At 49.8% G+C, this 230,913-nt stretch overlaps 5 protein-coding genes across 12 annotated transcripts in view; 3 read left to right on the forward strand and 2 right to left on the reverse strand.

Moving 5' to 3' along the window:
- Window positions 1-1,255, forward strand: part of LOC102457710 (E3 SUMO-protein ligase ZBED1-like) — a 6,710-nt gene extending 5,455 nt beyond the window's left edge. For both annotated transcript variants that reach the window (XM_075917955.2, XM_075917954.1), the window contains one exon: window positions 1-1,255. This exon is cut by the window's left edge and continues 1,041 nt beyond it. In XM_075917955.2, coding sequence (XP_075774070.1) covers window positions 1-1,007 — 1,007 coding nt within the window. In that variant the 3' untranslated portion in view covers window positions 1,008-1,255.
- Window positions 1,256-5,689: 4,434 nt separating this feature from the next.
- ZNF541 (zinc finger protein 541) lies at window positions 5,690-54,471 on the reverse strand. The gene is made up of 17 exons (XM_075917981.2): window positions 54,362-54,471; window positions 50,668-50,900; window positions 48,320-48,727; window positions 46,512-46,755; window positions 43,920-45,744; window positions 37,866-37,933; window positions 32,802-32,961; window positions 32,002-32,169; window positions 30,283-30,616; window positions 29,148-29,211; window positions 21,295-21,437; window positions 20,691-20,794; window positions 19,145-19,220; window positions 18,500-18,588; window positions 11,459-11,542; window positions 7,853-8,034; window positions 5,690-6,654 (listed from the first exon to the last, which is right to left on the reverse strand). The coding sequence occupies exons 3-17, from the start codon at window positions 48,621-48,623 to the stop codon at window positions 6,552-6,554; spliced, it is 3,948 nt and encodes a 1,315-aa protein (XP_075774096.1). The 5' UTR covers window positions 48,624-48,727; window positions 50,668-50,900; window positions 54,362-54,471; the 3' UTR covers window positions 5,690-6,551.
- Window positions 54,472-55,775: 1,304 nt separating this feature from the next.
- BICRA (BRD4 interacting chromatin remodeling complex associated protein) lies at window positions 55,776-183,726 on the forward strand. 6 transcript variants are annotated; one of them, XM_075917967.2, is made up of 17 exons: window positions 55,776-55,822; window positions 66,619-66,710; window positions 69,520-69,649; window positions 146,257-146,302; window positions 151,353-151,395; window positions 152,847-152,912; window positions 154,425-156,437; window positions 159,527-159,850; window positions 163,094-163,768; window positions 166,109-166,304; window positions 168,301-168,428; window positions 168,951-169,076; window positions 169,532-169,593; window positions 170,743-170,891; window positions 173,346-173,440; window positions 174,141-174,243; window positions 175,370-183,726. In XM_075917967.2, exons 4-17 carry the CDS (start codon window positions 146,262-146,264, stop codon window positions 176,566-176,568), a joined length of 5,220 nt encoding a protein of 1,739 aa, XP_075774082.2. In that variant the 5' UTR covers window positions 55,776-55,822; window positions 66,619-66,710; window positions 69,520-69,649; window positions 146,257-146,261; the 3' UTR covers window positions 176,569-183,726. The 6 variants fall into 6 exon arrangements, with proteins under 6 accessions (XP_075774082.2, XP_075774081.2, XP_089625990.1 ...); XM_075917966.2 differs by lacking the exon at window positions 55,776-55,822 and adding an exon at window positions 66,308-66,447; XM_089769864.1 differs by lacking the exon at window positions 55,776-55,822 and adding an exon at window positions 66,308-66,447 and having other exon boundaries at window positions 173,349-173,440.
- A 1,457-nt stretch (window positions 183,727-185,183) lies between these two features.
- CAPN12 (calpain 12) lies at window positions 185,184-203,440 on the reverse strand. Of its 2 annotated transcripts, none has more exons than XM_075917975.2 (20): window positions 202,663-203,440; window positions 200,908-200,977; window positions 200,573-200,694; window positions 199,712-199,845; window positions 199,277-199,445; window positions 198,093-198,176; window positions 197,322-197,407; window positions 196,596-196,670; window positions 195,425-195,579; window positions 193,454-193,608; window positions 192,803-193,011; window positions 192,187-192,229; window positions 190,862-190,915; window positions 190,157-190,214; window positions 189,639-189,703; window positions 188,993-189,061; window positions 188,363-188,441; window positions 187,408-187,524; window positions 186,511-186,569; window positions 185,184-185,818 (listed from the first exon to the last, which is right to left on the reverse strand). In XM_075917975.2, exons 1-20 carry the CDS (start codon window positions 202,888-202,890, stop codon window positions 185,792-185,794), a joined length of 2,058 nt encoding a protein of 685 aa, XP_075774090.2. In that variant the 5' UTR covers window positions 202,891-203,440; the 3' UTR covers window positions 185,184-185,791. The 2 variants fall into 2 exon arrangements, with proteins under 2 accessions (XP_075774090.2, XP_075774091.2); XM_075917976.2 differs by lacking the exon at window positions 202,663-203,440 and adding an exon at window positions 201,377-202,072 and having other exon boundaries at window positions 185,185-185,818.
- A 2,333-nt stretch (window positions 203,441-205,773) lies between these two features.
- On the forward strand, window positions 205,774-226,886 carry EHD2 (EH domain containing 2). The gene is made up of 5 exons (XM_075917986.2): window positions 205,774-206,911; window positions 212,747-212,844; window positions 219,564-219,976; window positions 225,153-225,317; window positions 226,200-226,886. The coding sequence occupies exons 1-5, from the start codon at window positions 206,514-206,516 to the stop codon at window positions 226,734-226,736; spliced, it is 1,611 nt and encodes a 536-aa protein (XP_075774101.1). The 5' UTR covers window positions 205,774-206,513; the 3' UTR covers window positions 226,737-226,886.
- Window positions 226,887-230,913: the final 4,027 nt, after the last annotated feature.

A 230,913-nucleotide genomic window follows, 5' to 3' on the forward strand; every position in this document is an offset into this window, starting at 1 on the left:
TCAACAAAACTAAGTTGAAGCTGGTGATGGATGTGGGGTCTCGCTGGATAACTACCATCGAGATGTGCGAGAGCCTCCTGGACCTCAAATGGGCAATCATGTCCTTGCTGGAGGAACATCCCAAAGGGACACTGGCTGTGCAGAACTTGGCTGACCACCAATGGAAGCTCTTGCAGGACCTGGTGCCAGTCATGAGAACGATTAAGATCGCCACATCGTTCTTGCGCGAGGAGCAGAACATCTCCATCTCTTCCCTGATGCCGTGCATCCACGGTATCGTCGCTGCCATTGGGCAGCAGTTGGAAGAGTCCAGTGATGTCATCAAGATGGTGGTGGGCAACATCAGGTCAGAGCTGATGCAGCGCTGGAGTATATCGGAGGACGAGAAGGTGCTGGAAAGCCCTGCGATTATTGCCTCATTTCTAGACCCCCGTTTCAAGGAGATGAGGTTCCTGAGCCCCAGCCTGAGGAGTGAGCTGCATAAGAGAGTCAAGAATATGCTGTCGCAGGTCTTCAACCACCAGTCCCCATCTTCTACTCAGTTCTGGGTGCCAAACTCAGATTACAAAGCGGAGGTAGGAGAAGCAGGGAGCCAGATGTCGGCTCATAAAGACAGAGGCCCAAGTGGCCAGTTCCAGAGCATGTATGACATCCTTTTGGGGAAAGACCCAACGGAGAGCATGCCAGAAATCCATCAGCAGCTGGAAAACTACATTGTGGAGCCTCTCTGCAAACGCAGCACCAATCCGCTAGACTGGTGGAAAACCAATGAGCACCGCTTCCCCGCCGTGGCAAGATTAGGCAGGCAGTATCTTTCCATACCAGCCACTGTCGTGCTGCCAGACCAGGCCTTTGCTGCCAACGAGAGCACGCTGGAGCATCGGAGAGCAGTCCTCGCTCCTGAAAATCTGGACCAAATTCTGTTCTTGCACCAAAATTTTGATTTTTTGGAATCAATGAGAAACAGTAATGAGATGCGGGGCAGAAATCCACTTGTCCAGTATTGAAATGCAGCAAGGGTGGGAGAGTTCAGAGGTGACGTGTAATAGTGTGTAATGTGTGTCTATCTTTTTGGTGGGATTTTGGAAAAATGTCTGGCCAACTTCATTGCCATTGAAACGATCCTTTGATGTCAATGGAAACAGAGTTAAGCCAATGCTGAGTGTTTCTCCAAAACCCTTCCTACATGTACAACCCTGTTTTGTTAACCACTTTGTGACCGTTTCATCCAACTCAAATACAACGTAATTCAAGAGCTGAAAGAAAATGTAAGTTCTACCAATTTGGACTTCATGGCCTCACCTCTGACTATGGCCCTCGGGTGTACTAGTAAAATCGTAAAGGATATAAAAATTCACATTGTAGCAACCTTTTTACAAAAGAAACGTCAAATATATTAATATATATAAATGTTACACTATTCACTGCTGCATGGATCCTACTGCTGCCTAGTCTAAAGCTGTGAGTTTTCATGAACCAGGCCACTGTCCATTATTTTGAGATGTTATTCAAGTTGCACTGATGGCTAAAAGCTTCAGCCCTCAGAGCTACTCTCCTCTTTACCAAGAGGTTGTTCTTGGTAACAGAGCGAAGCAAAGTTGTTCACCAAGGGCAGCCCTCAACAACACATCGTCCAATGGGTCACTACACTGGAGACAAATCCTGTCTTTTGTCAGTTTTCAGAGCCTGTAGATGGCTAGGCTGGGGGGGGAAGAGAGAGCAGAAAACTGCACAGAAGTTCCACATAAAGGGGCAGCACCTCCGCTGGTACAATAAATCAATCATCGAGTTATGCTGATTTATATCAGCTGATGACCTGGTCCATAAACTCGATTCTTCCCTCACACGCCTATTTTAAAGCCACGTAACTATCTTCAGTGGAGATATTCTTGTCTTACACTGATCTAAGTGGCTAAAGAACTGGATCATAGGAATTTTGCACACATGGTCTTGAAGCAGTTTAAAGTCCCCCTTTAATTAAACTGATGCAAACCCCCATCTGCTGGAACCCTGAACGCCTCCTCCCAAATCCCCATCTACCAGCTCTGTGGGCACTGGGCCATCCCCAGCATCGGTTCCCAGGACCAGGGCAGCTTTAGCGCTACCCCCAGAACTGAGTTGGGCATCAGTTGGGGGAGAGGATGGAGTATGGGCACGGCCAGGGCTTGGCTCAGTGGAGGTTAAGTCTCTCCTGGCCTATTATACTAACCATCCATCCCTGTGTGAATAGGGATCAATGTAGCTTATGTTGGTACATTTACAGGCCCATGCTAAATAAGTATGACCAATTTTAAATCAGTACACATATATTCCCAGTGGTTTGCACCTGCTGAACTAAACAGGATTTTAACTTTTTTTTTTTTTAAGTGAAACCAGTGAATCTTCTGTGTATAGACAAGGCTTGGGGGCGTGACAGGCTTCAAAGTGAAGAGTACACTGAGCTAGCGGGAGGCAGGTTATGCTGATGCACTGCTCGAGGCTTTGTGTTTGTATTTTCAGAAGACAGCTGGTCGTACTTTAAGGTTTCCCATTGTAGCCACGAAGCTAGAAAGCTCTCTAGCTTCTTTAAACTTTAAAAAAAAAAACCCTCAAATTCTGCAGAAGATAATTGGCAAATTTCCAGAAAAACTGTCCTACTTGCCATTGGTGAGTAAGTTTCTCAAGCCTTTGACCTGAACATTGCTGCTTCAGTAAATGGCTACAGAAGAGCATTTTGACTAGTAGGAGGAAGGATTTCATCATCTAGCCTCGTAAAACAACCTCCAACCCAGCAACACAATCTGTTTTCTGGTTCTTACCCAACGGTGGGAGGGGAAACCCTAGTTCTGTTTTACTTGCCATCCAAGCTAAAGAAATCCAACAACAATGCCACTTCACAGTTCTGCATTATTCTAGTGCTTGTGCAAACAATGTGAGAGGGGAAACTGGTGCAATACTTCATGACCCACTATGGTGCTTCACAATATTCTGAGATATTGACAGTGGGACTTGCAGACCGCTGATAAGATTTATAACAAATCAAACAGACCTTTAGTTTCATTGCTGGATCTTCTGCCATTCTCATCACTGTAGTATCTGAGTGTCTTCCAATGCTAAAATAAACAAGGGACTGACATGTCATGTGTGGCTCTCATTCTATTACTCTCCCTTAGGGGGAAAGTGCATGAGACTAAACATAAAAGGAAGAAGGGCTGGTGTGCTATATGTTATTATTTGTGACGGTCATGTTGAAGAAGTGAGGCTACATTTGAATTGGAAGATGACGAGGTTTGAAATTGCTCTGAATTCTTACAGAGATGGAAAATTCCACAGCCTTGGATGAGCCCTGAGAACGTTCCACCTCATGCATAAAGGAGAGTCATTGTTCCGACAGACAATGCCAGTGTTCCAAATAGGCCGAGTGGTCAGCTGGACTGACCGTCAGTTTTAATAGTCTTAAGATGCTAAAAAAATACCTTGAGGTCACAACCAATATCAAAGTAACTGTAGTAAAAAACAAAGTTCGGCTGGGATTGGATCTGTGGTGCAATTTTTAAAAACTCTTCTCTATCACTTGTAATTTCCAATTAACTAGTAAGCTCAGTTTACTCATGGGAATGGAAGACGTGCAAATTTGTTATTCCCACAGAGGCTGTTGGCTCCATGAAACCCTTTTGTTTTACTTTAGCATTTGCTCTACCTGAGAGAAGCTATGCTTTTTACTAAACCCCAAAGAAACATCCATTCCATTTTAGGTGGGTGTGCACCCTCCTGTCATGAGAGGTATCCGTAGGGCCACATGTGGCACACTCTGGTGGTGGCGCCTGGCCCTGCACTCTCCAGGTTCCTTCTTGTTGGCAATTCTGACAGTGGGATAGGAAAGTGGGAAAATGGACATGAGCAACACATCCCGAAGAAAAACAGTTACAAAAAGGTAGGGAACCGTTTCTTCTTCTTCAAATGCTTGCTCATGTTAGTTCAACTTTAGGTGACTCTCAAGCTGTAACCTAGGCGACTTGGAGTTGGATGCTCCTCCGTACCAGCAGTGAAAGGAATAGTGACTCGAATCAGGGTTTCTGCACGTACTAGGCAGGAATCTCATCGGGGACCTAAGCCTTTTGGCTAGCAAGCTGGGGTGCTGTGCTAGGGTCTGAAGTCAGTGAGAGAGATCTGCCAGTCTCTGCTGCTGCACCCCAATGGACTTGCTTTATAGTGCCAAGGATGGAGCCCCCTCTCTCTCCGGCATGGCACCTGTGAAGCCAGTCAGCTTTGCACTTTAGCCACCAAAACCACTTAGGGCACTGAAGGCCCCATTCTAGGCCCTGGAGCCCTGCCCGGGGTGGGGGATAAGTCCCTGGCCTGGCTTGGGGGTCTTACTGTAGCGATCCCACCGTGAAGGCCTAAAACAGATACATGGCCTGACACAGGTTCTTTGCCCGTAGGCCCTCTGTTCTTGGGCGCCGAGGGGCTCTGCTGCTTTCTGGGCAATGGCGAAGAGGCACAGTGCCGGGTTGAGTTTGGTGCTGGTGATGCGGTCTGCACTGAAATCAAGTGTACTCGGCCATGGAGGGCTCTGACGCAGGACAAACAGTCACCTCCATTAGTAGGGCTCTCGAGCAAATATCCCATTCCTGCTGGGACACATAGGACACTTGTCCTTCCTGTGGCTTTGAGACAACTGTCCTGTGGATCACTGATGGGCACTGGCCTGCTGCATGTTGAAGCCAGGCAAGAGAGGCATAAGTCCCTGCTGCTAACTAACAACAATACTTAAGAACTACTTAACTAATGCTATCAACCAAGTATTTACAAAAGCCTTAGAGATGAAGCCCACTGAGACAAGAATAAACCACCTACCCCCTTGCTAAACAAGGAAAAGTGCTTCGACTAACCACCAAGTGTGACACCAACCACCAAGTGACTAACCACCAAGTGAGGATGAAGAGCACTGCACAGAAGCACCTCTGCAGAGGGCACCACAGCCAGCCCTACAGATACTACTAAGGTAGAAATCTCCAACAAATGCGCACATGGGCGCATGCAGACTTAAAATGAAATCAACATCACATGAGCAAGCACTTGAAGAACTTTAGTTTGGCCTTTACCAGACTCTGCTCACCTGGCCTGTCACAAGTTTCTAAGGCATTTTAAGATCCAAGCAGATATAGTAATGATAATGACTTCTCTGTATACCTCATCCACCAAATAGCTGTATGAAGCTGGCACAGCGTATTGTTTAAACACACGGATGCATAAGATTCCATGGCCAGAAGGGACTGTTGGGATCCTGTAGTCTGACCCAATGTACAACACAGACCACAGATGAGAACTTCCCCAAAGTCACTTCTAAGCAGATTTTTAAGAAAAACAGACAGACTTAAACACTGTCAGTGATGGAGAATCCGCTTTGATAAGCTGCTCCACTGGTTAATAACCTTCAATGTTAAAAAAGTACACCGCATTTCCAGTTGTCTGAGTTGTCTGGCTTCAACTCGTAGCTCCTGGGTTGGTCTGCGCCTTTCTCTACTAGACTGAAGAGCATTATTAAATATTTGTTCCCCACCTAGGTACTCACAGACTGTAATCAAGTCATCCCTTAGCATTCTCTTTGTTATGTGAAATAAGTCTGATTCTTTCAACTCTAACATCCATGTCCTGCTCCATCAACATAGTATAACTAGTTTTGAAATAACCAGCAAAAGCAGTATAACAACTTTTACAACTAGAGCTCAAGAACCCAATTTAATAAGCTATGCAGTGAGCACATACAAAATAACAATACACAGATCATCACAGGACTACCTATTAAATCTGAAATGTAGGGCATGACCATCACGTTCCAGCAAAAAAGATATTAAATACAATGGCAATTTCTCATTGATTTTCCTATTCTGAGCTTTTCTAACAACAACAACTAAACCCAGAAACTGATGATAAGAAACAAGGGCTATACACATCCAACTTTTAAATGGAGGCAAGAGGGCTTTTTTTTAAATTAAACTAAAGCAAAAGTACAGAGCCTCTCATATTTGTAAAACAGCTATTTTACAGTCAACAACAACTATATTTTTTCAACCATGCATAATTGTAATTTAATGCCAGGCATGCATACTTAATTGAACACACAGGTCCTTGCTGTGTTAATGTAAGTGAAGATCATTTAATGCCTTCATGTCTCTTTTTAGTTAAATTTGACGCCAACAATGTTGTATTGGTGTAAATGCTAAAAACATGCAAATAGACGATGACATCCTACTGTATACTAATAGTTACAACTCGCCTTTCAGTACCTTCAAGTAGAGGTTTCTTTTCAGTCTCATCCGGGGCTTCTGCACTAGGAAAAATGGTGCATGTTTTCTGCAGTGCCCACAATGGTACAAGCTGAAGTGTGGGCTGGGCGTACTGTCATGTCAGCTAACCCTGCTCAGAGCTGATCAGATGCTAAAAACCATTTGCATGTTTTCCAAGTTCTGATAAGATTTCTACCACTGATACCCTGAAATCGAGGTTTCCCGGTTACCATTGGAGAAGGTCAATGTCTGAGTTTGTTTCTTTCATCTTTGGCTCATTTTTTAATGTTTTATGGGCCACTTAATATTTATTAGTGGCTCCATCTGCTCCTGCACGCGGTGGCATTTCATGTGAGCATTCCGACTTTTTATCTTGTCGAACACCCTACAAGTGGACAGAAAACAAGGGCCAGTTGTTAGTTTTCTTAAGGAGGCTAAACAGAATGGGAGTCCCACATAAAAGCTTTCCCTAGGAAATGAGTAAGAGACCCCCTTTAGTTTTCCTCTTAATTTTAGGGTGTGCAATGCACATGGAAGTGAGAGCCCAACGTACAGTGAGATACAGGTTAGTTTTATGGAAGCTTTTCTGGGCATCTTTGCAATTGCACCTCAGTTCTGACCCACAGCACTGCTTGGTAGTCTCCTCCCACAATCAGTTATGTCATTACAACTCAGTCCCTAGCTGTAATACTTTCTCTTCCTTTCCAGTGCAGCTTGAACAAGATCTACAAGTCATGTTGCACGGTGGTAAAAGACACATTTGTTTTGTAATGAAAGCAGACATGGAATTTGACCTCCAAGAAAAAGGAGATGATCACAAATGTGTTGGCAACAGCCAAAGGACCTATTTCTTTTTAGTCATATGATTCTCCCACAACATCAATGGCAGCCATGGAGCTAAACCCCCTACATCTCTTTAAACATGCAGGGCTTAGGCTGCAGATAAAATCAGCCATGAATCTACAACAGTGTTTCTCAAAGTGGTCCGCAGAGCCACTCCAAGAAAGCTGCCAATGGGCTGCTACAATTGGTTTATTTACTGGTGCTGTAGCAACCCACTGGCAGCCTTCTCAGAGTAGTTCCGTGGACCACTTTGAGAAACACTGAGCTACACCTTCAGGGTTCATTAATTGAAAGCAACATAAGCAACTTTGGTAAAATATGTTTTTACCTCAAATCATTTTGCCTTTTACAGTTAGAAATAACATCTAACATTACAACGTGAAAGAGATCAGAGGAAGAAAACACTTTCCTCCATCTTTTCTCTTTTTCCCCTTTTTAAAACTTTGCACACAGTTTTGTTGTTTCATTTTTGCCCATTTTCCATTTGTGAGGGTCTTTCATGCTGAAATGGGTGAGAAAAATATTTTTTTTTAAAGTACATGGTCATAAAATCACACAAATTGGCTAAAGAGGTTCAGGGAGAGATGCACCATGCATTTAGCTCATTTTTTAAAATCCTATTTTATATTTTAAAATAACTGGTGCACCTTTCATTAAGAATGTTTTATTTATAAATACAACTGAATTAATTAGACATGTAGAAATCTCTGAACAAAGCAAGATTAACAATATACCCCTACCTTTCGCACTCTTTACATGGAAATGAACCCTGATAGTCTGTGGTCCCAGGCTGGTCCGGCGTTCCCCTCTGACTGCATGCTGGACTATATGTCTTGTGTGATGCTTTTTTGTAATTCTTTGACTTTATCTTCATACCTTGTCTAGGCAGATAGCCATGCATTTTCTTTGGGCTGCACACACTCTGCAAATTATGGAATATTTGTTAAAATAGTAAATTCCACTTATTGACAACAAACCCAAATAAATGGTCATCCATTTCCATCACTATTCTGGATAATCTGTTGTCTCCAGGATGACCAAATCTGCAGATCTTATCATTTGAAAAAAGGAAATTTCAGGTACCCATGAATACATTTTCCTATTCTTCATCATGCCACGGTCACAGATCTGTTGAAAGGCATTTTAATAACTGTGTGCCTCAAGGATCATCCCCTGGGCGTTGAGGTGTAGAGAAGACTTCTGTCACAAGACAGGAAATAACACTGAGTAATACTGGATTACCAATATGCAGAACTTGATGAATTAATGTTTGCTCAGTAGATCTCAGAACAAAAGTTAAGACTGCTCTGCCCAGAGACTGTTAGTGTCCTAAAGGATTTGACTCTAACACTTGACCGAAGGAGGAATATTTATTGAATTTATTTAGAGAATGAATGTTCTAACAGTTCTGAGGACTACTAATCTGAATGAAAGGTACAATGCTGAGTCTGGTTAGAGTAAGCTTCCATCTTCAAATGAAAAACTCATCTCAAAGGCCATCATAAGGCTTACACTAACGGACAGGCGGCCTAATGACACCTGCGAAAGAGTTATCTGTTTGGGTAGAGCTTAAGGAACAGAATGCGGTTCTAAGGTTGAACTTTATGGCTTTGCAAAGTTAGAATAAGGTTAGTGCCCTAAGGAAACATTTAATGTTGGTATTTGTACATAACTTTGTCATCTTCAACATGCTGAGAACATTTTACCACAGAGGTCCGACCTTTGGCTTAGGCACAGGTAGGCATCTACGTAGGCAGGGCTATTCCAGGCTGTTTCACTGGCTTAACATGGTAGTTAAAGTGTGGACTTTCCAAGAGTCAGTAGACTAAGTTCAATATGCTGACCTCTCCTTTGGAATCCATGAGCACAATAATCACTTCATCCAACTATTCAGTTACATCATGCCCAGAAGAATCTGCCCAAGCATAGGGTCCGAACATTTCCACATCTGATCTGTCGTGGTGGCACTCTGTGAAGGTGACCTAATTGCTTTCTGTGATGAGATAACTGGCTCTGTGGCTATGGGAAAGCCAATGAGGTAAGGCAGAAAAAACTGGAGAACTTGAGGAGGTGAGACATTTTCCTCCTTCCAAGGACTGGTAGGCTTTGTTCCACTCCCAAGCTTCAAGCAGGCTGAAGTACTCATTGTATTGGATCTGTGGATCTCAGCACCAAGAACGGGCTTGGTTCTCATTAACATCTAAGGCTCTTTACACGGCTCTGCAACTTTAAAAGGGCCACAGTGTAAATGAGAATCATGCTCAATGGGACTCTAGTATATTTAAAGTTAAGCTCAGTGCTTTCTCGAACATGGACAGACCCAGACAAGTACTTAAGGTTTTCCTGACCTGGGGCCTAAAGTCTTGTCTACACTTGTTTTTTTGGCACTGCTGCCTGCAGCAGCTCAGCTCCACCAGTGGTACTGGTGTATTCAAGGCAGGGCCAGGCACTGCCGTTTTAAGCATCATGTCATGTGGAGCTGCTTTGAGCAGGGTCAGACAACAATGCCACACATGGAGCCCTATCTATACTAGTGCTCCTATCATTGCTAGCACCAGTAGAGCTGAACCTGTGACAGCCGTTGTGGATAACTGTTGCCAAAAAACCCTGGTTTAGACACCTCTAAAATGCCCTGGCTGCTAGAGTGCATCAGATCCAGGTTCTGAGTGCCTTCTGCAAGGTTAAAAGAACACTTCATTCTTACTGAAGCAACAGGAGGTGAAGGGGGCTCAGCTCGATTGTAGGACTGACCCTATAGCATTACAATTTCCCATCATTGAGTATCTTGGTGAAACCATGACAGACACATACACATCTGAGCCAAAGGCATTGATATCAATGGGGCGCTTTCCATTAATTTCAAATGGCTCTGGATCAAGTCCACTATCCTGATCAACTATCATAGTGATAGGTTAAGATTAGTGGCCACAAACCTCTGCAAGTGTACACTGGCAGAGCGCCATTGAGTGTAATGGAACTGTGCTAATCTACACCAGCAGAGAACACAGCTCCAAGCTTTCTGTTGTCTTCCGCAGGATAAAGGAAACATTTCTATGTTTAGCATTTGGAGTTTTAGGGTTCTATGGGCTTCCCCAGACCCTTCAGATTACCATTTGCTTGGAGTGAAGATACTAAAGCTCCTATAGTCAAGCCATTCCCACAGAATCTCTTTTTCTGCTGCTGTATTGCTGCTAGGGCTGGTATTCATAAAGCATAGATACCAGTGCTGAACATATACTTCTGTCTTACTTACAGACCTAAACTCACAGGAACCAACTTAAAAGGAATACTTGTTAAAAAACCAATCCTGCTGAAGACTACATTTTGCAGGCACCAAATTACCATACACAGTCACACTGAGGTGAATATATTTATACCATACATGAATCTGCCTAGTGAGCCCCTTTGAACAGTGAATAACCAATTAAAAACACATTCCTGTAAATGAACAGAACATGCCCCCCCCCGATCTAGTTAGTAAGTGATTAAAAGTGACATTTGCTATTGCATGAGGTGAAACTGCAAAGTTCTCTAATGAAAAACCTGTTAAATGGACACCAAGCTATGAAAATAGCAAACATTTGGAGCCAGATTTGTACGGGTAGTTAGGCATTTACATGAATTTTCAAACGTATGTAGGAACCGACTATCCCTTGAAATGAATGGGTGACAGGTCTCTGTGTGCTTCTGAACATTTACATGGGCACATAAATACCTTTACAGATCGGGCCCTTGCTGCACTGATGCCAGGTTCTCATCAGGTTTCTGCTGCAAAAATTGTTCTGGTAAATTTTATTCCCTACGTGCAGTCATGACACAGCTCAATAATGCGTGTGCGCTGTGTCATGTACCTGGCAGGCTTCTGCATAACACTGGCACGTCAAAGGTGCCACTACGACATCAGCAGTGACAAGCTGAATGCTGACAGCACTACTAACGAGGAACTAGGGATTATTTTGAGGACTAATTAGGAGCGAAGAGTTGTCTTAATTCTCTTGTTTTAATTAGCCATGGTATCATAAAGTCAAGAGCAAATATTGCTACATAACTTCCTACAAGAGTAATGGGAAATGTGAGGCATGGTACAAAATGCTAACTAGTGAACATGGCTTGTTTGGGATTTTTTTTTTCAATATTATTCCATAGTTCTCTGCAAGTTAAACAAGGGTAGCATCAGAATGTTAACTAGGGAGGTGTTTCCTGAAAACAGCTTGCTGCACTCATGAACTCCACATCTCCTAAGGCAGTAGAAGATCTTTAAATTGAAAATCTGAATCTCAGACAGATTCCCCAATCGGTCTTTTTCTACCTCATCCTTCTCTTTCAACCTTCTTTCTATCACTTACTTTTGGTCGACTGAAGTCGAATTTTATTATTTTTTTCCAGATATAGTAATATTCAACACACTGGGACACACTCTTAGTCTGAATCTATCAGGAAAAAACAGAAGTAATCCACAGTTAGTATATCATACTATCATTATTTGTGCAAAATACAACACAAAACCGGTGTCGGGGACGACGACGACTGTATTCACTCTCACCAACAATGGGTGTCCAGACACTGCAACAGCAGGAGCCACATAAGCACCTAGAAACATATATTTCTGATATCTACTCAGCCCAAGACTAGGAGCCAATCTGAGAGGTTTAATTAATTTATGTTTGTAACATGCTTTAATAGTCTTTAATACAATTTCATGCTGCCTCCGCTATAGTAAAGTAGTGTGCCTGAGCCCAACTCCTCTCCTTAGAAAAGACAGGAAGCTGCTGGTAAGGCATTCCCCCAGAGGGCTCTGGGCCTGGTTTCCCGCCTGGGTTGATACAGCCCAAATTTGGTAAACTTCCTGGCAGATTCCCTACAACGACAGCACAGAATTGCCTAAAGTTACTTGGACATATTGCTGCTTGCACATATGTGGTATAGCACACCAGGCTGCGACTTGGCCCAAGTTTACAGGCCAAACCGAAACCACCTGGACAGACTAGTCGCTCTTACACCACAGGTTCCCCAGTCCTTCTGGCAGTGGCTGGACCCACAAGCAGTGTGTATAGAAATATCCTTCTCCAGACCTCAGCCAACACTGTGGTGGGGAATCTGCTGAGATCTTCTATGATGGCCCTCATGACAAGGAAACAAGCTTCCAGAAGAAAAACTCTGGCCTACCTGGATCTAGCAGGGCTCTGATATACTCTACCTTCTCAGTGGGAGTTAAAGTTGATGTTACCACGTTCAGAATGAGTCTGAGCATGAGAAACATGGTCCTCCACACAGGCCCAGCCTTAGGGCAAGGCGAGCAAGGTGTTTGCCTTGGGCCCTGCGCCTTCAGGGCCCCGCGCTCGCCCGCCTGGCTGCTCACTTGCTGCCCTGGCTGGGAGCCCCCCGGCCACACAGTACAGCCAACCACAACATGCCGCCTTGGGCCCTGCAAACTCTTTGGCCGGGCCTGCCTCCACATGGGCCCAAGATTGGCCCTTGATTAGCCAGTTGTTCAGGTCGGGGGATACCTGCACTGGCTGCTTCCAAAGGAGGCCATGTACTTGGTGAACACGCAAGGGCTTGCTAAGAGGTCGAAGGGGAGGACCAGGATCTGATAGTGGGGTACTGTTTACCACACACTGAATGACGGAGATGTGAAAGTACGTGTCCTTCAAGTCAAGGGCAGCATGTCAGTCCCCCGAATCCAGAGAGGGGGATAACGGAAGCCAGGGAGACCACACAGAACTTCAACTTCTTCATGAATCTGTCGAGGTTTTATAAGTCTAAAATAGGCCTGAGCCCTCTGGGATTTGGAAATAACAGGAGTAGAAACCTTTGCCCCGGAGCGCTAGAGGAACCTCCACTATCACCCTGACTTGTAGAAATGTTTGCACTTCCTGTACTAGAAGTTACTCATAAGAAAGGTCCCTGAAGAGGGCTGGGAGAAAACAGAATGGGAGAGAACATTATTCAGCCCCAGGCATGGTAGAAATGGAACGGACAATTCACAAAAAGGGGGAAGGATCCAGGATGTGGACTGGCTGCACCTTCAAAAGGTTTACTTGGAAGCCCGGGATTGCCTTGTCAAGCCCTGGCCCTGGTTAGAAGAGGACTGTAGAGGACTCTGCCCATTTCTCCTACCCCCTTTCCTGCTATAACGCCGAAGTACTGCTTGCAGATTAGCGATTTGATGCTAGAGCCCCCTGGTGGATAGCTGAAGAAGTCCAGTTTCTTTGCATCCGGATTTCAACAGTTCTGTGTGTGCAGACAGTCAATGATGTGGGTTTTGCCTGGGCAGGAGCTGAGTGTCCCATCCCAGGATATACTCCCCAGGCACCATGTCGCTCCACAGCTCTAACAGTTGGCAAACGGTCTCAGTTCCTCTCCGCTTCGTATGCAACAGCAGATTGCGACTCATGCCAAAAGGATGCCAAATTTGTCTTGGGTTTTGGAGAGTGGTGGTGCCATAAGTCTTTGGGGGACAGGTCTTTTGCCGGGGCTGTGGCCTCCCTTACAAGACAGGTACCCTGCACTGCTGGGCTTTGGTGCTGACATGGGCGGTGCCATGTAGGGCCCAGGATGAAAAGCTAACTCCATAAGGAGGAGTTTAAGTCTGAAGATCCCCTCCCTTTTTGTTCTTGATTGGAAGCTCCTGCAAATCTCACCCTTATTGGTCTTATGGGCTTCCCCCAAACACTTGAAGCAGAAGTCGTGAGGCTCTCCCTTGGGCATAGGCTTCTAACAAGACCCACAGGGTTTGAAACTTGAGACTAAGGCATGCCCTGGTTCCCAAAGGGGAGAGTGTGTAGGGGCCAACCTGCATTAAAGGCTTAACTACCAACTAACTACACTAAAGACTAGCAACACTGTCACCCCCCCATGATTTATGAAAATTGGGTTATGAATATGAATATGCATAACTCGAAGATGCGTTAGACAAAATACCTCTTGTAGCCTATCAGTTTTAATCCTACAATCTGCTGAATGTGCATATCCGATTTCTGTGCATGTATCACATTTGTATGTGAAGTTAAAAAAATGAAGTGTTTATAGTTCTAAATGTGCTCAGAAGGGCCATTAGTGATACTTCAGGTTCTTAATGACTCAGTTCTCAAACCAAAGACTTGCTAATGGTCATGTTTGTCCTATAAGCCCAAACTGTGGTTGGCCCTAGAAAGACATGTGACCACACCATCTGGTACTGGAATCCATCTTGAACCTGATATTTTTCCATGGGGATGGGGGATGCCAAACAAAAGATTCCTGCCCTGGGAGAAAGTCAATCTAAGACTGGTCGACACTACACTTTTCTTCTGGAAAAAGCTACGTAAATTGCAAACCGCTATTTGCATATCTTTGTCCGCTTCTTTTTTCAGAAGAGGCTTTTCTGACATTTGGCCCGTCCACACTGGGACAAATGTCAGAAAAAAACCCTTTTTCAGAACATCCCTTCTTCCTTGTAAAATGAGGTTTACAGGGATGCCAAAAAAGTACATCTGCTCTTCCGGAAAAAAATTCAGAAGAGCAGACGTGTTCCCTGGACGCGGCAGAGTTTTTCTGGGATAACTCTGTAGTGTAGACATAACCTAAATAATGAGAAAAACTTAAAAAACAACCAATAGTCTGGTAGCACTTTAAAGACTAACAAAACATGTTGATGGTATCATGCGCTCTCGTGGGCACAGCCCACTTCTTCAGATGACCAGAGAAGCGATCTACCTTCAGCTGGCCTTTGAAACTTCCTGGGCCACCCTCCAAGGATACAAAGAACTTTGAAGAAGCTTTAGATCCAAGCTGATGTAAAGATCAACTCTGATTTGAAGCTCTTTACTGAAGATAAGAACAGCTGTTTAAGGTAAGAATCTGCATGTAACAAGTTTCTTGGTGGATTAGAACTAGCTAAGCGGTTTTTGTTCATTTTAATTTACTAACTTGCTTTGATCTGACCGTTTCACTTGCAACCGCATAAATCTTACCTTTCATACTTAATAAAAACACTTCTGTTTATTATCAAGTGCAGTGTAAATAACTGTTAGCTGGGGGGAAGAACCACTGTGCATTCAGTTGGAGTTTTGGTCCCATGTGGGGGTTGGTTTCCTGTGTGCTGAGAACTGAATCCTCCCAGAGCTGAACTGGATCAGTGCGTTGCTCTCCAGGGGGGGCGGTAACCCCAGCTCTGTGCCTGGTCTAGGGGAGACCAGAGGATCTGGCCCAGGAGGACAGGGAGGTAGGGAGTTCGCAAGAGCTGGAAGGTAGGCATCAGTGGCATGATCAGCATGCCAGGAGACAACCCCAAGGGGACTTCTGTGGCGTCAACCTGTCACAAATACTACGTGAATAAACTACTTACAAGACCAAGAAAGCGAATGCTAGGGAACTGGTTGCCCCAGGCGACAGACCAGAAAGCCCCAACCACCTCACTGGCAGTAAGAAGAAACTGAAGCAACAGCAGGGACCTATATATAGCTCCCTAAAGGCACCACTGCAGGGGGCTCCACAGCTGATCCAATGGGTACCGCTACCCTAATAATGACACGGACTGCAGCAGCACAGTTGGCTTTGTATTGCCTCCAGGAATTGCTTCTCCATGTCCCTTTTTCCATGGGGTATTTTTTTTGGGGGGGGGGTCATACCAATGAGGTCCTTGGCAACTGCAATGCTGTCTTTGGCCACTACAATCTCCTTGGAGAACAATCTGTCTGATTTTCTCTGCATGCTCAAATGCTGCCTCCACCTCTCTGCTATTTTAAATGACATGTGAAAACATTTCAGCCGGAGTTTTCTTTTTTCTTTCCCTCAGGTTAGGCAACTACTCAGCCATTGACAAAAGCCCTGTCCTTGACCATCTGGTTGGTTGGTGCACATGCCATGTCGGAGTTAAACATTCACAAGCAATCACTATTCGTATTGTAGAGAGGCTGTGATGGCATTTTTTTCTTATATGCATATCTGGGTTCTCTCCCTGAGATTCTTTCCAGACTCAGGAGAACCTCGGCCATGTATACTGGCATTTCTGTCTGTGCAGGGTATGCTGTGTGACCCTGCCATTGTGCCTGGGACACTGTCCAGGAGGAGAGACAGAGGTGAGGTTGGGAATGATAGTTCAGTTCTGGCACTGGAGTTTTGCTGTGCTTTGGAGGTGCTTATATGGTGTGAGAGGGGACATCAGGGCCTACATGGGAGTGAGCCATACAGTCATACCCTTTACATTCCACTTTGGCTGTCCTGGCTCTGCAGGACCTGAGACAGGTAAGGAGGAAGCAGAGAAGTGACTTAATTAAAAAGGCAAAGGGCACACCAGTGAGATGCCACACTCAAGTTATTCACCAAGATAGCCCCCCATAAGGGCTACAGAAGCAGAAGGGAATTGCAGACTGTTCCAGGAATAACCATGCAGCTTTTCCTCATAATCTACAAACAACAACTAAGCAATTTCTCAGTCTTACATTTTGCTTTATCTCCCCTGTACGGGGGAACATGGTGAAAAAGCAGAGAAAAACTGATAGGGTTCTGTGATGATTGCCTGAAGCATTTGCTTTTACCAGTTGAACTCTGTGTAAGTCTGTGAAAAGCTGTTAAGAGTTTTGTTATCCTCACAGCAAAGCATATTTACTATAAGAATGTGTGTTACAAGGCATTTATACTCAGCAGGGAATTGTACTCTTTGTAGCTTTATGGGCACACAATGTGCATGTCTACCTCACACAAAGTGAGAGCACTAACCAAACTGCTTTTCCTTTAATCACTGTCTCAATAAACTAGTGCAATTTGCACAAAATAATGTTTTCATTATTTGAATCTGCTGGGGGGAGAGGCTGAAGCTGCACCGTCCTGCCAACCACCATTCTGAGCTAGAGAATGGGGTGGGGGAGGTTGGTGGTACAGGCAGCCTTCCATAGCGTGGGCCTGAAAATGGTTAGTAGTCAGAGTTTCAGCATGAGATTGAGGTCAACTGCCCAGCTGCAGTCGCCACCATTTTGGAAAGATATATGGTGGAGGGGAGAACAGGCAGCCTGGGCTGGAGGCAGGGATCTTGGACTCACGCCTGTCTACAATGGGACACCTAGAACAGAAATGGCACAGCAGTGCAGTTTAACAATAATCAATTAAAACTTATATATTAAATTTCTAATCAATAAAAACACACATGCCAAGGTTCCCTCCATAGGATCTGGTCTGGGTTGCTGTCTGGGAATCATGCAAGCTGGCTGCCATCAGGGTCATGAGTCTTGAAGAGACTCTGACTTTCCAGGGAGATCTCTTTACTTGCCTCCTCATGCTCATTTCCCAATGAATTTTGTTGGTCTTGCCAGTCATTCTAAGAGATGAGGTGGCAGGGAGAAAGCAGGATCCACAGACCACAAGGTTCAAGTGGTCATGCAGTTATGTAAAGTCCTGTCCAGCTCCTCAAAACCTGGACAAGTTACATGTCCTCTGCCATGCTTTTTCCTTTATTGGACTAATGGTTGCTCGTGATAGAGACAAGCTTTCGAGATGACAAAGAGCTCTTCTAAGCTTGTCTTTCTCAGTAAGAGAAGTTGGTTTAACAAAAGATATTACTCACTCGCCTTGTCTCTCTAATATTCTGGTATTAGCACAGCTGCAACAACACTACATACAGCAGATTTCTTCCTGTCAACTTTAGTTTTAACATAAGTGCTCCTGAACTATTTGCTCTTTATTTGGCAATTTTTGTCTTCTCAGTCATGCTTCTTGAGGACATCTACCTAGCAATATCCACAAGATAATTATTCTGGCCACATGAACTTCCTGTATTGATGCTTCTCCCCAGATGGTGATGAAATCCAGGGTCTCAGCTCAGCTCCAAGTTTCTGCTCAAGGCATTTTGTAAGGCTTCTGAAATATTATTGCCACTAATGTGATGTACTAAAAAATGCAGACACAAAAAGACAGAATCTGGCACCTTTCCTGTTTATAAACAGGGGAGGGGACAACTGAATGAACTGACCCCAGAGCAGCGGAGAGTACACAGATTAACAGATAGGTCAGTAATTGTCGCTTATGTGGGATACTCAATGGAAGACTGCCAGGGTGGACAATACATCAGACTAACTTGAATTTTTGCAAAGTCAGTTCAATTTGAAAAAAGACTTCAGAGTTCATGATAAATGTGGAGTCAGAGAGATATATTGTGTATACACAAGGATTTTCAAACAGGATTAATTTGACTTAATCCAGTTTAAATTACCTGTGTAGACAAGCCCTTAGCCTCGTCTCTTTGAACCCCTCACTCTAATAAACTCTTTTTTTCATTTGCTTCTGATTCTTGTTGGGAAACAACAACATTTTGGCTTTGAGAAAGAGTGTACCAATAACTCCTTTAATTAATCCATGAAGGAGTTTTAGTAATCTGAAAAAAAAAAATAACCTCTGCCTAGAGGTCTTACCTTCTTCTGTATCAGGTAAAAATCTTTTTTATGCAGACAAAAAGCTTTTTTAAACAACTGTTTCTCAACAGGTGTCCAAACATCTGAACCTAGTGGTAATAAGATGCAAATTATTAGATCACATTGCATGCTTAATGGACCATAACACAAAATTAAAACACTTGATTATTCATGTACACATTTTTCTCTCTCAGGGAAACTTAATTCCAGTCTATCAAAAACAGCAATCAGTAATATGTTATAAATGTCTGAAAAACTCCAATTACTACTGACACAGGAAATACCACATACTATAAAATATATGCACCACTGAAAAGAATACCACACGATAGTAAGCATCGATCATTGCCATGTTTCAGCATACTTTTCCCATTGGGTGTCACTGCAGGGCAGTGCATGCTAAAACGTCATGCTGTCACAGGAGAACTAAGGAGCTGAACATAAGAAAACAGTATAAACAAGGTTAAAATTGAAGAGGTGATCACATTTTGTAGCACTTCAGGGCAAGAATCTTTTGTTTGCATTTTTAAATGCATGTAGTTTTAAAGCAGAATTAAAGGCAAACCACAGTGTTATCAAATTATTGCATGACTATTAGTACCCCAGTTCACTGATCCCATTGTACAGATTTTGTTTTTAATTTACCTGTATAATGATAATTAGCAAGAGGGTGGGATGGAACTTTCTGAGGTCCTCTGAACAGCAGCATCTCTAGGGCCTCCTGCAACAATTTAATCCAGAATATAATCAGAGCCCTCAACAGTGAAGCAGGGAGATGAGTTTTGTTCTCAGCTATGCTGATGTAAATCTGCTGACTTTACTGATTCATGCCAGCATCACTGGCTATGTTCATGTAAAATTACACTCTCTAGGGGGCTAATCCAAAACCCACTGAAGCCCATGGGCGTTTTTCCACTGTTTTTAATGGCTTTAATTCATGCCTCAAGTGACTGAAGAAAAAAACATATTGCACAAACATCTTGTGGAGAAAGAAGCAGTGTGCTGCCATGTTAGGAGGGGTTCTGTGCTTCCATCATTTTGTGCCATCTATGCTAGTGAAAAGCAGCTCTACTGCAACTTAAGACCACACCCAGCTAGGGACATCCCAGGATGAGGAGTCTTCTCTGCCTGGCACTAAGGCAGACTACTCCCCCTCAGGAATCTCCGGCAGAAAAGACGCACCATGGGACATCTGGGGGCACGTTGCAGGACGGAGGGTGTGGCCATAGTGTTCTATAGGAGCCACTGTTCCTGGAAGCCCAAAGACTTAGTGAAAGCCAAAAGGCTGCTCTAACCTGTGTATTTAAACTCATGTATAAATCCATCCCTGTTCAGGAAAGAACATTGGAAAGGAGAAGACTGAGAGGTTAGCAGTTTTCAGGTTAGCAGTTTTCAGGTATCTAAAAGGGTGTCACAGGGAGGAGGGAGAAAAATTGTTCTCCTTGGCCTCTGGAGACAGGAGAAGACGCAATGGGCTTAAACTGCAGCAAGAGAGGTTTAGGTTGCACATTAGGAAAAACTTCCTGTCAGGGTGGTTAAACACTGGAATAAATTGCCTAGAGAAGTTGTAGAATCTCCATCTCTGGAGATATTTAAGAGCAGATTGGATAGAAAATCATCAGGGATGATGTAGACGGTGATTGGTCCTGCCGTGAGGGCAGGGGACTGGACTTGATGATCTCTCGAGATTCCTTCCAGTTCTAGTGTTCTATGTTTCTATGAAATATAATCCCATTGACTTCAATAGAACTTAAGTAAAATTTTAAACACATTCATGTTTTTATTTGAATAGATTTGTGTTGCTGAATCAGGAACATAGAAAAGAACAGAAATGAATCGTTGGCTGAACGACAGTGAAAACCCAAAGCAGTATTCAATAAGCTAAAGTGGAATAGCAATGGGGGTGTGTGGCTGATCCTGCATCCACCGACATCTCCAATGGAAACAATGATAAATCTTTCTTGATGGCCTATGAAATATGGCAGCATCACAAGTAGTAGTCAATAATTTTAAGATACGGAGATTCAGATAGTGACAATAGGATTCAGAAGGCTGCATTTAAGTTTAGAAATGCTGAGGCAAATTCTACTCTTAGTTGCAAGATGTGTAAATCAGAAACTAAAGGAATTACTTCAAATTCACACCAGCTGAATTTGGTCAATTATTACCGACAACTCAATAGCTACCTTACCAGAATATTGCCTTGTGCTTCATGCAGACAATGCAGGGCTAGTTCTAGATTGGTCCCTCCCCCGGGCATCGCACTGGAGCAGGCCACGTTTAATAGTCCTGTTACTGCAGCCACAGTCCGAAAGCAGAGTCAAATTCCGAGATGGAAATAGGAAACATGCATGAGAATATTAACAGAAAAGAACAATTGCAACACTCAGATGGGCCACCAATAAAACACTAAAAGAATGGCAAAATGTCGTATCTCTGTTTTAAACATGGCTTTGTCTCTGCTAAATCAGTGGACTTTAGCAAAACATCTCCTCTTTCAAAGTCACTGTAGATGAATTGGGACTAACAGAGATGTTCATGACTTTCTGTAATGGAGAGAAGCGAGTGAAAGCCCTATGGCTGTCTAATTTGTTTGCTCCAGCTCTACCAAAACTAAGCATATCACTAGTCTGTAATACAATTGTGTTGAAAAGAAGGTCAAAAAAAGTAACATTTTCCACAGCACAATGTAGTTAATGAGGGAGACAATGAAAAAAAACAAAGTTGCAATTACATCAAAATCATTTCCAATCATAAAATCTTGGGGTAGTCTTGAGATAAAACTTTTAAGACACCTCTGTCCTGTGTTTCCTGGTTGGTTGTGATGTCTCCCCAAGGTTTCCACACTAACGATGCTGCATGTTCATCATTTTCTAAAAGTGCTCTATCCTGGAGGTTTGGTATCTCTGCCTGAAACCGGTTTCCAATGTTAATATGTCTAAAATAATAAAAAGTGGGGGTTGGGAAAAATGAATTGGGAACAAATATAACTCATTAAGAATGCAGGTACACACAAACACGCACACGACAATACAGCTTTCAAAGCATATGAATGAGCAAGACGTAGTGTGATAAAAGTTATTTATGCTGTGCACAAATGTCTTTGCAAACCATAGCTAATGGATCTAATCTGTCCCAAGTAAACAGTAAGAGACAATGAGTATGCCTACACTGCCTGTGGGACTAAGCTTTCCATCCCATGTTATCAGGCTTGGACTAGCAGCATTTCTGCTATCAGTCTAAAATGTAGACTGTGCTTTAAATTTGCAGCTTGAGCTGGAGGGGCTTCTGAGTCTATTGTTCCAGCCCATTCCACAACTTCTAATTGCTGTCTACACTCACATTTCTAGATCGTTCACTAAGCCCTGCTAGCCTGATGCTGTTGACCAGGAAGCTTGCTTCTACAGGCTGTACCTGGTGCACTGCTGTATTATTCCAGTTCTGTGCCACTGTAATATCATCTAAAACAACCATGGTTGAACTCAGCCACATCAGGTCGATTTTATAAACAACTAACAGATCCCTGGGTCCTTCAGGGCAGGACCTTGGGGATGTGGGTAGACGGCATGCAATGTTTTTATTTCATCAGGTACTAGCAGCTTAACCCAGAATCCAAAGGGGCGACAGGAACTGTGAGACAGCTACCCATGGTGCATCACTGTCAAAGTTGAAAGTAGTCGTGCTATTGGAGATGCACTCCATTGACTTCATATGCACAGTGAATACACACGTATTTCTCACCTTCAACTATACAATACTGGGTGCTAAAATTCAACCTTAATAAATTCAACCTCTCTCGTAGTGTAGACATACCCTCAGCATCCAGGACAAGGAGTGAATGAAGCAGAGACGGAACACCTTACATCTATGGTGAGTGTCTCATGTGGTAAAGCACATTGGCAAGACAGGGAAGAAAAGCCTGAACTGAGGTACCTACGCTACTGTTTGTCTGGGAAAGCCACAACTCCAGTTCTGCTGCCAATCTTGAAATTACGAGCTGGTATTTTATATAGAAGAAAACAGTCCAGAGCTGTAGATCGTTCCCAGTGAGAGATATAACAGTGGGCTTAATAACTGATCTTTGGCTGGATTAAAGTAAGGCTTAGAACAGATGTTTAGTCTCAACTTATGGCCTCATTGCATGGCTTATTTCAATGCTATTTCAAAATAGCTTATTTCGTCATTTAGCACTGCCTACACAGTGCCGAATTTCAAAATAACTCGCAATTCCAAAATTCCTCTTAACCCTCGTGGAACGAGGGTTACCAGGATGTAAATTTTGAAATAACGGGCTGCTTCAATAGATGTAGAATAGCTATTTCGGGATACTTCCAGTATTTCGGGATAGCTCCACAGTGTAGACATATCCATATATATAATGAGCATTCAGTGAAATGTGTATGGTTAAAGCATTTTGTGTGCCTAAACTGTGTGTAAAACTCTTAGGATATCAGTATATTTTTCACCAGTATTGCTTTTATCTTCCTTAATTCTCAGTCAGCTCTGGCGACATGTGGTCTTCACACTTTTCCCTTATACACAGCTCGAGGGTTTGCCTTTACAGTTCTTGCTCTTGTAAACTGCATGAAACTCCTCAATGGTTTATCTTATTGCAAGATAATCCTTTCATAGAATTTCTTGTTACTAGGTATATTTAACCTAGATGGTGCAATCTTGTTAACAATGCCCCCTTCCAGATATGTTATCCAGATCTTAGCTTTGCATTACATTGCAAACCTACACAACACTGCTATATCCACTGCAGACAGAACTAATAAAGTCTTATTTCATTATTCCACCCACTATTGTAGCACTGTTACTCTGTCCATGTTACATATCCAATGACAAAGAAGACTCTGTCCTTCCTTAGCTAACCATAGCCCAAACAAAAGGAATATAATATCTATAAAGTTCCTGTTCAACTTTTTTTATTTAACAAGAACAATAATAACTCTCACACTATTAAACTCACTCTGTACTAATAAACTATTTAAAATTGCTAGCCAAGTATTTCAAACTAGCCAATTAGTCCGTCATAAGACGGGATTTTCTGGTCTCTTCTCCACGTCGGTCTTCTCTCCTGAGCCTCCGGTCTCTCGCTCCGTCTCTCTCTCCTCCTCCTCTTCCTGCCTCCCCCCTCCCTCTCTCAGCTCTCCTCCGCCTCCTGCCTCCCTCTCTGTCTCTCTTTCTCTTCTCCTCCCCCTCCCACCTCTCACTCGGGGGACCGTGGAGCCCAAACAACCATTTGGGCTCCGCACTCCCTGTGCTGCATGGGGAGTGCGGAGCCCCAACGGTTGCTTGCGCCATTTGCTCCAATGAGGCAGCCTGGCTGAGCGGCACAGAAGTCAGCTGAGCGCCATGGCGGGAGGTGAAGCGGGGTGGTGACGTTCACAGCCAGGGGGCGGGGCCTGGAGCCGCTGTCATGCCGCACGTCACCACCCCGCCCCCCTTTCCCTCCCGTCATGGCGCTTGGCTGACTTCTCCACCGCTAAGCCGGGCCGCTGTGGGGGAGCAAGCGGCCGTTTGGGCCCCTCACTCCCCATGCAGCATGGGCCGCCCAGAGGGAACAGCCAGCATTTCAGCGTTACAGACTCACAGACATTGGGCTACTATATATATGATACCACCATCTGTCACCTCTGTTGATAAAAATGCAGTTCACAGAATTACAGCTATTAAAGATGGACATTTATATAGATAATAAGAATACTCAGAGTTATAACAGTAAGGATTTTTTAATAAGACAAGCTTTGAGAAGAGTTGTAAGCTCTCTTGCTTCAGGACATAAGCCAATCTAACTAGTGTGGGATCAGGAAAAATCTTTCCCTTGTGATGGGTTATGTAATAACTGCTTTCTGCCTGGTTTTTACACCTTTCTGTGAAGCAAAGGGTAGGAATACATGGGAAGTTCTCAGACTGGAGACAGGTAACTAGTGGGGTCGCCCAAGGGTATGTCCTGTCCTGGGACTAATCCTATTCAACTCTTTTATAAATGATCTAGAGAAAGGGGTAAACAGTGAGGCAGCAACATTTGCAGATGATACCAAAATGCTTAAGATATTTAAGTCTAATAGACTAGTGGAGCACTGATTGGATCCAGTGTGACAATTCCTATGTTCCTAGATCCTAAAGATGGAAAAGACCTAATATGTCTTAGAATGGGAAGTGACGGTCTAAGAAGGAGTACTGCTGAAAGGGATTTAGGGATCATAGTGGACGACAAGCTAAATATGACTCAACAGTGTGACACTGTTGCAAAAAAAGCAGACATGATTCTGGGTTGCATGAACAGGAGTGTTGTGAGCAAGACACCAGAAGTTATTCTTCCATTCTACTCTGCACTGATTAGGCCTCAATTGGAGTATTGTGTCCAATTCTCGGCACCATACTTCAGAAAAGATGTGGAAAAATTGGAGAAGGTCCAGAGAAGAGCAATAAAAATGATTAAAGGTCTAGAGAACATGACCTCTGAGGGAAGACTGAAAGAACTGGGCTTGTTTAGTTTAGAAAAGAGAAGACTGAGGGGGGACACGATAGCAGTTTTCAAGTATCTAAAAGGGTGTCACAAGGAGGAGGGAGAAAACTTGTTCCCCTTGGCCTCTGAGGACAGGACAAGAAGCAATGGGCTTAAACTGCAGCAAGGGAGGTTTAGGTTGGACATTAGGAAAAGCTTCCTACCCGTCGGGGTGTTTAAACACTGGAATAAATTACGTAGGGGGGTTGTGGAATCTCCATCGCTGGAGATATTTCAGAGCAGGTGAGACCGACACCTGTCAAGACAGTGCTTGGTTCTGCTGAGAGGGAAGGGGCTAGACTCAATGATCTCTCAAGGTCCCTTTCCAGTTCTATGATTCTATGTAACATGTTCTACTTTCCCTATTATACGCAGAATTGACACCTGACTGATTGCCTCTAATACATTAGATTCCTTGTAAATCTGGCACAACAAAAATGTTTAGACAAACAACCATTTTCCAAACTGAATTAAAACATTAATTTATTAATTCACACTAGCCAATCTCTCCCTTGTGAGGTAGGTAAGTATTGGTACCATTTTATATACATTGGGAAGCCAAGGGAGAGCGATTAAGTGGGTTGTCCAAAGCAGGGCCAGCTCAAGCCATTCCTGTGCAGCGGGCGCGCGATGCATGCGCGGCTCCGTTCCCGTGCGTGCTGCGCACCTTACAGCTGCAATCGGGTGCCGTGTGGCCCCCGGCCCTGGGTGTGCGGCGCCTGATGGCAGCTCTAAGTGGTGCCGCGCGGCCCCCAACCTCGGGTACCTGATTGCCGTTCTAAGGAGTGCTATGCGGCCGGGCGTGTGGCGCCCCTCACAGCTGCCATCAGGCGCCCCGCATAGGTTGGTACTCCGGGCAGCTGCCCGGCTAGTCCCCACCTTAATCCAGCCCTGGTCCAAAGCCTCAGTCAGAATCATTGTCAGAAATATGATTAGAATTTTGAATTTCCTGGCTTCTATCCTGGGCTCAGACCACTCCTCTCCACCTGCCTCACATTCATCCACAACAATATACAACAAAGCACTGAGGCTTGCCTCCCTTGATTCATCTTAGCACATTAACTTCTTTGCTCTTAAACAATCACAGTTATCACAGGAATTATTTCATCCCTATACAAACAAGAAAACAGATTCTCCTGCTAAGGTTTCTGATACGTAAGTGAGAGGCAGTGGATGAAATTAACAATGGCTAACTAGAAAAGTGGCTATGAGAGATGACAGAGCAGGATATCTAAACAGTCTAAGAAAAAAGGAAAAGACACAGAAATCTTTATTTATTATGCTTGCCTCATGCACAGCCCAGTCAATGTTCAATAGGGATGGCACTGGATATTTTGCAACTTCATTTTGGCCAGCGTCTGACATTATCTGGCCAAAAATGCTATTAATTCATCCAGTGATGCAAGACAGTGAGAGAGCCAGCCAAATGAGGGATTTGTGTGCGAGTGATGGAGGAGAGAGGTGGATGATGTTATTTTAAAAGACCTTTAAAACATTGTAGTTGCAATAGCCAAGATTATTAGCCTTCTAAAATTGTATTTTCCCTACTATGAATATTCTTCCAAGTTCCTTTTTTAATGGAGGTGTAGAAAAAAGGTATGCATCAGATAAAATGACTTGACAAACATCAGGAATTACACAGTCAAACTTTTTTTAAGGACTCTGTATTTCTCCAGTTCCTTTCCTCCAAACACTGAGGGTGTGTCTAGATTACAGGGTTTTGTCAACAAAAGTAAACCTGCGTCTACACTGCTGCTGAGTTCTGTCAACATAACGTTGACAGAACTCAACAGTTTTGTCGACAGCTGTAAACCTCATTCTACGAGGAATAATGCCTTTTGTTGACAGAGTTCTGTCAACAGAAGACGTTATTGCATCTACACTGTTCTTTGCGTCTACACTGTCATGTCGACAAAGCGGCTTGCTTAGTCGACAGAACTGGATGTAGTCTAGACGCTCTTTGTCAACAGAAGCTTTGTCGACAGTTTCTGTCGACAAAACTTCTGTCGACAAAAGCCTGTAGTCTAGACGTACCCTGAGTGCTTTACAACCATTTAATTAAGGATCACAACACAAATGTGAAGAAGGTATGTGTTAATATTTCTATTCAAGGATGGATAAACTGAGGACACAGAAAAAGGAAGTGAAATTTAAGCATGGTACAGTGGTTAAAACACAATAGCATACTTCCAAGTAAGAATATTCTAATTATTAGAAAATTAATAGTAACATAACTCTTATGAACAATGAAGCATCCTGGGGCACCTTAATTTACTGGAGCATAAGCTTTTATGGGCAAAACCCACTTGCACAAAAGCTTATGCCCAAATAAATCTGTTAGGGTATGTGTATACTGCTTTCCTCTTCCGAGAGAGGAATGCAAATGCAGCTGAGCAAAATTGCAAATGAAGCGCAGATTTGAATTTCCTGTGCTTCATTTGCAAAATTGCATCCAGGCACTATTTTGAAATACCCTATTTTGAAAAAAGAAATACAGTTTAGATGCTGTTATTTCAAAATTACCCGTAAATCTCATTTTATGAGGAGTAAGGGTAATTTCAAAGGAAGGGTTTTCTTTCAAAATAATCGCGTCTAGACAGCATTTCTTTTTTCGAAATAGGATATTTCGAAATAGCACCCGAACACGATTATGCAAATGAAGTGTGGGAAATTCAAATCCGCGCTTCATTTTCAATTTCGCTCAGCTGCATTTGCATTCCTCTCTCGAAAAAGGAATGCAGTGTAGACATACCCTCTGTCTTTAAGGTGCCACAGGACGACTACTTGTTGTTATATGCTCTGATACCTATAATTCATACGGCCCTTGTGAGGCTTTATTCATTCATGTTTGTAAGGCTCTTTTGGATCCTTAAATGGAATGATCTAGAAGTTCAAAGCAGGCCTCAATTCAGCAAAGTACTTAAGAATGTGCATAACACTAAGGACATTAGTAATCCCATTGAAGACAATGGGTCTACTAATGTGCTTAAAGTTAAGCATGTGCTGTATTGGTACCTGAACTTGACAGTACATTAGTGTCAAAGAACTGAACCCAGCAAAATGCGTCTAAACTCCTCTTTAGCCACTGAACAACAATTCATCCACTTGAAGCACTGTTTTCCACGTCATGTGAGTTCCATTCTCTCTTTCCCCTGGGATCGTGCTGCCCGCTTGGAGCCCAAAGAACAACTTTGAGTCTGTGGAATTACAGAAAACATAACAGCCCCATATGCAAATATTTTGCCTGTGTCTCTCTTTTTCAAACTCATGCACTGGGCTCTGTCTTGCATTCAAACTTTCTCATTCATTGACTCAGGCCAATGGTCCAGCTAAGTCTAGTTATCCCATCTGCTGCAATAGCCAGTAAAGGATATTGTAGAAGAGAATGGGAAATAGCTCTATTATCATAATGATCTACCCTATACAAAGCTATAGGACAGATTGAGGCAGCCCCACGCTTTGGGGGCCATGTGGCAGATGCCTCAACCGTCCTATGGGTGAGACAGACCTGGGAGATTATGGGGGCCTGGTGTGAGGCAGCAACAGGGGTCATACCACACACTCACCGCAATGGTGGGATCCGAAGTGGCCCAGCAGCCTGCTCTGCTCCACAGCCCTCTCCCAGCTGGCTGCAGTCTGCTTCACTGCAGCAGCAGGAAGCACAGCGCTGTGGCAGACTGGGAGGGTGGCAAGGCAGAGCAGGTGCTGGGCTGTTCCGGCTCTCACAGCCACGATGAGTGTGTATGGGGGTGACCAATGTTCCCTCTAAGTCAGTCAGCTCCCTGCACCAAGCCCTGAGCCTCTGACTGGGCGGGGCTGATTAATCACCTGTGAAGCTGCGCTGCTGCGCTGCTTAGAGGGAACACTGGGGGTGAACCCTGCTACTAGGTTCTGTAATCCCACGGCTCACATGGCTCAGGGGAAGAGGCAAGGGGCCAAAGCAGTGGTGGGGTGTAGGTAGAGCAGGGGTGGGGCAGGGTAAAGAATTGGCAGGGTGGGGGCAGGACTGCAGCAGGAGGGATACCCCAGGCCCTGCACCACCCTAGGGATGGCCCTGCTCAGTCACTTGTTTAATGCTACAATACAGAGTATTGGGGAAGGTTTTTTATTAATTGTTACTCTGTCCCTACTTACGGCTTTATGCTGATTTTGGTGTTATCTTTCACAAGAGAGAATCCAAAGTCTCCATCCATTCTGCCTACAAAAATATAAATACAATGAAGATAAACGCATTCACAGGACCCCTTCCCTTGGCCTGACTCGCCATGCTTATCTAAAACCTCTCAAAACCTACCTTGGCATTCTCACAGATTCCAGCGGAACTACTCCCATGATTATGTCTTTCAAGAACAGGCTCTCAACGTGAAACATCCTCACCCAATTTTTCGGGAGCTTGAGGGTTTTTTGACCACTCATCACAAGTTCTCTTCCAATAGCCATAACAGGCCTTTATTTTAGAATCATAAATGAAATTTAAATATCATACAATATGGGATCTGGAGCCAAATTCTGGCAGGAATTTTATTCCTCTTTTCAGAAACCAGCAGCCAGTACAGGAAGCACAAACTGGAAGATGTCTGCTCCTATTCTTGCTGGCTATCTATGACAGGAGTTGCAAACTCCTGAGCAGTGCTGTGTATACCCCGAAGTCCGCCAACCACAGATTATACATGCTTTTAGCAGGAATAATCAGACTCTGGAGGAGGGAGAGCTATGCCCAAGGCTGCAGAGCAGAAAAATACAGATTTATACTAACTCAATTATGTACACCGCTGTTTTAGGACTGGTAATACTTGGCACTCAGAATGAGAACATATATAATGACTGAATATTGATGCCTCTATACTAATATTTGTACATTTCGGTGTAACTGTCAAATGCTAGAATGCTTAGACCAACACAACAGACAAGTAGTGCAAGAAACAATGAGGAGTCCTGTGGCACCTTAAAGACCAACATATTTATTTGAGCATAAGCTTTTGTGGACTGCAGGTCACTTGGTCAGAAGCATGAAGTTCTGACCAAGTGGGCTGCAGTCACAGGATTCCTCATTATTTTTGCTGAAACAGAGTAAAACAGCTACTCCTCTGCTAATTCAGTAGCATTTTACACCCATTCTGCATTACAGTAAATGTCTGCACAAAGGGCAGGGCAATAACCTGGGCCCATACAGCTAACGCCAGCAAACTGGATTTCTTTTCATTATATTATATTATATTAATTGTTGTTATTATTATTATCTGGATATGAACATTGTGATTTTGATTACCTAGAATGGTACTGTACAGCTTGTTGTGACCAGAACTAGTAGAGGAAGAACAGAGAGTGCTGAAATAAAGCCCTGATCCCTCCCGTATCGGGCTGAGCATAGGAGGCGGGGTATATGGAGAGCTTTGGAATAAGTCTCTCAGGAGGTGGTCAACTATGTAGACTGGTGATCGAAGATTACTCTCATGGCATCCTCCCACGGCTGGCTGCATCTCAGCACACAAGGCCGGAAGAGGTGGAATAAAGAGAGATTTGGGACGAGTTTGCCTCTTCCTCTTTTTTTGGGGCAAGCTTTTCCTGAGGTCCTTCTCATCATGGCTTTCCTTTTCATTAACCTGAGGAGACATTTTATTTGAAATGTTAATTGACCATAGGAACAAGTATGAGTCTCTGACATTTAAGATGTGTAGCTTATGGCCAACATGAGACACTTAAAATCATTTAACAGAGGAGAAAGCTTGAAATTACATGGGACTCATCTCATTTGCATGTTTGGATTTTTCTATAATCTCAATTTTGTGATTTATTTCTGGGACTAGTAATTAACAGTGAACATCAAGATTAATGAACAGAATTAAAGAAAGAAGAGGTTCTGCAGCTCTAATTCATGCAATTAGTCCCATTTAAGTTAATGGAAGTATTCATGTGAGCAAGGAATATAAAACAGAGCCTTACATAAGCTTCCTTGTAATCTTGTAGAGTTGAAAGAGTTATCATTGTGAATTCTTCCTAAAGAGTTCAGATATGCCCTAATTTGCCTTAAATCAAATGATTATCCTACACAATAATCAAATCCACCAAGCAGTGCTGATAGTAAAATAAAGTAAATATTTGCAATGACTTCCTTACAATTTTGCTAGGAAAGCATATTTGCTAACTTCTTAGTTTAAATATTCACCTGCTATTGGTGACAATTACCAGAGAAGGCAAATACTACCCAAATACAGAGAAAAATTATGTTTTGAATTTAACAAATTAAATAAACACAGTTTAATGTTGCCTTAACTGTGTAAATGCACATCATAATGTAGGGTATGTCCACACTACCACCCTAGTTCGAACTAGGGTGGTAATGTAGGCAACCAGAGTTGTAAATGAAGCCTGGGATTTGAATTTCCCGGGCTTCATTTGCATAAAGCCGGGCGCCGCCATTTTTAAATGTCCGCTAGTGTGGACTCCATGCCGCGCGGCTACACGCAGCACGGACTAAGAAGCCTAGTCCGAACTACCTAGTCCATGCCGTGTGTAGCTGCGTGGCACGGAGTCCGCACTAGCGGACATTTAAAAATGGCAGCGCCCGGCTTTATGCAAATGAAGCCCGGGAAATTCAAATCCCGGGCTTCATTTGCAACTCCAGTTGCCTACATTACCACCCTAGTTCGAACTAGGGTGGTAGTGTTGACATACCCTCAGATACTTCTCACAATCTTCTAGATGGGGTTACTGTATTAGCAGATTTATATATTTCCAACTGATTAATCTCATAGATTCTATTCATCAATCCCTTACACTGAAGTGAGATCCACTGCTGTGTAGACAATCACCATTGAAGTGCCACAAATTCTATTTTAAGGGTTTAAGTAGGACCTAAGTGGTGCATAGGCTTTTTCCTAACCATCTGGGCAGGGATGGATTTCACATATTGGTGAACAACTGCTCACAGGATTCATCACACCAAAGTCAATGTCGACCATTTAGAAAAACACAAATCACAACCCACTTTGTTCCTGGTCTGTTGGTTCACAGCTGTCACAGGTACAGAGACTGGGATGACTAGAGGTGCCACTGGTACATCTTCTAAAGTTTTCTTAATTTCTGATGAAGTGTTTCCATCTCCTAGAGACTTGAGTGACAATTTCTGAGGGTTTAAGTTTTCTGCATTGTACACCTTAACACAAAAAAGACTAATAAATAATGACAATAATAACAACAACAGGCATATCTCATAGCATCTTTCACTGAGAATCTCAAAGTGCTTTGCAAACAATTCTCACAATACCCCTCTCAGCTACATCACTATTATTATTATTATTTTATATATGGAAAAAAACAAAGACCCAAAGACTTTCTGCAAAGTAACATAAGTTAGTGACAGACCCAGGAATAAGTAGCAATTCCTTTTTATAACCATTATGCCACACTCCACTCCAAACTTGCCTCTCAAATCCTAAGTCTAGACTCTGATGCCACAGTAATTGAACTTAAAAATATTCTATTTTATAAAAAGTGACCAAAACGCAATATTTCTTATCTACGCAGTAGAAAATGTTGTAAGAAACAGCACTCTGGAAACATTACAATTGTTTAAAGTTGCCTACTAAAACAATAGTCACTTGAAGTATGTCTAATATGCTCACAATTCTAGATTCTGGCCTATTATTCTTAATTTTCAATACAAAGGTTAAGTTGCTTCAAGGCATTTTTATCCCCATAATCTAGGAACAGGTTTTAAAGAATCTTTGTGACTTTAATTCAAACTCCAATTAACTAACAAGCACTGAGGGATTCAATTTACTTTACCTGCTGTTCTGTCTTCCCAGGTGGCGAATGCCATTGTTCACTTTGGAAACACATATGGCTGTTCAAACCTTTTTCAGTATAGAACAGCTGACCGCAGGTCTTACAAACGAAACCACTTGCATATCTGTTACCATCTGCAGGGACACCACTGGTGTTATTACTAAGCATGGAAAGCAAGGTAAAAGGATGGAAAATTAACATTATATAGTTGAACTACTATTTGCAATTTAGTCTCTATCAATATTAGGTGCATGCTCGCATTCCCTTCTTCAGATCTCATTTTATGTCTAGCTGGAAAGAACTCTCTACAGTTCATTTATCAGTAAACTATGTTAACCAGAGAAAAATCCCCATTGGGACATAAATCATCCATGTTAGAAAGAGTTTTAAATATGAGATGTAGTGAAATGCCTTCTTGAGCATTTACACACAATGCTGTTACCACGTATGTATAAATGTCTCTTCCAAAGACAGACACACAAGATGGGTGAGGTAATATCTTTTACTGAACCAACTTCTGTTGGTAACAGAGACAAGCTCCACACCAATTCCTATAAAAATGACAGGACTGTGTAGCACTTTAAAGACTAACAAGATGGTTTAATAGGTGATGAGCTTTCGTGGGCCAGACCCACTTCCTCAGATCAAATAGTGGAAGAAAATTGTCACAACCATATATACCAAAGCATACAATTAAAAAAAATGAACACATATGAAAAGGACAAATCAAATTTCAGAACAGAAGGGGGATGGCGGGGAGGGAAGGGGGGAAGTTAAATGTCTGTGAGCTAATGATATTAGAGGTGATAATTGGGGAAGCTATCTTTGTAATGGGTAAGATAATTAGCATCTTTATTCAAATTTGAGCATAAAGTGTCGAATTTAAGCACGAATGACAGTTCAGAGGATTCTCTTTGAAGTGAAGTCTTAAAAGGTCTTTGAAGCAGGATGCAGGTAATCAAGTCGTTGAGACAATGTCCTTTCTGGTTGAAATGGCAAGAAACTGTTTTTTCTTTGTGATCCTGTCTGATATCTATTTTTGTGGACATTGACCCTTTGGCAAAGTGTCTGAAACGTTTGTCCAATGTACATAGCGGACGGACACTTTCGGCACACGACTGCATAAATTATATTTCTGGATGCGCAGGAATATGTGTTCTTGATCTTATAACTCGCTTGGCTGGGTCCAATAATGGTATCAGCAGAGTGAATATGTGGACAAAGCTGGCAATGGGGTTTGTTGCAAGGGAAGGTACCAGGGTTGGTATTAGTGTGGTATGTCCTGTGGTTGTTGCTAAGAATCATCTTGAGGTTAGGTGGTTGTCTATAGGAGACTATGGGTCTGTCCCCCAGAGCCTCTTGGAAAGTATCCTGTTCCAGTATAGGCTGTAGTTTATTGATAATGTGTTGGACAGGTTTAAGTTGGGGGCTGTAGGTGATGACAAGCGGTGTTCTATTGTTGGTTTTCTTGGGTCTGTCTTGAAGTAGATGGTTTCTAGGTATTCGTCTGGCTCTTTCAATTTGCTTTTTTATTTCTCTGGGTGGGTAGTTGAGGTTTATAAATGCTTGGTAGAGATCCTGAAGTTTCTGGTCTCTGTCAGTGGGATTAGAGCAGATGTGGTTGTATCGAAGGGCTTGGCTATAGATGATGGATCATATGGTATGTTCTGGATGGGAGCTGGAAGCATGTAAGTAACTGTATGAGTCAGTGGGTTTTCTGTAGAGAGTGGTGTCTAATTTTCCATTGCTGATTTGTAGTGTCGTGTCCAGGAAATGGATCTCTCGTGTAAAATGGTCCAGGCTGAGACTGATGGTGGGGTGTAGGTTGTTAAAATCATTGTTTAAGTTTTTTCTATTAGGGTGCGTCTAGATTGCAGGGTTTTGGGGTTTTTTTTTGAAAAATGGACATTTTTCTGAAAAAAACTTCACTTATATCCACACTGCTATTGCGTTATTTCAAAAGTAAATCGAAAAAAACAGAGGGGTTTTTCTGACATTGGTAAACCTCATTCTACGAGGAAGAACGCCTTTTCCAAAAGAGCTCTTTCAGAAAAAGGTGTGTGTGGATGTGGAAGAGAGAGAGATCACTTTTTCGATGCGCTTTGGCAGTGTGGATGCTCTCTTTCGAAAGAAGTTTTTTTGGATGATCTCTTCCAGAAAAGCTTTTTCCAAAAGAAACCTGCAGTCTCTAGACTAACATGGCTACCCCTCTGAAACTTTTGATATGTGGGTGATTGTTTTGATGTGGACACGTGTGACATTGTTTTGGGAGTGCCTTGTAACCCCTATATTCCTCATTTTTAGACCATCATGATCTTGTAAGGAATAAAGGAAAGATTGTGATCAGCTGAAAGTTATTTCTCTGTCCGTATATGTATAGCACCAATGCATATGAAATTACGTGAATGTGGTGTATGTCATTAAAACGTGATGTAAATTAGCCAATCAGCCAGATATTAGCTTACCAGAGACAACAGCAAGGACAGTAACCAACACCCAGGTGGGATGTCAGTGGCCACTGCCCAGCAAGGGAGCTACAATGCAATGACTCATTTGCACGAGGCCACACCAGCTGGGCTGTGTCTACACTGGGCCACTTATTCCGGAAAATCAGCCGCTTTTCCAGAATAAGCTGCGAGCTGTCTACACTGGCCCTTGAATTTCCGGAAAAGCAACGATGCTCTACTGTACAAAATCAGCCGCTATTCCGGAAAAACTATTCTGCTCCCGCTCGGGCATAAGTCCTTATTCCGGAACACTGTTCCGGAAAAGGGCCAGTATAGACAGCCCAGTAGTCTTTTCCGGAAAAAAGCCCCGATTGCGAAAATGGCGATCGGGGCTCTTTTCCAGAAAAGCGCGTCTACACTGGCCACAGACGCTTTTCCGGAAAAAGGGCTTTTCCGGAAAAGCTGCCTGCCAATGTAGATGCTCCTTTTCCGGAAAAACTGAAAACGGAATAGTATTCCGTTTTAAGCAGCTCCGGAAATTCATGCCAGTGTAGACACAGCAGGAGATTGCTTAACCTGGCCTGAAGACTCAGCAAGGCTGACCAGACATGCCTGGATTTCTATTTTCCAAGCACATGGTCTGAGGGCATAAAAAACAAACACAGGGGCCTATACTTTGCCTTTCTCCTGCCTCACCATGCTGCAAGCAATAAGGACATTCTGAACACTCCAACAGAGGGAACTGGTCCAAATTTCAAAGGTGAAATCTGTACTATGGATTGCAATATTCAGTAGTGTGAGGAAAAACTGCTTGATCTAGTTGTTGCCTAGTCTAATAGAGTTGTGTGCTTACATTATACATTTTTATTTTATTTTATTTTGATAACTACTCTGATGAATTGCCTAATTTATAGTCACTTAAATCTATCTTTGTAGTCAATAAACTTCTTTTACTGTTTATCTTTACCAGTGAATTTGCCTGTAGGTTGTGTCTACACTGGCATGAATTTCCGGAACTGCTTAAAACTGAAAACCGTTTTTCGAAAAAGTGCTCACACACGATTATGCAAATGAAGTGCAAGATTTGTAAATCCACGTTTCATTTGCATTTTTGATCAGGCTCATTTACATTCCTCTTTCGGAAGAGGAATGTAGTTTAGACGTGCCCTTAGTGGCACTGTAGGAAAGGCAGCTGTTTGTGCAGTTCCATGCGAACAGTCTTAATAAAGGATCATATTACATTAATCAATGCACTGTCTATAGAAGAATAAAATCAGTAGTCCATATTCTGCTCAAGCTACACTCGTGTAACTTCACTGAATTCAACTAGGCATGTGATAGTGTATACATGTAAATAGTTAACCAATGAAGGTAACATGGTTACATGCAGCATCCCTCCCCCTCCCCACCATGTTGCTGCCTCTGAGAACAGCAGTGCGAGTGGAGTGGGCGGATGACAGGTGGGAGTTCTCCGCATATACTGGCTCCCGTAGAGCTGTATGCCCCTCATCATGCTGCTGCCTCTGTATCAGAGGCAACAGTGCGGTGGGGGGAGGTAGGTGGGAACCAGTGATCATGGGGAGCCAGCTTTTAAGCAGGGAGCTGGGTCCAGGTGAGTACCGACAAGGCTTCCTCACAGTAGGAGCTGGTTGTAGCAGGGTGCATAACAGCCCTGGATACCACAGGAAGTGTCAAAAAGGTTCAGACTTAAGCACAGGGCAGCACATAGTTGCATCATCCAACGAGGAACCACAGGAATGAACCCAAAATCACAATTCCTCCTCTTCTTTTCCAGGGAGAAGTAGGCTTTGACACTCCCTTCCAGAGAACAGTTGACTTCTTTATTCAACAAACAATCAACTTTACTGGCTGGCACATAGGAAGATATACCCCAGCTTGCTTGCAGATGGAATATCAGGTGGGCAGTCCCTGCTCTCTAAACCAGTACCCCAGCTACCACAGAGATAAGTTCTAAGTAGCTGAACAGAGGGAGTGGAAAGGGAGCAACAGAGGACCAGGACACAAACTTGCTATAAAATAAATTACTGGTCATAAAATTATCCATCCAGTACTTTCCTCTCTGCCCCTACAATACATTTCAAAGGCTGGCTACTCATTGTGGATAGAATTCAGCACAACACCTGGGCTCAACTTAAGATCCAATTAAGCTCTTTTTGCACAGTGGTGAATCTCTTTTAATTTTATCTTAAATCTGCTTTTCATTCTTTTATTGCGAATCCTCATTCATTATGGAAATGTGTGAAAAGAAAAGGACTGGTCAGTTTTTATCATCTTTGTAATAACCTTCAATACTGCACTCAACTATCCCTCTGTCATACTTAAGATAAGTTACGATATAGCTTTCATGCTTATAGATTAGAGTCTGAAAATAGTTTTACGAAAGCTTTGTGGCTCTAATTCAAACATCTATTAATTAGCATAATCCCAGAGCTAGCAAAAAAAAAAAAGGATACGTAAAAATCCAACCCTAAGGGAACAAATGCATCATTTGGACTTACTGCTAACCACACTTGAAGCCAAACCTAAATGTACAAATAAAAAACTGTCACACTATTTTATGTGAAGCTCTGTTAAGACTACAGTGCACCCTGCTTACCATCCAGCTGATCCAGCTGACAAGTTTTCTTCCCTCACTGCGTTATTAAGGCTGTAGATATTTCCACCCTGCAGTTTAAAAAAATCAAAACCAGATGTTATACTGTCCAAGATTGAAACTTACAATATAGTATTCCATCTTGAAACAAGACACAGAATGTCTGAGTTGTTTCATTTGTAAAAATAACACTTTGCAGTTATATTGTTTAAAATATTCTTAATGGGATCCCCAAGCCTATACGAAGATTAATGAATTTATCCTCATAACCTCTGTGTGCTTATACAAACAACACATGAATTCCAATCAATACCGTTTGTGTATCATAGGTTACATGCTTCCCATTACAAGACCCTCTAAAAGAGAGAGCAATTGTCAGCACAAAACCTCCTGCAGAGGAATGTCAGAGAGGGAGGAGACTTTCTTCCAACTTTCCAATCTCTCCAAGTGCTTGGTGGCCTCATGCAGGGATTTGTGGAGGGAAGCAAGATGTCCCATATAGACTCCAAGGAGCTCCTATAGCTTCTGGACCTTATGCAGGTATCCTAGAGCTGATATTCTTCTGTCCCAACTAGCATCTCACCCCTCCCATGGCAATGGCAGATGCCAGAGTACAGAAAGCCTTCTGCAGGGTCCCAGGAGAAAGGTGGGGAATAGGGTTGCCAGGTGTCTGGTTTTGAATCAGACAGTCTGGTATTTGAGCTTTCTGTCCGGGAAACAAATTGAGAAAATACCGGACATATAAATGTCCGGTATTTTCTAATTAAGTAAGTTTTATTATTATCATGAGTATCAGTACATAGTTGCATACTGCCTGGCTGGGACATGCTCACACTGTGTGAACGTGTCCACTAGCCAGGCAGTATACAACTACACAGTAGAGAGAAGCGGGGTGGGGCCAGGACGGGATGGAATCCCTGGGGCCAGACTCGTCCGTGCGCCCCACCAGGACCGTGCACGGGATGGGCAGCACCCCAGGATCTGCGTGCGCCCGGGCCAGCCCCCCTGGCCAGTCCCCCCTCCTCCCCTCGCGGCCAGCCCCGCTCTCCGCCGGCCAGTTCCCCCCTGGCCAGCCCTGCTTCCCCCCACTCCCCTCCCAGCTAGTCCTGCTTCCTGCCAGCCGTTTCCCCTCCTCCCCCAATCTCCCCTGGCCAGCCCCACTCCCCCCGACCTCCTCCCGGCCAGCCCCACTCCCCTCCCGGTCAGCTTCCTCCCCCCCCCACATCTGAGATCAAGTGTGTCCAATATTTTTTTGAAATCATCTAGTAACCGTAGTGGGGAATGGTACCACAGAGGCAGTTCAGAACTTGCACCCACATTATGGAATGGCCCTGTAGCAGAGTCCCTGCTCCGGCCCCTTGGGCTGGTCCACAAAACAGTCACAAGCCTTCTGATGCAAACACCTGGGCCTTTATTGTAGGTTCCCACCACCTTCTATTTACAACATTTACCATCCAGACAGCCAACTGCTCGCTCTCTCTCCACCTAGAAGCACACTGAGCCATGTCCTGGCTCCTTACTCCTCCTTCCCCTCTGTCTTCCTTCCTTTGCCTTATATAGCCCTCCTGCTGTAAGCCCCACAGCTGCTTCTGATAGCCCTGCCAGCCTGGGCTTGATCAGCTGTTTCCCCTTAACCAGGCTACTGTGGCAGAGCACTGGCTTAGCCAGCAGTCTGTCACAGGCCCATTGAGAATTGTCTGAATAAAGGTCATCTCTGTGCACAAGTGACCTTTCAGACTGCAGAAACAGCAGCAGCTCTTGTAGAGCCTAGTCAAAAGATGCATAAGACCCAAAAGGTTCCCTTTAATGCCTGATGATCTGGTGGACAGTTTCTCTGTGTTATCACAACTCTCCATCAGAGTAGTAGTTCATGAGGATGAACTGTTATCCAACTGCATGGGACAGGAAGTGCAACTAATAATGAACACAACAAAGAAATGATTCTCCACAAAACCTTGAGACTCAAAACTATTCAGCCACAGAACAGGTACAGCATGGATGGCATTCATGTGAGCTTCCACACCCCATTCCATCAATGACTACGTCTACATTGGCAAGATTTTGTGCAAATACTTTTAACGCAAGAGTTTTTGCATTAAAGTATTTGCGCAAGAAAGTGTCTACACTGGCATGTACTTTTGCGCAAGAGATGTGCTTTTGCGCAAAAGCATCCGTGCCAGTGGAGACACTCTCTTGCGTAAGAAAGCTCCGATGGCCATTTTAGCCATCGGGCTTTCTTGTGCAAGAAATTCATGTTGCCTGTCTACATTGGCCTCTTGCGCAAGAACACTTGCGCAAGAGTGCTTATTCCTGAGCGGGAGCGTCATAGTTCTTGCGCAAGAAGCACTGATTTCTTACATAAGAACGTCAGTGTTCTTGCGCAAGAACTTGCAGCCAGTGTAGACGTAGCGAATGTGTCTTGTATCTGACCTGAAAGGACTGTTTCTAAGGGTGAGAAGTTCACTATGTATAACTATTCAGCTTCTGCACTCACTGGTTATGCAAGCAATTAATTACCAGTCATTCCCAACTGAGAAAGCGATTTGTACATATGTCCTTTACTATACTCGCGCACTTCACCCAGCTCACTGAACAGTCTGATGTTACCAATGCTTTATTACTGACTAGACAGATTTATCTGGCATTGCTTGGGTCCTTAACTGAAATAATTTTTGTTTTTCTTTCTGTTAATCATTACTCTATGGTGGACCTGGGGATGGGGGTTCAGAATGCAGGCTTCCTTGGAGAGAGAGGACAACCGTGGCTCTCTCTCACCGCAGCAGCTGGGGACAAGTGAGAAGCACCTCTCCATGGTTATTGCAGCTACAGCAGGCATAGAAGGGGAGGGGGGTGCATATCCCCCGGCTGGGGGATGAACAGACATACAGACAGACAAACTCTCTACAATATATAGAAGAAAGCAGTCTCTTTCTCCAACTCTGCCCCCTGCTGTACTAATGCGTTTATAGCTGCCCTGGTCACCTCTGGTCCCTTGTCGTCGTCCCCCTCGATCATTCTACAGTACAACTGTCCCTCCTGCCAGATTGTTCCCTTTCTGTTTTATGCAAAACAATCGAATTCCAGTCACATCCCATTGTCCTGGCACAGCCAAACCACTAACTTGTTTTTAAGTTGTAAGAGGAAGATAAATTTGTACAAAATTTGGTGATCCTTGCTCTTACAGTTTAGTATTTACTGAACAAAAAGACTCATAGACAAACACACAAACTCTCTCAAATATATAGTAAGCTAGAGCTCAAGTTGATTCAAGAAGCGAGTTGAAAGGGTTTGTATTACATTACTAAGCATCCTGTGTGACTCCATCTTGTTAAGTCATTTTAAACCTCTAACACTGGCTTAATTAGTTAATGCTTTTAATTCACTCTGAAATATGTAAAATGCCATCTAAATGCTAAATATTTTTAGTGACACTAAAGCTGTCAATGCTCATAAAATGCACTCAAAGGAACACAAAGAGATAATGAAGTCCATTAGCTAAGGCTAGAGTTAGGAATTGTAGGTCCTATTTCAGACTGGAAACTAACTTAATACATCATGTAACATATCTGTGCCTAAGTTTTCCAATCTATAAAACAGATATAATGTTAAACCCCCAAACAGAGGTAATTATAAATGTTTGTGAAGGGGATTAAAAAGTATTTTCAGATCTCAGGTTAAAAGCACAGCCTAACGTCCCATATTTTTATTCTTAAGCAAAGAAAAACATAGTTGTGCTGTGTAAAAGAATGTTGGGCCCACTTTATCACATCCTTCAAGCTGAATTTCAAAACAGCAACACTGACAAATAAGGCTTTTGTCAGACTACCAAGTGTGAAGGATGTCAGACCAAGCTTTACTGTTTTTGATTTATGAAAAGTAAAGAAATATTTCTGTGCAACCCATGGGAGCACTGAAAGATATCTTCATGATTAGTGACTAAGCCTAATACATAATTCACTAGAAGAACTGAATGAATTATGAGCTTTTCTCCCACATGTTAAAATAATGTAGTAATATGATCTTGACAAAGACATCAAGATCAACAGTAATGGTGAAACTATTTATTTATTCTGTGGAATACTAAATTTTTTTCAGTTCTGGTGTACTGTTTTTCGCCTGGAAAAAAGTTTATTCTGCAACCACAGTAACATTAGAACTTATCAGGTGAGCTGATTAGAATCCCATCACAATCCTGAACCAGATTTCAACTTGATTCCTCTTGGCAATACATTACTATAGCATAGTCTACCAGTACAGCCCTGTTAAAATGTGTATTTCCACTACAAACTGAAGTCTTCTGTACACGTTTGGTAAAGGAGGTCTTAGTTTTAAAATAATTTCCCCTATATATTTACACCCCAACATTTGTAAAGAAAATTTACGTGCTCGTTTTATTTTGTTTTTAACCTCAAAAGTTACAATGGTGATTCCACTTCTCAGCTAAAAAAATGGCACTTTGCGTCACTGCTCCAGTAATATGTCAGGACTTTTCAAAGGTTGGTAAGTATCATTAACCCCATGTTAAAGATGGAGAATCTGAAAAGGTTGGTTCAGGTTGAACCTCGCTAGTCCAGCACCCTCAAGACCTCACAGGTACTGAACCAGAGAATTTGCCGAACCACAGGAGGTCAATACTGTAGTGTAGGGTTACTCAACTTTGGAAGCCCCGGGGGCCACAATGATACTCACAGCACATGCCGAGGGCCTCAACTTAAGTGTGGTTGCATATACATGCCAATATATGCAAATTGCTTCTTTCAGACTGATGGGCATGAATACAAAGATTAAAGCAAGACTACATAACACGCAGGCCCATTTAAGTCAGTTTTGCTGATATTAATAAAATGCAAGATTTACCCAATTTCCACCCATATGACAGAACTTTTAATAAGAACATAAGAACGGTCATACTGGGTCAGACCAAAGGTCCATCTAGCCCAGTAGCCTGTCTGCTGACAGTGGCCAGCACCAGGTGCCCCACAGAGGGTGGACTGAAGACAATGATCAAGCGATTTGTCTCCTGCCATCCTTCACCAGCTTCTGACAAAGAGAGGCCAGGGACACCATTTCTACCCCCTGGCTAATAGCCTTTTATGGACGTAACCTTCATGAAATTATCTAGCTTCTCTTTAAACTCTGTTATTGTCTGTTACATAATGAGCAATGACAGTCCAGGAATGTAACTACTAAAACACATATCAACAGAAGACCATTATATTGACTCACCATTGTGGAGTGTGTTCCCAGCAGAGGCTATGTTCAAAGCATCCCACCTACAGGTCGCATGCTAAGCCCTGCATAAACCCAAACCACACTGTGGGCCGCAAACAAATGGCCCGTGGGTCGTGTGTTGAGTAACCCTGCTGTAGTGAGTGGGTCTCATTTTATTTTGCCGAGACAAATATATGGAATGATACTTGCAATGCATGACTGTACTGATGCACCATATATAAGCCTATGCCTAGCTACGACTTATCAGCTCTTTTCATAATAAAGTGTTAGTGTTGTATTGGCACAAGGAATAAATAGATAAAACATAAAAACCATGCTAATGCGTACTGGCATTACCAACACTTCCACTGCTTGCATGGCTAATAGAAGATATTTGGGGGGAAATTAAAGCTAAATAATTGTCCAGAACACTGACAGCCAGTCTTGGTAGCTGTAAACAAACTTTACACAGCTGGCCGCGGGAAACTTGGCCACACCCATCATAAGCTGACATCCAGCAAACTAAAATCATGCAGGACCATGGATGTTACTGGACCAGAGAGTGCCGGACTAGAGAGTTTCAACCTGTATCATTATCCTTGTTTTAAAGATGGAGAATCTGAGATACAGATAGACAGATATACAAAGTTATTTAGCTACCTAAAGATGCAAAAACTCCCAAATGAATTAAACACCTACCTCCTAGTGACTTGCTGTAAGAAAAGCCAAGATTTCTGACTCCTCATTCTCAGCTTTAACCACTAAGATGCCATCTGTTTTCTGTTTATTAGTTTAAAAAATTAGAAGTTTTTTTTTCTTCGTTAAAAATAAAAGATTTGAACATACCTGAATCCTATTGAAAATGGTGAGTTTGTGGGTTTTTTCAGGCACATGACTGGATGAAGTGCCAGGTAAAGAAAAGGAAGCCATGGCTACTTGACTTGGAGAAGCTGAACAAGACAGGTCAAACTTTAGCTTCTCTTTGCGGACACTGGGCAAGCGGCGAGGTCTACCAGTACTGAAATGCAGTTTGCCACCTGTTCCTTTGCAAAATTCTTCATTCTTCTCTTTGTTGCTATATACAGAAGTGTTATTTTCCCGCTGACGTGATTTCCGATAAGTAGAGTTTCCCATTGCTTTATCACATACTGTAGGCTGAGGTTGGCTGGAGTTGGCAATATCTTTGAACCCCACACACCCTTTTAAGGGTCTAGTCTGCTTGGCAGAGTAAACAGTGTCTGAATTTACAACAGGGTCTGATGGGGAGTGAAAAGGTTGCAAAGTAAATGCTGCTTGCTGCCTTCCTTTATGGCCTTGTTCCTCACTAACAGATGCCACATCCTTCTGATACTGGGTCAAAGTCTTTTGCATAAACATAGGCGACCCTTCATGCTCTGTGCGCTCTAGAAGAGAATGAATCACATCAATCTGCTGCTGCTGTTGCAGAATACTTTGGAGTGGTTTTTCTACAGTCTGTTTCACCTCAGAAGTTGCTTGCTGTGATGGAGCCACCACCTGAGTGTGGGACAAAATGTGCTGAGTTTTGGTGAACATTTGGAGTAGGTGCTGCTGCACTTGCATATGCTCTTGGTTCACTGAGGATTCCATGAAAAGCTGCCTGAAGTGTGGGTTAGTGTCATTCTGTAACATACTATGCTTCTGAACATTTGGCCAGTGACAGGAATCAATGTCACATTCCTGTCTTTTTGCTGGCCTAAAGGTTTCCTCAAAACTGCTGAGCTTTGTTTCACTTGAGATTTCTCCTTGGGTCTTCACAAGTGCAAATGACACAGCCTCTGGACACTCATACATCTGTGAAAATGAGTCGAACACTTGCGAAGGTCCAGAAAATCCACCTGAAATATTCTGAGCTGTAACAGATGGATTATCAGTAATATAAACACTGTTCCCTTTGCTTTTAGTACAAACTGGCATGTTTCTGATCCACTGAAAATTACTGCCTGACTGATGGGAGGAGTTTGCAGAAATCTTCTGACCCCTAAATAATGGAAAACAAGGTAAAGTGCTGTTTGGCCAATAATCCAGCCCTGTAGTCTCTAAAGGAAACTGTGATTCTGAAAGCAGCGATGTATCAGTCAAACTGGTAAGTATGTTTTCTCCTGGTGCGATCACAGATAAATTACCAGGATTTATTATGGCATACACATTGGAAGAGGTGGCATTCTTTTGGCTAGGATAATGCTCCTTCAACATGTTCTCACCTGTCACTTCAAACAGTGCAGTCGTGCTAGATGGGATGCAAGAAACCTGATCAGAGGCAGAGGAGCAGGACTGCAGGGAACCTTTCAAGTCAGCCTCTGACTGCCCTGTAGAAGATGCTGGAGTTGATGGAAGCTTTTGATTTACAACGCTAACAATGCATTTCAGAAGGTCTCTATTGGGCAGGCCAGGATTTGGATATTTGGATTCGGAGTGTACAGCCAGCTTCTCCATTCTCATGCCATCTTGTCCATTTTGGACAAATGCATCATGAGAAGGTGATGAGACTTTACAGGCATCTTCATCACAGGTGGCCTCCTTCAATATAGACAAGCCATGTTGCATTTCATAATGTCGAAGCAATGAACGATGGTCACAGTAACTCTTATTGCAACCCTGTTCTACACACATAAATGGCTTTGTTTTCTGGTGTGTTAGCATGTGTCCACTCCTGAGGTAAAAAGACAAAAGACAAATGTGAAGACTCATATTTAAAATGGCCTGCAGAAATTAAATCACTTCTGAACTATTTCAGTTATCACTTCTACTGTTTTATTAAATCTTGAGGGTCAAATTCTGCCCTGACATATGCAGTGCGACTACAGAACTACAAAGGGTTTGCACAGAGTGGACCAGTACTGCTACATCAAGAAACCAGAATTGACCATTGAAGGTCCAATATGTCAAGACTCACTAGAGATCAGAACAAATGCTATATAGCATGTGAAAGCATGGAATCCCAGTTATAAATGGCACAAAAAAAATAATCTTTTACTGTAGTTCACAACATATTGGTTGCTAAAAATCACACAGTTGGTTGTCTAGTACAAGTGCTTCCAACACCTGTAAGTTTTTCCCTGGACCACTGATCAGAAAGAAAAATAAAAGGCTCTTAGTTGCTACTGCACAATACAAACTCAACAATTCTTCTGTAGCTGAACTATGTTTTATATGGCCCTTTGCGGCCCTTTCTGCACCAATGTGTTCTAGAAATTCCAGATATAACTTGCTTCTGCTATTGATATAGTTTTGTCATGTAATTTGATGGGGTCTGCTGACCTGACAAGTACCCACACAAAATACCAAGCACTGTAACTCTGCGTCTCACCCAAAATGAAACAGGAAAATGAAATACTACTGAAGTGGATACTATCAAATTGTTTTAAACATAAACTGAAAATAATTTTATGCCTTTATATTAGTAAAACGCCTACATACAGGTGGTCCTGCCGTTTAAAAGCCTTGCTGCAGATTTTACAGATGTATTTCCGTTCCTGGCTGTGAGTCAGGTTATGTTTGCTAAGAGAGCTGGCACTGCTAAACACCTTCCCACAGAGACTGCAATCCAGGACAGGGTTTTGAGAAGAGCTGTGCTGATGCTTCCCTTTCCTGGTACTACCAGAACGGGACTTGCCTTCTTGTTCAACTTCTTTAGGTGCTGTTGGGACTGGAAGCCCCAATTCTAAATAAAGGGTGAAAGTTATACTCATTAGATTACACACAGTGTAGTATTTAGCTACCCCAAAAATATAAGGTTTCTTAGATTTCCCTTTTTTAATTACCCTAATATTTTTGCTGGGAGCCTAGTTAAAGGGTAGGATAACTAATATAAACATGATGCATCAGTTTTATGTCTAACAATGTAACCTGTGATATGCAACACCTAGTTCAGGCCTATGTTCTCATACAGCTCTGACAATGCATCTTAGTTGCGGCTTGATATTTTAATCCTAAATCTCTTGAGTAGAGTCAAGTGTGCTGATTTCTGCCACAATGGTTTCCCCCTTTTGGGAAAAAAAGGGACAAAGGAGACTTTTCTCAATTATTTTGCCTTTATTGTGACCTAAGCAAGTTTATACTGTCTTCATAAATCTAAGATTCATTACCTATGAAATAGAATGAAATTCTGGAATATATCACCCTCTTTCCTATGAGCTGGCCTAATCAGTTAAATAAGATATGCACCAAATTTTATCAGAAAACTTGTATCATTCCCTTATTTGAACACTCCCAGTTGTACCTTTTCATTTTTTCTGTCTTCAAAGTTAAGCTATTGCATGATCACTGATTTGCATTAGCAGTGATGCTACCCTGTTCTTTTAATAACAATATTTTACTAAAGACATTCCCATTTTAATTTCTAATTGCAAATTTTGGAGAAAGTTCATTCTGCTAAATCCATTTCCCAGAGAACCAAGAATTAAACAGTATGTCTCTTTTATGCTTCAGTGAAAGCTTGTAATGTAGATGTTATCAGCATATTTAGCAAATCTATCTTTGTAATTTCTTTGAATTTTCCATTTGCAGCATGCGAGCAAGTTGCACGTGATTTGAACACTATATATTCCCAGCCTCGGGACAATTTTAAGGTGAAATAGTCCTATTATAGTTAATATTACAATTATTACTAGTAACTATTTTCTATAGAGCTATACATTTGCATGACAAATTACAAGACAAATAAAGACAACTGGCAAAATTTTCAAAAGCAACTAAGAAACCTATGTTTCATTTTCTAAAGGCAATTGAAAATTAGATTTTGGTTGCTAGTCACTTAGGCCATGTCTTCACTAAATGGAAGATCGCTGCTGCCATGATCAATCTTCCGGAGTTCAATTTAGCAAGTCTAGTTAAGACTTGCTACATCGAACTCAGAGGGCGCCCTCATCCCTCAGTGGCTGGTACTTCTGCTTCTGTGAGAAGTAAGGGAAGCTGACGGGAGCTGACGGGAACCTTCGGCTGGGGGGGACAGCGTGGAAACTCGAGACAAGGTACAACAACTCCAGCTATGTAATTAAAATAGCTGGAGTTGTCTATCTTGATTCAACGTTACCTTTTAATGAAGACTTGGCCTTAGTGTCATTTGAAAATGTTACCCAATGTCCCTGCCACAATGAGATTATCACTAGATTTACTTCAGCGTCTAAATTAAACTATTGAAGAATTGTAGTTACACTGAACTGTAAAAGGACATCCTCGTCACAACCCTGCAAAATTATAACCAAAGGAGATTCCAATGTACTCACCACACAAAGAAGGCTGTGGGCCAAAGTCAGACTCATCAAAGAGTTTAACAAAATCACAATCCTTCACAGAATACAAAGACAGTGCATCTAAATTGTCCTCCAAAGTGTCATTAGCCATATCTGCAGCTGAAAGGTTAGGATCTATATCTAGGCTGCTCAGACCAGTATACATTATGTCTCCTGTCTCTGAACACAGTTTAAGGTTGAGAGTGTCACTACAGTTCAGCCCTTGACTCTCTGAAAATCCAGGAATATGCATCTCTGATTGGATGAAGTTTTCATCAGTGAGGTGGTACTGGTCCATGTTTATCCACCTTTAAGGTCTGATCAGGGACTATGCTTTTGTTTCTGATAAACTAGGGCAAGACTCAGAGCTTGAAAAATGCATTAGTGTATATAGCAATATTCCTAAACAGAAGGGAAAAGGGAAAAGTTAGAGAATAGAGATGAACAGAGAATACACTCTAAAAATTAAAGCAAAACCACTATTGATGTACACCCATATGCAATCCTTATCATATAGGACTCAGGATAAATACTTCTGGTTTGTATTTTAGATGGAAATATGAGTTCAAATTAAAAGTGTTTTCGAACAATTGGAACTTTGCATGTGCAGCAGTTTAACCCACACTGATCATCGCGAACAGGTGTAGCAGAATTCATATTTTTAAAAATATATTTTTAATGAATACTGATGTTTATGTTTAAGCATTTTAAAAATGTTTATCAATTTAAATTTTCACAGTTGCACAAAATTGTTAGTTTTAAGCATTATTTTCTATTTTTATTTATTTAATTTTTCATAAATGCGAGAAAATATGGGGGGCTAAATCAATAACTATTTAAAGATAGGATATGTTGAGATTCAAAAAGTTTGTTTTATACAATTAAAACACAATCTGTCAAAATCATATAAATCAAAGCACACAAAATGCATATTCTTAAATCAAACTCTAATATGCTCTCAAACAGCCATTTTCTTACTTTTTCTATGCATAAATTTCAGTTATCAATGGAATATTTGTCATAGGTTTATTATGTATGTAAGGTGAAAGTGAAATTTACCAGTAAAAATCTAATCCTTCCAAGATTAGTCATGAACATGAACATGGTGAGAAAGTTTAATCTCTATTATATTATTTTAGGAAATGCAACCTGCAGAAAAGATATTCAAATCAAGTTTGTGCACTGTATATAAAAAACATTATAAACAATTGCACTCCGTTAAATGCCAAATCAATGCATGTATCAGAACTCTGAATTATCCATGGAACATGCAACTCCTTACAATCACCCAGTTCTGCTGCAAGCATGAAAAATGTTCCCATTTATTCACTACATCATTTCAAAAAGTTCCGTGAATTACATGTATTTCACTGGGGTCAAAAGATTCCCATAAAAATATCCCTGTTGATATGTTTGTAACTTACGATACTATATGCCTAGAAAAAAAAAGTCTAGAGTACAGGATCTGCAGAGAGGTGAATTTCATCCAGTCTGCACCATCTCTCCAACAGAACATATGCATCTCAGAAGTACAATTTCCACAATCAACACAAAAACAGATTCTGCATATCTGAAAATAAAGAATTTCCTCACAGTACTCCTACCAAGGCAATAATATTTTCAAGGAATAGGTTTAAATCATATAGGAGATAAAATAATAAAAATGATGTGATTTTTGTTACAACTTCTTCTGTTTAGCTTTGTATATATTGGGTATGCTTCCTTTGTTTTCTACTTTCATATCTTGAATAACAGGAAAAATATTTAAGTCCTTTCCCACCCCCAATTTTTAAGTAATATTTTCATTTTAAGATCAAATATATTAAATTTCTTTCTCTCCCTCTCTATAGTTTTCTTTGTTTTAAAAGACAAAGAAGGTTGGAAAACTGATTCTATTAAATTATTACAAAAAATAATGCGACTAAAATTACATCCAACACTTCCATAATGGATCTTGCTGTTCAAGCAAACCTAATTTAAATCACTGGGAATTTCTGCTAAAATAAGGATGTAACAGGGACAAAGACTTCAGAAAAAAATAAAGACAATACTTCATTTTGTTAAATCAAGGGCACCCAAATTTGCAGAACTGGGGGTAAAACTAACTTCTACTTCTATTTGTAGAATGCCCCTCATGATAGCATTTAATGCCCAGCAATGCAAAATGTATGCTTAACTTTATGTACATTGGTCCCTTTGACTTCAGTGAAGCTACTTACATACATAAAGTTAAGCACATATGTAAGATCAGGGCCTAAATTTGCCAGAAGCAAAAGTACTGTAGCTAATTTACAGATAAAGGTCCCAAACATGAAGGCATTTATATCGACAAAGCTACTCACGTAAACTTGGCCTCAATCACATCAGGTTTTTAAATTAACAATAACACACAGAGCACTAATAATCTACTGATGCTCTAATCTATGTTGTTAGATTAAAAGCTCACTGCTTGCATTAGCCAACAATCAAAACCTGGAGTTGACTGATTTTGTCTTCACATTGTTACAGGTAGAGGCAGCTCTGGATTGCATTTTAGAACTCTTCAATCCACAGGCTGAAATGTTAGGATTGTGATCTGTTGGGTCAAAAGAATTGAGAGAATTTCAGTTCTCACAATATTTTTTTAATTCATCCTTTTAAAAATGGGGTATTAAGGAAATAAAATATCCTTAATATCCAGAACATCATTTATAATGTGTGGGGGAATGTTAAATTCTTTTTAACATGTTGTCTTTAAGGGCTGAAGACTAATAAATACATTATAATGGCAAAGCATTTGGAATTTTTGTTGTGGGGGTCTGAATTGCTTATGAGTAAGGAGAAAGAGCCTTATATTATAACCAGGGGAGATGTTAGTGGGTTGTAACTAGACAGTCAACGCAGCATGATAATGGGAGCATAGGATATTAGGGACAGAGAATCTTAGGTCACTGAATTTATGCTGTAACAAAGAAAGATCCTGAGATTACCCTAAAGTATGACCTCCTCATTCTTTTCTGAAGAATAAGAAGGGTGGTGGCACCTTTCCTAGGCTGAATTGAGGTGAAAGAACTTAATATTAACTGGCCAATGAACTAAACTAGTTGAATAAACTCAGCTGAAGACAGTATTCTTTGCACCTGAAGAGGTTATTGCTGTCAATATCTGGTTTAGCATATCAGCAAATTCTGGTTTTAGGTGCTTAGTTGGCAACTTCCACCAGTCTGATTGTTTTACTTTAAACTTCAATAGCAAACGTGCTTCTTGAATTATTTGTATTTAGTTTAAATGATTTTAATTTAGTAAATGTGTATGTCTTAATATAGGTTGAACATTTCAATTTTAATTTTCAATGGGTTTATTTTTTTAAAAAGAAAAATGCATTTAAGTAAATACATCTGATTTCAATTTCAAAAGAATAAAAAAATGTTTAAATCACTTTTTATCCACTCTGACCCCTGGCCCTGTGAGAGATGAAAAGGAGGGAGGAGTCAGCCAGCCTCTGGCAAGGAGGGGGGATTGTTTTCTAGCTCTAGGCCCAAGTGGGTTGGGACAATGCTCCTGGCACTGTGAGGATGGGGAAGACTGCTGTCCATGGTAGCAAAGGGAGGGGAGAGTTCCTGTTTGGGTAGAGACTACCTGTCCGGAGGGATGCAAAGGGACTGATATTACCCCTGGGGAGTTGCTCCTGGCTCTGGTGGTAGGACTCTGTGGGTTCCTTCCCCTGGTGGGGATAAGGCTGCTGCTCAAATTGGGAAGGGGGATGCTGCTCCTGACCCTTGTAGGATGGATACTGGACTATGATGGAGGGGTATCCTGGCCCCTGGAGGGAATAACTCCCTCCCTATGAGGGATGCCCCTAAGAATGTGTGGGACATCCCTACCCATGATGGGGATGGTGATCCCAACTGTGATGGGAATAGGGTGTCCCTCCACCTAGGGAGATGGGAGGGGGTCCCTGCCTATCATGGGAGTGATCTCCGCCCCAAACATATGGGCAGGGGAATTCCCAACTGTGCTGAGGGTGAGGGGGCAGAGAGGTCCCTGAGTGATGTGAGGGTCCCGGGCCCTGGAGGTGATGAGTGTGGAGGGCTTCCTGTCCATAATGGACGGGAGACTTCCTGCCATTGGCGGGGATGGGTGGGGGGTACTTGTTCCCACAGAGAGGGGGGGTCCCTGCCCTAGTGGGTAGGGTGGGAGGTCCCTGTCTGTAATGAAGAATCCTGGAGGTGGCTGGCAGGGGAGGATGAATGGGAGTCCTTAACTGGGCCGGGGGTCCCATCCCTAGGGTGGGGGGGTCCCTACACCTGGCGAGGGGGTGTCCCTGCCCAGGATAGGGGGGCACTGCCCTGAGAAGTGGGACGCTGCCCAGGAAGGCGGGGGTTGTTGCCCAGGGAAAGGGGGGCACTGCCCCGGGGCGAGGGGCTGCCCTGGGGAAGGGGGTCTGTCCCGGGCGGGGGGGCTGCCCTGGGGAAGGGAGGGCTGTCCCAGGGGGGGGGGGCTGCCCTGGGGAAGGGGGGGCTGTCCCGGGCGGGGGGGGGCTGCCCTGGGGAGGGGGGGGGCTGTCCCGGGCGGGGGGGGGCTGCCCTGGGGAGGGGGGGCTGTCCCGGGAAGGGGGGGCTGCCCTGGGGAGGGGGGGGCTGTCCCAGGCGGGGGGGCTGCCCTGGGAGGGGGGGGCTGTCCCGGGGAAGGGGGGGCTGTCCCGGGCAGGGGGGGCTGTCCCGGGCTGCCCTGGGGGGGGGGGGGCTGTCCCGGGCGGGGGGGGGCTGCCCTGGGGGGGGGGGGGCTGTCCCGGGCGGGGGGGCTGTCCCGGGCTGCCCTGGGGAGGGGGGGGCTGTCCCGGGCGGGGGGGGCTGCCCTGGGGAAGGGGGGGCTGTCCTGGGGTGGGGGGGCTGCCCTGGGGAAGGGGGGGCTGTCCCGGGCGGGGGGGGGGGGGCTGCCCTGGGAGGGGGAGGCTGTCCCGGGCGGGGGGGGCTGTCCCGGGCTGCCCTGGGGAGGGGGGGGCTGCCCTGGGAGGGGGGGGCTGTCCTGGGGAAGGGGGGGCTGTCCCAGGCGGGGGGGGCTGCCCTGGGGAGGGGGGGGCTGTCCCGGGCTGCCCTGGGAGGGGGGGGCTGTCCCGGGCGGGGGGGCTGCCCTGGGGAAGGGGGGGCTGTCCCGGGCTGCCCTGGGGAGGGGGGGCTGCCCTGGGAGGGGGGGGCTGTCCTGGGGAAGGGGGGGCTGTCCCAGGCGGGGGGGCTGCCCTGGGGAGGGGGGGGGTGTCCCGGGCTGCCCTGGGAGGGGGGGGCTGTCCCGGGCGGGGGGGGCTGCCCTGGGAAAGGGGGGGCTGTCCCGGGCTGCCCTGGGGAGGGGGGGGCTGTCCTGGGGAAGGGGGGGCTGTCCCGGGCGGGGGGGCTGTCCCGGGCTGCCCTGGGGAGGGGGGGGCTGCCCTGGGCGGGGGGGGCTGCCCTGGGGAAGGGGGGGCTGTCCCGGGCTGCCCTGGGGAGGGGGGGGCTGCCCTGGGAGGGGGGGGCTGTCCTGGGGAGGGGGAGGGGTGTCCCGGGCTGCCCTGGGGAGGGGGGGGCTGCCCTGGGGAAGGGGGGGCTGTCCCAGGCGGGGGGGGGGCTGCCCTGGGGAGGGGGGGGGGTGTCCCGGGCTGCCCTGGGGAAGGGGGGGCTGTCCCGGGCTGCCCTGGGGAGGGGGGGGCTGCCCTGGGGAAGGGGGGGCTGTCCCGGGCTGCCCTGGGGAGGGGGGGCTGTCCCGGGCGGGGGGGCTGCCCTGGGCGGGGGGGGCTGCCCCGGGCGGGGGGGGCTGCCCTGGGAGGGGGGGGCTGTCCCGGGCGGGGGGGCTGCCCTGGGGAAGGGGGGGCTGTCCCGGGCTGCCCTGGGGAGGGGGGGGCTGCCCTGGGGAAGGGGGGGCTGTCCCGGGCTGCCCTGGGGAGGGGGGGGCTGTCCCGGGCTGCCCTGGGGAGGGGGGGGCTGTCCCGGGCGGGGGGGGGGGCTGCCCTGGGAGGGGGGGTCGCTGCGAATCGCAGCCGCCGCCTGAGGGGAGCGAGCCGCGCACGGGAACCAGCAACTTTACCCGTCGCCTCGCGCCCTTCTCGCCCGCTCCCGGCACGCGGCGCCGCCCCGCCCCGCCCCGCCCCGCGGTCACGTGACGCCGGGCTGGGCGGGAAACGGGGCCGAGCGGCGGCGCCATTTTGTGAGAGGCAGAAACGAGGCGTTCTGGGGCGGGGAGGGGTGAGAACCCGGGAGAGGAGGTGTGAGGGGAGGGGCATGTGGAGGGGAGGGGCGGGGACGGGGGAGGGGCGAGCAGGTGTGAGGGGAGGGGCACGTGGAGGTGAGAGGAGGTGTGAGGGGAGGGGCACGTGGAGGGGAAGGGCATGCGGGACGGGGGAGGGGCGAGCAGGTGTGAGGGGAGGGGCACGTGGAGGTGAGGGGTGAGGAGGTGTGAGGGGAGGGGCACGTGGAGGGGAAGGGCATGCGGGACGGGGGAGGGGCGAGCAGGTGTGAGGGGAGGGGTGGAGGAGGGGTGAGGGGAGGGGCACGTGGAGGGGAAGGGCATGCGGGACGGGGGAGGGGCGAGCAGGTGTGAGGGGAGGGGCACGTGCAGGTGAGGGGTGAGGAGGTGTGAGGGGAGGGGCACGTGGAGGGGAAGGGCATGCAGGACGGGGAGGGGCGAGGAGGTGTGAGGGGAGAGGCAAGTGGAGGGGAGGGGCATGCAGGACGGGGAGGGGCAAGGAGGTGTGAGGGGGAGGCAAGTGAGGGGAGGGGCATGCGGGTCGGGGGAGGTGGAGGGGAGAGGGTGGAGGGGAGGGGCATGCGGGTCGGGGGAGGGGCAAGGAGGTGTGAGGGGAGAGGCAAGTGGAGGGGCATACGGGGGGGGAGGGGGAGGAGGTACAAGTGGAGGGGAGGGGCATCGGGGGAGGGGTGAGGAGGTGTGAGGGGAGAGGCAAGTGGAGAGGAGGGTGGGAAGGGGAAGAGCTTGGAGGAGGGACATAGGGGCCAGGGGGAGGGGAGAGAAGGCAGGAGAGGGAGGGAAGGGAGAAGTGGAGTGGGGGGTAATGGAGGGGGAGACGATGGGGAGGGGGCGGTGAGAGGAGGGCAGGATACATGCAAAGGTGGGAGGCTATGAGGGGACAGATGGCGGATGCGTGAGTGGGAGGAGAGACATGAGGGTGTTGAGAGGAGGAGGTGTTGTGGGAGGGGGAGGTGTGATGAAGAGAGGGGGAGAATTGTGAAGGGGAGCTTGGGAGAGACATATGGGAAGGTGCAGGTGGAGGAGTGAGAGTAAGTGTTTGGGGAGTGGGACCTGTGAGGGAGGAGTATGGAGACAGACTAGTTGTGGGGGGGTGGGGGGGAGGTAGGAACCATGCAAAAAGGAAGAAGCCCAAAGAAGGAAGGGGTTGGTTAGGGGTGGGGATGGAAATATGAGGGGGCTATAGAGGGAAATGTAAGGCGAGGGAGGAGGTTTATGAGACGGGAGGCAGAAAGTGTAACAGCACAGTTTGGAGAAAGTGTGAGAAAAGTGGAGAAAAAGCAGGTGAGACGGTGCTGTGACTGTTTCCTCACTCCTCCCTCCCTTCCCAAAGGTGGCTCATTTAGTTGTGAATTGAACATCTTTCTAAAGCTATAGCACATCACAAACCAGAAAAAAAAAGAAAAATGTGATGAATTTACCCCAATTTTAAGCAGGTGCACTGATTCTAATAATGGTTTTTGGACTTTTTACTCTGCATATGGTAGGGGTTTGCTCTTGGTAGGACATTTTACTCTGCGTATGGTAGGGGTTTGCAACTACACTCTTGGCTAAAAAGGAAGCAGATCACTAGTCCAGGCAAGGCTATAGAGAGGAAGACTCCTCTGTTGTGGGCATGTGATTCCAATGTCTCATGGTGTTACAGAGTAAAGTGTTGCAGGAGATGAGGAGAGTTGTACCATGCCTAACCATGATTGCCAACAAGTGTGGTTAACTGACATGGTAATGAAACTGAGCCTGAAACAGGACTACCCCAGTGCCTTGTGTAGTTATGAACAGTAGTGCAAAGGATAAATAAAATGCTATCACATAAAAATGATACCTCTTTCTACAAAGTGACATAGGGTTACATAGCTACATGGGGTGTAAGGGTGTGGGAAGCCAAGCCTAATGTTTTTATTCATGATCAGAGTTATTAACCTTTGTGTGCTAATGTAATTTTCATTGGGGTGTTACAATTCTATCTACTAAAACTCTTTTTGCAGTTTCATTTGAAGAAATAGCTGGTGTATTCTATCCCATAGAGGTTGCATTTCAGTAGAAAGCTGTGTGCATACTAATCAGTGAGCTAAAACTGGCATTAAATTGGTATTCAATATTACATGTTTGACAAGTGATCACAGCTTTGGTTTTATATTTTCAACAGCTAGCCCTTCATACTGTAAATTTCTCTAATGTACTTTGGTTTTCAGCTTAAAACATTCAGGCTGAAACATCACCAGGAGAGATGTGAACTTCCACCATTTACCTTAATACAGTATTAAGTTAATTTAATTTATTTCAGTTAAAATTCAAATGCTAATCATGACCAGTCAAATAAAGAACAATGTTAAATGTATCAGCATTTGAACAAACACATCAAGTTACTGCACTTACTATAACAGGGCCTATTATAGTCTACCATTTCCATGGTTATGGAAACATTCCATGTCAATAAAGCTGCAAGTTTAGAACAGGAAAATAATCAAATATCCTTTTGATTATGTAATTGTGACATTTGCTGCTATCCATTGCAATTAAATAAACGTAGATTTCAAAGTACTATTAGCAGAATAGATCTGGGATTGCCATGATGAGGTTGGCAAGATTATGTGGCATTTTTATATAAAATCCATTTTGAACTGATATAAATGACTACACAAGGTGAAGGGTTGTCCTGATTCAGATCCGGTTTCGTTACTGTGTCAGCTAACCACAATTGCTGGCAATCATGTTCAGACATGGTACAACTCTGTCAAGTAGGTTAGGATGAGAGTGACTCCCCTGAACTTGAGAATGCATGGAGAGGCCCCAGGCTTCCTATCTCTAGCTCAGGTAATCAAGCTGAAAGCCTTAAAAAGTGGCTAGACAGATTTCAGAAGAAAGCAGATGACAGCTTACTCTGGAAGCTGGGAAGAGAGCTTTGGAAATATGGCATGTCCTGTTCATGGTTTTTTTTTTAATGTTTTTGTTTGATTTGGTGTTTAAAGCCTGTTCATCTGAACAAAGGGAAAGTGGCCAGAGATGTTATTAACCTGCTTTAGTATTGGCTCCACCAGAAAACATGCCCATAAACTTGCAACTCAAAAAAAGTCCAGGTTTTTTGAACCATATGAACCCTGCCTCTAATATACTACATACAAAACTATGTGTGTAAGACAGATCTCAATAATTACATTTTATGTTTATATAGAGAGAGATATTCAGGACAGAGAATATCTAATTTAAAAATATATATCATTTAAATGTTTTTCCTGTCAAGTTAGAAATTAGAGGCCAAATTTATTTCTAGTTCGGCTCCAAACCGGACCTGAATTTGTCTCTATCTATATTTAAAATGTTCCTTTTTTTCTGATGTAACCAGTGCTAGAGATGTAAAATTCCAATGAACCAGGTAACCCATTAAATGGTAGGTTAACCTAATGTTTAACTGGTTAAGTGACTAAGAAGGATCCCAGGAGGGAGAATCGTTCTGGCACGGGACTATAGGTAGGGCTGCTCCCAGGGAACCAGTTAATTGTTACCTGATAGCATCACTGAGGAAGGGTAATGCTTATTGGGTAACCAGTTACCCCTTCACATGCCTAATAACCAGTGAGATTATTAAAACCAGTGCTTTTTTTGTGCTGGTAGTGCCCACAATGGCGTACTGTCACCTATTTTCCCAGCCCACAGAAAAAGAATGGGATTTTCCCTGAACATACTGGCACCTGTTTCCTGGGGCAGCTCGGCTCCTGACGGAAGCCTTCTTGGGACGCGCGGCATTTTTTTCCCCCGGCTCCCAATGCAGCACTATGGCTCTTAAAGGGGCCGTGACCACATTTCAGCCCCCGACATGAGGCTGGTTTTTTTGCTCAACAAGTTTGCCCCAGAGTACCTACACCTTTTCCCTTACAAAAAAAGCACTGATTAAAATTCAAGAGATTTTAAATGTCTTGTTTGACATCAATCATTACGTTGTTAGTTTTCTTTCTGTACTTCATTTGGATTGGAACAAAGTCAATCAGTTACCTTCTAGCGGTTGATTCTCATTTTTTAGCAAAATGCTGTCATATTTGATTTGCATACTTACAAAAAAATGTTTGAGTTCAAAAGACATTTTAATGGGCATTTTCTGCGTGTGGGTGTGTGTACTGAACCTTCAACCGATGGAGCTCATATTCTATGACACCGTTGGTGAGCGACTAAGCCAATGCTTGTTTGGCAAATCTGATTATAGAGGTCACATCAAAATCTGCCCTCTGTAGATGTTGTGAACTCTTCAGATCCTGCACTTTTCCTGTAATGTCTGGATACATTGACTCTTGAAGTGTTTGAGAGCCTGTTCAATAGTTTACTGCCAGAATAGTCTAACCTGAGCTATGATTTCCAGGTCATCGGGAGATACAGCACTTGACTTCACATTGGCCTTTAAAATATCTTTATAATGCTTATAATAACCACCAATAACAGAGTGCTTTCTATGAACAAGCTGGTCATAGAAGACCATCTTCAGCATCCATATATCATCTGTTCTCATGACATCACCATGAAACTGTTTTGTTCATAAACATTGCTTCCATGCCCATGACATCACACAGCCTGAGGACCTCTTTGTTAGGAATTTTGTCCCACCAATCTTCCTGAGGTAGCACACAGGGGCAGATGACCGTTTTGCAGGGCCCTGGGCAGCATAATTCCGTGGAGCCCCCCCTTTGCCACGGCGCATGCGCAGTGACGCTATGCGCATGCGCAGCGGTGCCACGGCGCATGCGCGGGGCTTTCTGAAGCGCGGGGCCCGGGGCAGCCGCCCCGTTCGCCCTGCCCTATATCCGTCCCTGGCAGCACATATGAAATTGATCGAGATTCAAAATGTGACAGTGATATATGGTCAATGACTCTGAGTGATACAGCAGGCTATTCAGGACAACTGCCTGATAAACTTCATACAAAAGTAACAATTTATCACTGTGGTCATTCCATAAGCACTTGGTCAGTATTCTGAAGGCAGCACTGGCTGTGGCTAGTCAAGCAGATACATCATTATTATCATCATACACAGGGCTTGGCGAGCCGCGCAAGCCCTGCTCACCAGCCGTGCTGTCGAAGAAGAGCCGAACCCGGCTCTTCCAGGTTGTAATCTACTCGCCACAGGCGAGTAGATTACATAGATTGTCAAGCCCTGATCATATATATATTTCCAGTGAATAAGAAGAAATGTTTTTATATATATTCACATATGCTGTATATATGAAAGTAGTTTTTCTCATTAGATTTTGTAAAACTTTTTAAAGTAAATTTTAAACTTTGTGTTTAAACTATTAGGAAGAAGAGTGAGTACCAACTATGTAAACAAAAAGAGCCAGGATCTTGTGTTTTCCTGGAAACTCTGCCATAGACTTACTGAAAGGCCATGGATGAGTTACTTAATTGTTCTTTGCTTCAGTTTGTCCTTTCATAAAAAGAGTATTCTATTGACCTATCTTAATGGGGAGCTGCAAGGTTTAATGAACTAATGTTTGTTATAATTATTAGAAATCTTCAGGTCTAGCAAAGGGAAAATACCATTATTATTTATAAGTATTCTTTAATTAATACCATTCTATTCCTTCCCAAATGTAATTCTTTTTACTATTATTCTAGAGAACTGATGCAATTTTAATTTTGCTGGGATAACCTTCTGTCCCAGAATGTTTTTTAAGGCCATTATTGCTCCCTCTGTAACCATGAAAAAGCTCTATTACCTATAATATAGTCCAGGTCATGCAGAGAGAGGAGTCATCTGCAGTCACCTGAATCACAGTAAAATAACTTAGAAGAGAAAAGAAAAGGAAAAAAATCAAAGAACTGAAAGAAAGTAGCCTACAGTGCTTTTAAAACTGCAGTGATCCAATATCCACTGACTGTTACTGACTGTTACTGTAATCTATTGGTTAAAGCAGATCATTGAATTAGATAATTTGAATTTATAATTAAATGCTTAGTCTTCATGTGAGATCCCTTCTCGTATGAGTTTCCCTAATAAACTAGGATGTTAGAGTATTAGAGGTGTCGAGCAGTTTATTTTTTGCAGTTTAAAATAAACAAACAAACAAAAATGCTTTTTTGAGACAGTGACAGAGAGTCCCAGCCCCACACTGGAGAAGCAGGCTTAACTAGACACACCTGGCTGAGGAAGTCCTGTCCCTGCACTCTTGCTGGGCATGGTCAGACTGCAGCTAAAGTATAAAGGCCTGGAGAGAGGCTCAGTCTGGGCTGGCTGTGGAGGAGGAAAGAGGTATTGCCAGGGTTCCTGGAGGCAAACCACCAATGGGACCAGACATAGAAACCAGCTAGCGAGACATCAGAGACACTGCTGAGGAACTGGAGGAAAGACCCTGCAAGGGGCCTGGTGGAGATTGGTAGGAAGTTACCCAGGCAGGAGGTTAAATCCCAAGGAACTTGGTGTGTTGCGGAAGGATTCCCTGCCAAGTTAGTGGTGGACCACACCACTGTTATTAGGGCCCTGGGCTGGCACCCAGTGAAGTAGGGAGGGCCCAAATCCCTCTGCCCCCTCCTCAATCCCCAACCCATGGGCCTGCACCCGCTTTTACTGACTCCTGCTGCTAGGTCGCACTACTCCAGTGAGAGAGGTGCTTGGCATTGACTCCAGCCGCTACGCCATAGCAAGAGGGCTGTGTGGTTAAGACAGCAGCTGAATTACTATATGCGTGGGGTTGGGGCGTGACTTCAAGAGCCCCAGGGACAAGACAGCACCTCCTGGGCACAGCACCCCATGACAACTGGTAGAGATTTCACCCTTGACATAAGGAGAAGAGTGAGCCGTAGAGAGATCAAGAGAAGGAGCTAGTAGGAAAAAATAAAAGTATCCCAGCAAGTTTTTTGAATGGTTATTGGAGAACCAGCAGAAACAGGCCGCCCAACAGCAGCAGCAATAGGCTCAGCTGTCCCAACAATCGGTCATCCAACAGCTACAGGCAGCCCAACAGCAGGAACAACAGCAGCTGCTGCTACTGGAGTCGGCCACCCAACAGTAGGCTCAACAGGTGCAACTGGTCCAGCAGATGGCAGCTCTGTGGCAGTCTGCACTGGCCTCTGTCCCTAATCTGACAGAGGATGGAGCCAAGGGCAATACGTCGAGGGTGCCCATATGCCTGAGCAAGATGAATCCCAGGGATGATCCAGAGGTGTACGTGGTTACCTTCAAGAGGGTCGCCACTGCCGCCCACTGGCCAGCTGAACTTTGGGCCACCATCTTTGCCCCCTATGTGACGAGAGCTGCCCAAACCACTTTCCAGAACTTAGACCCCAGGGAGGCGCTGGAATACCCCAAGGTGAAAGTGAGCCGTGAGACGTACTGCCAATGTTTATGCCAGGAAAGGTTCCTGCTGGTGGACAGGCCCAGGGCGGTAGCACAGTGGATCCAAGACTTTTGCTGTGATGGTTGGACCCCAAGCAGTGGTCTGAAGCTCAATAGCAGAGGTGGTGGCCCTACAGCAATTACTGCAGGTCCTGCCAAAAGGAGGCAAAGAACGGGTGCAATGACACACCCAAAGATGCTTGCCGCAACTGTCTGTTTAGCGGAGGATTATATGGCAGCTGAAAAGCCTGCAAAGCCAGACCAGAACCTGAATAAATGGCAGGTCAGGGGGCCCTGGAGGGTAAACGGAAGTGTGTGGCCCTCCTGCGCTGGGCCACCTCACAGCCCAGGACAACCCACCTAAATGAACCCGCTAGGGACACCACTGCCTGAGGAGGGATAGATGTTCCAATGGATTGGGAAGCTTCCCCCCAGGAGATTCCTGCTATGGCCAAAGGATACATTTCCAGAGTGATTGTCCCCTCATGGATTGCATTTATGGCCAAATGCTGGTGGTAGGGCAGAGAGCCTGCAAGAGAGACACGGCCAAGATAGTGGTGCCTGTCCAAATGAATGGAATGTACACCACTGCCCTAGTAGACTCTGGCTGTAGCCAAACCATTGTACTAGTGGGCGTGTTGTTTATGCCCGACCAACAGACCAGCTACAGCGCGTCCATGGGGAGGTGAGGTCCTCCCTGATGACCTGGGTAAAGCTAGAAGCCGGACATTGGGAAGGACTGTGTCAAGTCGTGGTGACTCCAAAACTGCCCTACTTGAGGGCAGGTCTGCTAGTACATCATCAATAGGCAGATTGCAGGACAACAACCCAGGTGAAGGACCCTATAGGCTCCGCAGACCCACCTGCCCCACCTCTTGCTGCCTCTTACAGCGGCCCTGGAGGGAGCTGTCTTAAAAGTCGGTTCCCCCCCAGCACTGGCTCTGTGGTGGCACCTGCCCTGCCTCTATATTGCTGCTTCTATCAGAGGTAGCAGCGCAGGGTGGTGGGGGTCAGGAGAGGTTGCCATGAAGCAGCCTCTGTCCACAGCAGTCCCAATCTCCCTGTGTACAGAGGCTGCTCCACATCCCATAGACAGCCTCTGTCTGCAGTGAGCTTGGGCCCATAGCAGGCAGAGGCTGCTTCACAGAAGCAGTTCCTGTCCGTGGTGGATCTGAGCTCCCTGCAGACTGAAGCTTCACCGCATCCCATGAAGCAGCCTCTGTCCGTGGGGCACTTGGACCCCCACGGATAACAGCTGCTGCCACCTAGCACTGCTGCCTCTGAATCTGAGGCAGCAGCACAGGATAGCAAGCAGGCAGTCCTCAAGGGGAGTTGGTTTTTTAAACTGTCTCCCCTCAGACTGGCTCTGTCTGCCACCCCACATTACTGCCTCTGTACCAGAGATGGCAGGAGACCTCCCAGGGAGTGGGGCCAGGAGCGCACTGGCTGCCGGCCCCACTCTAGGGGACTATCGAACAGTGGTGTAACTGATGAGAATTCATGTGGACTATTCAATTATGCAATAGCTAACATGCCTAGTAGTGTTGCCAACTTTTTGATTGCAGAAAACTGAACACTCTTTTCTCACCCATGATATGCCCCTTCCCCAAAGCCCTGCCCCTCACTCACGCCATCTCACATGTTTGCTCTCCCATATCCTTGCTTATTTGCTCATTTTTACTGTGGAGGGGTAGGGGTTTCAGGTGCAGAAAGGGTTGAAGGCTTTTGCTAGGATTGCAGGCTCTGGGGTGGGGCTAGGAATGAGGAGTTTGGGGTGTAGGAGGGGCTTTAGGGCTGGGCCATAGGTTTTGGAGTATGGGAGGGGGTACAGGCTCTGGGGTGGGACCAGAAATAAGGGGTTTATGGTGCAAGGGGGGCTCTAGGCTGAGCCTGGGAGGTGGGGTGTGTGTGGGGGGGTGAGGGTTCCAGCTGTAGGTGCAGGCTTTGGATTGAGGTCAGGGATAAGGGCTTGGGGAATAGGAGGGGGCTTCAGTCTGGGACAAGGGGTTGAGGTGCATGGGGGATACAGGCTCTGTGCTGGGAGGGTGCATCTCCTGGGGAGGGGCCAGAAATGAGAGATTCTTGGTATGGCAGGGGCTTTGACCTGGGGCAGTGGGTTGGAGTGCAGGGGGAGATGGGATGTGGGGCCATGGATAAGGGGTTTGGAGTTCAGGAAGGTGCTCTAAGCGGGGTTGGATGTGGGAGAGGGCTCAAGGCTGGGGCACAGGAGGAAGTGCAAACTTTGGGTGGCATTTACCTCAGGCACTCCCAGAAAGCAATTGGTATGTCCCTCCAGCTCCTAGGTGCAGGGGTGGCTGAGGCTTCTGCGTGATGCTACCCCTGCATCTGCGATTGGCTGCAGTTCCTGGCCAATGTGAGCTGTGGAGTTGGTGCTTGGGGTGGCACCTGTGCCATAGGAAGAGAGAGTACACAGTAGGGATGTAAATCTAACCTTAAACTGGTTCTTACTGCTCCTTCCCCCTTGTCCTCAGGGTTCCTGTTCCCAATTGCACTAGGGCTGGGGCTTGCTCTGTCAGCTCCTGGCTACCAGCCATCAATGTGGCCAGACTTGAGCAACACCCACTGCAGGCAGGGCCTGCTCTAGCTGGGCCAGAGCAGCCACTGCCTGTGACACCCATGAGGCACTGTGGACAGGGACTGCTTTAGTCCGGACAGAGCAATCCCTGCCTGTGACCCACTGGGTCCACTGCGGACAGGGCAACTCCAGATGCCCAGAGCAGCCTCGGTCTGCAGCAGGTCCCCATAGGGCTGGTGCAGCCCCCTGCCTACGGTGGGCGGGGAGTTGCTCCAGCCCCCATCAGTTAAATGGTTAACCTTTCACATCCCTAGTACAGAGACCTCCTGGCCATCTTTGCATCTTGGATCCAGAAGGGCTTGCAATCTGTTTCCAGGAACTGCATGCCACTGTGGCTAACCAGACTTTTAGGGGGGAGCCACCCATATCCCTTTTCGACCAGGTGTCTTTATTGAAAATTGGATGCTCAACAACCCTAGCTCCATGTGGCTTGAAAGCTTGTCTCTCACCAACAGAAGCTGATCCAATAAAAGACACTACCTCACCCATCTTGTCTCTCATTTTTAAAGCACTTTGAGGTTTAATAATGAAAAACAATAGGTATTATTTTCAGCAACAGTTGCTGCAGAATTACAATTTTTTTTTATTTATTCCCTTCTCCAGTGTTGAGCAGTGGACTTGTTGACCAAATTCTCTGCTTGTGTAATTGAGTGGCACTACATTGAAGTCAGCAAAGCTGCTCTAGTTACTCGGGATTGCAGGACCTAACTGTGGGGAGGTCTCCTGTCACTCTGATTAGCTTTTTGTTTTGTTTTGGGGCTTTTGTGTGTGTTTGTTTTTTAAGTGTATTGAAAAGAAAAGGAGAAATGATTGTAAAATTAGGGAAATATAATGCAATTTTAAAATCTGTATTTCTTTAAAAAAAATCAGTGTCACCTTCTTCTTCCCATTTGTAAATGTGCCCTGTGCATGAAGAGCTTGGTGGATGGGAACATCCTTTCAAGAACTACGTGGTTTGAAAGTTTCAGAAGGGTAGCCAAGTTAGTCTGTAACTGGAAAAACTTTAAAAACACCCAGTAGTCTTGCAGCACCTTAAAGACTTAACAAAACATGTAGATGGTATCATGAGCTTTCGTGGGCACAATCCACTTCTTCAGATGAAAGTGGTTTGAGTCATCTTGCCCCATGCTTAAGCCTAATTTGCAATTGTTGTGGGTTCTTGCCAGGACTTCTGGACAAGATAGACTACATTATACCTATTTAAATGTTCAGGTTGGGGTGGAAAAGCTCATGGGAACAATATTTTCATGTATGAATTAGGCTTCATTTAATTACTTTATAAGCAGTTCTGATTATGCAGGTGGAATGTAGTTATGAAGGGGAAACAATAATATCCGTCATCTTCATTTCCTTTCACAAACATTTTATTCAAACTGTTTTATGTTTAAAATTCCTGTACAGATTTGACAGTAGAATGCGTAGCGTGGCCATTTGTGCTTTATAAAAGTTACATTCCTGACTAGGTTAGCTTTCAGCAGTTTGGCAAGCTGATTGCAAGGCCATTTACAGCCAGGAAATAGTGATGAGGCTGCAGGCGGCTACTGTGCTGCAAACTCTGTTCTCTCTCCTCCCTCTGTTAAACTGTCACTGCACTCAGTTTGCACTGCACTTTTATAGTGTAATGCACCAAAATAAACCCTTCCATAGTCCCACCCAGGTATAAACAGAATGTATATCTAATTCAAATTCAGCCAATCAAAGGGTATAAACAAAGCAGAAAGCCCTGCCTCTTGATTATTAATTGCCCACACTGGTCAATCACATTTAACCTGTCTAATCAGGATGCAGGATGATGCATATAGCCCTTCCCATTGCTTTCTGAGCTGCTCCACTTTTAACCAATCAGGAGAGGTCTTTCTCTCTCTGGTAGAACCAGTTTTTAATTGGTATGCTGAGGACCCTTGCTTGAGCTGTGCTTTGTACTGCCTGAACACAGCCAGTTTGAGATTGTGCTCGAATGTACAGTACTGGTAACCTTCAGTATATAAACTCAAAGTATGTAGACTGCTTAAATGCGTGTGCTCTTCCTGTATGTAGCTATGTCTAATATCCAAAACAATCATAAGGTTTTGCTAGCTACTTTGGCTTTCATGGCCATTAATAAAAAAACAAATATTGTAAACATGTAATATAATGAAATGAAAGACATTTTATTTTTTGTCTTAGCACTAATTAAGGAGCTGATTCTACAAATATTTACTGCCTAGTACAGTGCTTACTCTTAGTGGAAAGTCTTTGCAGAATTTGGCCCTAAAACTGTAAGTAATTGAGCCAGTTTTTTTGTTAAATATAACTTTGTGTTTTATATCAAAGTCAGTATGTTCACTTGATGTTAAAATATTAAAGAGAGCTTACATTTTAAAAAATCCTTTCTTTTTCATAGTAGTTAAATTATCCTGTAATTCCTTTTCATACTAATTGACTCCCATCAGCAAGACTAGATATTACTGTTCTTGGATGTCAGTTTAATCTTTTGCCAGTGTTACCATTACTAGAGGAGAGTGGGGAAGATTATTTTTTACCATTAGCCTGCTAAATGTCACTGGTTCTTGTGACAAATTATGGGTAATGTAACTGCATACTTATTTTGTCCAACACTAAAGTTCATGTTTTCAATCCATTTTGATTATGAAATACAATTATAAGAAACTATCATTTAAAACAAATGACTATAAATGGCTCCATGAACTATTTTTTTTGTTCCAGACCTGTAAACTTATTTTAAAATCTGAGGTACTTGCTGGACAGTCTTAAGAATCGCAGTAGCTAGTGCTGCTTGCCACTAAGGAAACCTTTCTTTATCTATAGTTACTAAGAAGTGCATCCCATACCCAACTGTAAAGTAACATAGACCATAATCCCACAAACACTTATGCACATGCTTAATTTTAAACACGTGAGTTAGGGACATGAATGTTTACAGGATTGGAGCTGATGTGACATACCAAGAAGGCACAATATGAATATAACTAATAATTGGTAAGAAGTACATACTGTGAGTAAAATCCTGGCCCCATTGAAACTTCTACTGACTTCAGCAGGACCAGGATTTCTCTCCAGTCAAGATTTAATATGATGGGAATTAGTGAAATTTCTCATCAAAATACACTTAATAATAGCTCAAGTCCAGAAAACCTATTTTAGGGGACGAAAGTAGCAGTCATTGAACATTATTTAAATTTGTAAATAAATTAAATTTGTATTCACTTACGAGATTTTTCTTTGCTTTCACAAAGCAGTGGTGGTCTGTGTTATCCACTGTAGACAGTTTAGTTTTAATGTTCCTTTTTTTCTATAATTAGTACTAGCATTACTATTCTGCATTCTTTCATGTATACCTATATTATGCATCCATTAAAATGATTATACATTTTATTGATTCGAGTCACTTTATTGCTGTTACAGAAAAATAAAATGATTATAATCCAGAGACTAAATTATATCAGAAGTTTCTATAGATATTAATCATTCCCATTTCCTTTGAAATAATATTTTCCTCTTAAATTGAGTGATCTTTATCATTCAAACTGAATTGATATAATGGGTTGCAAAGATTGGTGATTAATAAATAACAGTAGCAGCGCTATCTTAAACATTTTAAACAGTAACATTTAAAACTCAGTAATTGATTTTAGGGTCCCTTACAAACTGCAAACTACAGATACGCTTCTTAAAATTTTACATATTAATGTTTTTACGGTGCTTTATAAAAATAAGCAGTTCCTGTGGTTCTTAAGCCTTGCTACTGTAAACACTTGCATACTTAAACTGTAATATTTATATGCGTAATCTAGTTTACTTCAGTGGGACTGCCCAGATACTTTTGAAGTTAAGAATGTATTTAAGGATTGCCAGGATCAGGGCCTTATACTCTGATTCTGCAGTGAGCTTTATGTGGATTCATTCCAGGATCGGGGCCTAAGAGCTAATTAAACAAAGGCAAGAAAATGAAGTTATCATTATCAAGTTGAAAACACCAAACACTGATTGAACCTTCTATTGAAGTCAGTGAAAAATGCCTATTGATGTTAATGGGATCAGGATCAAGTTAAATACATCCATCTCCCCACACACTCCCATCCAAATAAGTGACCTTGTAACCTAGAGGGAAAGTAAACTTGCTAAATTTTGTGCATTTGAGGCCCAAATGGCTGGAATCTTCTAGGCTTTGAGTATATTTTAAGGATCATTTTGAAATGCACAGGGAGTTTTAGTGTAGAGATCCTGTCAGCTGCTGAAATAATTTTCAGATCCATGTTGTATAGTTTTGCTTGAAGCAAAATTGGATAACTGGACCCCAATCCTACAATTACTTGTGCCCAGGATTGTGGGCCCGTGTTACTTGACTCTCTTGAGGACAAGTCTGTTCCACGCTGTTGACATTTTGTAGGTAACCAGTAGGTTGTATTGGGTTGCTTACCTGGGTGTTTGCAATTTTTTTTTTTAATTTTTACTATAGATAAAGCCAGCGAGACTTTCATTTTGGCCTTTTTTTCCAAGACCGTTTTAAAATTATCTTTGATGAAGAGATTTTGAAGTATGTGTTTCATCGAGACGTTCAGTGGAGTAGAATGATGTAACACCTGTTAATATAGATGCCTTTGAAAACATCTTTAAACAAATCCATTTTAATTTCTAGTCAAGCTGCAACAATTCAGAGCTTGTTTTTTAAAAATATAAAAGATTAGGTTTTAAGTGCTCTTGAAATAAACGCTCAGATGTATCCAGATGCTGCAAAATGTTTCCTCGTATGAGGGAGCTGCATAATAAACTGCCTTAAAATTACATTTGAAACATGAGCGACATTTGGCACGTCTGCCTCTTTAAATCTGACTCGTTCCAGCTTGACAGCCCGACGGTGCTTCCGTGCCGTCTCCCTGGCGCATGTGGCTCTTTCGAAAGAGGGGGAGGGTGGGGCAGCACCAATGCTTTGGAGGGGGGGAGGGCAAGTGAAACCTTTTTTTTTTTTTTTTTTTTTTTTTTTTTGTAACTAGAGGCGAGTGAAGTTTTTTTTAGCGAAGCCGAGTAACACTCGTTGTTCCCTCTCCCACGGGCCGGGCCTTTTAGGAAGCGCCGCCGAAATGTGATCAGGCAGTGCGCTGAACCGCTATGTGTCTGTGCCTGCCGGGGTCCTGCCTCCGGAGCCCGTGCGGGGATGTCTCGGAGACCCCGCGCTGACTGCTGCTCAAACATCACGGTGAGTTTGTTACAATGTAGCAATTTCTCTTTAAATCTCTTAACTCTCTCTACCTGCAACTCAGGGCTGTGACAGGGCGAAAAAAACTGGGGAGGAGAGGGGGGAAGGGAGCCTTGCACCCCTCCTAGGGTAACATCCCTGTTCCCTTTCCATTGCTCCCCCAATCCAGTTCCCCCCCAAACAGCCTCCTGTTACTGCGTCTGCAGGTCACGTCTATAGAATACAATGTAGCTTTATAAAATGATACATAACGTGTTATGGTGTCGTGCACAAACAGAGCAATGGGAAGAGGGGTGCTGGGTGCCCCTTTCTCAGATCCCCACAGCCTTCTGAGATTACCCTTCTCCCCCTCCCTCTATAAAGGGGTGGGGGCTTTGGGAAGGAAAAAAAGAAGCTGTTAGTTTGCGGTGCTGGATGATTATGACTTGATTTTGATTTCTCGATTGAGGTTGTAAAGCCATCGTCTGTCTCTATTACCCCGCCCCCCACTCCTCCCAAGTAAAAATCAAGAAGGATGCCCACAGATTGGTCTTGTCTTATGCTCGATTTTAAAATAAATGTTTTAATGGAGAGGTGAAACAAAACGGATCTGGAGTGTCAAAAAAGCCTGGTCTTTATGGTTGCTGCTCTGCAAGGTATTACAAACGATACATTGGGATTTGACACGCTATGGAGCTCCACTGAGGGGGGAAGACCTGCCAGTTAAGGGTTATCCTTCACTTGCTCCTCCCTTATGAAATTTCATACTTGTGTTGTTGGAATTGCTTTGCAAACCCGTGTGTGTGTCTGCTCAGCCCTGATTTATTTAAAAACAATACAGTGCAGCTTTGGTTACGGTGTCTGGTAAAGAAAACGAAATGAACATTATTAACCTTTGTGGCAAATGGATGTCTCTCTACTTTTTTGTGGTCCTGAAGTTTGGCTGCGTACATTTAAAAATACATTTGGTAAATAAAATTGCAATTGATTATATCCATGCTGTTCATGTTTTCCGTTTGTGTGCCAATTATGGCTTGTCTTAAATTTTAGGTGGCAAAAATATATTTTTGACAGAGCATTGGCCTTATTTTGGGTGATGGAGGGATATTTTAACGCAATAATTCTGCTCATTTTTTTGTTAGCTTTTGCATATCTCTTTATTGTCAAATCTGGTAGATTTCTACTAAAATGTATCCAAATATCTATATATTTAAAAGGTTATCAAGGTAAACAACACACAGGCTTCACTGAAAAGTAATTGAATTTTGTGAATTAAACTTATTTGAACCAAAAGTAGAACTGACCAATTCAGACTGACTGGGACTATATGTTATTGATTAATTCTTTCTCTGTGATTGACCAGAACCTTTTGATTCAAACTCTTGTTGTCTGTATTGCTCTGTAGTGATATTTCTGCGAGCACAGGTGCTACATATCAAAACTGTTTACTGCCAGCTACACGAGGAAAGGTGTTTAGAAATAGCTAGATGCTGAGATGCATTGGTTCTGTTGTGCCCAAATTAGAGTTTTAAACAGCATTTAAAAAATAAGATCACATTATTATGCTCCATGATTCACTGAAGTGTATTTAGAATTTTATTGCTTTTCAGTACATAAAATATGATCAATTTTGCAATCGGTATTTTTTTAATTAAAATAATTGCACTAAACATCCATGATCTTTCTAGAACAAGAAGTCAAAGTGATATGGGTGGCTTTATTTCATTTATTTAGCCTCATTTATTGTTGAGCTTCAGAATAGTAGATATGTGGTTGTTTCCTTTTTAAGTGCTTGAGTAGTCAAGTACTTCGCTTTTAACGAATCTATTTGTGACTTTTTACAGATTACATCATTTAGAATCAAAACCTTACAATCTCTGCATTTTGTCCTTTGCTTTGTGTTCTTGCTAAGCTAAGCATTCAGTTATAATTGTAAGACTAATGCAACCTTTAAAATTGATCCAATGCAGCAGCTTTTAATTTTTTTCTTAGAGTTTGTGATTCCAAAAATGACGAATTGAATTGATCAGGGATCCTGTTTTCAGAGCTGTATAGTTTTGGTACATGTAGCATTTGTTCCTGAGCACCAAAGTTCCTGTCTTTTGCCAGATATTATTTGCTAATTTGCCACTTGATGCAGATTCACTGTACTATGCCAAGTGGGAACTGAAAGTATATAATTTTTTTTTTTAGTTCTATTCCAAGTGTAAATGTATTTCTAATGCTACAGTTAACTTTGATTTTTTCCCAAACCATTCTTAATTGAAAACATTAATATTTGGTGTTCCATTTTATTCTGAAATTACCATAGCATCCTTTTTTCTAAAAACCAAACACTACACTCCATTTTAGAGCCTTAATATGTGAAATATAAAACAATACACTTGTTAGGTTTCTCCTATCCCTCTTTCACATTCAGAGTGAAACTACAACATGGAAGCTAAAAAGCCTTTATAGATGATATTTACAAAACATGGAGGAAATAATTCAGTGCCTAGAGATACACTTCTCAAAGTGCATACCCCCACCTGTTTTATACACGAGGCAGGGTTTATGCCCTGTAGACAGACCAAGTTATTTGAAAGTGCACACTGACTTCTCTACTTTTAACAACCTGCTTACTTTTGACCCAGAATTTTCATTCCATTATTTTTGTAAAACATCAGGGGGAAGTCATTGTGTGAAGAAAAAGCAGGAAGATCATTTATACAGCATGCAAAGTGCATCTTAGGTGCTTTCAAGACAAATGAAATAAACAGAGCTCCCTATCCTAAAGAGTTTACTGTCATCATCCTGTCCTGTGGTGTGTTGTGGCTGGAAAGACTCAGGTTCACTAGGATTCTGGATGGGTGTGGGTAGTCTAGCTTTGGAACCTAAGGCCTTGATCCTGGAAACATTTAGGTATGACTACACTGGTGTTTACGGCCATTAATTTAGTGTGACTTCTCACCGAGTGAAGAGTCAAATGTGCTTATGTGTTTGCAGGATTAAGTCCTAGTTACAGACATGACACCACAAGTAGAAGTGTTAAATTATATGAGGGAAATAGGATGAAGGAAGGACAAAGGTTGTAATAATGCCGGGTAGTAGTTTGCAGTTATACAATTTATTTGAACTTATTACATACATTTTATATACTCATATATAACTATCTTTCTATGTTGTGATAAACACAAATATTTTTAAGTTGTGTTATCCTCATTTTAATATCTTGGAGAGTAGTTTAATGGTTGGGGTGAAGGTTTTTGGCGAGGGAATTTACATGTATAAAATGAGTTGCCTTTTTAAAGACTGAGGGAAATTATAGATAATCCAGCATGCTGTTTAGATTTCATTCCTTACAATTTTTTAAAAATATCTCACTGTTATACCCCAAGTCTTAAAAGAATTGGTACTAAGGATATGTTTACACTATGAAGTTTTTAGTAACAAAGGTGTGCAGCTCTGTTGCTAAAAGTCAGTGTATTTGTATACTGTCATCTCTGTTATCAACAAAACATGTCTACTCCTTATTAGGAGGTTTCACTCTGTGGACAGCAGAGTACTCCAGCTGTCAGAGCAGTGTTCACATTTTCATTTGCCATAGCAAAACATTGTTGCTCATGGATGAGGCAGGGATGAGCCTCCGTGAATGACAAGTTTTGTTGATCTGCTGCAAGTGTAGACATAGCCTAAGTAAAGATTAGTCCTCCAAATCTAATGGAAAAATTATGTAGATGGTGATGGATTTGGAGCTGTTAGAAAGGATGAAGATGCCACATTTAGTGTTAGTTTTCCCAAGTTCCTATTCTCCCCCCCCCCCCCCCCGTGGTGGTGGTGGGGTGCTGCGGGAGGGGGAGAGTATGTCTATGTGAGGCACGGGCAATCCATGCCCTGGCTGGTATGATTTATTTGGGATTGGTCCTGCTTTGGGCGGGGGGCTGGACTTGATGACCTCCTGAGGTCTCTTCCAGCCCTGGGAGTCTATGATTCTAAAGTCTGGCTTTGTTTGTTTGTTTGTTTACTCACACAATGTACATCCACAGACATGGTTTGTTTTGCAAACATCTATCTTCCTCCTCTATCTTTCCTGAATAGAACTACTGCTTCTACTATAACTATTCACATTTAATCACTTACCTTCAGCTGATGTGCTTGCATGTATGTTAATCTGCATCCATTGGCAGACAACTAGGCTCTGCTTCCATTTTGGGTTCTCTCAACTCTGCAAAAAGTTGACACCAGATGGAGAAGTCTCTTAATGAATGAAGAATATGCAGAATATATGTGCATAAATGTTATATAAGTACCATAGGATCTGTTTGTAGTGAATTTTAATCTAGTTACATTCTGTCAAGCAATAGTGAAAATCCTGAATTATTTCATATGTGCAAACTGCAGTGCCAGTTATAAATTATTTCACTTTCGTTGTGCTGTGACTCTTTGCTGGTATTTCACATTAGTTGTTAGATTTTTTTTTCTGTGTACTAGTCAGGCCATATGTGCATATTCTCCCATTCACAATACTTTGTTTAAAAGAAATCACAACCAATTTCCAGTGGGTGATGCCTTCTCTGCATTAGAGAATTACACTGTGTGATGTGCCAGTCACACCCAGGCCAACATTAACATTTCAGAGCCTGAACAGTATGTCGTATTTCAGTAGCATTTATCTCCTTATCCACACAACTTGGCCTAGTGAAACAGCGCAAGCACATTGCCACCTGGAAATCTGTCCTATCGTTCATGGCACAGCCATAATGTTTAGTAGCTTGTGGAGATACAGAAAACAGACCAAAAACTTCCAAACAAGTGATGGGACGGTAGAGGACTAACTGTAATGTGCTAGTGAGTTTACCAGCATCCTTGCCCGGTTAGTAGTCATTATTTAGACTCCTAGAAGGGCCGATGTAAACAATATAAACTAGGGATGTAAAATTTTGATTAATTAGCTAATCAAATAGTCGATGCGGGCGCCTCTGTCTTTGAAGTGTAGCAACAGCCCCAGGGCCACTGTTACACTTCAAAGGCAAAACCGCTGCTGGGAGCACAGGGCCTATTGGGGACTCAATTAGTCCCCCTGCTGGCCCCATGTTCCCTGTAACGTTTCAAGGCAGCTGCACCACATGGAGCCAGGCTCCATGCGACACTGCTGCTTTGAAACGCCACGGGGAGCCCAGCATCAGGTATTTGCTTATCAATAGTCGACTAGTCATTCACCTACCTAATATAAACTATGCATTTAGAAAGTTTGTATGTATGGCATACAAAGGCTAATGTTATGTAATATGCTAAAATTCTCCAGTGTAGTCAGGGCCTTAATCTTCATGTTATGAGAACTACTTCCATACATTTGCAACCATAGTGGTAATCTCATTAGAAAGCCTGAATTTTGATGTGGAGACTGAGCTGTTTTCTTATTTCCTGAGATGGTCCTTCCAAATGAGTCAAGCCAGTTGGTGAGAGAGTGCAGGAGAAACCTCTGATGTAGGCTAGATAGGTTGAGGACTTCAGCCTTCCGTGTTGTCAAGCTACAATCCTATGCAGTTACACACTTCTCACAAAAAGTACCAGTACTGTTAGTTTATATACTCCTAATATCTGTGGTGGTTTTCTATTGAGGGATTCACAATGATATACTAGTGGCATTAGAATAATCAGGAAAGTAAACACACTCTTACACAATCTAGAGGGTAACTTCATAAATCACTTACATTAGGGACCATCTCTTTCCATGTTGACTCTCAAGGGAAGAAGGAAACTGTGCCTTCCTCTGTGTGCAGATGACTCCCATTAAAATAAATAGAAACCTTGCCAACATACATTTGAGGTATCATTTGGGCCGCAAAGAACCACTGTTTCAGAAGTAGTTCTGGTGCTGAGGCAAATATACTGGCTGTCATTCATTAATAATTTTCATTTATCAGTAATCTTTGCAGGATTGTTCTGTCTTTTCCTTCCTTCCTTTGAATAACATTTGATTTCACCTGCATTAACTGTTAACCATCAGAGGTATCCGTTCATCCCCAAAGCAGTGTTGCTGTCTCATTATTTGTGGTTGGAATCAGTCCATTTTTGCTTTCTCAAATCTGTGGATTCACACGTCTGTCTATTCAGTATCTTCTATATAAAGCATTCAGACAAGTTGATGGCACATCCCAGCCAACTCTGAATACACCTCAGAGTTTCCCCCCAGCCCCAAGGGCTTTGGAACCTCAACTGTAATTGTCATCCTTTCCATATCTGTCTCCTAGTAAAGACGTTTGAACAAGACTAACCTTTGTAGTACAGTAAGCAGCTATCCAGTCAGTCTTCTCATGTTCCCCCAGTTAGACTAAGGAAAGCCTGTTTTTTTTAAATAATCTTGGTTACCACTAAGATGCGTAATACATTTTCATTGAAAGTGCAAGTCACGGACTTTCATATTCAGTGTCCACTTTTATCCTTTTAAAAAAATAATAAAATGACCCAACTTGCCTTTATCAATGGATTTTATATGTTGGAAGATGTTTGAGGTCTTGTCAACACTGGGGATTTGTCCTGATCTCATCTGCTACCTACACTGAGTAGCTAAACTGGTATAAACCCCTAGGCTGTGTCTACATTGGCCCCTATTCCGTAATAGGGATGCTAATGTAGCACTTTGGAATAGGCAAATCCGCGGGGGATTTAAATATCCCCTGCGGCATTTGCATTAACATGGCTGCCGCTTTTTTCCGGCTTGTAGATAAGCCGGAGAAAAGCGCCAGTCTGGACGCTATCCTCCGGAAAATAAGCTCTTTTCTGGAGGATCTCTTATTCCTCTTATCTACAAGCCGGAAAAAAGCGGCAGCCATGTTAATGCAAATGCCGCGGGGGATATTTAAATCCCCCGCGGATTTGCCTATTCCAAAGTGCTACATTAGCATCCCTATTACGGAATAGGGGCCAATGTAGACACAGCCCTAGTGTAGACAGTAAAAGCCACTGTTACAAGTGGGTGAGTTTACCCCTTCCTTGATACTAGGGCAAACTTCACTCACAAATAGCTGATTTCCAGGTCTACACTAGGGGTTTGCACCATTGTAGCTATACTGGTTGCTGTCCATCAAAGGCTGAAATCCTCACTGTTAGAAAAGGACTTTAACAAGATTTAAAAAATTACCTGACACCACTTTACTTTAAGAGTAAGTTTATTAGTCAAGATGCAAATACCTGTGCTATCCACTGACCTCCCTAAACCCACATTCCCATAGCAGAGTAATGAAATAAAACAATTGTGTACTATATATAATTGTAACATTAATCAATCTTCTGTTTTGCAACTCTTTTCAAATGCAGTTTGCTACTGGAACTGATTGAATAGCAGAAAAAGTGGAATATATTTGTTGTTACACCAGTATTAATGTAGTATTGTTTGCCAAACAAGATTTTTCCAACTATAGAGGTGGTCTCAATATCACAAAAATTCTAGTTTTGCCAATATTCATTGTAACCCAATCTAAAACAAATAAGATATTGTAAATACATTATCTCCTACTTACTCCATCTCTTAAAAACAATGAGGAGTCCTTTGATACCTTTAAAGACTAATATTTGATCATAAGCTTTTGTGGATAAAAAAACCTCCTTGTCCGATGCATTGGAGTGGAAATTACAGAGGCTGGAGAATATATATAAAAATGGGTGTTACCTATCCTAACTGAATTGGCCTTAACACTGGTACTACACTTGATAAGTATGGCTCACTCCCACCAGCTGATGGGGAGGTGTGAATACCAATAGAGGGAAAATTTCCTTTGTAATGAAGTAACCATTTTAAATCTTTATTCAGTCCTAATTTGATCATAATTTTTACCCACAAAAGCTTATCCCCAACTGTTAGTCTTTAAGGTATCACCGGACTCCTCATTTTTGCAGATACAGACTAACACAATTACCCTGCTGAGACCTATATCTCTCTTGCTATTGTTTCTTTCCTTTCTTGGCTCCACTTTTTCTTTTTAAAAATAGATCAGTGGTTCCCAACCTTTTTGAGCATATGGACCCCTTTTCAATCTAGTAAAATGTCCGGAGCCCCCAAAGATCAATTTTTGCTAGTACAATTAAACCCTTCCCGCCACTCTAAAAGCTTTTGAATGGTAAGAGTGGGGTGACATATTCAAAAAAGAGGAGAAAAATGGTAAAAAGTGACTGACCCATTATCAGCCGCCTCCAGAGGACAGTCACAACTTGTCAGCTTCAGTGTGGGCTGAGAGACATGCAGACTGCAGGACACAGAGCTTCTCTGGTTCCATTGGCTGCTGTTCACCGTGCTTTCCTCTTCCCTCTGTTTCCTGCCCATCCATGAGCAAGGGGGTTCTCGTGGCCAACGGGAGCTCTGGAGCTGTTCCTCGGGGGTGGAATTTCGGGAGCATGGGGGGAGGGCAGCAGCCATGCATGCTGGGATGCTGCTTGCTTTTGATCCCGTTCTCTAGAAGCTAAGGGAGCGTGGGAAAGTGCTTGCATGGTGTGTGTGAGGCATACATGGGATGCATGCACTTTCCCCATGGTCCCTTAGCCTCTGTAGAACAGGATCAAAAGAAAGCCACGTACTAGCATGCATGGTTGCTGCGCGCCCTCCCTCTACCTCACTTCCCTCCAGGAGGGGGGTAGGAAGAAAAGAAAAGTAAGGATCAGGCCTACCTCGGTGGGCCCAATGCTTTTAAAAACTTTCTGTAGACCCCCTGCAGTGCCCTCACGGACCCCCAGGGGTCTGTGGACCACAGATTGTGAACCACTGAAATAGATCATGGTCTCTCTCTTCCAGAGTTGTCTTTTGGTATGTTTCCTTTTTCTCTCTTTTATTCACTTTCCAGGCATTGTATTGTCCATGTCTTCTGATATATTTTCTTCTCCCTCCAACACCTTTCTTCTTTTTTCTTTAACATATTCCACCTCTTTCTCTTTCCCAGCCCCATCCATGCATGAAGAGGGCTTGAAAATTTTACCAGACCACCTAACAGCAAGATGATTGCTGGCTGCAGATGGATCTGAAAGAATGTGGGGGGGAGGGGTGTTTAGGGCAACTTTACCCCTCCATGAACTTTCTGGCTGCTGCAGGAAGCTGTTTTTGCCATTCCATTTCCCCAGCCTTCATGTTTTAGTCCCAGACTTCACTCTTTTACTCTGCTTTGACTTTTTGCTTTGTGAAGCATCAGCAGAGTGAAATTGACCTGATTCTTGTCATTTTCATTGCTGCCCAGAGAGAACTGGGTGTCAGCCATGAAAACTAACAAAACTTTGCTGGGTTTTCACGTTAGTGGAAGCTCTAAGCAGCAGCAGAGGCAGGAAGACAAAAATAATTGGTTCACATTCAGTTCAAAGTTTTATTTGTTACTATAAGCTGTTGAAATACCTGAAAGGTGATGTATTCACCAGACAAAGTTCCCTATTCATGCAGGGCAAATGACTTTTTCAAGTCTTTGTTAGAAAAGTAAAATGAAAATAATGAATAGATTTAAAAAACAGTATGAATAAGTGTAAAGCCAGTGGTCATCAAAAGTAATTGCTATCTGATCACCCTTCAACCATCCTCTCTGTAAGTAAAATATAGATTTAGCTCATTTCCTAGTAGGATGGGTGACCATCTCTTTCTCTCTCTTCCCCCCCCTTAATTGGTTTACATGGCTGCATCTACACTAATAAATAATGTGCTCCACAGTTCATCTTTGCTGCATCTATAGACAAAGCTGCTCAAGGTGGTTCATCCAGGTCTGGGTTGTAAGTCACACTGGCAAGAAAGCCACTGCATCTGCTTTATCTATTCTGTGGATCAAGGACATTAGTCTCCAGGGACTGTCATTCTGGAACCTTTCACCATCATAACATTCACTTATAGTATTTTTGACAACCAGGGTGATTAACAATGTCTAGATGCATTTGAACTAAGACTTTAGCAATGGGTCAGAAAACAGCCCATTGTTGCTCATTGTTTAGGCAAATCATGATGAGGGTTTTCAACTCAAGGAAGATTTCTGCCCTTCGCACAGCAAGTGCAGAAGAAGGCGTCCTTCCCTCCTCCTCCCCCCCCCCTGGAAAAAAAAGAACACGTTGCTTCCTATTGTACTCCTCCTCCTGCTGTGGTTGAGGGAATGTGAGTCTGGAAGTGATTTCAAGCAAAATGTTACAAGTAAATACAGCATGTTGGGGGGAGGGGAAAGGCAGGGAAAGGAGAGACAGAAGGCAGTCAGGCTTGGAGTTTCATTGTTAAAAGGAAGGTCCCCAGACCTAGAAATGAGACATTTTAGTCACCACCTGGGGACATGGCATCAACTAGACAAGAACATGAAATTCTTTCAAACAGGGTTGTCGCATCTTTTTTAAAAATTGTGGTATCTTTCTAATAAGAGAGAGAATAATCCCTGATGCTAATTTGTATGAACAGCAGTAGATCCAGAAAATGTACTTGAAAATGTATCCTAACTCCTCCCACTAACCTTGGTTGTAATCATTGAGCACATTTCCATACAAAGAATCATCGGTCCCTCTTAAAGCTCCCCACTTGAAGTGGTCATCCTTCTTTTGACTTTCCACTGATGAGAGCGTATTCTATCATTTGTAGAACTGAGGCAGGCTGCTCCAGGCCTTCCCAAAATGAAAGACCCACCCCCTCAACTAAGTGGAAGGAAGCATTAAGCTCAGACTGCAGTTGAGTATGTGGGACCAGGAAAGAGAACACAGGAATGAGGGTGAGGTCAGAGGTTAAAAAGGAAGGAGCCAGAGAGAGAAACTGAGCAGAGAATCCTGGATAGCGCCCGTCATGTGTCAAAGGAGTCAGTGAATGCTGCCAACAGGGAATAGGCACCAATTCCCTCTCTACCTGGAGGTGTACTTGACCCTTGCTCCAGGCCCACTCCCACTCCATCTAGGGTAGCCAGGTGTCCGACTTTTGACTGGACTACCCAATTGAGAGGGGATCCTGGCTGCTCTGGTGAACGCTGATGGCTGAGCCATTAAAAGTCTGGGGGGCACAGGGCTCGCAGGCTCTGAACCTGGCTCTGAGTGGCTCCTAGGAAGCAGTGACGTGTCTCTAGACTGCTAGGTGGAGGCGCGGCCAGGGGGTTCTGTGTGCTGCCCTGCCCTGATAGGCATCTCCACAGCTCCCGTTGGCCAAAAAGCACAAGAACTGCAGGAGCGCCACCTGTGGGCATAGTCGGTGCACAGAGCTGCCTGCCTGTGCCTCCACCTAGGAGCCGGAGGGGTATGTCACTGCTTCCATGGAGCCACCAAGATAATTGCTGTCCAGAGCCCATGCTCCTTTCTGCACCGCAACACCCTATCCCAGCTCTGAGCTCCCTTCTGGAGTCCACACCCAACCCTGAGCCCCCCCCTGCACCCAAACTCCTTTGTGGAGTTTGCACCCCAAATCCTTTCCTATGCCTTCAGCTCAGTGCTTTAGCCTGAAGTCCCTCCCGCATCCTACACCCATCATTTCTGGCCCCATCCCAGAGTCAGCAGCAGTGGGAGGGGAGATGGAGTGAGGGGGGTCAGGGTTTCATGGTGTGCAAGAGGTGCTGTGAGGGAGGGGAAGTGGGGCTGCCAGCAGGCAGGCGGTGATGGGGGCTAGGGAGTGAGGGAGTTTTGCTGCTGGTGAGTGCTAAACACCTGCTCATTTTTTTCCCCTGGATGCTTCAGTCACAGAATCGGCACCTGTGCCTCGGTATCTACTCTTGTGCTAAAGCCGGGGACTGAAATCTGAATACCTGGGTTCTAGTCCTGGTTCTACCATTAACTTACTTTGGTTAAGAGACTGGCTTTCTCCATGCCTCAGCTTCTCCATTTGTAAAAGCGATAATAGCTTCATAAAGTGCACGGAACTGCTCAGATAAAATACACTTGTAAGTGGAGAGTGTTACTGTGAGAAACGATTACATCACGAGCCATTGTTTATGATGTCAGTCTCTCTTTCTTCCCAAATTTAACACCATTGCACCCCACATATAGGTAGTGTCAGTATGGCTGGACATGGACTTTCTTTAAGAGCTAGTGCTACACCTTAATTGGCGGATGGTCTGCTCTTGAGCATTGCATGACATTTTTTCCTGCTCCGTGAGACTGAACATACTCTCTACATTGTGCTTCTGTTGTCTACCAGTATGAGAGACCAGAGCCAGAGCTGAATCTTCCTCTCCCATCTGGGTAGTTCGCCATCTTTAGTTTCTTTATTGCGCACACCAAAAAGAATGCACATGGAAAAGAATGTTTGCTAAAAGCACAACAATGCAGAGGCCAGACTGACACTGTGCACATCATGAATGTAGCATCCATTTGTCACTGCCAGTGAATATGATATCAAATGTTGGTCTGAGACCTCTGCGAATAACTGAAGAAAAAAGGTATGTGCGCTTGAGGTCAGAATAATTTTGAATGTTCTTTGGTTGAATTCTTACATCTTCACTGCTGCTCATATGTTTGGGGGTATTTCAATTCCTTTCTATTTAATTGGGCCAAAAGTTTCCTTTTATAAGTGTGTGTATAAGAACATGTTATGTTATGCAGCTACTATATATTTGAGAAAGTTTGTCCATGAGCCAGCCTGCCTGTCCCAGAACTCCTCCTAAGAGCTAGAACCTCCAAACTCGGTACACAGCTTCCTCTTATCATAATGTAAACAATGTAAGGGTTGGGATATGTCCGGAATGGGATTACTTCTCAGAAAATCATACAGAAAAGAGACTCACCAGGCAGATGAGAGGGGCTGGCTGGGGGCGCACACACTCACACCCCATCTGGGACTGCTCCTGCTCCGCCTCCCACCCCCAAGGAGCTTCTTGGGGAGGGTGGGATGGCTGAAGCTGCTTCCACATTTGTATGGGAACATTGCTAGCTGTTCCCCTTCAGATAGTGAGGAGAAAGTGCACAGTTTTCTGCAATCCTCACTCTGGTTGAGGAAAGCAGATATACCTGGACCTGCCTCAGCCTGAGGAACATGCACCCCTCCCCTGACTGTGCTTGCTGCTGCTGCAGCAGTCATGAACAAGTACTTCTCACCTTGGCCCCAAGCTGCTGCTGCTGCTGCTCTGTCTGTGTGTATGTGTAAACACACACGCACCCACACACACACACACACACACACACACACACGACCCACACAAACGACTTCCAAAAGGTGAATGATTACTAAATATCATATACTTAGTCTGACTCCTCGATGCCCTGCTTTAGCTCCAAGTAAGTTTTTGTGTATAAATCCTTCTGATATGCAAAAATCCTTAAGTGTGGTAGCTTCTTAAAACTTTCTTAAAATTAAGCATCTGCTATTAAAAATTAAATGAAACCAAAAATGATTATGTCCAGTTAAAAAAAAAAAAAAGTTCTACTGTAAAGTAGCATTTTAAAATCCATGCAGCCCAGGCTACAAAAGGCTCAGAATTGCATATGCTAGACATATTTCCTTCTGAGTGTTTCTTTGACTGATGGCCTGGAAAAATCTGAGGCACTATGTACACTACAGATAAAACTGTGGGACCCCTTTCAACATCTTTGCTCACTAATGAAATAGCTTGAGATCTCCTGCCTTAGTCCTCCACCAACTTACATATAGCCCTGTTTTGTAGCACTGTTCTCAGAAAAAACAAAGAAAAACCCTTTGTCCATGCAAGTTAGGGAAATAATACCAGAACCCTGCTGTTAATACCAACTGTTGCATGATGCCTGTATGTGTTTTGAATGGAGACTCTTGACATGACTCCATAACTAGGGTTGAATTCCATTCTGCACTTTAAAACAGTAATTCATGATGCCATCAGAGGCAGGGGGAAACAGAATTGGGGCGGGAGGGGGGGAATGTTATTTGAAAGCAGTTTAATCTGGGGCCATAAATCCTAAAGTATCTTAATTCAAAAAGTTTTGATTGTTGTATGGTGCCCCTACCTGGTAGAGTTAAGGTTGATTTGGGTGCCTTGAAGGATGTCTTTCTTTCCTTCGTATATTTGGATTTCTTAAAGTGTAACCTCGATTCTAAGTTTCCTGAGTTTGTAATGCTTATTTTTTTAGATAATTATAGCATCTCTGTAATGTTCTTTTTATCCTTAAATTATTCTCAAACTTTGCCAATTTTAATGTATTTTTTGTCCAAGAACTTTTTTATATTTTATATATAAAATGAATGTTTTTTTTTTTGTTTAAAACATGTATGTATGTATTGCTGAAACTTTTAAAATAGTTTGTACATTACTAAAATTTACCTCCAAGTGGTTGTGGAAATACCAGGTTTGAACATTCTGCAGATTTTCACTGTTACATTTCACACCTCTCCTAAAATTTGGGGTTGACAAAACTACTGCTAACATTGGCAAAATGCAGTGCAGCTAGCTATTGTCATTAATGTAATTGAGGGAGAGAAAGTATTCTATCATGTTCAGTGTTGTTGTAATAAACTACATCCATTAAATCATTGTGCCCTGATTGATTATTTTTTTTACACATAATTAATGTATTTTTTTAGGCAGGAGAGAAAGGGGAGGAAAGTGTTTAAAGGCTTAATTGTATTAAAGAAATCAACAGAGGGGGGTGTTGTAAAAAATACCAAAGTACAGAAAAATGGTTATATAAAATGTAATTTTACATTGCTTTAAGTTACATATGTAACCACAGTAGTTTTTGTAAATATTATCCTGTACAGAGCCAGCTTCAGTGCAGCTGTATTTTATAGGAATCAGGCTTCTCTGGGTTCTGTTGGCAGCTCCTCTGGTCATGGCTTGGCCACTCCCTCCCCTTCCTGCCATTTTTAAAGGAGTCTGATAAAGGTAGACACCTGGTGAATTTCATTAGAAGATGGGCACCCAACTTCCTTAGGATACTTCTAAAATCCAAGTTTTAGCCTATAATATAGGAATAATGATATTAGGGCACTTCACATTGTTTCAGAGGTTTGAAGTTAATTAATTGAAAAGCACTCAAAATCTTTAGATGAAAGGCACTGTGAAAATGTGAACCATTATGACTTTTTGCAACAGTTATGAGTTATAGGAAAATAAATGGCAAGGACAGTTAACATTTTTTGTCATTATATTCCTGGACTTGCATTGCTAGATAAGTAGCATTATGTAAATGACTTGACTGTTTTGTTAGAATGTTTGGCAGCTAACAGTTAAATTGTAGGTTTTTGATGCATAGTTTGTTCATAAACAATCATATTCCAGCTGACCAAATCCAAGTTTACAAAATAAACTATTTTTAATTCATATATGAACAGCAAAAGAAATGTTTCATAGCACAAATACATTTATAAGAAGAATGTTATTTGGGGAACTCCATTTTCACACCCCTCGTATATACTATGATGGTTTAAGGCCACATTTCTCAAACTGTGAGTATCAACCCCCCAGGGGGGGTCACGATCAACTTAGAGGGGGGTTGCGGTATATCACAGTTTGAGAACCTCTGGTTTAAGGGACTATAACTTGTCCATTCTATTTCTCCCCCCAATATGATTCTGCAGTGAAGTCACCATAACGTTGATAATGTGATACATTCATTTCCATGGTAGCAGACTCATGTTACAAACACCATGACAATTTCCCTTCAAAATCTCTGACGTTTGGCGTTCTTAGGCATCCATTGGTATACTGCAGAGGAGAAACTGGCCTCTGTGGCACTTGACCGTTATTCAAACCATATAATTGGAAAAATCGTTATTTAAAACTTGGTTCCCTTTACCTTAATAAAATCTTTTGCTGTTCTTCTAGAGAACCTTTCATTTGAGGATCTCTGGGCTTTACAAAGTTGTTAAAGTATTGGCATGTCCACTTTGCAGAGGGTAGAAATTAAGGCACAGAGAAATGAATCCACTTGTCCAGAGTCACACAAGGAATCAATCTTTGGCCACCATATGTTTTGTTCTCTGTTCTGGTCTGGAAACTGCAGGTGTGTGGCATCACTGAAAATTGGATCACAGAAGTCCTTAGCCTATGACCCTGTCTAACCACTGGGTTACCCTTCCTTCCTTTAAACTACTGATAAGACAAATTGCATTTGGAAGCAAAAAGTAAAATGTCAAAGTAAAATGTCAAGCAATACAACATAGATCTGGACATGACCCAAAGTGTACAATTAGTTTCCTGTATGAAATGTTCTCCAATATGAGAACTACGTTTCCATCTTTAGGTTTCCAGTTTTAGAATGCAAGGATTTTGAATTTTGAGAAGTAATTCAGAATTTTCAAAATCCAGTTGTAGGGGATACTGAGTGTCCTTCTTTGCTCCTCTGTACTTAGAATTAGACCCTTTAGTCAGTGTCTCAGAACTGTGCCAACATGCTGCTTTTTATTCATGTTATAATTGTCTTTGCTAATACAGTACATACATGCAGCAAGATTTTTTGCAAAGTATGTCAATCTGCCTATGAGGCCAAAGTTAAAACAAAGTGTGTTTCCATTCCCTTCCTATCCCTTTCCTAAGAGATAAAATTATAGTGCAAAGAAGGCACACAAATAATTTATAGTAATGCAGGTTTCTTTTGGTGGAAACTGACTGATGTTATCCAAAGCAATCAGTGAAGTAGCATGGCAAGGCCAGCACATTCTAAAGAGAAATATTGCTTTAGAAAATCTGCAAGGATGATAGTGTCTGGTAAACACTCTATAAACTTACCCGCTATCTCGTTCTTTCTGTGTCTCGGTGGTTTACATTCCTTTCAACCTTACTAATAAACAGCACATCAAGTCTGAAAAGCATGAAAGCAAAAGCTAGACCTGGACAAGCCAGAACATTTTTAAGATAAAATCATCACCTGTAGGTTCTAGTTTAGCTCTCAAAGCTAGAACACTGATTTGTTATATACATCATATGGACAAGGTATATAAAGTGACATGGGACACATTAAAACTGATATGGCCACCAAGTAAGTTAGACACTTCAGGGGGTAGCTGAGTCTGTACAGGATAAACTTAAAAAACAGCAAATGGTCCGGTAGCACTTTATAGACTAACAAAATGTGTAGATGATATCCTGAACTTTTGTGGGCACAGCCCATTTCTTCAGATGACCGGAGTTTTGAGTTTAGATGTGCAGATCCAAAATAAATAGGGGAGAAGGAAGAGGAGGGAAGGAGAAAAAGAAGGGGGTGGTAAACAAGGAGCAGAGGGCATGAAAATATCAAAGGGAAAAACAAGTAGGCAGAATTGGTAACCTATAAGCACCTAAAGATTGGATAGTTAAAAGAAGCAGATAAGGATCATAGGATAGCATTAGATAGAAAAGGTAGTAAGGCAAGAATCTATACAAACAAAGAACTGTGGGCATCTTCATTGAATGTTAGGTTGATAATGTCCTAGCCATCCATTATCTCGATTGAGGAGGTTATCAGTGTAAGAATTGAATTTGTGGATGTATTGTAATTCCAACACCTCTCTGTATAAGTTAGGTTTTTTTCATTGACTTTGACTCTTTCTTCAACATCAGGTGAGTCAGTGCTGGCCACAGTGATGTTCAACTCTTCATCATTTAGTACCTGCCACCCCAGTCTAAAAGTGCTCAAATCTAATCCGGTTCAGGCATGCTCCAAAGCCTGTTTGTTTAGCCAGGGTTTGAGTGGAGGGAGGGGTAAGGAGAAGGCTGGCCATAGCTGAGTGGAGTAGAATACCATCTGGAAGTGAGGAGTCCATGCTAGTTTTTGGGGGGTTTTTCCTTGTATGTCTTGCTGCGTATTTCAGCGTACAGTTAACAATCAAGCGAACACCTGGATCAATTAATGCACTTTTTCATTCTTGTTTTCATTATGCAGTGAAAAACAATGTTAAAAAATCATCTTACCCTATCTTAATGGAATGGCACTACCGTTGACAGCAACAGTGCAAGGGGGTGGATGTTTGTGGAACGGTGATTTGACTTCTTTCTTGAGGGGTCAGTGTTACATCTCACAATTTTTGCATCCATGACAGCATGGTGCATTCTTGGCATTAGTTCTCAGAACCTAAATAGTTTACTCACGCCCCTTGGCTGTGTCTAGACCGGCAAGTTTTTCCGTAAAAGCAGCTGCTTTTGCGGAAAAACTTGCCAGCTGTCTACACTGGCCACTTGAATTTCTGCAAGAACACTGATGATCTCATGTAAGAAATCAGTGCTTCTTGCGGAAATACTATGCTGCTCCTGTTTGGGCAAAAGTCCTTTTGCTCAAAAGCTTTTGCGCAAAAGGGCCAATGTAGACAGCTCAGATTTGTTTTGCGCAAAAAAAGCCCCTATCGCCATTTTCGTGATCAGGGCTTTTTTGCGCAATCGGGGCTTTTTTTGCGCAAAAGCGCGTCTAGATTGGCACGGATGCTTTTCCGCAAAAAGTGCTTTTGCGGAAAAGCATCTGTGCCAATCTAGACGCTCTTTTCCGCAAATGCTTTTAACGGAAAAGTTTTCCGTTAAAAGCATTTGTGGAAAATCATGCCATTCTAGACGTAGCCCCTTATGAATAGAAATTAATAGCAGACAGAAGTATTCTATTGAACAACCTCGGAGTTCAGATTTTTTAAGAATTCCAAAACCCAGATATTCATCAAGTGTCAGCATTTGTACTTTTTATTGAAAGATCTCTGCAGATACAATGATAAGATTGGATAATACAAAACATAAATTTCTGATTTAATGTGCAGATTTTTTTAATTGTTTTTGGGACTGACATTTAGGAATGGTTCAAATGGATCCATTGCTAATAAAATCCCTGTCTTTATCCTTCTGTCTGTCTTCAGAGCAGGAAACTCCAAGGATAGCTTATTATATTTTTTTTATTTCCCTTTTACAATATGACTTCACACTACAACTTTATTTTGTGTGTCCTCTTTCATATCGAGACTGTAAGCACTGAATTACAGCAGTAGTGAGACTGTGTGGAAGAGAAAAGAGAAGGCCAGTGGAAAACGAGCTGCAGAAGTGGTGAGGCAAATACAGGGCAAGATCTCATTTACACTAATAACTGTCATGTTGGGAGAACAGTGATGTCTCCTCTTCCCATACTTCGTTCCTAGAACATGGTTAAAACGTGACTTGATTTTGTTGGGACTGAACTGAATTCTGTTCCGGAATCACACAGCCCTGCTCAAGTCTTTAGACTGAGTGTGAGATCATAGTTCAAATATGGTTGGTTTTGTCTACATTTTAAACCCAAACCATGCATTAATTATATCTTGGGGGGTGGGAGGGAAGACTATGGTCAATTAGTATGATGTTGCTAAAGATATAAACGGAACTTCACTCAGTATTCCTCTCTCAATGCCTAAAGCTCATTTAGTACTGGTCTCCAAAATGGTTCCTGACAATATTTTCACTATGTATAAAGCAACTGCCATGTTGATACTGGATCTTCCAAGATAATGATAGTTGCTGTATAAATGGGACCAGAGAAATCATGTTTATGATACTGATTATATCAATTCCATGGATGTTTTTATATGAGCTCCCCACCCCCATCCATGGGACCACTATGGGCATGCTTGTTTTGAACACTATTCCTTTTAAAAATGTCTTGAAAATATAAACAGAGTTACATTTATAAAGAAAACAGAACAAATCCTGCGTCTGCTAACTATGTAGGATGGTCATTTATAACCTAAAAAGAAAACCTGTACTGTATGCTGACTTTTTTTGGGGGGGGAGGGGGGGAGTGAGCATGGGGGGGAGGGGGGGTTTAGAGGCTTTAGCATACAGGTGATTTCAACGGGAATTGCTTTTTAAAAAATCCGTTCCACTGCAAAAAGCTAGTGAAGACAGCTGGGAAAGGGTGGGGCATTCCTGCAGATCCTTCCGCAGGGCATGCATTGAAATGGAGATTTTTTTTGATTCCCTGCAGGATTCTTGCAGACTGCAAATCCCTCACTGGAGGCCCCCCAGGGAAATGATAATTTTCAGCTTTCTGCACTGTAGGAAGTGGTGGTGTTGTGGGGCTCTGCACATTCCACCCCATTCTTCCTGCATGATAGAAAAATTGTTTGTTGTGTGATGTTGGAAGAAGTGGTTGACACAAGAGGAAAAAGGGTTATTTTCTTTTTCGTGGGCATGTGTGTAACTCCTATTGTTGCTAATGGGATTTACATATGTGCACTGAGGTGAGAAGAGACCCACTAGATTTTTTTTCCCAGAGAATTGCTATGATACATCTTGAACCTTTCCGAGCTTTCAGATGATCCCACAGAATTACTGATACTGTCATAAAGATGAGACAAGCATGGCTCTTAAAGGGAAGGAAAGTATTTCCAAAGACTTCCTCAATAATATAATTAAAACCAGTTAAATATTAGCCTCTTTTGAAATTTTAAAATATAAGTACACTATATCAGTATCTGTAAATCTGGCATTGCATCCCATTTATACCAGACCCTCATATAAATTACAGTTTCCTCGCTCAGTAGAGCTCTGAATTGATCAGGCCTTAACCGTAGGAGCTGCTAAAATTTATGGTAATGATTATAGATATTTTTCAGTGGTCATGAGGATAATTTGGCCATTGCAATTAGGGGCAAACAAAATATTACAAAGTAAGAAAAAATCTGTGAGTAAAAAATTCCCATTCGATTTCTTGTGCTCCTGTCTCAGGAGGCTAGTGATAAAAATAACTACAGATTGGGGCAAGAAAGATCAGGCCCACCAAGCCTTTTAATTGGCACATGGCCCGCCCTTGCCTCAGGGAGCAGTGCTGCTCAAAGCAGCTGGTTGCTCCCAGTGGCTCTCTGCACTGCGGAATGGGGGTAGGTGGGGGAGCTTCGTGTGCTTCCCCTGCGTACAGCAAAAATCTCTCAGCTCCTGTGGGCTGTAAATCCCTTGCCCCAAGTCACAACCTCCTTCTTCACCCAAACTCCATCTCAGACCCCATACCCTTTCCTGCACCCCAGTCCCCTACCCTCTGTCCCAGACCCTGCACCCCCACTCCATAAAAAATTGCAGCCCCTAACCACTTATCAAACTCTTGGAGTGGTCCTCCATCAAAAATTACTGCCCACGCCTGCTATAGATAGAAAATTAAAATATTTTGTACATTTTGTTTTATGAAAATCTGTATCTGAGTGTTTAGATGTCACCCATATCTTACTGATCCTTAATACTTTGCAATTAACTTTCTTTTATTTTGAAAAAGGAAAAATGATCATTAAATGCCTTATCATATATTCCTTGCAGATCCAAAACTTCAAGAACTTATTTAATCTTTAAACATTAGGTGAAGTGAATGGAAGGCAGACAAAATTGTAGAGATAAAAGTAAGAAATTAAACTTTAAAAATTAATTGATGGGACAGATATAAGTCCAGAGGTTATTCTACCAACGAAAACCGAAGAAACGTACAGTTTGATAAAGCCATGGGGATTGGAGGGGATTCAGTTCTGCAGTGGTTAAGAGGATAAATGGTCCAAATGTTCAGCTGTGATTTTAGTGACATCATGGCCTTTCCATAGTTAAGGTTATAGTTTTCCTGTATAAATCGGGTTTGTTAGGGACCAAGGAAGTGTGTATAAATCAATCTATTTAAGATTTCACTTCCTGTATCTTAAGGTGGTTTTTTTTTTAACTTTGGGACAAATCACGCAAAATACCTTGGAGAATGTTTGTTTGTTTTTTCTAACATCCTTGCCATATTTTTAGACCGCTTCACCTACAAATCTAAAATTTAATTTCTCCTGAAGGGCTAAACAGGATTCTGAGTATCTCCTGCTTGGTGCCCATTTCTTTGGCTGACCAGTCCCTGTGTGAGAAGTATTCTTTTGCTATTATGCGAGGGGTTTGTTGCTGTTACTTAGTGATTAAAAAGTAGTTTTCATGTAAGCACTGGCATACAGATTCCAAATCCAGGGGGTTAACAGGATTTCGCTGAACACACAAGTAGTAAGTTTGCTACTAGGCTTCCCAAGTAAGCAGTTGTGGGCTTTCCAAGGCATTTCCTTGTTGTGGGCTTCCCGTGGGCTTTAATAAAGTCAGAGAAAAAAAACACCATAAACCTTTGTGCATATGGTCAAAGGCTGTGTGCACATCAGACTTTCATTTACTCTGAGAATTGGAAATTGTGAACTAAACACAACAAAGAGACCTTTCTTAACCTTCCCATTATTGGACAAAAATTGACACCATTACAATCTTTCCTTTTTGCTAACTTCATCAGGGCCAAGCCAAGCCATCTGAAATTTCACATATCTGAATTTGCTCAGGGTTGATTTTTTTTTCTGGTATGTTTGGAGCAAAAAGAGATAACATTTAGGATACAGTGGGGTTCAAAGCAGAGTTGTCTTTAGTTTCTTGAAGACTTGTGCTAGGGTTTATTTTTTTGTTTTTTGGACTTGTCTTATGTCAAAAATGATTTGGCTTAGACCAGTGGTGGATGAGCGGTACTATGCAAGAGTCAGATATTTTTATCATCATTCTTTCTCGGATTGTTTGTAACCAGCAGTCTAGTCAGAGCCTTGTAACCAGCAGTCTAGTCAGATCCATATATATATATGTGTATGTATATGTATATGTGTATATAGTGTCTTGTTATACAATTATCAGCATGACATTTAATTCTTTGTGGATTTGGAGTCAGAAATCCATAAATACACGCTGTCCGGTATAATACAGAGAATGAATGTGTCTGAAACCAAGTGTTGCATATGATTTGTCTTACTAGGTAGTGTAATAGATTGAGAGATCACTGCAGATAGTCCCACTCAAAAGGTCTACTTCGCCAAGATAACATGGGTCTCAGGTGCTTAGGTAGGAAATGAAACAATCTAGAACAGGGCTACTCAACTTTGGAAGCCCCGGGGGCCACAATGATACTCACAGCACATGCTGAGGGCCACAACGTAAGTGTGGTTGAATAGACATGGAAATATATATGCAAATAGCTTCTTTCACACTGACGGGCATGAATACAAAGCACTTCCCACAATGCTCTGGCGCTCCCAGCACCTCCTCCCTTGGGGCTAGAAATGCCAAAACCCTGTTCCAGCCAGCCCATCTGCTTGCGTCTTTCAGTGCTCACCCTGCCTGGGAGATGCTTTTCCATTGTGGAGCATGTTCCCAGTGGAGGCCATGTTCAAAGAATCCCACCCATGGACCACGTGTTGAGCCCCATGTAAACCCAAACTGCAATGTGGGCCGCAAACAAACAGGCTGCAGGCCACATGAGGCCCGCAGGCCGCGTGTTGAGTAACCCTGATCTAGAAGATGTTCTGACATAACAGAGTCATCTGAGTCTTCTGTTTTCACTATGAAACAGCCATAGTTGATGATGGGTGTCTGGTATGGTTCTCTGATTGCCCTTCAATTATTGTTAAATATAGTTTGGCCACTAGTGTAGTCCATACCAAACTATTTGTTCAGCGCTTTTTACAGAAAATGTGGTTGACCCCTGGATGCGTCTCTTGACCCTGCTTCCCTTATTTGTGCGCACATAGGCTCTAGAGGTTGGGATACAAGTGTACCCCTGTTCTTTCCATAGCGTTGAATAATTGCATCATGTAGCAGTTGCCAGATATGAAAGTTCCACTAAGATGAGTTTTGTAGCTGTGTGGGTAGGTCAAACTGTCAGAACCTATGGGCACTTGAGACTTGTGTTATGACTATATGACGAATACATAATAAAAAACAATCATGAAAATTTAAGAGTTTTCAGTGTTCAGTCCTGTTGTGTTGGCAGCTATTTTAATTGTGGGATGGACTGTAAGTTACTAATGAAAGCTCCAGTAACACTGGTGATCAGCGTTCTCAAACTGATTAGAATATGGTTCACACTATGGATATAATATCAACTAAACACTTCTATTCCTAGTCACACTCCTATGGCTCACCTCCTCTTCACAACTCCACAACATCTCTCTGGTCCTTTTATAGATGGAGAGACTGTTGTTGGCAGTGATGTAGATGTCTTTAGAAGCAAAAGGAAGTTGGAAACAGCAACTTGTGATCTGCCATGTCTCTTAACTACCAGCAAGCGCTCCATTGGACTACAACGTTTTGAGAATAGTATTAGAAAATATTGGCTCTCTGGGCATTTGGAAATCTGGAGTTCTTGGATAAAAGTGGCTGCAAGGGATAACTTCACAGATATAAGCTTCAGGGAGTAGCCGAGTTAGTCTGTTAGGGTATGTCTACACTGCCACCCTAGTTTGAACTAGGGTGGCTAATGTAGGCATTCGAACTTGCAAATGAAACTCGGGATTTAAATATCCCAGGCTTCATTTGCATGTTCCCGGGCGCCGCCATTTTTAAATGCCCCGTAGTTCGAACTACCTGCCCGCGGCTACATGCGGCACGGACTAGGTAGTTCAAATTAAAGCTCCTAATTCGAACTACCATTATTCCTCTTGCAAGGAAGTTTAACGGTAGTTTGAATTAGGAGCTTTAATTCGAACTACCTAGTCTGTGCCGCGTGTAGCCACGGGCAGGTAGTTCAAACTACGGGGCATTTAAAAATGGCGGCGCCCAGGAACATGCATATGAAGCCCGGGATATTTAAATCCCGGGCTTCATTTGCAAAATCGAATGCCTACATTAGCCACCCTAGTTCGAACTAGGGTGTCAGTGTAGACATACCCTTACAGAAAAAAACAACAAATGGTCTGGTAGCACTTTATAGACTAACAAAACATGTAGATGTTATCATGAGCTTTCATGGGCACAGCCCATTTCTTCAGATGATTGGAGTTATGAGTTTAGGATGTACACACCCAAAATTAATTTTTCCCCCTACCAGCATCTGTAGGAGAACGGCTCTGGAAACTTGTGGCACTGCAATGGCATGGTATGAGGGGTGCTGCCTTCTCCCCTCACCCCGAGTTCCTTCTTCCTTCCTCATCGCAACTGCTGGCTTCGACTCTTCGAAGCTAGATCTCCTCATCTTAGCAGGAGGGTTACACAACAGCCCCAGTTCCCAAGTTGGTCTCAGGGACATAGGAGAGATCCTCAGCTTTGGCGTCTTGACCCTCCCTCAGCTGGTGCAAGCTGCTGGGAAGAAGCCTTCTGCACCCAAGAGCCCCTAACAGATAGCTTGGAGCAACTGCAGGGTTAGGGCATGGTACTTCTGGTAGAGGTCTCCTCTTTGACCTTCCCAGATGACACTGTTACATGCTGCCCTCTCCTGGGTGCCACAGGACCATACAAAGGCACACCAGGAGCTCACAAGGCAGGTAGCCTCAAATCTGGAGCTACAGGTGAAGGAGCTGGAGGAGCTACAGGCAAAGGAGCTGGAGGAGCCAACAGATGCCCTCTTTGGTGCTCTTGGCACAAGGACACATTGCCCTATGGCTGCACAAAGGCGGAGCATGCCTGCTTGAAGAAATCCAGCAGGTAATGTTCTACAAGGTTGACTTACCAAGCAAAGTGGGAAAGGTTCTCCTACTGGGCGGCGGAGTGAGGTATCTCTCTGGAACGTGCTGCAGTACAGTCAGTGCTCAGCTACCTGCTACAACTCTGGCACCAAGGCCTGGCACGCACTTCCATTGTGGTGCATCTTGACTTTCCATGCGCTGGGCCAAGGGATGATGATGAGGTTCCTGCAGGATCTCAAGCAACTCTGTCTGCATGTGCAGGACCCTGTCCCTCAGTGGGATCTTAACCTCATCCTCTCCCGACTCATGAGGCCTCCCTTCAAGCCACTTGGAGCCTGCTCCCTCTCCCATTTGTCCTGGAAGGTGGCATTTTTGATTGCTGTGACATTGGTGGGATGGGTTTTGGAATTCCAGGCCTTAACTTCAGAGCTGCCCCCGTCTCCCATCCCTCGTAGTTTTTTTCAAGGACAGAGTCCCTCTCTGGCCCCACCCATCCTTTCTACTGAAGGTGGTCGTCGTCGTCTTCCACTTGAACCAGGACATCATCTTACCTGTGTTCTGCCCCAGATCTCACAAGATGGAGGAGGAGAGAGAGGTGTATGCCCTGGATGTCAGAGGGCTTTGATCTGGAATGTACTAAGCCATCGTGCAAGTCATCTCAGCTTTTTGTCTCTGCATGGGTGGTCAGTCGACCAGGATGAAGGGCAGCGACATGTGACCTGTGTTCTGCGGGAGCCTGGCCCATCTGAGTGCTGGGTAAGCTGTTACCAGTCCCATTTGAAAATTCATGTCATGCGCCTTTCTTTGTCAATTACAGAGTATATTTTGGAAGACCCTGTACACACCTCCTAAAATCTGCGAAGGGGCGGAAACCAATTCCTACCTCTCCCTCTTTTAGCTCTGCCACTGCTTTGCAGTGTGGATGTAGCACAGAGATTGTGAGGGCGCAGTCCATGTTCTGTTAGACTGAAAGTGAAACTCTCACTTTCGCTTTCCTTCATAACATGAGACATGACACAACGGCTGAAAAGCAAGGTTAGCAAGATTTCTACCACCGAAACTAAAGGGTTTGCACGTCTACTAAGAGGAAACTGTGCATGAACATACACAGGGGTCCTTTTCTCTACACTTCCCGCAAACAACTAAGCAGCAACATTAACCTTTGTTCCCTTTTGTGTGACCTCCATTTTTACAGCGTCATCCTTTTTAGAATGTAAGATGGTTACTTTTTAGCTTGTGAGGTTTCAATGTCAGGACCTCTTCAGGATTAATTAAATATTGGTGGTTTTGGCATATGCCTTAGAGAGGAAAATATAAGAATTTATCTCTCCCACTTCTTCTCTCCTATTATTTAAAGAGCATTCTGAGGTAGAGGTTGGGTTTTTTTTCCCTTCAGAATTGCATCCAATATGTTTCTGTTTCTAAAAGACTTTTCTTTGTATCATGTTACCATTCCCAGCTTCATTTGTGTGTGTGTGCGTGTATGTGTAAGTTCTAAAAATAGTCTAACATCAAGTGTTATCCTACAGTAAAATCAAGTCAGAGCTACTGTTGGCAAGAAGCATCCCCTGCTTAGAACAGAATGAGGATCCGCAAAAGAAATTGCAGCTCAGCTTCTAATATTGTTGCAGTCAGATCAGCATGCTGAACACAGCTGTTACTGAAACATTTAAACATCTCTTTTGCCAAAAATATGTTCTTCTGTGTTCTAACAGGCAAAATGGGGAGAACTTGACATTGAATGTAGAAGGAAAATGGGGCTTCAGAACAGAATCTACTTCTAAACACATTTTGCCATGTTTATTGGAAGCTTTAGCTGCTGTTGTTTTTCCTAAAATAACCATTAGCAAATAGGAACAATTTCATACAGCCTTTTTCAAGAAGACTTCTTTAATTTCTCAGACATAACAATGTTTTAATATAAAGGATTAATTTTAGCATGTGATGATACACTGGAGCAATTTCCTAACTGTCAGGGTGGTTAAGCATTAAATAAGTTGCATAGGAGGTTGTGTAATCTCCATCATCGGAGATATTAAGAGCAGGTTAGGTAAACATCTGTCAGGGATGGTCTAGATGGCGCTCGGTCCTGCTGTGACTGCAGGGGACTGGACTTGATGACCTCTCGAGGTCACTTCCAGTTTGTGTTCTGTGATCCCCCTCCTCCCCCTTTACAGTATTAGGCTCTTGTTAATGGAAAGAAGGTAGTTTAGCTGAAGCCATTTTTGTGTATGTTTTTAAGAGCTTGTAGGCTTTTGTGAGTGTGTCACTCTGCTTACCAGATGCCTATTTTTAAGACTATTTACAAAGTGCGAGTAAGCACAGTTTTACATGGTTTCATGTGAGTAATACAGCAGATCCTCCAGGAGTGATATTGTCTCTCTAGATACAGTAAACTTCCGATAATCCAGCACCTTTAGGACCTAGGTGGTGCCGGATTATCAGATATGCCGGACTATCAGAAGGGGGGGGCTATGAGGGGTCTGGGGTGGGGTGGAGGGATGCTACCCCAGGCCCCCTCATAGCCCTCCCTTCTGATAGTCCGGCTCTGCCCCAGGAGTCCCCGATTCAGCCGCTGCTGGTCAGTTTCAGCAGCGGCTGAATCGGGGGTGCCTGCAGCAGAGTAGTTGGGGTGCTGCTGTGTTGGTCCGGTAGCGCCGACCCTTGGCGCCGCAAGACCAACCCGTCAGCACCCCAGCTGCTCTTGGGGACGCCTGGGGCAGAGCAGCTGGAGTGCTGCCGGATTGGTCCCGCAGCGCCACTCCTCGGCGCTACTGGACCAACCCAGCAGCACCCCAGCTGCTCTGCCCCAGGTGTCCCCAAGTCAGCCGCTGCTGATACTGATCAGCGGCTGACTCCAGAAAGCCAGAGGCAGAGCTGCTCTGCCCCGGGTTTTCTGGAGTCAGCCCTGGTCAGTTTCAGCAGCAACTGAATTGGGACGCCTGGGACAGAGCAGGTGGGGCGCTGCTGGGTTGGTCTGGTAGCGCCTAACCTCGGCACTGCAGGGACCAACCCAGCAGCACCCCAGCTGCTCTGTCCCAGGTGTAACCAAGTCAGCTGCTGCTGAAACTGACCAGTGGCTGATTCCAGGAACCTGGGGCAGAGCAGCTCTGTCTCGGGCTTCCTGGAGTCAGCCGCTGGTCAATTTCAGCAGCGGCTGAATCCGGGACAGCTGGGGTGCTGCTGGGTTGGTCCCGCAGCCCCGAGGGGCAGCACTACGGGACCTACCCAGCAGCATTCCAGCTGTTCTGCCCCCTGCTTCCCGGATTCAGCGCTGGTCAGTTTTAGCAGCAGCTGAATCGGGGAAGCTGGGGGCAGAGCAGCTCCAATGGTCTGGCTGCCTGGAGCACTTCCGGGTTCCTGATGGTGCCGGACCATCAGGAGTGCTGGACCGTCAGATGCCGGACCATCGGAGTTTTACTGTATATTAGAAAAAATGTGCATTTGTCTGTCTTTCAGTCTGCCTGGGTCAGTTTGTTCAAGAACTCCTCCTAAATGGTCAGAGCTACAACCACCAAATTTGGGGTGTAGCCTCCTCTTACCCTAACTTAAAGCAAGGTCTGGGTTTGGTTGTGCCAGGAAAATGGGATCTGCCTGGAATAGGATTGTTTTCCATAAAATGAAGAGGGAGGGGGTACCAGGAGGGATAGTCATATTGCAGAGTGACCACAAGGAGCTGGCTGCATCAGTAAGATAAGTTAGGGGCCAGCTGGGGGAGCAGCTCTGAATGTTCATGGCCACAGGTAAGGTTCCCATGGTGAGAAGGATTCCCCCTGTGCTGGCTTCCATGCCTCAAAGCACAATGCCCTCCTTACAAATTAACTTGCCTTACGCAACTGAGGGCCCCTCCCAGGTACTGCTAGGGCCTGGGGCTTCTCCGCCTTGCGGCGTCTGAAGGGGGTCCGGGGCTTCCCTCCACTATCCCCTCCAGTGTGGCTCCTAACAGGCCAAGGGGCCTCCTGCCCCCCACCCAGCTCTTACTGGGGTCTGGGGCTTCCCTCCACTAGGGATGTTAAATTGAGATTAATTAACTAGTCAAATAGTCAATGGGATTTCCATTGACTATTCAATTGGCCTATAAGAGCACCTCCACCTTTGAACTGTAGCAAGAGTCCGGAAGTGGAAGGGGCTTCCTTTTGAAATGTACAAGAGCCCCATTAGGGCTCTTGCACATTTCAAAAGCAGAATTGCAGCAGAAGCAGCGCAAGTGGACGCTTTCAGTCCCCACTTGTGCCGTTTCTGCTGTACCTCTCCCTCCCGTGCCCCCCACGGAGATGGTGCTGGGGGGACCCTACTTATAGAGGCAGCAAGCGGGGGAGGGGGAAGATGACTAGTCACATACTAGTTGGCTCTCCAATAAGCTTCTGCTTATCTGTAAACCAGTCTCTTGCATTCCTGCCCTCCACCGTCCTGCCAGTGCTGCTCTCCCCATCACACGTGGCCTTGAGGACCTGCTGCTCCTCCCTACTCCGGTCAGCCTGAGGGAGAAGCCGGCAGGAAGCCTGCATGACCCTCCCCATCCGCCCTGGGGAGAAGTTGCTGGGTGGCCTGTGCTGCCCCCCCTCCAGAGGTGGGCAATGCAGGGTAAGTCTAGTCAGATGTATTTGAATTTGGCAGCGAGACAAGATCAAATATTGTCAGAAGTAAGGTGAGAGAGAATTGCAGCATGATTAATTGCTACATAACTGGTTAAGAATAGTTAATTGAAGGTAATAATGAACTATACAAATAATACAATCCTTCCTGAACTGTTTACTGCAGTAAGAAAAAGCAGAGTTTCAGTTAAAATGCAATTTAAATAAGCGTTTACCCAAACTCAATTGAACGGGGCGGGGGGGGGGGGGCGCGAAATGTGCTTTCTGCTTAATTTTTAAGCTTCCTTGAAATTGAATAGAATTTCTTCCTTCAAACTCCATTCTTTTTAGTCTTAGTTGATTTTACTCTGTGTATAAGCATAAGCCACTGTTTGCCTTCATATTGTAATTCTTGGTTGGATCATAGCACTGCTAACTCTTCTATATTTAAGGGTTTTTTGGCATTCCCATTTGGAAACTCCCCTATTTTCCAGAGACACAATGCTCAGTATTTCAGAGAACAGCTATGTAGTCTCATGGGGGATGTTTAACATGGGGGCTTTTTTCTTTTATACATACTTTATATATTCGTAGAACTAAGTTCTTGGTGAGTGCTGCAGCTCCTATATTAATGTAAGATGCATTACAGTGCTCAAGCTCCCTGGAACAAGGCTTGCAATTAGGTTAGTACAATAGTTCTCAAACTGTGGATCAGGACGCCATTTTAATGCATTCCCCGGGGTTGGCGTTAGATTTGCTGGGGCTTGGGGTTGAAGCCCTTGGGGATTGGGCTTTGCCCCCTTGTCCATGGCAATGGTATTAAGGCAGGCTTAGGTCTCCCTGGAATTATGTAGTATTTTTTGTTGTCGAGTGGGTTGCGGTGCAGTGAAGTTTGAGAACCCTTGGGCTAATATAAGTGCAGGTTCATTTACATGTCTCATTCATAGAGGAGTTTAAAACTTGTATGAGTGTGTTACTTCAGTTTAATTGTATACAGGGAAACTTGTATTAAATGACTACTCAAAGGACCAGCAAAAGTCAGTTATCTAATATGGGGGAAAAGAGCATTTCTTTTAAAGTAAAAGACAAATTACATAGAAACAAAGCAGATTCAAAGCAGTAGAAAACACAAAATGGTATCTCTTCTCTCTGGTGTTAAATTGATGTGTTGTCACCAACAACACTGTATTATTTTGTAGTATTCAGGACATAACTTAGTCTCAAGATTATGCTCTTATCTACTATGATCCATGAATAGTTGGTTTAAACCAAAATTAAACGTTGCTAAACTCAGCTTCTTGTGTACGGTCTTTGAATGATGTATAAGACATGGGTTTGCCTGTTGCAGTGGGTCATTGGTTACAGATGCAGAAGCAGAAACATTTCTGTGCAAGGAGGTGCCCTTTTATTTATTTTATTTCTGTTCAAAATTTGTAAAAAATCTTGTTTCAGGTAATGCCCATTGTGGGCTGCAGGGACTATATCAAGGATGTGAATTTCAACCTGGACAGTGAATTTCCTGTTTTATATCATGGTAAGCCAGACCCTTAAGGGTGCTGGTGTGTGCTTCATGGTTAAGATCACATGAATTTGTGCTTGCAAAGTTCTCTCATTCTTCCCTTTCTTAAGTTTAAGAATTACAACCAAAGTCCTGAAGAAGAGCTCTGTTTAAGCTTGAAAGCTTCTCTCTCTCTCTCTCTTCCCCCCCCCCCCTCCAATAAAAGTTAGTTCAATAAAAGTCCACCTTGTTTCTATAATAACCAAAGTCCTGACCACTTTGGGGCATTAATAGAAAGTAAATAGCCCAAAAGATCAGGCATTCAAGATAGATCAGTTTTTAGGACTGCAGATTTTGACAGAGCTCCCTTTAATCTTATTTTATACATGAAAGTAACTGTTTATGAGAGAGAGGTTTATTTTCTGGTATTTCTTTCCCTCCAAAAAAGATAACTAGAATGAAAAACTCCCAGTTAGGATAAATGATATGCAATTAAAAGTGTCGTTTTTTTTTAAAAGCCTCCTGGCTTTACATTTGAAAGACAGGGATAATCTGAACCACAAATGTGTACTCAAAAAAAGAAATATCAGTATTTAAATCTCCTCAATAGTCTAGTTTTAATTGGTTTTTATTTGTTGTTTCAAGTCTTGTTATCATGGGGTACGTTTTAATTTGTCTGGGGAACTTTTGTTTCAGTTGCAGGATACTGTTATGTTAATGCCAGGCAGAGTCATAAGGCCACCGTTTATTTTTGGCTTTGCTCGACAGACAATGTCAAATCAGTGACTTCTTGGCTTTGGAGAGTAGTGTGTTTCTGAAAATACTGGGAACCGGGACAGAGACCTGAAAATCCATAACCTGTTCTAAATTAGCTAATCTCAGTTTGTTCGGCAACAAGTTCATCGTGAATGATATTACGCCCCTATAAGGGGTTATTCATGCTAGATCTCACTTATCAAATACCAATGCTATCCTGATTTTAAAACTGGGAGAATCAAAATGCATGGATGTCTAGTAGCTTGCTGAAAGTCATGCTGTTTGTTGGGAGTGGATCCACGACTCCCTACCCCTCTTCCAGTGCCCTTTCCACTGGACCATGTTGCCTTTTTGGTACTCATGCTGGCAATTCTTGATGCATGCATTTTGGGAAAATGGACATTATGCTATAGAATTCAATTCCCAACTGGATACCAGTGTGTTATTTCAAAACAATTACAAAAATGAGAAGTCTGGAGAAAATTAGTTTCATATGTAATTATGCAAAACAATAAATCAACTGTGGTTATATACGTTAATCAGTTTCTTAACAGAAAGTAGTCCTAAAAAGAGAGTGACCAGGACAGGGTGACATCCCAGCACAATTACTTCAGTTTTATTGTTAATTCTGGTATTTTAGCGAAGTTCCAGGTTGCATAATTGTATTCTGTCTACCTAAAATTCTCCCTGTTGTTTCAGTTAGGGTATAAGCTTCGTTTCCTTGACGAAGCTACTGTGTAGAATTGCAGCAAGTAGTTAAACTGCTCTGTTCGGCCAGTAGGTGGCTGTTACTCATTGGCAGGTAAAATGATTCCTCAGTGTGTGTATATAAACAAAAATTAGGCAAAGAACCGACTCTTCAACATGCTACCTCCTGACATAAGTGACCACTGAATCCTCAATCTTTCCAATACAGTGGAATGCTGTTTATCCAAGCCTCCACAATCCAGTTCTCTGAATTAACTGAGCCATCCTGCACCCATCCTCCAGTTTATCCAGATTTTTGATGATCCAATCTGTCCCCGGTCCCAGTTAGATTGGATAATCAGGGGTCCACTGTATAGTGTCTGATGTTTAGTTAAAGATCCACATCCTCTGATGATTCTCAGGCCTAGTCTACACTAGGAGTTTAGATTGAGTTTAGTCGCTTGAGGTCAATTTTCTAAACAGAGAATCTGCACTACCAAGACCATTCCATCCACTTTAAGGCTGTGGAAGTCGATATTGGTACGCCTGCTTTTCATGAGAAGTAACACAAAATTCAACCTGGTATGATTGAATTCACAATAGTGTAGACCCAGTGTAGAGAAAGTTGATGTTCTTGGCTTCCAGGAGACATCCCACTGTGCCTTGCTTTGGCCAGGACTTACACCTGTACTGCTCTCCAAGTGAATAGGAACTCCCCTCCCCCCCTCCTCCCCCCCCCCCCCCCCGGAAAGTTTGAATTTCATTTCCTATGTGGCCAGAGTTGAGAGCAGACCTCAGAGCAGTCAGCACACCTGGCCAAGATTTCCATGAGCTCCAGTTCCTTGGAGCGCAAAAACGCGCCAGCATAGACTGTGCAGGAGATCTTGGACCTTACTGAGGCTTGGGGAGAGGAATCCATTTTCTCAGATCTCCGAAATAGCAAAAGAAATGCCAACGTTTACATGAAAATAGCAGATCACGTGGTGGAGAAAGGATACTTAAGGGACTCCCAGCGGTGCCAAGTTAAAATAAAAAAACCAAGGCAGTACTATCACAAGGCAAAGGCAAACAGAGAGTGTAAGTGTCACTGCAAACATGCTGCTTCTACGACAAGCTGCATGTGATTCGAGGAGGGAGGGGACCTTGCACTGTAGGGTGGGGGAAAACCAATCAGAGTACCACGAAAGTGGCCTTGCACATTCGGACGTTTGCAGCCGCTGTTGACCGTTCCATACCTGCAGCACTATGCTGTCCCACCGGTCTGTGCTTGTGTCCCAGCACCAGAACCGGCCTTCCACTGCATCCAGATGATTGATTGCCAGCTATGTTTCCATGTCGCTGAACGCAAAGGCTTGCCTGTACAGCATGCCAGTGGCATCCCATGACAGGAGATACCTCCTCCTTGTCCTCTTCCTGGCATGCAATGCTTGCATTCTCGGAATACTGCACCATTAGGCGCACCAAGGTAGACCTCAGCATCACAATGGGTTGATGCAAAACGGGATCCTCAAGTGGGGCCAGGCTTCCTCTGTTGTGGCATCTGCACAGGCAACCAGGGCCAAAAAGGGCAAGTCAAGACTGTTTCCCGTTGATCACAAGCAAGGGGGGAGGGAATAGGCGAGCGCATTATGGGACGCTGACAACATGAACTCCAAACCTTCTGCTCCACAGCATACCCCAGAATGCAAAGCACTGCAGGCATTGTGGGATAGCTACCCACAGTGCATCGCTCTCAAAGTCAGCGATAGCACATCCCCAGCAGGGAGGCTATGTCGAACTAAGTTGAATTCTTGCGCACAGTGAGGACCCAGACCTTCAACTTTGCAGAATCAGGTGATGGGGCATTGGCCTTACTACATTCAACCTAATATTGTAGTGTAGACATGGCCTAAGCAACTAATTTTTGCTAGTCAATGTGGTGGCCATTTAAATCATGTTTCAGCATAGTTCTTAGTGCTTTTGGAATCCTTCAGTGTGAACCAGAGGATGGTTTTACTGATTTTAAATGTGTGTGATAGACATGCATGTCAGAATAAATTAAGTAGAACACTCTTTTGGGAGTGGGGGAAGTTTTAATATAATCTGTGGTTTTTCCTGTAATCCAGACTTTTAGGAGCGTTTGGGTACTCACATTAATAAGTGCTATAGGAATTCCTACGCATAAGTAATCATTTCAAGAGGTGCTTGGAAAAAGTATCCACTCTGACAATATAGTTTAAAATCCTAGCACTTATTGTATGAAACATGCAGTTAAAAAAAGAGGCAAACTGTAAAACAACTCTGAGCTTTTTTTAAATGTTCATGTTTTTAAAGGGATTGTGTCACATAGTTTATACTTGACAGGGCCCAGTTTTGATCGTCTCTACATGTCTTGTAATCTGGCGGGAATTGCCCTGCTGATTTTTAAAAGTGTATTCTTTTAAGAAAATCTTGAGAAATGAACACTCTTGCTGAAGGTGATGGTGTTTATAGTCTGCAATGTAAAGTACATTTCTACTGTAATGCTAACGGAAGTGTCTATGATTAACTATCAAAATGTCTTAGGAAAAACTTAAACAACAGTTCTCTGAAAACTTCCACACAGTGTGCAGCGGCGGTCAAAAAGGCAAATAGGATGCTAGGAATTATTAGGAAAGGGATAGAAAATAAGACCCAGAATATCTTACTGCCCCTGTATAAAACTATGGTACACCCACATCTTGAATACTGTGTACAGATGTGGTCTCCTCACCTCAAAAAAGATATTTTGGCCTTGGAAAGGGTTCAGAAAAGGGCAACTAAAATGATTAGGGGTTTGGAACGGGTCGCATATGAGGAGAGGTTAAAGCGACTGGGACTTTTCAGTTTAGAAAAGAGGAGACTGAGGGGGGGATATGATAGAGGTATATAAAATCATGAGTAGTGTGGAGAGGGCTGATAAAGAAAAGTTATTTATTAGTTCCCATAATAGAAGAACTAGAGGACACCAAATGAAATTAATGGGTAGCAGGTTTAAAACTAATAAAAGAAAGTTCTTCTTCACACAGTGTGTAGTCAACCTGTGGAACTCCTTGCCAGAGGAGGCTGTAAAAGCTAGGACTATAATAGAGTTTAAAGAGAAGCTAGATAATTTCATGAAGGTTACGTCCATAAAAGGCTATTAGCCAGGGGATAAAATGGTGTCCTTGGCCTCTGTCAGAGGCTGGAGAGGGATGGCAGGAGACAAATCGCTTGATCATTGTCTTTGGTCCACTCTCTCTGGGGCACCTGGTGCTGGCCACTGTAGGCAGACATGATACTGGGCTAGATGGACCTTTGGTCTGACCCAGTACGGCTGTTCTTATGTTCTAACAAATAGACTAGTAGCACCTTGAAGACTAACAAAACATGTAGGTGGTGGTATGAGCTTTCGTGGGCGTAACCCACTTCTTCAGATGACACAACACATCTTATGTCCACATCCATTGCAGCCGACATCTCTGGCGATCTTCTCATTCAAACAAGCGATAGGGCAGAGGAAAGTCCCATAATCAAATGGGATCCTGATCCCTTAATTTCTGTGCGCTCCAGTTTTTCAGCTGTAATAATTTATCTCTTCCCATATGCTATGAGGATGGAAGTTGGAAAACACTTTGAAGATTGAAAGTACTCAAAGTGATAAATATTATTTGAAGCTATGCTGGCCCTTAATTCAGAATAACAGAGGGTGCATGTGCATGCAAAAATTACTATGTGGAAAAGAAAAAAAATAGCCTTCAAGTTTTTAAAAGGCTATTGTAATCAATGGAACAGCATTTAAAAACTGGATGCAGCTTATTTGAAGAAGTGGTGGTCAGGTCCCTTTTTAAAGCTAAATAACAAAGGATGCCTTGTATCAACTGCTGGTTCCGAGTGCTAGAAGTCGCTCAGTGTGAATCATGCTGACATGAAACAGGAAATACAGTAGCATGACTCAGTTGTTTCTTGTGTTACTCCCCCCTCTGTGAGAATGGAAACCTTGACCCAGAATCTCCATGCTTATAAAAATTGTGGTACTGCTAGCCAACCTCATAATTATAACCCTGTTCTTTTCAGGCATTCACCTCTTGGCAGTTCTAAGTTTTGTTTGCAAAGATACCTCTGTCACAGGGGTACACTGCAAACATCTGTGAAGCTCAAATGTTTGTGATCTTTTTCGTAGTTCTATGTATAAATCAGCAAACTAAGTTTGAAAAGATGTTTGCTTATTTAATAATCATATGCTGCACTTCTGTAGCATCTTTCATCTGAGACTCACAAATCAATTCATAAATGTTTGTTCAGACTTTGTTTAAACTTACGGTGTTGGTCAGTAGTAGCCCAGCTTCACAGAGGTGGAAGGTGAGACACAAAATGATTCAAATCAGAACTGGGAGTAGAACCAAGGAATACTTATAGACATTTCCATAATACAGCTCACTGAAACTCTTGAGGCTCCAATTTCAGCTATCCAGCTACTGCTGTAGACAGTGGTCTTCTCCCCTCGCTGTCTATAACTGATCCATTAGAAAAAACTTTCCAACACGGTTAATTTTGTAGTTTCCTGTTCAGGCAAGCACTGTTTATTCTCTGCATTGTCCCCTTCCACTCCAGCCCAAAATTCTTCTGTTTTGAATGGCGCTGGATTAGGATAGTGATCTTTGCTTAAGAATGTGTTTTAAAAATCCATTTAGATGAGCAAGGCGTTAGATAGATTGTTAATTGATGGCTATTGTAGAGCTGACTGACCGCTGGAAACATTGTTATTATAGGTGGTGTATTATCTAAGTAGTGTGTTGTGCTTTATTAATTTCTTAATGATGGACTATTTAGCAAAAAGTACGAAGAGTGCAAAGGATTTTCCTCAGACAACAATTCTAAAAAAAAAACCAAACCCAAGATTTTAAACTTGAAAATATTCACGTTTCTTGAGTGTAAGACATTGAATCACATGATCTTCTACACTGAAGCATTTCTAGCCTATGCTCATTCTGCCTACTTTGGAATTTCATCCCCTTATCACTGCACTACTTCCACTTCAAAAGCTGCTTGGTGCCAGTCACTGAAGAGGCATTTATAGGTGGATGAGCCTCTCTAAAGCTCCCCCTGAATAAAAATGCTACTGAAATTGATTATGCACTGATTCTGGAGGTGATGAAAGGAGACGAGGGAGCTTAGTTGGAGAGAATCCCTTGTATTCTTTTATAACACACTCCTCTCTTCTTTTGAGAGTGTCATGTTCGGAGTTCAAGTACGTATGTGCAAGGAGGTCGACTTCTACAGGCTCTTCAGCGAACCGAGGTCTAAAGTGCATTCACAGATTAGAGTTTGGTGCAAGGGACAATTAGAAGAGGATGGTAACTTAGAAAGTTATTTTTTCTCTCCACTTTTCTTTTCATATTCATCTTTGTCCCTCTATATAATCTTCTGCAGTGTAAAAATCTAAAATCATTTGTAAATTGAGTCCAGGGCTGTTATAACAAACAATGGGGTAGAGGGGAATGTTTTTGATAAACTATGAAAAATAACTTGGCAGCATGCTTTCAGCAAAACAAAGCAATCTTTTGGAAATTACAGTATTCAGATGTTGAATAAAGAGGGGTTAACATTAAGACCTCTGGTAGGGTATACTTTCTTTCTGTTGAGCTCATCTGATTTGAGTGATGGGTTGTTTTTTTCTCCTTAATACAGAGCTACTCGGTATATATTCCATTGCTCTGTAAATTAGATTATAAAATTTCCTTGTCCTTCCTATATGTATTCATACTGTCTAGCACAATGGAGTCCAATCCTGATTTTTGAGCTGCCGGGCTCTATTGCAAAATACAAATAATAAAGCTTGTTATAATCACAAAAGATACTCTGTACCAAAGAGGCAGTAGTGTGGGGCACCAGCCAGCTGACCAGGAGCCATCTGTAAATGTTTGGGTAATCAATAAGCAAAATTAATGATTAGCTGTTTAAACGTCTACACTCTTACATCCCTACTGTAGACCCTGGTTCTGTTATTCCTGAAAGATTTGTTTCACTCTTCATTTTGTTGTTGGCATATTTTAATATACAGGGCATCTGTCCCCAGTGCTTATTGGCTACTATTACAATCCTGCTGTTAAATTGAATATCAGTTTTAGTTCTATTCGCAAGTTTAGAGTCTCTTCACTGTTACAGATTAGCGCCTTTACATAATCACTAAAACTCACTATTAAGAACAACACAGACAAAAGTGCTCCATAAGAGGTTGTTAATTTTCCAGCTGTTTGCTCCTTCACTGTTCTCCCATGTCAGTGACCCGTTTATTTTCCTAATTTGAAATAGTTTGTGTTCTTCCAGTGATTGGTCATGTCCATTCCACCGGTCACATGTACCAATGCCAGGAGTTTTTTTCCCTCAGTGCTATCTGGACTGGCCCTGGAGTGGCACCTCCATGGTGCAGTGTTAAGGGAACCGTGCGCGATCCCCACCCTCTGATCCTTCTTGGGGAGTGATGTGGACACGAACACATCTCAAAGAACATCAGTTTAGACAGCTGTATTTTCGGAGACCTCTTTTTCACATGTAAAACTTAGACACATGTCAGGTGGCAGCAGATTTTGGTGAAGAAAAATTCGGTTAATGGAGGTTATTGATAGTTTTATTGTTAAGCTAAATAAGTGGTGGACTGGTTCTTTTTCACTCTCCATAAATCTAAAATGACTGAAGAGGTTCCCCTCAAACTATCTGTGGAGGTGAGATCACTGTTGAGATGATTTAAGGCAAGTTTAGCCCAAAGAATTCTTGAGGAAATTATGAAAATAGAAGGGAGCTTATAACATCGGAGTAGAACTTTCACCAAAGCTTGGACAAGAGGAAAAAAGCAAACTTAATGTAGTACTCCCTTACCAGCAGGTTGTGAGGTTTAAATGTTTAAAGAGTTCTTTGGGATCATTGATGAAAACTCTAAAGAGAGGCAAACTATGATGGGGCTTTGAAAAGTCTCCACACAGAGGACTTGCTTGCATTAATGCAGAGAAAATTATGATCTCTCAGATTTATTCTTGTCTCTGGTCCTCCTTTAAGTAGGCTTATTTGCTCACCTTTTGTAAGTGTGACATCTTTCTCACTTATACACATTGCTGGTCGTAGTGAATTATGAGTCTGACTGGCTTTCATGATTTGAAATGGTGCCATATTCTATTCTTCTGTAGCAAATTTCCTGTAATTTATTTTAAATTGAATTATTTCACACTTTTAGTAACAGCAGTTGGGGTGGAGTGGACAGCTTGGAGATTTACCCTGAGTATTATCTTATTAATCAACCCTGGGCATAAGACTAAATTGGATCCTCATTTTGCTGATATCTGTGGTCCCTGCACAAAAGCTACAAGTGTTAGCCATCGTGAGAGCAAGGTCAGCTTCTCCCTTTCCGTTGTGCATTTAATCTTACTGACCCAGAATATGAATTGTGTTGGGAAATAAAAGGAAAATGCAGATGTGTTGTGTAAATTGTTGTAATTTCCAAAAAGAAGGGCCTGGCCTGGCCTCATGAGGAGCCGTGCAAGGGAGAGGGGAGGAATCCCCAGATCCCAGAGAGGAACATGTGGGCAGGGGCATCCCTAGGCCTCAGCCCCATGGGGAGGCAATCCCCAGGTTGTGGGTGAAGTGGTAGGGGAAAGGGAGAAATCGCTAGTCCCCACAGGAGCCTCACAGCAATGGGGGGAATCTCCGCATGCCCGTGTGGAGCGGGACAGGGGAACCTCAGGCCCTGTAGAAGGTTGGGGATAGGTAATGCCCAGGCCCTGTAGCTGGAGAGAGGGGAGCCTTACCCATAGAAGATGGCTTGGCTGGCAACACGTAACATGCCGGTCAGTCTAGTGCTGGTATGGCTGTCCCCAGTGCCCACTCGGCAGTGTCCCATCCCTGCTCGCTCCTCCCAGTGGTGAGTGTGAGACTTGCAGCCCTCCTCTCTCTGCCCCTCCCTTTCCATGTTGTGGAAAGCAGCACCATTCCCACCACTTCCCGTGTTCCCAGCCCAACCAAATCCTCACCTTGCTTTAAGTTAGCGCAAGAGGAAGCTGCCTACCAAAGTTGATGTCTCTCACTGTTACTATTTAGGAGTTCTTGTACAGACACAGTCACATTTCATTTCTAAAATACAGGCAGTCCCCGGGTTACGTACAAGATAGGGACTGTAGGTTTGTTCTTAAGTTGAATTTGTATGTAAGTCGGAACTGGTACATATTGTAGGGGAAACTCTAGCCAAACATTTCTCCAGGGCTCAGTTTTATTCTCCCACACCTCACTTCCCTCAGTCCTTTATTCTCAAGCTGAGGTGTCTGCTGAGAAAAGCCGCTCTGCGTCTCCCTGGTCTGCTGGGGGTGGGGGGGCACTAGCTTCGCGTCTCCCTGGTCTGCTGGGGGGAAGCAGCTAGTGCGGGGTTGCCTCACCCTGTTTGTAAGTAGGGATCCGATGTAAGTCGGATCCATGTAACCCGGGGACTGCCTGTGTATACATCGAGAGATTAGATTTAGAAGGGAGAAAGAATGAACCAGTGGACAAGATGCTGGTCAGGAACTCTGTTTCCTGGTCTGCCACAGATTTACTGGGTGACTGTGAGCTTGTTGTTTGTATTACAGTAACACCTAGGAGCTGCATTCATGGACCAGGGCTCTGTTGTGCTAGAGACTGTACAAAACCAGAACATAATGTGCCTACTCCAGAGTGTTCACACGCATAAGTATTAAAAAGGAGGCAACGGTGGATACAGACATGCAGACTGAGGATTACAAGGAAGCAGTTCTATTCAGCATGATAGGCCGCGGTCACAACATAACCATGGCCGAATGGTAAAGCTTTTGTAGGTATCATGGGCAAAGGAGCTGCCCCTGTTCCCTAGTTGTAAATGGGATGCTATTGCATTACATAATCATTACGTTAATATTTGTGTGGTTCTCAGATATTGCTTTTTATGTGCTTACATCAACCACCATAGATAAAAACTATTATTTCTGTATTGCTTAGTGGAATTGAACTGTCATGGTTCCTAAAGCTGGTCTGCATTGTTAAGAATGCTTACACCATCCCAAATGATTCCTAGTTACTTAACCAAATAAAAGAAGCAGTGAGAGATACCAAGACATCTTTTAAAAAGTGCAAGTCAAATCCTAGTGAGGAACATAGAAAGGAGCATAAACTATGTCAAATGAAGTGTAAAGATATAAGAAGAAAAACCAGAAAGGAGTTTGAAGAACAGCTAGCCAAAACCTCAAAAAGTGGTAGCAAAACGTGTTTAAGTACATCAGAAGCAGGAAGCCAGCTTAACTACCAGTGGGGCCCTTGGACGATCGAGATGCTAACGGAGCACTAAAAGATGAAAAAGTCATTGCGGAGAAGCTAAATGAATTCTTTGTTTCAGTCTTCACGGCTGAAGATATTGGGGAGAGTCCCAAACCCATTCTTTTTAGGTGACACATCTGAGAAATTGTTCCAGATTGAGATGTCATTAGAGGAGCTTTTGGAACAAATTGATAAACTTAACAGTAACAAGTAACAGGAATAGATGGCATTCACCCCAGAGTTCTGAAAGAATTAAAATGGGAAATTGCAGAACTATTACCTGTGGTTTGTAACCTATCCTTTAAATCAGCTTCCATACCTCGTGAGTGGAAGATAGCTCATGTGATGCCAATATTTAAAAAGGGCTTTAGAAGTGATACGATAGAGGTCTATAAAATCATGACTGGTGTATAAAAAGTGAATAAGGAAAAGTTAAGTTAGTTCTTATTCCCACAATATAAGAACTAGAGGTCACCAAATGAAATTAATAGGCAGCAGGTTTAAAACAAACGTAAGTTTTCTTCACTCAGCACACAGTCAACCTGTGGAACTCCTTGCCAGAGGATGTTACAAAGACTAGGACTTTAACAGGGTTCAAAAACAAGCTAGATAAATTCATGGAGGCGAAGTCCAACAAAGGCTATTAGCCAGGATGGGTAGGAATGGTGCCCCTAGCCTCTGTTTGTCTAGAAATGGGTGACAGGGGAGGGATCACGTGAGGATTACCTGTTCTGTTCCCTCTCTCTGGGGCATCTGGTATTGGCCACTGCTGGCAGAGAGGACACTGGGCTAAATGGACCTTTGGTCTGACCCAGTATGACTGTTCTTATGTTGCCATGCATTAGTTATGTCTCACAGCACCTGTAAGAATAGGTAAAGTCTCTTGGGTAAACTGAGGCATAGAGCTGTGAAGTGATAGTCCCAAGGGCATGGCGTTAGTATCAGAGCCAGGAACAGAATCTAATTTTTACTCTCATTCCCCCATGCTCAGCCCTAGAACATTCTCATAGGACAGTTACACTTACTCCTTTCCAAAGCAATGAGGCACAAACTTGCCTTCAGCTTTACCTCATACTCCTTTTTCCATGGACAGGAGCTATAGTGGGCTTGTCTCGACTGCCAGTTTCTGATGATGGAGTATTGATGTTTCCAGATAGAGTTTGGAGATTTTTTGATTAAACCAAATTAATCTGTTTTTGAGGCAGATTTCTAAATTGTAACTGCAAAGTAAGTAGGGTAATACCGAGCCAAGCCATTTTCAGCCTGCCCTGTTGTTAGGTTGCACTAGTTCTGAGACCTGATACTAAGTTATGCTGGCTCCTGAATCAAATAGTTGGTCTGTTCACATTACCCTGTTTTTGTATAATAATTTTAAGATTTAGAGTGTTATGATATGCCTAAGGTTTGAGATGCCTAAAAATAGTCCGCCTTTGATGTTGTAACTTCCAGTATTTTTCATATATGTTTAAAATTAGCCATCATATCAACACCAGAGACTTCTGTAACAAATTAGAAGTTACTAATTATCTTAATCATCATTTGTACTTCTAAAAAAATTAATTTCACGTTGATTATAGGCAGGTCTATTTTATTATCTTGGTGTCACACACACCCTAGCAAAATATGCACCTAGGCGCACACAAGATATACGTGGTGTTCAACCAGTTCTGAAGCAATAGCCACCATAGCCACATTCAACCAACCAAATAGCCACATGTAGCTAGTGGCTAGCATGTTGGACGCCACGGCTATATATACAGGTTCCATTTGTTAGCTATTGTTTATAAAGTAAATTCTTGCTTTTCTGCAAAAGAATCTTAGTCCTGTGGTAAAGATACCATTCAGAGCTCATGACATCACATTTACTTCTATGGCAACACATTGTTGCCTTAAAACACAGGGTTATGACAATCATTAACTCTGCTAAACCACTTTTCATTTGTCTAGAGCTTTGAGATCTACAAAGGGAAGTATGTACCATGATCCCTATTTTACAGATGGGAGATTGGGGCCAATATGCCAGCCTCTGTTATAACTGCCTAACATATTTTTCAGTTTGATCTTTTTATTTCTTTGCACTCCCATCTCTCTGTCTATATCCATCGGTGGGCTCTTATCTCATACTTAGAATGGAAGCTCTTTGGGGCAGCATGTCTATTCTGTGTGTGTTCAGCACCTAACACAAACGGGTCCTAATTGCTATGATGGTAATATTATTAACAGGGCTCGCCTAACTGCAGCAAGCTCTGCTTGCCAGCCGCGCTGTCCAGCGATCTGCACATGCGCAGATCGCCCGAACCCGGCTCTTCTGGGTTACAATCTACTCGCCACGGGCGAATGGATTGTATAATTTGTCGAGCCCTGATTATTAATAACTGGTTTTAAAAAAAAAAAAACTTTCCAACTGAAAAACCTGAAGGTTGGTGACAAAAGCTGGAAGAGAAAACTAGGTGGCTGTACTCCTACTTCCTACTTAAGCTCTTTACTGTGGTCCCCTGACTGTATCTTACATCTTTGGAATGACAAATAGAGAATTAATTAACATTTTGTTTCCTAATTTGGGGAAGTCTCTTTTCCTGTACCAAGATTTCTCTGGAGAAAAATTCTTCCTGAGACTAAAAAGGATCTCTAGCTTCTAATAATATTTTGCCATTAAGACGAAGAGTATGTCTCCTCTACAGGTTGAATCAATTTGCAGCGATTCATCCTGCAGAGGTCGATTTTATCATGGATAGTATAGATTTGGTAAATCGACCTCTGAGCGCTTTCCCAGTGACTCAGGACTCCACCAGAATGAGAAGAGTAAGTGGAATGGACGGGAGAACGTCAGCAGTTGATGTACCATGGTGTACATGTACCATGGTGTACTTTGAAATCAGCTACGTTATTTATGTATCTGAAATTGTGTAATGTAGGTTGATGGCGTAGGCAAGGCCAAAGAAGGAAGCTTTTGTTGAAGACAAAGCCTCTGTTACACTGAACTAATTAATGTTTTTTTTTTAATATCAGTTCACCCCCCCCCCCCCCATTCCATTATAGAAATGTATAACCCCTCCAAGATTATTTATTGGGGGTTTTCTCCCTTACAAAACAAAACAATTTTTTTGTAGTCTTACTATATATTGTAGAAAATATGCTCCTGTCTGTCTGTCCATCTGTGAGTCTGTTCAAGAACTCCTCCTAAACAGTAAGAGCTAGGACCATCCAATTCAGTATGCAGCTTCCTCTTATCCTAACTTAAAGCAATATCAGGGTTTGGATGTGCCAGGACAATGGAATGTACCCGGAATTTGATTGTGTCTCATAAAACAGAAAGGGAGGCAGGACAGTTGTACTGTAGAATGACCACAGTGGGGCAGCAAGGGAGCCACAGATGGGAACCAGGTCAGCTATAACCCCATGGGCCCACAGGGAGCAGGGGTAGAGAAAGGGACAGCTATCTACTATATATTTCAGAGAGTGTGTGTCTGTCCCCCAGCTGTGCCTGCTTCAGCGGCCATGGGGAGGTGCTTCTCATCTGGCCCCAAGCTGCTGCAGTGTCAGAGGGCTCAGGATGTCTTCTCTCCTTGGGACAGCCTGCAGACTGACCCCCTTCTCCCTAACCCCACTCTAGAACAATCTTTTACATGAAGAAAAAGAAAATTTGAGTTAAGGACCCAAGCAACTGCAGGTAAATCTGGTAACCTCATCATAGACAGACATCAAAATATTTTGTTCAGAACTGGTATATTACAATAGATTGTCTCCACATACAAACAGCCTAGAAAACTTCTCTAGTAATCTTTTCTGAAATGATATTTGCACATCCTACTTACTTCGAGCATTTTTGAAATTCAAGTTTTAGACTGAGGGTGGGTCCTTATCAAAAAGACTAATGCTCCCCAGACTGGCTTTAAACACAGTTTGTCAGACTAACGTGCATGAGTGTGCTTTACAGACGGTGAGCCTGATCCTCCTCTATACTGTGGCTCTTTGTTGCAGCCAGAGTGGCATAAAAGGTTCTTAGCATACATGAGGGCTGTGGGTATGTTCCCTCTAAAACCAGCATTTTTTAGACTAGGAATTAAGGGGCCAAAATGATAGTGATTAAAGTATAATACAAGAAGTTAGGAAATCTGGATTCTAATCTGTGTGGCCTAGACTAAATTGCTTAATTTCTCATCTCACTGCATCTTCCTTTAGCCTTAGTCCCATCTATATAGGATCAGCTCTTCAAGTCCTTCTCCATTCCAGTTTGTCTTAAAGCAGTTCCTTGGAAATCTCGGAACCTAATCAGATCCTATATGGATTTTTGGAAATCAATTCTGTGGATCCTTCCATTTGTCTAGTTTTCAGTCATCCAACCCTTCCCTCTCCCTCCCCATCTAAATTTAACACCCTGTTTCCTTTCTGTTCTTTAAGTTTTCATGTGCCCAAAACATCTAAGCTTGGATTCCCTCAACTTTTCTATAATTGGTACTACCTTCACACTTCCCCAAATTCATACATTCTATAAACCGTCTATATCTTGCCTCTCTTCTGATGTCTGTTAAACTTGTGAAATCCTTGTGATCCTTGAATGGAAGTTACTATAGAAGGGCAAAGTGGTGTTTATTTGTTTCAGTAAAAAGTGAAAAACACAGTCGTCATCTTTATGTGGAGACTTAAAAGCAAGAACTAGTTTCAGAACTGGGTATTTTTAACTGGTGATATTTTATGATTCCATTTGGCTTTGAATTCAGCTGCCCCGTTGCTGACATCCATTGTCAGCTATGGGTAATTTTCCTAGAGCAGATGAGGCTTGAAGTAGCAGCCTGGGGGGGAGTTTTTTTGTTTCATTTTAGCGTCTTAAATTCAGATTTCCTTAGACCACCAATAATACTGGTCCACATAAAAATGCCTCACAATTCAATACGACTGGCAGTCACTGCTCCTTAAGGTCCTGGAGTAACTGATCAGCATTTGGTGTAGGTCATAAATGAGGGGCACTAGTAGAACTATGTGATTTGGCAGCAAGAGTGGAAGTGGTAGGTTAGAGTGAAATGCATTCGCAGGTATGTGAAGCCTTATATATTGGAATAGCAGTGAGGGATTGCTAGTCAAGGATTGAAATGCCTTGGCAGATCTGTAGATGGAGACAAAACTAAACCAGCAATGGCTATGGTAGGTTAGGTGGGGAGATGCATTGGCAGAGTTGTTTAAGGAATATTTGCACAGCACCTAGCCTTGCTGTGTCTCTCAAGGCAGTCTTAAATTTCACCCTTGAATTTGCCCATGTGAATGATGGGGCATCCCCTCTATAATAAACAACGTCAATGTTTTGGTTTTTCCCTGTGAACCGTCACCAGCCTGCTGTACCTTGTCTGACAGAGCCCTTGTGCAATTACCCTTTGTGGTTATAATGGCATTTTTCGCCTTCCCTCTTCCTCACCCCCAGCTGTAACTCAGCAGGCAGCCTTACAGCTTTTGAGGACTGTGAGATTCAGACCCACTGCCATTGGTCAGGATGCAAATCACAGCCAGGCTGAAGTGGAGGAGAGAACCATGTGCTAGCATACAGTACCAGATGCTGGTCTCCATTGTGGGGACGCCTTTTTTGCCTTAGGCATCCTTCATTGTTCAGCAGCCCATGGAGATGTTGGAGTAAAGGGTGTGTTGATAACTGGAAGAAAATGTAAACAGGGAGGATTTTCTGGGTACCACGTGTAAACTACCCTCAAAGAAAGACGTTTGCTGAAAACATGTTCTGCTGCTGCTCCTTTCCAGGCTGGCTTGGATACTTCCACAGTTCTTTGCTGCAGTGAATGAAGTCTGTTGTTTTGCTACTCTTCGTATTCATGAGTTGCTTTCGTTTTCATATGATGATGAGACTGTGGAAAAAACATATTTATCTTTGTGTACAGAGAGATGTGATCTTCCATTCTCGATCTCCAGGTCAGGCTGGTACGCAGGGCAGGGGGATCAAAGGGTACGAAAGCACCCCCATGGGGCCCCAAGTAAGTATGCTCTGGCTGGCCAGCCAGGGGAAGGCAGGAGCCTGAGCTGCCCTCTCTCTCCCATGCTCTGACTAAGCGGGGGAAGGCTGGGGCTGATTTTCCTGCTTACTGGGGAGGGGAGGGCATGAGGGAGGGTGCATTCACACCCTTGCAATCCACATTTACAAAAAAAGCACATACGCACCCCAGAAATTCATGCATATGGGCCTGCAGATCTATATCTGTATTTGTGGAGAATCTCTTATCCCCTTATTATAGTGTTTCAGAGAGGTTGCTGTATTAGTCTATTTCAGCAAAAACACCAAGACAGAAAGACAAAGGAAAAAAAAGGGATGCAGAAAAGGGAGCATGGTTAAGATCAAAATAAACCAACCCCTGGAGTGGTTCTTGCATTACAGTCGGCCATTTCCCATAGGTAGTTTCTTCATCTTCTCACCACTGTTGAAGAGCCATGTCCACTCTCATTTAATTAGCATTGATGTCACACTCCCATCTGTGTCCTCCTTGCTGTCTCTTTCTCTCCCATGTCTGAGGAAGGGAGCAGTAGCTCTCGACAGCTGATGCTCTAAGACCCTGATAAATGTGTTCATCTTCAAGGTGCCACCAAACTCCTGGTTGTCTTTGTGGTTGCTTGTGTGGGAAGGAAAACACCAAACATACCAACGCACACGTCTTTATTCAGAAGCCACCCGTAAGCAGTAGCCACGACTTTACCACCGCAGTTGCTGGAATAAGTGATTCTATATAACTAGCAGATGTACCCAGCGTTGCTCGGGTCCTTAGCTGTAGGAATGCTTGGGGTTGGTTGTTTTTTAAATAAAAAAGGAAACAGGTTGGGAGGTGGGGGGGACTCACAGCAGGGGGTTGGGTGTGCGGGGGGGCTCAGGGCAGAGAGTGGTGGGTGCAGGAGTGAGGGCAGGGACTGGAAGGGCCTAGGGCAAGGGGTGAAGGGTGGTGAAGTGAGGGCAGAAGGTGGGGGCTTCAGGGCATAGGGTTCAGTTGTGGGGCTGAGGGGAGTGTAGAGTCAGGGTGCAGGACCAGGACAGGGGGCTGGGAGAGAAGCTTACCAGGCAAGGGAGGTGCAGCTCCAGTGGCAGGTCTTCCCTTGGGGGGAGGGGGTGGAGCTGCACTCCCCAGCCAGAGGCCCCTCCCTGGCTGGCAACTCCTCCTTGGGGCCAAAGGTCCAACCCAGCTCCATCCAACTTGTCCAGAGGGTTGGGTCTCCATGGATCGGCCCCAGCCCTCCAGCAGCCCTCCACGCCCTGCGGCTGGTCTGGGAGGGGCAGGTGCTGTACCTGGCCTCAAGAATGCCTGCCTATTGCTGGTTTGCTCTCCATCCGATCAGGGTGGGCCCAAGACCTTCAGTGGCCTCCCTTCCTGCCGGGCCTGCAGCTAGTCCAGGAGGGTGAGGTCTCCAATGGTGCCTCCCCCTGGCCTGCAGCTTGTCTGTGGAGGCTAGATCCCGGGGGGGAGAGGGGGCAGGGTGTGCTTTCCAGCCTCTATGGGGATCCTGATGGAGCAGGGTGGGAGGGCTCCCCCCTGACCGGCACTGTTGGGGCGGGGGGTCGGGCACTTACTTGGTCCGTTGGCCAGCAATATGGAGCCTTGCTTTGCAGCTTGCCAGTCTCCTGCTGATACAGCTGCCCCCAATGGTCACCTTGTAATATAGCATCCCCTGCACTTGCTGTCCCCCAGTGGCCACTCTGCAATATCACGTCTCTCCTCTCTACCCCCTTCTTTTCCATGTTTTGGAGAACATTCCCATTCTAGGAACTTCCTGTTTTCCTGGCACAAGCAAACCCTGACCTTGCTTTAAGTTAGGGTAAGAGGAAGCTATATCCCAAATGTTGTGCCCATTTTGGAGGAATTCTTGAGCAAACGGACTTGTAGACAGACACAAACTTTCTAAACTATATAGATTATCATCACTTATTTACATTGCCAGTTAGTATTGAGGTCCCCTTTATACAGACACCCAGGAAGACATTGTCCTGCTGCAAAGGACTCAAACTTTAATTGAATTGTAATTCTTCCTTAGTCAAAATTGCTTTCAGTGTTTCATTGTAGGGGAGCAGAATTATTTTTTTTCCTTGTCAGTTTTTAAAGGTCTGGGTGTTTGCAGACTCATCTGGTATAAAGGTGAAATAATATCGAAACAATATAAAATTATTTCCCAAATAGTGTATTTCATTGGAAGCTTTTTATGTGGTTTATCTAAATAGCATAGAGGAAAGTATGGGCAGGGAAAAGTAATTAATGTAATCAATTGATACTTCAGGATGCCAGTGATGGGTTGAGTTGTGTCTCACCTGAAAATAACCTAATTATTCAAAGTCATTGAAAGCAAAATACAGATTCTCTGCCAATAAGAGCAACATTTTTGCTCTCCAGCCTTTCTGTGGGAAAGTGGCTTTGAAAGGAAGCATTTGGCTCTGGCTTGTTGAGTTAGTGAGCGCCAGATTCCACTCCCAGTTAGTCATCATTGATGCTTTCCTCTTGAGTATTTGGAGACTTGAACTCGTGGGTTTTGGATAGCTTGGCTTTAATGCAGCCACAGGTACAGTTAATTGGCTTCAAGCATGGTATTTTTCGTTATTTATGGGTCTGTTCAAGGGATTATAAATCCAAGTATATTTCATGGTCCTAAAATAATTTTAAATACAAATCTAGAAAGCTTGCCATGAATTTTGATGCTTTCACAGCTCAGTGTTGATCACTAAACTGTTTTTGTTTTAATCAGTCATTGGTAAAAGGCAGTACTAGAAAAGGGCTTATGTTCCTTATATTTTCTGGCTTAGCATTCCCAGTGTGTCACCTAAGGACAGGTGGAGAAAAATATAGGGCCCAGTTCTGATACATTAGATTAAATAGATTGTCACACATTGAAGTAGTCCAAAGGATTTTCCTGGGGCTACTTGAATAGGTAAAGCTGACAGAACCAGTTCTTCAGAATCAAATGCTCTGATACTACGTTTGGTAGCTAATTATAGTGCACACAATTGCTTTGTGGTGGAAGGAAAACACACCAGTTTATTTTTCTGTTTGGAGTAGTTCTGTAAAATAACCAGGTTATTGGTTTGTCTGCCAAAGTTTTGAGCTATTTGGAATGAATCCACAAGCAATGGGAGGGTGGGGGCAATAGCCATTGCTTTTCAAAAGGTCTCCTTTGTGTAGGAGTTTTAGCATATATAAGAAAAAGCAGACTTGTCTGTTACTTGAAGAATAAGACAGAGTCAGAACTTCTGGCTTCTCTTCCTGGCTTTTCCAGTAAATCTCTGTGTGACCTTGGACAAGTCACTCTCCTTCCCTTTACTTCTCTCTCACACACTCAGTGTTTGCTTATAAAGCATGTTGAGAGCTGTGGATCAGAAGGCTCTATATCGGTGAAAAATAGCATTGATAATATTGGAAGAAAGAAGAGCATCTGAGGTTTCTTGGGGGGGCTTTCTTGTGTTGCTTGGAGAATTTTGTAACCTCATTCTTACTGACCTACAGGAAATAGAATTGTAAATGATGATGAGTAGAAATAGCCTTAAATAAATACCCGTGTGTGTGTGTGTGTGGGGGGGGGGGGCTTGTGGCCATCTGACTGAGGTGCTGAGTAGTACTAGGAGACCTCCATTCTGGCAGGAAAATCTGTTGTGTTTAAAAAACTCATCTAATTTCAAATGTCTGTTTTTTATAAGCTGGAAAGAGCCAGAACAACTTTATGTGCCAACAAACTTCATATAAAACATTTTACAAAAATTGTGACCAGAACTCATGTCAAAACGAATCCCTGGAGTCTTATTTAACATACACCCCCAAAAGTTTTAGATAATTAACATATGGCTTTTGTCAGTTCGTGCTGTTTTAATCTCTTCTTTTTTTTTTTTTTAACATTTGTCCAGTTGACTACATGCTAAAGTATGTGGCTTAGATCAAAAGACTTTTTATAGCTTCAGATCCATAACCTTTGGGCCTGATTCTCATTTACATCAGGGTCTGCTCATACTGTGAGTGACGTGTATAAAACCCTTCACATAAATGAGAATCAGTCCCCATCTATATGCAAAGCTTTCCAAAAGCCAAAGCAGGTGGGAAAGATGCACATTCTTTCTCTCTCACACAAGATGGGATAAGAACATTTTAGTTTTATTTTCTATGGCAGGATAGATCAGTTGCCAGGATTTCCATCTTGTTCAAAGGAATGAACATCCTCTAATTACATCCTGCCCTCCACTCTTTCTCTTGATGCCCTTGTCATGGTCACCATATATTTTATGAATATAGGAGTTGCCAGACTGGATCAGAGTATTTGGTCCGTCTAGTTCTGTGTTATAGAATCCTAGAACTGGAAGGAACCTCGAGAGGTCATCCAGTCTTGTCCCCTTCCCTCATGGAAGGATCAAACACCATCTAGACCAGTGGGCCTCTAAGTGCTGTCTGTGGCCCACTAGTGGTCTATGACCAACTTGCAGGTAGCGTGCAGGGTCAGAAAAACGCACGCACGCACACGCGTCTGTGCTAGCCCTCCAGCCCTGCGCTTCTCTTCCCCCTTCTCCCACGAGGTTGGAGCACCAGCTTCCCACAGGGTGTGGGAGTGATCCTCACAAGCTGTATCTGGCTTGCGGGAAAGGAAGTGGCTTTGCTGCTCCTCCTCTCCCTGACTGGAGGAATATCAGCACAGGAAACGGTTTACCTGGAGGCTTTCTCCACTACTCCATTGACCAGAATCACGGTCAATGGGAGCAGCAGGGTGGGGTAGTACTTGGGAGCACAGAGCTAGGTAAACATCCTCCATCCCTCTCACTCATCCCCTCCCGCCAAGACCCTGCACTCCTACCTCCATTCCACTCCTGCACCCTCCCTCCTTCCCAGACCCCCCTCCCCACCATCAGCCTGCTCTTGAACCCATTTTGTCATCATGGCTGGCTGGTGATCCGCGCAAGTTCTTTGTTGAGCAGGGTACTACCCTCAGAGGTTCAGAGAATAACTTTTCTCCCTCCTTCTTGTAATAACCTTTTAGGTATTTGAAAGTTGTCGCCTTTCAGCCCTCTCTTTTCCAGACTAAATAAATCCAATTCTTGCAGTCTGCCCTCCTAGCTCATGTTTTCTAGGCCATTAATCATTTTTGTTGCTCATCTCTGGACCTTCTCCAGTTTCTCCACATCTTTCCTGAATTATGGTACCCAGAACTGGACACACTACACCAGTTGAGGTCTAATCAGACATCTCATGTCTTGCTTATGACACTCTTGTTAATACAACCCAGAATGGTGATTGCTGTTTTTGCAACCGTGTCACACTGTCGACTCTGATTTAGCTTGTGTTCCACTATGACCCCAAGACCTTTTCATTTTCCTAGAGAGTCATTTCCTAGTCTGTATGTGTGAAACTGAGTGTTCCTTCCAAAGTGGAGCACTTTGCATTTGTCCTTGCCTAAATGGTCCAGTTTACCTCTGACCATTTCTCCAGTTTGTCCAGATCATTCTGATTTATAACCCTATCCTCCAGAGTACTTGGAACCCCTCTAGCTTGCTCTCATCCTCAAACTTTAAAAGTGTACACTGTATGCCATTCTCTACATTAGGAATTTTCAAAGTTGAGTCTCAGACCTGCCCGAGTAAGCCACAAAATGCTTTGTTTATCTAAGTGTCCATAGGCACAGAGCCTTGCGGCTCTCTTTGCCTGGAAACAGCAACCAGCAACCAATGGAAGCTGCGAGGTTCCCTGCCTATAGACGCTTAGGCTACGTCTAGACTACAAGCTTCTTTCAGAAGAAACTTTTTTTTGGAAGAGATCTTCCGAGAAAACTTCTTCCGAAAGAGAGCGTCCACGCTGCAAAAGTGCATTGAAAACTATATGCTTTTTCGAAAAAGAGCGTCAAAACTGAATGGGCACTCTCTTGCATGTAAGCTGTGATTGCTATGGATGGAATGGCCACCTGTGCTTTTTCCTCTTTCCTGTCCACACACGCCTTTTTGCAAAAGAGCTCTTTCGCAAAAAGGCTTCTTACTCGTAGAATGAGGATTACCAATGCTGGAAAAAGCCCTCTGTTCTTCCGATTTTCTTGCGGAAGAACACAACTGCAGTGTGGATGTTCCTCAAGTTTTGTCAGAAAAACAGCCATTTTTCCGACAGAACTCTGTAGTGTAGACATACCCTTTGATAAACAAAGCATCTCACTGCCCACCAGCGGCTTACCCAGTGACCCAACTCGGAAAACCCCTGATCTAAATCATTGATGAAGATATTGAACAGAACTGAACCCAAAACTGACCCCCCACAGAACCCTATTTATTATGTTCTTCCCACATGACTGTGAACCATTGATAACTACTCTCTGAGAATGGTTACCCAACTAGTTATACACCCACCTTATAGTAGCCCCATATAGATTGTATTTCTCTAGCTTATTAATTAGATGGCCATGTGAGCCTGTAACAGATATTTTACTAAACTCTAGGGCTATATCTACACTACATGCTTTTGCACAAAAACTTCTTGCACAAGAGCACATCCACACCTCAAAGCACAAGAATGGCCATCAGATCACCTGTGCTTTTTCCCATAGGGGTTTCTTGTGCAAGAAACCCCTCTGGAGCGTCCACACTTGCCTTCTTGCACAATAGCAGTAGCACTAAAAGCAGTTATGCCTCAGAAAAGGAAGTTTACCTATGGTGGAAAAAGCCCTCTGTTCTGTCATTTAACTGCCCATTTAATTGCGCAAGAGCTCATTTGAGGTGTGGACACGCTGCAGGTTTTTGCGCAAAAACCACAGCTGTTTTTGCGCAAAAATCTTGTAGTATAGACATAGCTTAGGTATACCACATCTTCCTCTTCCCCCTGATTCACAAGGCTTGTTATCCTATCAAAGAAAACGGTCAGGTTTGTTGGACGTGCAGTCCATGCCAACCTTACTTATCTTACTAACTGCACATCCACTAATGTGAATATGCCATCGAGTGCCAGCAATGCCCCTCTGCCACATAAATTGCCCAAACTTTACAGTCTAAAGAATTATTAGATACAAATCAGATATTCAAAATGGTCACACAGAGAAACCTGTTGGGAAACATTTTAACTTGTCCGAGCTCTCATTGATGGATCTAAAAGTGACTATACTCTTATAAAGCAATTTCAAAAAACAGCTGGAGAGAGAAGCTGCGGAACTTGCCTTCATTTGTAAATTTGACACCTTTAATCAACGTTTGAACAAAGACATGAACTGGATTGGCTGCTATATTCAACACCCTAACCACATCAAAAGCTATGTACCAGATATTTGAAAATGGATTCCTTAATTATTTGCTCCTCATGCAGAAGTTAAGCTGACTGGTTTGTAGTTTCCTGGGTTGCTCGTCTTTCCCCTTTTGTAGACGGGCACTAGATTTACCCTTTTCCAGTCTTCTGGAATCTCTCCTGTCTTCCATGACTTTTCAAAGATAACAGCTAATGACTCAGATACCTTAATCAGCTCCTTGAGTATTCTAGGATGCATTTCATCAGGCCTTGGTGACCTGAAGACTTCTTACTTGGCTAAGTAATATTTAACCTATCTCTGAGACCAGCACCAATTGCTTTAGAGACAGGAGCAAAAAATCAAAATATATCTCATGACAATGCAGAGTGTGTGTCTATACTTGAAAAGGGTTACTAGGGTAGCTATACAGGAGACCTCCTTCTAGCAGAGATGCAGCTAATTCAGGCCATCCTTGCTGTAAGTCTAAAATACGTTCCAAGAAACTTGGACTTACAGCAAAACAAAGCGGGGAATTTTTTTTCCCGCAGCTGACTTCCATTTGCACAAATTGATTTTTTTTTTTGGCGTGACTTAAGAGTGGGAAACAGGAGGACTTATAAGGCATCAGTTTCTACAAGCATCAGTGATTTTAGTGCAGAATGGATGTATACCAGGATGACTTACCGTGGGACCGCCCTGTTACAGCAAAAGAATGCTTTTGCCGGTATTCCTAAGACCAGTTCCTCGAAGGAACTAAACTGTCTCCGCCAAAGAACATTTTACTGAGGTAACTGTGTTTACACTGGGGCATTTGCTGGCACAGCTATGTCAGTTGTGCTGGCAAAACTTTACATGTAGGCTGGATCAAAGCATTTTCTTTGAAGCCATCAGGCTGTATATAACTTCTATATTCATCACTGGCATATTTGACGTTCAGGTTCTATTGGAAGAAGAGGTTAGTAAAAATTGCCACCTCCTTGCAATGTCACAGTGATGTTCTGCATACTGAATTCATTTTTTCCTCTGCTTAGGTATTTGACATTAATGGTGAATTATTACTTTGCCCTTACCCTACATACAAGATACCTTTTTTTAAAAGTCAGAATCCTCTCCCAAAGAGAGAGGATTCTCAAAAGTGTTGTAAATATGTTTGATGTTGATTTTGAGAACTTCTACAAAGAGGTGGGCAAGAAAAAAAAATGTCTTGCTGGCCGTACTTAATCCAGTGTGGGTTTGTAACTGAATTTAGTCCAAAGTGCCAATGAGGTGAAACACAGGCATTGATACGTCATTTAAAGAGGTGAGATTTGAATTCCTGGTCTCAAAAGGTGCTAAATTTAAACAGGTTTGGAAACTGAAAGCTGTTTATCCCAGAATAAGTATATCACCAGCGGCATTAGCTCAGGCTAGTTTACATTTGCTAGCAGGCCTCAACTTTGATCTGGAGAGAGCCCTGCTATGTGCAAAGAGGAGAATTCAGTCTCCCTGGGCCATTCAGTTTTTGGCATAGCTGCTGGGTGTCCTTTCCATAGCATCTACTTCCCGCCATAGCAGCCAAGTCTGCTGCCACTTGCCTGGGCATAAGGGTCAAAGACAGATGGGGCTTAGGAGTACCAAAAGGGTAAAGACTACAAGCAATCAGGAGTCTGAGACAGCGCGCTGTCAGTGAGAGCAACAGACTCATTGTCATGTGTCCGGAGGAGAGAGTCTCACTCTCTGGCAGATGCAGCCTAGGTACTCGCAACAACTGTGCCACTTGCATGTCAAAAGTCTTCCATCTGCATTAGAGACAGCGCAGCGCTAAGCACAGTTTGGTGCTGCGCAGGCTTTGCACCCGTAGAGCTCCTATAATGCACCGTCATCCTGATTGGAAATCTCTCTGCTGTCCTGTTGAGCAAACTGTCAGTTATGTTGAATTTTAGGCGAGTGATGTGGTTAGCATCTGGCAGAGAACATCAGATTTACTGCTAGCACTCAGATATTATAATAATGAGGGTGGTATAATGACTTGAATGAAACAGTCTTACTTGTCACTTACACCTCCAGAAGTGGAAGTCTGTCTGGTTGGTTATGATGATCATGCTTTATGTAGAGAAGATTCAAAGTATTTGAGAGACATGTGTTTTTTCTCTGCACATATGCCTCTGTTGAGAGGTTATGGAATGCTGTAACATCCCAAAAGAAAATGAAAAGGATTTGTCACCCCTTCAGTCAGATAAACTAATCAATTAAAAAAGTTCTCATCTTTTGTTCCTAGGGCAGATGGCTTAAAGAGCTGAGTGTTAGATTTGGAATACTCTTGTTTTGGAATAAGTCTTGGGAAGGTTAAATCTTCCCTCCTTTATTCTATGTGGGTCAACAGAGTAGCTTTGTATAGGTGAGTCTTTCAGATGAGACCTTCAAAACGGAGTTCTTGTCTTCAGTGTACGGGGAATTAACAATCTCATGACTTCACTGTCAGCATGTCTACAACTTTGCATAATATATAAAATGCACACATACTTAGTGTAGCTTTCCTTGTTTTGGCTGCTGTCCTCTCACCCAAAACAGTTGCTTTTCAGTGATTGCGTTTGTATTTGATTTGTGATGCATTTGAGGAACTTGTATATGGACTGAGCCATCAATTGACATCTCATCTTCTCTGACACTCTTGTTGAGCGGCTAAACCAGTCTTCAATTGGCAAATCTGATTACAGATGTCACATAAAAATCAGCCACCTGTGTGTATTGTGCACTCTCTTTGAATCCTGTGCATTTCTTGCAATGTCTGGCTATATTGACTTTCAAAGCATTTGAGAGCCTGTGCAATAGTTTGCCATCAGAACAATCTGACCTGAGCTATGATTGCCAGGTCACCAGGAGATATGCCTCACAACTTCATGTTGGCTTTTCAGATATCTTTATGATGCTTATACTGACCACCAATAGAGTGCGTTCCTCAAACAAGCTGGCCATAGAAGACCATTTTCGTATCCATGTACCATCCATCCTCGTAACATGACCAATCCAGCAACACTGTTTGGTCACAAGCATTGCTTCCATCCCTGTGGCACCACACAGTTTAAGGACCTCTGTGTTTTGAATTTCATCCCAGAATGTCACATGACCAATCTTCCTGAGGCAGTGCATATGGAATTGATCAGGATTCAAAACATGGCAGTGATATATGGTCCATGATTCCAAACCATACAGCAGGATAGTCAGTACAACTGCCTGATAAACTGTTACCTTTGTATGAAGTTAAACACTATGGTCATTCCAAATGCATTTGGTCAGTCTTCCGAAGGCTGCCCTGGCTTTGGCTAGTCAAGCAGTTATATTGATGGCAGTGTTTATGCTGGAGGACAGCACACTTCCAAGGTAGCAAAACTTTATCAATTGCCTTAAGGACAGTATCAGCAGCAGTGATCACTGGAGTGGGGGGGTCTTCCTGAACAGACTGAGACATCTCTTTTGTGTTCTTGAGGCCCACAGTGAGTCCAAAATGGAGAGCAGAGGTAGCAAAATGGTCATAAAGCTCTTGTGCATCTTGGACTGAATGAGCCAATAATGCACATTCATCAGTAAAGGAGGATCATAGATATTTGTAGGGAATGCTTTGGTGTGAGCCGGAAGTCTTCGGAGGTTGAAAATGCTGCCGTACATTCCTAACTGAATAGGTATGCCCAACACGCAATCCTTGAAAACAGCTCTCAGCATCATCGAAAAGTAGATGCTGAACATGAGAGGAGCAAGGACGCATCTTTTCTTTGTATCATTGATACTTCAAAAGGTACCAATATCTCTCCACTGTTAAGGACGCAACCCAGCATGCCATTGTGAAAGGACCAAACTATACTGATAAATATTTTAGGACAGCCAATTCACCAAAGTCCCTTCCAAAGTGCATTTCTGTAGACTGTGTCAAATGCCTTGGTCAGGTCAATGAAAATCACATAGAAATCCTAATGTTATTCTCTACATTTTTCTTGGATCCTCCTGTCTGTGAATATCATGTCTATAGCACCTCGACTGGCATGAAATCCACACTGACTTTCAGGAATTATGACATTTGTGAATAAATGCAATGACAGCCAGTTGTAGATGATGCAAGCTAGGATCTAACCAGCTATAGACAGCAATGATATGCCCTGGTAGTCATCACAGTATGCACAGTCCCCTTTTGTGTAGCTGTACAATTTGAACATAAAATATTATTGGATACATAATAGGTTTACATGGCCAAACCTTTGTTGCAAGTTTCAGTGAATGTAATGTATCACATTACGTAATGAAAAGGAAGAAGTCCTGAGAAAATGTGGACTCTACACTTGTTCTTGTTGGTGAACGAACATACAGCTTGAAGTGAAAACTGAAATCTTCAAATGAAATGTTTTTGCCAGTAGGTGGGAAATGTTCATGTCTTGAAGTCAAATTATTTCAAAACTATTTTTTTTCTTTTTTCCACTGAGGAAGCACACCTGTGTCTGAAAAGTGTGTTCTATGCCAAAGCATTAGTCCTATTAGATACCAGTAGGTTACTCACATAAATTGTAAATCTAAATTTCAGGAGCAAATTTCACTCTGCAGCATCTGCCATCTCCGTGTTGGGCTATGTCTTAGTGTTGATGTAATATATTTACGACCTCTCCAGGTGTTTGCTTGAATATCTTGATGCAGAGCAATACATTTTGCTCTGGAATCACTAATTACTGGTTCATTTAGCAGGGGAAGATACAATGTAAACTGAAAAAGTAGCAGCTCACTTTGATGGCTAGCCCTAGATTTCATCTCTGTGGGTGGGGTTTGTTGAAGGTGGTTGGAGCAATTCTGGTCAGTCTCTCATCCTGCTTCCCAAAGGCAGTGGGCCTTATTCATCATTGCCCTGCGCTAGGTTGCATTAATTCAGACTGGTGCCGAATGGTTCTATTTGGCTTAAGTAGCAATTCATGCTCACTTTGCATTGATGGCACATGGAGCAGGGGAACATGACATGAGGCCCATTGACTCTTGCGTTCGTGGCTTAGAATGGAAGCTCTTTAGGGCCAGGACTGTCCTTTCACTATAAGTATGCATTGTGCTTAGCACCTTGGGGCCCAGTCCAGGATTGAGGCCTCCATACTCTGCTGCAAAATAAATCATGTAGCCCTGATTAGCCATTCAGTCTCCAGCCTGTAACAATGCTTGGGATTCTTCCGTCCTAAGTGCAGGATTCTATACTTGTCTTTGTTGAACTTCATATTTCTTGCTAAATGTTGCTAGACCTTTGATTCCGATGTTAGCAAAACATCGCTCCAGTGGTGGAACATATAATATTTTCCGGGGCCCACAGACCACCATCTAGCTATCATTCTGGAAAGGGTAGTCTACTTTCCTGCTTCCCATCTTCTTTGAAGTAGTTATCTTTCTTTTACCCTAATTCTAGATTGTATGAACAGTGATTCACCGATATCCTTTGAATGTATAAGAATCGAGAAATATCTTACTGCTGGCTCTTGATTTCTAAATCCTCACACCACTACAAGTTTCTTCATGTTAAAATAGGGCAGAAGGAGGTGTGGGGACTAGCTAATTTATTTAATGGCATCTCTTAATGCCTTTTGATCACCTAATGAATATACGCATCCTGTCAAGATGTCATTTTTACAGTTTTGTGCAAATAAAACCTTTCATAAATAAAATTAATATCCCTCCAGGGAGATCTGAACTCTTTGACCTTGACCAGTTATTGAAAATTCAGACACAGAATTCAGAGGGATTTCTCTTCTCTGCTCGCTATTAAATATCTCTGGTCTCCTGATAATGTCAGTCACAAGGGATTGTGTTGCTGGGAAGGAAAGGATCATGCTATGTTTCTCAGTTATGATATAAGGAGTGTTTGTGATCTGTCACATTAGTCTTTGGAATACTGCGTGGCAAATACTTGATATGGAGCACAGTAGAAATTTACAACACATGGCTTACTTTGTATTCCCAGTTTTATGTTGGAAAAACAAAATGTGATGCAGGAAACTCCAAAATTAATGGGAAGTAAGGAGGAGGTCCATTAATTCACTGTGTCTTGGAGATGTCCATTGTGGAAAATGTACACATGGTGAAGTGTTCATACATACATTTTTAAAAGGCAGGAAACTATAAATGTGCGGTAGTATTAACACACTAGCATCAGCTTCCCAGATACCAAGATCAGGATCAGCAATGCAGCCCTAAAAGCAGCTGTATACAGTAAACCCACCGACCACCACGCCTACCTTCCCAGATTCAGTTACCACTCCCAGCACACCAAGAGAGCTATTTTCTGCTGCTAGGCACTCAGCTATCACAGAATACTCGCGGCGGAGAAAGTTTGGGGTATACACGTTTAAAATGCTCAACATGGCCTTCTCCAAATACAGATCCTCCATCCATGTCTGCCCGTACCATTTGGTTCAAACTCGTGGGGCTAGGCTGGAGTCTCTTCCCACCTCACAGGGTCCCCGAGTTTAGGCTCTAATCTGGACTTAGAAGACTGCACTGCAGTTAAACAGCCCCACAGCCAAGCCCCGCTAGCCTGGAAGAGTGCTGTGTAACCATGAAAGCTTGTCTCTCTTGCCAGCCGAAGTTGGTCCAATAAAGGATACTACCTCACATGTCTTGTCACTTTAATACCGTGGGACTCCACTCAGGTCCAGTACCACTGCACATCTTGCTCGTCCTCCAAAGGACACATTATGAGAACCAAACTAGAGAGATTTGGGATGACAGGTCATTAGAAGCTTGCCCAGTCTTAGGAAGTGAACCACAGAACATAAAAGGTAGAAAGCCATGATGTAGGAAGTCATAAAATTATAAAACCTGCCCAATTGAATGATAAGAAACATTTCATCTGGCCATAGCACCTTTTATCTAAGGATCTAAGTTAGGAAAAACTTCCTACCTGTTAGGGTGGTTAAACACTGGAATAAATTGCCTAGGGAGGTTGTGGAATCTCCATCTCTGCAGATATTTAAGAGCAGGTTAGATAGACATTTATCTGGGATGGTAGATGGTACTGGGTCCTGCTGAGCGGGCAGGGGACTGGACTTGATGGCCTCTTGAGGTCCCTTCCAGTTGTAGTGTTCTATGATCTCAATGCGCTTTGCAATCCTTAATTAATCAGCCTCACGTCATATACATGAGATGCTTTAGGAGCTTTGGCCTCATGTTATGGATGAGAAACTGTAGCACAGAGACAATTGGACTTAGAACCTGCCTCCTGCTTCCCACTCCAATGCTTTGACCACAAAATCTTCTGTCCTGATCTTCAGCAGCACAGCACCTACAGTTGACATTAGCTTCAGGGAGATTGGTGGGAACTTGGGAGTTTTGAAAATCAGGCTAATCTCGCCTCTTCGTTTTTCTTCCTCCAATGCATTTGAAAATGACATTTCAACCAAGAATATGAAAGCACTTGCAGAAACTACAGTCAAACCAGACACATCTTTCAGTCCTTTTAGCCAAGTGTCTGCAGTCTCTGTTTTAAAGCATTGCTAACAATGATGCATATGGAGCAAGTGAAGTTTTAATCCGAATCTAGAAATGTTCATTTAATTAGCACACAAGCAATTATTATGTTTATTGTAACAATCATGTTTCAACTTTATAATGTTGTTTAAATGTATTGAACTCTGGACAAAACAGAACTCAATAACCTATGACTCCTGAGACATTTGGAAAGGAAATCATGTCAGGCTGCTTTGCTCCGAAGTGTCCTCCATTGGAAGTTCCTTTACTCACTGGTCTTTGATATTTGATTTTCTGCGGGACCATACAATTATGTAAATGGGTAGCAGCTTGAAATAGACCACATCTGTCCCAGCTAGAATGGACCTGTGCTACCGTATTTACTGTCACCATGTACCTTTGTGCAAAGAGAATAGGTGGAAAGCCCAAGAGAGTGAAACTATATAAAGAGCAGCAAAATCCTCCCTTTTGCCCATGAAAACAGATAATTCATGTTCATGTAGTGGCACTCACTATAATTTCTGGAGTTGAGTAGCAATATTAGAAGAGTCATATTTATATCCGTCTTGGGTAGCTACTGATTAGACAGAACTACTTATAAATTATTGTGATGGAAAACTATGCTCCTTGCCAGTTTCACCCAGTAATAATGACATGATATTTTTTGTACTTGGTAATTGCATTCTGCCTTGCTAAATTCTCCTTAACCCTTTTTCACTTCCAACCCTAAATTATGTGCTCTTGCACCACACTGCTAAGAGCTGCTTTTTTTTTTTAATCCCCAGAGGTGACTGCAGACTAATGGCAGGTGAATCAGTTTCTGTAGGTATCATGTAAATCAGTTTGGAAAGCACGTCAGAATGCTTTAGATAGAAGGTGCTATATACATTCAAATTGGCATTATGTTCTGTTCCGGCAAGGTCTGGCTGGGAACGTCTTCATCAATGTTTTGTTATCTATTTATATATTTTAGAAATGTCTGTCAGTCCATCCTTCTGTGAGTGTGTTCCAGAACTCCTCCTAATCTGTAAGAGCTAGGACCACCCAATTTGATATGCAGTTTCCTCTTATCCTAACTTAAGCAAGGTCAGGGTTTGGTTGTGCCAGGAATGAGACTGTTTTCCATTCCATGGAAAGGGAGGGGCACAGAGAGGAGGGACGTGATACTGATAGTGACCACTGGGGGCAGTGAGCTCAGGGGAGAGCTATATGCAGCGTGACCGCAGGGGACAGCCACACCACCAAGAGAGTGGCTAGCAAGGTTGGGACTCTGCTGTCTTGCCTGCCACCAGACCAAGTCTGTCTCCCCCCAAACTTTCCACCCCACCCCCCCAATGGCCCTGGGTTACAGCACTGGAGGGAGGGAAGAAAAAAGGCCCCTGGTGGCCAGTGGGGTGCTGAGGGAGACAGAAGGCGCCTGGCGGCAGGGGGAGGGACTGAGAGGAGAGAAAAGGCCCCTGGCGGCTGGGGGGAGAGAGCCCCACCCAGTAGCCCCCTCCCTTATTCTGTCCTGACCCCCCCAACACTCACTCTTGCACCCCCTCATGCCTCCGGCCTCCTACCTTGCTCCCCAATGCCCTGCCCTAACTCCTGCACCCCCACACCACCAACCCCCAGCCCTGAAAGATCCGGGCAATGGCCGGTAAGTCTTCTAGTTTTACACACACATATATATATCCAGGGCTCGACAATCTATTGAATCTACTCGCCCCTGGCAAGTAGATTTCAGTCCAGCACCCCGTTTACCGGCAGCGGGCACATGCGCAATGCGGCTCTTGCGCATGCGCAGTGCGGGGCTAGCAAGCGGCTTTCGCTGCGGATATATCTATATAAGAAGTCAGAGCAAGGGTCTTGACAGCTGTGATTACACTCATGCTTACTGAAAAATTGTTCAGGCAGTTGTCCTGAATGTCCTGCTGTATGGCTCGGAGTCATGGACAATATATTGTCGCCATGTTTTGAAGTTCGATCAGTTCCATATGCATTGTCTGAGGAAGATTGCCCACGTGAATTGGTGGGACAGAGGTTCTTGAGCTGTATGGTGTCATGGGCATGGAAGCAATGCGTATGAACAGTTTCGCTGGATTGGTCAAGTTATGAGGATGGATGATACACGGATACCAAAGATGGTCTTCTATGGCCAGCTTGCTCATGGAAAGCGCTCTATCAGTGGTCAGTATAAGCGCTATAAAGACATCTTAAAGGCCAATATGAAGTCATGTGGCGCATCTGCCAATGATCTGAAAACTCTAGTTCAGGACTGATTGTCCTGGTGACAAACCATTGTACAGGCTCTTAATTGCTTTGAGAGTTAGCGTATCCAGGCATTACCGGAAGAGCACAGGATCCAAAACGAACATACAGCACCTGTGGTTGGCGGCTTTTTATGTGACATCTGTAATTGGTTCTGCCAATCAAGGATTGGTTTAGTCCAGCGGTTCCCAACCTTTTCCAGATGGGGACCCATTTTGACAATTCAGGAAGACTAGGGGACCCAGGGCAATTCAAAAAAGGTGTGAATGGCTCCTTAAGAGCCACCTGTGGAGACACCTGGTGACCTTTTTGAAATGTAATGCCGACCCATATTTGGGTCCTGATCCGTAGGTTGGAAAACCCTGATTTAGTCGCTCACCAACAGCGTCACAGAAGATGAGATCTGTCGATCAACAGCTCAGTTCAAGAAGATGACTGAAAAATAGATCATTTTAAGCAAATCAATAAAACAAAGGGCAAAAGCAAATACAATTCAACAGGTTGAGGAATTTTTGGTATGGGGGAGTGCCTTGTGTTCCAAAAAATCCCCAGTGTAAATAGTTCTTTCAAACACAGCAATAATTTATTGTGCTAAATTTCCCTGTGCTGATTTTATAGATGAGAATGCATGACAGTAGAGTAGATGAAGTCTCATGGTCCTATGTTTCGAACACCAAGAAGGCTAGTTTTGCAGCTTTTAGTGCCTCTGTGTGTGCTATTAACACTTTGACAGTTCTTACAGCCTCCATCTACTCCCTGTGGTTCTCCATTAGACAGTCCCTCTGAATCCTGTCTTTAGTATATTCACTGCATGGTGAGAAGCAGGAATTCAATGGAGTGTACTACCACACTTAACATGTATACTATTCGAAGCATCTTTTGTTCCTGGGAGGCTGGTATTTAACACACAATTGCAAAGTAAACACGGGAAGGAAATGTTGGGGTCAGTGCATGACACTCGTTCTTGCAGAGAAACCAGAGTTGGCAACCTAGATTTCTTAGGGCCTTAGAGTTGGTAATTATTTCAGATTTTGCTAAAACCACAATTCTATTTCATTTTAAAAAGTCATAAAATTCTATTGTGTTTTGGAATATTTAAACACAAGTAAAAATTCAAACTATTTAAACAACAGTACGTATGTGAGTTCCTGTCTTCTTTAGGGAAATTAGTACTAGTATAAGTGCACTGATACATTTACACTGGTGAAAATCCTTTGCATGGACACACTGTACCAGTACAAACCAGGACTTGCACCAGTGGAACTTACATAATACATCTCATCAGTGCCTGTCACTCACACTTTGCTCTCGTGCATCATTTCTGCATTAGAGATTTCTTGCACTGGTTTAGCTTCACTTGTGTGAATTTCTTTGGATTGACTCTTTAGGACCTATCATCCGTTCTATGTAGGCCCTAATGATGATAGTGAAGACAAAAGGGACAGCAGTAAGTATACTTGTGGGGAACTTGAGAGAATTTGGGTTAGTTGCCAGCTCCGGGATAGGGATGGAATCTCCATGGACTATTTAATTAGTTGATAAGGGGGGGCTTGTTATCCCACCACACCTCTGCCTTTGAAATGTACAAGAGCCACACACAGCTCTTGTACATTTCAATGGAAGAGGCGCAGCAGTTAGGACCAGCATGAGTGGGGACTGCTTCAGTCCCCACTTGTGCCTTTTCCTCGCTGCGCCTCTGCCTCCCCGTGGACATGGTGCTGGGGGGAACTGGCCTTCAGGCCGGCTTCCTTTCCTGCCCCTCTCTGATGGAGGCAGTGGAGGGAGGGAAGCGATTAGTCAAGTCACTGATCAACTAGGCGCTTACATCCCTGCTCTGGGACAGATTCTCAGTGTGAACATGGCAAGTCTCTTAGGCCGTGTCTGTATGGCCCCACAGTTTGGATTAAAGGGTGTGTGACTAACACATACAGACTTTGAAGAGGACTATATTAGTGTGAACTCTGGACCCTTTGAGCTCATGCCCACAACTACAGCATCCATATGGGGGAGTTACAGGACTACACCCCCTTTTCCAGACTGCTGCGCAATGTGGATATACCCTTACTCGCTCTGGCTCGGTCCCCCATCCATCTGTTTATTCCTATGGGAGCAATGGTATTCCCCTTCTTTCTTACCAACTTGCGCCTCTTCCACTGCAGAGTTGTATCTGATAATACAAACAAGCCGGCAGAAGCCCTGTGGGGGTGGAGTGATTCTCTACATGCAATCAGGCATTAATTTTCTGGAGAGCACCTAAATACATCAAATATAAGTGAGTGTAAATAAGCACTTTAAATGTTGTTTTTCACTGAGCAGAAAAGCCCATCTCTCAGTTTTACCCAGCTTGCAGACTTTTTGTTTCCTGGATTACATCCAGCAATGTTACCCAACTTCAGAGACAGCACAGTCAGGTTATTGTGAATTGACTGCTGTTACCCTTGGAGCTACCAAGTGAGATAGGGGTTGCTATGAGGTACTGGCCTGTTACTGTAATACATTTTGATACCAGTACCTCAGTATTGAGTTTTCTTACATTTAGATTCGCGTTGTGATCATGTCCTAGTTAAGCGTGGATGAACCTAGTGAGCACTTGGGTGGGAGAACCCAAAGAAACACCAAAAGTCCTTCAGGAAGCAGTGCTTGTGATTCAATAAGGGAACCTCTGCCTTTTGTGTAGGTTCCTAGACAGGGCTGTAGCAGAGCAATAGGGGAACTCTATTTTCAGAATGAACTTTAAAATTCAAGTGAATTATCTCTGAGGATTAGACATTCCCATGGCAGTTTCCATGTCCTCCTTGAGTTTCAATTTAGGTAATTACATATTACTTCAATTTTAAAAAATGACCCTTGTGACTTCAGATCAGGACGAAACGTTTTTGATCCCTGCTGTTGTGGTGTTGGTACCTGCATTTCAGTGGTGGATGAATGATGCAATCTGTAAGTGGGTTAGGATCCTTCTAGATTTAAGGCTCTAAATTAATGTAGTTGGCATTATTACTGTAGCCTGTTCATGGCATTGTACACAAGGTAAACTTGAGGGGGCAAGGGTTTTTTTTTTAATTTACATTCTTGTTCATAGAAAGCGGTCCAGCGGTCCTTTGGCATTAAGTGTACATCTTTCTCATCCTAAAAATAATTGTGTAAAGAGGACTCAGAAGTGTTAAAACCATACCATCTAAACATGCTAACCTCGGCCTCTGGGGTGCAGATTTCCTCCTCTTTGTTTCTGTGGAAGTGAGATGCACATCATCTTATCCTCATATGTTAAGCGACTGAATCTTTTTTTCCTTTTTAGTTCTGTGGTTTTTGGTATTAGCAGGATCACATGAAGGGGGTTCATACCACAGTGCCTTTAAACCCTTCCCAAATCACAGCTGCAGTGCAGATCTGACAGCGGGGAAAAAAGTCCCCTTTTCAGACCCAGTAACAAAAAAGGCTTTGCCTAGGGGTGGCATGATGCCACATTTGAGGTTTTCACAACAAATTCCTCAGTTTCACCATTCTGAGCTGAAAACTTCAAAATGTTCTTTGCCAGGATCTACAGAATGTCTCTGTATTAAAAGGTAATAAATGCAGGATATGTTTTAAATATCTCTTTAAAAATTAAATATTTCAAGTGTGTGACGAGTAGGTAATTTGATAGAACTTCCTGCTGTTGCAAACACCTGTTCATTTGAACCTGTGCTTACAGCAGTGGGAATCCTTATGTAAAATATTCTAATGAAGACATAGCTGAACTGGGCTTAATAGTTTCTCCTCAAGAGAGTCTCCAGGTTGAGGTGCAGTGCGAGAGAGAGAGAGGGAAGGTTGAATGGTGAAGCTCAATAAAAAGAGCATGTGTGTCCTTGAGCAGAGCGCTTAGTCCCTAAGCTCCCAAAAAATTATCCCCTCCCAAAGCTGGAAAATTGCAATTGGAATACATTGTATAGTTAAGTCTCAACAGAAACCAAAGCAGCCACAGTGAGCATAAAGCATCCTATTAAAAGGCTTTGTTTTATTGTGAAATAAAATCTGGTGAGGAGAGCTTGACTAATCAAATAAGCAAAAGTAAGTCAAAAGTAGCAGCAGCAGCAGAGCAAAAGGAAATACTGAATGTTGAACTAAAGCTAACATTTTATCTCACAATATAGGGTTTTTCAGATGCACTCAGAGATGAAAGAATCGAAAGCAGGAATAAAACCTACCTACTAAAATAAATGCAATGGGAAAGTGAAGACTGTGGATAAGTAAATGGTAGATTTGTTAAACTGTTACTTTGTTTTTATCTTTGAGATCAAATTACACAGTACAATTTTGAGAGTTGTTAGCTACATATAGTAATGGGGGATATTATGCAGATGCAGAACGGAAGACATTAATGTTTTATTCTTCAGGCAGGAAAATAATTGGTCCAGAAAATATCACTTCCAAAGATTTTCAGTCATTCATAACACTTGTCCTCAGATTTGTGAGTGACAGACATAACTCCATTATTAAAAACAAGTCATGATAAGTTATAGACTAGTTGGTTGTCAAGGGAGAATTTGGAAACAATCTTGAGAAGGGTAGTATTGAAGACCGCTTAAAAATTAATTTGATTGGTGTTAATGTAGATTCATGTCTCACTTAGCTAGTCCTTTTCTATATTCCTGGAAGTGCATTTCTGCTGCCATGTCACACAAAAGAATCGGAGTGAATATTGTATTGTTAAGATTCCCATGTAACATTTAACTAAAGTTCTGCATTGACATTTCTTCTTTGTGCTAAGGTCTACAAATCATTTACAATGGGTACTTCCGCCTCCTTGCAGATTGGGGACAGAACCAGACCCGTCAATCACTGGTAGCTGGGGCCCTACCTCTTTAACTTGTCTCCAGATTTTTTTCTTTCCCCACAGAGGCCTGTGGCTACCTCAGCCCTCCATGCTGCACAATTTCACTGAGGAAACCTCTAAACTTTAGTTCAAACTGACTACAAATTTAGTTCAGTCCTGTGTCCATCTGATTCCCATTGCTGCATTTGGTTTCTGAGCATGCTTTCTCTGTGTCTCACGCACACGCATGCACCTCGACTAGCTCACCGGGGACCTTGGCCCATTTTGTGGGCAGAGAGCAGTGTTCCTCTCAGCCTAGTTTGGGAAGCGTCTCCAGGCAGGAAATGGGCCATGCCTGGTTGGAAAGATCTAGCTGTCAGGCAAGCATCCCCCTCTCCTCCATTCCCATGGGGGGAGTAAAGCCAGAATAGCAGCGCGGTGTCTTGCCCTCACCAACAGCCACACTTCTGAATGCGAAACTTGGCCTCCTTCCTCTTCTCTCTCTCTGCTTCCCCTTCTATTTGAATGATGGGGGCAGGGCACTAGAGATCCCAAAGATGCTGCCAAGGCAGGAAAGTGCAAAAAGGCTATTTCACCCCCGTTGTCACTTCAATAACAGGTGTTCCCCCAATTTGTATCTCAGAGCCCTGGGAACACTCACTACCTGAATCCTGGGCGCCGTTTCTGAGCACAATTTCACTCACTCCTCTGAAGCAGGATGATGGCTACAAACTCTCAAGGGCAGGCCTGGGCAAAGTATGGCCACCGGATCTGGTCTGCAGAGGCAGCGGGGACCCCTGCAGCCCCAGGAGACAGACTGACAAACACAGCTGCAGGGTTCCATTTCTGTTTTGAAACTGGAGGGGAGGGGAAAAGTTTTAGGAGCTGCCCCGCTCTCAGCGCATTCCCATTGGCCGGTTTCTGGGAGAAACCGGCCAATGGGAGCTGCTTGTTAGAATAACAGGCAGCTAAGAAGAACCACGCTCCCTTTCCTGGGCTCAGTTATTCATGAAGCACATGGTCCCGCAAAGAGGCTGGCTGGCTGGGACGTTTTAAGATCTGCAGGCAGGCAGGCTAGTTTGGCAGCTGGCAAGTAAGTCTCTTTGCCACAGCCTGCTTCTGGCACCCCAGCCCTTTCCTGCCCCAACCCCCCCCTCCCCCCCAACATACCCAAAACCTCTGTCCCCCTCTGTGACGTAGTGGGGGTACTTGCTGGGCTGTGATGACCTCTGCTGTCTGGAGCAAGACCCAGCAGGGAAAACCTCACTATGCAAAGGTGATGCCAAACCTGTTGAACCAGACACCCCCCATGGAGAGGAACAAAGGAAGGGGGAATGCTGCCCTGGCTGGGGAAGAGGGTTAGTTAGTTGCTGTCTGGGAGCATGGAGGAGACAGTCTAGGGAAAGGGGCTGGAGTTTAGGGGCCCAGTCTCCCCCCATCTCAAGGGGGCCTGAGGCATCCTAGCCCAGCTCTGTGGCCAGATTACATCTGTGCTGTGCTGTATCCTGGAGAGGCAATAAACTTCCTCTATTCCACCGGCTGGTGCAGTCTGTTTGTGCCATTTCGGGGTTGCAGGAGACGGGGGACCCCCAACGTGCCGTCACACCCTCATACGCCTCCTCCCACATCTGGCACCCCAATCTTCTGCCCCAGATCACAATCCCTTCCTATCCTAGGTCACATCCCAAACCTCCTCACTCCAGTCCCCTGCCCTGGGTCACAACCGCCTGCTTCATCCCAACTCCCTCCCAGACTCCAGTCCCCTACCCCTTACGTAGGTCTGCCGCTGCTCCAGGCAATATAGAGTTACTGCTCCCCACTTCTGTTGCAGGCAGCCCTTCCTCACCCTACCCTTCAGCAGATGGCTGTGGAGTGACAGCAGTCCAGAGGTGGAGAAGCTGGTAGGCAGTAGGGATGTGAAAGTGTAAACATGTCCAGGGTTAACCCATAAGCTGGTTACATGCAGCACCTTCTCCCCCTCCCTCGCGCAGCTCGGAGTGGGAGGGGACAGGCGGGAGCTGGTGCTCACAGGGAGACAGCCTTTTTTCTTCCTCCCCACCCAGCACTGCTGCCAAGGCCTGGGAGGAGGGAAAGGGCTTGGGGCTACTTACTAGATGGCAGAGCCCTAGCCCTGCTGGCCACACCTTTGGTAGTTTGGCTGCTCCCAGTGGACTCTCTGCAGGATATCTCCCCTCTGCGGGCTCACTGTCCTCAGCATCCCTGGATCTTACCACTTAGGAGCAGTCCTTGAATAAACAATCTGACAGATAGATGCACACTCAAATACATCTATATCTATAGATTCTCAGTGGAAAGTAGTGGCCTTTCCACGTGAGCCTGTGTTTTCCAGTGAATTTGCCTTTAAAACCAGCAAAGCTTTAGTGAAGTCCTTTTTTCCTCATACTTAAATTCATTTATGAATGCAAGGGTGATAAAAGAAACAACATTTTCATTCATGAAACCCTTAAATGCTCAGAAAACTGCTTTGCACTAGACTAGAGTGACCGAGCAGAATGAAATTGTTCACCTTTTTAATTGGATGATAATCCGTGGCTATATACATTTTAAAGAGATTTCTCCTCCTTTTCTTCTTCTTTCCATCCCTCCTGGTACATGATGTAATCATGATGGGTTTTTTTGCATACCGTATCAGTCACTGTTTTGCAGACCTCTTGCAGTATATAATACAGTACAGTGTTATTTTATATACTGGCTTTCTCACAAGCAGGATCATCAGAATGTTTTAGAGAACTAAAAATATAATTAAAATTAAATGATGGAGGGGGAGGAGGAGGAGGTGGCTATGGTGTAACAGCAGTAGAGAAAAGTTAGGCTTTTTGGTGACATTTTAAACGAGGCGGTGAATGTAATAGCTACAGAACTACAGGAAGGTTGTCGAGGGGAAGGTTCTTGTACCCACAACAGAGGAGTCTGGTGCTAGTGGGCCTGCCTGATAGTCTGGAGCAAATTAACAGAGTGTTTTAAATCAGCCAATTTTGAATGGTGTCTTGAAATGGGCCAGAGAAAATGTCTTTGTGTTGTGTGCTTGAGGAAGCAGCAGGGTTGGGCCATGCATGTTGGAGGCTGGAGAACTGCAACTTTGCAGTTGCTTTTCCACTGCCATTCTAGGGAGGTAGAAGGAGATGAAGGCCGCATGGTGGAGTCAAGGCCATGGTCTAACTTCCCAAATGCTGTGAGTTCAGCCCGCACTGCTCTCCTCTCTGAATAGGTGGGCAAAAATGCTGCCTGGTGACTCGGTCCCGTCCAAACAAGACACAAGCACTGTGGGTCTCTCCGTGCATGGGTCGTTCTCAATTGCTACATTAGTGCCTTTGCCTTTCCTTGTCGTTAATCAGCCCCAGCAGTCCATTGTTCGGGAGCAACCCTACTCCAAACAAAACAGCGCCCTTTGAAAGAGAAACGGGTTTGCTAATGACCCAGATGTGATACCCTTACTCCTGTAGCTGTCCTTAATCTCAGAAACATTTCTTCTTCAGACTTCCACTGGCTGCTAATAAACAGTGACGAAGGGACACTCACAGGATAATTTTGAAAATGTCTTGAAAAATTATCCTGCATGTGTTCTTCTTCAACAGCAGAAGTCTTTGCCTTCAGTGTAGGACTTTAACATTTTCTTTCAGATTGAAGAAATGTACTTTGAGGGCTGGTCCCTATGTATATTCCCTTGTCTGTACGCACCTATTCCGTGTGCCAGGAGCCAGAGAGCTTGGAAAGCCGTGTCTGTTGGCCTGCAGTGTGTGCTCACTCACTGCATGCCTCTGCCCAAGGAGATAAAGGGCAAGGTGGTCTGACTGCATCGCCAGTTCCTCTCACCGCCGCGTGGTCTGGGTCAGAACCTCCAGTGTCCGAAGCTTCCACTTTCTTCCTTTTGTGAAAGTCTGTGTTTAGTTCTCTGTATGTCAGCTTTCCGCTTTAGAGCGTCACAGGTTTTAGCTGATACTTTTAGTGGTGTTGTTTTTTTAAGTTATTTAGTCTCCCCGATTTGGGAGCACCCTGTTCTCCATACCAAATTTGGGTGCTGGACTATGTCCAGGACCCCGGGGTTCAAAATTTGTGCTTTCTGCCCGCAGTCCTTCCCAGTCACTGATGGCCACCAGCTCTGCTTATACAGCCATGGAGTCCCCGTTGAACTCAGTCAGGGGGATCCTGACACCACCCCCAGCCCCCGTTTGTCATCTTGATTCTGCAAAGAGTGTGCTTCCTGCCTCAAGGTACCAAGGAGTGAAGGAGTCTTCCCCCTCCCAGGTGTCTCAGCAGGGTCTTGTTGGGAGAACAAGGGAGCCGTCTCATAAGCTTGAGGCTGTCTTCCTCCAAATCCCCTTCAAATAAGTCAGTCCAGTCCTCCTAAATCTGGCACTAGCTCAGCACAAGAGGTCTTAATGTGTCCTAAGTCTGAGGCATAAGAGCCTACGAATCTAGGGCTCCATTGGCACTGGCTCGCAATGTGGTGGTATCAGTGCCTCTGGTACCTCCCTAGCACAAACTAGGGACGTAAATATCGGTTAATTAAATAGTCGATTAACCTCATGAATTCTTATTGGCTACTCGACTGTTCTGTAGTTCCTCGGGGTGGGGCCGGCAGCCAGTGTGCTTTGGCCCCACTTCCCAGGAGCCCCTGCCACTCCATGCTGCTGCCTCTGTATCAGGCTGGAGCTGGTCTGCAAGGGGAGCCAGTTTGAAAACCAGCTTCCCTCACGGACCGGTTGCCTGTTGCCCTGTGCTGCTGCCTCTGATAGAGAGGCAGCAGTGTGGGGTGACAGCAGCAGCCCCTGTCTGGAGAGGGACTGAGCTCCCACACCTGATGTGAGCCGGAGCTTAGCAAGGCTGCTTGCCCGCCTGGCTCCTAATATGCTTTAAATGCAGAGCCGCAGCGGGGATCGGTCCCGGACCTGGCGCAAGCCAGGACTAAGCCAGGCTGCTGGTCAGCCTGCTAAAAAATGTACTGGCAGGGAGGGGAGAATGCATGTAATACGTAGCATTAACCAATCGGCTTTTGCTTATCGATTAATCAACTGCACTAGTGCATCCTTCGCACAAACCCTGGCATGTGCCACACTGGCAAAGACCGATCACCAAGAGAATCGCTCACCAGGGGTTCAGTGTTTGCTTTCAACATCTGGGGGGCAAACTGTACCTACTGCAGCTTTCTGTAGATGGCATCTTCTTGCCGCCAGAGCTACAATGTAGCCTTTATTTAATGCTCTTCATGTTTAAAAAAACCCCAAACCCTTTGAATTAGTGTTTTCGCAGCAGGAACTTGACTTCTGACAATGTGATTTTTATATGGAACTCGTGTGCTGAAGACTGCTCATTAACATTAATGAAAGAGGCATGTGCTTCTGAAGGGGACAATGATACAGTCTTCAGAGTTGTGGGGACTGTATTGTCGCTGAGTGTCAGCACTGGAGAGTTAATGGTTTTCTAGCTGTTGTCGAGCTGCAGCTGACAAACCAGTTTTCAAGTCCTTTAAGACAAGACAGCTCATTTGTTTCTTTATGGAGAATTGTGCCCACCCATTCTGTGCAACCCGCCTTGCTTCTTCCCCCTTTCAACAACCCTGGGAATGTCCAGATGCGTCCTGTAGCTGGTGTTGTTTGAGAGGTGGCCCTCTGGTGTCTAGAGATAAAGTACAATTGTGCATATTGGCTGTAAGTTACGTGAATCCTTTTGAGAACTTGCAGAAGATCAAACCATGACTTTGAAGTCGCTGGTGTGAGTCTTCCCCCTGTATTGTCTGAGATGAGAGAATTGTGATTTAATATGCAGAACATGGGGTGCTAAAACTAGGGAATAGGGTGTTTTATCCGAGTGGTACAGCACTAATCTCTTTAACACAGCCAAGTAGTTCTATTACTTGTATAGCAAATGTCAGCAAGCCAGGCCTATATATTCAGTCCGAAGAGCTGAGTTCTAATTTGGTTAACGTCCCATGATGGGTTTCATTTAGTAGTGAAACAGTGGGATTTGTTTGGCCCTGTCTATTCTGAAGAAGCCCATATAAGATGAAGTGTTGTTTATTGTGGGGAGGAGGGGTAAATTTGCTTCTGGATTCATGCTTCAAGGCATTAGCAAAGGACTGATATTCTCCTAAGCATTAGTTTTAATTGATGATGTGTGCAAGAGAGAGGCAATAAATAACTAAGGAATTGGCCTGCTCAATGGATAAGAGATGGGAGCTGGAGCCTTTCCCTTGTAGCTCACTATTTCAAAGCACCCTCAATCAGTAGTGTCTGCAAGTTACTGATGGCACTTTAGCATCCTATATATACTCTCCTTGTGGTTCCAGTGGACGAATATCCACATCAGAAAAACTGCAGCCAGAAATTGGCACTAGCTGTTTGCTCCTCTCTTGTCTCAGCAGGGAAGCTAAAGATTGAATGGAGGCTGATACGTTCCCTTATAAGTATGTTAGAGGCTTGAGGTATGTTACTGAAGGCAGCGTGTGGGCCTGCAGTTTGACTTGTCACTGTCACACTTTGGGTAAATAGGGGACTTCAAACTTCAGAGGCTGACAACCAGGCTCTTTCAACCAGCCTCAGATCGCACAGCAACATACATAATAAGAATGAAATGTAATAACACGTGCATGTATGCTCTGTGTGCTGAAGGGCAAAGACCTTTGAGCATCCTAAGCAATTATCTAGCTAACAGATTACTCAGCTTCCCTAAGCAAGATAAAATAGACATTGGATCTGTCTGTGGATGGACCTTTTGAGTTGCAAAATGTGTTGGTGTGTAAGGGGTGGGCAGGGGGTTATTTTTGTTTGAGGTTTTTTGGGGGGATGAGGGTGGAAGACAGTAATCAATGAGCGCAGCTTCTGCTGCGTGGTGTCATTGTATTTTCCTGATTTAAATGCAGTCCCTCTCCCCTTGTTTCAGTTGACATGGATGATGAAGATGGCCGGTGCTTGCTAGATGTAATTTGGTAAGTATACCACTTACTGAAACAGACCCCATGCCTATTTATCATCGTGTATACGATTTTAAGGGATGAGGGGTGTTAAATACTTGAGATTTCCTATTTAGAGTTAGAGTTCATTTCCAGAGGCTTCACTTTTGCACTCCTCTCAGTCATTTGGCTCCAGGCTTTTTTCCAGTTCTCTATGCATGGTTCAGCTCCCCTGAGCTCCTCTTCCGAGCCCCTACACTGCCTGCTTTCCAGGCCCTTCGTGAAGCCCACTTCTGCTGTGCTTTCCATTGTGAATCTTCTTATTCCCCTCTCCTAACCTCTGTCTTCGATTATGAACTCTTTGGGACAGGGACTGTCCCTTCGCTGATGTGCTGAAAGAGCCTCTCCCATGGTCAAACAAGGAGTCCAGTGGCACCTTACAGAGTTACACATGTATTGGGGCATAAGCTTTCTGGGCTGCAGCTCACTTGTCAGACCTACAAATCAGACGCATACTCAGAGATAGGAGTGTTATGTCAGTGTTCATGAAGCTAACTCAGGATGGATGTGGCCCATTTCTAACCGTGATAAGAAGGGGAGGATACTTATTCAAACCCATTCTGATGGTGTCAGATTAGCATATGAATTCCAGCTCAGCAGTTTCAGGTTACAATCTGGTTTTGAATTTGTTTGGTCAAGTGTGGTAATTTTCAAGTCTGAAACTGTGTGTCTAGAGTGCTTAAAGTACTTTCTACGGGTTTGTGTGTGTTATTGTTCTCGATGTCTGACTTGTGTCCATTTACTCTTTTTTGTGTAGACAGTCCAGTTTGTCTAATGTACATGGCAGAGGGGCATTGCTGGCCTGCCTCCCGAGGTCTGTGAAAGTGAGGGATCGTCAGCTAGGATAGATAGGCTATAGATCAGGGTGGGTAAGATGCACCCTGTGGGCCATTCTGCCAGGACTTGTAGGCACAGAGCAGTCCCACGCCACTTTAAGTGGCTGACTGCTTCCTGTGGCTTTCTGTTCCCAGCACTGTGAGGAGGGGGAAGCCTCATGGGCTGCCATCTGCCCCCAGCACAATTTCTCAGCTCCTGTTGGCCAAAAACCAGTCAATAGAAGCTGAGAGACTGTACTGGGGGCATGGGGGCAGCATGCAAAGCCTTCCCCCAGTGCCTGGAGCAATCAGCCTCTTTGAGTGGTCTGGGTCTGCAGCAGGCAGGGAATCTGCCTCAGGGTTCTTCAAGGCTGTTGGCCAGGAGCCTCCTTAGGTGAGTGCCTCCCAGCCAAAGCCTGCCTCTGGCACCCCAGCCCCTTCCCCTCCCCAACTCCCTGCCCTAGGTCACCACCCAAATCCTCTGCACCCTCCCTCCCAAACCCTGCACCTCCGCCTTCACCCTCCCCTGGGACAGAATCCTCTCCTGAACCCATACCCTACCCTGCACCCCAATCCCCAGCCCCAGATCACAGTTCCCTCCTTCACCCAAACTCCATTTCAGAGCCCACACCCTCTCCTGCGCCCTAATCCCTTACCCATAGTTCCCTTCTGCATCCAACCTCTGACTCAGACCCCACGCCCCCTCCATAGAAAAGTGTAGCCCTTGACCACTTTCCAAAATCTTGGAGTGGCCTCCCATCAAAAATGATTGCCCGCCCTTGTTGTAGATGCTTGATGATGTGCTGGAGAGGTTTTTTCTGGGGGGCTGGAGGTAACGGCCAACACTTTCTGTGTTGTGTCCTGTAGTAGGTGACTGGTGAGTACCCACCTGGCTCTGTCGGTCTTTCTTCACTTTCCCAGGTGGGCACTGTAGTGTTAAGAGCACTTAATAGAGATCCTGTAGATGTAGGGATTGGAGCAAATGTGGTTGTATCTTAGGGCTTGGCTGTAGACGATGAATCGTGTGATGTGATCTGGATGAAAGCTGGAAGTGTGTAGCTAAGTAGAACAGTCAGTAGGTTTGCGGTATAAGGGGTGTTTGCAATGTCATGTTCAGGAAGTGGATCTTTTGTGTGGACTGGTCCAGGCTGAGCTTGGTGGTGGGGTGAAAATTGTTGAAATCTCTGTGGAATTCAAGGGCCCCCTTCCCGTGGGTCTAGATGACGAAGAGCACATAGAGGAAGGACACTGGGCATGAGAGCTGAGGAAACGTTCGAAATCAGCCATAAAAATGTTATGGGACCATGCTGTGGGACCATGTGGGTACCCATGGCAGTACTGTTGACTTGCCAGTATAAATCATCTCCAAATCTGAAATGGTTGTGGGTGAGGACAAAGCCCAGCAACCCACTGTGCAGTGACATCATCTGGTGTTCCTGATGGCTTGTAGTCCATCTTTGTGTGGAACGTTGGTGTGGAGAGCTGCTACGTCCAGCGTGACCAGGGTAGTTTATTCTAGAAGATCCCCAGTGGATTGTTGCTTCCTCAGGAAGTCAGTGGTGTCTTGAAGATAGCTGGGAGTGCTGGTAGCATAGGGCCAGAGGACAAAGTCTATATAGCTAAATAATTCTGCTGTAAGGGTGCCAATGGTCAGACTCTAGGGGTCACTGTTGGAAGTCGACCTCATTCACCCAGGTTGAATTAGCTTTATTAACCGTGATGTAACACACCCATCTCTGTATGTATGTATATATTCCTGCCATCTAAGTCTTTCAGTTCATGCATCTGATGAAAGCTTATGCCCTAATTTGTAGGTCTTTAAGGTGCCCCAGGACTCCTTGTTGTTTTTGCTGAAACACACTAACACGACTGCCTTGCTGAAATGTATCACGTGTAGACTAACCTGCAAACAAGCAATAAATAATCATGAATAATTTTGTGACAATTTTACAGCAACCTTTGTGAAACTAAACAGCGTCTCTTCATGAGGCCCTGGCGGCCTTTACTTTCTCTTTAATCTGCTTGTATTCCCTCGATTTCACTCTTAGATGAACCAAAGACATTACCACAAAACTCAAAAGACAAAGTTTCCGTTGGAACTCTGTATTGAAATCATGAAATAGGTCTTAGGTCTGCCTAAAAGACTTTCTAAGCTGCAGTATGTTTTTGGCTGAGCCAGCTTTGATTTTCTTGTTTGAAACGTTTGTGGTTTCATGTCTTGTTGCACTTATTTTTGTTTGTTTGTGTAGGTTTAATTAAGAACTTTTTGTACTGCTGATTTCTTAAAGGGAAATAGACACTAACAGTTTAATACTTAAATAATATTCACATTCTGCTTTTCATTTGTTCCATTTAATGCATATGTGGATAAATCTGTCGTTTTTTGTGCCAATAACGATAGTGTCTCAGCACTGCACACTAGGCTTGTAAAATCCCAGTTAATCAGTTAAATGTTGGGTTTAGCTAATGTTTAACCAGTTAACCGATTTAAGAGGGATCTGGGCAGGGGACCCTGCCTGCAAGCCTTAAGCTCCCAGCCCTACACTGGGGCTAACTGCCTGGTCACAGCCCCAATGCAGGGGCTGGAGCTGCCATCCACGCCCAGCCTCCACCAGAATAGCTCCAGCCTGCAGGGCATCTAAACCCACCACAGACAGAGGCTACTCAGAGTGAGAGCACCCTGTCTGAGGCGGATCCAGTTAACCAGAACTGCTATGGGTGCTGCTTACCAGATAACCTTTCACCTCCCTACTGCACCCGCTTAGAAATGAACGGCTATAGTCCGTCTCGCCGCACTGTTGTCGGGGGCTTGTCAGGAGCAGTGCCTGGTGAATGCCATCATCAGTTAGCTTGTAGCCTGAGGTTAACTCAGAACAGTTAATGTTTTGGCAAACTGCTTGTTCACTGCAATATAGGCTAATCTTCCAAAGGGATTGATGCGATTATAAAACTGTTGTCAATGACTTGGTAGGTAGGGCTCTGAGAAATAACAGGCAAGGCGGAAAAGCATATGTTAGTGACACAGAAGGCCAAAAAGAAAAATTACCATTTACAATTGGGAAATTTCTGTGGAGTATATTTGTTTTATGTAATATAAAAATAGAGCATAAAGCTTTGCATGTTGTTGGTCATTTAGCTTTAGACGGTTGAAATCTTACATCAAAGTTACATTTGTAAAACTGTTCCAGGACAGCAGTTCTAAAGTGTGGGCCAGGACCCCGAAGTGCGTTGTGAACCCATTTTCATGGGGTCACCAGGGTGGGCTTAGACTTGCCGGGTCCTAGGCCTGAAGCCAAAGCCTGAGTCCCACCGCTCGAGACCCGCGCTGAAGCCTGACAATTTCAGCACTAGGTGGATGAGGTCAGGTTATAGGTGCGCTGGCCAGGCTGGGCTCTTGGGGTTAGGCTTTGGGCCTTCCTCTCCTCCTGGGTGTCAGGGTTCGAATGGGCTCAGGCTTCAGGCTCCCCTCCTGGGATCATGTAGCAGTTTTTGTTGTCAGGAGGAGGATGCAGTGAATTGACGTTTGAGAAGCCCTCTTTCCAGATACAGGGCCTGCTTGTTTTGATTCAAAATGCATCCACACTGACTCTGCCCACGAGGCTGAGAGAGAAACCAAATGGCATATTGACCCCACAATGCAACACTTTTCATGAAAGAACCTCATGGCTTTTATGTGGCTCCTGACAGTACAGTGTGTGCATATAACAGGGGTGGCCCTCCAAGCTGCCTATGACAGTCTTCTGTTTGACAGCCCAGGCATATTTGTCAGGGCTCTGGGCTTCAGCCTGCCTCCTGCTGAAACCACAAGCCCTGGCAGGCGTGCCCTGTGGGGTCGAAGTCCCTACCCCCACTACTCCTCTGCAAAGCAGAGGTCCTTGAGAGAATGGGGGATCTTTATTTTAGTTATGAAAGAGCCACGTGCGGCTCATGAGCCACAGTTTGGCCACCCTGGCATGTAAGGAGTTACTGGCCATTGCAGAAGCATTATGAACTGACCACTGACCAGTATTGTGCAGCTGGGGAATGACTATCAAAAAAACCAAACCCCAACCCACACAGTGATCCCTTAGCAGTAAACTGATATTACCACCCGTCAGAATGCAAGTGGGTGCCCAGTTATGTGACTATATTTATTAGAGACATGTATTTCTGTCCAGATTACATTTTTGGGGTCATACATTCCTTAAACAATTTCATATATTGTTTTACAGTGATCCTCAGGCTTTGAATGATTTTTTACATGGATCTGAAAAGGTGAGTAGTGACTTCTATTTGTTTTGTTAATCAAACTATTAAAATGTAATAATTTTTGACAGCAAAGTTCAAAGGGGGAAAAAACCTACTTTATGAATGTCTCTTGTTTTTAAGGGGTATGGATTAGGAGGCCAGAGGGGTTAGTACAGGCAGTCCCCGAGTTACGCGGATCCGACTTATGTCGGATCCGCAGTTACGAACGGGGCCGTCTCCCTGGTCTCCAGCAGACCAGGGAGAGGAAGCAAAGCGGCGGAGCACGTGGGCAGCGGACAGCCCAGACGTGTCTGGGCTGTCCACTGCCCGCGTGTTCCGCGGCTTTGCTCCCTGTCCCCCTGGTCTGCAGACCAGAGAGAGGGGGAGCAAAGCAGAGCAAAGCCGCGGAGCCCGAGGGCAGCAGGACAGCCACGGTGCGTCTGGGCTGTCCCGCTGCCCCCGTGCTCCGTGGCTTTGCTCCGGACGCCTGTGGTACAGCAGCTGGGGCGCTGCTGGTTGGTCCCATAGTGCCGCTCTGGGCGCTACGGGACCAACCCGGCAGCACCCCAGCTGCTCTGCCCCAGACGTCCTGATTCAGCCACTGCTGGTCAGTTTCAGCAGCGGCTGAATCAGGACGCCTGGGGCAGAGCTGCTTGGGTGCTGCTGGGTTGGTCCAGTAGCGCCAAGGAGCGGCGGCGCTACTGGACCAACCCAGCAGCACCCCAGCTGCTCTGCCTCAGGCGTCCCCAGGTCAGCCGCTGCTGAAACTGACCAGTGACTGACTACAGGAAGCCCCTGCCCCGGGCTTCCTGGAATCAGCCGCTGATCAGTTTCAGCAGCAGCTGACTTGGGGATGCCTGGGGTTCTTAAGTTGAATCTGTATGTAAGTCAGAACTGGCGTCCAGATTCAGCCGTTGTTGAAACTGATCAGTACGTAACCTGGGGACTGCCTGTAATAGATTCTGGCAATGTTGTTTTTGTTTTGTCTCTAAGGACCCAATCCTGCAAGCTACTCCATGAAAAGCCACATTGACGTAATTAGAACTGTACGTGCATACAGCAGTTTTTGAGAATGGTGCCCAAACTAATCACCTGTGTTGTTAGCAATCCTAAATCCCTCTTTTAGTTATTGTTTGCTCAGGTCAGCAAAATAAGTTTGTTGTCTGTCTCTTAGGTAAGTGTCTACTTTACAGTATCTGCCACTACAGTTGGTACTTGTTTAGGGCTTCCGCAGAGAAGCTAAGTATTAAATGAGCCCCAGTGAAACAACTACCTTCCTGTCGCTTGATTTGGGGCTTTGCACATCACGTTTGAGGAGTGGTTGGCCAGGGACAGTGAATATGAAGGGAACTTGCCGGACTCTGCCGAAAGGGAGAACTTTCATCTGTCTTCAGTGACTGCCAGCCAACAACATCCCCTGTGTCGGCAGTAAATTCAGTTTAATTCTGTTTAAGTAAATAAAATATTTTTAATTGCAGATTGACAGTGATGATCTCCTTGACAACACAGGAGATGCAGCCAGTGCCTTCTTTGAGGGTGCTGGGGTATGTATTCATAATGGGGGGGGGGGGGTTAATTGTTACTTGGTAAATTCATTTTCAACATCTCTTTTATTGTTTCACAATTTTGTTTTTAAGAATTCTGTGAGTAAGTTATACAGGATGCTTATATTATTCCCCAAAATCTTGTAAACAAACATTGGGGCAGGGAAGAACAAATAGGTTCAGTGTACATTGTATGCCCCGTATGGGCGGTAGGAGGCAGGCAGATTGAGTTTATATGTACCTGCCACATTCTGTGTCTGTGTTTGTTTTTCTATAAACTTGGGGAAACTTTGAGGTCAGAGAGTACAGAGGGAGTAAAAAAAAAAGTAGGATGAGAACACCAGCCTTAAAAGGTGATGGGGGGAAATGGGGCTGATTGTTACAAAGAAATTGTAAGGCTCATGTAGCATTGTCATCTTGGTTCTTATAATGTAGGATTGGAATTGGGAGTGCTTGGATCTGTTTATGGACAGATAGGGTAAAGTTGAAACGGGTTGGTATAGGCTCTGGAAATCGTCACTTGATTATTTTGCACAAATCTAACTGGAAACATGAACAATAGTTTTTATTTTCCCCCAAGAATGCTGTTTGTATTTGCAATATGATAGAGAGCTTAATGACTTTTTTAATCATTTGCTAACTACCTTGAGCTTGTTTTTATTTATTAAAAGCAACGTATTAAAGCTTTTGATGCTTTATGGTACTTGTTGGAAGGCAGAGAAGCTTTTCCAAGAGTTAGATTTAAATGATAGACTCTGTTTAATTTCAGGTAGATCCAAAAACAAATTGAACCAAAATTGCCTTGTACAAAACAGTGACCTGATAAAGCCAATGCTAAGGATTAGAGTATGTGATGATTATTTATTTATGATAGTAACCAGTGTGTGCTAGTCACTTCCCAAGCACTCAAGGACAGTCTCTGCTCTGAGGGACTTGTGGTCTAAGGTCAGCCAGTGTATGGATAAATCTGTGGAACACAGTGGAGACATGTCTGAGGCAAGAAGCGGTTTTGAATGTCAGTGGCAAGAAACGTTTTTTCTAGTTTTGGAATACGGAGATTTCCATTCTTTGTGTTATTTTAGTTAGTTAATACAAAGGCAAATTATATTTCCAGATGCTGTTGCTATCACCTCTCTTACGTTTATGCTCTAGATAAGTCTAGTTGCTAAAGCAAAAGAACTTCTGAGTTTGCTCACTTGGGTTCTTTTAGCAGCTCTTCCTCTCTCACCATGTGACTTAATGACAGGCACTTAATCAGCTTCCATTATGCACTTTCTTAGCACCTTGTGGGGATGGCAAAATGGCTTATAAATGTACTTAGCAAATAATACACAAACTGTATATTGTAATCATTTCACTGGACACGGCCAACTCTAGGTTGGGCCACAAAGGCATTTTTTAACAGCTCCCAGTAAGGATGCACAAATATCTAGTGCAGAAAGATTAACAATCCTGTTTCATGGGTTTGCATTAAATGCTTTTTTTTTCTCCCCCTAATCTTAAACCCTTTAGCTGCATGTACAAGAATCCTCTGGCAACCATCTGAACACTGAACAGAATCAGCCCACAGCCAGCGTCGACTTAGACTTTCTAGAAGATGACATCCTGGGATCCCCCTCAGGTGGCGGGGCGAGTCTTCCCAACTCAGACCAGCCCTGCGACATTCTGCAGCAGAGCCTGCAAGAGGCTAACATCACCGAACAGACTCTGGAAGCAGAGGCAGAACTGGACCTTGGGTCTTTCCAGCTCCCTACGCTCCAGCCAGTGGTCCAGACTGCCTCTGATGGCACGCCGCAGATTTTCTCCAGCGGAGCGGACCTGATTGGCTTGCAGCAGCCGGCAGTTCTGACCCATCAAGCCCTGGTGCAGCAGTCTGTGGGAGCTGAGGTTGTCAATAAGGCCATCAGCGTGCAGCCATTTCTCCAGCAGGTCGGCTTGGGGAATGTTACCATCCAGCCCATTTCCAACCTTCAGGGCTTGCCTAATGGAAGCCCAAGTGGAACGCTGGGAATTGGGCCGATTCAGGTAGTTGGGCAGCAGGTGATGGCTATTAACCAATCAGCTCAGCAGATCATTGCAAAACAAGTTCAGCCCTCCCAAGTAGCCACGATGCCTGTGGGCAGTTACATCACCCAGACAACGCCTGAGCAGCAGCAGGTCACCCTCGCGTCCACGGGGGTGTCTCCGCAGAACGCTGGTCTGGTGATCCAGAAAAACCTGCCCTCAGTGGCCACTACGACGCTGAACGGCAACTCCATGTTTGGGAACGTATCTGCCACCCAAGGCTCCCAGCCTCTCACCGTCACATCGAACTTAAGCAGCCCACTGGTGCAGGCCCAAAACGTGATCATCCACAGAACCCCCACCCCAATTCAGCCCAAGCCCACAGGGGTCCTCCAGCAAAAGCTGTACCAGATCACCCCCAAGCCATTTGGTCCCAATAACACCACCCTGACCATCCAAAACGAGGCTGCCCTGCAACAACAGAAGGCCCAACAGAACCTGACTTTCATGGCAGGCAAACCAGGACAGAATGTGGTGCTGTCCGGCTTCCCGCAGGGGCTGCCCGCCAACATGTTCAAACAACCGCCACCACAGCAGCAAGCCCTCAGTAAACCCATGAGCGTCCACTTGCTAAACCAGGGCAGCAGCATTGTCATTCCGGCGCAGCACGTTCCTCAGGCCATGCTGCAGGGTCAGAACCAGTTTCTTCTTCCGGGGCAGTTAGCCGGGGCTTCTGCTGTTCAGATACCCCAGCAGCTCTCAGCTTTGCAGGCTAACATGGGAGGGCAGATCCTAACAACTTCGCACCCTAGCGGCCAAGCCCACATCATCGCTAGCCAAGGGCCTGGTGGACAGCTGATCACCAATCAGGCCTTGCCTGCCCAAATCCTGACCAACCAGAACATAGCTAGCCAGCTGAATCTGGGGCAGGTGCTTACCTCGCAGAATGCACACGGCACTGCTCACATCCTGTCTGCACCTATTCAGCTGCAGCCTGGTCAGGTGGGTCAGCCGACTCTGTTCCAGATGCCTGTCTCTCTAGCTGGCAGCTTGACCACTCAGAGTCAGCCCTCTGTGGCAGCCTCACTGGCCAGTGGTGCCATCAGTCAGACAGGGCAGACTGTTCTCCAGGGTGTGACTCTGCCCAATCAAGTTGCTATGTTAAACGCCACTGAGAACCTCACCCAGGCTGTGAGCCTCCAGGCATCTGTCCCCACCAGCAGCCAGAGTCCCGGCCTCATTCAGCAGCAGCCCACATCCGGCCCCAGCCTGCTGCCAAGCAGCGACCAGTCCTCTCTACTGACCGTCCAGAGTGCATCCCAGCCTCCAGCTGCACCTCCACCTCCGCTTCCGATGAGTGTGCAGCAGCAGCCTCCTCCAGCACCTCAGCAGCCAGCACAGCTACCCGCAAATTCACAGCCCAGCCCTAATGTGGCATCCAGTCCAGAGAAGATCATCTTGGGCCAGGCAGCGGCTGGGACTGTTATCAGCCAAGATTCCATGCAGCTGTTTCTGCAGCAGGCAAGTGAAACATTTTAACAATCACATTCGTGCTACTGCTCGTTGGCTCACTTTTGCCTTCTTCATAATATATACAATAAGAGAGTTATTGGTTGAATAATGTTTCCTCGTAGACGGGACACTCTACAAATACTGTATTAGAGCACTCGTTTATTTTTTACAATGAAGTTTCAGAGGTGGTTATTCCATCTTAAGAGTGCTCATTTAGGATATATGGCTTAATTTATAACGGCTACGAGAACAGGGTGGCCTCAGGGAGTTGGTAATGAATATGTAGCCTTTTACCTACTTCGAATCTAGCCTAGGTTTGTAGTGTCTGGTGGCCATTGTCATCTGCTCTGTCCATTTGATGGCTTCTGTGGAGTGAGTAGGTGGCTGGGCACTTGGGCGGCCACCCAGGAGAGATTCAGGTGCTGCCCAGCTGATTAGCAGAGCGTTCACAGCCAGCAGCATATGTTTCGACTGGTGGTGCACATCCACACATGCCTCAGTGTGTGTAACAAAAATTTATTCTGCTCATGAGTGGAAAAGATTAGAGGGAACGTGTGTGATCTGGATGCAAGTACCACTGACCAAAGCTTCTATCATGGCTGGCAGTCTCAGAACAGAAGCCAGTAAATAAATATGCCATGTTGCCTGAGTTCCCAACTCTCCACTAGACTTGGTCTCCAGTTCTCTGCTGAGATGGGTTAAGGAGGGAAAACATACACAGGCACTGCTTGTGTTCTGCTGTCTGTGGATACACGTTAAGCCTCCAGACTTTCCACTTCAGCATCTTCCACCATCACAAGTTATGGATGTAGGCTCGACATACACTGCTGTGTGTAGGCACAAAGCCGCTGTAAAAGCGACGAGGAGTCCTGTGGCACCTTATAGACTAACTAAAGTGTAGGAGCATAAGCTTTCGTGGGCAAAGACCCACTTCGTCAGATGCATGTGGGTCAGAAGCAGCTGTGTCTCACCTCATCTGTCTGCTTACAAACAATCCGATTAGATAAGGCTTCTCACTTGTTTTGAGTATCTCTTTCAAACCGTTGTGTCTTTATTCTTTAAAAAGTGATGAAGAATTGATCCAAAGCCTATTGAAATCATTGAGTTGCATTAGAAAAAAGATAGGCATTTGCAGTCTTCTCTTTTTAATTCCTCTTCAATATTAGCTAAGAGTAGGGATGTTAAAATGCAATTAATTAAGTAACCATGTAACTGTTGAGTGGTTACACGCAGGGTGGCAGTCAGCTCCCTGGGAGCAGATGTGTGCCCACTCTGCTCCCTCTGATAGAGGCAGCAGCGCAAAAGTGGGAGGAGCCAAACAAACTAGGAGTCTGTGTGTAAGTGTGAAGGCACATGTTACACGTTCACATCCCTACCTAAGAGTAGTGTTTCAAGTTTACCATAATATGCTCACACATGCCTTTTTCCCAAAGACGATGGACCAGATTTATCTCCGACTCTCAATACTACTGACACCATTTGAGTTATGCCCTCTCTCTCCTCTCCATACTAGGTGAATTTTGCCCTAATGTCACTAAGAGCCTCTGGCAAATTACAAGACACAAAACTAGTGTCATCTGTGATTTTTCTTTATTTCTAGATTCCTCAAAATATACCTGCTTTCACCATTATGACATAGTAACTGCATAATCCATTAAAGTCATCACTGTTAGCTAAAAGCTGGGCCCTAGATGTAGACAGTAGTTTAAAAAAGGGAAAGGGTGGGGAGGGGTACATAACCTAATATGAATAGATTAGATTTTATCTTTTCTAATACAATTAAAGTTGTTTAAATTAAAAGAGTCTCCTACAGGTGGAACACAGCAGCATCCTAAAAGTGATAATGATACTAATTGTGCAACTCACAGAAGTGCAGAGAATTAGCCATCATAATCAGTTTCACTTTGGGGTTTACAAAATACGACTAATAATATTTAAATTACCTTTTATATAATTATACATTTCTGCTGCATGATGAAAACATTTAATTAATTAGCTGTTACAACACTCCTGTGCACTGTTTGAGAAAGTAATATTAGCTCCATTTTACAGATGGTTAATGTGAGGTAAGGAAGTTAATGACTTTCCCAAGGCTACAGAGCTTAGTTTAGAGCTCTGACTCAGGGACCAGAAATAGTGATAGTGAAACTGATGTCTCATTTCATTGTCTCAAGTGCAAAAAGTACACAAACAGTATCAGTGATGGTGAACAGGAAAGGGAAGCTCTAAGTAATTTAATTTTTAATTTTTTTGGATGTTGCTAGTAACACAGGTAGGGATATTTCATTTTAAATGTAAGTCTTTGATCTTGACAATGACCCTTTTAACAATCTAAAATGTATTACTAGATGCACTGTTTATTGCCATATAAAATAAATGTACAAATGCTGAAGTAGCTTGAGGAGGGAAATGGCACTGTGAAACTAAGAAATTCACAGAAGCTCTGATTTAGGAGAGAAAAGTGATCCTTGATGGATATTGGCAGGAAAAAACATTCACGTATTTAAAGCACAGATGACTTTCCGTGAACCCTGCTAGTGCTGCTATGGAATGACATTAAGAATGAAGTTTCAGAGATGTCTCCCGAAGTCTTGGCTTTGAGGCGTTTTGTTTCTATTTGTAGTTTGATATCGCATGAAATTCTGTTACCCCTTCTTGTATAAAGCTACAATCCATTAGGTGTGCTCCCTGCATTTCATAGTAGAGCATAAACTACTTTAATACAGTTCATGGCTGTGGTCAGATCCTGCAGGAAATTGCTGTAAAATTCTTCTGCCCATCTTCAGGGGAGGTAGCCTTATTCTGCAAGTTGGATCTGCATAACCCTAGTGCCTGTGAAGACAGAGTCTTGAAAAGTATCAATACCAATATCCGGGGGGAATGTGATAAAGAGCAAGAACAGAAAGTATTTACTTTTGACAACACTTTGAGGCATTGTTAATAAGGTACCATTAATAGCAAATGCCTGCATTGAATGGGGGCTGGATGGTGTGAACATCAACAGAATTGGATGGGGGTTGGGTGGTGAAAATCAGAAAAAAGAGGAAAGGAGAAAGAGCCATAAATCTGGTCAATGCTAAATGTGTTGGACATTTCAGAAGGATCGGAACCAGCAGCAGCAGCAGCAGCAATTTTATCCGGCAGCCCTGAAAATGCAGCAGGAGACCAATCTGAATCAGTCCACAGTACCACCACACCTTCCAATGCCTCTGCCCATCTACAGCATAGCCACAGCAGCCCTCAGCACCACAAGCAGTGTCCCAGCATCAGTGATAGTCAGCAGCAGTGCGGGCGCAGCTCTGCAGCCGCCTGCCAGCCGAGAGCTGACCCAGACTCAGAATCTGGCAACGGTGGAGTCCAAAGGACCGAATCTTATACCTCAGTTCTCAGCCAGCCATTCCCAACAGGCACTGGCTTGCCAGGTAGCCCTTACCTGTTGTGATTCCACACAGCCTGCTTTGGCCTGTCTTTCTGTCTTCCTTCTGTCCTTCGATTCCACCTACTCTCTTTAGTCCTTCCTCTTAGAGTGCCCTTTGGCTTTTTGCTTCCGCAGGAGACAAAATATTAGTGCATCTCTTAGGTGCACACTAGCATTTTTCACGTTTCAAAACCAAGATGGAAGTGGGGGGGGGGTGCGGTGACCTCTATAACAGTAACAGAAGTCGCCCTCTTGTGGTGTAATACAAGAAATAGTCAGAAAAGAATTTTGCTACCGTCACGTTTGTTTCCCTTCTTCCTAGGGCAGCATTTCTCAGAGTGGTCCGCGGATCCGCTCTGAGAAACCTGCTAACTGGCCACTCCGGTTTGTTTATTTACGAGCTCTGCAGCCACGGAGCCTTGCAGCTCCCATTGGCTCCGGTTCGTTGTGTGCAGCCAAGGGAAGCTGCAGGAAGTGGCGTGGGCTGGGCCACTACTTCTTGCGGCTCCTGTTGGCTGCAAACGACAAACTGGAGCCAATAGGAGCTGTGAGGCTGCTGGTAAACAAACATGAGCTGTCTGTTAGCAGGTTTCTCAGAGTGGCTCCGCGGACCACGCTGAAAACCACTGTACTAGGATGACTGGTAATGAGAAGCCTGAGGGCTCCATTCTGATTCTCAGTTACAGAGAGTACATAGACAGTACATTTGGCCCTGAATCCATGTGTGTGCGAGAGAGATTTTTGACTGGCCTCTGTGCTATACAGAAATGTGGAAATAACCGAGCATTCTTTTCTTGCTAGTAATGAGGCTTGCAACAACAACAAAAGAGGTAAAAAGCAAAATTCTTAAGAAAACATATGCTTTAAAAAGTGTTTTTGACAGTCTCAAATGTAATCAAAAGTTTAAGGTCATTATGCGTGTGGGTTTTTATGTTATACACACATTTATGAATATTTATACATGCTTAAACACACATTTTCAAAATGTTTGTGTGTATATAAGTACACATAAATATTCATAAACATATTTCTATAGGAAAAGAGTTGTAGTGCACGGTACCTTCACATATTGGTAAAGAGCGGACTTGGATGACGAAATAGATCTTTTCCATCTCTTATGTCCGCGATTCCAATATTTATAGTTTCCAAATTCAACTCTCTGGTTCACTTTTCTAGGCTGGGCCTGTAAAGGTAGGAGAAAATGAAACAAATCCAGTTCCATCTTTGTTTTAAAATAAAAGCAGATGCATCACTGTTTTTAGGACCGCCCAGAATCAAAGGAAACTGTTAACTTTTTTATTCTGAGAAGACAGCAATCGAAGGAGAAGAATGATGTGCATGGTGTGGTTAGCAGACTTCAGGCACAATCCAAAGTGATCAAATGGTCCTGAGTAATATATCACCCGTGATCATCATGTAAGCAGCCTGGAGAAGATGAGGGTACAGATTGCAGTGTAGTGCAGTTTAGAAGCTTCCAGACAATACTGAAAACATCAGCATGCTGTGTGGGTGAGCTACAGATGTTTTCACAGTTGCCTTTAGATTCAGAACCGGGACATGTCCAGGCATTGCTGCATCAGAAGGTCTATTGAATCTCTTTCCCCTCCCAAACATACTGCCTTCTGGCCCTTATTGTCAGTCCGTTTGCCTACTCTCTGAATTCCTGCTGCTCTTGCTTGCTTGCCTGCAGGTTCTCACTAACGCTGGAAGCTGCTGCTGTCTTGCGATGCTTTTTCTTCTTCTGTCCCTTCACACTTGCACGCTGCTGTCCTGGTACATTTATGTCCCTGCCAGAGGCTTTATTCTTTTATTCTTTGTATTTTAGTAGAAAATTGTCGTAATAAGGATTGTGGTAGACATTAAAGTGGTGAGTTAGTCAGAAGGCTGCTCTTAGCCATAATAAGACTTGAGAACTTGACCTTATCATAGATTAGTTTTGCCGCTGTAATTTTAAAAGATTGTGGTATTGACCCAGCTCTCTGTCTAGGGACTTGCAATAGCTCGTGTCTTCACAGGGTGAGCTGAGTGGCTCTAATACAGTGGTAGTACATGTGCAGGAAGCCAGTACCCACATATACTACAAGCTTGCTCCTTTGGGTGGGAGGCACTTGGGTGTTCCTAGAGTTGTTCTAAGCAATTCAAAGAGCGCTTGAGTTAGTGCAATACAGAGGCAGGTAAATAAAACCAAGGAGCCCCTTGTGGCCAGTGCAGGGCTCCGGCGACATACCCTCATCTCTAAGGGAGGAACCTAAGTACGTTTTAAAAATAAAACTGGACACCACCTCCCTTGTGTTTTTCATGGGGCCAGGTTTGTGGAGCAGAAGGACAGGGCTTTATTTATAGTCACACACAGGTACGGATTTTGTCCCCCAGCAGTAAGGCTGTGTAGGGAAAGTTTGGCTATGCTGGCTGAGACCTGGAGCTGTTTTCGGAAACTGAAGGAACACGCATAGAAGTTTTATTCCCGAGTTTTTTCTTTCACTGACTTAAAAAACGTTTTGAAGGTATCTTCTAAGCAGCGGAGCTAGTGCAGTAAATTGCAAGTGACCGTAGCATTCCCACAGACATCCCAGTGGAAATGTGTCCCTGAAATCAGCCTACCTATGCGCTGGTTAGCTCACAGAAGCCCCTCTCGGTATCTGTTGCTCAGTTCCTCAAGCTCCTCTGCCATGGAAAAGCCCATCGCAGAGTGACTTGAGTTCAGTGGGCTTTATAGGCAGCGTGGCAGCCCCAGGCTGTGTGTGTTTGCAGAGTGGTTTGCAGCTCGGTCGAAGAGTGTCTGTACAGCCGTAGTTGTGCACAAGCCAGCCTCCAGCTAGCACGGGCAGTAGTGGTAGTGAAGAGAGTGCAGCTTGGTCGAAGAGTGTCTATACAGCCGTAGTTGTGCACAAGCCAGCCTCCAGCTAGCACGGGCAGTAGTGGTAGTGAAGAGAGTGCAGCTTGGTCGAAGAGTGTCTATACAGCCGTAGTTGTGCACAAGCCAGCCTCCAGCTAGCACGGGCAGTAGTGGTAGTGAAGAGAGTGCAGCTCGGGAGCTGAATACGTACCCCAGGTGTGTACTGAGCTTGTGCTGCTCACACTGAAGTGTGCTGTCGACACTGCCAGCACTAGTGGGACCCAGGCACGCTAATCCCTGTGCGGTGTGTGCTGGGTGGACATGCCCTGAGTTGCCTGAAGAACACGTGAGCGTTGTGCTTAGATACACCAGCCCTGACTAACCTGTTCCCTCTTTCTCTCTTCGTTTCAGTTACCCGCCTCCCCGTCCCATTCGCTACCTCATCCTCCGGTGGGGGACAGCCCCCAGCTCCAGCCTGCACACCTCTCTCAGATGCAGTCTCCCCACCAGTCCCGCCCTCCATCACAGCCCCAGCCACTTTCCCGGCCACCTTCCCGCCCTCACTCTAGGCCCCCCTCCCAGCCACAGACGTTGTCCCGGCCTCCCTCGGAACCCCTCTCCCGGTCCTGCACCCCTCAGACGCAAATGCAGAATTTGTATGTGATCCAGAATCAGATGGCATCATCGCCCCACGGGCCTGCTCAGCACCCTTTACGGCCTCCCTCGCAGCCTCAGGTACAGTTCCAGCCACCGCAGCCTCAGGCCGAAGGGCAGCCCCAGCTGGCAACGCCTCCACATATGCAGCTGCAAGTTCAGCTCGCTGCTCAGATCCAGCCCCAGACAGAGACACAGGTGCAAGCTCGGCTGCAGTCCCAGATCCAGGCTCCAACTGAGTCCCCTCATACTCATTCCCCACACTTCCAGTTCCCTTCCCAAGGCCAAATCAAACCACCAGCCCCAACCCAGACCCTTCACCTAACACCGGAGCAGCAACGGAGTTTTCAGATGGTCCCGAATCAATTCCAGACACTCTCTGCAATTCCTAACCCCTCTCCGCAAAAGCAGCTATTGGACAGGTTCCAGCAGGTAAATTCATTACCATGAAAGGGAGTAAATTAAATGTGGCCTGGGTTGTATCAATATAATACAACTTACAATTCGCCCTGTACATCAAGGATAATGGATGGGTCAGATGAATTAGAAAATGTAGCATTTCTGTCTAGCTTCTGGACAGGTATGCAAATCACAAAAGTCACCACCTTAAACTATCCTTTGGGCTCCCAAGGAGTTATCTTGCTTTTTTTGTCTTTAATATGCGGGGGAAGGAATTATCAGGGTATTTGTGTCCTGGGTAGTGCTCAGCATAGTGTCAGCCTTTAGAAGCTAACAGCATAGAATAGCGGTTGTTTTGGAGCTGTTTAAGGGCTTGGCTACACAAACTTTTAGGGTACGTCTACACTGGCGCTATCCCGAAATAGCTATTCCGTGTCTTTTGAGCAAGCCCATTATTTCAAAATATAATGGGCGCGCTATTCCAACGTCCTTGTAAACCTCATTCCGCGAGGAGTAAGGGATGTTTTGGAATAGCGCTCTTTCGAAATTAACTCGAAATAAGCTATGCACTTTGCGTAGCTCCAATTGCGTAGCTTATTTCAAGCTACAGGTGCAGTATAGATGCACTCTTAGTTTGCAGCATGCTGTAGTGTGAAACTATCCCTCACTAGCCTGCTGTAGACTACCTGTCTCTGTGCCCTCGGTTGCTGTGCGTTAACAGTTCATGAGCTACGGGGGGGTAGCCGAGTTAGTCTATAACAAAAAACTTAAACAACCAATAGTCTAGTAGCACCTTAAAGACTAACAAAACATGTAGATGGCATCATGAGCTCTCGTGGGCACAGCCCACCTGTCATCTGAAGAAGTGAGCTGTGCCCACAAAAGTTCATGATGCCATCTACATGTTTTGTTAGTCTTTAAGGTGCTACTAGACTATTGGTTGTTTTTAACAGTTCATTAGTTCACTTTGGTAGTCCCATTCCAAAGAGGACTAAATTAAAGTGAATGAACTAGCTCTTAATGTATCTTAGCACACGAATCAGCAAACTAGTGCAGGGACGATTCACACCCCAGCTTGTGACAAACTAATTGTTCATGTAGACAAGCCCTGAGTGTATCTTTGCTACGAAGTACTGTGTAAATGTACTGTATATTTTTAGAGAGTTTGTCTGTACATGAGTGAGTCTGTCTGTTCAAGAACTCCTTCTAAATGGGAAGAGCTAGAGCCACCAATCCAGTATACAGCTTTCTCTTATCAAAATTTAAACCAAGGTCAGGGTTTGGTTGGGACAGGAAAATGGGATGTGCCTTGAATGGGATTGCTCCTCATAAAACCATACAGAAAATAGACAGAATGACTTGGCTGGTGAAAGGAGCTGTCTGGAGGCACTACCCTCCCCATCCTTGTCCATGACTGCCCCCGCCCCAAGCCTCCCACCCCCCAAGCATCATTTAGGGAGAACTGAAATTGCCCCTGTTCCCCCACCTTGTACAGGGATGTTGCTGGCTGTTCTCGTTCATCAGAGAGCCAGAGGAAAATGCCCCGTGTGCTGCATTCCTCACTCTGGCTGGGGAGCACAGGGGGCAGATGAACCTGAACCTGGACCTGCCCCAGGCGGAGAACATGCCCTCCTCCCCAGCTGTGCCTGCTGGAGCTGCAGCAGCAATGGGGAGGCAGTCGGGCTGTCAAGGCTGGAGCAGGAGAAGGGCTCCAGCTGGCAGCCCTTCAGGGGTGTAGTTGCTGTAGTGAGCCATTTGCATCCGCAGAAGCACCATGGTAGGGTAGACTCTGCCTTCCGTTGACCTAACTGTAGCGTAGATCAGCCTAAGTACTGGTACTTTGAGCCCGAGTCTCGCAGATCCCCTTCAATAAGAGATGGCTCAGGCCCTTATGTCTTAAAAAGCATCCGAAAAGTTCTTCAAAATGCACATTTCAGTTACTGCCTTTGCTGTCACTTTATCTGCAGCCGAAAGGCGAGCCAAACTCTTTGGGTTTCAATTACATATTAAAAGTAAATTTCCCTTGAAAGGACTTCTGGGGGCCGGATTGCTGTATTTCAAACGCACAGGGCATAGTTGTGTGATTTTTAACTTCTGGCCACTGACGGACCCGGAGATTCTCACTGTTAAGCAAAGAGGTTTTTATTTCTTTGACATTCACTGCCTAAAACTGAGACGCTGGGGCTATGGGGTGGAAGCCAGTGGACTGTGTTGAAAACACGAGAGCAAGGGAGGGTCCCTTTCTTTCCATATTTGCTGCTGGGTAGAAATAGTTATGGTAGGTAGGAGATTAAAAAGGAAGGTGAAAGGAGGGAACGATCCAAAAGATGTTGCTCCAGCATCTTTTCAGCCTCTGCCATTTATTCCACACAGGTGCCCCAGGGGATCATCCTGCAAACAAAACACCAGACTTCCACCAGCCAGGCGCCTTCAGCTCTGAGCCACTTCAGCAGCCAGCCTTCATCTGTCCTGGTTAGCAGCCAAGGACAGCCAGGAGCAGTGACAGCCGCGCAAGCCCCAGTCCACAGTCACCCATCTGTCCCCGCTGCAGTCCAGCCTTCTCCTGCAGGTGCGAGTGGCATGGCTCCTGTCCTGGAGGAGGGCATCAAGCACCACTCGCAGCACTGCCGCAGCAGAAGTCGGTGTTGATCAAAATGGCATCCACATATAAGCTGCTACAGCCCGGCCTCGTGTGCAGGGCCCAACCAACTCTATGGTCCTTTTTGGTCGATCTCACGGTCATAGGATTTTAATTGGAGGGGTCCTGCCCCCAAAAGGAGTTTGGGGTAGAGGCCCCAGAGTTACTGTAGGGCCGTGGTGTCCAACCTGCTACTTCTATAGCCGTATAGCCACCTGCTACTGTTACAGCCAACTAGCCACAGGTGGCTAGTGTTGGACACCATGGTTGTAAGCGGGGTTGCGTATTGCTACCCTTACTTCTGTGCTGCTACTGCTGGCGGCAGAGCTGCCTTCAGATGTGGGCATCTGGACAGCAGCAGCTGCTGGCTGGGAGCCTAGCTCTGAAGCCAGAGCCACTGCCAGCAGCAGGGCAGAGTAAGGATTGCATGGGATGGCATTGCCACCATTACTGCTGCGCAGCTGCCAGTGAAGTGCTGCCTCCAGAGCTGGGCGCCCAGCCAATAGCTACCAGTCTCCAGCAACCCAGCTCTAAAGGCAGCACAGAAGTAAGGGTGGCAAAACCACAACCTCGCTAAAATAACCCTGTGACCCTGTGCAGCCCCTTTTTGGGTTAGTGCCCCCGTTTGAGAAACGCCGGTCCCCGTCTCCCCAGGACATTTCTAGAGTTTAAGCAAAAGCGCACAACACCAGATTTGCCCATCCACAATGCATTTTTCATGGCCGTGAATTTGGTAGGGCCTACTCTTGTGCTCAGGGACGGGAACCGGTCTGGGAAGGGGAAATTCTGTTACAGTTCTGTGGGATAGTGACTTTCGACTTCCTCTTTCTCTTCCTTTTTTCCCCTTCACATTTAGAAAGTGCCCTCAACTTTCATTGAACCCTAGGACCAAAAGCTGCTCTCAGTGACAGAATATAAATCTGAAGTAGCTCCATTGATTGGGGGCAGCCCGGTAACTCTGGGTGGAGAGTCAAGACTCCTTAATACCAGTTCTGCTGCTCACCGGCTGGATTGCTTTGGGCAAGTTGCTCACCTCTTTCAGCATCCAGCTCTGTCTAAAAAAGAGGATTCATGATATTTACCTTGTGCAAAGCTTCTTTGAGAGCTATGGGTGAAATTCACCTCATGCTGAAAGCTAGGGTCAGTGCGTCACTTAATCCTCACTGAAATCGTACTTTAAATATTGAAGTGGGACTTTCATACACAGGCCTTATGCTCATCAGCTCCACAGGGATGCATTTTAGACTACAGGTGTTCTGTAGTTTTCTCACACACCTGCCACATTTACTTATTTAGATTTATGCACTGTGCCTGTCAGCTGTTTTCATGCACTTTCACAAATAGAAAATCAATACTGTTTTTAATGCTATGCCTGTGATACACTGAACAAACTAACACTGAAAAAGTCCACATTTTCATTTGTTCAAAAGAAAGAAAAATACGGCTTTACAGTGTGGTGGTATTTAGATTTTTCAGTTGCTTTCTGCTGTGTTGGCAGTAATGATTTTTGCATGGGTATAAAACTAAACTTTTCTGATTCATGGTTGTTAAAATCCCCTGGTGCGTGTCTTCAAGAGTAGAGGTGCCTAGCCCTCGTGTTCTGGCACAATTCCAGTTTTGATAATTGCATTCTGCTTCCCCACTGTCCCCCACATTAGTATTCAGTTGAATTAGGAGGTTGTCTTTTTCACTGCTTTTGCTGCCCTGTTGTGGAAGATTGCTGTGAGCTGCTAAACTGCTTGCAGAGGTGGCTGCATTTCACCAATAGCTGAAGTGATGAGCAAAATTTTCCCAAGTACTGCCCAGTACTCTACTCGAGATAGTCTGTAAATATACTTCAGGATGGACTATGCTGCAGGAATCCAAGACAGGTTGCCATTGTTGTTTAAAGCTGCCTCTCATTTTAAAATCTCTTCATATTTGCTAGGCATAGCTGCTCCAGTTCCTGCCGAGAGCAAAACGTTTCCCAGTGGCTCCACAGCTGTTTCTGGGGGGAAAGTGACCACAGTTCCAGGGAAGCCAGGAGCGCCTCTTGCCGTGCAGCAGGCAGTTCAGGTGAGGGCTCCTTTGTGAGGCTTCTTTGCAGAGTTTGTCCATTTTCAAGATGAACAAAACTTACCGGCTTGCACTCCAGGTTTGTTCTTTTTCTGCAAAAAGAAAGAATTACATATCAAATACTGTTTGACTCTGGCATATAATTACTGAGTATGCAAGTACTGTGAACTCCTAAACACAAAGAAAACAAATGATCCCTATTAAAATGAATTAGACCACTGGGGGAGGGCGCTGTGTTCCTCTTCCTTGAGGGAATTAATGTACTTCACAGTGTATTTAGTGGCATGCAAATACTGTTGAGAGATACGTTCTAGAAGTGCAAATTAAAATAATTACCTATCAGAAAAGATTGATTCAGAATGTTTGCATCTCAACACCAAAGAGTTCCATTCTGAACTATTTCGGTGATGACTGAAATCCTCATGGTGAGTAGATTCTTGCTGTGTGTTTTGGCAATCAGTTTGTAGACATTAAATTCACATGGGGGTCCCAAATAAAAGAGAAACTTTGTTTCTTTTGCAGGCCAAACCTGGAGTGATTAGCTCCATCTCCGGCCTGAATCTTGGAAAAGGTCCCTTGCAGATCCAGGTAGTTGGGAAAGGATTGTCACAACTCATGCCCTCGGTCCCAGTCCAAACCCAGCAGCAGGTGAGTTTACACCAATGTGTAGTAGGTTTTTAAATGGTAATTTTGTTAAAAGCTTTTCTTTTTGAGATCGTGAGTCTAGTGGAGACTGCTCGGTTTTTTCCTTCCATTACGAGCTCAGTTTTGTTTGACTGTCCTATCAGTGTGGGAGCTCCAAAGGAAGGTGTCTTTCTGCTGCCTGAAAGCTGCCATGTTTAAAGTGAGCAAAGCTGGTTTTTCTCAGAGGGAATTCTCCCTTTTCTTCTGCACTTTGGATCAGAATCTCTAAAATAATCCATCTGATATTCTTGCAGCCCACAATCCCATTTTTTCCTCCAATGCCCTTGTATAAATCTGCCAAACAGGGAGAGTTCCCTTTAATGTGGGCTGGATGGTTCTTCCCTTAGATCATCATTGTTTGCAGAGTTAAACAAATCTGCTCATTCCTTTCATGTGCATTCTTTTCTCTTTCTTACCAGTATGATAGCAAGCTTGGAGGTCTGAAAAAAACTCCTACACTACAGCCCAGCAAGGAAGCTTGGTAAGTGTTTCCCACAGAGAGTGTTGGAGCCTAAGAAATTAAAGGGAACAGTGTAAGGATAGCAGTCAGGTCACAGTTTAACCGAATATCCTGTTAACTTTGGAACTGTCTCATTGTATATTATGTTTGGGTATATGAGCACCCTCTGAGCAATGCTGTACACCATAGTCTACTCTACTTGGAAGGGAGCATGAGACAGAGATGATCGAGTAACAGAAGATGCCCTCCAGTACCTCTCCAGGGGATCCCAGGGTGGCACTTGATCAAATGTACATTTCTCACTGAAGAAGAGAACTCTTTCAGAATTTTGCTGTGCCTCTCTCTCCCTCCCTCCCTCCCTCCCTCTCTCCCTGATTGCACTCATTTTCCTTTCTGCATTAGTGCATTTGGGTTGTGCATACACATGCACACGCACATGGCTAACTGTGTATTACACTGCATTGGTTTGCAACCATGTGTGTCCTGTCTGCATGAAGTACGTCACACATGCACAGCAGACCACATTCCATCACTGCCTGTTTTCACTCAACTAGCTGTAGTGTCAGTGTGAGGAGGGTGCGACTGGTTTAACTTGAAGATAAATTACATTTTCCTTAATTGGTAAAACTGTAGTAATATAATTTGAAAGCTCCCAGGGGGCACTTTTATAATTGAGTTATAGGATGTCTGAGTCACATTCCTTGTATCAAAAGAACCTTTCGTCTGTTCTTGGAGCTCTTGCTGCTGCCCAGAAATATCACAAGATGTTATATAACTCAGTTATGAGTGCCCTTTGGCAGCCCTAAAACTACAGACAGTATTAGCAAGGATAGGTAACTGTGTGTGTGTTTGTGTGTGCGTGTGTGTGCGCGCCTAGTCTAGTGTGTGTGTGTGTGTGTGTGTGTGTGCGCACACCTAGTCTATGCACATGTGTGTATTTCATGTTCCACACACCTAAAACTTCTCACTTTCTGCAGCAGAGAAGGTAAGCAATAGAGCGCCTTTGTAGAATGCTGCAATCCCTGCAAAAATTGGATATCTGTTGGAAGGAGGAGCAATAAGAATTTCCATCACTCATCACAGTGCTTTTACAGAAATCTCTCTGCTTCTGGGCCTGTTTTCCATACTCTTTACAACTGTCTGACTTGTTTCTTTTTTTCTTTGTTTAAGTTTCTTGGAACAGTTACACAAACATCAGGGAGCAGTGTTGCGCCCTGACTATAAAACTTCATTCCAGTCATTTGAAGATGCTTTACAAAGGCTTCTACCCTATCACGTATATCAGGGGATGCTCCCCTCTACCCATGACTACAGAAAGGGTAAGTTCATCTGTATATGCAAGGAGGGATGATCATTAATAGTCCTAGAACTATAGCAAAGTTTTTGAAACTTAGTTTAGCCAAGTAACAGAATATGGAGGTGGATCTCTCCCCGAGGGAGTAAACTCGGGTCTCTTCTTTTGATGTCAGTGTGATGGCACGTTGGGGTCCCCCGCCTCCTGCACCCCCGTAATGGCATGAACAGACTCCACCAGCCGGTAGAATAGAGGTGGTTTATTGCTTCTTCTGGATACAGCACAGATGTCATCAGGCTACAGGGCAGGCCTAGGATGCCTCAGCCCCCCTTGATATAGGGAAGGGGGTCTCGGCTTCTAAACCCCCCAGCCTGTAGCTGAGGCTGCTTCCTCCATGCTCCCAGACAGAAACTAACTAACCCTCCTCCAGCCCTGCCCCCCAGCCAGGGCAGCATCCACCTTCCTTTGTTTCTCCCCATGGGGGGTGGCTGGTCAGACCAGTTTGGAGCCACCTTTGCATAATGACTCACCCTTTCCCTGCACCCCAGCAAGTTACCCCCACCACGTCACAGTCGGCATGAGAGAGGTCACGATTGGTAGGTCATGGGGGAAATAGGTTTGTTCATACATGTAAAGGAAGCTGCTGTGTTTCCACTCCAGAAAAAAAAAGATAAATCCCAACACCTGAATAAACTTCCTGGAACCACATTTGAAATCTGGCAGTGTTGCAGCCCTTTAATCTTTCAAAGCTGGATGCACTGAGTTCCATCACTGGCTTCTGCGTTTGGAGCATTTGGAGGAGACGTTAAAAACAGAGTGCTCTGCTTGAGAGGCCACTCATCATACTGTAAAGCTTTTCACAGGAGCTGGAATTTCTCCTGGTGTCCTCGGTCAAATTTTCTCTTTGCTGTTTGCCATCCTGCACCTCAGCAGTGGCTGCATTTTGTAGATTCCAAGGCCAGAAAGATCCATTGTGCTACTCTGGTCTGACCTTTGTAACACAGAGCATAGAACTTCCCCCAAGCGAATGTGAGGAGTGCTATGCCGTTTGTGACAGACCCCTTGAGCATCCAGGGATTGGAGCACACGGTGCTGCACGCTTTTTATTAGACGTTAATGAACCATTTGAAACTCACCTGTTTGTCTGTGTGGGATAGGAACCTTGTGAAGTTTTCCTCGTTACCAGTTAGTGCAGACAGCAGCCTCTTCGTCCCGTGCAGTGGGGCCAGTCTTCTCTTTGTGAGGTGTGTGTGACCTTACTCACCTTGCCTCTCATCTCTGGGGCGACAGGAGCACGTCACGCAGCTTTGTGAGGAGCAGATAATCAAATAATCCTTTGATTATTTCCACAAAGAAAGCTGATAACCCTATTTATAATAGTGTGCACTTGAAGCAGGAATTGTCCATTTCCTAATGCTGGAATTCAGGAAAGAAGAATTGTTCTCTCTCTAGATCATGTCAGTATGTAAAGCAATGAACAGTCTAGAGAAGAAAACACCGAGCAGTCCTGTGGCACCTTAGAGACTGACAAATACAGTAAGCTTCCGTGGGCTAGTCTCTAAGGTGCCACAGGACTGCTTGTTGTCTTTAAAGTAACAGACTAACATGGGTCCCCCTCTGAGTATAGCCAATATGCACCAGGTGCTTTTATTTATCTTCCTATAACAGAAAAGTGAGGGAGCATTGTATTAAATTCACATTGGAAACTGATACTAGACATTCTATAGAAAGTGGCCAGATGCAGCCTGCAGCCCACAGCCCGGCTCATAGTGCTAGAGCTGGCCCTGGGCTGCATATTGCCCCGCCTTGACCTATGGAGATCCTTGCTAGGAGACCCAAGGAGGCCAAGAGCATAGCAGGAGTGAAAGGGTTAATCCGTGTATATGGATAATGAGACCACCCACAGTTACGGTAGACAGGCTCCAGAATACATTATATGGACATAACCCCTTCTGTTTCAGGGCCTAAGCCAGCCACTGACTAGGGGAGAAGCAAAGAGGGGGGAGGTATTTAGGAAGACATTTCCCTGTGGGTAAGTTAGTCCATAGTTGTCCTGTTGGGGTGTTCTTAGTCCCTTCCACTCGAGGATCTGCTGTTGCCCTCTGTCAGAGACCATACATTGATCTAGATGGGCCCTTGGTCTGAACCAGGCTGGCGATTCTTGTGTTCCCAAAACCATGTGCTGAATCTCTCTCCTGCTCCACATGTTCAGTTGATTCACTGCCCGGAGCTGTCCTGACAGACTTGCAGCGCCTGCCCTGGCAAGGGTTTGCAGTCACAGCTGGCAATCTCTGGGATTCATCCAATCACAAATGAGGCTGCTGAGTTTTCTTGTACCACTACTATTGGTATAGAACATTAGTCCTGTTTCTGCATTTCCCTGTCAGCGAATGGAGGCTTTCCTTTCAGATGTAGCAAGATAGCCCAGCAATGCCTGTGTGCAAAACAAACAGCCTCCTTTCTTTACCCCTTCTTTTAGTAGATGAAGAGTTTGAAACCGTGTCAACCCAACTGCTGAAACGCACGCAAGCTATGCTGAACAAATACCGCCTGCTGCTCTTAGAGGAGTCTCGGGTAAGATTGGCCTTTATGTGCTACTGTGCTCAGTGGGATGATGGTCAGCATGATTGTCAGGCTGCTCAAATCTGCCCTGTGCTTTTGTAGTGAGTGTGTTACATTGCAGTGTGACTGACTGACTAGTGACCATATAAGGGCTCAGCTCTGCACAGTTGAAGTCAGTTGATTTCAATGAGATTGGCTCAAGCTGTAGGTAGGGAGATTGGGGAAAAAGGCTTTTACCTTTTGGAAGGAACTCATCACAATTATGTCAGTTAATGTTTTATTTTACTTTTCAGTTGAAACAGGATATTAGTGAGGGGTAATTTTGCAGCAACCCTGGAACTTCTTTTTAATGGGGAAAGTAAAGCTTGGTCAGAGCAGAAGTACAAGAAATTAACTTGGAGTACAAGTTTAAATTAAAATGCTGTAAGGAAGGCAGATTTTCCATTCTGGGGACCCACCGCCCAAAAGCCCGGAGTGAGGAAAAGTGTTTTTCAGTGCCTGAGTTAGACATGTGCCTGCTCCGTGAGAACAAGCAGTAGTCAGTGTCATGCCATGGTAATTCAGTGTCACGCCGCAGTAGTAGTGTGGGTTTCCCATGAAGCAGAAGCTGGAGAGGCTTGTAAGTTGTTGTTGGGTCCCTAATTTCTGTATGGGGATAAAAGTGTCTTCCTTTTCTTCCAATTCTCACCTGTTTTATATTCTTGGTCTGCAGAGAGTTAGTCCTTCTGCAGAGATGGTGATGATTGATCGAATGTTTATTCAGGAAGAAAAGACCATGCTGGCTCTTGATAAACAGCTAGCAAAGGAGAAACCCGGTAAGAGAGATGTTCTTTTTGTTATCTGTGTACCTCGCTTGATCGTATGCTGCTCCTTTTAGAAGCTAGGCCCAGTATTTTCCTGCCTTTTACGTCATTAAGGCAGGAGTGGAAAACTTGTGTCCCATGCCAGCTCTCAGCCAGCTGCCTCTGTAATAGTTGGGTCACTCTGCAAAGACCTCGGGTCCCATTTTACAATGCTTTTGTATGAGCGGAGTGGAAGGCTGCTCAGAGCAAGACTGAGCAGTGTGTGCTGAGTTCTGTAGGCTTCTCCGTCTGTCCCTTGAGAGCAAAGTCAATGGCTGCAGACTTCTCCATTTTCTAAAAACTAGGTGCAGTCTGTAGACTCCAGTTCTCCATTTCCCTCCTTTTGGGTGCCTGTAAATGTAAATTTGTGGCATCTTGTCTCAGTGATTTCTGTTTGTTTGGCTCAACTTGAGAGATCTGGAAAGAACCCTAGACCAAGGAGAGAGTCTTTGTGGCCTAGAGAAGAAAGAACAGCTAGGCAGTGGTGTCTGTAACATGAACAACCCCATTCCCAGGGCTCTCAAATTGTTCCTTCTGGGCACGCATGATCAAAGGAACACGGGGCTTTTAAATGGTTGCGCCCCTCTCCTTGTGTGTTGAGCAGAAGCACATGGGGAAAGGTGAGCCAGTCTGGGACTGAATCCTCTAGGAGGCAGAAAGAGAGAAAATTAGCAAAAGGAAGAGGGTTGAAAAACAGAAGCAGCGGCTAGCAAAAAGGGACTGAGGGGCGTTATAGAACAGGAGATAAATACCAGCTGCAGCAGGGTGAGTGTTGATTTGTAAATATGATGTTTACAAATGTCAGGAATTACATGAAGGAAAGACTGTTTAGTGATTGAAGAAAGTCTGAGTCAGGACTTCCAGGTTTCTAATCCCAGCTTTTGTGATGATTTGCTATAAAACAGGAGTAAAACTTCCCTTGTGGGCTAGGGCTTTTTTTAGGGTGAATCGAGTAATTAGAGTAATTGTTAGATGCGAGGGAAAGGTGAGAATTGCCATTAGTTTTGCGGTTGACACACACTTATTGTTACCATTTTTCTAATGGGTGTTTTCTCCATGTACCATTTGGCTAGACACTGACGTTGTGTGTTTGTTGCAGATGAGTACGTCTCCTCCTCTTCTCGCTCGCAGAGCCTCACTTCCTCTCTGGCGCTTGCCTCTGCGTCCAGCATCACCCCGGCTTCTGAGAACCTAAAGGTGCCTGCAGTGCAGACCGCTACCCAGATCCACCCCACCAAATTGGTGATCAAGCACAGTGGCGGCTCCCCTTCTGTCACGTGGGCTAAAGCTTCCCCTTCTTTGGACGGCGATGAGGATGCCCTACCCTCGAGGAGCAAGCCCCCGATCAAAACGTATGAGGCCCGGAGCCGGATCGGGCTGAAGCTGAAGATCAAGCAGGAGGCTGGTCTCAGCAAGGTGGTCCACAACACTGCCTTGGACCCCGTCCACCAGCCGCCCCCAGTGTGCACTGTCATTAAACCATCTGAGCCGCACTCTTCAGCCGCCGCCGTCGCCGCCACCACCGCCGGGCAAATGAACGGGACTCTTGACCATGTCACCTCAGCTCCTGTGGAGAAAAAACCCCTTGTGACCTACTGCAGGCTTCCGCTGCGTAAGACTTACCGGGAGAACGTGGATGCTTTTGTAGCAGATAAAGCCACCGATGCCTGTCCAAAGGGAAGCATCCCGAAGGTGGATACGATCCCCAGCCCTCTTGTGATCAAGCAGGAGGAAGGCTCCAAAGGCGTGATCACCTCTCTCAAAACCCATGAGCCCCCCGCTGTGGCTGCGGCAGAGAAGAGCAAGCTGGAGGAGAGCGCCAAGCACCTGTTTTTCAGCAGGAGTGATGCCCGTTCTCTGGTGATGCAAGGCAGCCCGGCCCCTCAGAAGACCGATGACTCTACCAGTGGCCTTATGAAGGAACTTGCAGAAGTAGAGGATGAGTTTTATCATGGAATGATAAAAACAGAGCCCCCTGACCACAGCTCTGGCTCAGAGCTCACCTGGGAAGTGCCCCTGCCTCCAGCCAAGCGCAGGAAGTCCGAGTCCTTTGACGTGGATAACGCCAGCTTCTCCAGCGACAGCCCCCAGGACGACTCCCTTAATGAGCACCTACAGAGTGCCATTGACAGCATCCTCAACCTGCAGCAACCTCAGACTGGGGGCCAGAGCATCCGGACCCCCTCCTCCTCTTACAACTCCTCTTCCTCCCCTTTCTCTTCGCCTGTCCACCGTACAGACACTTACCTTGCCCCCAATCACAACGGCGGCCTTGGAGCAAGGACGTTGAACAGATAACAGAAAACCAAACGGCGCAGAAACTGGACACAGAGCAAGGACCGAAGAAAACGCTCTTGCTGGTTGAAACGGTCGAGCACCGTGGGTGTTATTGGTGCCATCTACCCAGAGACCTAATGGCTCGGGCCTGGCACCAGCAGGAGTGGGGGAAGAGGGTGTCCTAGTGATGCTTCATCCGAGGGTTGAAATGATGGGCTATGGATGTTGTCAAGTACAAGCTGAGGCTGGATTTACAATACACTCGTCTCATCAGATACACCCTAGAACCGCAAGTGAGAAGCAACCAGGCGGGTGGGAGGGGATTGACGGGCCCATAGGTAGTGCTGGCTATGTAATTTAGATTCTGTAACAAATTGCTAATTTGAGTATCTGATCAGTCTTCTCCTCTCCACCCTCCCCTCCCCCCCCCCCCCCCCGAAAAAAAAAATTCTTAAACTTTGAACAGATTGCAAGTTAAGCCAGTGAGAGGCAAAAGGGGACTCTGAGGAATCGCCACCGGGGCAACATGTATTGTTAGTTTTTAAGTTATTTCACGGATCAAGCCGGACCGTGTGGAACCTCTCATTGGTCAGCAAAGGGCAAAAAGTCAAGAAAGGAAACGCAAACACTAATAATGAAAAGAAAGTTTACAAATAAGCCCGTAAGTTTTACTCCTAGGACTCGGAGAACAGCTCCCTTGGGAGCAGCGGTGGGTGGGACTCGCGGACGCAGCACAGGCAAGATGAGGAAAGGGGGGTGGCTACATTGCTTTTTGTTGTACTCCATGGCAACCTGATATTTTCATAGCAACCAGGCGCGGTGCAGTCAAGCTGTGTGAGGAGCGAGCCGGTCTGGCCTTTCCCTGCAGCATGCCAAGGCGAGGGGGGTGCTGATAAGGGAACGCTCTGGGGCCAAGGCGTCGCGGTTCAGTGTTCTGCTTGGAGCAAGCAAAGGCAGAAAGCAAAAATGCCAAGTGCGTGTTTACATGTTTCACATTTCGGCTTTGCAGCCTTTATTGTGGCTTCAGTGTTTCCTGTACTCTTCTTCCGTGCTCTCGGTCCCCCTCCTTGTCTTGCTTTTCCACAGGCTTTCCTTATTAAAGCCATGAAGGGGATCCCTGTTTTCACAGAGTCTACTCTTGACATGACCCTCCGCCACCTGCCCAAGGCAGACTGTCTGGAGCTCCCTAGCAAAGCCTTGCCCTATTCAGCGAAAAGTGGAGGCTGGGTGCCTCTGGCAGTCTGGGACGTGAGAGTATTGGACTGACCCAAGTCATCCTTTTCCGAGCCATGCCGAACACGCTTACTGTGCCAGCAGACCCTCTTCTCCTCCAGCATCCTCAGTTTTGGTCAGTCCCTGATTTTCCTTTTCCTTTAGTTCTGCTCATCTTGGCTCTTTCCACATCCCATGGGCGCTAGACCTCCGAGCATACAGGGAGGTTTAGAAGCCCTAGCAAGTGTGTGTGAGCAGGTGGATGCCGTGATAGATCCGATACCAGACCTTTTGCTGATGCATGTCCAGTGGCTTTGTCAAGATTGAGTTCTAACTCTTTTCTTGTGTCGAGCCGTCCCAGCAGTCTCTCTAATTCACACGGAAGCTAGGACTGCCACTTTTCTCCCCAATCCTAGATTTATCAGTTAAATGGTGCCTAGTGAAATTAACATCAGGACATTTTATTTCAGTTGGGGTGGGGGGTGCTGTCTTTCCAGCTTGGTCTTCCTTTTCTCTTGCGAGCTTATCACCATACTCGTGGTCAGTCTCGCACCAGACCAACACGTGGACAGTGGTTGAGCGTACTGTGATACAGAAACTGCCAGGAAATGTAATGATTTCACTACAAATAACAGACATACATTCTTCCAACATTTACACTGGCGAATGCCAGAAACCCTGAGGAGAATCTATTTATTCCCATTCATGCCTTATTATTTCTTTACCCAAATCTGTGGTGACAGTGGAAACACATGGTTTCTTTCCACTGCTCCCCCACAGGGGTGTGTAGGTAACCATAACTGAATTGTATTTATATATGTATGGTGTGTGCATGTCGATGCTGTAATCTGTAGGTGTGGCATTCATCCCATTACAGCTTTTTCACTGATTGTTACCTCCCATTTTTCCTTGGCAGTACGTGGAGTAAGGGCTTTGCATCAGTGCCAGCGAATATTTGTGATGTGCCACTAGGCCTGTTTCCCTCCACAGCTTCTTGATGTCATTTATTGCCACGGGAGAGGAGTACAAATAGGCTGCTGTATCAGCACACCACCTTCTCGCAGTCTCTCGTGTTGGCAAGCCCCTGCTGCTTTTGATGAGATCCCACAGTTCACATCCAGATGGGGGAAGGGGATTTGAGAGGGAACACGTCTCCTCTTGCTGGCTTGGAGTGCACAGAGCAAAACGTGTCACTCTGCACAAAAACCTCCTTTTCTGTCAGTAGGCAAGACAGATAATGATCAAAAGCAGAAGCAAGTACTCCACGCCCAGCTGCCCACAGTGGGGATTAAGAAGTGGTGAAATATCAGGAAGGTAACAATAAATAAGAAAGAAGTTAAAATAAATACACTAAAAATCAACTTGTGTGAGAATCTCAGGCTCCCCTAAAATCAATTGCTCACAACCGGGTTGGTAACTCTCAACTTCCTACTCACAACTGTAGTGTTACATCAGCAGCCACAGGGGGGTGCCTGACGCCAAGTGAAGGGGGGCGCCTGTTTCCTAGCACCTTTGTATTGGATTCTTTACAGTATTTCTTTCTTCAGTTTCTTCCATGCACTGAGTGCTATAAATTATTGGGTTTCGATCCTCCTAACATTCATCTCACTGATGGGTTTTTATTGAAACAAGTCCTCCTTTTTGCCTTGCTGCATTGCCTTTAGGAACTTCATAAGAGCAGGGCATTCAGAGAAAAACAAGTCGGTTACTGCTTTGTCTGGTAACTATGGGGTAGAACAGAAGTGACACTTTTCTGTGTCCCTTGCTCTTCTTATACATCCACACACCGCCCACACCTCAAGACCCAGGCAGTTCAGGAGATACTGTAGAACTTCCTGTGTTTTGTGCCTGAAAGAGCCAGAGGTCTGAGTGACAAACCCAACTCTGAGGATGGTGACATTAGCATAGATGTATGCTACTCTGACATCAGTGTCTCCTGGGATTTGCAAATGTGTCCCTGAGGGCAGAGCAGAGAGCAGGGCAAACCTGTCTTTGTGAACTGGGATCCAAGGACCCAGTCTGGCGACATTGGCAAAGTCAACTGAAGAGGGACAGAATCGTCAGTGTTCTCAGTCAGAACTGTTTGGATTTGGAAGGTTTTCTGCTGCTTTTTTCCCCTTTCCTAAAACTGATTTACGGTTCTACCCTGCCCAGCGCGCGCGCGCACACCCCCCCGAATACCCTGAATTTCCACTGCTCTCAGACTCCTGTAAAAGGAAGCTGGTTAGCGTTGTGTGTCGATTAACCATAAGGGGCCCCTGAAAGAAACACAAAGCTGCCATCTCTTACTACTCCATGGAAGTTTAGTGTTTTCTTACCATAGCAGTCCCAACAACAGGATTTGAATCTTAAAAGGCACAACCCCCACACCACTGTCCCTCCACATTTTAGTCACTCATACGTTGTCTGCTGGGATTCAGTATATCCCAGTGAATTCTTTCCCCGGCCAAATTGTAGTCCCATCCAAATCAGAGGTAAAATCCCCATTGATTTCACTGGAAGGAGGACAGACTTCCTGGAAAGTTTGCCAGCTCTAGAGAGAGTAGAACTGAGTCTGCAAATGTACAAAGGCTGCTTCTGCAAACAGATGGATTAAGATTATGCAGGGCCCAGATTCCCCCAGATCCCGTGTAACATTCTTCCATCAGTATCAGTGTGTGTCACTCATGCCACATGAGTCAGAGCAGCGTAGCACCTGGTCAGCGCCTGTCCTGGGCCATAGAGTAGTATGTGCGCCGAGGGGCCAAACGGATTGTCACGGGGTGGGGTTCCCTGGACTCCGGGCACACACTCCTAGGCAGTTTGGCCACCATGTACTTTATTTGCAATGTGCTCTACAAGTGTTTGTCCCCACAAGTCAAGGCCCAGGGCAGGGGACAGCTCACTCACCTCTTGGTTGCCAAGAATTCCCCCAATCTTTCTTCTCGTCTCTTCCGTTATCGTTTTTCAGACAGTGAGTTTTACATCTTTTGTCACGCACAGTGCCCTCTTACGCGCTTTAGAGTCTCCAGTTCGTTGCTTTGAGACAGGCCTGTTTGGCCTCGGTCGGGGCCACCTAGTAAGTGGCGGCTTCATATGCTTCCAAATCCATGTTGTTTTTCCTCATGTCTGCATGTGAAAAGAGAAACACATGGGCCGGCTGCAGATGAAATGCAGGCCAGCCCCTTGGCTAACATCCCAGTGTTTCACCAACAGAGCTACTGAGCCCCAGCAAGTTGTGCTGGAGCGTAGCTGCTTGAGATCTTGCTGGGGAGCCAGATGAACTGCATTCAGCTACCGGCTCTAAATCTGATTTTTTTTTCTTTTGCTGCTTCCCTTTCCAAGAAGGGAATCATAAATCGTAATGTCCAGGGCCTGGGACTTAGCCATAACTGCATTCACATTTCTACGTATTCTCATGCGCTCATTAGCAACAGACTTCAAACTTGGTCTCTGCGACTGTGAATGTTTGTAACTCATCAAGGCCTTTCCCTTTCTCGCCCAGTTCTTGGTGGTTACCATCGTCCTGAAATCTGCAAACTCCATTTCCCATTCAACAGCCGCCTCTTGCTTTATAGCTCGAGAGACTCAACTAGAAAGGAGTCAGCAGCTTTCACCTTCTAGCTCAGCGCTCAGAAGTCCCATGTAAGCATCTCAATGGAGCCACTAGATTTTCAAAAATACTCCACTGTTCCCACTGTCCTACTTGATGCTGAGGACTTCTGGAAATTTGGGCCACATTTCTTGCCCCTCTTTCTTCTCTTCATTCCTTACCAAAAAGAGGCCTTAAAAGTATTCATATGCCACTCATCACTCCACTCCAGGAAACAGAAAAAGGGGAAAGTAATTTAGAACAGAAGCAGCTGTTGCATTTCAGTGGACAGAATCAAGTATTTTAGAATCAGTGGGGAAGGGGAAGTGTGACAGGAGGGCTGGGGTCTTTAAGGAGTAAGTAACTTGGAGGTGAACACAGCCCTTAAGAGCTGTGTGCAGGTCGCTCTCGGGGAGTGTGGAGCACACCGGAACAGCCTGCTAAGTTCCTTGTTTTCAATTCTTAGCGTTAAGTTTGCACAATCCGTCTTGCCTTTGCCACTCTTCTCCCAGCTCAGTACATGCTCACGCACACAAGGCAGATCAAAAATACCCAACCCATTGTATAAAGCAGCATACTTCAGAGTGTGCATGTCACCCCTCGCTGTGAATGCATGTGACAAAGAGAATAGAGAAGTGTATGCAGTCGGGTCCTTCCAGCTGGGAGAGTACGCAATTGACAAACCTCTCTAGTCTGTTGGAAGATAAAGAGCTGGGTTTGGAAAACCACGTGCGGGCTCTTTTATTACCACCAGGCCTTATTGTCACATGCACATTAGCTACCCATCGATGTCCAACCTTCGTGTTTGTTCCCCATCCTATTCACTTCCTGCTGCTTTATGCACATACCCAACTGCCTCCTGACATGTTGTCCTTGCTGGAAAACAGCAACGTAGGCTGTTCTATGCACCCCCAAACAGAGATCAGATGGCTGCTGGGGAGAACAGTGACTGCTCACCTAAACTATTCTGCAACGTCAGTTTCTTTAACCCTTTGTGTCTTGTGAAGTAGAGAAAAGTGTGTGTCTTAAGGAGAGTTTGCAGTTTAATGAAGACAGTTTTAGGGGGCATAATTTAACCAAAAAAGAAAAAGGTCTACTTTTTTTCCTTTGACAAGCGTGTTTTAGCATTAGACCATCCACCACTGATGTAGGTTTTCTGGATAGTTATGTATCAGGTCGGTACCTCTGGCCCACAAGCTTTCTAATTTACTTTAAAAAGATTAGCAGTGTTGCTTTTCCATTCACAAAAACTGCCGGATACATTCTGCCTTTGTACCCAGGTGTATTTTAATTCCTCCATTTGGGAAGCCTCAGTCAGACTTGTTACGGTTTGTTGCTTGTGAACTGCCTTTTGTCCGTTCTGACGCGTTGGCTCTAGGTAAGAAGGGAAGTCTCCTGTTTTACCACAGAAGACAAGCAAACCAGAAGTGATTTGATTTTTTTCATTGTTATTACTGAGGTTTTAATTTTGCATTTGAACATTGCTCTGTGCCACTGGGCAGGAAGATACAAATCCAAGGAGAGAACCCCCTTTTGGATTGGCTTGCCCCATGGCCCTCTGAGCCCTTCCTTGTCTGTGATGAGAGGGGTGGTTAGGTAGCAATAAGGAATGACAATTCCCAGGCTAAAATATTTGGCGTTTTCTTTTTTATATATACATATATATATATAAAAATGTGTATTAAATTGTTTGGTTTTTGTTTAGTGTCTAATTTTTTTAATCGAAAAGAAAGAGTGGCTTTGGGATCATTTGAGCATTATTTTGTTTCCTTTCTCTGCAAGATGGATAACTAAAACCAGAGACACCCCTTTTGGACACAGGCTGATATGCGTTGGCTTTCTCACTGTTACAGGGAAGTGCACTCAAACTTTTTTACATCTTCCCACTGTTTTGAAATTAACTTGAAGTGACCGTACCTTTTTCTTTCCACCGTGGGGAGGGGGGTTCTTTTCACCCCTCTTCTGCACATTTCAATTTACATAGTTTTGCAGGGGGATAGTAATGAGTTTTGATTCCCAGCTGTCCCTGTCCATGTCAGCTTGTCTCTGATGTAGAATTAACCTGAAGAGGAAATGCAAGCCAAAAAAAAAAATCATGGCAAAAAGGAATTCTATCATCCCCACCTGTTCATTTAGTTCCCCCTCCCCCCAAATAAAGTAAGAGCAACACTTGCAAAAAAGGAGAGGGAAAATTCCCCACCACTGAACCAAGTAAAACAACCCCCTTTTCTTTCTTGCCCCGCTGGTACCAGTGAACGCTATCACAGTTTGAAACAAAATATAGTACTATAAAATAATTTTGTACTGTATTTATTGTGTATAACAATTTTTTTAAAGAATTATGTACATTTAGTACTTCTGTGTAAATTAAATTGCTCTTCTTTTTAAATACTGTATATGAATCGTTTTGTGTTTCTTTCCAAAGACCTTGAGACTAGTTTGCAAATGAGGAGGTGGGTTATTATTTATTATTAGTTGTGTTGCATGTCTTACCCCTTCTTTGCTGTGCTTTTGTTTAAAAACCGTCTGTCTACGGTCGTTTGCAAGGGAGAGAAGGGCTTTGTTGGTATCTTACCAGTATGTCTAGGAACCCGATCACAATGCAACAGCCTCCAAACGGGACCCAGAGTTTCTCTCTGAGGCGATACAGGGAAGGGCTGTGCTGACCCACAGTTTGGACTCCTGCAGTCGGATCCTTGCTTCATGAGGTGGAGGAGTGTGCCTGCAGCAGTCGCTTTGCATGAGGGTCCGGCTTTATAACCAGGTCGGGGACCTGGATGATAAATTAGTCCCTGGACACAGCGGTATCTGGATGCCTCGCAATCTTGTAGTGCTCAAGTGTGTGACAGATCTGCCTCCCGCAGGAGCAAGAATGAGACGGGTCACTGGATGGGTCTTATGTCTTCACCTGGCGCCGGCACCAGACAGCCAAGCAAAGTGAGTGGAATGACCATGCCACCTGCCAGCGCCCCAGTGAATCAGACCAGAGCATTTCTGACCCGAGCCCTTGGGAAGTTGTGCACTGAGCACAAAACAGTTGATAGATGAACAACCATTCCCACCTATCGGCTGCTCGGTAAAGGGTGTGGAATAGGGATGTGCTTTGCTTTGTCTTTGCAATGGCACCTCCAGTGTTCATGGAAGCGCTTTGACCAGGCAGTTGGGGGAGTATTTTCATCAAACGTTCGGGTGTTAAGTGGGATAAATAGCAGATTTTTTTTTTTTTCAACAAAGCCCTGAACTACGGGAGTCAAAACCAAAACTGCTTTAGTTAAATTTCGAGCGGGGAACAAAATAATTTCCCACCCAGCCGACCCCTGAGAGGTGCACAGCACTTTGGGGCCATAGCCTAAGCTGCCTCGAGAAGGGCTCCCCTGCATTTTGAAATCCGCAGCCACAAGTCTCAGCGCTCAGGTCTGCGATTCGGGCTTTTACAGTGGCACGAACCACAGGCTCTGGGGGCAGTTCGGGCCCTGAACTCCCCCACCCCACCCCGCACACCAGCGCCTGTGCGCCCCCAAGCCTAAATATCAACCCCGCGGCTTTAGCACTGTAGCAAGAAACCCACAACTCCAGGCTGTGGGCTTGGAAACTCCTGTGGAAAAGGGCTTGTTGCGTTCACCCCTGCAAATCAATGCACCTTCAGTCCAGACATTTGATACACGGGTTATTGGACGCTCAGTTCAGCTGCTGCGTCTGGAGTAAAAATTCACCTTCGCTGCCCAAAAAGTGTTTGTTGTATTGGGCCCCGCTGCTGAGCAACACCTCGGAGCCACAGGAGCTGAGCAGTCCCGTGTGACCCACCCCTGCCGCCGGTCCCCTGTGCACCACCCTCGCCAGTCCCCCCCCCGCACCCTTGGGAGCTGGATGTGAGAGAGGCCCAGCCTGCAGCACGAGGCGCGACCCTGCTCCGTTCCAAGGGTGGCCCAGTGAAGGGATCTGGGAAAAGTGCAACGGTGCCAGGCCTGGGCCAAAGCCCTGACGACGAGAGACGTACAGAGCTCGGTCACTAGTTTATTGAGAAGCTGAAGCGGTGCCTTGACGGCCGTGCACAGGGCTCTTTGGGGAGGAATTGGTGGGGCTCAAAAGGCTCTTTAATCCAATGGAGTCAGGGCTGGGCGGGAGGTGGAAGCCGGACAAATCAGAGTGAAGGCGCAAGGTAATGGGCCACAACCGGCCCCTGGAATCCGCTCCCAAGGGACGTGGCAGATTGGCCGTTTCGGGAAGATCGGATCCCGCCTGTGACTCGGGAAAGCGTCTGCTTGGGCTCAATGCGGGGCTCCGTGTGCAGCAGCCTGGCCTGCGCGATACGGGAACCCAAACTGGATCCAAAGGGCCGTCCTGGCCAAGCGAGTGCAAACTGATTTGCGCACAATTACGTATTTCTCCCCCAGTAAAATCCCCCCTCGTTTGGTCTTCGTGGCCGATCCCTGGGGAGACGATTCCGCCAGCTCCGCCGGCTTAGGTCAGAGTAGCAAGCTCCAGCCACTGAAAGGCAGAAACGAGGGAGCCGGTGGGCAGGCGCGTCGCGTGTGGAGATGTGCCCCAAGCCCTCCCCCTTTGGGAGCTGCTGTAGGAAGGCGGCTGCGGGGCCAGAGGAAAGAAGCCGGGGGGGGGGGGGTTGTTACACTCGGGTGGGGCAGGAGGCCCCCGGTGGGAGCTCAGCAGGCCCCGCGTGGAGCCTGGGCGATGCTGGGTGGCGCTCTCGTCCTTTGCCACTGGAGTGACGGCTGCAGGGTTAGCCCGAGACACCCTCAAGCCTGGGAGGGCGACTAGCTGATGGAGAGCCCTGGCCAGCAGGTGGGAGGAGGCCTGGGGTGGAATTACCAGGCTGAGGGGTGCCGGTGGGGGGTGGAGGCAGGCGGGTACTAGGAGGGTCGGGCTGCATGGGCCCAAGGGGATCAGCACCGTTGTGGAGAAGGAGTCTGGAAAGTTGGAGCCTGGAGTGGGGTGAGACGGGGGGGCCTGTGGCTTGGGCACGAGGGCGTCTCTGCACTGGGCCAGGGCTGAGGTGCAACAGGAGAGCTGCTGGCGAGCCAGGCGGAGCTGGGAGAAGTTTGTCTGCGCTTTGCCTGCCTCGGGCCAGCCCGTCCTGCTCCCCCGGCTCAGCAGGGGCTGCTCACGCCTCCCCTGCGGGACAAGGCCAGGGCTGGCGGGGGGCTGCAGCCCCTGCCTCTCACCTCCTTCTGCGTCAGGCTGATGGTCCCCGCGCCGGTTTTGTCGTACGCTTGGCACTGCCCTGCTAGCAAACAGAACGTGAGGCCCGCAGGCAGCTGTTGCCCCTGCAACGCTCCCACCCCAGTGCGCGCCCCCTCGGCTGCTCCTCCGCCCCGGGCTGGGCGCACTCGGGTACCACTGCGATGCTGGGGTGTGGCAGCGCCGGGCACGGGGCCGAGTGGCTGCGCAGGGAGCCCAGCCGGGGACGCAGGACTTCAGCCCCTGGGTCCCCGTGTGCACCACTCTTGCGCCGGTGCTAGATCCCGCCTGCTCCGCGGGCCCAGAGTTCGGAGCCCTTGGGCCTGGCTCGGCACAGGCTGCTTGTGAGCCCTGGGGCTGGCGTTAGCCACTGGGAGCAAAAGCCGGGCTGGAGCCGTAACCTGCCCGGCTCTTGCTGCGAGACGCACCCCTCTTCAGGGGGACTGTGCTCCCTTGGGACTCGCCTGCGTCACTCAACCCTCCGGCCCGGTGCCACCCTCCCTTCTCCGTCTCGCCTGTCCCTGCCAGCGCCCTGCAGCGAGGGCTCTATGCCCGGCTGTGTGCAGAGGGGGGCAGGGTGGGGCGCAGAGGCCTGGGGACGGTGCAGACACAGGGCTTGGGACGTGCCCACAGCGGTGGGGCTAGAGCAGGGTTTCCCAGCTATGGGTCAGGACCCACCTATGGGTCGCCATTACATTTCAAAAGGGTCGCCATGTGTCTCCCCAGGTGGCTCTGCCCCCCCACCTCCCCCCGATTTGAATTGCCCGGGGGTCCCCAAGTCTTCCTGCATTGCCGGAATGGGTCCCCATCTGGAAAAGGCCGGGAACCGCTGGACTAGAGGGGCGGGGCCCCTCCGGTAGCCATGGGGAGCCGGCGCTTACGGAAGACGCCTTCCAGCTGCACCATGCAGGACAGGAAGCTGTCGAAGTCGATCTGCAGGTAGCGGTCCCGGAACGGGCGGGTGATGGCCTCCCGCAGCTGGTGATTCAAGTGGAAACCTGCGAGCCAGGCGGTGGAAAGGAGAATTCCGGCCTGAGCCGCGCCGTCTCGCAGCCGGGCTCTCGGCGGCGTCTCCCGTTGCCCAGAGCAGAGGCACCTGCTTGTCTGTGGGCCTGGGGGGCTGTACGGCCTAGTGGTTACAGCACAGGCCGCGGGACCCCAGAGCCTTTGCAAGTTGCTGAATGGCCGAGGGGCAAGAGACTCCCCATTGAACAGGAGCCCCAGGGCCTGGCACGGCCGCTCCCCAGGGTTGAATCGAGCTTTGGCCCATGCGCGGGGCCGTGGCACAAGCCGGATCAGGGCCCTGTTGTGCCCGGCGCTGTACGAACAGCCCTGGCCGGGGCTTAAGGGGGGCGGGAAGCCACCTGCCCAGTCCCCGGCCGGGCACCAGGCAGAGCCGAGCGTCCGGCCGCACGGTGGGGGCCTGGTTTAACACCAGCCCCCGTTCAGTCCTGAGCACGGGGCCCGAGGGGGCCTGGGAGGAGCCTCCAGGGATGATGGGGGGGGGGGGGATCACTGCTGCTCCCCAGGGACCCTGATGGTCTCCAGCTGCCACCTGGGGCAGGGGGGGGAAGCTTCAGAGGAGCTGGGCCATGTGGGGGGAGGGGAGCTCCCCTTCTTTTCCCCACAGGGCTGAAGCACAAACATACCCCCCCCCTGGTTCTACCCTCCCCCAGCTCTGACTGGGCGCCACTGAGGGCTCCCCCATCCCTGTGCAGCAGCCCCCCCCTCTGGCCAGCTGCTGCCCCTGCTGTGCCCCCCCCTTCTCTGCCACTGAGGTGGCTCCTTGCAGGCTGCCCCCTTTGGAGGGTGCGGCCAGGCCCCCCCCCCGCTCACCCGCGTCGTCCAGCGCCAGCTGCATTTCGTGGACGTTCATCGCGCCAGATTGGTCCATGTCGTACGCCCGGAAGATGCCCTGTCAGCGGGGGCAGGCGTGAGCGTGGGGGGCTCAGCCCCCCCCCCAGCTGGGCTCGGCCCCCCCTCCCCTGAGCCGGGCTCAGCCCCCCCCCAGCCGGGCTCGGCCCCCCCCCCAGCCGGGCTCGGCCCCCCCTCCCCTGAGCCGGGCTTGGCCCCCCCCTCCCCTGAGCCGGGCTCAGCCCCCCCCCTCCCCTGAGCCGGGCTTGGCCCCCAGGAGCCCAGTTCAGGGGCTTGCCCTGCACTGCGGCCTGAGCCTCCCTGCCCCCGCGGCACCGGGCGCGGTCGCCTGGCTGGAGGGCGGAGGCAGCGGCCCGGGGTCGGTTCGGTGCCCCCGGCGGGTTCCTCGGGCGCGTGGCCCCCTGGGGCCGGGGCCCCGAACCGCGGCTCCCTCTGATCGTTCCCAGCCACGCGCGGAATATTTATTTCTGTGCACGGCCGCATGGGGAAGTGCACCACGGCCAGAAACACAGACCTAGCTGGGGGTGCTCTGCTAACCCGCTGGGCGGCCCTGGGATCGCTGCCCCCCCAGGCGGCCCGAGGGCTGCTCACCTCCCACTCCTCAATTTTGCTGCACAGGTGCCTGAACTCCGCCAGCCTCAGTTTCCCCGTCTTGTCGTGCTGGTGCCGCTCAGTGAAGGGAAAACGCCAGGCGGAGACGCGCGTCTCTCCTCTCCGTGCGCCCGCCGGGCGTCTGTGGCCACTGGGCCCGGGAGCGTCTCCCCAGCCAGGCAGCCGCCGCTGTGACTGGGGGTTGCCCACCCTCCGCTGCCCAGGCAGGCGTGAGGCTGGGGGGTGCCCCTAGCGTGGGACGTGCCCGGCGTTTGTGGGAACCCAGGAGGAGCCAGGGCCAGCGCCCATCACTCACGGGTCTGGCCTCTGGAAGGCGCCGGATTCAGACCCCCTCACCCGCCTGGGAGGAGCCGCGAGGGGGGCCTTTCGTCGAGCGAGATCTGCCCCTGCCCAGGCGCCCGGCGCATCCCCAGTGAAGGTCACACTTGCCCCGGCCCCGGGCGCCCAGCTCCAGCAGCAGAGGGCGGGGGAAGAACCTGCAGCAGGCAGCCCCCGGAGAGTCGCTGCCCTGTGCCAGGCCACGGCCCCATGGCCAGCTGGAGCAGCGGGATGCAGCACAGCCGAGGGGCCAGGCCTGGTGGGGAGATCCCCGGCCCCAGGGCGGCTCTGCTTCCCCAAAGGATACGTCCACGTGCCGCACGATCTGCCGGGAGACCTCCGGCCCGAAGCCGTCCGACCGCAGGTGGCTCCCTGCCAGGGCCGGCGGGTGGGTTAGAAGCCAGCTTAGCGCAGGCCGGGAGGGGCGCAGGGGGCCAGTGCTCCCCATGGGGCGGTGGCGTCCGGCTTCCACGAGAGCAAGGGAGAGGACTCTCCCGGGGGGGGAGGGAGGGGGCAGGACTCCTGGACTCTCTTCCTGCCTCTGCCACTGACGGCCTGTGCGGCCTTGGGCAGGTCACTTCCCCACTCCTGTGCCTCAGTTTCCCCATCTCTAGCTGCCCTGCCTACCGTGGGCGGGGGAACAGTCCGTTCCCCGCCGTGAGCAAGAGGCCGCCTGGGGAGGACCAGCCGTCCGCCCTCCACACCGAGCCCACCGGAGGGAGGGGGCAGAGTCCGGGGCATTTGGGGGTTAAAGCGCCTCTCGGGTGGCGGAGCCAGGGCGCGTGGAGCCGGCCGGGGAGGGCGGAGCCGATCTCGGGTACTCACGCGTGGCCACGAACTCGTTCAGGAAATCCTGCAGCCTGGCCACATCCATCTGCTTGTCCTGCCAACCAAGGTACCAGCCTCAGTGCCCTGCGACAGCCTGGGCAAGCCCCTTTGCTGCTCCCTGCCTCAGTTTCCCCAGTCCACTAGGGAGAACGGTGGGGCGAGGGGGATGAGAATGTGGAGCTGCCAGGCTGGGTCAGACCAGAGCCCCAGGGGCCGGTCTCTGCGAGTGGCCCCTCCCGGGGCTGAAGGGAACGGAACAGGCCAGTTATCAAATGATCCGCTTCCGGCGGGCAGGGGCCAGGGGCTACCCCGAGCACGGGGCTGTCTGTGCCCAGCACGGCTCACAGCCAGTGGCAGGTCTGCCCGCCACAGACACGCCCGGGCTTCACCTGTCCCCCAGCAGTGAGTTCCACAGGTCCCTGGGGGGCGTGGCCTGGAAAAGCTCTTCCCGGCTCCTGCCTCCCAAGCTCACCGAAGCCCCCTTGTTTGTGTCCCAAGGGGCTCGAGCCTCCCCGAGTCGCGGCTTCAGCAGGCTCATGCGGTCGGAGCCCCCCAGTTTTCCCTCGCCTGAGCCGCTCCCCCCCCAGCCTGCGTGAGCGGCCGGGGGCTACGGGGACACGACCAGCCTGGGGCCCCAGGACGAGCCCCAAGAGCAAACCCAACCCAGCCGGAGCCCAGACCCCCAGCAGGGACCCCACTCACCGGCCCCGCCAGCTTCAGGAAGGCCTGCTCCAGCTGCCGCTCGTCCCGGATCGGCTGGGGAGAGAGGGGCCGGGCTCAGGGGAGAAGCCCGAGGGGCTGGCGCTGGGGAGGGGGGCGGGGCCCCGGGGGGAAGTCGAGTCCCCGGTTTCCCACGTTGACGTGGCTCTTTCCCGGGGCGGGTTTTCTCCTTCGTGTTTCTAACCCGCCCCCGTTTGCACCCCGGCCCCGCGCGGCTTCCCCCTGGACTGGCCCCGGCCTGGCCCCTCTCCCCCCTGGACTGGCCCCTCTCCCCCCTGGACTGGCCCCTCTCCCCCCGGCCTGGGCCCGGACTGGCCCCTCTCCCAGCGGCTGGGCCCGGACTGGCCCCTCTCCCCCCGGCCTGGGCCCGGACTGGCCCCTCTCCCCCCGGCCTGGCCCCGGACTGGCCCCTCTCCCCCCTGGACTGGCCCCGCTCCCCCCGGCCTGGGCCCGGACTGGCCCCTCTCCCCCCTGGCCTGGCCCCTCTCCCCCCTGGACTGGCCCCGGACTGGCCCCTCTCCCCCCGGCCTGGGCCCCTGGCGCAGGCTCTGTCCCCTCTGCGGCTCGTGTTCGTCCCCCCGGACCCCACCTGCCCGCAGCACAGGGCGCGGTAGCCGGGGGGCAGGGTCCGGGGCAGGGGGGCAGGACAGGCTGGAGGCGCAGGGCTGGGGTGGGGGGAGAGGTGGGAGGAGGGGGCACAGGATGGGGGTGCATGGGCTGAGGGGCCCATGGGTGCCAGGGCAATCGGGGAGTGCTGGGCCCCCAGGAGGCAGGGTGTGACGTAGTGGGGGTACCTGGCCGGTTCTATGCTGCTGGCTCTGGGGGAACCCCCACTGGCTGCCGTGGGTACCAGGACCCAGCAAAACAGGATGAGTCACTATGCAAACCAGTGGCCAGACACCCCCCATGGAGAGGAACAAAGGAAGGTGGATGCTGCCCTGGCTGGGGGGCAGGGCTGGAGGTTAGTGAGTTGGTTGCTGGCTGTCGGAGGGCATGGAGGAGAGCCTAGGGGAAGGGGCTGGAGTTTAGGGGCCCAGTCTCCCCCATCTCAAGGGGGCCTGAGGCATCCTAGCCCAGTTCCTGTAACCAGATTCCATCTGTGCTGCGCTGTGCTGGAGGAGCAATAAACCACCCTCAATTCCACCGGCTGGTGCAGTCTGTTTGTGCCATTTCGGGGTGCAGGAGACGGGGAACCCCCATCGCGCCGTCACACAGGGCACCAGCACACAAGTTCCCCCAGGGGGGCCCTGAGGGTCCTGCCGGGGGGTCCCAGCAGGCGGGCGGCGCGTTGGGGGGGTTGCTGGTACCTGGGGGGGTCTCAGGTCTGCTCTGATTTCATCGTCCAGTTCCCTGGAAGACACACGAGCGTCACAGCGGAGCGCAGCGGCCGGGGCCCTAAGCGGGGTCCTGAGCCCTTCCCCCACCCTGGGCAGGGGCGTCCTTTGCCCCCCGGCCCGGTGCCCCCGCAAAGCTCCAGTGGGACGCTGGCCCCGCCTCGCCAATCGGGGCAGGTTCCGGCCGGCACGTGCTTCAAATGCGTCGCTGAATCGGGGCCCGAATGGGCATCCGCAGCTGCCCTGGCTGGGCTGTTGGGCAGAGGGCGCCCCCCCCACCAGCACAGGGAGACCCCGGCAGGGCCCGTGCCTCTGGGGAGCTGTGCAGGGCTGGGTAAACTGAGGCACACAGGCAGATGGTGGAAGACTTGGGGAAAGGAGCTGGGTCTCCTGAATCCCAGCCCCGCTCTCCCCACTAGGGAATACTCCTGGGAGAGCCAGGAAGAGAACCCAGGAGTCCTGCCCCACGGCCCCCACTCCCACCCCACAGCTGGGCCTGGAAGCCCCTTTCCGCCCCAAGCCCCGCTCTCCCGCCTCCCAGCCCCTGCTCTAACCCTCAGGCCGCGCTGCCCCCGTGGCCGGGACTCACAGGGCCTCGTGGTCCTGCTCGGTGAGGACGCGCAGGGTGAAGTCGCCCTCCTGCATGGGGCGGCCGGTGCTGGGGACGACGAGGTAACTCCCTGGCGGCAGGCGGTGGCGGGCGGCCACGTCCCGCATGGGCAGGTGCGAGGTCTGGGCCACGGGGCGGAGTTTGGGGAGCCAGGCCTTCCTCTGGGACACGCTCGCCAGCGCCAGGTACTGCGGGGAGAGGCCCCGCGTCAGGGACCCGGCCCCGAGGGGCTCACCCCCCGGGGGGGCTCAGGCCGGCCCTGCCCGCGGGTCCCTCAAACCGCGCCCGGGCGCCGGCTAGTTACCTCCTCGGGCACCTGCAAAAGAGCAACGGGGGCGGGGGGTGAGCGAGGGAGGGATCCGGAGACCCCCCCCCGAGGCGTCACACCCGAGAGGGGAGCTCGGAGCCGGCTGCTCCCTGTGTGGGGCGGGGAGCAGGGTCCCCCACCCCTAGGCCCTGGCCCCCGGCCTGGGGGGAGGAGGGAGGCGGACGCGGCTCGGCTCTGCCCGGCTGCCGACTCCCCCTCTGTGTGCTCAGCGCAGCGACTGGCCCCGCCCATGGCCCAGGCAGGCCGGGGACCCGCTGGTGTCCCCAGGGGCTCGCAGACACGGGGGGCCGGCCCAGCCTCACCTCCAGGATCTCGAAGCCGATGGGCAGAAAGTCCTGCCCCTGCTTCCGGCCGCGGCGCCGGTCCCTCTGCGCCAGCGCCACCAGCAGGGTGCAGCCGCCGGCTCCCTCCGGCGCCCGCAGGCGGACGTGGTACTGGGGGTTCATCCAGAAGCCGTCTGCGGGCGAGGCCGGGCCAGTCTCAGCATCCGCAGGCCGGGCCCCCCAGGGACCTCAGTGCTGGGGGGCCAAAGAGCCCCCCCAGCCTGCAGCTGCAGCAGCCCCCCGCCCCCCCCAGCCCCTCGGAGGGGTGGAAACGGCCCGTCACTGATCCACTCACCCCCGGCTCTCCCTGGGCCCCCCCGCAGAGCGACACGCCCACTCGGGTCCTGGGGGGCTCCTGCGCCTGCCCCCTCCGCCCTGCCAGTGCCCCTCTCTCCATCCCCAGCCCCTGCCCCACAGCCCTGCTCTGCCCCCCACTCCCACCCTGCAGCCCCTGCCCCCCTCCGCCCTGCCAGTGCCCCTCTCTCCATCCCCCAGCCCCTGCCCCACAGCCCTGCTCTGCCCCCCACTCCCAGCCTGCAGCCCCTGCCCCCCTCCGCCCTGCCAGTGCCCCTCTCTCCATCCCCCAGCCCCTGCCCCACAGCCCTGCTCTGCCCCCCACTCCCACCCTGCAGCCCCTGCCCCCCTCCGCCCTGCCAGTGCCCCTCTCTCCATCCCCAGCCCCTGCCCCACAGCCCTGCTCTGCCCCCCACTCCCACCCTGCAGCCCCTGCCCCCCTCCGCCCTGCCAGTGCCCCTCTCTCCATCCCCCTGCCCCACAGCCCTGCTCTGCCCCCCACTCCCACCCTGCAGCCCCTGCCCCCCTCCGCCCTGCCAGTGCCCCTCTCTCCATCCCCCAGCCCCTGCCCCACAGCCCTGCTCTGCCCCCCACTCCCACCCTGCAGCCCCTGTCCCCCTCCGCCCTGCCAGTGCCCCTCTCTCCATCCCCCAGCCCCTGCCCCACAGCCCTGCTCCGCCCCCCACTCCCACCCTGCAGCCCCTGCCCCCCTCTGCCCTGCCAGTGCCCCTCTCTCCATCCCCCTGCCCCACAGCCCTGCTCCGCCCCCCACTCCCACCCTGCAGCCCCTGCCCCCCTCCGCCCTGCCAGTGCCCCTCTCTCCATCCCCCAGCCCCTGCCCCACAGCCCTGCTCTGCCCCCCACTCCCAGCCTGCAGCCCCTGTCCCCCTCCGCCCTGCCAGTGCCCCTCTCTCCATCCCCCAGCCCCTGCCCCACAGCCCTGCTCTGCCCCCCACTCCCACCCTGCAGCCCCTGCCCCCCTCCGCCCTGCCAGTGCCCCTCTCTCCATCCCCCTGCCCCACAGCCCTGCTCTGCCCCCCACTCCCACCCTGCAGCCCCTGCCCCCCTCCGCCCTGCCAGTGCCCCTCTCTCCATCCCCCAGCCCCTGCCCCACAGCCCTGCTCCGCCCCCCACTCCCAGCCTGCAGCCCCTGCCCCCCTCCGCCCTGCCAGTGCCCCTCTCTCCATCCCCCAGCCCCTGCCCCACAGCCCTGCTCCGCCCCCCACTCCCACCCTGCAGCCCCTGCCCCCCTCCGCCCTGCCAGTGCCCCTCTCTCCATCCCCCTGCCCCACAGCCCTGCTCTGCCCCCCACTCCCACCCTGCAGCCCCTGCCCCCCTCCGCCCTGCCAGTGCCCCTCTCTCCATCCCCAGCCCCTGCCCCACAGCCCTGCTCTGCCCCCCACTCCCAGCCTGCAGCCCCTGCCCCCCTCCGCCCTGCCAGTGCCCCTCTCTCCATCCCCCAGCCCCTGCCCCACAGTCCTGCTCTGCCCCCCACTCCCACCCTGCAGCCCCTGCCCCCCTCCGCCCTGCCAGTGCCCCTCTCTCCATCCCCCAGCCCCTGCCCCACAGTCCTGCTCTGCCCCCCACTCCCACCCCGCAGCCCCTGTGATTCAGTGGAGTCCGTCTCTGGGGGCTTCCGGGGGGCCAGGCTGTTACCCCAGAGGCCGGAGCTCCTGCTCCCGCCGGCCGTGTGGCCGATGCGCCAGCGCCCCTGGAAGCAGGCCGCTCTCCAGCCCTGCCCCGGCTCCGTGCCCGCCAGGCTGCAGATCTCCAGGGCGTCGAAGCAGCGCAGGAAATCGTCCATCTGCATCCTGCGGGGAGAGACCCGCAGCCCAGCCCGGCTCAGGGCGCCCGATCCCTGGACGCCACTGGGGCACCCGCCGGGCCTCAGCCGCTCCCCCGCACTGAGACCCCGGGGGCCCGGCTGCTGCCTCGCTGGCCAATAGCCCCGGCCAAAAGGGCAGCCTGGCACCCAGAACCCAGTCCGGGAGCTGCCACCAGCCTGCTGGGCGAAGCCGGGCCAGGTGTGGCCCCGCCCCGTGCCTCAGTTTCCCTCCCCACCTTTGTCTACTGTAACTTCTCTGCAGCAGCAACCTTGGCTTGGGTCTGGGGGGCGCCCGGCCCGACGGGCCCTGATCTCGGAGGGGTCTGGGGGCGCCCGGCCCGACGGGCCCTGATCTCGGAGGAGTCTGGGGGCGCCCAGCCCGACGGGCCCTGATCTCGGGGGGGTCTGGGGGGCACCCGGCCCGACGGGCCCTGATCTCGGGGGGGTCTGGGGGCACCCGGCCCGACGGGCCCTGATCTCGGGGGGGTCTGGGGGCGCCCGGCCCGACGGGCCCTGATCTCGGGGGGGTCTGGGGGGCACCCGACGGGCCCTGATCTCGGGGGGGTCTGGGGGCGCCCGGCCCGACGGGCCCTGATCTCGGAGGAGTCTGGGGGCGCCCAGCCCGACGGGCCCTGATCTCGGGGGGGTCTGGGGGGCGCCCGACGGGCCCTGATCTCGGGGGGGTCTGGGGGCGCCCGGCCCGACGGGCCCTGATCTCGGGGGGGTCTGGGGGCGCCCGGCCCGACGGGCCCTGATCTCGGGGGGGTCTGGGGGCGCCCGGCCCGACGGGCCCTGATCTCGGGGGGGTCTGGGGGGCGCCCAACGGGCCCTGATCTCGGGGGGGTCTGGGGGGCGCCCAACGGGCCCTGATCTCGGGGGGGTCTGGGGGGCGCCCAACAGGCCCTGATCTCGGGGGGGTCTGGGGGGCGCTGGCCCGACGGGCCCTGATCTCTGGTATCAGCTGCCCAGTCCCAATTATAATCCCTGGAGCCAGTGTCTTACCAGAATTCCCCGTCTTCCTTTCTCACGTGCAGGGTCTCCCGGAGCTGGGGCTGCAGCCCTGCCCAGAGGGGGGAGCTGGGCAGAGGGGAGAGGGGCGTGGGTGTTAGATGGGCTGCCCCCGACGCCGTCCCTGAGCCCTGGAAGCTGCGGCCGGTGCCGTGAGCCGCTCTGGGCAGGCTGTGGGGTGTGGGGCTGGTTCCCACGGCGTGTGAGCAAGCGGCCAGTCTCTGAAGGACGCGCTGGGTGGCCGTTGGTTTCCCTGGGGTCCCAAGGGAGTCCGTGCTCCCTGTGCGGAGCCAGCTCTTGGGGACGGAGCCGGGCCCCGCCTGAGACCCTCGAAAGAGGCTCCCCGGTGCGCCGCGCGGAACTCCCTGCTGCAGGACTGGCCCGGCCCGTGTCAGTAAAGGCCATTCCCTGGCGTCACCGCCCTGAGTCCCCCGCAAGGGAAACTGACCCCCCTCCCCCCCGGCTCCCTGGACGCCTCGGCTGCTCCTGGCGGGGGGGGCCAGCCGGGCGCCCACGATAACAGAGCTGGGGGTGAGCGCGGGCTGCGGAGGCAGGGAGGCCGTGACCCCGGGCCCCAGGGGTACGTGCTGCTCGCCCCGAGCCGCCGCAGCCTGGGAGCGCAGCATGGGGGCGCCCTCGGCCGGGCCCCGTCCCCCCCCCCCCGCCCCCGTCCCCGTCCCCCCCGTCCCCGTCCCCCCCCCCGTCCCCGCCCGCACTCACTCATCACTCCACCGGCCCGTCCATTCCTTCTCGCCCCAGGGGTTCCTCAGCCGCAGCAGCTTCAGCCTCCGGCCGTTGCCCTCCAGCTGTGCAAGGACACCAGGGTGGGGGTGGGGGTGGGGGTGGGGGGGGTTGTGTTGCAGGTCGGGGCCGGCCGTGGCTTATTGGTTCCTGGTGCCCTGCCTGCCGCACCCGGCGCCTCCTGGCCTATCCTTGGCCTGGTCTCTGTTTGTACAGCTCCGAGCGCGGGGGGGGGGCTGTGGCAAGCCTCCAGGTGCAATGGGGGTCCAGGCAAACCACTGCCTCAGTTTCCCCATTGCTGCAAAGGGAACAATGCCCCTTTCCTGGGCTGTTTACATCCCGGCTGGCAGCAGAGGGACCCGATCGGCACGGCCCTTCGGGGGGGGTTGGCCCCTGACAGCCTGGCGCTGGGGGCGGGATGCCCCTGCAGGCGGGAGTTGCAGTGTGAACCCCCCCCAGCAGCTCCTGTCCTTCGGGCTGGGCCCCCCCCCGTCCGCTGGCTCTCGCCTGGCACCACGGGCCCCCCCGGCCGCATGCGGGTGAGATGCTCCCCTGGCACCTGCGCCCTGGGCCGGAGCCCAGCCTGGCGGGCGGGGACAGCGACTGGCCGGCCCCTGAGTTCAGACGCTCGCCCCGAAGGGCAGGGAGTGTCCGGGGGGGGGCCCTGATCTCGCTCGGCCCTGTGGGGGCTCCCGGCTGCCCCGCGCAGCACGAACCCGACGGGCCCCCGAGCGCCACGCGCCGGCTCACCGTGTGCACGCCCGTGACCGAGTAGGCATGGCCCTGCACCAGCCCCTCCGGCGTCTTGCCCTCACTGTCCTCCAGCCTGCTGACCTGGGGGGGACGTCAGACAGCCCCTTGTCACCTCCGCTGCCAGGCCCCGGGGCGCAGAACCGCAAACCAGGGCCGACCCCGATCCCGGAAGGGTCTGGGGGCACCGGCCCGACGGGCCCTGATCTCGGGGTGGTCTGGGGGCGCCTGGCCCGACGGGCCCTGATCTCGGGGGGGTCTGGGGGCGCCCGGCCCGACGGGCCCTGATCTCGGGGGGGTCTGGGGGGCGCCCGGCCCGACGGGCCCTGATCTCGGGGGGGGGGTCTGGGGGGTGCCGGCCCGACAGGCCCTGATCTCGGGGGGGGGGTCTGGGGGGCGCCCGGCCCGACGGGCCCTGATCTCGGGGGGGTCTGGGGGGTGCCGGCCCGACGGGCCCTGATCTCGGGGGGGGGGTCTGGGGGGCGCCCGGCCCGATGGGCCCTGATCTCGGGGAGGTCTGGGGGCGCCCGGCCCGATGGGCCCTGATCTCGGGGGGGGGGTCTGGGGGCGCCTGGCCCGACGGGCCCTGATCTCGGGGGGGTCTGGGGGGCGCCCGGCCCGACGGGCCCTGATCTCGGGGGGGGTCTGGGGGCGCCCGGCCCGACAGGCCCTGATCTCAGGGGGGCCTGGGGGCGCCCGGCCCGACGGGCCCTGATCTCGGGGGGGGTCTGGGGGCGCCCGGCCCGACGGGCCCTGATCTCGGGGGGGTCTGGGGGCGCCCGGCCCGACGGGCCCTGATCTCGGGGAGGGTCTGGGGGCGCCCGGCCCGACGGGCCCTGATCTCGGGGGGGTCTGGGGGCGCCCGGCCCGACGGGCCCTGATCTCGGGGGGGTCTGGGGGCGCCCGGCCCGACGGGCCCTGATCTCGGGGGGGTCTGGGGGCGCCCGGCCCGACGGGCCCTGATCTCAGGGGGGTCTGGGGGACGCCCGGCCCGACGGGCCCTGTTCTCGGGGGGGTCTGAGGGCGCCCGGCCCGACGGGCCCTGTTCTCGGGGGGGTCTGGGGGGCGCCCGGCCCGACGGGCCCTGATCTCGGGGGGGTCTGGGGGCGCCCGGCCCGACGGGCCCTGATCACAGTTCAAGTCCTGCTGCTGCCGTTGTGCCCTTGACTCCCGCCCCGGCTCACCTGGATGTGGGTGCCCATCAGAGCCCCCTGGCGCAGGGCCGCCTGGATGATCTCGAAGAGCTGCGGGTTGGGCAGCTTCAGCGGGATGCTCTCCCCGACCCCGCCGGTGAAATCCACGAAGGCCTCGTTCATGTACCCGCCGCTCATGGCCTCGTACGAGCCGCTGAGCCTGGGAGGGGGGCGGAGGGGGAAGGGTGAGAACGTGGCAGGGCGCCCCCGTTCTGTGGCCCAGGGGGGTGTTAGAGCCCAGGCTGCCTGAGACTTTGGAGGCCTGGGTCCAATTCCTAAGCTGGGTGGCTTTGGAAAGGCCCCCTGCCTCGGTTTCCCCAACTCTCCTCTGGGAGAATGCCCTTTCCTCAGCTCTCTGGCCGTGCCCCATGGCAGGCTCTGGACACGCCCCCCCCCCAGCTGGGGGGCAGGGACCAGCCCACTCACTTGGCATAGGCTTTCTCCAGCAGCGCCATCCAGAACTCGTTGCGCTGGCGGGAGCGCACGAAGACCAGCTCTCCACTCCTCACCGGCAGCCGGTCGTCCACCACCACGTCCACCCACTGTCCGTACTGCCAGAACTGGGGGAGAAGCCGTGAGCGCCGGGCCCTGGGTCCGGGGCCGAACTCGGGCAGCTCCCAGCCTCCGGGCCGCATCGCAAACCCCGGAATAGCGGCAAGGGCGTGCGGCCGTTGGGCGCCCGGAGCCCCCGGGCTCATGCACTTGGCTCCGGGACGCCAGCCTGGGGCGCCTCAGTGCCCGGGCTGTGGGCCGGCGCAGTCTGGGCCATGCAAGGAACGAGCCCTAAAGTCCACTCACTTGTGGTCCCATTCGCCTCTATATGGCCCAAGCCCTCTGGCTGGACTACATCTCCCATCATGCCCCATGGCCAGGGAAGCAGCTGTGATGCATCCTGGGAGATGTAGTCCAGACCTGGGAGCCCTGCCCATGCAGGAGAGCAGGCACATGAGACACCTCCCCCCCAAGAACTACAATTCCCATGAGGCACCACGGAGGCAATTTAAAAAAATCCAACTATTGCTGGGCTTTGGGCACTTGGTGGGCCCCACCCGGCCGGCTGCCACCAGGCGCCGCCCCCTCCGCTTGGAGAGGGGCCCCATGGGGGTGCGGGAGTAACTTGGGGGCCGAACTGTGGGTGCATCGCGCCCCTTCCTGCAGGCCTTGTGCTGGGGCCCTGCAATGCGCCAGCCCCGGATCCCCGGCGCCCTGAAACTGCCCTCGGCCCCTCCCCCGGCAGGGCAGCACCCCCTCCCCCGCCCCGCCTGGCCCCGGCGCTGCGCTACCCACCTGGAAGTGGAAGATGCCGGCGTAGTCCCCCGGGGCAAAGCTCTGCCCACCGGGCACCACCCGCTGCAGGAGCCGTGGGTAGAGGGTGAGGGAGGCGGCCGCGGCCAGGAACCAGCAGTTGCCTGTGCCGGGGGGGGGGGGGTGTTTATAGTCCTGTGGCCACGGATCATTTGGCGCGAACGGCGTCGGCTAAGCCCGTCGTGCTGCCTCGGAGACAGTCACCCTCCTGCTTCCGGGCGCCCCCTCCGACAGGCACCCACCCCCGGCCGTCCCCTCCCCGCCAGGGCATCCAGGCAGCCTAGGAACCTGGGGGCAGGATCCGGGCAGACGCTTACCCAACTGGCCCTGCTCCACGTCCGTCCGGCTCATGCCCTCCTGGATGAACACTGGGGCCTGGCAGATTTCCTGCGCGAGAGAACAAAGCAGGGAGCATCCCAGCTGGAGGAGAGGCCGGCGCGGGAATTATGCAGCCGGAGAGGTGAGGGTCTTTTCTGACACCGCCCTGGCGGGCGTCACCAGGTGGCGTTGTTGCGGCTGCACCCTGAGCGCGTGGGCCGGGTGTGCAGACCTGCGGGGCAGCTGTGAGTTGGGGGTACACGAGGGTTTTGTGCGGAGGCAGCCTGGGCAGGCAGGGAGCAGGGGGGAGTGGGCAGCGAGGTTGCTCTCTGCCTTCCGCGCGGAGGAGTGTCAGTTCCGGGGCATTGGCGCAGCTCTGAGATTGGGCCCTGCGTGCTGCGTGAGCCTCTCGCAGAAAGACTGGGGCATGGATGCACATAAAACACATACCAGCTGGGAGAGACCCACCTCCACATCAGTGATTTCTCTCCCAACGGGAAGCTGACCTGCCGGGCTGCAAACACCCGCTGCTGCTCAGTACGGGCAGCATTGGTGGCAGTAGTGGGATACGCCAGGAATACTGAGCGTTCTCCCATGACTGCTCCTTGTCCCTAACATGCTGACCGTCCCACATTGCCAGAGCCCCTTGCGTGGCCCCCGACCTTGGACTCAGGTTGGCGCCGGGTCTCTTTGCCAATGAGGCTGGAGCTCTGTGTTCAGCCCCTGCCCCGGGACACACCCTGCTGCAGAGAGAACCAGCAGTAACCTCTGCCCGCTCCCATCTCTGCAGAGTGAAACATTAACCCATGCCCACCGGTGCGGTGCCAAAGTGACCTGCCGCACCAGGCTCCGAGATCGAGTGGCCAGCTCACTGAGCGCCTGCCCCCTGGGGTGTTCAGGGACAGAGTCCGTCCCCCCGACCCAGCCTGCACCGGAGGAAACTCTGGGGTCATGTATTGCACCAGCCCCGAGAGCAGGGCCACTTTGTGCTGCCCCCAGCGCCCGTGAGAGCCAGGCAGGCCCTATCGTGGGAACCAGCCGCCCCATCGACAAGGGCGCAGCATCCATGCAATTCAGCTGGGGAAACTGAGGCCCAGAGAGACGCAGTAACTGCCCAAGGTCACAGGGCCCTGATCTCGGCCAGGGCCTGGGGGGCGCCCGGCCCGATGGGCCCTGATCTCGGGGGTGTCTGGGGGGGGCGCCCGGCCCGACGGGCCCTGATCTCGGGGGTGTCTGGGGGGCGCCTGGCCCGATGGGCCCTGATCTCGGGGGTGTCTGGGGGGTGCCCGGCCCGATGGGCCCTGATCTCGGGGGTGTCTGGGGGGCGCCCGGCCTGATGGGCCCTGATCTCGGGGGTGTCTGGGGGGGCGCCCGGCCCGACGGGCCCTGATCTCGGGGGGGTCTGGGGGGTGCCCGGCCCGACGGGCCCTGATCTCGGGGGTGTCTGGGGGGGCGCCCGGCCCGACGGGCCCTGATCTCGGGGGTGTCTGGGGGGGCGCCCGGCCCGACGGGCCCTGATCTCGGGGGTGTCTGGGGGGCGCCCGGCCCGACGGGCCCTGATCTCGGGGGTGTCTGGGGGGCGCCCGGCCCGACGGGCCCTGATCTCGGGGGTGTCTGGGGGGCGCCCGGCCCGACGGGCCCTGATATCGGGGAGGTCTGGGGGGCGCCCCACGGGACTTTGATCTCATCTGGGGACTCCAAGTGCCAGCGGCAGGGGTCCCTGAGCCCTGTCAGCCGCGGTGCCTGGGCCCTACCTGCGGCCGCTTCCACTCCAGCCCGCGGGTGGCCTCCGTCCCGGGCCCGAGCTGCAGGTGGCCCAGGGAGCTGGGCGCGGCGTCGAAGAGCGGGTCGGTGAAGAGGCGGTGCTGCTGCAGACACTGCTGCTTCAGGGCCCGGTACTCCTGCTCCCAGGCCGGGAGGACCCGGGCGGGCTCCAGGCCGGGGTCACGGAGGAGACGGACGGTGATGCCGGGGGGAGCCATGCTGAGCCGTGCGAGCCTCGTGCGACACCAGGCACCTGTGCACCTGAGTGTGACCCGGGCGTGTGCTTGTGCAAGGTGCAGGTGCGGCGCTTATCAGCCTCTGCCAACTGCCGCATCCTGCTCCTGCCAGCGGGATGGCTCGGCCGCTGTTAACCCTTCACGGGCCGGGGACTGAGCCGTCCGGCCTGGGCCTCCAGCAGACTGGTTGGGGATGGAGCGAGCCAGAGCAGGACTCCTGGGTCCATAGACACGTCTCCTCCCTGGACCCAACCTTCCCCAAGGGCGAGGGAGCTGGCGTGTTCGGAGCCGGACCCCCCCCCCACGCTCCCACTGACATCGACCCCACCCCCAGCCAGAGCCAGGGAGCGAACCCGGCTCCCAGCCCCTGCTCCAACCACTAGACCGCACTGCTCGCGCAGGAAATAGACCTGCCTCGCCGCCCCCAGCCTGGCAATCTCCCTCCCTGCACAGACCCAGGCGCAGAACCCGGGGGTCCCGGCCCCCCGGCCCCCACCCCTCCAGAGCCCAGTGAAGTCAGTGGAAAGGCCCCACCGGGATGGAAAGGCCCCCAGTGGAAAGGCCCCACTTTGGCCCGGGATGGCAGAGGGTTAATTCTGGCCCTGGGCCAGGCGGGCGCTGCCTTTGCTACTATGCGCTGTAAAACCGAGTGTTGGGACGGCCGCCCTGCGCCTGCTACTGGTCTCACGCAGCCCTGCCCTGGCGGGTCAGAGCCCGGCCCCCTGGGCCCGGTGGGTCAGAGCCCGGCACCTCTGGGCCCGGCGGGTCAGATCCCGGCTCCCTGGGCCCGGCGGGGCAGATCCTGGCCACCCTGGGCCTGGCGGGGCAGATCCCGGCTCCCCTGGGCCTGGCGGGGCAGATCCCGGCTCCCCTGGGCCCGGCGGAGCAGATCTCGGCCACCCTGGGCCCGGCGGGGCAGATCCCGGCCACCCTGGGCCCGGCGGGGCAGATCCCGGCCCCCCTGGGCCCAATGGGGCAGATCCCGGCCACCCTGGGGCCGGCGGGGCAGATCCCGGCCCCCTGGGCCCGGCGGGGCAGATCCCGGCTCCCCTGGGCCCAATGGGGCAGATCCCGGCCACCCTGGGCCCGGCGGGGCAGATCCCGGCCACCCTGGGGCCGGCGGGGCAGATCCCGGCTCCCCTGGGCCCGGCGGGGCAGATCCCGGCTCCCCTGGGCCCGGCGGGGCAGATCCCGGCACCCTGGGCCCGGCGGGGCAGATCCCGGCCACCCTGGGCCCGGCGGGGCAGATCCCGGCCACCCTGGGCCCGGCGGGGCAGATCCCGGCTCCCCTGGGCCCGGCGGGGCAGATCCCGGCTCCCCTGGGCCCGGCGGGGCAGATCCCGGCTCCCCTGGGCCCGGCGGGGCAGATCCCGGCTCCCTGGGCCCGGCAGGGCAGATCCCGGCGGGGCAGATCCCGGCCACCCTGGGCCCGGCGGGGCAGATCCCGGCTCCCCTGGGCCCGACGGGTCAGATCCCAGCTCCCTGGGCCCGGTGGGGCAGAGCTCCGGCTCCCCTGTGCCTGGCGGGGCAGATCCCGGCTCCCCTGTGCCCGGCGAGGCAGATCCTGGCTCCCCTGGGCCCGGCGGGGCAGATCCTGGCTCCCCTGGGCCCGGCGGGGCAGATCCCGGCTCCCTGGGCCCGGCGGGGCAGATCCCGGCTCCCTGGGCCCGGCGGGGCAGAGCTCCAGCCCCCCTGGGCCTGGCGGGGCAGATCCCGGCTCCCCTGTGCCTGGCGGGGCAGATCCCAGCTCCCTGGGCCCGGCGGGCCAGATCCCGGCCCCCCTGGGCCCGGCGGGGCAGATCCCGGCCCCCCTGGGCCCGGCGGGGCAGATCCCGGCCACCCTGGGCCCGGCGGGGCAGATCCCGGCTCCCCTGGGCCCGGCGGGGCAGATCCCGGCCACTCTGGGCCCGGCGGGGCAGATCCCGGCCACCCTGGGCCCGGCGGGGCAGATCCCGGCCACCCTGGGCCCGGCGGGGCAGATCCCGGCTCCCCTGGGCCCGGCGGGGCAGATCCCGGCTCCCTGGGCCCGGCGGGGCAGATCCCGGCTCCCTGGGCCCGGCGGGGCAGATCCCGGCTCCCTGGGCCCGGCGGGGCAGATCCCAGCCCCCCTGGGCCCGGCGGGGCAGATCCCGGCTCCCTGGGCCCGGCGGGGCAGATCCCGGCTCCCCTGGGCCCGGCGGGGCAGATCCCGGCCACCCTGGGCCCGGCGGGGCAGATCCCGGCTCCCTGGGCCCGGCGGGGCAGATCCCGGCTCCTCTGGGCCCGGCGGGGCAGATCCTGGCTCCCTGGGCCCGGCGGGGCAGAGCTCCGGCCCTGCCTTCATGCCCCGTGTGGTGCTGGGCCGGGATCGGCGCGATGGCTCCGCAAGGCCCCAGCCCGTGTGCGAAGCCTGCGGCTCAGCGACGGCGCGTGCGGCTCCCCAGGCATCGTGCCCCCGGGTTCCTGTTATTTGCCCTCTGCCCCCGGGGGCTGGGGGAGCCCTGGCCGGGCGGGGGGGTGACGTTTTGGGGCTTTTCCGCAGCCCGGCGGGCAGAGTCCTCCCGCGCCCCTGACTCCGGGACCAGGGGCGCTGCGGCGTCTCCTGCGCCTCCCCGGGCCGGCCCGAGAGCTGGGCCCAGGCCCCGGAGATGTGCAGGCGCCTGGCCCGGCGGGGGGGGGCTGGTGTCCCGCACGGTGACCCGCCCGGAGCATCCTGTCCAAGTGGCCGGTTTGTGTCCCCGGCGCTGCTCATGCTCCAGTCCCCCGCTGGGGGGCGCCGCAGGCTGCGCTGGGCGAGCCCCCCCCCCCCCCCCCCCCCCGCAATGTGTTCTCAAGTTTCCCCCGCCCCCTGCTAATGTATGTTAATTTATTCCTCTTCTGCCTTGTGTCATCTGGCAACTCCTTTCCCTCGGCGCCCAGCCCAGCCGCTCCTCAGATGTCCTGCGGGATCTTCTGCAAGTTCGCTGAAGGAATTTTCCTCCTTTCAAAAACAGAATCCTTGTGCTGGCCGGAGCAGGAATCGCCCCCGGAAAGCGACCGCCGCCGCTCTGACCCCAGCCAGCTCCGGCGCCGGCCTCCTCCCTCCTCGCAACTTTTTTTGGGGGCAACGGGGCAGCGAAAAGCCCGTCCCCGACAGCGGCGAAGCAGCCCCCGCCCTGCGCCACACCTCTGAGCCTGGGCTGGGAGCAGCCGCTTGGTCGATTTCAATCGCGCTGCAAAGGCAACGCCGCTTCCCAAATCCGGATCCGGACACCCACCCGCCGCTCTCCCCACAACACGCCCCGGCCGGTTTGGAGCGACGGTTCCCACGGAGCTGCCTGATTTCAGGGGCGCCCCTTCGAGCGCTTCCCATTTGGACCGGCGGCTCCCCCGGGGCTCCAGCGCCTTCTCCCTCCCCAGACGCCTGCGGCGCGGCCCGGTTCTGGACGGGTCGGCCTGTGGAGGAGTCGATCTCCCCGTCGGCGCAGCTGGGCTCCTGACGCCGAGTCCCTGCCCTCGGAGAGCCCCGTCGGCCCCACGTGGGGGATCTCGGAGAGCTCTCGCTTAGGGTGCGTGGGTCTCCCAGGGGCACCCCCGCTCCCCGCTGCCGAGCGTCTCCCCGGGGGCGCAGGGCAGGGCTCGGCGAGATGTTCACCTGGATGAAGAAGAACGAGAAGAAGACGCCCGAGGTGATCCACACGGTCACCGAGGGGCTGAAGAACCTCTACAAGAAGAAGCTGCTGCCGGTGGAGGAGTTCTACCGCTTCCACGACTTCCACTCGCCCGCCCTGGAGGACGCCGACTTCGACAACAAGCCCATGGTGCTGGTGGTGGGCCAGTACTCCACGGGGAAGACCACCTTCATCAAGTACCTGCTGGAGCAGGACATCCCGGGCAGCCGCATCGGGCCGGAGCCCACCACCGACTCCTTCATCGCCGTCATGCACGGCGAGAGCGAGGGCATCATCCCGGGCAACGCCCTCATCGTGGACCCCAAGAAACCCTTCCGCAAGCTCAACCCCTTCGGGAACACCTTCCTCAACCGGTGAGTGCGGCCTCGACCCCCGTCTGCCCGCGCGCAGCCCGGCGCGAGCCTCCCGCCACAGCCGCCTGGGCAGCACACAGCGAGCCAGGGCGGCTGGTCCTCCAGCGCCTTCCCACAATGCACCACGGCCAGCGCCAACCCGGGCCAGGCTACCACTGCCCGCCGAGGGTGACGGGTCCTCCAGCGCCTTCCCACAATGCACCACGGCCAGCGCCAACCCGGGCCAGGCTACCACTGCCCAGCAAGGGTGACTGGTCCTCCAGTGCCTTCCCACAATGCACCACGGCCAGCGCCAACCCGGGCCAGGCTACCACTGCCCAGCAAGGGTGACTGGTCCTCCAGCGCCCTCCCACAATGCACCACGGCCAGCGCCAACCCGGGCCAGGCCACCACTGCCCAGCAAGGGTGACTGGTCCTCCAGCGCCTTCCCACAATGCACCACGGCCAGCGCCAACCCGGGCCAGGCTACCACTGCCCAGCAAGGGTGACTGGTCCTCCAGTGCCTTCCCACAATGCACCACGGCCAGCACCAACCCGGGCCAGGCTACCACTACCAGCCGAGGGTGACGGGTCCTCCAGCGCCTTCCCACAATGCACCACGGCCAGCGCCAACCCGGGCCAGGCTACCACTGCCCAGCAAGGGTGACTGGTCCTCCAGCGCCTTCCCACAATGCACCACGGCCAGCGCCAACCCGGGCCAGGCTACCACTGCCCGCCGAGGGTGACGGGTCCTCCAGCGCCTTCCCACAATGCACCACGGCCAGCGCCAACCCGGGCCAGGCTACCACTGCCCAGCAAGGGTGACTGGTCCTCCAGCGCCCTCCCACAATGCACCACGGCCAGCGCCAACCCGGGCCAGGCCACCACTGCCCAGCAAGGGTGACTGGTCCTCCAGCGCCCTCCCACAATGCACCACGGCCAGCGCCAACCCGGGCCAGGCTACCACTGCCCGCCGAGGGTGACGGGTCCTCCAGCGCCTTCCCACAATGCACCACGGCCAGCGCCAACCCGGGCCAGGCTACCACTGCCCAGCAAGGGTGACTGGTCCTCCAGCGCCCTCCCACAATGCACCACGGCCACCGCCAACCCGGGCCAGGCTACCACTGCCCAGCAAGGGTGACTGGTCCTCCAGCGCCTTCCCACAATGCACCACGGCCACCGCCAACCCGGGCCAGGCTACCACTGCCCGCCGAGGGTGACGGGTCCTCCAGCGCCTTCCCACAATGCACCACGGCCAGCGCCAACCCGGGCCAGGCTACCACTACCCGCCGAGGGTGACGGGTCCTCCAGCGCCTTCCCACAATGCACCACGGCCACCGCCAACCCGGGCCAGGCTACCACTACCCGCCGAGGGTGATGGGTCCTCCAGCGCCTTCCCACAATGCACCACGGCCACCGCCAACTCTGATGCTCTGAGGGCCGCTAGTTGTCTGTTGCCCTCCCCCCGGGACCCTGCCCCCCAGCCTAGCCTTGCCCCTCTGTCTCGGCTCTGGCCCCCTCAGCCTGATAGTAAGGGGGCGGGGCAGGTTCCCGTGTGGCCTAGGGGGTGGGGTGCTTGCCTGGGGAGGACAGGGTGGTGGGTTCAAGTCCTGCCAGTATCATCAGGGTGCCCCTTTTCCCTCCCGCCCCACGGCCATCCTGCCTGTTCCTCAGGCTGCTTTCAGGGCGTCCCCCGGGCGAGGGGCCTCTGGAGCACCCTGCTGTCCTGCCGCCTGGCGTGACGGGCCGTGGTCTGGTCCGACGTGGCACCCAGCTCTTTCTCTCCCCCTCCCCTCTGTCCGGAGCTTAAGCAACGAGACTCTGCTTGGGAGAGAGCTACGGGCCAGCCTGCCCGAGGGGACGCGTCCGCTGACCCCCACGACTTGGACGGGGGCTCATGCCCGGAAGCTCGGGGGCTTACGTCCCTTATTAAACCAAACCCCTGGCGTGTGCGATGAACGGCCTCACGGCCCCCATTCCTCACCCCTGTGCAATTGGCCTTAGATCCTGTAGCAGGGAGTTCCACTGGCTCATGGCAGGCTGCCTGTCCTTTCATTGGTTCAAACAGCTGCCATTCAGAGTCAGGGGCGTCCCGTTGCCCTGGGGACAAGCTGGGGCCCGACCCCCTTGCCTGGCCGCTCAGCGTTTCCCTGCAGCCACCGCTGCTCCCAGCTCCGATCCCTCCAGCCGCTCCCCAGGGCAGAGCCTGGGGCCTCTTCACAGCCCAGCTCCGCCCTGCCCCTCCTCTGCCCTGGGCATCCTGGGGAGGGGAGAGGCCAGCGTGTCCCCTCCCGGGGTGGGGATCCTCTGCCCCATCTCTCCCTCCCAGGGCAGACCTCCTGGTCCCAGCCGGGGGAGTCCGGGGCCAAGTTTTGTATGTGTGTACATACATTGTTTGCTGTGTGTACATACAGTGTTCTCTGTCTGTGTACATGAATTGGTGTGTGTGTGTGTACATACATTGTTGTGTGCGTACATGCGTTCCCCGGTGTGTGTGGGGAGCACAGCGTTCCCAGCCCCCGCACAACCCCCCCCCCCCCCATTAGCCTGTGGGTGTGGGGCAGCCGGCCTGCGGGTTCCTGTGACTGAGTTTGGGGCTAAGCCACTGGCCCTGCTGGGGCAGCTTCTCCTCCTGAGCCTCCCCCCAGGCGGAGCTGCTCCTCCAGCGCGCCCCGAAGTGCGGCTGCCTCTGGGGTGGAGCACGGCAGTGCACAACCAGTCCCCTCCTATGGGCCTGCGCCTTTCCCAGATTCAGGGCAGGACCCTGGAGTCCGGGCTCCCAGCCCCCCTGCTGTAACCACTAGACCCCACACCCCTCCCTGACCCGAGGGAAGGACCCAGCAGTCTTGCCCCCTCCAGCTCTAACCACTAGACCCCACTTCCCCCCCCAGCACCAGGCAGAGAACCCAGGAGTCCTGGCTCCCAGCCCTGCTGCTGTAACCACTAGCCCCCACTCCTTCTGGGAAGTGGACATCCCTTGCCCCATCTGGCTCAGCCCTGCCTTGGCTTCCTGCCCCTGCCGTCCCCTGCCAGCGCCCGCTGGACACAGCTGCTCACTCCCGGCCCTGGGGCCAGCCTAGGACGTGGGATGACAAAGCGGGGGGGGGGGGCAGCCCCTGCAATGTGCGTCCTGGCTGGCGTGGGGGGGCTCGTGCACAGGGCCCCAGTTCCCACCCCTGTTCCCGGAGCCCAGCCAGGAGCTGAGGAATGCAGGGCCGGGGGGCCAGCCCCCTCCCCGCCCAGCTCCCTGGAAAGAAGGCGTCACAGCCCCAGCTGTGCGGCTGGCAGGGAGCCCCGGCTGGCCTCTTCCCCTGAGACGGCTGGTGGGAGGGGCCCAGGCCTGGCGAGCTCTGTTCAGGCTGGAGCTGGGGGGTGCAGGGGGCACACAGAGTGGGAGGGGAGGGGGCTCGGGGAAAGACCAGATCCCGAGGGTGGTGGGTTCAGGTTCTGGCTTTGTCCAAGATTCACTGGAAATTGCCTCGTGCCTCAATTTTCCTGTCTGCAACATGGGGATAATACATCTATGGGGCACTGCCTGTCACATTGAGTCTGGTGGTGCCCAGCCCCACGGGGCCCTGATCTCGGGGGGGTCTGGGGGCGCCAGGCCTGACGGGCCCTGATCTCGGGGGGGGTCTGGGCGGCGCCCGGCCCGACGGGCCCTGATCTCGGGGGGGTCTGGGGGGCGCCCGGCCTGACGGGCCCTGATCTCGGGGGGGTCTGGGGGCGCCCGGCCTGACGGGCCCTGATCTCGGGGGGTCTGGGGGGCGCCCGGCCTGACGGGGCCCTGATCTCGGGGGGGTCTGGGGGGCACCCGGCCCGACGGGCCCTGATCTCGGCCGGGGTCTGGGGGGGGGCTGGGGGGCGCCTGGCCCGACGGGCCCTGATCTCGGGGGGTCTGGGGGCGCCGGCCCGACGGGCCCTGATCTCGGGGGGGTCTGGGGGGCACCCGGCCCGACGGGCCCTGATCTCGGCCGGGGTCTGGGGGGCGCCTGGCCCGACGGGCCCTGATCTCAGGGGGGTCTGGGGGCGCCCGGCCCGACGGGCCCTGATCTCAGGGGGGTCTGGGGGGCGCCCGGCCCCATGGGGCCCTGGTCTCGACCGGGGTTTTCACTTGTCAAAGGTCCCCCCCCCCCCCCCCCCTTGTCCCCCCCCCCCCCGCTAAAGTGACTTGTGACCGAGCTAACACGCTGCTTTCCGGACACCAGGCCCACACGACCGGGTTCTGCGCCTGGGCTCTGCCCCCCGCCCAGGTCACCGCTACGCCCCGGGGCTTAGAGCGGGCCGGGAGCTTCACCCCCGCTGGGAATGAGCCGGAGCCCCCTGGCCACGCCCGGCTCAGCGGGGCCTGGCAGGGCTATTTTTAGTGCCGTGTTTCTATGGGACCGGCCCGACTTCCTCCGCCGCGCAGCCTTCGTAAACACGGGCCCTCCCCGCCAGCCCCCACTCGTGTGCCACGGCCCGGCTTCCTGCTGCTGCCGGGCCCCCCTCGGCCAGGCCGGAGAGCACGGGGCAGCGCCCGAGTCTTCTGCCCGGCCCGGCTCGCTCGGCCCCTCCCGGAGCCCCGCCGGCTGCTGCCTCCTGCGCCCTCCTCCTCTCCCCTCTCCCCTCCCGCCAGGCCCCTCTGCCCTGCAGCCTCTGGCTGGTGCCACGGCCCACGCTGGCACCCTGCCCTGCAAGCGCCCGCAGGCCACACGGGCAGACGGAGACTGTTTCCCACAGGCGTGAGATCAGGGCCCGTCGGGCCGGGCGCCCCCCAGACCCCCCCCCGAGATCAGGGCCTGTTGGGCCAGGCGCCCCCAGCCCCCCCCGAGATCAGGGCCCGTCGGGCCGGGCGCCCCCAGCCCCCCCGAGATCAGGGCCCGTCGGGCCAGGCGCCCCCAGACCCCCCCGAGATCAGGGCCCGTCGGGCCGGGCGCCCCCAGACCCCCCCCGAGATCAGGGCCTGTCGGGCCAGGCGCCCCCAGACCCCCCCCGAGATCAGGGCCCGTCGGGCCAGGCGCCCCCAGACCCCCCCAAGATCAGGGCCCGTCGGGCCAGGCGCCCCCAGACCCCCCCCGAGATCAGGGCCCGTCGGGCCTGGTGCCCCCAGACCCCCCCGAGATCAGGGCCCGTCGGGCCTGGTGCCCCCAGACCCCCCCGAGATCAGGGCCCGTCGGGCCTGGTGCCCCCAGACCCCCCCGAGATCAGGGCCCGTCGGGCCGGGCGCTCCCCGCCCCCCCCCCAGACCCCCCCGAGATCAGGGCCCGTCGGGCCGGGCGCCCCAGACCCCCCCGAGATCAGGGCCCGTCGGGCCGGGCGCCCCCAGGCCCCCCCCCGAGATCAGGGCCCGTCGGGCCGGGCGCCCCCAGGCCCCCCCCCCGAGATCAGGGCCCGTCGGGCCGGGCGCCCCCAGACCCCCCCCGAGATCAGGGCCCGTCGGGCCGGGCGCCCCCCCCAGGCCCCCCCCCGAGATCAGGGCCCGTCGGGCCGGGCGCCCCCAGACCCCCCCCGAGATCAGGGCCCGTCGGGCCAGGCGCCCCCAGACCCCCCTGAGATCAGGGCCCGTCGGGCCGGGCGCCCCCAGACCCCCCCCGAGATCAGGGCCCGTCGGGCCGGGCGCCCCCAGACCCCCCCGAGATCAGGGCCCTGGGGCCAGCGCTGCCCGGTGAGACGGCTCGGGCCTGGCAGTCCCAGTGTGACCAGACAAGGGCAGGGAGGGGACGTGGGGAGCAGCAGGGCGGAGACTGGCCCAGATCACAGGTCAGTGTCAGAGCCACACGTGGGATCCTGGCTCTGCGGGTGGGGCCCAAGCCACTAGGCCGCGCTGCCCCTCTACTGGCTGACATGCGGCTCATCCCTGCCCCCCTCTCCTGCCAGGTTCCAGTGCGCCCAGCTGCCCAACCAAGTCCTGGAGAGCATCAGCCTCATCGACACCCCGGGCATCCTGTCGGGAGCCAAGCAGCGCGTCAGCCGGGGTAAGGCAGGAGACTGGCTCGGTGACTTGGGGTCAGTGGCACGTGGGGCGCAGGAGCCAGCCGGTCCGGCCAGGACTCCTGGGCTCTGGCGCAGGGAGGGCAGTGGGGGCTAGTGGGTAGAGCAAGGCGGGCTGGGAGTTCTGTGGTGAAGCCCTTTGGACGTGTGTGTCTCCGTGCACCTCCGGCACCAGGGCCCGGTCACTGCCGAGCGGCGCGTGCCCCGGTCCCGCCCTGCCGAGCCCACACTTGGCTCTGGGGCCTGTTGCTACAGGAGCCAGGTCTGGGCCGGGGCATTTTTTCGCGGTGAGTCATCGTCCCAGGGTGAAACCAGCCCGTGTTGTAAGAATGTGCTTGGACGCACGGTTAGTGCGTGTCAGTTTGGGCATGTGTCTCCCTGGGACAAGGCGTACACCACGTGTGTGAGCACACGCCCATAGGCAAGGGTGTTTGCACACTCACAGGGCCGTGCGTGTGTACATCTGCATTTATGTGCATGCACGTGCCCGTGCGACGCACAGGGTGAGTGCCGGGTGCTTGTGTGATGTAGTGTGTGCATTTACCTGCAGGGTGGGGTATTGTGTGTGCTCTAACCACTAGGCTCCCTCCCCCTCCCAGAGCCAGGGCAAGACCCCAGCAGTCCTGGCTCCTAGCCCTGTTTTTGGACCATAAAACCTTGCTTTGATTATTATCTTCACCACCCTCCAGCAGCTGCCTTCCACCCCCGAGGTGGCTGCATTTCAGTCCTGCCTGAGGGCCAGCAGAGAGGAGGGGTCACTTCTCAGGGCTGTGTGTAAACAGGACCTGTGCCCCACCCCAGAGCTGGCTGCATCCCAGGACTGGGAGAGGGGTCCCTGTTACAACCCTCGTGTCCCACCCTAGAGCTGGCTGCATCCCAGGACCGGGAGAGGGGTCCCTGTTACAGCCCTCGTGCCCCACCCCAGAGCTGGCTGCATCCCAGGACCGGGAGGGGGTCCCTGTTACAGCCCTCGTGCCCCACCCCAGAGCTGGCTGCATCCCAGGACCGGGAGAGGGGTCCCTGTTACAGCCCTCGTGCCCCACCCCAGAGCTGGCTGCATCCCAGGACCGGGAGAGGGGTCCCTGTTACAGCCCTCGTGCCCCACCCCAGAGCTGGCTGCATCCCAGGACCGGGAGAGGGGTCCCTGTTACAGCCCTCGTGCCCCACCCCAGAGCTGGCTGCATCCCAGCAGCCGGGCGCAGGCCCGCTGTCAGTTTCTCAGCGCGCCCAGGCGCTCCTGGCAGCCCAGTCTGGGAGGGCCCCGGCCCTGCAGGAATGTGCCGCCAGCTGGGGGATCCCTGCCTGGAGGAACGGGGTGGGGGAGCGGCTGGGCTTTTCCCAAGTCTCCTGGGGCTTCCCCCCGCTCAGTCGCCATGGGGTCCTGCCAAGGGCGAGGGGCTCCCGGGGCCCGGTGAGGCAGCGGGAGGGGGCCCCGGCTGCTGGTACCAGGTGTCCCCGGGCGGCTCTGTGGCGCGGCAGCCCAAGGCCTGCAGGGAATCCAGGCCGGGGCGGTTCGGTGACCATCCTGCTGGGCTCAGGGCGCCCGGGGCTCTACTGCCGGCCGGGGGGCTAGTGCAGGGCCGGGGGCACAGCCGGGGAGGAAGGGCTGGCGGGGGCGGGGAGCCCCTGGCCGGGGAGGGGCAGGGTGACTGGAAAGCTCCGGGCCCTGCTTTGCGCCTCCCCCCAGCCCTTCCCAGGACCCCTGGCAGCCCAGCCAAGCCCTGGGGGTTTCTCCGTCCCCGCAGTGGGGCCCGGCTGGCTCGGCCTCGGATCGGCCTCGCGGCTTCCTTTTTTGGTGCGTCCCAGACACAGCGCCTGGCACGGCCGAGCTGGATCGAGGGCCGGAGGGGCGGGGGCTGGCTGGGGTCCAGCGGCGTCCGCAGCCAGGCCCTGGGGCTCCGGGGAGATCGGAGACACGGCTGCCCTCAGCGCCCCCTTCCACGGCACCCCCCGCTCAGCGCCCCCCGATCGACAGCATCCCCCCGCTCAGCGCCCCCGATCGACAGCATCCCCCCGCTCAGCACCCCCTTCCACGGCACCCCCTGCTCAGCGCCCCCGATCGACAGCATCCCCCCGCTCAGCGCCCCCCCGCTCAGCGCCCCCCGATCGACAGCATCCCCCCGCTCAGCGCCCCCTTCCACGGCACCCCCCGCTCAGCACCCCCCAATCAACAGCATCCCCCCGCTCAGCGCCCCCGATCGACAGCATCCCCCCGCTCAGCGCCCCCTTCCACGGCACCCCCCGCTCAGCACCCCCGATCGACAGCATCCCCCCGCTCAGCGCCCCCTTCCACAGCACCCCCCGCTCCCCCAATCAACAGCATCCCCCCGCTCAGCACCCCCCAATCAACAGCATCCCCCCGCTCAGTGCCCCCCCCGCTCAGCACCCCCCAATCAACAGCATCCCCCCGCTCAGCACCCCCCGATCGACAGCATCCCCCCGCTCAGCGCCCCCTTCCACGGCACCCCCCGCTCAGCACCCCCCGATCGACAGCATCCCCCCGCTCAGCGCCCCCGATCGACAGCATCCCCCCGCTCAGCGCCCCCTTCCACGGCACCCCCTGCTCAGCGCCCCCCGATCGACAGCATCCCCCAATCAACAGCATCCCCCCGCTCAGTGCCCCCCGATCGACAGCATCCCTCCGCTCAGCGCCCCCTTCCACGGCACCCCCCGCTCAGCGCCCCCTGATCGACAGCATCCCCCCGCTCAGCACCCCCCGATCGACAGCATCCCCCCGCTCAGCGCCCCCTTCCACGGCACCCCCCGCTCAGCGCCCCCCGATCGACAGCATCCCCCCGCTCAGCGCCCCCCGATCGACAGCATCCCCCCACTCAGCACCCCCCGATCGACAGCATCCCCCTGCTCAGCGCCCCTGATCGACAGCATCCCTCCACTCAGCGTCCCCTTCCACGGCACCCCTCGCTCAGCGCCCCCTGATCGACAGCATTCCCCGCTCAGCACCCCCCGATCGACAGCATCCCCCCGCTCAGCGTCCCCTTCCACGAGGCCGACGGGGCAGGACGAGGCCGACGGGGCAGGACGAGGCCAACAGGGGGCAGGATGAGGCAGGGCCGACAGGGGGCAGGGCGAGGCAGGGCCGACAGGGGGCAGGACGAGGCAGGGCCGACAGGGGGCAGGACGAGGCAGGGCCGACGGGGGGCAGGACGAGGCGGGGCCGACGGGGCAGGACGAGGAAGGGCCAACAGGGGGCAGGACGAGGCAGGGCCGACGGGGCAGGGCGAGGCCGACGGGGGGCAGGACGAGGCAGGGCCGACGGGGCAGGACGAGGCAGGGCCGACAGGGGGCAGGACGAGGAAGGGCCGACAGGGGGCAGGACGAGGCAGGGCCGACGGGGCAGGACGAGGAAGGGCCAACAGGGGGCAGGACGAGGCAGGGCCGACGGGGCAGGGCGAGGCAGGGCCTACGGGGCAGGGCGAGGCAGGGCCTACGGGGCAGGACGAGGCAGGGCCGACGGGGGGCAGGACGAGGCAGGGCCGACGGGGCAGGACGAGGCGGGGCCGACGGGGCAGGGCGAGGCAGGGCCTACGGGGCAGGGCGAGGCAGGGCCTACGGGGCAGGACGAGGCGGGGCCAACAGGGGGCAGGACGAGGCAGGGCCGACGGGGCAGGACGAGGCGGGGCCGACGGGGCAGGGCGAGGCAGGGCCGACGGGGCAGGGCGGGGCAGGGCCGACAGGGGGCAGGACGAGGAAGGGCCGACGGGGGGCAGGACGAGGCAGGGCCGACAGGGGGCAGGGCGAGGCAGGGCCGACGGGGCAGGGCGAGGCAGGGCCGACGGGGGGCAGGACGAGGAAGGGCCGACGGGGGGCAGGACGAGGAAGGGCCGACGGGGGGCAGGACGAGGCAGGGCCGACGGGGCAGGACGAGGCCGACAGGGGGCAGGACGAGGCCGACAGGGGGCAGGACGAGGCCGACAGGGGGCAGGGCGAGGCAGGGCCGACGGGGCAGGACGAGGCGGGGCCGACAGGGGGCAGGACGAGGCCGACAGGGGGCAGGACGAGGCCGACAGGGGGCAGGGCGAGGCAGGGCCGACAGGGGGCAGGGCGGGGCAGGGCCGACAGGGGGCAGGGCGGGGCAGGGCCGACGGGGCAGGGCGGGGCAGGGCCGACGGGGCAGGGCGAGGCAGGGCCGACGGGGCAGGGCGAGGCAGGGCTGACGGGGGCAGGACGAGGCCGGCGCGGGGCAGGGCGGGGCAGGGCCGACAGGGGGCAGGGCGGGGCAGGGCCGACAGGGGGCAGGACGAGGCGGGGCCGACAGGGGGCAGGACGAGGCGGGGCCGACAGGGGGCAGGACGAGGCAGGGCCGGCACGGGGCAGGGCGAGGCAGGGCCGACAGGGGGCAGGACGAGGCGGGGCCGACAGGGGGCAGGGCGAGGCAGGGCCGACGGGGCAGGGCGAGGCAGGGCCGACGGGGCAGGGCGAGGCAGGGCCGACAGGGGGCAGGGCGAGGCAGGGCCGACGGGGCAGGACGAGGCGGGGCCGACGGGGCAGGACGAGGCGGGGCCGACGGGGCAGGGCGAGGCAGGGCCGACAGGGGGCAGGGCGAGGCAGGGCCGACAGGGGGCAGGGCGAGGCAGGGCCGACGGGGCAGGACGAGGCGGGGCCGACGGGGCAGGACGAGGCAGGGCCGACGGGGCAGGACGAGGCAGGGCCGACGGGGCAGGACGAGGCAGGGCCGACAGGGGGCAGGGCGAGGCAGGGCCGATGGGGCAGGACGAGGCAGGGCCGACGGGGCAGGGCGAGGCAGGGCCGACGGGGCAGGACGAGGCAGGGCCGACAGGGGGCAGGGCGAGGCGGGGCCGACAGGGGGCAGGACGAGGCGGGGCCGACAGGGGGCAGGACGAGGCGGGGCCGACAGGGGGCAGGACGAGGAAGGGCCGACGGGGCAGGACGAGGCAGGGCCGACGGGGCAGGACGAGGCAGGGCCGACAGGGGGCAGGACGAGGCAGGGCCGACGGGGCAGGACGAGGCAGGGCCGACAGGGGGCAGGACGAGGAAGGGCCGACGGGGCAGGGCGAGGCAGGGCCGACGGGGCAGGGCGAGGCAGGGCCGACAGGGGGCAGGGCGAGGCAGGGCCGACAGGGGGCAGGGCGAGGCAGGGCCGACAGGGGGCAGGGCGAGGCGGGGCCGACGGGGCAGGACGAGGCGGGGCCGACGGGGCAGGACGAGGCGGGGCCGACGGGGCAGGGCGAGGCAGGGCCGACAGGGGGCAGGGCGAGGCAGGGCCGACAGGGGGCAGGGCGAGGCAGGGCCGACGGGGCAGGGCGAGGCAGGGCCGACAGGGGGCAGGGCGAGGCAGGGCCGACAGGGGGCAGGGCGAGGCAGGGCCGACGGGGCAGGGCGAGGCAGGGCCGACAGGGGGCAGGGCGAGGCAGGGCCGACGGGGCAGGACGAGGCGGGGCCGACGGGGCAGGACGAGGCAGGGCCGACGGGGCAGGACGAGGCAGGGCCGACGGGGCAGGACGAGGCAGGGCCGACAGGGGGCAGGGCGAGGCAGGGCCGATGGGGCAGGACGAGGCAGGGCCGACGGGGCAGGACGAGGCAGGGCCGACAGGGGGCAGGGCGAGGCGGGGCCGACAGGGGGCAGGACGAGGCAGGGCCGACAGGGGGCAGGACGAGGCGGGGCCGACAGGGGGCAGGACGAGGCAGGGCCGACAGGGGGCAGGACGAGGCGGGGCCGACAGGGGGCAGGACGAGGAAGGGCCGACGGGGCAGGACGAGGCAGGGCCGACAGGGGGCAGGACGAGGCGGGGCCGACGGGGCAGGACGAGGCAGGGCCGACAGGGGGCAGGACGAGGCAGGGCCGACGGGGCAGGACGAGGCAGGGCCGACAGGGGGCAGGACGAGGAAGGGCCGACGGGGCAGGACGAGGCAGGGCCGACGGGGGGCAGGACGAGGAAGGGCCGACGGGGCAGGGCGAGGCAGGGCCGACGGGGCAGGGCGAGGCAGGGCCGACAGGGGGCAGGACGAGGAAGGGCCGACGGGGCAGGGCGAGGCAGGGCCGACGGGGCAGGGCGAGGCAGGGCCGACAGGGGGCAGGACGAGGCAGGGCCGACAGGGGGCAGGACGAGGCGGGGCCGACAGGGGGCAGGACGAGGCGGGGCCGACAGGGGGCAGGGCGAGGCAGGGCCGACAGGGGGCAGGGCGAGGCGGGGCCGACGGGGCAGGGCGAGGCAGGGCCGACGGGGCAGGACGAGGCAGGGCCGACAGGGGGCAGGGCGAGGCAGGGCCGACAGGGGGCAGGGCGAGGCGGGGCCGACAGGGGGCAGGACGAGGCCGACGGGGCAGGACGAGGCAGGGCTGACAGGGGGCAGGACGAGGCAGGGCCGACGGGGCAGGGCGAGGCGGGGCCGACAGGGGGCAGGACGAGGCAGGGCCGACGGGGCAGGGCGAGGCGGGGCCGACAGGGCAGGACGAGGCGGGGCCGACAGGGGGCAGGACGAGGCCGACGGGGGGCAGGACGAGGCAGGGCCGGCGCGGGGCAGGACGAGGCCGACGGGGCAGGACGAGGCCGACGGGGGGCAGGACGAGGCAGGGCCGGCGCGGGGCAGGACGAGGCCGACGGGGCAGGACGAGGCCGACAGGGGGCAGGACGAGGCCGACAGGGGGCAGGACGAGGCGGGGCCGACGGGGCAGGACGAGGCAGCGCCCCGCCCGCCCTGAGCGCCCCGTGCCCGGCCCGCAGGCTACGACTTCCCGGCGGTGCTGCAGTGGTTCGCGGAGCGCGTGGACCGCATCGTCCTGCTCTTCGACGCCCACAAGCTGGAGATCTCGGACGAGTTCTCGGGGGCCATCCGGGCGCTGAAGGGCAACGAGGACAAGATCCGGGTGGTGCTGAACAAGGCCGACATGGTGGAGACGCAGCAGCTGATGCGGGTCTACGGGGCCCTGATGTGGTCGCTGGGCAAGGTGTTCAACACGCCCGAGGTGCTGCGCGTCTTCATCGGCTCCTTCTGGGCCCAGCCGCTGCTGGTGGCCGACAACCGGCGCCTCTTCGAGCTGGAGGAGCAGGACCTGTTCCAGGACATCCAGAACCTGCCCCGCAACGCCGCCCTGCGCAAGCTCAACGACCTGGTCAAGAGAGCCCGGCTGGTCAGGGTGAGCCGCGCGCGGGGCCCGGGGCAGGCAGCCGGCAGCCCCCCGCCCCCAGGAGCCACCCGGCCCGGCTCTCTCCCTGGCTCTGGGAGGGGAGCGGGGTCTAGTGGTTAGAGCAGGCTGGAGGGGGCCAGGACTCTGGGGCTCTCTCCCTGGCTCTGGGAGCGGAGTGGGGTCTAGTGGTTAGAGCAGGCTGGAGGGCGCCAGGACTCCAGGGCTCTCTCCCTGGCTCTGGGAGGGGAGTGGGGTCTAGTGGTTAGAGCAGGCTGGAGGGGGCCAGGACTCTGGGGCTCTCTCCCTGGCTCTGGCGGAGGAGCGGGGTCTAGTGGTTAGAGCGGGCTGGAGGGGGCCAGGACTCCAGGGCTCTCTCCCTGGCTCTGGGAGGGCAGTGGGGTCTAGCGGTTAGAACAGGCTGGAGGGGGCCAGGACTCCGGGGCTCTCTCCCTGGCTCTGGGAGGGGAGTGGGGTCTAGTGGTTAGAGTGGGCTGGAGGGGGCCAGGACTCTGGGGCTCTCTCCCTGGCTCTGGGAGGGGAGTGGGGTCTAGTGGTTAGAGCAGGCTGGAGGGCGCCAGGACTCTGGGGCTCTCTCCCTGGCTCTGGGAGGGGAGCGGGGTCTAGTGGTTAGAGTGGGCTGGAGGGGGCCAGGACTCTGGGGCTCTCTCCCTGGCTCTGGGAGGGGAGCGGGGTCTAGTGGTTAGAGTGGGCTGGAGGGGGCCAGGACTCCTGGGCTCTCTCCCTGGCTCTGGGAGCGGAGTGGGGTCTAGTGGTTAGAGCGGGCTGGAGGGGGCCAGGACTCTGGGGCTCTCTCCCTGGCTCTGGGAGGGGAGCGGGGTCTAGTGGTTAGAGCGGGCTGGAGGGGGCCAGGACTCTGGGGCTCTCTCTCTGGCTCTGGGAGGGGAGCGGGGTCTAGTGGTTAGAGCCGGCTGGAGGGGGCCAGGACTCCGGGGTTCTCTGCCTGGCTCTGGGAGGGGAGCGGGGTCTAGTGGTTAGAGCGGGCTGGAGGGGGCCAGGACTCCGGGATTCTCTGCCTTGCTGGGAGGGGAGCGGGGTCTAGTGGTTAGAGCCGGCTGGAGGGGGCCAGGACTCCTGGGCTCTCTCCCTGGCTCTGCGAGGGGAGTGGGGTCTAGTGGTTAGAGCGGGCTGGAGGGGGCCAGGACTCCGGGGTTCTCTGCCTGGCTCTGGGAGGGGAGCGGGGTCTAGTGGTTAGAGCGGGCTGGAGGGGGCCAGGACTCCGGGGTTCTCTGCCTGGCTCTGGGAGGGGAGCGGGGTCTAGTGGTTAGAGCGGGCTGGAGGGGGCCAGGACTCCGGGGCTCTCTCCCTGGCTCTGGGAGGGGAGTGGGGTCTAGTGGTTAGAGAGGGCTGGAGGGGGCCAGGACTCTGGGGCTCTCTGCCTGGCTCTGGGAGGGGAGCGGGGTCTAGTGGTTAGAGCGGGCTGGAGGGGGCCAGGACTCCGGGGCTCTCTGCCTGGCTCTGGGAGGGGAGCGGGGTCTAGTGGTTAGAGCGGGCTGGAGGGGGCCAGGACTCCGGGGCTCTCTGCCTGGCTCTGGGAGGGGAGCGGGGTCTAGTGGTTAGAGCGGGCTGGAGGGGGCCAGGACTCCGGGGCTCTCTCCCTGGCTCTGGGAGGGGAGTGGGGTCTAGTGGTTAGAGCGGGCTGGAGGGGGCCAGGACTCCGGGGCTCTCTGCCTTGCAGGGTGGGGGGAGATCTAGCATCAGAGACCCCCGGCTGCGCGGTTCGGGCCTTACAGTCTCGTGTAGCTGGTGGGCCCCATGGGCCGCGCCCCCCCCATGCATTTGGGGAGGTCTCCAAGGGCGGGTCTCAGGGCTGTGACCCTTGGGCAGCAGCTGGCTTCCCCCCCCCCACCTGGCCGTCCTGCCCTGAACAATGGCCTGTCCCCGGGGGTCAGGGCTGCAGGCCCCGCGCCCCACATCCTGCGCCTGGCTTCCTCTTTAAAGGCTTCAGCCGCTGTGAGCGAGGCCTGGCCCCGCCCCCCACGCCCCCCCCTGCCCTGTCAGGAACCCCCCATGGGACTCCCCCCTCCCGTCAGGCAAGGGAAACGGGGACCCCCCCCGGGCAGTGCCTGGGAAATGCCTGTGTCCCTAACAGCTTCTAACCCGGCGCCTCCATTTGGGGGGCAGCCCCCCCCCAGGGCTGCCCCCTCCCCCCCCAGGCCTGGAGCCCCCTCCCCCCCCAGTTCTTGCTTCAGCCAGAGCGGGCAGGGGGCCCTGGGACCAGAGGGCAGAACAGCGCCCCTGGAGGGGCGAGGCCCCGGGTCAGGGCAGCGCCCCCTGGAGGGGGGAGGCCCCGGGTCAGGACAGCGCCCCTGGAGGGGCGAGGCCCCGGGTCAGGGCAGCGCCCCTGGAGGGGGGGAGGCCCCGGGTCAGGGCAGCGCCCCTGGAGGGGGGGAGGCCCCGGGTCAGGACAGCGCCCCTGGAGGGGCGAGGCCCCGGGTCAGGGCAGCGCCCCTGGAGGGGAGAGGCCCCGGGTCAGGGCAGCGCCCCAGGAGGGGGGAGGCCCCGGGTCAGGGCAGCGCCCCTGGAGGGGGGAGGCCCCGGGTCAGGGCAGCGCCCCCTGGAGGGGGGAGGCCCCGGGTCAGGGCAGCGCCCCCTGGAGGGGGGAGGCCCCGGGTCAGGACAGCGCCCCTGGAGGGGGGGAGGCCCCGGGTCAGGGCAGCGCCCCCTGGAGGGGAAAGGCCCCGGGTCAGGGCAGCCCCCCTGGAGGGGGGAGGCCCCGGGTCAGGGCAGCGCCCCCTGGAGGGGGGAGGCCCCGGGTCAGGACAGCGCCCCTGGAGGGGGGAGGCCCCGGGTCAGGGCAGCGCCCCCTGGAGGGGGGAGGCCCCGGGTCAGGGCAGCCCCCCTGGAGGGGGGAGGCCCCGGGTCAGGGCAGCGCCCCTGGAGGGGGAGGCCCCGGGTCAGGGCAGCGCCCCTGGAGGGGGGAGGCCCCGGGTCAGGGCAGCGCCCCAGGAGGGGGGAGGCCCCGGGTCAGGGCAGCGCCCCTGGAGGGGGGAGGCCCCGGGTCAGGGCAGCGCCCCCTGGAGGGGAGAGGCCCCGGGTCAGGGCAGCGCCCCAGGAGGGGGGAGGCCCCGGGTCAGGACAGCGCCCCCAGGAGGGGGGAGGCCCCGGGTCAGGGCAGCGCCCCTGGAGGGGGAGGCCCCGGGTCAGGGCAGCGCCCCAGGAGGGGGGAGGCCCCGGGTCAGGGCAGCGCCCCTGGAGGGGGGAGGCCCCGGGTCAGGGCAGCGCCCCTGGAGGGGAGAGGCCCCGGGTCAGGACAGCGCCCCAGGAGGGGGGAGGCCCCGGGTCAGGGCAGCGCCCCCTGGAGGGGGGAGGCCCCGGGTCAGGGCAGCGCCCCAGGAGGGGGGAGGCCCCGGGTCAGGGCAGCGCCCCAGGAGGGGGGAGGCCCCGGGTCAGGGCAGCGCCCCAGGAGGGGGGAGGCCCCGGGTCAGGGCAGCGCCCCCTGGAGGGGGGAGGCCCCGGGTCAGGGCAGCGCCCCCTGGAGGGGGGAGGCCCCGGGTCAGGGCAGCGCCCCCTGGAGGGGCGAGGCCCCGGGTCAGGGCAGCGCCCCCTGGAGGGGGGAGGCCCCGGGTCAGGGCAGCGCCCCAGGAGGGGGGAGGCCCCGGGTCAGGGCAGCGCCCCCTGGAGGGGGGAGGCCCCGGGTCAGGGCAGCGCCCCAGGAGGGGGGAGGCCCCGGGTCAGGGCAGCGCCCCTGGTGGGTCCTCAATCCCCAGCCAGCCCCCCCACTCCCATCCTAAGAGGCTTTTGGAGCCGCCTGGGCGACGCTGCGGAGGAGTTTTAACGAGGCTCCTGCATGGCCCGAGAGGAAGCGGCAGATTGGCTCTCGCTGCCTCTTTCCCTCGCGCGCGGCCTTATCTTTTCCTGCCACCTGCTGCGCCGGCTCCCCGGGGCCCTTTGTGCGGCCCGGGCTCCCGAGTGGCAATTTCCTCCCGGCCACGGCCGGAGCCAGGGAACAGAACGTCCATGGCACAGCCGCCGAGACTTTCCACAGCCGGCCGCCAAGCCGGGACATCCCGCCCCTCAGCCCCGGGGCTCGCCCAGGGCAGGGCTGGCGGGGGCCAGCGTCCCATGGAGCTGAGAGCTTTGTCTGCCCCACCCCCCGTAACACAGCGGGGAAACTGAGGCCCAAAGGGGCTGAGTCACTTTCCTAAGAGTCACAGGAAGCTGGGCGGGTGCCGCCCCCGGCTGAGATCAGGTCCGGTTGTTCCAGGCACTCACCAACCAACTAGAGAGTGAGTTGGGAAACTGAGGCACGGAGCGGGACAGTGACTTGCCCTTGGTGGCCCAGCAGAGGCAGGAGTCCTGAGCCCCACCCCCCGGCTTGTGGCCACTAATTTGTGTGGGTTCGGCTTTCGAGCGGCCCTCTGAGAAGGCAGGACCCTGGGTGCCCCATACTCACCCTCGGGGCTGGAGGGGTTGTCTGCAGCTCCCTGCAGCCCCTGACCCTCTCCCATGGGTGGGGTCCGCTTCCTCACCCCCCAGCCTCTCCCAGGCGTTGGGGCGCAGAATATCCTGGCCCCCCCTCGCTCTGTAGCGGGAAGGCAGCTCAAGGCAGGGCCGGGGCCGTGAGGCGCAGAACGCAGGGGCTGGCGTGTGGATGGGGTAGGGCCAGGCCCATGCAGGTGCAGTGGTTAGTGCAAGAGTCCCTCTGCCTGCCCAGAGCTCACAGGCTACGCTCACCCCCGGCACGTTAGACAAGCGAGTTGGATTTGCCTTGTTAAATCCATCCCGTATCAATCAGACCCTCATGACTACCCCCCGCCTGGCCCTGAAACCCCCCTGCTCTACCCACTAGACCCCACTGCCCTCCCAAGGCAGGGGGGCAGGACCATGGCCCGGAGCCATGGAAGGAGCTGGGTTGGATTAGCCTGGGACAGAGGGAGGGGGAGCCAGAGCAGCTCCCTGCCCCGACCAACCTCTGCCCCAGACGGAGCCTTCCGGCCGAGCCAGCAAGGCTCAGGGTCAGTGCTGGGCCGGGCGGGCGGCAGGAAGAGCACGTTGGCCGGGAGCTGGCAGGGCCCAGGGGTGCCCCAGGGGAGCCATGCTGGGTGGGCAGTGGGGGAGGGTGATGCCAGGCTGGGGGTGGCCATGCTGGGCTGTGGGGGCGGGGAGGAAGGGGTGGGCTGTGGGGGAGGGGCCCCAGTGCCCAGCTGACCCCTCGGCCCCCCAGGTCCACGCCCACATCATCAGTCACCTGAAGAAGGAGATGCCCTCGGTGTTCGGGAAGGACACCAAGAAGAAGCACCTGATCGCCAAGCTGCCCGTCATCTTCGCCAAGATCCAGCTGGAGCATCACATCTCGCCCGGCGACTTCCCCGACTGCGCCAAGATGCAGGTGAGAGCCGGCCCCGCGCCACAGCGCCCCCTACAGCCGGCCTCGCGCCACAGCGCCCCCTACAGCCGGCCCCGCGTCACAGCCACCCCTACAGCCGGCCCCGCACCACAGCGCCCCCTACAGCCGGCCTCGCGCCACAGCGCCCCCTACAGCCGGCCCCGCGCCACAGCCACCTCTACAGCCGGCCCCGTGCCACAGCGCCCCTACAGCCGGCCCCGCGCCACAGCGCCCCCTATATCCGGCCCCGTGCCGCAGCACACCTAGTGCCCCCTACAGCTGGCCCTGCACCACAGCACCCTCTACATCTGGCCCCACACCACAGTGCCCCCTACTGTCGCAGGTGTGTGACTATGCTTGACTGCTGCATGTGTGGGGACTGACAGGCCAAGCTCAGCTGTGAGCAGGGGTGCCAGGCCAGTCTGGGCCTTGAGGTGCCAGACTGGACAATGTGGGAATTGCCAGGCTGGGCCAAGTTGGGCCATGGGGAGTGGGGTGCTGGGCGGGGGGGAGGAGTGCCAGGCCGGGCCGTAGGGAGTAGGTGCTAGGTTGGGCCATAGGGAGGGGTGCCCGGTCGGGCCGTAGGGAGGGGCGCCAGGCCAGGCGGTGGGGGGGGTACCAGGCCAGGCCGTGGGGGGGGCACCACGCTGGGTGGTGGGGGGGCGCCAGGCCGGGCCATAGGGAGTAGGTGCTAGGTTGGGCCGTAGGGAGGGGCGCCAGGCCAGGCGGTGGGGGGGGCACCACGCTGGGTGGTGGGGGGGCGCCAGGCCGGGCCGTGGGTAGGGGCGCCAGGCCGGGCGGTGGGGAGGGCGCCAGGCCGGGCGGTGGGGGGGCGCCAGGCCGGGCCATGCAGAGCGGGTGCCAGACCGGCTGTGCCGCCCCTAGGAGCTGCTGATGGTGCACGACTTCACCAAGTTCCACGGGCTGAAGCCGCGGCTGCTGGAGGCGCTGGACGAGATGCTGACGAGCGACATCGCCAAGCTGATGCCGCTGCTGCGCCAGGAGGAGCTGGAGACGCTGGAGGGCGGGGTGCAGGGCGGGGCCTTCGAGGGCTCCCGCGGCGGCCCCTTCGTGGAGGGCCTGGCCGAGGGGGCGGACGAGGGGGCGGACGAGGAGGGCTGGGTAGTGACCAAGGACAAGCCCAAGTACGACGAGATCTTCTACACGCTGGCGCCCATGGACGGGAAGCTGAGCGGCACCAAGGCCAAGAGCTGGATGGTCACCACCAAGCTGCCCAACTCGGTGCTGGGCCGCATCTGGAAGCTGAGCGACGTGGACCGGGACGGGATGCTGGACGACGAGGAGTTCGCCCTGGCCAGCCACCTCATCGAGGTCAAGCTGGAGGGGCACGGGCTGCCCGCCGACCTGCCCCGCCACCTGGTGCCGCCCTCCAAGCGCAGGCAGAAGGGCTCGGCCGAGTAGACGGGCCCCGGCCCCGCCCTGTGCCCCCGGGAAACGCCCCTCCCCCGCCCGAGCTCCCGGGAAACGCCCCTCCCCCGCCCCGGCCGAGCTCCCCGGGAAACGCCCCTCCCCCGCCCTGTGCCCCCGGGAAACGCCCCTCCCCCGCCCCGGCCGAGCTCCCCGGGAAACGCCCCTCCCCTGCCCTGTGCCCCCGGGAAATGCCCCTCCCCTGCCCTGTACCCCCGGGAAACGCCCCGCCCCGGCCGAGCTCCCCGGGAAACGCCCCTCCCCCGCCCTGTGCCCCCGGGAAACGCCCCTCCCCCGCCTTGTGCCCCCGGGATATGCCCCTCCCCCGCCCCGGGCCTGGCTGAGCTCCCCGGGAAATGCCCCTCCCTCACCCCATGCCAGGCCGAGCGGGATGGGGCCTTCATAGAATCATAGGACTGGAAGGGACCTCGAGAGGTCATCGAGTCCAGCCCCCCGCCCTCAAGGCAGGACCAAGCTCCGTCTACACCATCCCTGACAGATGTCTATCTAACCTGTTCTTAAATATCTCCAGAGAGGGAGATTCCACCACCTCCCTTGGCAATTTATTCCAATATTTGACCACCCTGACAGTTAGGAATTTTTTCCTAATGTCCAATCTAAACCTCCCCTACTGCACTTTAAGCCCATTACTCCTTGTCCTGTCCTCAGAAACCAAGAGGAACAAATTTTCTCCTTCCTCCTTGTGACACCCTTTTAGATATTTGAAAACCGCTCTCATGTCCCCCCTTAATCTTCTTTTTTCCAAACTAAACAAGCCCAGTTCATGCAGCCTGGCTTCATAGGTCATGTTCTCTAAACCTTTAATCATTCTTGTCGCTCTTCTCTGGACCCTTTCCAATTTCTCCACATCTTTCTTGAAATGTGGCGCCCAGAACTGGACACAGTACTCCAGCTGAGGCCTAACTAGTGCAGAGTAGAGCGGCAGAATGACTTCACGAGTTCATTTGTTCAAGTGGGAACAAATGGCCCCTGCGAGCCAGGCCCAGCCCCAGGCCCATGGCTGGCTGGGAGGGTCCTGTCCCCAGCGCGGGGGCAGATCGGCGGCGTGGCCAGGGCCGAACTAGAGCAGCCCTGCGGCCCCTCTGTGTTACGCCAGCCCCTCCCCCACCGCCTATCCAATTGCACCGGGGGGGCACCAGAGAATCAGGCCCTCCACTCCCCGTCCCTGGGGCAGGCAGTAGCTGTGGGACTGGGGGGTGCTCCCCACCACCCCTCCTCTCTCCGAGGCCAGCCTAGGAGCCTCGGGAGCCCCGGCCAATGTGGCTGGGAATCGGCCCGACCCTCCAACACCTCGAGGGGGCTTTTCCACGCAGTCGAACTGGCCAGCCCCGTGAGCGTCTGTCCGCCGCCTCCTCCATCCCGGCCTGTGTCCGTCTCCGTCCTGCTGCAATAAAGAGATCTCGCCTCCACCAGCTCGCCTGGCCTCCTGTTCCCGGCGCTGTGGGGAGTCGGGGGGGCCAGCGGCCCGCGGCCTGGCCCCCCTGCTCCTGCACCAGTCTCCCCCGAATCCGGTGATCCTGCCCCACTTCCCCCATCCCTGCCGCCCCAGCCCACGGTGCTGTGCCCCACTTCCCCCATCCCACGGCGCTGCGCCCCACTTCCCCCATTCCACGTCACTGCGCCCCATTTCCCCCGTCCTGGCCGCCCCAGCCCACAGCACTGCGCCACTTCCCCCATCCCCCTGCGCTGTGCCCCACTTCCCCCGTCCCTGCCGCCCCAGCCCACGGCGCTGCGCCCCACTTCCCCCATCCCAGGAGCCCCAGCCCACAACACTGCGCCTTACTTCCCCATCCCCCTGTGCTGTGCCCCACTTCCCCCGTCCCTGCCACCCCATCCCACGGCGCTGTGCCCCACTTCCCCCATCCCTGCCCACCCACCCTGGCCTGCTGCCTCCTGTGACAGCGTGTCGGGGACCCCCGATCCTGCACCCCCACAGCAGCCAGAACAGACTCCGCCCACCAGTAGAACAGGGAGGGTTTATTGCTTCTCCAGGATACAGCACAACACAGACGTGATGTGGCCACAGGAGTCAGGGCCAGGTTGCCTCAGCCCCCTTGGGCTAGGGGGTCCATCGCCCCCTCAGCACCCAGCTTAGTCTGTTCCCTTCATGTTTCCCAACCAGGAACTGCCCAGCTCCCTGGCCCTGCCCCCCAGCCAGGTGCCGTCTCCCCCTCCCTCCCTTTGTCTCTTCCCCCTCCCTCCCAAAGAGCCTTGTTCCCTGCCCAGGCTGGGCCTGGTGTCTGGGCCAATCCACGTGTGGGGGAGTCAGTGGGAATTGCACAGCCCAGCGCAGGGGACCCCGGGTTACAGAGCAGACCCCCCCCGCACCACACCTCCGTCATGCAAACCCCCGGAAGGACTCGCCCTCCTGCGCCCTCCCTGCCCCAAGCCCGGGGAAGGGGGGCAGCTGCACTGCCCGGGATCCTCAGCCTGGAAGGCCCCTGGAGCTGGTGGCGGGGGCTGTGGAGAGCCCAGCCATGCCCCGTGGCAGGAGGCAGGTTCCCAGCCAAGCCGAGCAGGAGGCAGCTGGGGAGGGAGACGAGCCTGCAGCTCCCAGCCTGGCCTCCCTGCTCGCCATCCCAATGCCAGCTGGCTCCTGCAGCCAGGAGCACGGGAAACACCCCGAGAAGCGGCTGAGGCCGGGGGGGCACATGGAGCCGGGTATGGTGTGGGGGGGGCTCAGTTCCCTCCTCACCTCTGCACCGCAGGGTGGAGCGAGCGGCCGGTGACTCACCCTCTGGGTGGCTGCCAGGACCCCGGAGCCCTGGCCAAGGGAAACTTGCATTCCTTGGCCCGGCTTGGGAAAGATGGGGGGGAGGGAGTGCAGGGGTGGCCAGGCAGCGGAAAGTGTGTGTGGTGGGGGGGTTGCAAACCCTCCCTCCACCCCAGCACCCTGCCAGCGCTTCCCTGCCAACGCCGCCACGTTCCCAGCCAGCACCGGTCCCCCTCCCTTGTATCTCAAAGGCCTGGCCGCCCTGCCCCCTCCCCAATAACATCCGCTATTTTGGAGGGGAAAAGGACACGCAGCCAGTCAGTGGCAGAGCTGTGAACAGGCCCCAGAAATCCTGGCTCCCAGGCCCCTGCTCTAACCACTAGCCCTCACTCCCCTCCTCCGTTCGACCCGGTTCTCAGGGGTCCCCCCCTCCAGTAATTAGCTTTTGAGCTGTTTGGCTGTGAAACACGATGTGGGAGGGGGGATCTGGCTGCAGCTGCACCTTCCCTGCCCCCCCCCTCGCACCCACCCCGGTGCCAGCAGCTGCAGGGGGCCCAGCTGGCCCAAGTGTGGAGAATGCCCCCCCCCCGCCCCGCCTGCTGTGGAAAACAGCTGTGGGCGAGGCCAGGACACGCCAGCTTAGTAAAATGGAACAACAAGCAGCAGGTTTGTGTGTGTGTGTGTGTGTGTGTGTGTTATGTATGTGGCATGTGTTCCCTGTTCATGTGCTGTGATTTGTGCGTGAGTGTGCATGTGGGGTGTGGGTTTTGTAGGTGCACATGTGCATATTTTGTGTGTGTCCTCTGTTTTGTGCATGCACGTTGTCCGTGTATGTGTATTTGTTGTGTGTGCTGTGTTTTGGGTGTGCCTGTTCCGCTGGGACCAGCAACACGTATTTTGTGTGTGCATGCGGGTGTCCTGTTATTACTAGGTGCCCTGATCCCATCCCATGCAGACCCCCTGCTACGTGGGTGTCACATGCCTCACACAACCTGCAGATTGCAGGCCCAGGCAGCACCAGCCACGTCCCTCACAGCTACATGGCACACGCCGGGCCCGTACCAGCCCCCAGATAGGACAGGTGCCAGGCACAATGGCTGCAGGGGAGTTACACCATGTCTGGGTGACAGGTACAGGCACAATGGCTCAGGGGAGTTACATGGGGTCCAAGTGATGGGTACAGGAGCAATGGCTCGGAGAGTTACACCGTGTCTGGGTGATGTGTACAGGCACAATAGCTCAGGGGAGTTATCCAGTGTCCGGGTGAGAGGTACAGGCTAATGGGTGTGGGGAGTTACACCAGCTCCAGGTGATGGGTACAGGTACAATTGCTGGGGGGAGTTACACCAGCTCCGGGTGATGGATAGAGGTGCAATGGCTGTAGGGAGTTACACTGGGGTCCCGGTGACAGGTACAGGCGCAATGGCTCATGGGAGT

This window comes from Pelodiscus sinensis, chromosome 18 (genome assembly GCF_052426305.1).
Source record: "Pelodiscus sinensis isolate ZL-2025 chromosome 18, ASM5242630v1, whole genome shotgun sequence".
In the NCBI taxonomy this organism is placed as follows: Eukaryota; Metazoa; Chordata; order Testudines; family Trionychidae; genus Pelodiscus; species Pelodiscus sinensis.

Excerpts from the sequence above, each read along its gene's own strand:
- ZNF541 (XM_075917981.2), bottom strand. The coding sequence starts at position 48,623 with ATGGACCAGTACCACCTCACTGATGAAAACTTCATCCAATCAGAGATG. Across the intron at positions 11,543-18,499 it reads TTTACCTGATACAGAAGAAG|ATTCAGACTAAGAGTGTGTC; the intron begins GTAAGACCTCTA and ends TTTTCCTGATAG. Across the intron at positions 6,655-7,852 it reads CCATGTAAAGAGTGCGAAAG|GGTGTTCGACAAGATAAAAA; the intron begins GTAGGGGTATAT and ends GTCCACTTGTAG.
- BICRA (XM_075917967.2), top strand. The coding sequence starts at position 146,262 with ATGGATGATGAAGATGGCCGGTGCTTGCTAGATGTAATTTG. Across the intron at positions 168,429-168,950 it reads CCGTGCAGCAGGCAGTTCAG|GCCAAACCTGGAGTGATTAG; the intron begins GTGAGGGCTCCT and ends TTTCTTTTGCAG. Across the intron at positions 173,441-174,140 it reads TGCTCTTAGAGGAGTCTCGG|AGAGTTAGTCCTTCTGCAGA; the intron begins GTAAGATTGGCC and ends CTTGGTCTGCAG.
- CAPN12 (XM_075917975.2), bottom strand. The coding sequence starts at position 202,890 with ATGGCTCCCCCCGGCATCACCGTCCGTCTCCTCCGTGACCCCGGCCTG. Across the intron at positions 190,215-190,861 it reads TCCTGAAGCTGGCGGGGCCG|GACAAGCAGATGGATGTGGC; the intron begins GTGAGTGGGGTC and ends CTTGGTTGGCAG. Across the intron at positions 189,704-190,156 it reads GAACGAGTTCGTGGCCACGC|GGAGCCACCTGCGGTCGGAC; the intron begins GTGAGTACCCGA and ends CGGCCCTGGCAG.
- EHD2 (XM_075917986.2), top strand. The coding sequence starts at position 206,514 with ATGTTCACCTGGATGAAGAAGAACGAGAAGAAGACGCCCGAGGTGATC. Across the intron at positions 206,912-212,746 it reads GGGAACACCTTCCTCAACCG|GTTCCAGTGCGCCCAGCTGC; the intron begins GTGAGTGCGGCC and ends CTCTCCTGCCAG. Across the intron at positions 225,318-226,199 it reads CCGACTGCGCCAAGATGCAG|GAGCTGCTGATGGTGCACGA; the intron begins GTGAGAGCCGGC and ends TGCCGCCCCTAG.